At 36.8% G+C, this 286,770-nt stretch overlaps 24 protein-coding genes, 1 non-coding gene and 8 pseudogenes across 38 annotated transcripts in view; 24 read left to right on the top strand and 9 right to left on the bottom strand.

The window, feature by feature from the left end:
- Window positions 1-3,017: 3,017 nt before the first annotated feature.
- On the top strand, window positions 3,018-3,837 carry LOC132187665 (major strawberry allergen Fra a 1.05). The gene is made up of 2 exons (XM_059602059.2): window positions 3,018-3,252; window positions 3,347-3,837. The coding sequence occupies exons 1-2, from the start codon at window positions 3,069-3,071 to the stop codon at window positions 3,640-3,642; spliced, it is 480 nt and encodes a 159-aa protein (XP_059458042.1). The 5' UTR covers window positions 3,018-3,068; the 3' UTR covers window positions 3,643-3,837.
- A 3,751-nt stretch (window positions 3,838-7,588) lies between these two features.
- LOC132189504 (major strawberry allergen Fra a 1.05-like) lies at window positions 7,589-8,162 on the top strand. Its single transcript, XM_059604249.2, has 2 exons — window positions 7,589-7,772; window positions 7,867-8,162. Exons 1-2 carry the CDS (start codon window positions 7,589-7,591, stop codon window positions 8,160-8,162), a joined length of 480 nt encoding a protein of 159 aa, XP_059460232.1.
- A 4,894-nt stretch (window positions 8,163-13,056) lies between these two features.
- On the top strand, window positions 13,057-13,761 carry LOC132190413 (major strawberry allergen Fra a 1.04). The gene is made up of 2 exons (XM_059605403.2): window positions 13,057-13,311; window positions 13,406-13,761. Exons 1-2 carry the CDS (start codon window positions 13,128-13,130, stop codon window positions 13,699-13,701), a joined length of 480 nt encoding a protein of 159 aa, XP_059461386.1. The 5' UTR covers window positions 13,057-13,127; the 3' UTR covers window positions 13,702-13,761.
- Window positions 13,762-25,331: 11,570 nt separating this feature from the next.
- On the top strand, window positions 25,332-26,049 carry LOC132167538 (major allergen Pru av 1-like). The gene is made up of 2 exons (XM_059578543.2): window positions 25,332-25,566; window positions 25,698-26,049. Exons 1-2 carry the CDS (start codon window positions 25,377-25,379, stop codon window positions 25,994-25,996), a joined length of 489 nt encoding a protein of 162 aa, XP_059434526.2. The 5' UTR covers window positions 25,332-25,376; the 3' UTR covers window positions 25,997-26,049.
- A 2,101-nt stretch (window positions 26,050-28,150) lies between these two features.
- LOC132165951 (major strawberry allergen Fra a 1.05-like) lies at window positions 28,151-28,811 on the top strand. Its single transcript, XM_059576671.2, has 2 exons — window positions 28,151-28,388; window positions 28,483-28,811. Exons 1-2 carry the CDS (start codon window positions 28,205-28,207, stop codon window positions 28,776-28,778), a joined length of 480 nt encoding a protein of 159 aa, XP_059432654.1. The 5' UTR covers window positions 28,151-28,204; the 3' UTR covers window positions 28,779-28,811.
- A 1,607-nt stretch (window positions 28,812-30,418) lies between these two features.
- LOC148587707 (uncharacterized) lies at window positions 30,419-30,844 on the bottom strand. The gene has a single exon (XM_088512773.1). The coding sequence runs from the start codon at window positions 30,842-30,844 to the stop codon at window positions 30,419-30,421; it is 426 nt and encodes a 141-aa protein (XP_088368899.1).
- Window positions 30,845-58,230: 27,386 nt separating this feature from the next.
- On the top strand, window positions 58,231-58,962 carry LOC132167506 (major allergen Pru av 1-like). Its single transcript, XM_059578500.2, has 2 exons — window positions 58,231-58,468; window positions 58,604-58,962. Exons 1-2 carry the CDS (start codon window positions 58,279-58,281, stop codon window positions 58,900-58,902), a joined length of 489 nt encoding a protein of 162 aa, XP_059434483.2. The 5' UTR covers window positions 58,231-58,278; the 3' UTR covers window positions 58,903-58,962.
- A 26,533-nt stretch (window positions 58,963-85,495) lies between these two features.
- On the top strand, window positions 85,496-86,268 carry LOC132167006 (major allergen Pru av 1). 3 transcript variants are annotated; one of them, XM_088512963.1, is made up of 2 exons: window positions 85,496-85,740; window positions 85,833-86,268. In XM_088512963.1, exons 1-2 carry the CDS (start codon window positions 85,553-85,555, stop codon window positions 86,149-86,151), a joined length of 507 nt encoding a protein of 168 aa, XP_088369089.1. In that variant the 5' UTR covers window positions 85,496-85,552; the 3' UTR covers window positions 86,152-86,268. The 3 variants fall into 3 exon arrangements, with proteins under 3 accessions (XP_088369089.1, XP_088369090.1, XP_059433877.2); XM_088512964.1 differs by having other exon boundaries at window positions 85,496-85,751; window positions 85,850-86,268; XM_059577894.2 differs by having other exon boundaries at window positions 85,496-85,755; window positions 85,854-86,268.
- Window positions 86,269-89,846: 3,578 nt separating this feature from the next.
- Window positions 89,847-93,941, top strand: LOC132167897 (Mov34/MPN/PAD-1 family protein). The gene is made up of 6 exons (XM_059578936.2): window positions 89,847-90,104; window positions 90,357-90,534; window positions 91,885-91,966; window positions 92,261-92,437; window positions 92,534-92,701; window positions 93,385-93,941. Exons 1-6 carry the CDS (start codon window positions 89,963-89,965, stop codon window positions 93,574-93,576), a joined length of 939 nt encoding a protein of 312 aa, XP_059434919.1. The 5' UTR covers window positions 89,847-89,962; the 3' UTR covers window positions 93,577-93,941.
- Window positions 93,942-95,157: 1,216 nt separating this feature from the next.
- LOC132176151 (major allergen Pru ar 1) lies at window positions 95,158-96,087 on the top strand. Its single transcript, XM_059588281.2, has 2 exons — window positions 95,158-95,395; window positions 95,644-96,087. Exons 1-2 carry the CDS (start codon window positions 95,212-95,214, stop codon window positions 95,940-95,942), a joined length of 483 nt encoding a protein of 160 aa, XP_059444264.1. The 5' UTR covers window positions 95,158-95,211; the 3' UTR covers window positions 95,943-96,087.
- Window positions 96,088-97,609: 1,522 nt separating this feature from the next.
- LOC132183745 (major allergen Pru ar 1-like) lies at window positions 97,610-99,222 on the top strand. Its single transcript, XM_059600581.2, has 2 exons — window positions 97,610-97,893; window positions 99,024-99,222. Exons 1-2 carry the CDS (start codon window positions 97,610-97,612, stop codon window positions 99,220-99,222), a joined length of 483 nt encoding a protein of 160 aa, XP_059456564.1.
- Window positions 99,223-111,106: 11,884 nt separating this feature from the next.
- Window positions 111,107-111,997, top strand: LOC132183564 (putative CCR4-associated factor 1 homolog 9 pseudogene; annotated as a pseudogene).
- Window positions 111,998-113,501: 1,504 nt separating this feature from the next.
- LOC132183640 (pathogenesis-related protein STH-21 pseudogene) lies at window positions 113,502-114,177 on the top strand (annotated as a pseudogene).
- A 4,230-nt stretch (window positions 114,178-118,407) lies between these two features.
- LOC148587706 (uncharacterized) lies at window positions 118,408-119,221 on the top strand. The gene is made up of 2 exons (XM_088512771.1): window positions 118,408-118,803; window positions 118,904-119,221. The coding sequence occupies exons 1-2, from the start codon at window positions 118,408-118,410 to the stop codon at window positions 119,219-119,221; spliced, it is 714 nt and encodes a 237-aa protein (XP_088368897.1).
- Window positions 119,222-119,724: 503 nt separating this feature from the next.
- On the top strand, window positions 119,725-120,207 carry LOC132167843 (major allergen Pru ar 1 pseudogene; annotated as a pseudogene).
- Window positions 120,208-121,499: 1,292 nt separating this feature from the next.
- LOC132183719 (pathogenesis-related protein STH-2 pseudogene) lies at window positions 121,500-122,104 on the top strand (annotated as a pseudogene).
- An 8,142-nt stretch (window positions 122,105-130,246) lies between these two features.
- Window positions 130,247-152,536, top strand: LOC132174438 (putative leucine-rich repeat receptor-like serine/threonine-protein kinase At3g14840). The gene is made up of 24 exons (XM_088513950.1): window positions 130,247-130,441; window positions 130,611-130,782; window positions 134,513-134,584; window positions 134,665-134,736; window positions 134,832-134,903; window positions 134,989-135,060; window positions 135,184-135,255; window positions 135,428-135,499; window positions 135,614-135,685; window positions 135,782-135,853; window positions 135,948-136,019; window positions 136,510-136,581; window positions 136,825-136,890; window positions 136,996-137,061; window positions 137,159-137,194; window positions 137,321-137,364; window positions 139,861-140,243; window positions 140,345-140,540; window positions 149,912-150,058; window positions 150,670-150,788; window positions 150,899-151,109; window positions 151,211-151,448; window positions 151,809-151,959; window positions 152,047-152,536. Exons 1-24 carry the CDS (start codon window positions 130,363-130,365, stop codon window positions 152,359-152,361), a joined length of 2,943 nt encoding a protein of 980 aa, XP_088370076.1. The 5' UTR covers window positions 130,247-130,362; the 3' UTR covers window positions 152,362-152,536.
- Window positions 152,537-173,474: 20,938 nt separating this feature from the next.
- LOC132168325 (small nucleolar RNA Z247) lies at window positions 173,475-173,613 on the top strand. The gene has a single exon (XR_009438841.2). It is a non-coding gene; the product is annotated as a small nucleolar RNA Z247 (small nucleolar RNA).
- A 4,697-nt stretch (window positions 173,614-178,310) lies between these two features.
- Window positions 178,311-178,793, top strand: LOC132174693 (major strawberry allergen Fra a 1-2 pseudogene; annotated as a pseudogene).
- A 5,936-nt stretch (window positions 178,794-184,729) lies between these two features.
- LOC132168215 (major allergen Pru ar 1 pseudogene) lies at window positions 184,730-185,212 on the top strand (annotated as a pseudogene).
- Window positions 185,213-187,106: 1,894 nt separating this feature from the next.
- Window positions 187,107-188,208, top strand: LOC132184150 (major allergen Pru ar 1 pseudogene; annotated as a pseudogene).
- Window positions 188,209-190,091: 1,883 nt separating this feature from the next.
- LOC132167465 (pathogenesis-related protein STH-21) lies at window positions 190,092-191,238 on the top strand. The gene is made up of 2 exons (XM_059578454.2): window positions 190,092-190,391; window positions 190,675-191,238. Exons 1-2 carry the CDS (start codon window positions 190,208-190,210, stop codon window positions 190,971-190,973), a joined length of 483 nt encoding a protein of 160 aa, XP_059434437.2. The 5' UTR covers window positions 190,092-190,207; the 3' UTR covers window positions 190,974-191,238.
- A 3,247-nt stretch (window positions 191,239-194,485) lies between these two features.
- Window positions 194,486-196,503, top strand: LOC132184848 (uncharacterized). The gene is made up of 3 exons (XM_059598628.2): window positions 194,486-195,187; window positions 195,294-195,378; window positions 195,468-196,503. Exons 1-3 carry the CDS (start codon window positions 195,074-195,076, stop codon window positions 196,211-196,213), a joined length of 945 nt encoding a protein of 314 aa, XP_059454611.2. The 5' UTR covers window positions 194,486-195,073; the 3' UTR covers window positions 196,214-196,503.
- On the bottom strand, window positions 196,249-205,947 carry LOC132184798 (uncharacterized). Of its 8 annotated transcripts, none has more exons than XM_059598618.2 (12): window positions 205,701-205,947; window positions 204,681-205,034; window positions 203,264-203,418; window positions 202,504-202,592; window positions 201,813-202,362; window positions 200,961-201,125; window positions 199,847-200,010; window positions 199,578-199,657; window positions 199,188-199,299; window positions 198,701-198,775; window positions 198,433-198,616; window positions 196,249-196,266 (listed from the first exon to the last, which is right to left on the bottom strand). In XM_059598618.2, exons 2-11 carry the CDS (start codon window positions 205,028-205,030, stop codon window positions 198,452-198,454), a joined length of 1,905 nt encoding a protein of 634 aa, XP_059454601.2. In that variant the 5' UTR covers window positions 205,031-205,034; window positions 205,701-205,947; the 3' UTR covers window positions 196,249-196,266; window positions 198,433-198,451. The 8 variants fall into 8 exon arrangements, with proteins under 8 accessions (XP_059454601.2, XP_059454592.2, XP_059454579.2 ...); XM_059598609.2 differs by lacking the exon at window positions 196,249-196,266 and adding an exon at window positions 197,686-198,141; XM_059598596.2 differs by lacking the exon at window positions 196,249-196,266 and adding an exon at window positions 197,686-198,138.
- A 5,116-nt stretch (window positions 205,948-211,063) lies between these two features.
- On the bottom strand, window positions 211,064-216,286 carry LOC132166147 (putative polygalacturonase). The gene is made up of 6 exons (XM_059576924.2): window positions 215,834-216,286; window positions 214,763-215,080; window positions 214,483-214,603; window positions 214,038-214,212; window positions 213,861-213,931; window positions 211,064-212,175 (listed from the first exon to the last, which is right to left on the bottom strand). The coding sequence occupies exons 1-6, from the start codon at window positions 215,843-215,845 to the stop codon at window positions 211,502-211,504; spliced, it is 1,371 nt and encodes a 456-aa protein (XP_059432907.1). The 5' UTR covers window positions 215,846-216,286; the 3' UTR covers window positions 211,064-211,501.
- A 3,382-nt stretch (window positions 216,287-219,668) lies between these two features.
- On the bottom strand, window positions 219,669-229,320 carry TPR2 (TOPLESS-related 2). Its single transcript, XM_059587194.2, has 25 exons — window positions 228,929-229,320; window positions 228,659-228,838; window positions 228,395-228,508; window positions 228,079-228,237; window positions 227,701-227,878; window positions 227,469-227,598; window positions 226,855-226,970; window positions 226,593-226,728; window positions 226,353-226,462; window positions 224,493-224,562; window positions 224,342-224,415; window positions 224,160-224,255; window positions 223,978-224,070; window positions 223,409-223,536; window positions 223,042-223,276; window positions 222,802-222,960; window positions 222,612-222,707; window positions 222,104-222,256; window positions 221,885-221,995; window positions 221,514-221,690; window positions 221,235-221,363; window positions 221,046-221,141; window positions 220,559-220,741; window positions 220,299-220,474; window positions 219,669-220,051 (listed from the first exon to the last, which is right to left on the bottom strand). The coding sequence occupies exons 1-25, from the start codon at window positions 229,006-229,008 to the stop codon at window positions 219,877-219,879; spliced, it is 3,354 nt and encodes a 1,117-aa protein (XP_059443177.2). The 5' UTR covers window positions 229,009-229,320; the 3' UTR covers window positions 219,669-219,876.
- Window positions 229,321-236,870: 7,550 nt separating this feature from the next.
- PUM24 (pumilio 24) lies at window positions 236,871-243,808 on the top strand. The gene is made up of 17 exons (XM_059578084.2): window positions 236,871-237,264; window positions 237,520-237,573; window positions 238,062-238,123; window positions 238,247-238,328; window positions 238,424-238,547; window positions 238,662-238,745; window positions 239,371-239,485; window positions 239,889-240,039; window positions 240,159-240,272; window positions 240,419-240,490; window positions 241,466-241,516; window positions 241,602-241,652; window positions 242,008-242,115; window positions 242,210-242,413; window positions 242,665-242,739; window positions 243,018-243,262; window positions 243,349-243,808. The coding sequence occupies exons 1-17, from the start codon at window positions 237,004-237,006 to the stop codon at window positions 243,482-243,484; spliced, it is 1,989 nt and encodes a 662-aa protein (XP_059434067.2). The 5' UTR covers window positions 236,871-237,003; the 3' UTR covers window positions 243,485-243,808.
- An 844-nt stretch (window positions 243,809-244,652) lies between these two features.
- On the bottom strand, window positions 244,653-246,496 carry LOC132184230 (Chaperone DnaJ-domain superfamily protein). The gene is made up of 4 exons (XM_059597820.2): window positions 246,218-246,496; window positions 246,054-246,105; window positions 245,895-245,962; window positions 244,653-245,201 (listed from the first exon to the last, which is right to left on the bottom strand). Exons 1-4 carry the CDS (start codon window positions 246,365-246,367, stop codon window positions 244,653-244,655), a joined length of 819 nt encoding a protein of 272 aa, XP_059453803.2. The 5' UTR covers window positions 246,368-246,496.
- A 6,745-nt stretch (window positions 246,497-253,241) lies between these two features.
- Window positions 253,242-259,445, top strand: LOC132162111 (lipase class 3 family protein). The gene is made up of 7 exons (XM_059572370.2): window positions 253,242-253,839; window positions 254,531-254,728; window positions 255,940-256,212; window positions 256,830-256,932; window positions 257,883-258,001; window positions 258,129-258,305; window positions 258,643-259,445. Exons 1-7 carry the CDS (start codon window positions 253,555-253,557, stop codon window positions 259,384-259,386), a joined length of 1,899 nt encoding a protein of 632 aa, XP_059428353.2. The 5' UTR covers window positions 253,242-253,554; the 3' UTR covers window positions 259,387-259,445.
- A 3,085-nt stretch (window positions 259,446-262,530) lies between these two features.
- On the bottom strand, window positions 262,531-265,441 carry LOC132164716 (uncharacterized). The gene is made up of 8 exons (XM_059575271.2): window positions 265,162-265,441; window positions 264,940-265,070; window positions 264,601-264,678; window positions 264,420-264,464; window positions 264,267-264,311; window positions 264,067-264,118; window positions 263,455-263,551; window positions 262,531-262,986 (listed from the first exon to the last, which is right to left on the bottom strand). The coding sequence occupies exons 1-8, from the start codon at window positions 265,412-265,414 to the stop codon at window positions 262,821-262,823; spliced, it is 867 nt and encodes a 288-aa protein (XP_059431254.2). The 5' UTR covers window positions 265,415-265,441; the 3' UTR covers window positions 262,531-262,820.
- Window positions 265,442-271,981: 6,540 nt separating this feature from the next.
- On the bottom strand, window positions 271,982-272,984 carry LOC148587705 (uncharacterized; annotated as a pseudogene).
- A 5,660-nt stretch (window positions 272,985-278,644) lies between these two features.
- Window positions 278,645-281,773, bottom strand: LOC132167194 (Protein phosphatase 2C family protein). Of its 2 annotated transcripts, XM_059578102.2 has the most exons (6): window positions 281,693-281,773; window positions 280,527-280,793; window positions 280,336-280,416; window positions 280,108-280,176; window positions 279,281-279,398; window positions 278,645-279,179 (listed from the first exon to the last, which is right to left on the bottom strand). In XM_059578102.2, the coding sequence occupies exons 2-6, from the start codon at window positions 280,746-280,748 to the stop codon at window positions 278,776-278,778; spliced, it is 894 nt and encodes a 297-aa protein (XP_059434085.2). In that variant the 5' UTR covers window positions 280,749-280,793; window positions 281,693-281,773; the 3' UTR covers window positions 278,645-278,775. The 2 variants fall into 2 exon arrangements, with proteins under 2 accessions (XP_059434085.2, XP_059434083.2); XM_059578100.2 differs by having other exon boundaries at window positions 280,108-280,416.
- Window positions 281,774-283,899: 2,126 nt separating this feature from the next.
- The window catches only part of PLDP1 (phospholipase D P1), a 14,699-nt gene continuing 11,828 nt past the window's right edge, over window positions 283,900-286,770 (bottom strand). For all 4 annotated transcript variants that reach the window (XM_059578257.2, XM_059578259.2, XM_059578260.2 and 1 more), the window contains 3 exons: window positions 286,668-286,733; window positions 284,491-284,552; window positions 283,900-284,396 (listed from right to left, as the gene is read on the bottom strand). In XM_059578257.2, the coding sequence (XP_059434240.1) occupies window positions 284,147-284,396; window positions 284,491-284,552; window positions 286,668-286,733 (378 nt within the window). In that variant the 3' untranslated portion in view covers window positions 283,900-284,146. The remainder of the gene's footprint in view (window positions 284,397-284,490; window positions 284,553-286,667; window positions 286,734-286,770) is intronic.

Here is a 286,770-nt window from a genome sequence, read left to right as displayed (position 1 = left end):
AAGTTCCACGAATATATGAATTTGTTTCCTGGTTTTGCGATCGATCGCACTTGGAGTGTGATCGATCGCAAAATATAAAAAACCTACCTGAAAACCTACTGGTACTGCGATCGATCGCACTGGAGTGCGATCGATCTCAAAATGTAGAAAACCTACTGACGTTGCGATCGATCGCACTTGAAGTGCGATCGATCACAACGTCAGTAGGTTTTCTACATTTTGAGATCGAAAACTTACTGATGTTGCGATCGATCGCACTTGGAGTGCGATCGATCGCAGATTTTTTTTTTTTTTTGATTTTTTAGGACCATTAGGGTCGACAAAGTCGACCCTAATGGTTAACTATCAGCGTCCACTTTAATTTGGACGCTGATAGTCAATTTTTTTTAAAAACATTTTGGACCATTAGCGTCCACAAAAAGTGGACGCTAATGGTTGACAAAAGTCGACCCTAATGGTTAACTATCAGCGTCCACTTTGGTTTGGACGCTGATAGTTATTATTATTATTTTTTTTAAAGGACCATTAGGGTCGATAAAGTGGACCCTAATGGTTAACTAAAAGTGGACGCTAATGCTTGACTATTAGGGTCGACTTTTGCTTCCGTTTACATCATCTTTAGGGTCAAAACATTGCGACTTTTAGGGGCGATAAAGTGGACGCTAAAAGTGATCATTAGGGTCGACTTTTAAGTGGACCCTGATAATTAGACATTTGATCATTAGGGTCGGACTATTAGCGTCGACACCTTTAGGGTCGAAAAGTCGACGCTGTTGGCAACAGCGTCCACTTTAGGACCTTTAGGGGCGACTTTGAGTCGCCCCTAAAGACCTAATTTCTTGTAGTGTATATAGCCCTCGTGATTCCCTTTAGTTCTCTTCGCATGTATACAAGCTATTTTGTTTGATATTCAGGAAAGGATTAAGGTTAGTTAAGCAAGATCTAGAAACAATAGGGTTTTTGTCGTTTATATTGAAAAATTTCCCAAAGATGCTTTCTTTGACTAAATTACAAATCCCTTTTCCTAGAAAATTATGATTCCAGTTTCATAGTGATCAGAACATCGAAAAGAAAATTTAAAACTACATAATATTCTTTAATCTACAAGGAAGACTTTCAGGACAAGTAACCTTGAGCCTCAGTCTACCACTAAAGATGGTGGTCTATTGGTACCACTAAAGATGGTGGTCTATTGGCACATGGAAGTAGCTTACTTCCATGTGGTTTGGTGAGTGGTAGATGTTGGGATCGAATCATGTAATGGGATGCACTTGGAATTATTTTCACTTCACTGGCTATATAGGTGTTCACTAGTGTCGACATCGGTGAGACTGAGTTAAACTATGACTAAACCGACTTGAAGAAGCATCTTTAGTTTTTCTGTCTACACTTTTTCTGTCACTGGTTCATAGCGGACAGTGTTGTTGCGGTAGCTCGTGATCCATATATATAGATCCTATTTTTAAGGGTAGTTCAATCCATTAAAGATTATGGCTCATGAAGCGAAAGTTCAGTTCAAATTTTTATTTCTTTTTTCTCCTCTTGTATGGCCATGTAAAGAAAAAAAAAAAAAAAAAAAAAAAAAACACCAATATATAGATCCTGCTTTTGAATGGATAGAAAACTTTATATATATAACCAGACATATCCATTTGATCTGAAAAGTCTATTTGTTCACAATGAAATATTGAAATTTAGCATTAGATCTAGTGATTAGCCCCAAAAAGAGAAGCCAGAATATGGTTGCCCATTGGGCCAGCAGCCGCCTTTATTGAATGAAAGTCAATTGTCAAGTTTAAGAAAATTAGAAAATGGTGCACGTGACTGGTTAAGCTTTCTAACAAAAATAGGTATGCGATTGTTTTAAAGAGTAAATCTTTTATTCACACACTATAGTCGACATGACATGAGTTAAATAATCGCTTACAAAAGTAAAACTTTTTAAGTCCATTTAGCTCATACAATGTCAATGGTATAAAATGAGTGAGTATATCAGTACTCTTGTATTAAATGCCAAATGGAACGATTTTGCATGTTAAGCATATACATAAAGAAAAATGTTACACGCACGTTCAAATGCTTATTCTCAAGTGAACACTTTTTGACGTGGTAGTAAAAATTACCTTAAAATTTAAAATTTAATGACAATCCATCTAAAATCCATTGTTTCACTTTAATTAATTATAAACACTAAGGGCTTATTTAGGATTGCGTTTGAAGGGCCTAAATGTGTTTTTGATATTCAAAAAGTCCGTTTGAAGAAAAAAGTATTCATTTAGTAAAAAAATTAAAAGCGTTTTTGAGGATCTAAAAAGATTAAAAATGACCAAAACGTATTTTTCGCAAAAACTTGAAAATGAAGCTTTTGTCCAAAAGCTCTTTTTGACTTAAAAGCTTTATTTCTCAAACATGCTATAAGCCCAAAAAGTGCTCATATAGTGTTCTAATATTCAAGTAATTAATTCAATAAGTGGTTAGCCCTCCTGATCCATAGTTTTGTTTTTCTTGTTCACATTTTGATGAACTTTTGGGTTTAGTAGTAAAAGAAATAGTCGAGGTTAGCACATAAATTGGAATCAGGTGGATTACTTTTATAAACAATTTCTGCCCGTGCTTTCTCCTTGACTAAATTACAAATCCTTCTCTTACAAAATTATTATTTATTTTTCATAGTGGGGCATAGAAAAATAATTATTTGAAACTAGTTAAAATTCTTTCAACTACAACGGACACAATCACACAAGCTAACCTTGAGGTTAGCACATAAAATTGGAATCAATTGGGTTACTTTCATAGACAATTTCTGACGGTGCTTTCTTTGACTAAATTACAAATCCTTCTCTTTCAAAATTATTATTTATTTTCATAGTGGGGACATAGAAAAAGAAATATGTGAAACTAATTGAAATTCGTTGAACTACAAGGGACACATTCACACAAGCTAAACCTTGTGGCTTGTGCCTTGGATTATAAATACCACCCTCTAGTCGTATATCCCCCGGCCTCAAAAACTCTCCACTTAATTATTATCATTCTTTCTCACATCACTTCCAAAGTCTTAGCTCATCATGGGTGTGTTCACTTATGAAACCGAGACCACTTCAGTTATCCCTCCGGCTAGGCTGTTCAAGAGCTTTGTCCTAGATTCCGACAACCTCATCCCAAAGGTTGCTCCAAAGGCCATCAAGAGCATTGAAATCATCGAAGGAAATGGAGGTCCCGGTACCATTAAGAAGATCTGTTTCGATGAAGGTTAATTTCTACCACAATAATCTCCAAGGAGTTGTACGTTTTGTGTTTCATAGCATGCATCATATAGATACATTATTTTGTCAATATTTTGCAGGCAGCCCATTCAACTACATAAAGCAAAAGGTTGAAGAGATTGACCAAGCAAACTTTTCATATCGCTACAGTGTGATTGAAGGCGATGCTTTGTCCGACAAACTGGAGAAAATCAATTACGAGATCAAGATAGTGGCATCCCCTGATGGAGGATCTATCTTGAAGAGCATCAGCAAGTACCACACCATAGGAGACCATGAACTCAAGGACGAGCAGATTAAGGCTGGAAAAGAGAAGGCCTCAGGACTTTTCAAAGCTGTTGAGGGCTACCTCTTGGCACACCCTAATGAGTATTAATTAAGGCTAATTGTGTGGTGGTTATATTAATTTGCTTATTTCCGCCATCACGTGTTAAGGTTGTGGCTATCAATTTGTTTTGTGCGTAGTCAAATTGTTTTGGCTTGCTAATAAAGGAGTTTGCGGCTCATGAGATTGTAAGGTGGTTTTGTAAGTTTTTCTACTTGAAAGAGAAACGTGAATGTATGTTGTAATAACTCCAAACACATGTATAATGAAATCAATGTGTTTGTTGATGCAATTTTTTAGACAATTTGCCCGGCAATGGGTCACCTGCAAAATAGAAAAAAATAATATTGGTAATGGCGACAAAAAAAAAAGTATTAATCATTTAATTAATATTTTAACGTAATTGAGGCCTGTCTAAGCATTAAAACCCTGGCATATATATGAATCCTAGAAGGATCATAGAAGAACTTACTCGTGTAAAAAATTATAACACATATTGCTTGGCATTTATGTGGAGGGATGTTTAACTTGGATCGATCTTGAATGAGAGTCAAGTGGGTTTTTGGTACGATTACTTAACATATTGTGTTAAAGAATTTTAAAAATTAGTATACATCTCTTTGTGGCTAATTTGGTAATGTTTCAAAGAAGAGAGTGCCACATAATAATAATAATAATAATAATAAATAAATAAATAAATATAATAAATAATAAATAAATAAATAAAAAAGAGAAAGTCAAGTTAGCATATATATATATATAAGGCCCAAATCACGGGCCAAACTATTGCTTTAAAGCAAGCAATGTTTAAATTATTTCATAAAATTAAAATTTCGAAATTTAAAAAAATAACCGTTTTCCTATTATCATGTTTTAATAGTTTCCAATTTCAAATAGATAATTGTTTCTCCTATTATTGTGTTTTATTAGTCACAACTGCAATTTCAATTTCTCCTATTATCATGTTTTATCAGTTTACAAATACTATTTCAACGGTCACATTTTAAAATAGTCTCAAACTGATATTTCAACTATTATAAACTGGTACTCGGATTATATAAAATTAATATATACTTTTTTCCAGCAGTTTATATAGAGATATTTATATTTTTTTCTTTTCTTTTCGTTTGTTCTTCTCTTCTCTTCGAACTGATATATGTTACAAAATTTCTTGTTTTGAGTAGTGTTCAGAATTTTGCAATTTGCAGGCTACATTTCAGCAGAATTGTATACTGAGGACCCTTTTGCAAAACTTCTAATACAAGTTAGAGGCACTATTATAATCTAAGAGATACGAGTAACTATCACCTTACTATCCAAACTTCAACAAATTCTCATTTCATTTATGTTCTACTTTTATTAGTTCCTTCATTCCCACACCTTTGATTTTGTCCAAAAATTTTATTATAACAGTAGTTATACAACTTATAAAATATGATAATAAGAGAAATTGAAGAGCCTTCTATGCGGCTGCCAAATTGCGTCAAACATATATTACTAAATAAATAAATAAATAAAAATTTTGTTTTTTTTTTTTTGTTAGTTAAATTTCTATGAATTAATATTTAGTTTTTAATGCCTCAAAACTTGTTTTTTTATTCAAAACTAAAACTTAAAGTGTAAGGTTAATTCTTTATGGATGGTATCACTCAAAAGGGATTTGATTATCATAAATTTAGTACTAATGCCTCAAATTTCATATTAATACCTCAAATTTAGTGCTAATAGTTCAAATTTAGATTCCCCTTTAATATCTTTATTCTTCAATTTTTTTTTTAAATAAAAATAAATAAATAATAATAATAAAAAAAAAAAAAGTAAAATGTTTGACGCTTGGCTGCCTCATGGCAGTCGGAAATCTCTATTCGAAATTGAATCAACAGTTGTAACTAATAAAACATGATAATAGGAGAAACAATTATCTATTTAAATTAGAAACGGTTAAAACAAAATAATAGGAAAACGGTTATTTATTTAAATTTCTAAATTTTATTTTTCCTGAAATAATTTCACCAATAATAAAATTGTTGGAAAAAATTAAAGGTGTGGGAAAGAAGAAATTAATTAATAAAAGTATAACATGAATAGAATAGGAATTTGTTGAAGTATGGACAATAAGGTGACTCTTACTCTATCTCTTAGATAAATATTGCTTCTCGGAGTCCCACTTGTACAAGAAGTTTTGGAAAAAAGAATCGACCAATTTTATCCTCATTAGGGGTGGGTGGGAGTCGGGGCAGGGTGGATATCGGCCATTACCCCTACCCGACCCGTACCCTGCGGGTTTGAAAAATCTTACCCGCTACGTGGACACAGTGAACCCTATCTACTTTCGTTCGGGTTGAACGGAGTGAATACTGTGGGTTGGGTTCGTTGGGTCGAGTATTATGGGCAAGACTTATTTTTCTTGGTTTTTTTTTTTTTTTCTTTCATTTTTTTTCATCTGAGAGAGTGAGCAAGAGAGAGAGCCGTCGAGAGAGAGAAAGAACCCGCGAAGAAGAGAGAGCCTACGACAGAGAGAGAGTGCGAGATGGAGATAGAGAGAGATAGAGAGAGTGAGAGAGAGAGAGAGAGAGAGAGAGAGAGAGAAAGACGGCGACAGAGAATGAGAGCGAGACGGAGACAGAGCAGAGAGAGAGAGCGAGATAGCAGAGAGAGTGAGAGGCGAGAGTGAGAGAAAGAAAAAAAAAAAACGGAGAGGGATTGAGGGGGGCGGCAGCTAGAAAAAGAGAAGAAGATGAAAAACTAGAGGGTTTTTTTATTTATTTATTTTATTTTTCTTTTATTTGCTAAAGCAGGGCAGGGTGAGTACCCGCGCCCCAAAATATTTTATACCTGAAACCCGCCCCGTCATGCACGGGTTGGAAGAAGTCCAACCCGTATCCGCAAAAAAACACCCAAATCTGGGCGGGCGGGGGGCAGGGCGGGTTTGCTGAAAATATGAGCGAGGCAGCCGCCTTTATTGAATGAAAGTCAATTGTCAAGTTTAGGAAAATTAGAAAATGGTGCACATGACTAGTTAAGCTTTCTAACAAAAATAGATATGTGATTTTTTAAAGAATAAATCTTTTATTCACACTATAATTGGCATGACATGAGTTAAATAATTGCTTACAAAAGTGAAACGTTTTACATTCATTCAGCTCATTCCATGCATGTCACTAGTATAAAATGAGTGTAAAGTATATCAGTACTCTTGTATTAAATGTCAAATACATCAGTACTCTTGCATGTTAAGTGCTTACTCTCAAGTGAATACTTTTTGACATGGCAGTAAAAATCACTTTTAAATCTAAAATTCATTGAAAATCCAGTGTTTCACTTTAATTATTAATCAATAAGCCCAGAAAGTCCTCATATAGTGTTCTAATATTCAAGTAATTAAATCAATAAGTGGTTAGCTGATCCATAATTTTCTTTTTCTTTTTCACATTTTGAAGAACATTCGGGTTTAGTAGTAAAAGAAATAGTCGAGGTTAACACATAAATTGGAATCAAGTGGGTTACTTTTATAAACAATTTATGCCCGTGCATTCTCCTTGACTAAATTACAAATCCTTCTCTTACAAAATTATTATTTATTTTTCATAGTGGGGACATAGAAAAAGAATTATTTGAAACTAGTTAAAATTCTTTCAACTACAAGGGGCACAATCACACAAGCTAACCTTGAGGTTAGCACATAAAATTGGAATCAATTGGGTTACTTACTTTCATAAACAATTTCTGACAGTGCTTTCTTTGACTAAATTACAAACCGTTCTGATCTCTCAAAATTATTATTTATTGTCATAGTGGGGACATAGAAAAACAAATATGTGAAACTAATTAAAATTCTTTGAACTACAAGGGACACTTTCACACAAGCTAAACCTTGTGGCTTGCGCCTTGGATTATAAATACCACCCTCTAGTCCTCATATATCTCCCAACCTCAAAAACTCTCCACTTAATTATTAACATTCTTTCTCACATCACTTCCAAAGTCTTAACTCATCATGGGTGTGTTCACTTATGAAACCGAGAACACTTCAGTTATCCCTCCGGCTAGGCTGTTTAAGAGCTTTGTCCTAGATTCCGACAACCTCATCCCAAAGGTTGCTCCAAAGGCCATCAAGAGCATTGAAATCATCGAAGGAAATGGAGGTCCCGGAACCATTAAGAAGATCTGCTTCGATGAAGGTTAATTTCTACAACAATAATCTCCAAGGAGTTGTACGTTTTGTGTTTCATAGCATGCATCATATATATACATTATGTTGTCAATATTTTGCAGGCAGCCAATTCAACTACATAAAGCAAAAGGTTGATGAGATTGACCAAGCAAACTTTTCATATCGCTACAGTGTGATTGAAGGCGATGCCTTGTCCGACAAACTGGAGAAAATCAATTACGAGATCAAGATAGTGGCATCCCCTGATGGAGGATCTATCTTAAAGAGCATCAGCAAGTACCACACCACAGGAGACCATGAGCTCAAGGAAGAGCAAATTAAGGCTGGAAAAGAGATGGCCTCAGGACTTTTCAAAGCTGTTGAGGGCTACCTCTTGGCACACCCTAATGAGTATTAATTAAGGCTAATTGTGTGGTGGTTATATTAATTTGCTTATTTCCGCCATCACGTGTTAAGGTGGTGGCTATCAATTTGTTTTGTGCGTAGTCAAATTGTTTTGGCTTGCTAATAAAGGAGTTTGCGGCTCAGAGCATCTTCAGCAGTGTAGTTAAAAGGGAGATATTAGCTACATTTAGCTATTTTTGCCCTTTTTTTTGCTCCAACAGAATAGCTTCATATTAACTATTATACCGTAATTGCTACAGTTAATAGCTTCAGATTGCTATTCACTGTAGCATACTAAATTGTTGAATATAATATTATTTTCACATTATTTTCTCTCTCCCTCAACGTTTATCTCTCCTCTTTTCTCTCCTCTCCCTCCCTCAACGTTTCTCTCTCCTCTGTTCATGAATTTATGATTCAAATCAAATCTTTTGAATCACTAAAAACTCCCCCAAAAAAATTGAATAGCAAAGCGAAAGTGAGAGAGAGAGAGAGCTAATTGCAGAGCTGGCCATAGGGGGTTTGGGTTGGCTTTGGGTTAAAAGGAAATAGCTAGTCATGGGAGGTTTGGGTTTGGGTTGAGAGGGAAGCGGCAGAGCGAGAGTGAGAGAGAGAGAGATAGAGAGCTAATTGCAGAGCTGACCATGGGGGGTTTGGGTTGAGAGGGAATAGCTGGTCATGAGAGGTTTGAGTTTGGGTTGAGAGGGAAGAGTGAGAGAGAGGGAGAGAGAGAGAGAAAAGTGAAAATAAAAATAAAGAAAGATTAAAAAATAATATTTAAAAAAATAGAGAATTAAATAAAGAATCCGTTGGAGTTGATATTAAAAACTGAGTAGCTAAAATAGAAAATTGTATTTTTTGACTAGGTAAAATACCTCTTACTGTTGGAGATGCTCTCATGAGATTGTAAGGTGGTTTTGTAAGTTTTTCTACTTGAAAGAGAAACGTGAATGCTTGTCGTAATAACTTCAACACATGCATAATGAAATCATTTTGTTTGTTGATGCAATTTTTTGGACAATTTGCCCGACAATGGGTCACTTGCAAAATAAATAAATAAATAAAAACACTAAAAAAATGTTAATCATTTAATTAATATTCTAACATAATTGATACCTATCTAATTAAGCATTAAAATCCCTTGCATATATATGAATCTTAAGACCAAAAAATAAATAAATTAAGATCATAGAAGACATTTCTTTTTTTTTTCTTTTCTAAGCGAATGAGGAAAAGGCTACAAGGGGGAGATCATAAAAGAACTTACTCATGTATAAATTTGTGTTAAAAATAAATAATAATAATAATAATAATAATAATAATAAATAATTAAAAAGAAAAAAGAAAGCATCATAGAAGAACTTACTTGTGTAAAAAATTATAACACATATTGCTTGGCATTTATGTGAAGTGATGTTTAACTTGGATCGATCTCGAATGTTAGTACAAGCACTACAAAAAATGGATTTTTTTCTTGACTGTGTATTTTTTACGTGTTTGGTGGCTTGACACGTCAATAATTATTGACGTGGCAAATGCAATACGTCAATAAAGTTTTTCTTGATGTGGCAGTAATTACCACGTTAGTAATTAATGACGTGGCAAAAAACGTGTTACTGTAGACACGTCAAAAAATCCCCTTTTTTTTTTTTTTTTTTTTTTTTTTTTTTGTAGTGAAGTGGGTGTTCGGTATGATTACTTAACATATTGTGTGAAAGAATTTTAAAAATTAGTATACATCTCTTTGTGGTTAAATTGGTAATGTTTCAAAGAAGAGTGTGCCACATAATAAAATAAATAAATAAATTTAAAGAAAAAGAGAGAGAGAGAGAGAGAGAGAAAGAAAGAAAGTCAAGCAGTTAGCATATATAAGGCCCAACTCACAGCCCAAACCCCCAAACTATTGCTTTAAAGCAAGCAATGTTTAAATTATTTCATAAAATTAAAATTTCGAAATTTAAATAAATAACCGTTTCCTATTATCATGTTTTAATAGTTTCAAATTTCAAATAGATAATTGTTTCTCCTATTATTGTGTTTTATTAGTTACAACTGCAATTTCAATTTCTCCTATTATCATGTTTTATCAGTTTACAAATACTATTTCAACGGTCACACTTTAAAATAGTCTCAAACTGATATTTCAACTATTATAAACTGGTTCTCGGATTATATAAAATTAATTTATAATTTTTTCCAGCAGTTTATATAGATATTTATATTTTTTTTCTTTTCTTTTCCTTTGTTCTTCTCTTCGATCTTTTCGTACTCATTTATGTTACAAAATTTCTTGTTTTGAGTAGTGTTCAGAATTTTGCAATTTGCACGTTACATTTCCGCAGAATTGTATCCAGGGGACCCTTTTGCAAAACTTCTTATACAAGTTGGAGGTACTATTATAATCTAAGATATACGAGTAACTATCACCTTACTATCCAAACTTCAACAAATTCTCGTTTCATTTCTTTTCTACTTCTATTAATTCCTTCATTCCCACACCTTTGATTTTGTCCAAAAAGTTTATTATAACAGCAGTTATACAACTTATAAAATATGATAATAGGAGAAATTGAAGAGTCCTACTATGCAGCTGGCAAAATTTGGCATCCTACCGTCGGACATATATTAAAAAATAAATAAATAATAAAAATTTTGTTATTTTTTTTTGTTAGTTAAATTTCTATGAGTTAATATTTAGTTTTTAATGTCTCAAAACTTGTTTTTTGATTCAAAACTAAAACTTAGGGGTGGAAGGTTAATCCTTTAGGGATGGTATCATCCAAAAGGGATTTGATAATCCTAAATTTGGTGCTAGTGCCTCAAATGTGCTAATACCTCAGATTTAGTTGTAATACCTCAAATTTGGATGACGCTTGGCTGCCTCATAGAAGTGGGAAATCTCTATTCGAAATTGAAACAACAGTTGTAACTAATAAAACATGATAATAGGAGAAACAATTATCTATTTAAAATTAGAAACTGTTAAAACATAATAATAGGAAAACGGTTATTTATTTAAATTTCTAAATTTTATTTTCATGAAATAATTTCTCCAATAATAAAATTGTTGGAAAAAATCAAAGGTGTGGGAATGAAGAAATTAATTAATAAAAGTAGAACATGAATAGAATAGGAATTTGTTGAAGTATGGACAATAAGGTGACTGTTACTCTATCTCTTAGATAAATATTGCTTCCCGGAGTCTCACTTGTACAAGAAGTTTTGGAAAAAAGAATCAACCAATTTTATCCTCAGGGGTGGGCGCGGGTCGAGGCAGGGTGGATTTTGGCCATTTCCCCTACTCGACCCGTACCCTGCGGGTTTGAAAAATCTTACCCGTTACGCGGACACAATGAACCCTATCTGCCCGGGTTCGGGTTGAACGGGGCGGATACTGCAGGTTGGGGTGGTAGGGTCGAGTATTATGGGCAAGGCTTATTTTTCTTGGTTTTTTTTTTTTTTTTTTCATTTTTTTTTCATATGAGAGAGTGAGAGAGACAGAGAGAGAGAAAGACAGCGACTGAGAATGAGAGCGAGAAGGAGATAGAAAGAGCAAGACAGAGACAGAGAGAGTGCGAGACGGAGACAGAGAGAGCGAATTTGAGAGCCAAAGCATAAAGAGAGCGAGACAGCAGAGAGAGTGAGAGGCGAGAGTGAGAGTGAGAGAAGAAAAAATAAATAAATAAATAAAGGAGAGGGGTTGAGGGGGGCGGCGGCTAGAAAAAAGAGAAGAAGATAAAAAACTAGAGCTTTTTTTTATTATTATTTGCTAATGCGGGGCTGGGCGAGTACCTGCGTCCCAAAATATTTTATACCTGAAACCCGCCCCACCCTGCATGGGTTGGAAGAAATCCAACCCATACCTGCAAAAAAAACACAAATCCGGGCAGGCGGGCAGGGCGGGTTTGCAGAAAATATGAGCGAAGTAGCCGCCTTTATTGAATGAAAGTCAATTGTCAAGTTTAGGAAAATTAGAAAATGGTGCACATGACTAGTTAAGCTTTCTAATGAAAATAGGTATGCGATTTTTTAAAGAATAAATCTTTTATTCACACTATAATTGGCATGACATGAGTTTAATAATTGCTTACAAAAGTATAACTTTTTACATTCCACGCATGGCATGTCACTGGTATAAAATTAGTGTAAAGTATATCAGTACTCATGTATTAAATGTCAAATGCATAAGTACTCTTGCATGTTAAGTGCTTACTCTTAAGTGAACACTTCTTGACGTGACAGTAAAAATCACCTTTAAATCTAAAATTCAATGAAAATCCATTGTTCCACATTAATTATTAAGCAATAAGCCCAGAAAGTGCTCATATAGTGTTCTAATATTCAAGTAATTAAATCAATAAGTGGTTAGCCCACCTGATCTATAATTTTGTTTATCTTTTTCACATTTTGAAGAACTTTTGGGTTTAGTAGTAAAAGAAGTAGTCGAGGATAACACATAAGTTGGAATCAAATGGGTTACTTTTATAAACAATTTCTGCCCGTGCTTTCTCCTTGACTAAATTACAAACCCTTCTCTTACAAAATTATTATTTATTTTTCATAGTGGGGACATAGAAAAAGAATTATTTGAAACTAGCTAGTTAAAATTCTTTCAACTACAACGGACACAATCACACAAGCTAACCTTGAGGTTAGCACATAAAATTGTAATCAATTGGGTTACTTACTTTCATAAACAATTTCTGACGGTGCTTTCTTTGACTAAATTACAAATCCTTCTGATCTTTCAAAATTATTATTTATTGTCATAGTGGGGACATAGAAAAACAAATATGTGAAACTAATTAAAATTCTTTGAACTACAAGATAGGGACACATTCACACAAGCTAAACCTTGTGGCTTGTGCCTTGGATTATAAATACCACCCTCTAGTCCTCATATATCTCCCAACCTCAAAAACTCTCCACTTAATTATTATCATTCTCTCTCACATCACTTCCAAAGTCTTAGCTCATCATGGGTGTGTTCACTTATGAAACCGAGACCACTTCAGTTATCCCTCCCGCTAGGCTGTTCAAGAGCTTTGTCCTAGATTCCGACAACCTCATCCCAGAGGTTGCTCCAAAGGCCATCAAGAGCATTGAAATCATCGAAGGAAATGGAGGTCCCGGAACCATTAAGAAGATCTGCTTCGATGAAGGTTAATTTCTACCACAATAATCTCCAAGGAGTTGTACGTTTTGTGTTTCATAGCATGCATCATTTATATACATTATTTTGTCAATATTTTACAGGCAGCCCAATCAGCTACATAAAGCAAAAGGTTGATGAGATTGACCAAGCAAACTTTTCATATCGCTACAGTGTGATTGATGGCGATGCTTTGTCCGACAAACTGGAGAAAATCAATTGCGAGATCAAGATAGTGGCATCCCCTGATGGAGGATCTATCATGAAGAGCATCAGCAAGGACCACACCATAGGAGACCATGAGCTCGAGGAAGAGCAGATTAAGGCTGGAAAAGAGATGGCCTCAGGACTTTTCAAAGCTGTTGAGGACTACCTCTTGGCACACCCTAATGAGTATTAATTAAGGCTAATTGTGTGGTGGTTATATTAATTTGCTTATTTCCGCCATCACGTGTTAAGGTTGTGGCTAGCTATCAATTTGTTTTGTGCGTAGTCAAATTGTTTTGGCTTGCTAATAAAGGAGATTGCGGCTCGATCATGAGATTGTATGGTGGTTTTGTAATTTTTTCTACTTGAAAGAGAAACGTGAATGCTTGTTATAATAATTCCAACACAAGTACAATGAAATCATTTTGTTTGTTTATGCAATTTTTGGACAATTTGCCCGGCATTGGGTCACGTGCAAAATAGAAGAAAAAAAAAAAAAAAACATTGATAATGGTAACAAAAAAAAAAATATTAATCATTTAATTAATATTTTAACATAATTGATACCTATCTAATTAAGCATTAAAATCCCTTGTGTATATATGAATCTTAAGACCAAAAAAAAAAAAAAGATCACAGAAGAATTTTTTTTTTTTCTTTTTCTAGGCAAATGAGGAAAATGCTACACGGGGGAGATCATAGAAGAACTTACACGTGTATAAATGTGTTAAAAAAATAAAAAAATAATTGAAAAAAAAAAGCATCATAGAAGAACTTACTCATGTAAAAAATTATAACACATATTGCTTGGCGTTTATGTGAAGGGATGTTTAACTTGGATCGATCTCGAATGTGAGTGCAAGCACTACAAAAAATGGATTTTTTTTCTTGATTGGGTATTTTTTATGTGTTAGGTAGTCTAACACGTTAATAATTATTGACGTGGCAAATTCAATAAGTTTTTCTTAACGTATCAGTAATTACCACGTCAGTAATTAGTGACGTGGCAAAAAGTGTGTTACTATAGACACGTCAAAAAATCTTCTGTTTTTTTTTTTTTTTTTTGTAGTGAAGTGGGTTTTTGGTACGATTTCTTAACATATTGTGTTAAAGAATTTTAAAAATTAGCATACATCTCTTTGTGGTTAATTTGGTAATGTTTGGAAGAAGAGAGTGCCACATAATAAAATTAATTAATTAATTAAAAAAAGGGAGAGAAAGAAAGTCAAGCAGTTAGCATATATAAGGCCCTACTCACAAGCCAAACTATTGCTTTAAAGCAAGCAATGTTTAAATTATTTCATGAAATTAAAATTTCGAAATTTAAATAAATAACCGTTTTCCTATTATCATGTTTTAATAGTTTCAAATTTTCAAATAGATAATTGTTTCTCCTATTATTGTGTTTTATTAGTTACAACTGCAATTTCAATTTCTCCTTTTATCAGTTTACAAATACTATTTCAACGGTCACATTTTAAAATATTCTCAAACTGATATTTCAACTACTTTTTTCTTTTAAGAAAAAACTCTAAAAAATCTCATTCCAAAAGAAATCAAAGTGAGGGGATTTATAGTTCCCTCTCAATAATATCACAGATACAGTTGGGGGTATTACCGACCTAAGTCCTATCTATGAAAGTGTCGACTGCCAATTTAGCCAACATATGAGCTGCCATGTTTGCCTTTTGATCCACATGTTGACAACTCCAGCCATGAAAAGACTGCAACACCCTCCGGATATCTTCAATTATATGTCCATATTTGCACCAATTCCTTCCAAGAGAATTAATCCCTTTTACAATTACCTATGCATCTCCCTCAATAACAATACATAACAAACCCAATTCCTTACCAAAAGACACTACAGAAAAAGATGCCAGAGCTTCACCTATAGTTGGATCAACACAACCCTTCCGTGAGACTGCTCTAGTAGCTACAAACCTACCATCTGAATCACGAATCACAACGCCCATACCAAAGTTGTCCATTGCCCGATTGAAACCCACATCCCAATTAATCTTGAATGAACCCACAACAAGTTTTGTCCATAATGAAGATGGTCTCATTCGTTCCTGCGTCACTGCTAGAGTAGCTGACATATTTGCTTGACTGAACTCAACCATTGCCTGGTTTGTTAACCGAACCAACTCATTTGGATCAGTAAAACTTTCCCCGTGGATCACCCCATTGCTCCTCATCCAAATATTCTTTGACTGTCTAGTAAACACAGTGAGCATTTCCACACCTCCCTTCTCATATATTTCTTCTACAAGTTGCAAGAAGTCCAAACCTGAAGAATTAAATTTTTGAAAAAAACACTTCTCTAGCACTCCACACATCAAAGGCCGAAGGACAAGGCCACAAAATGTGAGTGGCCATTTCTGATACAAGACCACATATAGGACATCGGGAATCCAACAAAATATTTTCCTCTTCAAAAGATTATCACATGTCGGAAGAATATTATGACGAACTCTCCATAGAAAATTCTTATCAGAATTGGGCATCTTAAGCTGCCATAGAACCCTCCAAATCTCACTTTCCTCCACTTGTCTAGAACACCCCGGTTTACTCCTTTGTTCTAACTCCATAGCTAAATGATATGCACTACGAACTGTAAACATCCCAGAATCAGTACCCCTCCATACCCTCACATCTGGATTTCCCACACCACTTATAGGAATAGAAGCAATAGCCCACACCTCCTCTGTATTGAAATTATCTCTCAGGCGTTGTCCCACCAATTTGTGTCAGTATCAACTAGTTCCCGAACCCTTGCTGTGGCAAACATCAATCTTGGTTGAGTTTGAATCATAAAAGTAGTTGGGGTTGAGATCCATTTTTCTCCCCAGATTCCAGCCTTCACCCCATCTCCTATTCACCATAAAAGCCCACTTTCAAGAAGATCAACTGCACCCTGAATGCTTCTCCATGCATATAATGGCTTTGAACCCAGCCGAGCCTCCAAAATTGAGCCTGTTGGATAATACTTAGCCCTTAGGATTTGAGCAGGTAAACTATCCGAGTCATGAAATAATCTCCAGCATTGCTTAGCTAAAAGGGCCTTATTAAAACACATAAGATCCCTAAAACCCATTCCCCCCCGAGACTTAGAAACTCCCTTTCTATTCCAGCTCATCCAGTGAATTCTAGAATCATTCTTTTGATAGCCCCACAAAAACTTCTGCATTGGAGCATTTATTTCTAAGTTTAAACCTTTAGGGAGCTTGAAAATACTCATGCTATATGTAGGTATAGCTTGAACAACAGCTTTCAATAATACCTCATTCCCAGCTTGAGAAAGGAAATTCAACTTCCAATCTTGCATTCTCTTCCATACCCGATCCTTTATACTTTTAAAAGCCTGAGACCTCGATTTACCAACCAAAGCTGGCAACCCAAGATACTTGTCATACCTTCTTGTTTTTGGGATCCCCATCAAAACCAATATAGTTTGTTTGATTTTAGGCGAAGTATTATGACTGAAAAAGATAGATGTCTTATCCTTATTCAATTGTTGCCCTGATGGATTCTCATAGGTCTACAATAAATCTGACATCTTCCGCCAATGGTGAGGATTAGCCTTACAAAACAACAGGCTGTCATCTGCAAAGAAAAGATGACTGATAAGGGGGCCTTTCTTCGAAAGTATGAACACTAGTAAGTGTACCCCTGGACTCTGCTCTTCTCAATATGGAACTTAAGGCTTCCGCACATAAAAGGAATAAATAAGGAGAGATAGGGTCACCTTGCCGTATTCCTCTCGATGGGACAATTCTACCCATGGGAGTACCATTCACAATAACTAAATAAGTAGCTGAGCTGACACACATTAAAATAAGGTGAATCCATTTGGCATCAAAACCCATCTTTCTCATCACTGCTTCAAGAAATCCCCACTCCACCCTATCATAAGCGTTCGACATATCAAGCTTAACTGCCATATACCCATCTTTTCCCCACATCCGTGCTTGCATAGTGTGCAATGTCTCATAAGCTGCCAGGATATTATCTGAAATCAATTTGCCTTGAATAAAAGCACTTTGATTCTTCGAGATAATATGAGGTAGAATTGCTTTAAGTCTATTAGCTAACACCTTAGACAATAATTTATACAATACATTACACAAGCTAATAGGCCTAAAATCTGTTACACAAACAGGATTTTCAACTTTGGGATAAGAGCTATATAGGTAGAATTAATATCAGGAATCAAATGACCCGTATTTAAAGATTCAATCACAGCTTTACTAACCTCTGGACCCACAGTACCCCAATGTGTATGGAAAAAGCTTACAGAAAAACCATCTGGCCCAGGTGCTTTAAGTGGAGACATTTGATTAAGCATTGTAGAAACCTCTTCAACCGTGTATGGCTGCACAAGGGATGCATTCATTGCTGGTGTAACACAGCTCTTCAAGCTCCTTAAACAATTTTCCAGATCTAGCATTGACTCGGTGGAAAACAAATGACTATAGTACCGAATGAAGGCTTGGCTGATAGAATTCTGCTCATCACACACCCGACCCTCAACATCTAAAATCTTATACAACCGGCTGGATTTTCTCTTTTGATTTGCGCTTTCATGAAAAAACTTGGTATTACGATCTCCTTCTTTCAACCAATGCTCTTTTGCTCTTTGTCTCCACTTTAGCTCCTCTTGTTCTAACAAAGAATTTAATTCAAGCTTCAAAGTATGAATACTGTGAGTTTCCAATGGACCTTCACGCCCTTGGTGTTCAACCAATAAAGCTTCTTTTTGTTTAATTGTGGCTCCCACCTGACTGCCATGAACATGCTGCCAAGCCAAAAATCCCTTCTCACTTTCATTCATCATATCCCGTAGACCCATAGAAAGACCCACCCTTCTGTCTTTTACTTTCCATATCTGCTTTACTATCTTGTGACAATCAGGTTCCAATCCCCAACTCGCCTCATACCGAAAACCACGCCTCCTTCTGATGCCTCCTTCTTTTCTTTGCACCCTCAACAGAATTAGGTTATGATCAGAATTAATAGTTGCCTCCACAATAGCTTCAGCTCCAGGAAATAATTCACACCATTCCTGGTTAGCAACAACTCTGTCCAATCTTTCTTGTGTAAAATCAATTCCCTCCCGACCATTAGTCAAAGTATATTTTGGACCCCTATAATCGATATCATGCAAAACACAAGTTTCCAAAGCATTTTGAAAATCATTCATCAAACCCCTAGCACGTCCACGCCCTCCACACTTCTTGGAATTACTCAAGATCTCATTAAAGTCCTCTGCACAGACCCAAGGAGTTGGTTCGAAGGTTCTCAGATATTTCAATAAACTCCATGCCTCCTTTCTTTTATGAGGTTCTGGATGCCAATAAAAACCCATGAATTTCTACGAGATTATTGATGAAGGAGATATAACTATAGCATTTATATGGCGTCTACTATAATTCTAAATTTCTACAGTAACTTCATTGTTCCATAGAAGAGCAAGGCCTCCACTTCTACCCAAACTCTCCACCACAAACAAGTTTTTGAAACCTGTTTTAATTCGTACCTCTTCCATTCCTTTCTTATGTAATTTCGTTTCCATTAGAAAAATCAAACTAGGCTTCTTAGCATTCACCAAACGGCGAAGGTCTCAGATTGTCTGGGAGTTCTCAAGCCCCCGACAATTCCAGCTTAAAAGATTCATCTCAGTTGGCGAGGCTGAAAATCAGCCATCGCCACCCCCGAACCAGATTTTCTTTTTTTCAAACTTATCCCCAAATTTTCTGCAGCTTGACCCACATCATTTGCCAAGCTATCACCCAGAAAATCACCTTGCTTCTTCTTCCCATCTTGGCCAACCAGCCGTTCTACAGATGGTGATATCTGATCAGCCCGCGCACGCCTCTTCCAATTCGTCGCCCCCTTATCCTTAGATTTCTTCGCTGCTCAAAATTGAAGAACCCCGACTTCATGATTCCCACTCAATTTTGGAGACTTAACCTGCGTGGCCTTAGCTACATGCCCATAATTTTGTAAAAACGTGGGCCCCTCAACATGGGTTGGATTTTCCTTGGGCTTAGACAAACCACCTTTAGAGACCAAGGTTGAAGAAGACACGTAATCATCTGAAATATCTTCATAATTATCCCCATGCATACTGTCCACCAAACACGTAGCCCCCTCCACTTCATGTGTTGCCTGTACACCACTAGCATCCCCTTTCAGTTGATCCTTAACCGTATCTCCCATAACTGCCCCACTTTCCACAACTGACGAAAACTGAATCTTCTCCTTCCCCCGGTGTGCCATCTCATCGGACTCACCTTGCATTCCGTCATTGACCACCACCGGAGATCTATTTTTTGCTGGCCACTATTCGACCAATGAGGATTGGACATTCTCATTGGTGGACTCGATGGAGACCCATAATCCCCTTTTTGCGTTTCAAACCATTACCGCCCTGAATCCTTCTGCCAAGCAGATGGTTTAACTTTAAGCCATAGACCAAATTGTGGTATCGCCTCCTTAATGCTACTACACCCTACCACTCCATGGCGAAACTTTCCACAGAGAAAACAAAAATGAGGAAGCCTTTCAAATTGAAAAGGTACCCACACCGTGATTCCTAAGAGAATGATACGCCTACCGCGAGGTGTAGGCTTGGTCAGATCCATCTTCACCCTTACACGCAAGTATTTTCCCCAGCCAATTCCTTTGTCATCAATTTCAACTTCTTCTACCATCCCCATTGTAGAACCAATTTGAGAACCCATTGCTGACCTATACATGCTAATAGAAGGTTAAACATCCACACCCAAAACGCCGCCTTTTCAAATGGGATCTCCAGAGGAGTTGTTATTCCATCAAATTCTTCCAAAGAAAACAAACTACCTTCAAACACCCAAGGTCGGCCTTCCAGCACCTGAGTCTTATCCCATGAATGCTCAAAATCGACTAGAAACAAATTTTCCCCTATAACCTTGAACGACGTTGACCCCGAAGGTCTCCATAATTGCACTAATTTAGATCTTATAGTATCCTTGCCAATAATCCTGTCAGCAATTAGTTTCCCCACCAAACAAGAATTTCCTCTTGTTGCAATCTTTTCAACTGCTTGTTGTTGGACTATTACCTCCACACTCTCACCTTCCGAAAGGTTGAAATCTTGCCACATAGAAGACAAATCATCAGCCATCCTACTCTCTTCCAGTTCAAACGTACTACAGATAACACCCAAACCTTCCTCCACAATCTACAAAGACTTGGAAAACTTTTCACTTCTCCTCTAGAAAGTCTAGAGAGAAAACTAGTTTGAATATTGTGAATTGTAGAGGATATTTCAACTATTATAAACTAGTTCTCGGATTATATAAAATTAATATATAATTTTTTCCAACAGTTTATATAGATATTTTTATTTTTTTCTTTCTTTTCCTTTGTTCTTCTCTTCTTTTCATACCGATATATGTTTCAAAATTTCTTGTTTTGAGTAGTGTTCAAAATTTTGCAATTTGCACGCTACATTTCGGCAGAATTGTATCTTAGGACCCTTTTGCAAAACTTCTTATACAAGTTGGGGGTCCTATTATAATCTAAGAGATACGAGTAACTATCACCTTACCATCCAAACTTCAACAAATTTTTATTTCATTTCTATTTTCCTCCAAACTAGGTTGGAGGAATTTCCTTTAACCTACTCTATAAAAGTGACATGTGTACTTTTATTAACTCCTTCCTGTTCTACATTGTCCTTTCTGTTCTACTTTTATTAATTCCTTCCCAGACCTTTGATTTTGTCCAAAAATTGTATTATAACAGCAATTACAACTGATCAAATATGATAATAGGAGAAATTGAAACAACTGTTGTAACTAATAAAACATGATAATAGGAGAAACAATTATCTATTTAAAGTTAGAAACTGTTAAAACATAATAATAGGAAAACGGTTATTTATTTAAATTTCTAAATTTTATTTTCATGAAATAATTTCACCAATAATAAAATTGTTGGAAAAAATCAAAGCTGTGGGAATGAAGATATTAATAAAAATAGAACATGAATAGAATAGTAATTTGTTGAAGTATGGACAATAAGGTGATTATTACTCTATCTCTTAGATAAATATTGCTTCCCAGAGTCCCACCTATATAAGAAGTTTTGGAAAAAATAATCAACCAGTTTTATCCTCATTAGGGGTGGGCGCGGCGCGGGGCAGGGCAAATTTCGGCCTTTCCCCTACCCAACCCGAACCCTGCGGGTTTGAAAAATCCTACCTGCTACGCGGACACAGTGAACCCTATCTACCCAAGTTCGAGTTTTGTGGGGAGGGTTGAACAGGGCGAATGCTGCAGGTTGGGCGGGTTGGGTCGGGTTTTATGGGCAAGGCTTATTTTTCTTGGTTTTTTTTTTTTATTCTTTCATTTTTTTTTTTTCATTTGAGAGAGTGAGTAAGAGAGAGAACTGGCGACAGGGAGAGAGAACCCACGACAAAGAGAGAGCCAGCGACAGAGAGAGAGAGAGAGATGGCGACAAAGGGTGAGAGTGAGATGGAGACGGAGAGAGCAAGACAGAGACAAAGAGAGTGCGAGACGGAGACAAAGAGAGAGCAAGTCTGGGAGACAGAGCAGAGAGACAGAGAGCGAGACAACAGAGAGAGTGAGAGGTGAGAGTAAGATAGAGAGAAGAAAAAAAAAAAAAAAAAAAAAAAAAAAAGGAATGAGGGGGGAGGCGGCTAAAGAAAGAGAAGATGAAAAACTAGGGTTTTTTTTTTTTTTCTTTTATTTGCTGATGCGGGGCAAGGTAGGTACCCACGCCCCAAAATATTTTATACCTGAAACCCGCCCTGCCCCACATGTCTTGGAAGAAATCCAACCCCTATCGCAAAAAAAACCCAAATCCAGGCGGGGCGGGGCAAGGCGGATCATGGCGGGTTTTTGCCCACCCTTAATCCTCATGATACAATATTGCCCAAATGTAATGTGCAGATTGCAAAATTCGGAACACTACTTAGAACAAGAAATTTTGTAACAGTTGTACAAAAAGAAGAGGAAGAAATTAAGGAAAAGAACAAAAAAATATCTATATATAAACTACTAGAACAAATTATATATTAATTTTATATAATTGCAAAACCAGTTTATAATAGTTGAAATAACAGTTAGAGACTTGTTTTAAAATGTGACAGTTTTTTTTTTTTTTTTTTTTTTTTTTTACATGTCCACCCAATTTCAGTTTGCATCATTATACCCTTCAATTACAAAGTGATATCCTCCATAGTTGTAGAGCATATGATTTAGTTTCTTATAAATAACTTAGCATTATGAAAATTGCTTTTCAATGCTCAATGCTTGAACAACTTGTATCTCTACTCAATTTGCCCACGTCAAATGCAATGTTTGAATGTGTGCAGTGCATTACATACATTAGACTTCCAATAGCACTAGAATATTCTAGTTGTGATACACATCGATTTTTATTTATTCCAAGCTTTAAACTTGAGTTATAAAGAACATGAGAATTTTTGTCATGAAAATGACTAAATTTATTCAAAACTTTATCAATAAAATGAGTTTGAGATATGACATGCATCTCCTATTCTATGGAATTTAATACCAAGTATAGTGTTTGATACATGACCTATATCTTTCATATCAAAATGTGATGACAAAAATTCTTTTGTATCTTGAATACAAGAACTACTCTTACTAAAAATTAGCATGTCATCTACATATAAACTTATAATGATAACATCACTATCAAATATTTTAAAATAAATGTATTTATCAGCTTCATTCAAACGAAAACCATTAGACATAATTGAAGAAATTAATAGTGAAATAGAAAAATAAATAAATAGCAGAATCAATATATTGATCATATTGGCAAGGTCTCATTCAAGTTCTCTGGTGTATTAAAACCCATATATTGATTAAATGCAGGTGGAAATGTCATTTCACATAAAATGTCTAGATGCATTGAACTAATATTGTCTAGATGCATTGAACCTCTATTTGAAAACAAGCCATTATCAATGGCTAGAATGTTCTGCAAAGACTTTAGTATAGTTTGAGGACTTGGATCCCCTCCATTTCATTTAATTAAAATAAGAGGACATTTCTGTCGAAAACAAATATTTTGAACAAATTTTAAACAAAAATGTCCTCTTGTTTTAACTAAATGGATCCCCTCCATAGTTTGATGGGTAGAATGATGTCCGACGAGACGAATCATGGTCATTAATATAGAGTCCTTCCAATTTTCAAATTTGTTATAGTATTTAAAATTATTAATAAATCATTTCAAATTTTCAAGTTCAATGGTAATTTTAAAAGTTACGTCACATTTAAGAGGATTTTAATTCTCCTTATATCATTACTCTTAATTATAAGACACCGAGAAAACTAAAAGTTTTGAAACTCGAGTTTTGTTGAGGCAAGGTAGAATGATGTCCGACAAGTAGTCAGGGATAATTGGGTCTTATAATTTTATATAAGTTTTATTAGTTAATTGGGTTATTTATATTTAGATTTATGTTTTATTTAATTTTTAAAGAGTAAAGTTATTATTTTGTAATTCAGTAATTAATGGGCTTGGCCCAAACTTTGTCAATTTACGTTTAGGGTTTTTTGGTTGACTATATTCGATTTAAATATACTTTTGTACTCTAATAGTGATGAGTTAATGAATAAATAAATTTTGTTCTTTTGAAATATGACTCCCCTTCCTTTTTTTTTTTTTTTTTTTTGGTGAGACTCTACCTGAGCTTTTTCCTTCTTTTGCAGGTGGCCCGTCCCCTAGTCCGTTCAAAATTCTGCCTCGACAAACTTAGAATATTCTAGAAACAAATTTCTTGTGTTTTAATCTTCTCATATTTAAGTGAATAAATAGTGAGTGATTGCTTTTAGTTGTAAAGATTAGCTTTTGCTCGGAGATCAACCCAATATTTGAAAAAAAAAAAAAAAAAATGATATCTTGTTAATTCCTAAATCTGGGTCAACTTATGCAGGTTGGCAGATCAAAAGGCACATTTATGTTATTTAGTTTGGTAGTATTTCTGGGGTTTTTTCTTCTCCGTTTTGGCATGCATCCATCACAACCAGCTAGAGACCAAAGAGTTTAAAATATTAAAATTAAAAAATAAAACCCCGTCACTTTATCCTGCTAATTAAAATAATATTGGGGCAATTTGGGTTGCTATAACACGTTATTTTCTAGTGGAAATATCAATATGATCAAATTGTAATTATTCGTTCATCTCTTAACTAAAAACTAAATAAGCATTAATTGTACGTATTAACAAAAAATTGAAACTCTTAGGTATATATCTAAGGTTCACTTACTTTTGTTTGTTTTTTGCTCATGATTCTCAATATTGTCATCAATTATGTTATCTTAACACATGTAAATAGGAGACTAGATATTTCCAAAAGGTAGTTCAATCGGCTATGGATCACGCCTAATGAAGTGGAAGTTATTAATTTGAATCCACCCTCCCGTTTCCTTTGTGTGAACATGCCAATATATATATATATATATATATATATATATATATATATAAAAGACTAGATAATTATGATTAGATCGCCTATTATTTATTTATGGCCATGTTCGAATGTGCATTGTTCTTCAACTAATTAAGTACCCTATTATTTATTTATGACATATAAAAACTTATCCATCACGTCGGACTATCGGAGAGACCCAGTAATACAATCACAAATGGCATCTCAATGACAATCTCAGGAAAAAAAAAACAGAAAACCTGGAGGACACATGACTATAAATAGCACCCTGGTAGGCAAGTATGTTCTCACATCTCCACAACACAAAACCTCTTTCCTCTTCTTCTTCTTCCTTTTGATCATCTTCCTAGTACGCCTAGATATCATCATGGGTGTTTTCACATATGAGAATGAGGTCACCTCCCCCCTCCCTCCATCGAAGTTGTTCAAGGCCTTCGTCCTTGATGCCGACAACCTTGTCCCCAAGATTTACAAGCACGGCATAAATGACCTGAACGTGGAAATCCTTGAAGGCCATGGAGGGCCTGGAACCATCAAAAAGTTTACGTTTCATGAAGGCTAGTATATATATACTATAAACTAATTATTCTAATTCTTAAAGCCAAAGTTTCTTTAATTAGCATTATATATATAGAAGTGCTTATATATATATATATATTAACGAGCTAGTGTTGTGTATTTTTTGCAGGCGGCCACTTGAAATTCTTGAAGCACAAGGTTGATGTGCTAGACAAGGAACACTTCACATACAATTACAGCGTGGTTGAAGGTGGTCCTTTGTCGGAGACACTCGAGAAAGTCTCATACGAGACCAAGTTGGTGGCTTCCCCAGACGGAGGAACCATCTTCAAGAGCACCGGCAAGTATTATACAAAAGATCACGCTGAGATCAATGAAGAGCAAATCAAGGCTGAAGATGTAAAGGCCACAGGGGTGTTCAAGGCAGTTGAAGGTTACCTCTTGGCAAATCCTGAAGCCTACAACTAAAGCTGCTTGATTGTTGCATGTGTATCTGATTTGTCTGGTCAAAACTGTCTTAAGGCCTTCTAATAAGTGTTTGCTGTTTTTTTAATTATATATTCTCAGTTTGCTTCTGGTGTTCCTCGTCGATTGAAATAATGTATCTCTTTGTATTAATACGTTACAAGGTGTTTTTTTTTTTTTTCTCCTTTTCTATTCTCTCTCTCTCTCTCTCTCTCTCTCTCGCTATATATATATATATATATATATATCAAGTACGTGAAGCACAGAATTGATGAGGTTGACCAGGCAAACTTGACATACGTACGGCTACACAGTGATTAAGGGTGATGCTATGAGTGACAAAGTTGAGAAAATCTGTAATGAGATAAAGCTTTTTGCGTTGGACTTATTAGGGCATCTATTGGAGAGACATCATGCAAATAACGGAAAGCTTGTCCTCTAACTATGGAGGACTTTGTTCTAGTGCATTTGCTCATTTTACTTAAAGCCCATTTGAGATTATGTTGGGAAATAGGACTTTAATCTATCAAAAAAAAAAAATTACAAACCCATATATAAAATTGCAAATATCTCAAAGAAACACCAAAATATTGAAGCTTTGGCTATATCTAGCTTTTGAGGACGATAAGTGCACATGTTTGCCTTTGGTGAAATTTTAAAGAACCATCACATTGCTGAAAAAGGACTTTGCTTTTCAGACATCGTTGATAAAGATGACATCTTTGACACAATGACCCAAAACAAATAATCCCTCCTTTTTATAAAAGATTACACACAAAAATAAATAAAAACAAGAGACACATGTCGCTACCCAAGTTGTTGTGGTAGCTCATGATCCATATATATATAGATCCTATTTTTAAGGGTAGTTCAATCCGTTAAAGATCATGGCCGATGAAGCGAAAGTCAAGTTCAAATTTTTATTACATTTTTCACCTCTTGTATGGCCATGTAAAAAAAAAAAACACCAATATATAGATCCCGCTTTTGAATGGATAGAAAACTTTATATATATAACCGGACATATCCATTTGATCTGAAAAGTCTATTTGTTCACAATAAAATATTGAAATTTAGCATTAGATCTAGTGATTAGTACCAATGAGAGAAGCCAGGGTATGGTTGCCCATTGGGCCCGCAGCCGCCTTTATTCAATGAAAGTCAATTGTCAAGTTGAGGAAAATTAGAAAATGGTGCACATGACTAGTTAAGGCTTTCTAACAAAAATAGGTATGCGATTTTTTAAAGAATAAATCTTTTATTCACACTATAATTGACATTACATGAGTAAAATAATTGCTTACAAAAGTAAAGCATTTTACATTCATTCAGCTCATTCCATGCATGGCACTGGTATAAAATCAGTGTAAAGTATATCAGTACTCTTGTATTAAATGTCAAATGCATAAGTACTCTTCCATGTTAAGTGCTTACTCTCAAGTGAATACTTATGAGAGTGAATACTTATTGACGTGACAGTGAAAATCAGCTTTAAATCTAAAATTCAATAAAAATCCATTGTTTCACTTTAACTATTAAGCAGTAAGCCCAGAAAGTACTCATATAGCGTTTCTAATATTCAAGTAATTAATTCAATAAGTGGTTAGCCCTCCTAATCCATAATTTTATTTTTCTTTTTCACATTTTGAAGAACTTTTGGGTTTAGTAGTAAAAGAAATAGTCGAGGTTAACACATAAATTGGAATCAAGTGGGTTACTTTATAAACAATTTCTTCTCGTTCTTTCTCCTTGACTAAATTACAAACCCTTCTCTTACAAAATTAATATTTATTTTTCATAGTGGGGACATAGAAAAAGAATTATTTGAAACTAGTTAAAATTCGTTCAACTACAAGGGACACAATCACACAAGCTAACCTTGGGGTTAGCACATAAAATTGGAATCAATTGGGTTACTTACTTTCATAAACAATTTCTGACGGTGCTTTCTTTGACTAAATTACAAATCCTTCTGATCTTTCAAAATTATTATTTATTGTCATAGTGGGGACATAGAAAAACAAATATGTGAAACGAATTAAAATTCTTTGAACTACAAGATAGGGACACATTCACACAAGCTAAACCTTGTGGCTTGTGCCTTGGATTATAAATACCACCCTCTAGTCCTCATATATCTCCCAACCTCAAAAACTCTCCACTTAATTATTATCATTCTTTCTCACATCACTTCCAAAGTCTTAGCTCATCATGGGTGTGTTCACTTATGAAACCGAGACCACTTCAGTTATCCCTCCGGCTAGGCTGTTCAAGAGCTTTGTCCTAGATTCCGACAACCTCATCCCAAAGGTTGCTCCAAAGGCCATCAAGAGCATTGAAATCATCGAAGGAAATGGAGGTCCCGGAACCATTAAGAAGATCTGCTTTGATGAAGGTTAATTTCTACCACAATAATCTCCAAGGAGTTGTACGTTTTGTGTTTCATAGCATGCATCATATATATACATTATCTTGTCAATATTTTGCAGGCAGCCCATTCAACTACATAAAGCAAAAGGTTGATGAGATTGACCAAGCAAACTTTTCGTATCGCTACAGTGTGATTGAAGGCGATGCTTTGTCCGACAAACTGGAGAAAATCAATTACGAGATCAAGATAGTGGCATCCCCTCATGGAGGATCTATCTTGAAGAGCATCAGCAAGTACCACACCATAGGAGACCATGAGCTCAAGGAAGAGCAGATTAAGGCTGGAAAAGAGAAGGCCTCAGGACTTTTCAAAGCTGTTGAGGGCTACCTCTTGGCACACCCTGATGAGTATTAATTAAGGCTATTTGTGTGGTTATATTAATTTGCATATTTCCTCCATCACGTGTTAAGGTTGTCGCTATCAATTTGTTTTGGCTTGCTAATAAAGGAGTTTGCGGCTCATGTGATTGTAAGGTGGTTTTGTAATGTTCTACTTGAAAGAGAAACGTGAATGCATGTTGTTATAATTCCAACAAATGTATAATGAAACCATTGTGTTTCGTGATGCAATTTTTTGGACAATTTGCCTGGCAATAGGTCATCTGCAAAAAAAAGTATTAATCATTTAATTAATATTCTAACACAATTGAGACCTATCTAAGCATTAAAACCCCTTGCATATATCAAAAAAAAAAAAAAAGTCATAGAAGAACTTACTCGTGTAAAAAATTATAACACATATTGCTTGGCATTTATGTGAAGGGATGTTTAACTTGTATTGATCTCGAATGTGAGTCATGTGGGTTTTTGGTACGATTACCTAACATATTGTGTAAAAGAATTTTTTGGAAAAAAAAAATTAAAAATTAATATACATCTCTTTGTGGTTTGAAATGTTTTAATTAATGGAAGGTTTTAAAAGCCTACAAAGAAGAGAGTGCCACATAAAAAAAGAGAAAGTCAAGTTCAACTCACACCATTTAAATAAATAACCATTTTTCCTATTATCATGTTTTAATAGTTTCAAATTTCAAATAGATAAATGTTTCTCCTATTATCATGTTTTATTAGTTACAACGAGAAATGCTTGACTTCATTAAAAAGTTCATCTTTTGGTCATTTTAAACCTAGGTAGCATGGCCCATTTTCTAGAAATCTATTAATTTATTGTTTAAAATCTATTAATTTTAAAATTGACTATGCTGCCTAGGATTAAAATGGCCAAAAGATAGACTTTTTTAATGAAGCTAAGCATTTCTCTTCTCTTTTTTGTGGAGGGAAAAAGACAAAATAAAAAGTAAATGATGTGGCATCTTGCCACATGGACTTTTATGGGCAAAATATTGAGTTTTTATTAGATTCTAGCATATCTCTTTCATCTATTATAAACTAGTTGATTATTTCTAATGAAGATCGTCAACTTATTTCAAAAAAAAAAAAACTATTATGAACTGGTTCTGCACTTATATAAAATTAGTATATAATTTTTTCCAGCAGTTTGTATAGATTTTTTTTTCTTTTTTTTTCTTTTCCTTTGTTCTTCTCTTCTTTCCCTACTGCTGTTACAAAATTTCTTGTTTTGAATAATGTTCAGAATTTTGCAATTTGCACACTACATTTAGGCAATATTGTATCATGAAGAGGACCCTTTTGCAAAACTTCTTATACAAGTTGGAGGTACTATTAATCTGAGATAGAGTAACTATCACCTTACTATCCAGACTTCAACAAATTCTCATTTCATTTATGTTCTAAATTTATTAATTCCTTCATTCATGCACCTTTGATTTTGTCCAACAATTTTATTATAACAGCAAGTATTTGATAAAATATGATAATAGGAGAAGTTGAAACTATAAGAACAAATAAATTTACGGTTAATAATCCCAACTTCAACGTTTGGGTATGCTTTTTATTTATAGGAAACATTACAACGATAAGATAGATACAATTTGAATATTTTTTTTTGGAAGAAATCTTCCTTACCTTCATTAATCAACTAGATAAAGCAAATTGCTTCATCATAATAATATCATAGATACAAGCTGAAGTCTCATCTCTCCAAATTCTATCTGTGACACACTTGGTGGCCATCCTAGCTAGACCATGAGCAGCCAAATGGGCTACTCTATTGACAAAACCACATTGCCATTGTGGAAACATAAATAATCTAAGTCGAATATCTGCCACAATGTGCCCAAAACGGCTTCGGTTATCGTTCGAGGAATTGATTGCTTCTACAACCTGTTTGGCATCGCCTTCTAAACAAATGTCTTGCCCCCCAATCTCTGCACAAAACACCATTGCTTGGTATGCAGCTAAGGCCTCTCCAGATGTTGGGTCAAGGACCCCATTTCGGGTAACTTCCCTAGCCGCTACCACCTTCCCCTCATGGTCCCTGACTACAACACCCAACCCCATCCGATTGAGAGTTTTGTCAAGCGCAAAATCCCAGTTAACTTTCCACCAACCCACTTGAGGAGCTGACCATCTGATCAAAGGTCTTATGCAAATCGGTTGTCTTCCGTCACTGCTTGCCTCATGCACCAACTTGTATTCTTCAATAGCTTTGAACACGTTCGCAACAATGGAATTCGGGTGAAGAAACTCTTCTCCATGCACAAGTTCATTTCTTCTAAGTTGTTAAAATAAACTATAGAATACTAGAGAATATAGGGATAAACTGAATATTGTATTTCTGTGTGATTTGAACTGTATACAATGGGGCCTATTTATAGTTGAATAAGGCCAGACAGAATAGGAATTACAATCAAGGAATTAATGTACAATATTACAAAATAATATCAAAGTATATACAGGGAAAATATATCAAATCAGCAATTATGGTGATTATCAACAATTATGGTGATTATCAGAATATAATCAGAATATATTCTGATTATATTCTAACATCCCTCCTCAAACTCAAGGTGGTAATGTAGATGCCAACTTGAGTTTGGAAACAAGATCACGGAACCGTCCAGGTGCATGTGCTTTGGTGAACACATCGGCCAACTGATCAGCGGAAGCAATAGGACAGAGACGGAGAGTCCCCTGCAAAAGATGATGGCGCACAAAATGACAGTCGATCTCAATGTGTTTAGTACGTTCATGAAATACATCATTATGCGCAATTTGAATCTCACTTCGATTGTCACAAAAGATAGGAGAACTGGAGGTCTGAGGAACACCCATATCATGTAGGAGCCAACGAAGCCAGAGGAGCTCAAAAGTGGTGTCGGCAAGAACACGATACTCAGCCTCGGTGCTAGAGCGTGCAACAACTGATTGTTTCTTGCTACGCCAAGAGATAAGAGAATCACCAAGTAAGAAACAATAACCCGTGGTGGAACGACGATCAGTGGGATCACCTGCCCAATCAGCATCTGAATATACATGTAAGTCTAATGATGAGTGAGAAGAGAAATGCAAACCATGAAACAGGGTGCCCTTCACGTAGCGAAGGATGCGAAGAACAACCGCATAATGAACCGAGCGTGGCACTGTCATAAACTGACTAACAAGGTGGACTGCATAGGCAAGATCCGGTCGTGTCACAGTAAGATAGATGAGACTGCCAACTAACTGTCGATAGAGAGTGGCATCAGAGAGTAGCTCACCATCAGTGGCACGAAGTTTGACATTTGTCTCTAGAGGGCTATCAACCATTTTGCAATCAGTAAGGCCAGCTCGTGAGAGAAGATCTGAAGCATACTTGGCTTGAGAGAGATAGTAACCATTTGGATCAGAAGACACTTCCAATCCAAGAAAGTAGCTGAGAAAACCCAAATCCTTCATCTCAAATTGTTGGCTCAAAAACTGTTGAAGGTTACGAATACCAACAGTATCATCTCCAGTAATAATCATATCATCAACATATAGTAAGAGGAGAATGAGACCAGCATCAGATCGCCGGATAAAAAGAGCAGAGTCATAAGGACTAGAAACGAACCCAATCTACGCAATAGTGAACTGAATTTGGCAAACCAAGCCCGTGGAGCCTGTTTCAGACCGTACAATGCCCGGCGAAGTCTGCAAACCTTGAGTGGCGGATGATCGTACCCAGGAGGAGGCTGCATATAAACTTCTTCACTAAGATCACCATTGAGAAATGCATTTTTCACATCCATTTGAAAAAGATCCCAACGACGCACAGAAGCCACAGCAAGGAGTGATCGAACAGAAGTAAGGCGAGCCACGGGTGCAAAAGTCTCCTCATAATCAATACCATACTCCTGATTGAACCCCTTTGCCACAAGACGTCCCTTGTATCGCTCAATAGACCCATCAGATTTTGTCTTAATCTTGTATACTCACTTGCACCCTACCACAGTTTTGTCTGGAGGTAAATCAACTAAGTCCCAAGTATGGGTTTTGGAAAGGGCATTAAGTTCTTCAAAAATAGCATTCTGCCAAAGAGGGTTAGCATGAGCCTCACGGAAGGAGTGAGGTTCATGGAGAGTAGCAAGAGCAGAATAACAGTGATAATCATGAAGATGGGAAGGAAGAGATGTTACCCGAGTAGAACGACGAGGGATAGAGGGAGCGGGCTCAAAAGTAGATGGATCAACAGGTAGGGCAGAGTCATTGGAGTCGACCGTCGGAATGTCGTCTGGAGAGCTTGTCATCCCTACATCAAGATTAGTAATGTCGGGGAGCAAATCAAGTGAGACATTAGTGAAGATAGGAGAAGAACTAGAGGGACGAGTAGGAAAAGACTCCATATCACTAAATAGCCTATGTTCCCAAAAAGTGACATGCCGCGAGATGCGGAGCCGTTTGGAAATAGGATCATAACAACGATATCCTTTGTGTTCAATGCCATACCCAAGAAAACAACATAAACGAGAACGAGGTTCCAATTTTGTTCGTTCATGGGATGGAAGTAGCACGAAACAAACACAACCAAAGAGGCGGAGAGATTGGTAATTAGGAGGAGAACCATACAGAAGTTCATAGGGGGACTTATTTAAGGTAGTGGGAGACGGGACCCTATTAATGGTATAAACAGCGGTAAGAGCGGCTTCTCCCCAAAAGTGTTCAGGGATAGAAGCAGATAGGAGCAAGGCCCTAACAGTGTCTAAAATGTGCCTGTGTTTACGTTCAGCACGACCATTTTGCTGAGAAGTATTTGGGCATGAGCGATGAGGAAGAGTGCCATTTTGTTTGAGAGTATTAAGAAAGGTAGATTCACGATATTCCATAGCATTATCAGAACGAAAAAAATTTTATATTGCGAGAAAATTGGGTTTGAATCATCCGTTGAAATTCAGAGTAAATTTTCGGAAGTTCATACCGATTTTGTAAAAGATAAAGCCATGTGTATCGAGAAAAATCATCCACAAAAATGACAAAATAGCGGGATCCACCCATGGTGGGAATAGGCGCAGGGCCCCAAACATCAGAATGCACCAAATCAAAAGGAGCAGAAGAAACAGATGTACTATTATTAAAAGGTAAAGCACTTTGTTTTCCAAGTTGACATGCAACACAATCAAAAGACTCAGACTCAACAGATCCTAATTGACCACTTGTAACTAAAGAGCGAATACGAGAAATAGATGCATGTCCTAAACGAGAGTGCCATAAACTGAGGGTGGTAGAAGGAGACCGAGATGGAGTGGCAGCTGACACAGCAGGAGGAAGATGGAGTGATGAAAGCTCAAACAGACGTCCAATCTTACGGGCGGTCCCAATTAGCTGTCCCGTCTGTGGATCCTGCACATCACAACCTCGGTTAGAAAAGTGCAATTCTAAGCCAAGTTCACAAAGTTGACGAACAGATAAAAGATTTAACGAGAGATTAGGCACTAAGTATGTATCAGACACAGATAGCTGATGAGTTGAAACAGACCCGATGTGACTAACAGCAAGATGGGAACCATTAGCAGTGTAAATGGTGGTAGGCCTAGGTAATACAGATTTTGCAGAAAATATGGAAGAATTCGGTGTCATGTGATTACAACAAGCAGAATCAATATACCAAGAGGAATTACCTGGTGTGGTGGACATGGCGGTATTAAGATTGGACTTAGATAAAACCTGATGAATGAGAGCTTCGATTTCTGCAGGAGAAAGAGTACTGGATTGGGGTGCAATATCGGTGTAAGACATATCTGATGTATCAGTATGAGTGACCGCAGTAGCCTTATGACTAGGAGCTCGATGATTCCCACGAGAAAGTCTTTTCCTGCATTCACTATATCTGTGGCCAAACTTCTGACAATAGTGGCACTGGATGTTCCGATTGGATGAGGAAGACCCGACAGGAATAGGAGCACGCGCATTGCGGGATGCAGTGGCCATGACCATCTCAGAGGTGTGTAAATTCATAGTAGAGAATCGAGTCTCTTCTGAAACAAGTTCACTAAGAGCACTCTCCAAAGATGGCAGTGGTGAGCGGTGAAGAAGAGAAGCTCGAGTATGCTCAAACTCATCTCGAATTCCTGCAAGGAACTCGGCTAGGCGCATGCTATCGCGAAAAGCGATGTACTCAGAGGCATCAATCTTATCCCTCCACTTTGGCTCATATAGTGCTAATTGATTCCAAAGACAAGTCATTTGTGAATAAAAATCAGTAATACTCTGACCTGGTTCCTGGCGCATGTGATGGAGCTTGGTCACAATCTGAAACCGCTGAGCAAGATCAGTAGTGCTGTAGCGCTGAGCTAACATATCCCAGACATCTTTGGCATTGTCAAGATTGCCAAATGTCATGCTGATAGAGACCACACAAGTGTTGGAGAACCAAGAAATAATCCTGTAATGGACACTTTTCCATGTGCGGAGGCGGGTTGAGAAAGCCGTAGCAGGTTCCTCTTTTCCAGCAAGAGGCTTAGGTTCTTCACCAGAAACATACTCCCAAAGACAATGTCCTTTGAGCCACCTACTCATATTTTGAGACCAAGCCGGGTAATTGGAGCCATTGAGAATAATAGGGATAGGTTGGGTAATATCTTTGGTGTTTGGGAGAGTGGTAGGAGGTATGGCCATTTTTTTTTTTTTTTTTTTTTGGGATATAATCCGGTGTGGTTGGGTGTAGGGTAGGTTCTGTGAGCCTGGTGCGAGAATTAATCTGGTGTGGTCGAGTGTATGATAGGGGATATAAGCTTGTTTTTAAGGGTTAGGATCTGGTGTGGCTGAGTGTATAGTAAGGAGTATAGGCTTGGTTCAAGAGGGCTGAGATCTAGTGTGGCTAGGTGTACTGTAGGTGTGTGAGCTCAAAAAGTAGGAATAATCTAGTGTGGCAGATTGTATTAAAAAAAAAAATGAGCTCAACAAGACAACTTACAAGTTGGTGGGGCGTGGTGGCGGAAACAGTGCGCGGTGGTTGTTCAAAATTCCACCGAATGTTGTGGCGGCGCGTGGAATATCCTGGTGGCGCGTTCTTTCGGCAGGTCAGTAGATCGGCAGCCTCCGATCTGGATTCTGGCGGAATTTTATGAAAACGGCTGACTGGGCGGCGCGTGGTGGCCGGAGGTGGCGCGTGAGGCGCGTGAATAGTGACACAGAGACTTCAGGTGGCGCGTGAGAGCGCGTTGAAATTCATAATGTTGATCTGATAACTCCACAGGACAGATCGGACCTTTTTTGAGCCTGTTGGTATAATAATTATACCAAAACAAGATCGAAAAAGCTTTGAACGCACTGACTTCCTACTTCTCTAGACAAGGCCAAAACTTGGCTCTGATACCATGTTAAAATAAACTATAGAATACTAGAGAATATAGGGATAAACTGAATATTGTATTTCTGTGTGATTTGAACTGTATACAATGGGGCCTATTTATAGTTGAATAAGGCCAGACAGAATAGGAATTACAATCAAGGAATTAATCTACAATATTACAAAATAATATCAAAGTATATACAGGAAAAATATATCAAATCAGCAATTATAGTGATTATCAACAATTATGGTGATTATCAGAATATAATCAGAATATATTCTGATTATATTCTAACATAAGTCATATCTTACGTGCTATTCTTACAAAAAGAGCAAACTTATCCATATCACAGATACTTGCAAGAGACTCAGCCACATGAAGAAAATTTTTACCATCATTATAACATTTCTAGAATTTCCTGATAGTTACCCCCCAAACATCTGTCGCCGATGGACAACCACACAATGGAGTACCGTCTCCACCTTCATCATACATATGGGACAGAATGGATCAGTTACAACTTGATGTCGCAATAAATTATCCTTTGTGGGTAGAATGTTGTGACACGCCTGCCACATAAAATTCTTTTCCACATTAGGTAGCGGTAATCCCCACATAACTTTCCAAACAGTACTACCATCAACCCCAGCCGAGCTCTCAAGTGTATCCCTTTGTTTCACTTCCATTACAAGATGGTAAGCACTTCGCACTAAAAAAATACCATTTTTTATACCCTGCCGTATTTGCACGTCTTGTTCCTAGGAACGACTTACTGGAATGGAATTAATTGACATTCTCTCATTTGGTGTAAACAAACTTTGCAGCAGACTTTGGTCCCACCACCCAAAAGATGAATCTATGAGTTGTTGGACCTTTGCTTGGGGATCCAAAAGACGTGGCAGTGAGTGAATCGAAAAATTTGTTGGAGTGTTAAGCCATTTGTCGCCCCATATACGAACACTGTGGCCATTACCTACCCTCCAAATCATTCCCTCCACCAGCAAATCCCGGGCTCCTTGAATGCTTCTCCAAGCAAAGGAAGGTTTTGACCCCAACCGTGCCTCCAAAAAAGATCCCCCACCAAAGTATTTTGCCTTAATTATTTGCGTTGTTAAGGAGTTTGGTGTTTGAAGTAGCCTCCACCCTTGTTTGGCTGACAAGGCTTTATTGAAGCACGAAAAATCCCGGAAACCCATTCCACCCTTCCCCTTCGACTTTCCCATTTGATTCCAACTCATCCAATGAATTCGAGATTCATTGTTTTGATGACCCCACCAAAACTTCTACATTAGGGAATTAATTTCAAAACATAATCCCTTAGGTAGTTGGAGGGCACTCATACAATATGTTGATATTGCTTGGATAATAGCTTTTAAAAGAATCTCCTTCCCTGCTTTGAGGAACTTCAATTTCCAATCCTTCAACCTCTTCCAAATTCTGTCTTCGATACCCTTGAAGGCTTGTGTTCGAGATTCCCCACGTATCATACCTTTGTGACGCTGGTATCCCTGCCACCTCCAAAATTCGTAGTTTAGTCGCAAGCAAGGTATTCCAACTAAAGAAAATAGAAGTCTTTCCTTTGTTCAATTTTTCCTTGAAGCAGCCTCATAGGCACCCAAAATCCTAGACATCCGATTCTAATGAGTGACAGACGCTTTACAAAAGAGCAAGCTATCGTCAGCAAAGAACAAGTGATTAATCCTAGGCCCCCTCCTGGATGTTGGAACCCCAGAAAGCACCCCATCAATGGTAACCTTAAGCAAAAGAAAACTAAGAGCTTCTGCACAAATAAGAAACAGATAGGGGGATATAGGATCTCCTTGGCTGATCCCCCATGTCGGAGTAATACTGCCCATTGGGTTCCCATTTATTAAAACTACATAACTAAATGAAGTCACACACATCATGATCAACTAGATCCACTGGTTATCAAACCTCAAACGTCGCATTACCACTTCCAAAAATCCTCACTCCACTAAATCGTACGCTTTGCTCATATCAAGTTTTACCGCCATAAATCCTTTATTACCCCACATTCGAGAGTGCATGGTGTGCAATGTTTCATACGCAGCCAATATATTATCCATAATTAGGCGCCCCGGGATAAAGGCACTTTGATTAATAGAAATTATTTTGGAAAGAATCAGCTTCAACCTATTAGCTAGAACCTTTGAAATAATCTTGTAAAAAACGTTACACAGGCTAATCGGGCGAAATTCAGTTACACAACTGGGACTATGAATTTTAGGAATAAGAGCAATATATGTAGAATTTATCTCTTTATTCATAAAACCAATATTCAAAGAGGAGAAACAGCTTGACTAACCTGGCCACCAATCTCAGCCCAGTTCTTTTGGTAAAAAGATCCCGAATACCCATCTGGACCAGGCGCCTTAAGCGGGGCCATCTGATGCAAAGCAGTACCGACTTCCTCCATAGTGAAGACTTGGAGCAGCTTGCGATTCATCTCCACTGTCACTTGGTTTCAACAGCTTGAAGGCATTCAGCTGGGTCCCCCCTTGCTTGGGTAGAAAAAAGGTTCCTGAAATAATTGACAAAAGCCAAACCAATATTTTCATCTCCTTCCCACACTCGTTCATCCACTTCTGCAATCAAATGGATTTGATTTGATTTTCATTTCTGATTCGTACAAGCGTGAAAGTATTTTGTATTTCGATCTCCCTCTTGCAACCAATCTTCCCTTGCTCTCTGTTTCCTATGAATAACTTCCTTCTCCAAAAGAACATGAATATCCTGTTTGATCTTTTTCACCACTGTGTTGTCAGGGGCCTCATTTTTCTCTTGAAATTCTTGCAGCTGTAGGGTCATATCACGGATCAAAACATTAGCTTGACTCCCTGATTTCTTTCTCCATTCCCATAGCCGATATTTGCACTTCTTCAATTTTTCTCTCACATTTTGCCATACACCCACCCTTGGCCTTGTAGACCGCAAAATTTGTTGGATAACTTCTCAGCACCCTTGCTCCTTATCCCAATCAGCATCATAACGTAAGACCTTCTTATGGGTACTACCCCCAGTAATGCCATAAGGCGTGACATAAATGGGTGAATGATCGGAACTACTTACCACTCCTACAAGAACATCAACCACCGGAAACGCCTCATTCCATTTCTTGTTTGCCAACATTTTGTCAAGATTTTCCTTAATAAAAGCCCCAGCTTCCCGCTCATTGTTCCAGGTGAAGGCAGGCCCTCGAGAAGCCACTTCGTACAACTCACATTGCTTCAAAGTATGCTTAAAAGCCTCCATCAAATACATTGGCCGACCTGCTCCTCCAAATTTCTCCGATAAATCCAATATTTCATTAAAATCCCCAGCACAAAGCCAAGGCATCGATTCAAAATTTTTTAGATGATGCAATAAGCTCCACGCTTCACTGTGTTTATAGGCCTCGGGGTTGCTGTAAAACCCCGTAAACCCCTTTGTTTTCTGTCGCTTCCGAGCTCTTCCATGAACCCTTTCGGCAAAGGTAAGAGGGCCAACCCCCGTTTCTGTACATGCAGAATGCACCACGGAACTGATGTTGAAAGCAAACTTCTTCTGGGATACCCCATTCAGCGTTATCCCCTCACTGACAGCTTCCTCCACATGGCTAGTTGAGTTAACCCCCACGTCAGCCACCCTTATCTCATCACTTATAGTTTTCTCCACGTGGATAGGCATGTAAGTCCCCACATCTGACGAGATATACATAGGCTCTTTATATGGACAAATATCCTCCACGGCAACTCTACTGGACTCACCACCACATTTGTGCACATTATTTCATACCCCTTCCTCCTTAGAATATTTTGTATTAACACCTACCACTTTAAACTGCTGACCATCTGTGCCTCGAATTCCTCCTAGATGTTCGCTACCAACCATTATCCCCACACTCCTGACTTCTCGGCCAGTAACAGCACCGCAATCGTTGCTTGGAAAAACTACTCTATTTTCCTAATTTGCCCCTTCAGGAGAGGAAGTGTTCCCGGAATTCCGACCACTGCATGCCTAAACACCTGCTTGAAACTGCCTGAATAAGCCGCTGAGTGAATGGATTTTGGGGTCCATCCAGCATTACTCATTTCAAACCTACCCCATCTATTATCTGCTCGACGTCCTAGTGATCCCACTCTCATCCACGGACCAAATTTGGTGGAAGTTTCACCCATACGCCTCCCTCGTCTTCCCAAACATTCAGCACTCCCATGACAAATAATGCTACAATCATAGTAGAATCTCGGCAAGCGTTCATATTGGAAAGAAATCCACTCCAGTTTCCCTGAATTCTCAACTTCCTTCCACGAGAAAGTGGCTTTGAAAGGTCAATCTTTACACGGACTCTTAAAAACGCTCCCCAGCCTACACCTTCTTCATCTGTATCCACCTCTTCAACCGTACTCATTGTAGATCCAATTTGGAATCCGACCTCCTGTCCCATACAAGCTAAGGGAAAATTGCATATACGAACCCAAAAGGTTGTATGTTCAAAAGCTATTGTGGTCGGTGGAGTGAGACCATCAAACTCCTTTACAGAGAATAAGTTACCCTCAAACACCCATGGCCGCCCCTCTAGCACCCTGATTTTATCACAAAGATTCTCAAAATTCACCAAAAAAAGATTATCTCCCAGAATCTTGAAAGAGATAGATCCCGTCGACTTCTAGCCTCGCACCAGTCTACTTTTGATTATCTCCTTACTAATAAGCCTGTCGACAATCAATTTGCCCACCAAGCAAGATTGACCTCATGTAACAAGCCCTTCAATCTTCTGAATCGGAATATCCACTTCAATGTCTTCCTCCTTCGAAAGCGAAAATTTTTCCCACAACCTCGTTAGATCTTCTGCCATTACACGCTTTCCCTTAATTATCCCTACAAATCCTAAGTACTGAAACTATACCTTCACAGTCTAGATGAGACTTGAAGCAAAAATACTTCTACTCGAGAATTCACGGCTTAGAGAGAACAGGGGTTTTTAGGCTGTGTCCGATACAATTTGAATTTGAACCAACTTAAATGAAAGGTAAATAACATCACAACAAATACAATTGTTGTTGAGAGAATCACAGTGATATCAAACTAGTTGAGAATATCATGGTGGGCTTAAAACTGTTTGAGAATCCTTATCCAAAATCTTATTCGTCTCCTTATCTTGTGTTTCAATAGAAACATCAGTTGTAACTAATAAAACATGATAATAGGAGAAACAATTATCTATTTAAAATTCGAAACTATATATTAAAACATAACAATAGGAAAACAGTTATTTATTTAAATTTCTAAATTTTATTTTCATGAAATAATTTCACCAATAATAAAATTGTTGGAAAAAATCAAAGGTGTGGGAATGAAGAAATTAATAAAAGTAGAACATAAATAGAATAGGAATTTGTTGAAGTATGGACAATTAGGGGTGTAAACGAGCCGAGCTTGAGCGAGCTTTCCTTGTTCAAGCTTGGCTCGTTTAAATTTTACTCGAGCTCGAGCTCGAGTCGAGCTTAAGGGCGAGCCAAAAAAAGTACGGTGAAGATCCATTGTTACACAAATTCAAAGTACGGTGAGGTATATGCACAAAAATACAGCTTAGTAAAGTACCTTTAGCACAAAAACATTGGCAGCACCTTCTAGACCACGACTGATACCAACTTGTGGACCACCACGGTTACTAGCGTTTGTTGCCCTCTTATATCGACCAATAAACACAAACAAATGTCAACTACGTACATATTATTGAATAGACAAACATAAACAATGTTACAATTATAACTTATTCAATTAACCTTTTGTGGTCCCCTCTTTCTTTGTGTAAGTTTAGTCATTGTACTATTTCTCAAACCAACGGTTTGTGCTTATCAAGTAAGTGAAACTAAAAACTAAAAATTAAAAGCAATAAAAACACAATTATGACAAGTATAAAATTAAAAATTTATTAAAAACAAATACATAAAGTAAAGGCCTTAAACTCCTATATAAAAAACTTACACTTGATGCAAGTGTGGTAGGTCCTTTATAATTGGATGCCCCACTCCTATTGCTTGGACATGCCCTTTTCTTATGTCCCATAACCTTACATTTTGAGCATCTCATCCTTACTCCAAATTTTCTCATTCTATATGGATTTTTTTGGGTCTCTACTCTCATCTGGACCCCTCTTTCTTTGCTTCTTAGGTCTACCCGGTTGCACTCTTGAGCTAGGGGGTTCCAAATGGTCATTTTGTGTCTTGATCCATTGTTCCTCACTAGGCATTGGGTAGATAATAAGGGCATATGCCTTCTTGTACCTCTCTATTGTATAACATTCATCCACATAATCCTCAGGATCCCCGCAATCATATAGTATAGCACAAAATGCATGAGGACATGGGATACCGGTAATTTCCTATTGCCTACAACCACATAACGTTCTTCTCAAGTTCACCACAAATTGTTTCCCAGTTGGACAAGTAACCTCAAACATGTTTTCCCCATCATAAATTGCAACACAATTTGATGCAGCTATCCTAATTTCTTCCAGTTTCGTGACTATCTTAGGACATAACTTTCCGGTCAATTTCTCAATGCCCTCTTTTTTAGCTTGGTACCTTCTCATTAGTTTTTTTCCTTATTGTCTCAAGCATTGTCAGTATGGGTTTGTCACGGGCTTTAAGAATATAGGAATTGAAACACTCACAAATGTTGTTAACAAGGAGGTCACACTTAGAATACTCACTAAACCATGCTCTTGACCAGCAACTAGGATCCACCTTGTTCAAGTACTCGTAGGCATCTTTGTTCATTCGCCCCAACTCCTCCATATAGGCAGTAAACTCTCCTTCAGTGTAAGCAGATGCTGGACCCCATAGCATATCCTTCAATGCTATTCCTTTATGCCCTTCATTTTTAAAGTTGGCATAGAGATGCCTAACACAAAACCGGTGGTCTGCCGTTGGAAGCACTTCATTCAATGCAGGTATAAGGCCCTGCAAAAATAAAACATATGAGCCAATATAGTTAGAATGAGGAAAAACATTTTTTTTAAAAATAAAAATAAAAAAGAATAAGAAATAATAAGGTAATAATTCTTACATTTTGTCGATCATAAATAAATATAGACCTAGCATGTCGATCATGTGTCCCAAGATCTGAGACAAGGGTTTCCAATAACCAAATCCAACTGTCTTTCGTCTCAACTCCAACAACAGCAAATGCAATAGGGTACATGTTGTTGTTGCCATCCCTACTCACAGCAACCAAGAGTTGACCCTTAAATGGATCTTTAAGAAAGCATCCATCCACCCATATTATAGGCCTACAACCCTATATAAATCCTTCCATCATTGCAACTAGAGAAAGGTATAATCTTTGAAACTTAGGAGGCAAATTAGGGTTTGGTTTCTCAACCTTCATCATGATACAAGTACCCTTATTGGTCTTTCTTAAGGTCTCACAGTAGTCCCACAACCTACCATATTGATCCTCCAATTTACCATAAATTTGTTTTCCCAGCTTTTCTCCTAGCCCAATACATTATGCTCGGAGTCACATCAACCCTCCATTTTTCCTTCACCTCATGTTGTATCACTTCCAAAGGCATGTTTGGTTGAACCTTAAATTTCTCAATCAGTTGATTTGCTATCCAAGTGGAGTTAACTATTGAACTCTTGTATTTCCTACCACAAACATGTTTGGGTTGCATAGACCTAATTTGGAAGGACACTTCATCCTCCATCTGTTGGGCAAACACTCGGTACCGACACTTATCATCTCTACAAACAGCTATACACTTCACTCTTTCATTTTTTTTTGAAACAGATGTCCTTCCCCCTTTTAACATTATATTCTTTTACAGCCTCCCTAAACTGTTGTGTTCTGCAAAATATATACCTAAATTACTGGGTAAATAATTGTACGTTTTACCTGTAAGTGCACAAGGTCAACATAGTAGTATATGGTGAAAGTACAGGATCATTCCCACGAGGATTGCTGAATTTATGTTTAAAAATAGATTCCTTAAGCAAAACAAAGATTGATTGTTGAAGTGATGATAATAAAGGGTAGGGCTTTGATATCCACCACCAATTATATTTAGCTAATATAACAATATGCCAATGATTTGATCAAGTTATGCATATCTAATGTTTGTCAACCTTAGGGCATGGCGTATACTCTTAAGGCTATAAATTTCCTTAAGCAACAAGTTAGGCATGGCGTATACTCTAACTCTTTCTTTCCTACGGGATTTAGCATGATTTATACTAAGTTTTTCCTTAGGAAGGCATATGTTCTATGGAAATCGACAAATACATGAGGTATAGGGCATGGCATATACTCCCGGTTCCCCATGTTGATTAACCCAAGAATCCGGTGTGGATTACTTTTGTCACTTATGTTAAACCCAGGACTCGGCCATCCAAATTGATTTAATTAACTAGTCCGTACCAAATGCATATGTTGATCAGGCATACACATATGAGGAATTCATGCAAGCAGGTATTAATCAAGTTAAACAGTACAACAAGATCATCACAAAGGCGCCAATATTGAAATATTAACAAAACATAACTAGGGCTTCAATCAAGCCCTACTAATTAAATTAGCTACACATAGCGTTGATTTTAAACATCTTCATAAAATAAAATAAAAGAAAGGGAAAGAATAAACCCGAGACTTGAACTTGAAGAACTCGTATTCTTCTCCTTCCCAAGTATATCTATTCTAAAGGCTTAAGGGTCTATTTATAGGCTTTAGAAGCCATAGACAAAGTAGTAAACCTAGGGATTTCGTAGGGTTTTCAGGCCTATTATAATTTGGAGTTGGAAAACCCTAATATGAAAAGAATGTCAATCTAGCCGCCACTTGATAAGTCTCCTGCGCACGGGTGCGCTCGATCGTAGCCCGTGTGCGCTCGATCGCAAGTCTGCGATTGATCCTTCTTCTAGCATGTGCTCGATCGCTCCTGGCCTGCTTGATGTTGTGTTCTCTTGGGTATTGCACTCAATCGTAGGTGCCCTGCGATTGATTGCAGTACCAGGGAGCTCCATTTGTCTCCATCTTCTCTTTTGAGCTCAAATCACCTAGTTTTGCTTCATTTTCTTCCAAAAGCTTGTAAAAGTTTAAAAAACACAAAAAGGAATTAAAATGGCCTAATTAATTAAAACCAAAGGATGAAAACATGCAAGTTAAGGGCTGAAAATATGAATATTTTAGCATTTATCACAAGTTAATGGCATTAGTGCCATTAATCAAGTTAATGGCACTACTTTCTAATTTTTAAACGAACCTCAAGCGTATCTACTCACAATAGTGGTACTGAAGCCACTGAAGGCGGTAACATTTTCCCTCTTGTCTTCTTTACTTCACATATGTCTCAATTATCCTTTATGTTTTGTTTTCATTAGTGACCTTTGATTTGCTTTTCTTTTGTTTGGTTTTCTAAAAAAAAAAAAATTTTGACATTCTGATACTACGATCAATCGCAACAAGTATGCGATCGAGCGCAGTAACCGAAAGGTGGCTCGACACTCTCTGTTAGTGCGATCGAACGCACCTTATGTGCGATCGAGCGCACATGACCCATACACGCGCATTTCTGGCTGCATGCGATCGAGCGTACTCGGACAGCAGGGCCTGCGACCTATTTTAAGTCACTTTTTTCCATGGCCCACAACTACTCTCCCGGCGCAGTACAGGTTCTCCCAAACTCCCCACCTCCGGCACTCGTCCTCCTCTCATCTTTCACCTAGTTTTCACCAAATCCACTACACCACCACCATATAAGACCCTTCTCCGGCCACCATACCACCATCTTTCCACTAAAACCACTTCATACATCCCATTATCACCTCCAAACTTCAGTATCTCTGAACACTCATCCAACCTCCAAATTTATTCAATTTTCTTGCAATTGTGGGTGCTCATCCACCCACATTGCCTCTATGTTGGGATTTTTGTGTGTTTACAAGGAGTTTTGAGCATCTTTGGCCGTAGTTGTCTTTGTGGTCATCAGAAGTGCACACCACCTGTTCGACAAAAGTCCCCAGTCAAGCTCACAATGCCTAGAGTCCGTGCTTCATCATCACGGGGGTCCGAGGCCCAAGCCATCTCTCCTCCACCCACTTTTGAGGAGCGGGAGCTGCTGTTTGAAACTACCTTCGCCATCAAAGAAGACTTTCAAAACAATGAAGCGACTCAATGGGCGGTCGCTGAGTTTAGGCTAAGGGGTCTCAAGAAGCTCTTTAAACCGGTCACCTCTACTGCCTACCAGAAGCTGGTCGTTGAATTTTACGTCAAGCTTTCCCATGACTGTGACAACTTGGCTACTCTCTCCTCAAAAGTACAAGGGCAAATTGTTCATGTGACAAGGGCCGACATAGCCGCAGCCTTGCAGTGCAATGATGAGCATCCTTCAGAAACTGCAAATATTGCAGAGCAACCACCCCGATACTATGAGGCTGAAATAATTGAAGATATGTGCCAAGGGCACTATGCAGATGCCCACCACAATGCCGGCAGCCGGTCCAAGCTACCTCGAAGGTTATGGTTTGTGGATTCCATTTTGCACCGAAATGCCTTCCCTTTGGGACACAAAACTCAAAGGCATGATCAATTCATCCAAACTCTCTACGCCTTCCACAAGGATGCATGGTACTCCATTCCCGACATCATTTGGAACCAAATCCATAAATTTTGGAATGGAATGCACATTGGGGGAGCAGAGTCCACACATTCATGGGGATTGTCTTTCCCCTACTTGATCACATACATTCTGCAGAAGAAGGGCATTAAGGGCACCACAGCTGATGAGCCCGTCACCTCCACTCCGATATACGGCATTCGCCAATGGAACAAGAGCTGCTCCCTTATGCCCCAGGCAGCTCCAGAAGCTGGGGAAGAGGCGGATGAGGTCGAGCCAATGGCCGAAGATGAACCGGTAGCTGAGCCGGTAGCAAAAGATGAGGAGGAGACCTCAATTGACATTCGAGCCATCCAATACCGATCCCTTTGTGAACAAATGGCAGGCCTTCGGCGAGAGCTAGCTGATCAAAGAAGGGAGGCTCGGGAAGATAAGGTCCTCATGGATCAATGCTTAGCTGCCCTAGAAGAATTGATGCGGTCCATCCTAAACCGGTTACCACCACTGCCTGGCGCATCTACTTCTGGACAACACTAGAGGGGACCACAGTCTGGCTGAAGACGTAAAACTTAGCGCTCATGGGAGGCACCCCATAGCATATCCTTTTATTTTATTGTTTGTTTTATTTTATTTTGTTGTGTTTTCGTTTGTGTTTTGTTTATTCTAATGTTTTTGGTGTTTTTAGTGTTATGTCATGTTTTTTTTCCATTCTGTTACTGCGATTGATCGCACCACACATGCGATCGAGCACAGGTTTCCATTTGTGGGACTACCGCACTCTGTTAGTGCGATCGAACGCACAACATGTGCAATCGAGCGCACTTGGCAGCATCCCATAGTTATTTTTTATTTTGTTTTGTTCAATTTTTATTTCGTTTCAGTTTTGTTCCTTTTTACTTGTTTGTGTGTTTTCTATTTTGCAGGGACAAGTGTGCTTCACTTCAAGTTTGGGGGTGTGCTATGAGCCATGCTTTCCAAGACTATGTCGACCATCTCCCGGGTACATTCTTTCCTTTACTTAGACACATTGGGAACAATGTGTCATTTAAGTTTGAGGGTATGGGCACACATGATTGTTCACACACTTTGTCCCAATTTCAAGTTATTTGTTTGTGTGTTTATTCGTTCAAAAAATAAAATAAAAATTATGCATGTTCATGTTTGTGCTAAAATTTTAAGTTGATTTAAGAGAATTGTTTTAAGTTGATTTAAGAGAATTGTGGCTTGAATTCATCAGTGAGCTTAAAATTTTGAACACCTGATCTGATGAGTGAATCTGTTAGTTTGGTTACTTGTTTATGACAATTGAAAAATCACATGTTTGAACTAAGCACTCAAACACATTAGCACATAATTTGTGAGGAATGACATGAAGTTTGATATGTGTGTTTGTGCATCTTGGATGAAATTGGATGACTTATTAGATGACACTTTGGCATTTTTTGAAATAAATAAATAAATGATAATTGACAGCTTTTCACTGAGTAACTGGACCTCTTGCCTCAAAGCATTGAGTATTCACGTCAAAAGGTGAAAATTTTGAATTTGATCAATGTCATTGTTAGTTGGTTTTGTAGCCTTTTTGACTCAAGTTAGTAGGTCCTTAGGGGTGTCTATACACCTAATGCCCTAAAACCATCTGGTTTGGGAGTCATTGACTTAACACTCGCTACATGGGTCAATTAGAAAGCTTAAGTGAACCAACATTGCACAACCTCACCAAAAAAAAAAAAAAAAAAAGAAAGAAAGAAATATGCCATTATGTCATTCTAATAGGAATTTCAGTGAATTCTGAGATAAGGAGACATTACATATTGGAAAGATTTGGAAGCCTCATAATTTTGTACTAATTCACCGTACACAAATTTCAAACTTGTGATGATTTAGCATGTCCTTTGTAAGTAATTGTACTTTGAGATTCCAATTCATTGTGAAGATGTAATTCATCTTTTTAAGCTTGCTTATGGGTGAAAATCATAATCTTGAAGTGATACTTTAATTTTTGGGATAACATGAACTTTTGCATGATGTTTGTGGGTAACATTTCTGGAAAACCTTCACGAGACTTCACTCATCCACTAGGGAACTCCTAGTGGTCTAAAAGGCTTGTTGCATACGCTAAATGCAATCGTACATCCCACGACAGATGGATTTATCTTTTGTTTTCTGTTTTTAGCTTTGAATTACTAAGGGACTAGCAATATGTAAGTTTGGGGGTGTTATAAGTGCTAAAATATTCATATTTTCAGCCCTTAACTTGCATGTTTTAATCCTTTGGTTTTAGTTAATTAGGCCATTTTAATTCCTTTTTGTGTTTTTTTATACTTTTACAGGCTTTTGGAAGAAAATGAAGTAAAACTAGGTGATTTGGGCTCAAAAGAGAAGATGGAGACAATTGGAGCTCCCCGGTACTGCGATTGAGCGCAATACCTGAGAGGACACCAAAGACGGAGGGAGGGGGGGACCGGGGTGGGCCATGGTCCCCCCCCAAAAATAAGGAAAAAAAAAATTAAAGTAAAAAAAATAATAAAAACCCCAAAAATAAGGAAAAAAATTATAAGTTAAAAAAATAATAAAAAAAAGTAAAATTAAAGTTTTAATTTTAGTCATTTGGCCCCTTCAAAAAAAAAAAAAAAATTGGCCCTATTTTTAAATTTTTTGGCCATATCTAATAAAATTTTTTGGCCCTATTTTTAATTTTGTTGGCCCATACCCACTAAGTTTTTTTATTTTTGGCCCTTACTTTCAAATGTTCACTTTTTTTAGCCCTTACAGTAGTCTTTAGTTCATAAAAAACAACCAAAATAATTTTTTTTAATAAAAAAATTTTAAAGAACCGAAAAAAAAATTTAGTTGGCCCCCTTCCATAAAATTTCCTGGCTCCATCCCTGGAGGACACAGCATCAAGCAGGCCAGGAGCGATCGAGCGCATGCTAGAAGAAGGATCAATCGCAGACTTGCGATCGAGCGCACACGGGCTGCGATCGAGCATTCCCGTGTGCAGGAGACTTATCAAGTGGCGGCTAGATTGACATTCTTTCCATATTAGGGTTTTTCAACTCCAAATTATAATAGGTCTCAAAACCCTACGAAATCCCAAGCTTTACTACTTTGTCTATGGCTTCTAAAGACTATAAATAGACCCTTAAGCCTTTAGAATAGATATACTTGGGAAGGAGAAGAATAGGAGTTCTTCAAGTTCAAGTCTCAGGTTTATTCTTTCCCTTTCTTTTCTTTTATTTTATGAAGATGTTTAACATCAATTCTATGTGTAGCTAATTTAATTAGTAGGGCTTGATTGAAGCCCTAGTTATGTTTTGTTAATATTTCAATATTGGCGCCTTTGTGATGATCTTGTTGTGCTATTTAACTTGATTAATACCTGCTTGCATGAATTCCTCATATGTGTGTGCCTGATCAACTTATGCATTTGGTACGGACTAGTTAGTTAAATCAATTTGGATGGCCGAGTCCTGGGTTTAACATAAGTGACAAAAGTAATCCACACCGGATTCTTGGGTTAATCAACATGGGGAACCGGGAGTATATGCCATGCCCTAGACCTCATGTGTTTGTCGATTTCCATAGAACATATGCCTTCCTAAGGAAAAACTTAGTATAAATCATGCTAAATCCCGTAAGAAAGAAAAGAGTTAGAGTATACGCCATGCCTAACTTGTTGCTTAGGAAAATCTATAGCCTTAGGAGTATACGCCATGCCCTAAGGTTGACAAACATTAGATATGCATAACTTGATCAAAGCATTGGCATATTGTTATATTAGCTAAATATAATTAGTGGTGGATATCAAAGTCCTACCCTTTATTATCATCACTTCAACAATCAATCTTTGTTTTGCTTAAGGAATCTATTTTTAAACATAAATTCAGCAATCCTCATGGAAATGATCATGTACTTGCACCATATACTACAATGTTGACCTTGTGCACTTGCAAGTAAAACGTACAATTATTTACACAGTAATGTAGGTAGATATTTTGCACAACAAGTTTTTTGTGTTAAGTGCTAAAATATTCATATTTTCAGCCCTTAACTTGCATATTTTAATCCTTTGGTTTTAATTAATTAGGCCATTTTAATTTCTTTTTGTGTTTTTCATACTTTTACAGGCTTTTGGAAGAAAATGAAGTAAAACTAGGTGATTTGAGCTCAAAAGAGAAGATTGAGACAATTGGAGCTCCCTGGTACTGCGATCAATCACAGGGCACCTGCAATCAAGCATAATACTCGAAAGGACACAGCATCAAACAGGCCAGGAGCGATCGAGCACATGACAGAAGAAGGAACGATCGTAGACTTGCGATCGAGTGCACACGGGCTGCGATCGAGCGCACCCATGCGCAGGAGACTTATCAAGTGGCGGCTAGATTGACATTCTTTCCATATTAGGGTTTTCCAACTCTAAATTGTAATAGGTCTCAAAACCCTAAGAAATCCCTAGGTTTACTGCTTTGTCTAGGACTTCTACAGCCTATAAATAGGCCCTTAAGCCTTTAGAATAGATATACTTGGGAAGGAGAAGAATAGGAGCTCTTCAAGTTTGAGTCTCGGGTTTATTCTTTCCCTTTATTTTATTTTATTTTATGAAGATGTTTAACATCAACTTGATGTGTAGCTAATTTAATTAGTAGGGCTTGATTGAAGCCCTAGTTATGTTTTGTTAATATTTCAATATTGGCGCCTTTGTGATGATCTTGTTGTGCTATTTAACTTGATTAATGCCTAATTGCATGAATTCCTCATATGTGTGTGCCTGGTCAACATATGCATGTGGTACGGACTAGTTAGTTAAATCAATTTGGATGGCCGAGTCCTGGGTTTAACATAAGTGACAAAAGTAATCCACACCGGATTCTTGGGTTAATCAACATGGGGAACCGGGAGTATATGCCATGCCCTAGACCTCATGTGTTTGTCGATTTTCATAGAACATATGCCTTCCTAAGGAAAAACTTAGTATAAATCATGCTAAATCCCGTAAGAAAGAAAAGAGTTAGAGTATACGCCATGCCTAACTTGTTGCTTAGGGAAATCTATAGCCTTAGGAGTATACGCCATGCCCTAAGGTTGACAAACATTAGATATGCATAACTTGATCAAAGCATTGGCATATTGTTATATTAGCTAAATATAATTAGTGGTGGATATCAAAGTCCTACCCTTTATTATCATCACTTCAACAATCAATCTTTGTTTTCCTTAAGGAATCTATTTTTAAACATAAATTCAGCAATACTCATGGAAATGATCCTGTACTTGCACCATATACTACAATGTTGACCTTGTGCACTTGCAAGTAAAACGTACAATTATTTACACAGTAATGTAGGTAGATATTTTGCACAACAAGTTTTTTGTGTTAAGTGCTAAAATATTCATATTTTCAGCCCTTAACTTGCATATTTTAATCCTTTGGTTTTAATTAATTAGGCCATTTTAATTTCTTTTTGTGTTTTTCATACTTTTACAGGCTTTTGGAAGAAAATGAAGTAAAACTAGGTGATTTGAGCTCAAAAGAGAAGATTGAGACAATTGGAGCTCCCTGGTACTGCGATCAATCACAGGGCACCTGCAATCAAGCATAATACTCGAAAGGACACAGCATCAAACAGGCCAGGAGCGATCGAGCGCATGACAGAAGAAGGAACGATCGTAGACTTGCGATTGAGTGCACACGGGCTGCGATCGAGCGCACCCATGCGCAGGAGACTTATCAAGTGGCGGCTAGATTGACATTCTTTCCATATTAGGGTTTTTCAACTCGAAATTGTAATAGGTCTCAAAACCCTAAGAAATCCCTAGGTTTACTCCTTTGTCTAGGACTTCTAAAGCCTATAAATAGACCCTTAAGCCTTTAGAATAGATATACTTGGGAAGGAGAAGAATAGGAGCTCTTCAAGTTTGAGTCTCGGGTTTATTCTTTCCCTTTATTTTATTTTATTTTATGAAGATGTTTAACATCAACTTGATGTGTAGCTAATTTAATTAGTAGGGCTTGATTGAAGCCCTAGTTATGTTTTGTTAATATTTCAATATTGGCGTCTTTGTGATGATCTTGTTGTGCTATTTAACTTGATTAATGCCTAATTGCATGAATTCCTCATATGTGTGTGCCTGGTCAACATATGCATGTGGTACGGACTAGTTAGTTAAATCAATTTGGATGGCCGAGTCCTGGGTTTAACATAAGTGACAAAAGTAATCCACACCGGATTCTTGGGTTAATCAACATGGGGAACCGGGAGTATATGCCATGCCCTAGACCTCATGTGTTTGTCGATTTTCATAGAACATATGCCTTCCTAAGGAAAAACTTAGTATAAATCATGCTAAATCCCGTAAGAAAGAAAAGAGTTAGAGTATACGCCATGCCTAACTTGTTGCTTAGGAAAATCTATAGCCTTAGGAGTATACGCCATGCCCTAAGGTTGACAAACATTAGATATGCATAACTTGATCAAAGCATTGGCATATTGTTATATTAGCTAAATATAATTAGTGGTGGATATCAAAGCCCTACCCTTTATTATCATCACTTCAACAATCAATCTTTGTTTTGCTTAAGGAATCTATTTTTAAACATAAATTCAGCAATCCTCATGGAAATGATCCTGTACTTGCACCATATACTACAATGTTGACCTTGTGCACTTGCAAGTAAAACGTACAATTATTTACACAGTAATGTAGGTAGATATTTTGCACAACACGTTTTTTGTGTTAAGTGCTAAAATATTCATATTTTCAGCCCTTAACTTGCATATTTTAATCCTTTGGTTTTAATTAATTAGGCCATTTTAATTTCTTTTTGTGTTTTTCATACTTTTACAGGCTTTTGGAAGAAAATGAAGTAAAACTAGGTGATTTGAGCTCAAAAGAGAAGATTGAGACAATTGGAGCTCCCTGGTACTGCGATCAATCACAGGGCACCTGCAATCAAGCATAATACTCGAAAGGACACAGCATCAAACAGGCCAGGAGCGATCGAGCGCATGACAGAAGAAGGAACGATCGTAGACTTGCGATCGAGTGCACACGGGCTGCGATCGAGCGCACCCATGCGCAGGAGACTTATCAAGTGGCGGCTAGATTGACATTCTTTCCATATTAGGGTTTTCCAACTCTAAATTGTAATAGGTCTCAAAACCCTAAGAAATCCCTAGGTTTACTGCTTTGTCTAGGACTTCTAAAGCCTATAAATAAACCCTTAAGCCTTTAGAATAGATATACTTGGGAAGGAGAAGAATAGGAGCTCTTCAAGTTCGAGTCTCGGGTTTATTCTTTCCCTTTATTTTATTTTATTTTATGAAGATGTTTAACATCAACTTTATGTGTAGCTAATTTAATTAGTAGGGCTTGATTGAAGCCCTAGTTATGTTTTGTTAATATTTCAATATTGGCGCCTTTGTGATGATCTTGTTGTGCTATTTAACTTGATTAATGCCTAATTGCATGAATTCCTCATATGTGTGTGCCTGGTCAACATATGCATGTGGTACGGACTAGTTAGTCAAATCAATTTGGATGGCCGAGTCCTGGGTTTAACATAAGTGACAAAAGTAATCCACAACGGATTCTTAGGTTAATCAACATGGGGAACCGGGAGTATATGCCATGCCCTAGGCCTCATGTGTTTGTCGATTTTCATAGAACATATGCCTTCCTAAGGAACAACTTAGTATAAATCATGCTAAATTCCTTATGAATGAAAAGAGTTAGAGTATACGCCTTGCCTAACTTGTTGCTTAAGGAAATCTATAGCCTTAGGAGTATACGCCATGCCCTAAGGTTAACAAATAATAGATATGCATAACTTGATCAAAGCATTGGCATATTGTTATATTAGCTAAATATAATTGGTGGTAGATATCAAAGCCCTACCCTTTATTATCATCACTTCAACAATCAATCTTTGTTTTGCTTAAGGAATCTATTTTTAAACATAAATTCAGCAATCCTCATGGGAATGATCATGTACTTGCACCATATACTACAATGTTGAACTTGTGCACTTGTAGGTAAAACGTACAATTATTTACCCATTAATTTAGGTAGATATTTTGCACAATAAGTTTTTGATGTATGTTTGGAAATATCATTTTAAGCTTCAAAGTTGGATCCTTCATCACTAGGTATAGGTGACACTAATATGTCACTTCTACCCATATCTGAGTTAATGTCATCCTCCTCCTCACCATCTTCAAAACAAAACATTTTTCCGACACTTTGTACCTTATGACTTCCATCAATATGTTCCTCATCCTCATCCTCATCGTCATCGTCATCCTCAACCTCAACCTCAACCTCATCCTCACCATCCCCACTAGCACCAGCACCATTACCCTCTTTAAAGTGTATCCTATCCCTATTAATAGTCCCTTTGGATGGACCAACCCCATCGTCACCATCATCTACATCAACATCAAATAGATCACCATTCTCACTAAGTTTATCTGCCCACCAGGGGTCATTGAAATCGACCCTACATTCACCATCATCATCGTCACAATAATCGTCATCACCCTCACCACCTCCCCTCTCTACAAAAGATTGTACATATAAATGCACAATGTAATGACCAGTATGACAAGCAGCCATGTACATAACATCATGGCCAGATGCTATCAGGTACAACCTATCATCTAAACCCTTTTCAGGGTGTTTAAAATACATCAAGTCTCCTGACCTATATCCATACTCTTTTAACATATCTTCCAACTCAAAATAAGACAATTTGTTCGGGTCATAATTCTCGTGGTGGACTGCAACCTCACCCCCCACATAAACACACCCAAAGCGTCGATCGAACTTACCACCGTACCACACCTCAAACACCAAATTGGAAGTACCCATCCTACAAGTGGATAAGTAAAATGCAGTATTTAATCGGATACAAAATATTTAGAAAGACATTTTATATGTTTCAGTTAATCCCCATTATCTCTTATCCCTAAACAAATGAACAATTATATGCTTAGCTTTAGTATATAAACCATATATAATTAACTTTAAATTTAATTATAACTTAACTAAAACCCTAACTCAATAATTAATCCAAACGTGTTACACATTAACCATTCCCAAAACATTTAATCAAAAGTAACACACACATCTAAACTATTTTCCCTAATATTTAATCAAAAGTACCACACACCTGTACAGTTTGTAGGAAAAAGTTGCAACATTAAAATTGAAACAAAGTCACATGAGACGACTAAAATGAAATTGCAACTTACATACACCCAACGTTACCCAAACAATTAAATATCATGTGGAAGCAAAATGGCCCTACCTAGGGTTTTATCTTTTACCAAACAACGACCCAACAGAAAATTTTAATGCACATAAAGGAACAATCCACAAAAAATGAGCCAAATACCATGTGCTCTCACAATCAACTAAACAAATCCACAAACAAACAAACATTTACCGAAATCCCAATTTCACAAAATATAATCAGTTTACCCAAACAAGACAGGAAAAGGAACATTGCCTTTTGGGGGAAAAAAAAAAAAAACACATGCACCCAACATTACCCAAATAATTAAATATCATGTGTAAGCAAAATGGCCCTACCTAGAGTTTTGTCTTTTATCAAACTACGACCCAACAGCAAATTTTAATGCACATAAAGGAACAATCCACGAAAAATGAGCCAAACACCATGTGCTCTCACAATCCACTAAACAAATCCACAAACAAACAAACATTTGCCCAAATCCCAATTTCAGAAAAACAATCGGCTTACCCAAACAAGAAAGGATAAGGAACATTGCTTTCGGGGAAAAAAAAAAACTTGAAGATGTTGATTACCTCGTTTGGGTATTCCGAAGATGACCAAAACAGAATCAGCCCCGTAGAAGATTCTGGACCACTTCGTTTGATGACGGCACTACAGCCATGTAAAGTGATTTGTGTGGGGTTGGGGGGAAAGCGACAGGGTCGGGTTTTGTTCTTATGTTTTTTGTCTTTTTTTTTTAACACGTGCAGGATATGGGTGGGGTTGGGGGGAAAGTGACGGGGTAGGGCTTTTTTTCTTATGTTTTTTTTTTTTTTTTTTTTTATGTTTATCTTTAACACGTGGAGGATATATGTGGGTTTTTCATACTGCGTAGAGTTGGGGACATTACAGGAATAATTTTCAGCAGGGTTGCACGTACAGCGCATGTGTTGTAGATTCCGTCCAACATAACAGACAATTTTAACAGAATGGCAAAATTGCAAAAAAATTAAAGTTTGGGGGGATAAATTGAAAAAATTAAAACATTGGAGGTAAAATCAATAGAGGTGTACAACTTCAGGGAGGGTAAAGTGTATTTTCCCCAATAAATTTTGTTCTTTTGAAATATGACACCTTCTTTTTTTTTTTTTTGTTCTTTTTTTCTTTTTTTGTGGTGAGACTCCACCTGAGCTTTCCGTTCAAAATTCTGCCTCGACAAACTTAGAATATTCTAGAAACAAATTTCTTGTGTTTTAATCTTCTCACATTTAAGTGAATAAATAGTGAGTGATTGCTTTCTTTTTTTTTTCTTTTTTTTTTTTCTTTTTTTTTCTAATTAAAAAGGATGGGAAGGGGCGACCAGTGTAGTTTCTCTCCTTAGGCGTGACCATCGGGGTTCCTATCCGTTGTGGAATGTCCGGTTTGAACCATAGCTACTGCTTGGGAAGACGAGCTCGTGAGTGATTGCTTTTAGTCGTAACGATTAGCTTTTGCTCGGAGACCCAATATTTGAAGAAAAAAAAAAAAAATTGATATCTTATTAATTCCTAAATCTGGGTCAACTTATGAAAGTTGGCAGATCAAAAGGCACATTTATATATGTTATTTAGTTTAGTAGTATTTCTGGGGTATTTTCTTGTCCGTTTTGGCATCCATCACAACCAACTAGCTAGCTATAGATATAGAGATCGACCAAAGAGATTAAATATTAAAATTGAAAAATTAAACACCGTCACTTTATCTTGCTAATTAAAATAATATTGGAGCAATTTGGGTTGCTATAACATGTTACTGTGTAGTGGAACCATCAATATGATCAAATTTTAATTATTCGTTCATCTGTTAACTAAATGAGCATAAATTGTACGTATTTACAAAACATTGAAACTCTTAGATAGGTATATCTAAGTTTCACTTCCTTTTGTTTGTTTTTTGTGCTCATGATTCTCAATATTGTCATCAATTATGTTCTCTTAACACATGTAAATATGACTAGATAATTATAATTAGATCGCCTAATATTTATTTATGTCCATGTTCGAATGTGCATTATTCTTCGACTAATTAAGTACCCTATTATTTATTTATGACATCTAAAAACTTATCCCTCACGTCGGACTGTCGGAGAGACCCAGTAATACAATCACAAATGGCATCTCAATGAAAATCTCAGGAAAAAAAAAAAAAAACAGAAAACCTCAATGACACATGACTATAAATAGCACCCTAGTAGGCAAGTACGTTCTCACATCTCCACAACACAAAACCTCCTTCCTCTTCTTCTTCTTCTTCTTCTTCCTAGTCTTCATAGCTAGATATCATCATGGGTGTTTTCACATATGAGAATGAGGTCACCTCCCCCCTCCCTCCATCGAAGTTGTTCAAGGCCTTCGTCCTTGATGCCGACAACCTTGTCCCCAAGATTTACAAGCACGGCATAAATGACCTGAACGTGGAAATCCTTGAAGGCCATGGAGGGCCTGGAACCATCAAAAAGTTTACGTTTCATGAAGGCTAGTATATATATACTATAAACTAATTATTCTAATTCCTAAAGCCAAAGTTTCTTTAATTAGCATTATATATATAGAAGTGATTATATATATATATTAACGACTAACGAGCTAGTGTTGTGTATTTTTTTGCAGGCGGCCACTTGAAATTTTTGAAGCACAAGGTTGATGTGCTAGACAAGGAACACTTCACATACAATTACAGCGTGGTTGAAGGTGGTCCTTTGTCGGAGACACTCGAGAAAGTCTCATACGAGACCAAGTTGGTGGCTTCCCCAGATGGAGGAACCATCTTCAAGAGCACCGGCAAGTATTATACAAAAGATCACGCTGAGATAAATGAAAAGAAAATCGAGGCTGAAGATGAAAAGGCCACGGGGGTGTTCAAGGCAGTTGAAGGCTACCTCTTGGCAAATCCTGAAGCCTACAACTAAAGCTGCTTGATTGTTGCATGTATATCTGATTTGTCTGGTCAAAACTGTCTTAAGGCCTTCTAATAAGTGTTTGCTGTTTTTTTAATTATATATTCTCAGTTTGCTTCTGGTGTTCCTCGTCGATTGAAATAATGTATCTCTTTGTATTAATAAAAATCGTTTGGTAATCAATTGATGGGTATGGTGCTTTCCTATATTTTGCATAAATTATTAAATGTCTTCATAAATTTTTGTGAAAAGTACATCCATTAGTACTACACTTCATTCCTAACCTTTTGGTCGTGTGTGGAGTGATAGTTCAAATGTGACTATGACTTTTTCCTAAATTGTTTGTGTTCTAATTAATCAAATTGAAAATATAAACAATATATTAAATTTTAACAAAAAAAAAAAAAAAAAAAAACCCTATAATGACCAGAAATTATGGGAGAACCTATATTTGTGAATGTGATGATTCTTAGTAAATGCTCTACTTGTAGTGATTAATATTAATAGAATAAAAGAAAATTCCTATGTTTTCACTCCTTTGCATCACTACTAATTAAAAAACCGGGTGTTGCGAGAAATTACAACCTAACATCTTCTTAATTAAGAACAAACGACGTTAAATTCTACGGGGGCACATTTAACAAGTAGAGCATTTATCACAAAGTAATGAAGAGTTCGTACTTGTTATAACTTAATCTTTGTGTTTTTTCTTTCATAGTTTCTTTTTAGATTATTATAAGATTTTAACTGAGACGAGTATCGATCCTGAGCCTTTTTTTTTTTTTGTGAGTTTTCTTATCTGTCTGCAAATATCCTATCCCCAATTCCACCGAACAACCTTTCTCCTCTGTATCATCGGCTCCTTTCATCCTCAGTAATCGGGACTTTTGCAGGCTTTTTATTGATTCAAGCGCTACCTGATGTTTCAAGTTCCAATGGTATTAATATTGTTGCAATATATATACACACACAAGTGCGATATATAGCATTGTGACTAAAAATATATAGTCCCATAGTAGCAGAATAAAATTGTGTTGCTTCATTTATATGCCTAGCTAATTTGTACTATACTTGGTTCAACGCATAGGATGAAGCCAAAGAACTTAGTTTGTTTAGTATTTTGGTGCGTCTACTTATAACTCAACCTGTTACGTTAAGTTGAACCCTCTAGTTATGTTTTAGATGAAGCATATTTTATGCAGTTTGTTACATTGGACACTGATGTTTGTGTAGTCATATAGGATCGATGCATATTTTGTGGAGTTTGAGTAGCTACACATATATGGCTGAAAAACTACTAGATGCCTTGTGACTCTCTATATTGTTTGTAAGAGGGAATGTTGATATTTTCTGCTTTCTTGTTGATGTGTTCTTCTGTTTGTGTTAATTATCTGGAAGGTAGTGTATTTTATTGCTTTTAATCTTATGATTTGTAGCGTACGTGGGGAATTGGGTCGGCCGCTAAGGCCCAGCTCCCTACTGCTGTACGTGATTGGAACCGAAGAAAATCATAATGCTATGAAAATTAAATGCGGAAATAATAAAAAGAGACACAATATAAGTCCGGTCAATGACCTATGTCCACAGGATAAAGCTCAAATGGCTACATTATTATACTCTTATTCATTGATATCTTGTACAATACATGATACTCTTATTTATAGGAGAATTTGGATAAATAAGTTTGGTAATTAAATCAAAATAATTACCATCAAAGCTAATTACAATCAAATCAATCAATTTTGATTATAATCAAATTTTTTTTTTTTTTTTTTTTTTTTGAAGAATAATGGACTTTTTATTGAAACTCATAAAGAGCAAATCAAGAAAGGGGAAGTGGGGTCTCCTCCTTCCTAATAATACCATCAATACACGATGGAATACAATGCCACCAATGCTTATCAGTGACATGGGTACAAGCTTCTTTTGCTAGATTATGGGCCGCACAGTTTGCTTCCCTAGAGACATGAACAAAGCTTGATAAATTGAACTCTCCCAACAACCGCTTCACATTCTCCACAAAATGCCCATAGCTACGGAATAGGATCCTCTCCATTTCAAAATCCCTCAATTTCCTCCATTTAGTGCATTTTGAAGGGTAGTGTTGTCCAAAAATTTTAATTAGCTACTCTCGCATATTCCCCTGGAGTTTATTGCATTCACAATCATTAAAGCATCTCCCTCAAATATAACATTCGGATAGCCCATCTCCGTTGCAAAAATCACAGCATGTAGTGCAGCTAGAGCTTCTGCAGTAGTAGGCTCCACTTCGATAGTCTTCTTGATCCCACAAGCCATTAAGAATCTGCCTTTTGCATCCCTGGCTCGGACACCCAGCCCCACACAGCATCTGCGTTGGTCTAATGCAGCACCCCAGTTCACTTTAATCGAGCTGACTGGGGGAGGCTGCAACTGAATCACTTGTGGGTGGTGTATAGAAATTTCCGGCCCCTCTGATTGAGCCGTAGCTCTCTGAAAGTGTTCTAAATCAGTAGCAGCTTTCTCAAATAATTGCCGAGGTCGGATAGCCCATCTCCGTTGCAAAAATCACAGCATGTAGTGCAGCTAGAGCTTCTGCAGTAGTAGGCTCCACTTCGATAGTCTTCTTGATCCCACAAGCCATTAAGAATCTTCCTTTTGCATCCCTGGCTCGGACACCCAGCCCCACACAGCATCTGCGTTGGTCTAATGCAGCATCCCAGTTCACTTTAATCGAGCTGACTGGGGGAGGCTGCCACCGAATCACTTGTGGGTGGTGTATAGAAATTTCCGGCCCCTCTGATTGAGCCGTAGCTCTCTGAAAGTGTTCTAAATCAGTAGCAGCTTTCTCAAATAATTGCCGAGGTCGGATAGCCCATCTCCGTTGCAAAAATCACAGCATGTAGTGCAGCTAGAGCTTCTGCAGTAGTAGGCTCCACTTCGATAGTCTTCTTGATCCCACAAGCCATTAAGAATCTTCCTTTTGCATCCCTGGCTCGGACACCCAGCCCCACACAGCATCTGCGTTGGTCTAATGCAGCATCCCAGTTCACTTTAATCGAGCTGACTGGGGGAGGCTGCCACCGAATCACTTGTGGGTGGTGTATAGAAATTTCCGGCCCCTCTGATTGAGCCGTAGCTCTCTGAAAGTGTTCTAAATCAGTAGCAGCTTTCTCAAATAATTGCCGAGGAGAAAGAAAGGTACCCTCATGAACTACTTTATTGCGTCTCATCCAGATGCATCTGGCTACCACCGCAAAAAGCTCCAACTCTTGTTGCTCATATCTATCAATCAGGTCTTCAAACAAATGTATGAAATGGCCATTACCACAAATACTCTTATGTACTTTAATGGGCCCACAACTCCACACGTCCAACGCTGAGGGGCAGGACCAAAGAATATGCTCCGTGCTCTCTTCCTCTAAATGGCAGATTGGACATGAAGGAGAATCAAACACTTTCTTCTTGCACAGATTGGATTTAGTTGGCAACATATTGTGGCATGCTCTCCATATAAACATCTTCACAGAGTTGGGGACGTTCAATTTCCAGCATACTTGCCATATATCTCCCTCCCGTACCTGATTTGATGATTCCCCACGTGCCGCAGCTTGCCAATCAACAGCCAAATGGTAGGCACTGCGGACTGAGAACTGTCCATTGTCTGTACACCTCCAAATTAGTTTATCTTTGGGAAATAAGGGGCTGAGGGGGATGTTCTTTATCACTGTTGCTTCCTCCTCAAAGAAATTTTCTGAAATTAAGTTATTTTTCCATCACCCCGTATCCACATTAATCAGATCATGTACCATGGTGTTTGCCGCCAGCGTTCTCGGTACTGATTGAACAGCGAAGGTGGTTGGTCTTGGGAGCCAACAATCTCCCCATATCCGGATATCTTTCCCATCTTCGACCCTCCATATAGCCCCTTTTTCTATAATAGCCTTTGCCGAGATGATGCTTCTCCACGCCAAAGACGGCCGTTTCCCTACTTTAGTGTCTAGAACCCTCATCGTAGGGTAATATTTTGCTTTAAGAATCCGGGCTACTAAAGAATCCGGATTTTGTATGAGTCTCCAGATTTGTTTTGCTAAAAGCGCCTTATTAAATAAGACCAAATCTCTGAAACCGAGACCCCCCTTTGCCTTTGACTTACTCATCTGTTCCCAACTCATCCAATGAATTTTGGATAAGTTCTCCTTGCGCCCCCACCAGAATCTCTGCATAAGCCTATTAATTTCCTTACATAAAGAAACCGGCAATAAAAACACCGACATACAATATGTAGGAATGGCTTGAATAACAGCCTTCAATAATATTTCCTTCCCCGCTTGAGAAAGAAAATTGACTTTCCAATTTTGCAATCGTTTCCACACTCTATCTTTGATGCTGCTGAACGCTTTTGATCTCGATCGTCCAACCAGAGTTGGCAACCCCAGGTATTTCTCATATTTATCAATGGCTTGTAATCCCGACAACCGTGTAATCTCTTTTCTTTTATCGCCATTGGTATTGCAACTGAAAAATATGGATGTCTTATCCTTATTCAACTTCTGTCCTGAGGCCGCTTCATATTTGTCTAAAATCTTGGTGAGTCGTCTTCACTCCACCGAGTTAGCCTTGCAAAAGAGAAGGCTGTCATCCGCAAAGAAAAGATGGCTGAGTCGTGGGCCATTCTTTGAAGTTGGCACCCCGGTGATAACTCCACTTTCCTCCGCTCGACTGAGCATAGCACTAAGCGCCTCTGCACATATAAGGAAAAGATATGGAGATAGCGGATCACCTTGTCTCAATCCTCTTTTTGGAATTATATGACCCACCGGCTGGCCATTGACAATTATTGCATAGGTAACGGTTCGGATACACTCCATAATCAATTGTACCCATCTTGCAGGGAACCCCATCTTGTGCATCACTGACTCCAAAAACAGCCACTCTACCCTGTCATAAGCCTTACTCATATCCAGCTTAATACCCATGTAGCCTACTTTACTCCACATACGAGTGTACATGGAATGTAAAGTCTCGTAAGCTGCTAATATATTGTCTGTGATTAAGCGCCCTGGAAGAAAAGCACTTTGAAAGGGTGATATCACATGAGGAAGGACCTCCTTTAATCTATTAGCTAGAACTTTTGAAATAATCTTATAAAAGACATTACATAAGCTAATGGGCCTATAATCCGAAACACTTTGGGGATTATTATTTTTTGGAATCAGTGCAATGTGAGCTTTATTGATAATAGGTTCCATGACAGAAAAATTGAGAAAATGTAGGACCGCTTCACATACCTCCGGGCCTATCGTACTCCAATGCTTTTGGTAGAATCCAGCTGTATATCCGTCGGGCCCTGGTGCTTTTAATGGCGCCATCTGTTTAAGCGCCATTACAATCTCTTCCATAGTAAAAGGTACCAGTAGCTTGCTGCCCATTTCACATGTCACCTTCCACTCCACTGCACTTGTACATTCAGCAATACCTGTCGGTCTAGCCGAAGTAAAGATGCCCTGATAGTGGGCTACAAAGGCCTTTTCAATCCCCTCCATCCTAACCCACACTTGGCCATTCCCATCAACAATCCAAGAGATGGTATTACTAGTTCTCCGCTGCGTAGCACACGTATGAAAGAACTTCGTATTACGATCTCCATGGACAAGCCAATTCTCCTTAGCTCTTTGCCGCCATTTTAAGTCTTCTTTTTCTAGCAGCCCATTCACCTCTTCCATTAGATCTTTTCCAGCCACCAGATTAATGTTCCCTTCTGCCCCTTGCAATTCTTCAAGCTCTCTAGTTTTTGACCGAATAAGATCTTCCGTATCATGAACTGTTTTTTTGACCCATTTCAGGATAGTTCGCTTGCAGGATTGGAGCTTCCCATGTACCTTCTGCATCGGGTTCGTCCCCCTCTGTTGCGTGCTCCAGCTTCTCCCCACATCTTGCTGGAAATCTGGGAATGTCTCCCAATTGGCCTCAAAGCGGAATGGGTGGCCTATTCTTCTCCTACCGTTGCCCCCTTCAAAAGAGAGTAGGAGAGGATTGTGGTCTGAATTTCTCCGAGCCAACACCTTCACATCAGAACCAGAAAAAATTGAGAGCCATTCAGCGTTAGCAACGGCCCGATCCAGCCTTTCTTGCGTAAATTCATTATCCGTTCTACCATTATTCCATGTAAAATTAGACCCTTGAAAACCCATATCGCAGAGCCTACATTCCTCCAAGACAGCCTGAAAATCCTCCATTTGTCTTCTCGTTTTTGATACAGCTCCCTTTTGTTCGGACAAACATACTGTCTCGTTAAAATCCCCAACACACAACCAAGGGGTAGGAACAAAAGACGAGAGGTACCGAAGTAAACTCCAAGCTTCTCTTCTCTTGGCCACCTCTGGATGGCCATAAAAACCTGTGAATTTCCACTCCATTCCGCTTGCATGCGTGCGAACTATAGCACTAATATGTCTCCTACTATAGTTTTGTATTTCCACCCGAAAATTATTTTGCCACAATAGAATCAAACCTCCGCTTTTCCCAATGCTGTCCACCACAAACATGTTATGCATCCCAAGTTTGATCCTTAAAAAATCCAAATTCTTGTCGTGAACCTTGGTTTCCATAAGGAAAACCATCGTGGGCCGCTTTTCCTTCACCATCTGATGAAGGTCTCGAACTGTCTGAGGGTTCCCAAGCCCTCGACAGTTCCAACTTAGAAGACTCATGGATGATGGCGGGGCTGCAAAGCAGCCGCATCCGTACCTTCACAACCAAAGCTATCTTCCCCCCCATTTCGTCTATTCCGTTTTTCTGTGGCTCGATCTTCGCCCCCTGCCCTCTCCAAATTCTTCCTTTTCCCCTGGCCGTTATCTCCCTGGTCAGCTTGCCCAGACGAAGCATACCCCAGAGCCGACGATGCATGTTGTCTCCTCATGATTATCTTCGGTCGATGGCTCTTCGAAGACCCCGTGGTGCTGTCTTGGGCAATTGAGCTCCCAAAAACAAACCTTGGGGACACTTCAGTATGACTGCCAGATGGATAAGTTGCATAACTCCCACCGATGTCCCCACTCTGAAGCCCATCAATTTTTTCCCTATTATCAACCGTGGCCCAAACCATCTTCCCCTTAATAGAATCCCATTGGCCCACATAAATATTTTTTCCCCCACTTAAGAGATTCTCAGTTGAGGATTGGTTCCGTGACATAACTCCCGTATCTTTAACAAGATTGCTCTCTACCCCAAAAGGACCCAAATCGCAATCCCCCTCCATTGCGCCCGAATCCTCTCCCCCATTACTGTCCTCATCTCGTAACTAAAATTTTCCATGATCTCCGCACCTTGAATTGGGATGGTCAGCATGGCTTCGAGTACCCAAACTACCCCTCACCGGCGTCTTCGCTGACTCGGATGAACCGCCACCACTTTGGTCATGCTCCGCCTTCTTCTCTCTGTTTTTTCGGTCACTGCGAAGGAACCCAGAATCGCCGGAAAAAGGTTCAGGTTGAACGGGGCTATGTCTCCCCCCTGCCGCCCATCCTCCACCCCTCCCAGGTCTTCTTGTTGGGGACGGAACCCGAAGCCACGGGCCAAACTCCACTTTCTTTTCCACCCCATGAATTCTCCTTCCGGCTGGTCCTCCACACCCTTTCTTCCCATGTTTTATAACTCCGCAAGTATAGCAATACCATGGGATCTTCTCATATTGGAAGGCAATCCAAATAGACTTTCCCCTCAGATTTATTGTCCTTCCTCGTGAAAGGGGTTTAGAGAGGTCCAGCCGAATCCGAACGGTTAGAAACTCCCCCCACCCTACTCCCTCCTCCGTGACGTCAATATCTTCAACTTCTCCCACCGAAGACCCAATCTTCATTCCCACCTCTCTACCCATGCAAGATAAAGGTAGCCCAAACATGCGGACCCAAAACGATGCTTTGTCAAACTCCAGCTTGAATGGTGAAGTAACCCCATCATAATCGACGATTGCGAAGAGATGATCATCAAATTTCCACGACCTTCCTTCCAGAATACGAATTTTATCGCATTCATTCGCAAACTCGATTAGGAACAGATTTGCACCCAAAGATTTAAAGGAAACCCGATCAGACGGATGCCAGGCCCGTATCAATGGTGTCTTGAGAATGTCCTTCCCCACTATACGATCAGCTAGTAATTTTCCAACAATACAGGCATTGCCCCAAGCCGCCACTGGAGCAATATCGGCCTCTCCAATAGCAAGGTCAGCCCCCTCTTCTTCCATCAACGTAAGGTTCTCCCATAGTCGAGATAATTCCTCTGCATTGTTTCCCATCGCTCCAATGGGATCCTCGCAGTCTCTCCTACACTACAACCGCTCCACCCAAAGAACAGGGGAGACAAACCTTCACCTCTGGGCGCCGGCCGGAAACCCTAGAGGGAAGAAAAAAGAGAGCCAGGGTTATAATATTGGCATGATTATAATCAAATTTGATTGTAGGAGATTACAATCAATTACATTGAAATAAAATCCCCTAATATACTCTACTAGGAAGCCATTATTGAGTTATGCTTTTAGTACTCTAAAGCCGATCGGGGTTCAAACTCCAATCTAATCTCTCAAACCCCGATTACCCAACAATTAATACACTAGAGTAATATTCGGGATCCGATCTCGCCTCCGCAAAACCCGAGCCAGATCCTGTTGCCAGCTCACAGTATTTGGAACTCAAAGCAATCTCCATGCCGTACCCTAAATCTCACTATTTGGGGATTCAGGAGATCACATCATTCCGATTCACACTCGAACCTATACCTTGTCACATGATTTAAGAGTATGGGGACCGGTTCTCCAACTGATACTACTGCTCAGGCATGCTAGCACCATACCCCCAATCTTCGGATATGGGAGATACGGGGATCAGCTCTTAATGCCGCATTCAATGCCTTCTATCTAAACCACGCTCGGTAAAGGTAAAAGAACCTTTGGCCAAACTCTCTCATTCTCTACACTTACACTCTTGTTATTCTCTCATTAATTATCCACTTCAGACCGTGATAATTAACTTAGGCCTGTTTGGGAGTGTGATGTTAATAAGTGCGATTTAAAAAATTTTGTTTTTAAAAATTGTGTTTTTAAAATCGCTACATTTTAAAATTGCACATGTGTTTGGTAAAACATGCTAAAAAGTAATTTTTTTTTATCAATTGAGTGTTTTGATAATATTAGCATATAATTACGATTTCATGACCAAATTACCAATAAGGACATTTCTTTATAACCGTAAAATATCTAACATTGTCTATAAGCCTCCATTTTTAACACCTATGCAAACAAAAGTATGACTTATAATTTGACATTAACTTTGAGTTTTCTACTTAGGCAATTATATATTGTTATATTACTTGTTTCTATATGCCTTTTTGTTTTTGTATTTTTTTTTTCTTGAAACATATTCCAAACAAATATATAACAAAAAATAAAAGAACAATCCATCAAATTAAACTAATAATGAGAAAAACAATTTTTAAAAAAAATCACAAATTATCACTGTTTATTACCCATTAAAATATATATATATATAATCACAAACTGTTAGAGTGCAATACCCATTAAAAAATAAAAATAAAAATTCATCACAAATTGTTATTGTACAGTACCTTTAAAAAAAAAAAAAAAGCCATAAAAAAATCGTCAATGTGCACATCACTATGCAGTGCACAATGACTTGAGAAAAATCATCATCTTGGTCACTGTACAGTATTTTTTTTTTAAAGAAAAAGCCTCACACGGTTACTGTACACGCACTATCACATTATTGTGCGTGTACATTGATCTATCACTGAATACTATGATGGATTGCAGATCACTATGCATGCACAGTAATCTAAATAAAATTTTGAAAAAAAAAAAATCACAACTTTACTCTGTAGAAATGGTCGAAGAACATAAACGCATATATAAAAAGGCACAGTAATCATTCAAACCACATAAAATAACACCGAACACTAAATAGTAAAAGGTTTTATAAAAGCAAATGAGTTATATGGAGAGAAATAAAATATTAAGGTGAGATTATTACCTGGTAGAGGGATAGAGAGATGGACAACAGTGACACACACTGCTACAGGGCGGAGAAAGGATGAACGAGACAGAGAGGATGAAGAAAAAAAGAGAAAAGAAGGGTTTTAATATATTTTAGGTGAGTATTCTTGGTATTTTTTTCATTCCCACTCAAAAAAATGTAACTATTGCGCCAAATATCTTTTTAATAGAAATTGTGATTTTGTTTTAAATTCGCACTTTTTCAAATAAGCACCCTCTAATCAGCTTATGGACATCGCAATCCCAAACACCTTAAAATTGCGATTTGGTTTAAAATCGCAGATTATTTTTTAGAAAACGTACTCCCAAACGCACCCTTAGGCATCAGATCTATCCCTCGTCGGCCCGCTCTAACAAACTATCTTTTTGCTGCACCGATCGAAAAACTCTTACTACGTACATGTAATATTGGTTATATAAGTGTAACTTCAGGTGCATATACTGAGTTTGCTGCTTTATACTATGTGTAAGTTTTAAGTGTTGGCTGAATGTTCAGTGAGCAAAATGGGCAAAATGGATTCAAAATGGAGCCAAATCACTACGGGCATCCGGATGGGATTCATAGCCATCCGGACAGGATTTCAAAGCTTCTTAGTTATTTTATCCCGAGAGCCTTGTCTGCAAGCCCATTTGCATGGCGTCTAGACGAGAGAGAAATCCAAGAATCCTAAGAGCATCGTCTGCAACCTCATCTGCACCACATCCAAACGCGTCACACCAAAAGAATGGAGAAAGCGATGTTGCCCTAGAGCCCCGTTCGGACGGACATACACCCCGTCTGGACGGCCACTTACGAGAACTAAATTTCCCGTCTTTTAAGAGCCCGGTCTGGACGAGTCCACTTACCATCTGGATGGCCCATAGCTTCTAGGTCTATTTTACAATGTAATTGAGTTCTACCTAGACTATGGGTCTTTAGGCTTTATATATAGATCTATACAAATCTGAATAGGTACGAATTCTGTATCTAGAGTTCACCATCGTGTGCTAAGATTGTCTTTATATAGAGCGTTTGTTCTTTCTCTTAAAGTAATCATCGTTTGATCTTACTTGTTGATTGTTGAAGTGAAGTCAATTGGAGTTCCGGTAAATGGTGATCACATAGAAGGATTATGCCAGTTGTCTTTGGAAAGGGCTACTATGGTAGAAGGCAAGTGGGTCGCTTGTCTTATGCAAGATCGTGTCAATTGCAAAGGTTTTGTAAGTGCGAACGTCTTGTAATCCTTTATTCTTTTACTGAGTTAGTTAATTTCCTGGGTTTGACTACCCCGGAGAGGTTTTACTTTTAGAGAGTTTTCTAATTAGTTTCCTCTTCGTAACCAAAATCTCTATGTTCTGTTTTGTTCATTGCATATCTGTTTTTAGTTGATTATTATTTGTTAGGTCAGATCTATTTCCGTATAATATTATGTGAACCACCTATACATTAAGAATAGGTGTTAATTGGGATATATTAGGTTATTTCAATTGGTATCAGAGCAGGTTCACTCAGTTGGGATTAATTTCCTGAGTGTGATCCTAGACTCCGTATAATGTCTCACACAGTTGCACCTAACTCACTTCCCATCTTTGACGGATCCAATTATATGTTTTGAAAAATCCGTATGAGAGCATATCTCAAATCCGTAACGTTTGGCATATTGTTGAATCTAGATGTGCTAATCCTAATAAGGCAATTGTCGAATTGTCTAAGGATGAAAAGAGTGCTTCTTCTACGAATGACAAAGCGTTAAATGCCATTTTCACATCTATCTTCATCGAAGAATTCTCAAGAATTTCTCGTTGGTTAATAGCTAAAGAAGTATGGGAAACATTGGAAATTACTCATGAAGGATCGAAAATTGTGAAAGTTTCAAAAATTCAAATGTTCGTTTCTCAATTTGAAGAGATTAGGATGGAAGAGGAAGAGACATTTGATGAGTTTTACTTTAAGCTTAGCACTATTAGAAACTCTACTATTAATCTTGGAAAAAAAAAATGACTGATGCTAAGATAATAAAGAAAATCTTAAGATCACTACCTGCGAGGTTTATACCTCAATTTACTGCTATACAATAGAGCAAAGATCTAGAAACAATCAAAGTAGAGGAACTTGTCAGTTCTCTTTAGACATTTGAGCTCATGTTACCTAAGCCTAAAAACTCGAAAAATCTTGCTCTTAAGATCAAAGCTACTAAAGGTAAATCTGTAGTTCACTCTGGTGAGGACTCTGAAGATGAGGAAGAAATAGCTATGATCGCAAGGAAGTTTAGGAAATGTTTCAAAAATAATGGAAATTTTAGAAGTAGGGAGTCTAAAAATTCTGTGAATCCTAGTAATGAGGGTAGAGATAATTATGAAGGTAGAAATGATGAAAATCATAAAGATAAATTATCTTGTAGTTGTAAGTGTCATGAATGTGGCGGTGTTGGTCATATTTGTGTTGATTGTGGTAATTTCATAAATTCAAAAGGCAAGGCCTTTAATGTGACTCAAAGTGATGAGTCAAACAATAAGGAAAAAACTGAAAATGTAGTTAATTATGTAGCTTTTGGGGTTCCTTATGATAGTGAACATGAGGCTAGTGAGTCCAACTTTCTAAATAGTAAACATGGTATTTGTGATAATGAATCAGAAGAGGATGGTAATCTGCAAAATGCTTATAATAATTTATTTGTGGAATGCATTAAACTGAAGAAGTTGAATAAGCAACACTTGCAGAAACTCAAAGAAGTTAATCTTGAAAATGATCAACTTTCTGTTACCTTAACTGATTCACATGCTGTTCATAATACTTTGATGTCTGAAAATCACATTTTAATTGCCAAAGTGAAATCTTTAGAGAATGATCTTAATGAATCAAGAAATCATCTGAAAACGTTCTCTAGTAAAAAGCTAAATCACATGTTGTATAATCAGAAACATTCGTTTGATAGAACTGGATTGGGCTTCGATAAATTTGTTGTTTCTTCTACTAATGTTGCTTCTCCTTCAAAGTTGATTTTTGGGAAACCAGTTTGTAAAGAGAAGAGCTTGGCTAAGAAGAAGATAATGTATCCTCCAGTTTCAAGAGGTGAGAAAGATAATGGAATTCTAACTGATTCCTATGTGTCTCTTTCTACACCGAGACGTGCTCATATGCCAAGGAACCAACCTTTTCAAAGGGTCATTCCTACATGTCATCACTATAGTAAGATTGTGCATATTCACCCTAAGTGTTTTTAATTGAATAATCATGAGTCAAAAAGAAACTATTTCCGTTCTAGAGATAGTCATGAGAAATTATTCAACATGCTAATGGGTGTTATCACCCAATTACATGACTTGGACAATAGTCACACTTCTGTTCCTAAAATGAAGAAAATTTGGGTTAAGAAGGTTGATATCATTCACCCGTTGAGGGGGAGTGGTAATGGACTCACCTAGTTTAGGTGGACACTTTGCATGCCTAGGACATACTTTGCTTATATATTTTGTGTCCTAGTGTCATATTTTGTTGGATGTTTTTTTTTTTTCCTCTCTTTTGTCTTATGTACCTAGATAGTCCATAAATTTCTCATGTTGCTTTCATGGATTCAATTCCTTACGTCTTGAAATGTTTAGAGTATGCATGAGATGAAAATTTGTTTCAATAGACTTGCTTTTGTGGTTATCTAATGCCTGAACTTATGTAGTACGTTTTTACCTATTCTTAATTTTTGTGCACATTTAAGCTTAATTTGAGGTAATTTTTTAAAATGTGAGGTATGTTAGGTAACTACATGAGGTGTTTTTTACTAGTCATATTTTTTCAAATTGACCATATGCTAGATGAACCTAGGTGATGTACAAATTTAATTGTACTCGCAAGTGCACGAGTCGTGTGCAATATAGCGTGTGTGCAAGTGCGAGGTCGATCCACAGGGATTTGTGTTGTGTAAACCAATTTCTATTTAAACCAACTCTATTTTAACCTAGTTCCGAATTTTGTGATTTTTGTCGTGCAAAATAAAACATAAACTAAAGAAAATAATGAAATAAAATGGTAAAGAACACTAAGGTTTTAGAATTCACTTCGCCAAATCTTAACTCTATATTCTCGTATTTGTTCCTACAATCGAAAAACTATATTCGATGTTTTACAAATATCAAGTTTAAATCATTCAATGAATCCACCCATTTTTACAAATCACAACAAATATCCGATTCGAAATTAAATCATCCTATGTATCCGTTTGGTTAACGAATCACAACGGATATCCGATTTCAATCGAATGATTTGATGTATCCGAAGGATGAAACACATCAAATATCCAACTCCAACACATAATAGTTCATCACATTCAATTAAAAGATATAAATCAAGCAATTGAATGAAAATCTACAACATCCTTAGTCGAAGTCAAAATTGTATAAACAAGATACGAGAATACATGAGTTTGTCAATGACGAAGCTTCATCTTCAACCTTAGTTGAAAGATTTAGCCTCTCATGATAACAAAAATAATCACCAATTGAATTGTCATCATCGAAAGAATAAAACTTACAATGGAAAACAAAGCAAAAGCTTCCCCACGGCAATACGTCGTAATTCAGCTTAAAACGGCCTCCTTCAATTGTGAGGCTTAGAGGTCTATTTATATGGCTTAGGAGAGCCCTAGAAGCCCTAGTAATCCTAGGAATTTCGGAGATTTAAGTCCAAGCCCAATTAGGATAAAGAAAACCTAAGCCCAAATCGGAATAGGATTCGCCCAGAATTGCGGTCCTATCTTGCGGCATGATTTTGGCCTTGCGGCGCTCCGAATTGGGAAAATGATATTTCACAATGAATTGTAGTAGTTTGAGTTAGCTTTCCAATGCCGCTTGAATCACCTCAATCGGATATCTGAGATGAAAGTTATAGTCAAAATACCGAGACGTATTCAGAATCCAATTTTGCATCCAATCCGATTTGACTTCAAATTGAGAAATTCCGAATTAATCCTTTCCTTTATTTGATTAAACTTTAACCATGATTGGTTAAGCTTAACCATATCCTCTAGGTCTTCCCAATTTGCCCCTTTAAGCTTTGAATTTTTCCAGAAATGCTTTCTTTTCTTCCAAAAGCCTATAAAACAAAGAAAATACAAAAAGGCAGTAAAATGTCCTAATTAACCAAAACCAAAGGATTAAAACATGCAAGTTAAGGGCTGAAAATATAAATATTTTAGCACTTATCACACCCCCAAACTTACATATTGCTAGTCCCTTAGCAATACAAAACTAAAAACAAGAATAGAAAAACAGAAAACAAAAGATAAATCCATCTTTCGTGGGATATACGATTGCATTTAGCGCATGCAACAAGCCTTTTAAACCCCTAGGTATCCCTAGAGGACGAGTGAAGTCTCGTGAGGGTTTAACAGGAATGATACCCACAAACATTTATGCACTATGTTATTTCATAAACAAGGACTTCCACACAAACACATGGTTTTTAACATCATGAGTAGGTTTATCATAATGAACACCACAATCACATCATCAAGATAAGCACAAATCATTCAACTCAAAGGTGGAAATTTGAGACAACACATGTTCCAATAAGTGCAATGTGAGACTAACATAAAATCCGGAGGCTTCAATTTATTCTCAAACTTGGGTGTACTTTAGATGTGATAGGAATTTGCTCAGATGAAACAACCAAGGCTTAATTTTTTTTTTTTTTTTTTTTTTTTTTTTTTTTTTTTAGTATAGGCTGTGCAATGCTTAGCTTCCTTAAGCTTTCTAATTGACCCATGTAACGAGTGTTGGGCCAGAGACTCCCAAACCAAATGGTTTTAGGGCACTAGATGTAGAAACATCCCTAAGGGCTTAATTACTCAAGTCAACTAGGCTACGAAGCCAAACTAGCCATACAACCAACCAAGTTAGGTTTCTCATCTTTTTACGCGAACACTCAATGCTTTGTGAGGCATGAGGTCCGGTTACTCAATGAGAAGCTCAAACTGATTTGATTTTTTTTTTTTTTTTTTTTTTTTCAAGCCATGGTTTCATCACACTTCATCCTACCTATCTCAAAATATACCCTAATCAAGTCAAATCTTATACCTCACCGATTCTGTGCTAGTGTGCTCGTGGTGATAAACTCGAACATGTGAAATCTCTCTAATCCAACAATGAGTCAAAAGACTCAGATTCCTACTGACATGCTGTGTTCAAAATGCTAAACAGACCAATGACATGCAAACCACAGAATAGGTGTTATCCTTGCTTAATCAATAACATAGCAGATTTTTTTTATTTTTTTATTTTTTATTATATATATAACAAAACAACACGAATAATTAAGGAAAAAGACAGAGAAATGTCTACCACACCCCCAAACTAAAATGACACATTGTCCCCAATGGGTCCAGAGATACAATACCAGGTGCGCGGCGCAAGTCGGGTGTAACATAGGAGAATGCTCCCCCAAACTTGAATGGCAGACACTTGCCCTGAAAAACACAACAGAAACAAACAAACAAGATAAAATGGTAAGGGAAAGAATGAGGGTTGCCTCCCACAAGCGCTAAGTTTTAAGTCTTCAGCCAGACTCTCCACAAAAGACGACAATCACTCAGAATAACTCGGATCCTCCAACAATGTCGTCTCAATCTCCTTACTCCTCAACTCTAAGAATGGTTTTAATCTCTGTCCATTTACCTTGAAGGTGTTACCATTCTGAGGATCCTCAATCTCGATGGCCCCATGAGGAAAAACTGTCCGAATGATAAATGGGCCTGTCCACCGAGATTTCAACTTGCCTGGAAAAAGATGCAGCCGTGAATTGTAAAGAAGGACTTTTTCACCAGGCTCAAAAGATCGTCTCAAAATGCTCTGGTCATGAGCCTTCTTCATCTGTGCCTTGTACAACCGTGCAGATTCATAAGCATCATTCCTCAGCTCCTCTAATTCATTGAGTTGGAGCTTCCTTTGTGAGCCAGCCTTCAAAAGATTGAAGTTCAGCTGCTTGATAGCCCAATATGCTCTATGCTCCAACTCCACGGGAAGATGACATGCCTTCCTGTACACAAGCCGATAGGGTGACATCCCAATCGGGGTCTTGAAAGCTATCCTATATGCCCACAGTGCGTCACTCAATCGCATAGACCAATCTTTTCGATTGGGGTTTACCGTCTTTTCCAAAATATGCTTGATCTCGCGATTGGAAACTTCAACCTGTCCACTCGTCTGTGGGTGATACGGGGTGGCAACCTTATGTGTGATGAAATACTTCTTCATCAACTGCTCAAAAATCCGATTGCAAAAATGCTTACCTCCATCACTTATAATTGCTCGAGGCGTACCAAAACGAGCAAAGATAGTGTCTCTCAAAAACTGGACCACAACTCTGTGGTCATTGGTCTTGCATGCAACCGCCTCCACCCATTTGGACACATAGTCCACAGCAACCAAGATGTACAGATAGCCAAAGGAGTTCGGGAAAGGTCCCATGAAATCGATGCCCCATACGTCAAAAATCTCAACAATCAGAATGGGACTGAGGGGCATCATATTCCTTCTAGAGATACTCCCTAGCTTCTGACAACGCTCACAAGATATACAATAAGCGTGGGCGTCTCTGAAAAGAGTAGGCCAATAGAATCCACACTGCAAAATCTTGGCAGCGGTCTTCTTAGCACTGAAATGGCCTCCACAAGCATGATCATGACAAAAGGAGATGACATTGGATTGGTCATGCTCAGGTATACACCTCCTAATGATCTGATCGGGACAATACTTGAACAGGTAAGGATCGTCCCAGAAAAAATGTTTCACCACGGACAAAAATTTGGACCTATCTTGTCGCCCCCACTGCTGAGGCAGTTGACCGGTGACAAGATAGTTCACTATGTCAACAAACCATGGTGCGGGCTCATGAGCAATGTGCATCAATTGCTCATCAGGGAAAGTCTCCGAAATGGGGCTGGCGTCCTCAGTGTAATCCACAGTCAATCTAGACAAATGATCCGCCACCACATTTTCGGAACCCTTCTTGTTCTGAATTTCTATGTCAAACTCCTGAAGTAGCAAAATCCATCGGATCAGACGAGATTTAGCATCTTTTTTGGAAAAAAGATACTTCAATGCTGCGTGATCCGAAAAGATGATGACTTTAGATCCTAGCAAATAGGATCTGAACTTGTCTAGCGCAAAAACGACTGCCAACAACTCCTTCTCCGTGGTGGAGTAGTTGAGTTGTGCATCGTTCAGAGTCCTGCTCGCATAGTAAATGACATGGGGGAGTCTATCAATACGCTGCCCCAAAACAGCTCCAACGGCATAATCCGATGCGTCACACATAATCTCAAAAGGTACACCCCAATTGGGTGGCTGAATAATGGGTGTGGACGTCAGAATGCTCTTAAGGTCCCCAAATGCTTTCTGGCAATCCTCATCAAATACAAATGGGGCATCCTTCACCAACAACTTGCACAAAGGCCTGGCAATCTTGCTAAAGTCTTGGATAAACCGCCTGTAGAATCCTGCATGGCCTAGAAAAGAGCGAACCTCCTTCACTGTACGTGGGGGTGGAAGGTTGGAAATCAAATCCACCTTCGCTTTATCAACCTCAATCCCCCTCTGAGATATGACGTGCCCCAATACAATACCTTGCTTGACCATAAAATGGCACTTCTCCCAATTGAGCACCAGGTGCTTCTCCTTGCACTGTACTAATACCAAAGTCAGGCGGTGCAAACACTCATCAAAGGATGAACCAAAGACAGAGAAATCGTCCATGAAAATCTCTAAGAAACGCTCTACCATGTCAGAAAAAATACTAATCATGCACCGCTGAAAAGTAGCGGGTGCGTTGCATAACCCAAAGGGCATGCGACGGTAGGCGAAAGTCCCAAAAGGACAGGTAAATGTCGTCTTCTCCTGATCTTCGGGGTCCACAGGGACCTGGTTATATCCTGAATAACCATCCAAGAAGCAATAGTATGCATGCCCTGCCAAACGTTCCACCATCTGATCAATGAATGGGAGTGGAAAATGATCCTTCCTTGTGGCGGCATTTAGCTTGCGGTAGTCTATGCAAACTCTCCATCCGGACTGAATACGAGTTGGGACCAACTCATCATCCTTGTTCTTTACTACCGTCAATCCAGCCCGCTTTGGCACAACATGAATTGGGCTTACCCACTTGCTATCCGAGATTGGATAAATGATCCCTGCATCCAACAACTTAATCACTTCAGCCCTCACAACCTCTTGCATAGTTGGGTTTAACCTTCTCTGTGGCTCCCTCGATGGCTTGGCATTCTCCTCTAAATGTATCTTGTGCATCACCACCGAGGGACTGATCCCCTTGATATCCTCAATGGTCCAACCGATAGCTTCCTTGTGCTGTCTTAACACCTCTAGCAATTTTTCCTCTTGAGCATCAACCAAATCCGAAGCTATAATCACAGGCAAAGAATCTGCTGGACCTAGGAACTTATACTTAAGGTTATCCGGTAGAGGCTTAAGTTCCTTCTTTGGGGGATCAAGTGTTGTTGTCTCCTCCGTCTCACTGCTCACCAGAGGAGCAGTCTCCAAAATTGCATCTGCTTGCTCAAGCAACTTGTCCAAATCTAAATCCTCTCCGAACTGAGCAAAGCATGCCTCCAAGGGGTCTTCTATGCTTGATTCATTCACTGTCTCTTCCATAATCTCCTCTATCAAGCATACATTTCTCACTTCATCATACTCCAATGGTTGTTTGCTGATATCAAAGATATTCAGCTCCACTGTCATATTTCCGAAGGAAATCTTCATCACCCCTGTCCTACAATTAATCAGGGCGTTAGCCGTAGCTAAGAATGGTCGCCCTAGAATCACCGGTATTTGAATGCCAACATTCTTGACCGGCTCTGTGTCTAGCACAATGAAGTCCACGGGGAAGTAAAACTTATCCACCTTGATCAAAACATCCTCAATGATTCCCCGTGGTATCTTAACTGACCTATCAGCCAATTGAAGTGTCATGGACGTGGGCTTCAGTTCCCCTAACCCTAATTGTAGGTAAACTGAATAGGGTAGGAGATTCACGCTCGCCCCAAGATCTAAAAGAGCCTTCTCAATTCGACTGACTCCTATCGTGCAAGAGATGGTAGGACACCCAGGGTCCTTATACTTAATGGGCAACTTGCACTGAAGGATGGAGCTAACTTGCTCGGTCAGAAATGCTTTCTTTGGGACATTTGTTCTTCTCTTAACTGTGATCAAATCCTTCAAGAACTTCGCATAAGAAGGCACTTGTTGGATGGCGTCCAAAAATGGAATATTGATTTGGACTTGCTTGAACACTTCTAGAATGTCCTCAAACTTCCCTCCTTTCTTGGGGGCTTGCAACCTTTCAGGGTAAGGTGCTTTCGGCATAAATGACCTAGGAGGGTCCTCAATAATGGGTGTGGCTGTAGATGGCTCGGCATCTCTCTTCTCTTTGTTGCCACTCTTTTCCTTTTCTTGCCCTGCAGGGTCTTCTTCTTTCTCAGCCACCTGATTGTCCACTTGTCTTCCTGACCTCAGAGTGACAATTGCTTGCACATGTTCTTGTCCGTGTGCAGGATTTGAGGAATTCCCAACCATATATTGACCTTTTGGGTTGGGCACGGGCTGACTGGGCAATTTCCCTTTTTCTCTCTCACCCAAGTGATTGGCTATCTGTCCAATCTGACTCTCCATCTTCGCAATTGCTTGGGTGTTAACCATGGTGGCATTCTTTACTTCATCTATTGCTTGGGTATTTGCCATGGTAGAGTTTTTGAGCTCTTGTATGGTCTGGCTATTCGATTGTATGAATGCCTTCATCGTTTCCTCCAGCGATGATTGTGACGAAGATGCAGGATGTTGCACTGGTTGAGTTGAACGACCATGATTCTGTGAGGGAAATCCTTGATTCATTGGTTGGCTCTGCTTCCATGAGAAATTAGGGTGGTTCCGCCACCCTGGATTGTATGTCTCTGAGTATGGTCCGCTTGCTTGCTTCCTAAAGTCATTAAAGGCATTCACTTGTTCCATGGCGCACTCGGCAAAAGCCGGTGAAAATGGACAATTCTGTGCTAAGTGCATAGGATTAGCACAGATTGAACAGCCATCAACATTGAAAGTGTTGGCGGCATTTACGGATTGACCCACTGCAAGGGCTTCAACCTTCTTGGTCAGAGCATCTATCTTTATCCTCAAATCAGTGTCCTCCTTAACCTCATAGATGCCACCTTTCTTGGGAATACGGGCAGATTTATCCCGACAACTCGAAAAATCCCACTGCTGTGAGCTGTCGGACAACTTGTCTAATGCCTTATATGCTGCATCCCCTGTCAAACTTAAGAATGCTCCCCCATTCATTGACTCGATCATACTACGGTTGGATTGGGTCAATCCTTGGTAGAAAAATTGAACGAGTCTCCACTTCTCATATCCATGTGGGGGGGCATCTTATCAACAACTCCTTAAACCTTTCCCAACACTCTGAAAATTTCTCATCCTCCTCTTGAGTGAAGGAGCTTATTTCCTTTCTGCATTCATTGACCTTTGACATTGGGAAATACTTGTTATAGAACTTGCTTAACAAGCTTTCCCAAGATGTAATGGATCCGGGCGTGTTGGAGTCCAACCATGCCCTAGCTTTGTCTTGTAGAGAGAAAGGAAATAGTCTGAGATGAACAGACTCTTCGGAGAAATTTTGAAATTTGAAAGTGGCGCATATGTCCTTGAATTTCTTTACATGACTATAAGGATTTTCAAGTTCTAGACCATGGAACGATGGTAGGAGTTGGATGACATGAGGTTTCAAATCAAAATGAGTAGCATTGGTTGGTGGCAACACTATACACGAATGGGATGTAGTGAAGTCCACAGGTGCGAACAACTCCCTAAGTGACGTAGTGAAGTCCACATTCCAAGCTCTAGCTTGCTCGGGATTTCCAGCTCTAGCATCCTCATGCTCAACCCTAGGTTCCTCTATGTTATCTTGTTGGTCTCCCATTTCACCTCTATCCTCACTCTCAACAGGTGCTCTCCGAGTTCTCCTAAGAGTTCTATCAATGTCGGGATCTAAAGGTGTCAAATCTAAGTTTAGGGATCTCCGACCAAGCATACACCAATCTCGAGTGTTCAAATAAACTGATTAAACAACAATGAATAATCACAGAAAGAACACAAACAACCAAACAAAAAAAATAGAACTAACTATTCAACAACAATATACAAAAGAAATTTCAAAACAACAACAAAAAAAATTGTGCTCAGCTGCTTCTGGTGATGCACTCGATCGCAGATGTGCGTTCGCTGTGCGCTCGTGCGTACTTGCAGAATGGATCAGGCGCAGGCACGCAGGCTGCTCACCGAAAAGGCTCGAGTGCACTCGATCGCAGATGGAGTGCGATCGATCGTACTGACAGAAACTAAAATTCTCAGAAACTGCAGCAAGAAAAACAGAAACAACAAACCCCTTTTTCTTTTTCTTTTTTTCTGTTTTTTTTTTTAAGATCAGAATGGCAGAAACAACAACAAATACAAATACAATAAAATAAAATTGCAAAAATAAAACAACTAGTAGAAAAATAAAACCAATTCAAATAAAAATCAATTTCACAAACAAACAAATCCCCGGCAACGGCGCCAAAATTTGATGTACAAATTTAATTGTACTCGCAAGTGCACGAGTCGTGTGCAATATAGCGTGTGTGCAAGTGCGAGGTCGATCCACAGGGATTTGTGTTGTGTAAACCAATTTCTATTTAAACCAACTCTATTTTAACCTAGTTCCGAATTTTGTGATTTTTGTCGTGCAAAATAAAACATAAACTAAAGAAAATAATGAAATAAAATGGTAAAGAACACTAAGGTTTTAGAATTCACTTCGCCAAATCTTAACTCTATATTCTCGTATTTGTTCCTACAATCGAAAAACTATATTCGATGTTTTACAAATATCAAGTTTAAATCATTCAATGAATCCACCCATTTTTACAAATCACAACAAATATCCGATTCGAAATTAAATCATCCTATGTATCCGTTTGGTTAACGAATCACAACGGATATCCAATTTCAATCGAATGATTTGATGTATCCGAAGGATGAAACACATCAAATATCCAACTCCAACACATAATAGTTCATCACATTCAATTAAAAGATATAAATCAAGCAATTGAATGAAAATCTACAACATCCTTAGTCGAAGTCAAAATTGTATAAACAAGATACGAGAATACATGAGTTTGTCAATGACGAAGCTTCATCTTCAACCTTAGTTGAAAGATTTAGCCTCTCATGATAACAAAAATAATCACCAATTGAATTGTCATCATCGAAAGAATAAAACTTACAATGGAAAACAAAGCAAAAGCTTCCCCACGGCAATACGTCGTAATTCAGCTTAAAACGGCCTCCTTCAATTGTGAGGCTTAGAGGTCTATTTATATGGCTTAGGAGAGCCCTAGAAGCCCTAGTAATCCTAGGAATTTCGGAGATTTAAGTCCAAGCCCAATTAGGATAAAGAAAACCTAAGCCCAAATCGGAATAGGATTCGCCCAGAATTGCGGTCCTATCTTGCGGCATGATTTTGGCCTTGCGGCGCTCCGAATTGGGAAAATGATATTTCATAATGAATTGTAGTAGTTTGAGTTAGCTTTCCAATGCCGCTTGAATCACCTCAATCGGATATCTGAGATGAAAGTTATGGTCAAAATACCGAGACGTATTCAGAATCCAATTTTGCATCCAATCCGATTTGACTTCAAATTGAGAAATTCCGAATTAATCCTTTCCTTTATTTGATTAAACTTTAACCATGATTGGTTAAGCTTAACCATATCCTCTAGGTCTTCCCAATTTGCCCCTTTAAGCTTGGAATTTTTCCAGAAATGCTTTCTTTTCTTCCAAAAGCCTATAAAACAAAGAAACTACAAAAAGGCAGTAAAATGTCCTAATTAACCAAAACCAAAGGATTAAAACATGCAAGTTAAGGGCTGAAAATATAAATATTTTAGCACTTATCACTAGGGCTTAAAAATTCCGGCATTATTTCTTTTTGTATAAAGCACCAATTGTTTAAGGACACTCTCTCAAAGAGAAAAAGAATCAAAATAGTGAAACAAAATTAAAAGAACATGTTCCTTATTGAATTTATTTTCACTTTGTAAGTTTTAAGTGTTGGCTAAATGTTCGGTGAGCAAAATGGGCAAAATGAATTCAAAACGGAGCCAAATTACTATGGGTGTCCGAACTGGATTCATAGCTATCCGGATGAGATGTCAAAGCCGCTAAGTTATTTTATCCCGAGAGCATCGTATGCAAGCCCGTCTACACGGCATCCGAACAAGAGAGAAATCCAAGAATCCTGAGAGCCTCGTCTGCAACCTCGTTTGCACCACATCCAAACGCTCCGTGCCAAAAGAATGGAGAAAGCGATGTTGCCCAATAGCCCCGTCCAGACGGACATACACCTCGTCCAGACCGCCACGTACGAGAACTAAATTTCCCGTGTTTTAAGAGCCCAGTCCGAACGAGCCCACTTACCATCCGGACAGCCCGTAGCTTCTAGGTCTATTTTACAATGTAATTGAGTTCTACCCATGCCAGACTAAGGGTCTTTAGGCTTTATATATAGATCTATACAGATTTGAATAAGTACGAATGATGTATTTAGAGTTCGCCGTTGTGTGCTAAGAGAGTTTTGATATAGAGCGTTTGTTCTTTCTCTTAGAGTGATCGTTTGATTTTATTTGTTGATTGTTGAAGTGAAGTCAACCGGAGTTCCAGTAAAGGGAGATCACGTAGAAGGATTGTGCCAACTGTCTTTGGAAAGGGCTACTGCGGTAGAAGGCAAGTGGGTCACTTGTCTTATGCAAGATCGTGTCAATTGCAAAGGTTTCGCTAGTGTGAACGTCTTGTAGTCCTTTATTCTTTTACTGAGTTAATTGATTTCTTGGGTTATCTGCCCCGGAGAGGTTTTACTTTTAGAGTTCGTAACCAAAATTTATGTGTTCTGTTTTATTCATTGCATATCTGTTTTTGGTTGATTATTATTTGTTAGGTCAGATTTATTTCCATATAATATTGTGTGAACCACCTATAGATTAAGAATAGGTGTTAATTGGGATATATTAGGTTATTTCAATGGATATATAGTAGTTTTATAGTTGTTGATTCTTTGGTAATTACTACCAAAAGCTTCAAAGTCGATACTACGCTTTGTTTATTTTATTGACATGATTTGTTAATTTATTATATGGTAAAACTCACGTTCTTTATTAATTTGTTAAAGTTTTTCATTTGAATGTTACGCGATGTGCTGTTTTCCAGTTTTTTATACGATCATGAGGTTCAGATAAAGGATATCACGCCGTGCTTTGATGATTTTGATTACTCAATTTCTTTACATATATACATAAATAAAATGCCTAAATTGCATGAGGTGTGATTCGTGTGAATATTATGTACGTAGTTGCTGTATTTTATTTTTATTTTTTTATTTTTTAACCTTAATTAAAATATGCTTATCTTAATTTGTTCCAGGGACTTGGAGCTGTACAAGCTAGCTGGAACTTCTTCTTTTTTTTTTTTTTTTTTTTTTCAGTGTATTCTGATCTTAAGAAGTAGAGATAACTTCTTGGGTTATTTACTTACTAAATAAGCTTGGAAAGATTAGGGTGCACTCCGAATCAATTACCAATTAATTAATTTTGATAGCGTTACAATTACACTACCATATAATTTGAGATATTTTAGTTAGGTTCATATACTTCTAATCACATCCCTAAATCTTTTCAACTGTATGACTGAGTCCAAATTGGTTATTAAGAAAATGTCACTTAACATGCAAGATCGTTTTAGTATATTAATTGTTATAGATTATTAAATATCATGGTAGGATATATAATTAATGATTGGGTTTGGCTCTCCTTTCATTTTGAAGGCTTCAACTTTTTTCATATATAATATTTTTTTGGACATATCCACAAAAAATAATAGAGATTTAAACTAATGATCTCCGTTTAATGAAGCGTAATTTTCAGCCGATTAAACTCAAGACTTCTTCCATTTTTATCCCAATGTGCGTAAGGCATATATATAAAAATAAGAATCCTAATGGTCAATAAAATGCTGGCTATATATATATATATATGTCATTAACACTCTTTTAATTTCTAAAGCATCATTCATTAATGTAACTAAAATGAGTATAACAACATAATTAAAGTTAACAATCCTTTAAATACTAGTCTTAATCAAAAAAAGGAAATAAAAAATTAGATTGAGAATCAATTATCGAATGTGCTTTCTTTGACTAATTGCACTATTATTTATTTTATGACGTACACAAACTAAAACCCACCCATCACGTCGGATTGTCGGCGAGACCCCCTAATAAAATAAAGCAACAAGCATATATACTTTTCACAAGTTAACCTCATGAATAACAGAATAAGACAAGCTCCAAAAAAAAAATAAATAAATAAATAAATTTAATTTAATTTAAAAAAAAAATAATAATAATAATTCCTCAATGAGAGTTATGAGACTCTATAAATAGCACCTTTGTATGTTTTACGTTCTCACATCTCCGCAACACAAAACCTCCTTCCTCTTCTTCTTCTTCCTTTGATCATCTTCCTAGTCTTCCTAGATATCATCATGGGTGTTTACACATATGAGAATGAGGTCACCTCCCCCCTCCCTCCATCGAGGTTGTTCAAGGCCTTCGTCCTTGATGCCGACAACCTTATCCCCAAGATTTTCAAGCATGGACCGCACGGTTTTAAGGATGTGAACGTGGAAGTCGTTGAAGGCCATGGAGGGCCAGGAACCATCAAAAAGTATTCGTTTCATGAAGGCTAGTATACCATACACTAATTATTCTAATTAATGATATATATAATATGGTTTAATTTGCACATATATTAACGAGTGTTAGTTGTGTATTTTTTGCAGGCAGCGGGCACTTGAAATTTTTGAAGCACAAGATTGATGTGCTAGACAAGGAAAACTTCACATACCATTACAGCGTGGTTGAAGGTGGTCCGTTGTCGGAGACACTCGAGAAAGTCTCATACGAGACCAAGTTGGTGGCTTCCCCTGACGGAGGAGCCATCTTCAAGAGCACCGGCAAGTATTATACAAAAGATCACGCTGAGATCAATGAAGAGCAAATCAAGGCTGAAGATGAAAAGGCCACGGGGGTGTTCAAGGCTGTTGAAGGCTACCTCTTGGCAAATCCTGAAGCCTACAACTAAAGCAAGTTGCTAAATTTAATGTTGCATGTGTACGTAATTGTATCTCATCGATCTGTCTGGTCAAAACTACCTTAAGGCCATCTAATAAGTGTTTGCTGTTTTTTCTTTTTTACATATATTTTCTGATCAGTTTGCTTGCTTTTGATGTTTCCCGTCGATTGAAATATTGTATCTGTTGTAATAATAAAAATGGTTTGGTGATCAATTGATGGGTGCATTAATATTGTATTTTGCATATATAAATTATTAAATGTCTTCTTCTTCTTCTTCTCATTATTTGTTTTTTTGGACAAGTACATCCATTGCTATAGTACTTAATTTCGTAGCTCTTCAAATATATATGTAACCAGTTCTGGTCTCAAAAATTGGCATATATAGCATTATTTTGCCCATGTTCCAAAAAGCACATGCAGGCAAAATATTGCATGTATATTTCCTAGTCAAAGAACAAATTTCCGTCACTAAGCTTAATTTCCTAAAACATTTGAAGAATAAGCATGAGAAGCAACCAATAACTTTCTAAGACCGCTCTGTACGTTAGAGATTGTTTGGATTTGCGATTTTAAAAAAAAAAGTCATTTTCAAATGTGCAATTTTAAAATGCAATTTTTAAAAACGCAATTAACCGTTTGACAAAATCACGATTTGACCTTTAAAATTGCAGTTTAGCCTTTAAAATTTTGCGTTTTTAAATCACAATTTTTAAAAAATGCAATCTCAAACAATTCATTTTCTGTGATATGGTTTAAAATCATACTTTTTATTTATGAAATCGCAAAGTCAAACACTGTAGCTTAATGATATATTACACGTTATTCATTATGCAAAGTAGTGAATTTAAAGAATATTACAGAAATTTTCAACCAAAAAAAAATAAAAATAAAAAAAGGAACCCTATCATGGGGAGAAATGACGTCAGAACTATTTTTGTATTATAATTTCTTATATATATATAAATATATATATATATATCCCATTTACAACTATAGTACAATAATATTGTATTCCTAAAATATAGTACAATTTACGTTATGGATCATTACCGGCCGGAGTCAAGTCCTTAAGGAGTAGTAATTTAATTGGAGCTAGCAAGCCCTAACTACAAAACACGTATGTACGTGTATATATATCTATTATCACAAATTAAATAATAGTGGATAATTTCCGTATTGGATTTTTATTATAGTCGACGACGACTTTAAACAAACTTAATTGTTTTAAAATTGAAATTAGAAGCTGCTTGGAATTAAGTCTAACTTCTAGAAATTTGACCAGGTTTTCTTCCTCCTTAAGAAAAGGGAAGGAGTAGTATTTCACAAGAAGCAATCATAAATTAAAGCAAAACCAGCCAAATTTGTCACACAAAATGTCAAAACACAAGAGTTAATAGATTGGGTGATTTGAGCGCGCGGGTGCATCCGCCAGTACTATTGCTTTTATGTACATTTCTATATAAAATAGTTAATTAAAAGTCACTTTTTTTTTTATTTTTTATTTTATTTAGCTAATGGCTTTTTAAATGCATTAATTCACATTTCATTATCTATTCTTTCTCTTTACTATTTAAATATATATTTTTATTCTTTCTTTATTTCTTTTATAAGGATTGTATTTTTTTCAACGGTTATATTTTCCAAAATTCCAATGATATTAGAAATCAATGAAGAAGAAAAATCTCTTAATCATAATTAGAATAGCGTAATAGGCGTCCTTGTATGCTGTAATAATCTAACATATATATATATATAAAGAAGAATTGGAGCCTCTCATCAACTAATCCAGCTAGCATGGCTACATGATGTGAGAGCTCCCGTGGAGCTGACTCCATGATCTGGATTGATCCCTTCCTTCTCCATCAAATTCAAAAAATGTAGGGCTTCTTCTGCATGCCCTTTAATTAATAGCAAACCCATAGTGATTGAATTCCATGAAACCAAGGTTCATTTTTGCAGGCTCTGCATATCCTCAAATGTTACGAGTGCATTTGTAAGTGTTGAGTCTTACATTCAGAAAATATAAAAAAAAAAAAATAGTAGTTAATATATCTAAGTAGACTCAAGCACATTAATTAAGGCTTTTGGATTAGAGTGATGTTCAAGTATGTATATTAATTTACTCTTTGTTAAAACTCCGATCGCTTTTGTATATATATATATATACACACCAAAACGTATTCATTTGGTGTTGTTTTATGAACTCATAACATAGATTAAAAAACCTTATCTCTTAAAGCAAATCGAATACACACACATGGATCTAGTGTTTTTACTTTTTTTAAGGCTCTACTCACCTACTCCACAATAAAATCCTTCTGGAGTTGTTCATCCATCACTTCTTTGACCCTTTTGGAATACATTAAATTGTTATATGAACTCATCAAATAGATTAATTAAAAAACCTTATCTTTTAAAGAACATCCACAACACACACACACACTAAGATATATAAAGTGTTTTTCCTCGGCTTGTTGGGTACTTACTTGATTGGTTTGGAATTAGACCATGGGCTATCTTCGTTCTCTTCAAAACTAAAAAATTGATTAAATAATGGCATTCAATCAGACAAAGAGAATGAAAATATAAAAGACAGATGTCATGTACGTCACATATATATCTTTTGAGAGAGCGAAAGACGGAGAAGGAACTTAACCATTAGACGCCCTCCAGGCTTCAACAAACAAAGCTCCATGACGGAGAGAATGACCTGAACAAACAAAAACAAGTAGACAAACGAACGTAAAAAATTGATGAGGATTTTTCAAAACTATTAAACATATATCAAATTTTCTAAATATTTCTCAACTCTAATTAAATATTTGATTTCATTGACGATAACTTCTACTTTTGGATTCTTTACATTTAGAGATAGAGCATGATTAACATTGATTAGAGAGTTTGTTAAATGATATATTTGTAAGTTTTGTTAAAATTTTAGAAAAAAGATAAAGGTAGAGTTCCTTGTGAATGATTTAAGGTAGAGAATAAAGAGAAAGAATAGAAAGGCTAGGGTAGGTTAATTTCTCTGAAAAAATGTATCTATATCTCATCTATATTTATTTATTTATTTATTATATTTTGTGATATCATTGGGTCGGGTTGGAATTTTAGAATTTTGAATATAGTTACCGAATTTTGACCGAACACTGCTTGAAATTTCAGAATCACTACCCACATTGAGCCTACATATGTTAGGAGCTTATAGATCGACTTAGGTTAGATCCAAAATTGTGGGTCTAACTCAGAATCAGGCAGATTTAGCCCATGCCTAATTTTTACATATTATATAGCAATAGGGGCTTTACCTAGCATTTACTAAACATTTGTTGAGTCTCAAGCAACACAATGTCACAAACAAGTGATAACTAAGCAAAAAAAGAAGAAGGAAAAAACAAGTGATTAAGTAGTTTAAATCATAGTTATCGTTCTCAAATTAAGTAGTTTATATTTTTGTCATCCAATCAAGTATGGTATACAATAAATCAATGAAAAATTAACAATATTTTAAAACCCAAACTTCAATATATTGTATGTAAAAAATTATTACATAATAATATCTAGACTATTTAATTTGAGAATAATATTAGAGTTCAAGCGACCCTGTCCTGCTCAACCTGGGCTTGTGTCTAAAAGCCTGGGCTTAGGTCCAGATAAGAGTGAAGGCCCACTAAATAAATATCTTGTCCAGCAAGTCGTCCCTGCTTATTTCCCTCATAATTATTTTTTCTCGGAGCACACACTGGTTAAGTCCCTTCTCGGTGTCTCTGTGGTCTTTTCCCAAACACGAAGTAATCACAAATCGTGTGGAGCAAGATATGTCAGGCATGGAGAGGTTGCAGCGAATGTTTGCCGGTGCCGGCGGCGCGTTGGGTCACCCGCCGCCGGATTCGCCCACCCTCGATTCGTCCGAGCAGGTCTACATCTCTTCTCTCGCCCTCCTCAAGATGCTCAAGCACGGTACAACTCTCTCTCTTTCTCTCTAGGTTTATACTGTTTGGAATCTGGATTGGTTGAAGACTTTACTCGGGGTTCATTAGGGGTTTTTCTTTTTTTAAAAAAAAGTTCTGGCAATTATGTAACTTGGGATCTAAAACCCTAACCAGGGCTCTTGGATTTTTAAATTCTAGGATCTCGCTGAAATTAGCTTTTAGCTTTGTGTTTTATTTGGGGAATTGAAGCTCTAATTGATGTTGTTGCTGTGAATGGTAGGAAGGGCTGGGGTTCCCATGGAGGTGATGGGCTTGATGCTTGGGGAGTTTGTGGATGAGTACACTGTTCGCGTTGTTGATGTCTTTGCGATGCCACAAAGCGGTACCGGGGTTAGTGTCGAAGCCGTTGATCACGTCTTCCAGACTAACATGCTCGATATGCTTAAACAGACCGGACGGTAATTTCTTCTTTCAAATTCGATTTCAGGTCCTGTGTACTTATTATTGTACATGCGTAATGCGAAATCGATTGTTATCTGTTAGTATATGCATGAATGACATGTGCTTGCTTGGCGTTATGTTGCTTATGCGTAGCTTTCAATTAATTTGCTCGATGGACAACGGAAGTTGAACTGCTCTGTATGTTGATAGACTATGATTGTAAATGGAAATATGGTTGTTGCATATTTTGCTTATTTCTCTTAAACTTCGACTTGGGAGATTGTACTTGAACTTTGTTTGGTTGGTCAATTGTCAAGAAGAGAAGGCAATTGGTTGAGGCATTGTGTGTGCTTACTTGACTTATGAGTTAACTGAATAACAAGAATAACACTGGCTGCATTTTGTTACAAAAGAAAAATGATGCTGGTCAATGTAGCTTTTGCTTTGTATGCAAGAGTGCTTCTTAAATATCCTACAATTTCCAATGCAAAAAACAATATCACATCTATCATGAGTCATTTTATACATTATGTGGTCCTTAGCTACTGCTGTTGAGGTTGGGCACTGTTTTCAAGTCTAGAAAAGTTTTAAATTGAGGGCTTACTTATTTTTTATAAACGTAGCTTCATAATCCTTTGTGTTTAGCTTTTTGATGAGTTTGGTTGCTAATAATGCGTACTTATTTAATCTATTACTAGGAAGTTTATGATTTCTTGTCTGTTTGTAAGTCTGCTTCTGATTACTCCCTTCAAATCCAGAAAGCCTTCTCCTGTACCATCTCTTTCGATTCTTTGTAGGAGACTTTAGAAACTAGTTTTAAGAGGAATGCATTGGGTTAGAAGGTTAAATGAATTGGGACTTGGTCATTTGATTGTTATCGATAGTTAATTTGTGAATATCTATTTCAAAACTCAATAAAGAATATCCAAAAGGCTTGTGCTTTATGTAAAAACTCCAATTCACATAATTAGAGTTTGCTGTTTGTAGGCTTCCTCCACTCACTCTACCTTTGATTGAAACTATCCAAGACGAGGTTTTTATCACTTTAATAAGAGTAATTGAAGGAAAAGTCTGGGAGATTATGTTTTTTAAGTAGTTGAATGTGTATTGTCTGCCATCCCTCTATTTTGGAAGAAGTGCATCTTGTGTTGGCATTGATTTTTTAATTGCTTTTTGTTTGCATAATTTTGGGACCCAAATCAATGCTGAAGATTATGATCCCAAAATGAGGTTTTTGCTTTAGACTTTAGGTTCTGATATCAAAGCTTCCAAGTTTAACATGCATACATTGATGATATCCTTTTTTGGTTCACTTATCTGATTCTTTTTTCTGCCTTATATTGCTTTTCTTTTGTTTGGTATTGCAGACCAGAGATGGTTGTAGGATGGTACCATTCGCATCCTGGGTTTGGATGTTGGCTCTCTGGAGTAGACATAAATACGCAGCAGGTTGTGTAGATTATTCTTATGTATTCTTTTTATTTTCTTTTCTTTTTTCTGCTTGAGGGAGGGAGGGTGGGAGCAAGGGAGGGAGATTATTAGTGGTTGCTAGACTTCTTTGAAACAGAGAGAGAGAAAGGGAAGAGGACATTTAGATGAAAATGGTTGGCTGTGGTTAACTGATGTTCCCAGAAGATAGAGAGAATGAGTTGAGCATGTCTTTTTCTTCAAAATTATAATATTTTATTACTTTTTAATAATCCTTATCAAAATTATTGATATGCTTAAATCTGTTTTCTGCAGAGTTTTGAAGCTCTGAATCAACGAGCTGTGGCTGTGGTTGTGGATCCAATTCAGAGTGTGAAAGGGAAAGTTGTGATTGATGCATTTCGTCTGATTAACCCACAAACCATGATGCTTGGCCAAGAACCACGACAAACAACATCCAACCTTGGGCATCTTAACAAACCATCCATCCAAGTGAGTGCTGAACAAATAGTAGTTTAGCTTTTCTTTTGCAATTCCACCTTCTGACCTCATTTTATGTTCCCCCCCCCCCCCCTTTTTATTTTTCAGGCACTGATCCATGGGTTGAATCGGCATTATTACTCGATAGCAATTAATTACAGGAAGAACGAACTCGAGGAGAAGATGTTGCTTAACCTTCACAAAAAGAAATGGACTGATGGCTTGACCCTTAAGCGATTTGATACCCATTCTAAAACTAATGAGCAGACTGTTCAGGTAAGTGAAGGTTAAGGAACCTCAAATTTTGTGTTTACATGGGGCACTTATATGACAAAGGACAGATGCACTTACATTTTTTTTTTCCCAAGATGGATGGAGAGTTCCTGATATAGCATCCCCTTTCCAACTCTCTGCCATTAGAAAATATGGAAGCTAGACTAGAAAAGCACCTAAGTTATATTGCAACGAAGAAAATGATATTGTTATTGGTGCTCAATTTTATATGAAGTTACAGGCAGAAAAAATCCTTGTTACACTATCTACAACTGGTGGGCCACTATAGTGCTACCCGTATCAGAGATCTTAATTCTGTGTTATTTCTTGTTCTTGCTGGGAATTTTGGACTTGATCCTTATGAACCTTTGGCCCCCTGAGTTTTGTGTATTGTAACCTGTGTATCTCCGTATGAATATGGGAGTGCTTTATGCATATTGAGGCTGTGACTAAAAGAGAATGAAAGCTATTTTAGGCAAAGTAATTGATCTGCAGCCATTGTACTTCTTGGTCCACCGTTAGATCTGTCAATTAATCACCACAGCATTCTTGTGGTAGCATGACCAAAGGAATTGTTTTATGCAAGATTGAAAAGATGAGCTGATTTTGATTGATATGTTGGTACTAATAATTGTTATATACTGCCAAATTGCATGTGATCATGGTTTTTGCTTGGGCGTGTGCAGGAGATGCTGAACTTAGCTATTAAATACAACAAGGCAGTGCAGGAGGAAGATGAGTTGCCACCTGAGAAGCTTGCAATAGCAAATGTGGGGAGGCAGGATGCAAAGAAGCACCTTGAAGAGCATGTCTCCAACTTGATGTCATCAAATATAATTCAAACTCTGGGGACGATGCTCGATACAGTTGTGTTCTAGAGCCCAGTGTTTCAAATCCTGGCCTTCGTTAAATCTCTTGGAGGCAATTAGAAAAGTACTGCTTGAAACGTGTTATTTTTTTTCAAAAGTCGAACTTATTAGCAATCTGCCCGAACCTTTTGGCAATCGGCTCCATCATTTCCAGAAAGACCAGTACTGCTTTAGTGGAAGTGAAAGGTCAAGAATGTGATGCTGGCGGGTTTTAGAACCGTATGATTTATGGTTTTGTTGTTTCTCTATGCATTCATCTTATTACATTGGATTTCTTCATTCAATGCTTTGTAGTAATATGGCTGTTAATCCAAAAACTCTTACTAGAACGTGTGGTAGTAAAGGGTAAGTGTGCCCTCTATTTTGGATTTTTCTGCTTAGGGTCATATTCTATTTGAGCAGATTTGAGGTGGTTATAACGCCAATGCCACGAATACAATGCTGTTAAGGGAAAACGTGGAAAACATTAAGAATTTATGGATGAAAGAGATAAAAGATACAATATTGATCACGGAAATCTTTCATGTAAATTATGTTTTTCTCTATTCGAGCAAGATTTTTCTCAGAAGAGAGACACAAATTATTCATTTCTCGTCTAAAATGTTGTTCTTTCTGACCAAAAAAATTGTCCAAGTCTTACTAGAACGTGTCTGTTTAATTGACTTATGACTGTTACCACATTTATCCGGCTATTTAAGAATGGAGTTGGTCTCATTACTATAAGCTTCTTGATTCTCTCTCTTCTGTTACAGAAACTTGTAAGTTGCACCCACCCACCTAAAAATGTAATGAAATTCGATCGATATGCAAGCTAAACAAGGCTTTTTGGGTGGGCAATAGATCGTTTAGATCGAACCATTTTCTATGCTTGTCCCGAAATGTTGCCCATATAAGCAAACAATAAAATATATATATATATATATATATATATATATATATATAAAAGGTGGTAAAGTCCACTTAACTCCTTCAAACTACAATCCCAATGACAATCTACCCTGCAAACTATTAATTGCGACAATTTACCCCCAAAACTACCAAAACAATGACAATGTACCTCAAATTTTAACAAAATGACGAAATTACCATTACTAAAATAAAAACAAAATACTAAAATTTAATTTTTTTTTTTTTTCAAATTTTTAAGGGTATTTTTGTCTTATTGAAAATTCTATAGGGGTAATTTCTTCATTTTGTTTGCATTTGGGGGTATATTGTTATTGTTTTGGTAGTTTTTAGGGTAAATTGTCCAAATTGATAGTTTGGGGGGTAGATTATTATTGGGATGGTAGTTTGAGGGGGTTAAGTCAACTTTACGCTAAAAAAAATAAAAACCATGAAAGGGACAAGATCTAAAATCCTAATGTGCCACAGAAAATGCAGGTAGGTAATTATTTGAGGAGACAAAATGGAGGATGTTCTTGATAAGAAAGTGATGGTTTTTAGTGGGGGCACATGGCATTAGAACCTTCTACTTCTACCGACAGATCGAGCTACCAAAAATATTATCCAACTACCTTATTTAGATGTAGCAAAACTTGAACAAAGTAGCATCTTCTCGATCTATAAATATCACCTCTGTTGTGCACCATTCCAATCAGTCCTCCATTTTCTACCATTTCTAAATTCTGAATATATTCGATCATGGGTGTTCACACTCTAAGTGATGAGTTCACTAGCCCCATCCCAGCACCAAAGCTGTTCAAGGCCTTGATCCTTGATGCTGACAACCTCCTTCCCAAGCTCCTGCCTCAGGCCATTAAGAGTATCGAGACGGTTGAGGGCGATGGAGGGCCTGGAACCATCAAGAAGATCACTATCGCTGAAGGCTAGTTGCACGTTATATTCATTTTCACTACAATATTGCCATACAATTGAAATGACGTTATAGTGAAAATAACAATCTACCAAATAAAATTAATACTCTTTTCTTCTTCTTTTTTTTGCAACTACTAATCGAATGGCTAATTTGCGCTGTCATATTATCAAGTTGTATAACAGTCTAGTAAATGACATTATTCTATTCCAAAATGGATTTAGCAAAGTGTTTGTAATTGTGTCTCCCTCTCTATGCAGGTACCCACATCAAGCACTTGAAGCATAGGATTGATGCAGTAGAGGAAGAGAAATTGACATACAGTTACACACTGATTGAGGGTGATGATTTGCTGGACAAGTTTGAATCAATTTCTTATGAGATTAAGTTTGAGTCCTCTCCTGATGGGGGAGCCAAATGTACAAATCTTAGCAAGTACCATCCTAAACCAGGGGTCCAGATCAATGAAGAGGAAATCAAGGCAAGCAAGGAAAAGGGCATGGCTGTTTACAGAGCCGTGGAAGCCTTCCTCTTGGCCAATCCTGAGGCCTATGCTTGATGCTTCCTTGTTGAGACACTATTATATATATCTCGTGTTCCTCAAAGTTTATTGAGGTTCAATGTCTTTGCTTTGTGGCACCAGATATGCTGACGCCCACGTCGGTTAATTTATAAAATAAAATGGATAATATATTTTGGCTTTCTGAGCTAACAGTTATTTTTCATATAGTCCCATGAACTAGTAAGTGCGACAATTAGATATATCAAGCTACCATTTTGTTGTGATTAAGCCACTTCGTTAGAGTTGGCCATCAGCTTGGATGTAAAAGTCAAATTTAACTAAAGTCTTCCGAAACTACTCTCATTTTGCCCCTCCAAAAACTAAATTTACACTTTATAATCATTAATCAATAAAAAAGGACTTAAATAAATAAATAAACAAAGTTGAAATGCCCCCCCGGCCACCCCCTAGCTGCCATGAGGGTGACTTGCAGTCGTCGACCGCCATTTGGGTTTTACAATTTTTTTTTTTTTTTTTTTTAATTTCATTTTTTATTAATTACTTTGGTGTATTGAAGGAAAGCTAACAAAAAAGTGGTCATGTGCTTTTCCATCGAAACAAATGACTAGACTTTAACGATAGAGCTTAATTATAACAAAATTGTAGTTTAGTGTATATAAGTGTCACACTTGTCAGTTCGTATGGCTAAGTAAAAAATGAATGTTAGTTCAAGGGGTCAACATATATGTATCCCAAAATAAAAACTTTTATGCTATAAAACTTTGATTGAACATGCAAATATTAATAATTAAGTAATGTTATTTAGTAGACTGATATACTAATAACATGCAAATATGCTTAATGTTTCCTTATTAACAATCGAATCTGATAAAGAGTCACTCGTTAAGACAAAGCGTTAGATCTTGAGGGATGAAAGCCACCCTCATGTCGAAGAGGACGAACATGCTTATGAGGATCCTTTGCAAAATGTTAAGGATCCTTCGAATGGTTTGACGATATTGGATTTGCCACAATACGACCCTGCTATGTTAATTAAAGAGGTCAGGGTCAAGGGAGATGGTGAGAGAATATAATAGACAAGCTAATCCATTCCTTAACATAAGATTGACGGATATACTTTAGAACTTAACATGATGTCCAAATTGATTTCTTAAGATTTTCAAAACAAGATGGAGACAATTGACAATCCATCCGAATAATTAAACAAAACACAACATGACAAATCCTCTGCCAGTTTTCTCATTTTTATATTATTAAGATTGTTGTTCTTCCAGATGGTAATTATATGATTGTTTTTATGTTCTTCTAATAGGCGGAAACTCATAAAATGGATATATATATAATTGATCTTAGAGTGATAGTGGAGATGGAAACCTCTTCTGAAATCAAAAGACAGTTTAAACACGTCATTGAGATCCATACTTGTACTTTGCATTTGTGCATTAACATATCCAAAACTCTGATCATTAGGAAAGTTAACCTCGAGAATGACGCCCTCTTCAAATTGTTATTAATCAAATGCACAACAAGACAGCCCTGAGAACCAAATGGAAACAAGCTAATTAAGGAACAACAACCTATAAAAACCACTTAATTCCTTCTATTTTCACAGCCCAAGTTGAAGAAAAGAAATTCTAGATTCCAAGCCATCTCCTTCAAAATTAGTGCCTAGCTAGTTTCATTAATCCTCAAGAAAGGATATCATGGGTGTAATCACATACACAGACGAATACACCTCCACTATCCCACCAGCCAGATTGTTCAAAGCCTTGGTCATTGATGCTCACATCCTCATCCCAAAACTCCTCCCACAGACTGTTAAGAGCATTGAAATCATTCAAGGCGATGGAGGGGCTGAAAGCATCAGGCAAATCACTTTCGCCGAAGGTAGCCAATTTAGTACCGTCAAGAACCGAATTGATGAGCTGAATGAAAAGACTTATTCCTATAAGTACACCGTGATCGAAGGTGATGCCTTGGCTGACAAGCTTGAACTCAGGGCCGGCTCATGCCCTAGGTGAGTTAGCCCGAGGGCCTAGGCCCCCAATTTTATAAGGCCCAAAAAAAAATTTTTTGAGTTAAAAAAAATTTGAATATATATATATATTTTGGACCAAAAAAAAAATTGAAGGCCCAAATTTTTTTTAATAGGGACTAAATTTTTTTTTTTTTTTATTAAAATTTAAGGCCTCAATTTAATAAGACCTCAATTAATAAGCCCACTATAAATTTTAAAAATAATTCAAAAAATAAATTAAAAAAGGACAAAGCATTAAAGCCTTACATCATTACATGCCAATTCCCTAGAGCTCTACACGCCTAACGCTACAGTACACGCTTGACGCTACAGTACACACCTACATCATGCAGTCATCCTCTTAGCCTTTTTCTAGAAATTTTTTGTTTTTGATGAGATAATATATTTGTTAGAAATAAAATATTACCTTTTATTTTCTATTTATTATTTAGCCATCTAGGGAAAGCCAAGAGCCAAAAATATAAACTGCTGTCAGCCTAGTAAGCCTACCATGGGCATTTTAAATATCAGAGTCTCTATATTTGCCACTTTACCTCTCCTCTTTGCTTGCTTTTTTCTGAGTTTTTCTTGTCTGCCTATCTCATCATTTTCTCTTCCTCTCCGACTCCGAGTGACGGAGTCTCTTGTCCTATCTCCAAGAACTGCTTCATAATTCCTTTGCCAAATCGGGTTTTATTGTTTTATTTTTGTCATAATTTTTTTTTGATAAATCGTGTTTGTTTAATTTGTTAGTATTTTTAATTAAACAAGTCTATTAGAAAATATGCATCTGGATATGAAAAACTTAAAAAAAAAAAAAAAAAAAAAAAAAAGAAGATAAAAGTAGACAAATTGATTGAATCTCAAAGAGGAGCTCTAAATAAATTTGTTATTAGCAATAAACAAAATATTGAGGATAATTTTGGTGAAAAACTCATAAATGAACAAGAAACTCATCAAAAAGAATTAGAAGATAATGAAAATGTTATATATATATATTTGTTACTTAAAAAAAAAAAAAAATTACTTAAAAATAAAATAAAATTTAAGCCTAATTTTAAAGTTTTGCCTAAAGCCCCAAAATACGTTGAGCCGGCCCTGCTTGAACTGATTGTTCATGAGGTTCAATTTGAGGCAACAACAGAAGGTGGGAGTAAAAATAAGATGACAACCAAGTACCATACAAAGGATGACTTAGTAATCAAGGAAGAGGAAATCAAGGCTGGCAAGGGAAAGGTGCTTGGTATGTACAAAGTTGTGGAAGGCTACCTCCTCCAAAACCCCGATGCCTATGCTTAATTAGCAGCATTTCTTCTGAATTAATGCTCATCTCCAATCGGTCTCTTTTTTTCTACTGCTTAATGTTGTGGCTTTTGATTTTGTCTCTGTATAATTTGGTGTGGATAATAAGTGTCAATCACTAGTAAATAGTGATTGTGGGCTCGTTGTACTTATGTACTGCTTCTTCCGGTGAAGACACATAAATAAACATGACTGATGTCGTTTCAAGCTATATATATTAATAAAGCATTCCTACATAATGTGAATGATGAATTCCTTTTTCTTTCTGATTGTCTAAATCAGTGGGTGTCCTCTCATGGGGCCAATTTGTTAACGTCCATCCACACATGACACACCCCATGCTCTAATATGATGAACTGGAAACAAATCCTATAAATCAGCATTAATTTTGCATTCATTGGAGATAAGAGGTCAATATTCTATTTCAATTCTTCTAATCACAGAGTGGGCAAGGGCTGAGCTTATTCACCTCATATTCTCATGATATAAAGGCCTAGTTAGGGGTGTTAAGTGAGCAAGTCGGCTTGCTCACTAGCAAGCTCGGGATCGGCTCGTATAAGCTCAGCTCGTGCTCGACTCGATTATTAAATGAAACGCTTCGTGAATACAAATCCTGACTCGAATATTAAATGAAGCAAACTCGGTTCGACTCGGTTACGCTTGTGAGCAAGCTCATATAAGCTCGTGTGTGTATATATATATAAATTAAGTAACACATAATTAATATTTATAAATCTCATAATTATTAAAATCTTAAAATTGCATTTATATTTAAGCGTTAGAAAATAAAAAAAATCTATGTTGAAATATTTTCAATATATATATATATATATAAGAGCCATTCCGTTGATTCATATCTCCCCCTTTGGTATCAGAACCATTCCGTTGGTGATCCGTGTTTTTCATTTGCTCTGATCTTAATTTCTTTGATTCATATCTCCTTTCTCAGTTATAAACCAACCACCCCGTTAGGTAACCTCGGTTAACCTTTTAGTCCAGTCTTAAGCTTGGGTTTGGCATCTTAGGGCATGGTGAAGGGTTAGTTTTAGCCAAGGGTATGTGTTATGAGTTCTTTGAAAAGAGCCTATGATTAGAAGAAAGTTTTAGATTTTAGCTTTTGAAGATGTGGAGATCCAGTTCTTCCGTTAGCTCTAGGTCTTCTTTACCACCAGACGTTGTTAATTCTGAACAAATTTCTGTTGAAGATGATAATTCTTTTAGTTTTGATAAATGGAATATTCCTAAACTTTCTCCGGATGAAGTTTACACTACTTCTTGGATAAAATCCACCTTTAAAGTTGAATACTCTGTTAAAACTGTTGAACAAACATTTGCCATTTCTGGTAACAATGAAAAATTTCAATTGTTTAATAAAAAATTTGTCAATGATTCTCTTGCTAAAAAATATAAATTCTTGCATGTTGGTTCTGTTCAAGTTGCTGTTAAACCTTTAACTAGATTAGGTATCAATGCTTCTATTTTATTATGTCTTCGTGATGCTCAGTTTGTCAGTTTTCAGACTAGTATCCTTGGCATGATACAATCTTCTTTATTTAATGGTCCCGTTCATTTCGACACATTCCCTAACTTGACTCTTGCTTTAAATGACATTCACATTCTTAAAGCACCAACTTTAAATGTGTTAACTTCTGGTTATGATATGGAAGAAGGTAGTAGACCTCTTGCTATCATCTACCGTATCTACTATAAGTTATTAAAAACCAATCTAAATCCTCAGGCTATTATTAAGAATGCCGGTGGCTCGACTGTTTTAATCCAAAGCTCTACTCAGGATGCTAATATACGAACTCCGAGAATGATTCAATGGGATGAAATTAATCTTCCCAACGATTGGCTCTTGGAAAATGTATCTAAGCCTGCCAGAGTAGTAAATGACACCAGTAATCTTGATTATATCCAGCAGTATTTAGATGGAACTGTACAAATTAGTTTTTCTGATTTGAATCTTACTAACAGAATTGAAAGACCTCTTATGATCAATGAAAGAAGAAACTCTTTTGCTGGCTCAACCACTTCGGAAGGCCTCCGACGAAGAGACCAAGATATTGATAAATTTCTTGCTCACCCTGATTTAAAATTAAAAGGTGTCTCTAATGATTCTCAAGTTTCTTCTGCTTTTTACACTGCCAAGCGAACTCCCCCCACTACTCAAGCTGATGATGATGGAGGATCCCTATTCCCATCCGCTTCAGATTTTAATGCTCCTCTTCCTCCTCCTCATCAATTAAATGTCCTTCATGCTCCTCTTAAAGATTTCTTTTCCCAAATTGACTGGCCTGCTTTACAAAAAGATTTTTCTTGAAAAGAAAACCAAGCACTATGACATTCCTATAGATCTACTTTTTCTGAAAAAGAAAGATCCATTATCAAAATTCGTTGGACTGAAAAAATGATTTAAACACAAAAGCATATTCTGTTTTTTGATTTTCTTCAAAACCATTACCCTAACAATAATGTTTTAAATGTAGTTAAAAAATCTTTTGTTAAGGAAGATAAAACCACTGTTAAAGCTTCTCACCCACCTCTTGAAAATTTATTGATCAAAACTTATCGCACTGACACAATTGTTAAAGCCTCCCCTTTTAAAACTCCTGATTCTGCCACTATTCATAATGAAACCAGGAAAATCATTGAACAAAACAATTTTATAAATCAATCCCTTCATGTCATTGGCCAACAGTTAGACCGAATTGAAGACAAAATTGAATCCCCCACTTCCTCTAGTTGTAGAATAGAAAAACCTATCATTTCCCTTCCTAGAGAAAGGAAGAATCTTGGCTTAAAAACTACTAACCAAAAAAATGTCAACAGAATTGACAAAATGTTGAAAGATTTGAAAACTAGTCAAGCATCTGGCTCTGGACAAGCCTGTGTTGTCCAAAAAATCAATGAGACATCTGATTCAGATGATTCTAAATATTCTCAATACCCTTCTGATTTCAACATTAATATGATTGAAGAAAATTTTGATCCAGAACAAAAACTCCAAAGAATTTTTGATAAAGCCAAACCCATTAATCTCACAAAAAATTGGTACACAAAACCCACTCCTTCTGATTTACAATTTGAAGAAAGATTCTTTCAATCCCAGTTTTCTGTTTCTACTAATAAACTTTATGAATGGAACATTGATGGTTGGTCTGAACAAGAAATATTGAATAAAATGAATCACATGTCTACGGTTGCTAATGCTTATGTTACTAATCACAATTTAAGCCAATCAGAAATTGTTGACTTGCTTTCTACTGACTTTTCTGGAACTCTTCGAAGTTGGTGAGATAAACACCTCACTGAAGAATCCAGAGAAACAATTAGAAAAGCTGTCAAAAAAGATGAAGATGGCTTACCTATATTTGATGAGCAACGTGGCACTGGTGAACCTGATAGTGTTAACACATTGATTTACACAATCATTAAGCATTTTATTGGAACACCTTCTAACATCACTTCTCGTATTTCTGATTTCTTGAATAATCTTCGTTGTCCTACTATGTCTGATTATAGATGGTATCAAGATGTTTTTCTTTCCCGTGTTATGGTTAGATCTGATAGTCAAAAGTCTTATTGGAAAGAAAAATTTATTGATGGATTGCCTTCATTATTTGCTCACAAAGTTAAAGATGAACTCATTAACTCTAACACTGGATTAATTGAATATGAAAATTTAACTTATGGTGATTTATTTTATACTGTTAAAAAACTTGGCATAAAAATGTGCATTGATCAAAAAATGATAAGATAACAGTTGAAGAACAAAAAGAAAGCTAAATATGAAATGGGTAACTTCTGCGAACAATTTGGGTTACCTCCTATGGCTCCATCCCGGAGAAATAGAAAGAAACCTGATAAAGTTTTCAAGAAAAGACCTGCACCATATTACAATAATTACAAGAAAAGAAGATTTAATAAACCAATTAAAAAATTTCCAGCAACTAATAAACCCAAGAAGAGTAACTCAAAATTTGATAAATATTTTTCTAAAGGAAAATGTTTTAATTGTGGAAAATTAGGACATTTTGCTGATAAATGCCCTGAACCACCTAAAATTTTAAAGAAAGAAATTAATGCTTTAAAAATTGATGACAATGAAAAAGAAAATCTTTTTAGAATCTTACAATCAATAAGTTCTTTCGATTCTTCTGATTGTGAATTTTTAACTACTTCAAGTGATTCTGATTACCATTCTGCCAGTGAATTTTCTGATAATGATTTCAAAATTGGTTGCAATAATTCCTGCTGCAAAACTGTCAAAACTTGCAACGTTCTCTCAAAAACTAAGGAGCAAGAAAATTTGCTAATCACTTTAATTTCAAAAATTGAAAATCCTGAATTAAAAGAAGACTACCTTAAAAAACTCAAGAATACAATGATAAAAAATGCTAATAAACCTAACAATACAAAAATATCACTTGATGAAACTTTAGAACGATTTTTTAAACAAAAAACTAAAGAAATTACTATCTCAGATTTTCAACATGAGATTAGTAACATCAAGAAAGAAATTGCAGATTTAAAAATGACCTTTTTACTGTTAAAACTGATAATAATGATTTAAAACAACAATTGTTAATACTAAAAATCCAAAATTGTTTTCAATATCACAATTCTGATAAAGAAAATGATAAGCAATCTGAGCATTCTGATGAAGCGGAATCCAACTATAAAGTGATTTCCAATGAAATAAACAATGACATCAAGATTATCAGTCTTATTAACAAAATTGTTCCACCCAAGTGGTATTGTAAAGTTCATATTGTCATTGATCGTGATTATGCATTTAATACCATTGCTTTGATTGATTCTGGTGCTGATTTGAATTGCATTCAAGAAGGAATAGTACCCAGCAAATATTTTGAAAAATCCACTAAAAGACTAAACTCTGCCAATGGAAGCCGTTTGCAAATCAAATATGAATTAAATAGCATACATGTCTACCAAGGTGATATCTGTTTTGATACTCCTGTTGTTCTTGTTAAAAATATGACTGAAAAAGTTATTCTTGGTCTTCCTTTCATTTGCATGCTTTATCCTTTTTCTGTTGATGAGACTGGCGTTTCAATTGTTAAAATGGGTGTTGAGGTAAAATTTTATTTTGCTAACAAATTTGAGATTGATATTAGTCATTTTAACATTATCACTGCCAAAACTAAGCACTTAAACTTCTTAAAACAAGAGGTTAAATATAAAAAAATTGCTGAACAACTTTTAGATAAATTATTGCAATCCAAGATTGTCTCTTTCAATAACCGTATCATTGATCTTGTCTGTTCTGATCTTCCTACTGCTTTTTGGCATAGGAAAAAACACATTGCTTCTTTACCTTACATTAAAAAAATTTCTGAAAAGAAAATCCCCACTAAAGCTAGGCCCATCCAAATGAATGCTGAAACTTTAGATTTTTGCCAGAAAGAAATTGCCGACCTACTTGTTAAAGGGATTATTCGTAAGAGTAAATCTCCTTGGTCTTGTGCTGCCTTTTATGTTATGAAAAATGCTGAAATTCAAAGGGGAACCCCTAGGCTTGTTATCAATTACAAACCACTTAATGATGTACTAGAATGGATCAGGTATCCCATTCCAAATAGGAAAGATTTAGTTAGTCGTATCAGTGAGGCTATAGTCTTCTCTAAGTTCGATATGAAGTCAAGATTTTGGCAAATCCAAATTGATGATAAAGATAGATATAAGACTGCTTTTACTACCCCATTTGGACATTATGAGTGGAACGTTATGCCTTTTGGTTTAAAGAATGCCCCTAGTGAATTCCAAAATATCATGAATGATATTTTCAATCCCTTTAGTCACTTTACTATCGTTTACATTGACGATGTTCTGATTTATTCTAAATCTATTGATGAACACTAGAAACATTTGAACTCGTTTCTAGAAACAGTCAAACACAATGGACTTGTTGTTTCTGCCAAAAAGATTAAGCTCTTCCAAACTAAAATTAGATTCCTTGGTTTTGACATTTCTGAAGGTCGTATAAGACCCATTGATAGAGCCATTCAATTTGCCGATAAATTCCCTGATATTATCATTGATAAAAATCAGCTCCAAAGATTCTTAGGTTCTTTAAATTATATAGCAGACTTTTACAAAGATCTGAGAAAACATTGTAAACCTTTATTCGACCGTCTGTTAAGCAATCCTCCCCCTTGGACTGACACTCATACTTCTCTTGTTAGAGAAATTAAAGCCCATGTCAAGGCTTTACCTTGTCTAGGAATTCCTTCAAATAATGCTTTTCAAAATCGTTGAAACAGATGCTTCTGAAATTGGTTTCGGAGGTATTCTGAAATAAGTTGTTTCACTAGGGTCCCCAAAACAAATTGTTCGATTCCATTCTGGATCCTGGAATAAAGCTCAAATAAATTATAGTACTATTAAAAAAGAAATTCTTTCTGTTGTTTTATGCATCACTAAATTTTAACCTGATTTACTAAATCAAAAGTTTTTATTACACATTGATTGTAAATCTGCCAAGTACATTCTGCAAAAAGATGTTGAAAATATTGCATCAAAACAAATTTGTGCCCAATGGCAAGCTATTTTAAGTGTTTTTTATTTTGATATTGAATACATTAAAGGTTCCAATAATTCATTCCCAGACTTTCTCACTTGTGAATTTTTGCAGTGCCAGAATGGCAAGCAAAAAGGACAAAGAGAAGATTGAATCCAAGCCTTTGGCCTTGAGGCCAGAGACTCCCATTGTCCCTCCAGCTACCACCTCTTCCATTGCACTAGCCAATTGTTTCTCCGCTTTCAATTCCGGCTCTCCGGCCACTTACTCCAGTGCCCTTATTTCTGATTATGACCATTTTGTTGTTGCTTCACAAAAGACTGCTGCTCCTTTCATTAAATACAATAAATCCTCAGCTTATGTTCTTCCTCATTCTGAATATTTGTTTCACATTGAATTAAACAGATCCCACATTAAATTTCCTGCTCAAATTGCTACTTTCTTTTTTCCCCCAAAATTTCATTGGATCCCTGAGCATCCTCAGAAAACCCTTTCTTACTATACCAATATCTTACTCCAAACAAAGTCCGTCCATTTTAAACCCATTTTCAGTAAGACTGACCCCCAACAACTCATTTATCACAGCATTTATTTCGATAAGATCATTCTTGAAAAGGATTGGGGGGAACATCCCTCACATCTTAGGAAGTTAGATGATTTCCCAATTCCTTTTTGCTATTATGATTACATTAATGCTTGGTACAAATTTTTCCTTTTCCAAAATTCTAAATTTGATCACTCCTGGTTCTTAAGCTTTGATAAAGAATTTGGAGGCATTCTCCCCCTCTGGTTCTCCGATTGGTGGATGAAATTTGGCCTCATCTCTGACATTCTCCCATTAAAAATTGTTGAAGCTTTTAAATCATTCAAAAATCTTTATCATACTGATGAATATGGGAGCAAATTTCCCCATGCTCTCCATTTTGCCCAAAAATTCAAGGTTCCTTGGATCATCAAGTGGCAATATGTTATTCTTGATGACAAATTGGAACGCCATTGGTATATTAAGTGGTGGGATAATTACCCACGAACTGATCATTTGATTGAGAATTTCAAAGCATTAGCCCAGTTACCTAAAATCCAATCTCCTTTCCTTCTAAACCATTAACCATTGGCAAATTTGCCCAATTGATAACCCCCAGTGCTTTCCTTTCTCCTCCCAAAGAAGCCGTTACCCCTACTACTTCTTCTTCTAGTTCTTCTAAGAAAAAATTATTTTCGAAGAAAAAAGAGAAGAAGGAAATTTTAAAAGCATTACTCATTTCTTTCGATGATAGCTTCAGTTCCGATGAAGACAAAAAACCCGATGATAATGACAAGAAATCCGATGCATCTTCTGAAGCAACCTTCAATCCTATATGGCAATGGTTCGGGAATTCTGGTTTTCCCGGAGACAGTGATAACTATTATCCTGGAATTGAAGATTTATAGCTCATTTGTCCTCTGTGGCACCATTGACAGCTCATTTGCCCCCGTGGCACCACACATCATTAAAATCTACTGAAGACATTTACCAGATCATTCTAACATAGTTCCTGCCGACATTATAGTACCTCCTACAGTACCTGCCGACATTACAGTATTGCTACAGTGCCTACCGACACTACAGTATTTACTTTACTATTTCACTGTTAAAAGTCCTGATGTAATTTTATTTTACCTTTGGACTCTGTCTATAAAAGGACATGTCCCCTTCATTGTAAGGCAGAAGCTTTCAGCCTAAACATCTGAAATCCATCTGCAACTATCTTGCTGCTTTCAACTTATAATCCTTTCCGTTTTCAACTTGTAACTTAACCACTTCCAATTTACATTTCAATCTGTAAGTTCTCTTATTAATCATTAATCAAATCTTTTGATATCTTTTCATTATCTATTTGTTCCATTACTCTTTTATACGCTCCAATTTCACGCTTACTCTGAAAAATTTTGCATCATGTTTATTTTAACTGCATATACCTCCTACATGGATGGTTCTACCTCCTGCATGGAAGGTTTTACTGCTTGATTTTAACTACTTTATTTTATCATCATTCTCCCCCTTTGGTATCAAAGCATATATATATGGACTTGGCTTACCTGCGGTAAACCAAACTACCGCATATCTGCGGTAGTTTGGTTTGAAGGCTGGGATTTCAAGTTAGCCCAAAGGCTAGCGTGAATTTTTAAAAAAAGTGCCGTCAATAAATTATGTTTAACTTCCGTCAAGAAATTCTGTTAACCCCTAAGTGCCGTCAATAAATTCTTCTCAAACCTCTCTTCTTCTTCTCTTTTATCCAAAACGTCTTCTCAATTTATCTTCTGAAAATGATAATCGATGTGCAATTATAATGGGTGGTGGTGGTGGCAGCCTCATGATGCAAGTAATAAATTGTTTGTAGTGGCAATGCTATCACCAGGTTGGTGATTAGGGTGCAGTGGTTAACGGGGAAGCTATATCAGCAGCTTCATACGGACAGTGGAAAAATGGAGGTGATAAAATGGTAGTAGCAGCATGGTGGCCGAAAAAAATTGGCAATGCAGCATGCATAACTAATTTTACTTAATTAAAGAAAAACAGAGAAAGAAGACTGATTCTTCCCATATGCATCAACAACCATCGCCTCCATTTCTCCAATCCCTTCCACTGTCCCCCAAAAACCTCGGTTCTTTTTATATACACACTCACAAGCATAAGCATAGGCACAAGCACGCAGTTTGTCTGGTTGTTTGTCTCTTTTTCTCTCGAGCAATAACACAAACACAGAGAGAGTCTTCCTTGTTATTTGTTCATGGCCGAGGAACACCAAAAGCCAGCGACGGAGGAGGTGGTGGGTGTCTGACCCACCACAGAGAAAGAGTTGCCGATTCCGGAACCGAAGCCAGAGGCGGAGAAGCTGGGTCCGGTTGAGGAAGTGCCGAAGTGGTAGAGGAGCTGGAGAAGCCCAAGGCCGAGAAATTGAAGATTACCGAAAGGATATTCAGACCTAGGATCTCTTTCTTCCAAAAAAACATTGGCTTCGCCTGCTTCTTCTTCTGCTGCAGAACAACTAGAACTCCCAAGACTGAAGAGAAACCTGAAGAACCTCCCAAGGTGGAAGACCAAGTCTATCGGTTTTGGGTAAGTGGGAAAACAGAGGAGAAGACAGTTTGGGTCTTTCTTGACGGAAGTTAAACGGAATTTCTTGACGGCACTACCTTTGGGGTTAAAAAACCTTAATGTGAAATCCCAGCCTTCAAACCAAACTACCGCAGATATGCGGTAGTTTGGTTTACCGCAGGTAAGCCTAGTCCTATATATATATATTATTTTGTGTCATGGGAATGTTTTAAATGGAAGGTTTTAAAGAGCATTGAATGAAAGTTGTTCCACATTAGAAAGAGTGAAGATTTTGTTGGCATTTATAAGGTTCAACAAATTTAAGCTATTAAGTGAGCTATGCTAGGGCATACTCTAATGCATGTTATAGTAGCGCGAGTGGCGTTGGCTATAGGGCGCTAGTGGCGCCTTGATGGTGCACTTGGCACTTACAACAGTTTAATAGCAGTTTTATTTTGAAATTCAAAACAACAGTTTTATTTTCAAAATTCAAAAGAGCAGTTTTATTTTGAAATTCGAAATTATCTTAGAATAGATAATTATCTATGACAATTCAATTCTCTTTAATATCTTTTTAAAAAAAATAAAAAATAAAAATAAAAATTAGCATTATCCTTTCTTTTTGGTTACTAATTGGAATAGAAAATTTGAGAGTATTTTTGGGTTTTATTTTTGTTTGCGCAAAACGTAGTTAAAATACAGAGATTTTTGGGCTCCATTATATCCTAGAGAAAAATTTGCTGCATACCAATTCTAGTGGGGGCAAATATTTTCTTAAGGAGAGTGACGTTGTAACACCCCTTAGGAGCATTTTCGTTTTCTGTATTTTTCCCTATTTTTATAACAATCTAAACCCTTCGTGATCAAAGAGAGAGAATAATCATTAAAAAGACCCCGATTCAATTAGAGCAGGCCCAAACGAAAGGAAGAATAATCAAGCAGTAACTATTGAGGGAGATTACAAAAAGGCAGAAACTATTGAAGAATCAAAAAGACCCAAACATTATCACTACTTATTTGGTGAGTGAGAGAGAGAGAGTGAGAAATAAGAGTTCAGGTGGAAAATGCGCTATGACTGGTGAGGGAGATTGAGAGAGAGAAGTTGAAAAAAAATAAAAAAAATTGTAGTGGCTGTTGTCCTAATGTAGTCTGAATACAACATGTTAACTTGTTTTACATTGCAAAGAAAACACAAATCCCCAAGTTTACTTATCTATAAAAGGATGCATATCATCTCTCTTTGAAACCAAGTGCCTTGCTATATTGACTCGGGCTCCATACTCGACTAGGCAGGCTAAGCAAATGCTCATATGCAAGCTAGCTTCTTGAGCCGTTTAAGAGTTCGTAAAGTTTAATTTTTTTTTTTTTTTTTTTTTTTTTTTTTTTTTTAAAAAAGACATTAAATATAAGAGTTAGCTCACGAGCTAACTCGACTTATTATGAGCTCGAGCTCGATTTTTTTTGCTCGCCCTTGAGCTCGGCTTAAGTTCGAATAAAATTTAAACGAGCCAAGCCTGAACAAGGAAATTAGCTCGCTCAAGCTCTGCTCGTTTACAATCTAGGCCTAGTGTTGTTATGATAAGCTAAAATAATGCACAAACTATACCTGCTACATCCACTTTAATTTTAATGCAATATTATTGATACAAGTGAATAAAGTCAGTTAAAAAACAACAGTGCTAGAAAAAGTTCAATTTATGTTTTGTTTCCATCTTGATTTTGAGAAGGGGCGTTATAATAGGATATTTTCAATAAATCACAATAGCGAACACAAATTAATCCAACGGATTTTTGCTTCAGTGCTATAAACAAAGAATTAAAATTCCTAGTAAATAACGTGTAACATAGTAATTAAAGTTAAATTTTTATTTTTAAGTAAGAAAAATAATTAGAGACCCAAAAAAATGAAGCACGATATTTTTGTTTAATTAGAGAGAGAAAGTGCTGGAGATATGGAGAGGACAGTCCAGGATAGGAGTTGGGCCTGAGCTCAACTGAGACCTGCTCTGGGAAAATTCTAAAGCCCATATTTTTAGACGTCGGCCCATGTCAATATTTTTTAGTCGGTGGTTAACCGTTAAAGCACCAGAAAATTTAAATTCCTAGGTAGAATTCCAATTCGAATGGAAGTTGGGATTAGATGGTGAAGGCGGTGGGATATTGGTTATAAAAGAAAAGACCCTTGGAATGATGCCATATCAAACAAAAAAACTTTTTTGCTCCAAATCAGACGTTTTCTTTTTTGGTCGCAAATAGCAATGGCTCCTCCTCCTCCGCGTCCAATCGTCGTTCGTCAAGTTTGGCAAGACAACCTGGAGCAGGAATTTTCCGAAATCGTAAGAGCTCTCTCCCATCATCATTTAGCCGCCTTCGACTCTGAGTTCCCTGGCGAAGTCTTCCCTTCTACCATCCGCCACTACTCCGATATGTCTTCCGCTGAGAATTACCTGCATATGAAGCGCAACGTGGATGCCACTAAGATCATCCAGTTGGGTCTCACTCTCTCGGATGCTAAGGGGGATTCTTGCTATGTTTGGGAGTTTAATTTCAAAGGTTTCGACAAGGAAACCGATCTTCACAATTCGGAGTCCATCCAATTACTAGAGCAGCAGGGGACTGACTTGAATAAAAACCGAGAAAAGGGTATCGAATCTAAGGAGTTTGTGAGGCTAATCTTCAACTCTGGCCTCTTGTGGAATTCCAAAATCGTTTGGATCACCTTCCACGGCGCATATGATTTTGGCTACTTAATCAAAATCTTGATTGGGCGAGAACTGCCATATGATCTCATGGAGTTTATTCGTTTGGTGCTATACTTCTTTGGGTACAGGGTGTATGATATCAAACACATGATCAAGTCGTGCAAGGGGCTGTATGGAGGTTTGGAGAAGGTAGCCAACACTCTTGGGGTTAACCGTGTTGCGGGGAAAAGTCATCAGGCGGGTTCTGATAGTTTGCTCATCTTGCACACAATTATAAAACTAAAGGACGTTTACTTCGGCGGTCAGCTTTGGATGAATTTTCGGTTGACTTTATACAGTCTAGAAATCCAAACTGAACGTTGGGAGTTTGGATGCACCAAAAATTTACGGCTTCCAATTTCTAACCGGATGCAATCAGCGATGGCATGTTACAATATTCAGTTTTAGGTTTCCTTTCTTAGACAATGTATAGGATTCTTCACAACTATTGTAAATCTGATTTTTTTTCGTTGAAATGGAAACAAGTTTTAGTATTGAGTGGGTATCACAGATATTGCTTACATATTTATTATTCAAACATATCTATGCTTTGGCAGTAATTTGAGCTCTATAGCGCCTGTGAAAGATTGCTGTTAAGAGCTACAGCCAAAACCCAGCGTCTTATTTTGCTCTGTATCTCTTAAACTGCTCTGTATGCTGGTAGACTATGATTGTAAATTGAAATATGGTTGTTGCATACTTTGCTTATTCTCTTCAACTACGATTTACCCGAACTTTGTTTGGTAGGTCAATTGTAAAGGAGAGAAGGCAGTTGGTTGAGGCATTGTTGGTGCTTACTTGACTTATGAGTCAACTGAATAACAAGAATAACACTGGCTGCATATTTATTTTATCTATTACTGGGAAGTTTATGATTTCTTGTCTGTTTGTAAGTCTGCTTCTGATTACTCCCTTCAAACCCAGAAAGTCTTCTCCTGTACCTTCTCTTTTGATTCTTCGTAGGAGACTTTAGAAACTAGTTTTAAGAGGAATGCATTTGGTTAGAAGGTTAAATGAATTTGGACTTGTTCATTGAATTGCGATTGATAGTTAATTTGGGAATAACTATTTTAAAACTCAATTAAGAATATCCAAACGACTTGTGCTTTATGGAAAAACTCCAACTCGGATAATTAGAATTTGCTGTTTGTAGGCTTCCTCCACTCCCTCCCCCTTTCAAACTATCCAAGAAGAGGTTTTTATCACTTTAATAAGAGTAATTGAAGGAAAAGTCTGGGAGATTAAGTTTGTTAAGTTGCTGAATGTGTATTGTCTGCCATCCCCCTAATTTTGAAGAAGTGCATCTTGTGTTGGCGTGGATTTTAATTGCTTGTGTTTGCATAATTATGGGGACCCAAATCAATGCTGACGATTATGATCCCAGAATGAGGTTTTTGCTTTAGATTTTAGGTTCTGATATCAAAGCTTCCAAGTTTAACAAGCATACATTGATGATATCCTTTCTTTGGTTCACTTATCTGATTATTTTTTCTGCCTTATTTTGCTTTTCTTTTGTTTGGTATTGCAGAGCAGAGATGGTTGTAGGATGGTTGAAGGGGGGCGGCTTTTGCATATTGAGGCTGTGACTAAAGGAGAATGAAAGCAATATTTTAGGCAAAATCCAGGGCCACTGTCCTATCTCTAAGAAGGACAGTGGCCCTGGAGATTTTCTTAGAAATTAAGAATTCTTCAATCCCCTGTTGAATTGGTCAATATCCAAAGACTTTGGACGGAGAGTACTAATGATACTAAAATTCATACCAAAGCCAACTTTAACTAAATTTCTGCATAACGACAAATTTAAGGTCTTTCTATTCCTCCCCCAAAGGGCCAAAACTATTCCCACATAGATCTAATTCATTTCATCTCCTCCTTTCCATAACATTCCTCTAGATTCATAGTGTTGGCAATTATGGCAGTCACCAAAATTACTCAGACCTTTGCAACTCAGGTGACTCCGGACAGGATGTTCAAGGCCTTGATCCTTGACTCTCACAACATCTGCCCCAAGCTCATGTTTTCATCAATAAAAAGCATAGAATTTGTTGAAGGCAGTGGAGAGGTTGTAAGCATCAAACGGATCAATTTCACTGAAGGTTAGCAACTCTAGCTAGCGTATTATGTATACTTAGTGCCTTAGTTCAGACAAAATATATAAAGCATAACCTCAAGGGGGTTGGCTTGTCTCGTAAGTCACTTAGTCCTGGTGTTTCATGAAGCATTAAGTTTAAGGTTCGACCCCCTTGAGTGCAAACAATTAGTTGGAGCTACGCCCGTGAGCAAAAGCTCGAACTTCACTAACCCGTGTGGAGAGAGACGCTTTGTATGGTGTATTTCCATTAATCGAACTAATGGGAAGGCAAAGGCGGCCCATTAATGGAGAAGCTTGAATATATTAGCTATGACCTGAAGTCTGAGGGATATGGTAGAGGAGGATGCGTTTGTAAGATGAGCAGTGAATACAAAGCAATGGAAGGAATAGAGATCAAAGAAGAGGATATTGAGTTTGGAAAGGACAGAGCCATAGGGATGTATGAAGTTGTGAGGCCTACCTCTTGGCTAACCCTCATGCCTACGTTAAAAGATAAAATCTGAACAAATTAAGCAGATCCCACTAGGTCAATTAACAATTCCTTGATTTCCTCCCCATGTTTCATGCTTACTCCATACTTTATTCTATGATTTATGGGATTTGTTTCCGTTCATTAGTCTATATATTATCTTCTCTTGTAACCATGGAAATCACTGAATAAAGATGTAGTTCTTTGTGTTCTCTTCTTCTTCCCTTTCTTCTTCTTCTTCTCTTCACAAAACTTCATCCCCTTTTCTATATTTTACATGGTATCATAGCACTAAATTAACCAACGACGTTCTAGTTCCTTGCCCGTTGTCTCTCTGAGTCATTTCATCGAGCACCTTAGCCACATCACATCTATTTGTTGAATCATAGGTTGCAAGCTCACTCCTTCCCAATAGTTACCGCACACCTACATCAATCCTTGGTCAAACCTCTCTCTCATCTTAGCCGCATCACATCTATTTGTTGAATCATAGGTTGCAAGCTCACTCCTTCTCCACAGTTACTACACACCTACAGCAATCATTGGTCAAACCTCTCTCGATCTCACCTTCATCTCCAACACAACTCCACAAAAAATAAAAAATAAAAAATATCGTTTTCAGGTTTTTGGTATTTTGCGGTGAAATCTAACTATCCATTAGTGGTTTTGCGGCGAGATTCGACCACTCCTTGGTATTTGCGGGGAGATCCGACCTTCCCTTAGAAATTTGCAGCGAGATCCGACTGCTCTTTGGTATTTTACGGCGAGATCTGACCACCCCCTTGGGGTTTTTGCGGCGAAATCCGACCGCCCCAGGTGGTTTATGGAGAGATTCAACCGACAAACTGCCAATTACTTTTTTGTGTATCAAACTAAAAAAAGTTCCTATCATCAGTTTGCGGGGGAATTTTAAAGGAAAAAATCTAAACAAATCAAGCAGATCTCAGTAAGTCAACAATCCCTTCATTTCCTCCCCATATTTCATGCTTACTCCATATTTTATTCTATGATTTATGGGATATGTTTCCCTTATATATTATCTTCTCTTGTAATCATGAAAATCGTTGAATAAAGATGTAGTCCTTTGTGCTTTCTTCTTCAACCCTTTCTTCTTTTCTCTTTACAAAACTTTCATCCTCTTTTCTATATTTTACAGGCTATACTTGGAAAAGTCGTGTAATCATTTCGAGGATTGTGTTTTGTGTAATAATTCTAACAGACTGCATTTCTTTGTTTCTTTCAAGAAATGCATTTTCTGTTCAATGAAATGCTGCAAAAGATAACCAAAAGCAGGTTAGCCTTGTCTCTGGATTCTACTTTTGTGGTTCTGTAAACTCGTGGCACATATCTTAGCCGACAATTACCCCCTTAAGCATACACCTTTTTTTCGGTTTTAATGTCCAATGTTCAAAAAGTGACAATAGACCCTGATAGTATCTAATTGTGCTAAAAAATCATCCATCAACTTTTTTCCATCTTTTTGAACAAAAACTCAGATAAGTTTGTTGAATTTGACTTTTTAAGAGGCGAACTTTTGAAAATGCTCCTAAAATTAAAAACAAAATATAAAAAAAATGGCGGTCGAGCCACCCCCTTTGGGCATATGGGGGGGTGGCCAAATTACCCCCAAACCCATTTGGGATAGTTTTGACTATCCCTATTTGGCTACACTCCCAATGGCCTTGGGGTTGGTTTCAACCATCTCCATTCAGGCCAAAGGGGTGGCTCGACCATCCCCGACTTTTTTAAAAGGTTTTTTTTTTTTTTTTGGCACTATAACCCTAAAAGGCATTTTTAGAGTTCATCTCTTAAAATGTCACGAGTGACACATGTGGGTTTTTGTCCAAAGAAACGGAAAAAGTTGATAGTCTTTTTTGCGGCAATAAGATACTTTGTGGGAGGGCCATTTATTAGTTTTTTTTAAACATTGAATGTTAAAACGAAAAAGGATGTACTTCTAAAAGTAAAGTGTATTTTCACTAAAATAATAATTAAAAAAAAAAAAAAGAACCCGAAATACTCATCACTATCCTACACATTATTTACCAAATTTCATCCCCTGATTTCTTCTTTGGATGACTAAAATTTTCATTCAAACACAAACAAAATACCCCAAACACATTGGCAACAAAATACCCCAAACAAAATACCCCAGACCAGAGATGGTTGTAGGATGGTTGAAGGGGGGGGCTTATGCATATTGAGGCTGTGACTAAAGGAGAATGAAGGCAATATTTTAGGAAAAGTAATTGATCTGCAACTATTGTGCTTCTTGGTCCACCATTAGATCTGTCAATTCATCAGCACAGCATTCTTATGGTAGCATGACAGTAGGAATTGTTTTATGCAAGATTTAAAAGATTAGCTGATATTTGGATGCCTAGGGAAACTGAACCTATCTCTAAAAAGTACAGTTTTACTGGGGTGAAACCTGATGGTTTGAATGTAGCTTAAGTTGTTACTGAGGTAGCTTAGTAGTCTTGGAGTGAAGTTAGGTCTTCAAGGAGAACTCCTACTACAAAGGCTATTGCAAAAGATAGTAACAACCATTGGACTAATTCCTTTCACTTATTAGCTCGAGCTGATGGAAAGTATGAATTGGGAGAAGTGAGAAGGTCAGGAGCTGCTATTACTGTAAGGAAATTACTCATATTTTCCATGACCCATGAGATGCGAAAAATAAGAAGAATGCGGAATAACAAAGATAAGCAATCACACACGACACGAAGATTTAAGTGGTTCGGCTTAACAAGCCTACACCCACTGGCGGAGACGACCCGGAGAAAATCCACTATCAAAATATGGAGTACAAAAATAGTAGAGAGAAAATCACTCAGATCCCAAAGCCCCAATACACCCAAATCTTACTATCACACAAGAGAGATTATTCCTAAAATAGAATACAAAAGACAGATATACAAACTCTTCTTTTGCTGGAACAGATGGCGGCTAGTCTTTATTTTCTTCTCTCACTCTACAGCACCTTTTCTTCTAATCACTTGTTTTTTGCTCCTCCAAAAAACCACCAAGAAGAAAAAACACCCTGCTGCCTTTGCACACACTTTGATCCCTCTCAAATTCTCTCCCACGTTGTGTCTACTGCACTTACGTTTTTCTCCCCTCTTTTGGTGCTTCACGTTTTTGGCACTCTGATGAAGCTATTCGGCTTGTCCCTCAATAAACAAGACACTCTTTTATAGTGTGACTAAGTCGGTCATAAGCCTCTCAATGCAAGTCCAAGAATGAAAAGGAATCCAATATTGAGTGGGAGTAGGAGAAGTCGACTGAAGCAAGAAACCTCTCCTAATTGGAGAAGGAATAATGTTGTTGGGCCCACCGTATTGATGGATGGCAAGTCACACCTAACAATTACTTCTCTTCAACAAGATATTGATAAGGCTTTAAATCTGGATAGCTCTGCTTTTCCTACATCTTTGGATAAGGGAAAGAGTAAAATGGGGGAAGAGGAGGAGGTGTTGATGAGAGGGTTTTCCCCTACTTTATGAATCTTCTCATTTGGAATGTGAGGGGTTTAAATCACCCCTCTAAACAAAGGGAGGTTAAAAACATGACTAAACTTCATAAGATTGGTTTAGTGTGCTTAATTGAGACTAGGGTAAAGGAAGCTAAAGCTGATTTGATCAAAAATGCAATTGTTCCAGATTGGGGCTTTGTTGTTAACTATGAGAAGCATGTCCTAGGCAGAATTTGGATTTGTTGGAATAAATCTGAGTTTGATGTTAATGTCCTTGATAAAAGTGATCAAAGTATTAATTGTGTCATTCATTATTCTAAGGATAACCTTTGTTGGTATCATTCTTTCGTATGTGGTGCTAACAAAGGTTTAGATAGAATGAATCTTAAGCATAATTTGGCAGCTATGAAGCTAAAAGTTGCTGATAATCCTTGGATGCTTTGTGGTGATTTTAATGTTGTTAAAACTGTTGCTGAGAAGTGGGCTTCAGATAAACTCAATTCTTATGAAGTTGAGTTTGGGGCTTGTTTGCAGAACCTTGAGGGTGTTTGATCTTAATTTTAGTGGCTGTTTTTTTACTTGGAATAACAAGAGTGAAGAGCCCTGTTTTGTGGCCAGAAAGCTTGACAGAGTAATGGTAAATGAATATTGGATGTGCTATCTTGGTCAAACTGTTGCGGAATTTCTTAGTGGGGGTATTTCAGATCATTCTCCTGCTATCATTCCAGTAGGAATCTTGAAGAGTTTTGGCCCAAAGCCTTTTTAAGTTTTATAACTATTGGATGGAGCATAAGGATTTTCTGCATTGGGTTAAGGAAGGTTGGAGTAAGCATGTTGATGGGGTCCGAATGTATAAACTGTGTATGAAACTTCGTTCTGTAAAAGCAGTCTTGAAAGGACAGAATTTGGTATGTTTTGGTGATCTAACACAGAGGGTTATTCAGGCCCGTGAGAATCTTGATTTAGCTCAAAAAGCAGTCATTGTTTCTTTTGGGAGTGCTGATTGTATGCTCAAAGAAAGAGAGTGCCTCCATGCTCATGTTTCTATTACAAAGGCAGAAGAGGCTTTCTTAAAGCAAAAGGCTAGAAATCAATGGCTGCAACTGAGTGATCAGAATAATAGCTATTTTCATCATCTTCTTTCAGAAATTCCATTACTCATTTGTGGGATGAAAATGGTAATAAGGTAGATGATGTGGAACAAATTAAGAGAGTGGCTGAAGATTTTTATGAAATACTCTTAGGAGCTACCCAGATGCATTTTGATGAGTCGGTCAGCTCGTTTCTGGTTCTCTTCTTGCTGAGAAGGTTGCTATGCTGGAAAAAGAAGTTACAGCTGAGGAAATCAAGAGTACTCTTTTTAACATGAAAGCAAATAAGGCTCCTGGGCCTGATGGGTTTTCTTCTGATTTTTTTAAGGCTTCTTGGTCAATTGTTGGTGAGGAGGTAGTTGCTGCTATTAAAGGGTTTTTTAATACTGGTAGTAGGAGGCAGTTCCTCAACAGGAAATGGGTGTTTATAGCAGCTGAATGCATGTATTCATCTGTACAAAGAAAAAGGAAAGTAATGTATAAGTATCTCTCTTTTTTCTCCTAAAATTAAGTTTATTGAGCTTCTGCCAATTAGTGCCAAAATAAGTCTTGGAAATTTGCTACGGATTTGCTTCTAGTTTCCTTAAGCTGTTCTTGCAAAGATTCTGTTTTGAGTTTTTGTCATCTTATCTCTCCCAAGTAGAGGCCAGCCAAGCCCGAGTTTGTTTTTAGTGGATTTATTAATTGACCTTAGAGTGATGGTGCAGATGGAAACCTCTTCCAAAATCAAAAGACAGTCTAAACACGCCATTGAGATCCATACTTTTGTATTAGCATAGCCAACTAACCTCAAGAATGACGCCCCTCTTCAAATTGTTATTAATCAAATGCACAACAGGACAGCCCTGAGAACCAAAGCGAAACAAGTTAATTAAGGAACAACAACCTATAAAAACCACTTAATTCCCTTCCATTTTCACAGCCCAAGTTGAAGAAATTCTAGATTCCAAGCCATCTCCTTCAAAATTAGTGCCTAGCTAGTTTCATTAATCCTCAAGAAAGGATATCATGGGCATAATCACTTACGTAGACGAGTACACCTCCCCTATTCCACCAGCCAGATTGTTCAAAGCCTTGGTCATTGATGCTCACATCCTCATCCCAAAACTCCTCCCACAGGCTGTTAAGAGCATTGAAATCATTCAAGGAGATGGAGGGGCTGGAAGCATTAGGCAGATCACTTTCGCCGAAGGTAGCCAATTCAGTACTGTCAAGAACCGAATTGATGAGCTGAATGAAAAGACTTATTCCTACAAGTACACTGTGATCGAAGGTGATGCCTTGGCTGACAAGCTTGAATTGATTGTTCATGAGGTTAAATTTGAGGCAACAGCAGAAGGTGGGAGTAAAAATAAGATGACAACTAAGTACCATACCAAGGGTGACGTAGTGATCAAGGAAGAGGAAATCAAGGCTGGCAAGGAAAAGGTGTTGGGTATGTACAAAGTTGTGGAAGGCTACCTCCTCCAAAACCCTGATGCCTATGCTTAATTAATGTTCATCTCCAATCAGTCTCTTTTGTCTACCGTTTAATGTTGTGGCTTTTGTCTTTGTCTTTGAATAATCGCCTTAATGTGGTGTGATAATAAGTCTCAATCACTAGTGAATAGTGATGGTGTGGACAACATCAACATGGCTGCTGTTGTTGTTTCATATATATATAAAGCATTTCTACAATATGAAAATGATGAATTCCCCGTCTACTTCTTCTATTCTAGTTTGTATCGTCTCATGGGTGCTACTTTGTTATGACCCATCTACGCGGCACATATATAAATGCCCGAATTCTTTGCTCTAAACCAGTTATAATTAACCTTTCTTTTCTTTTCTTCATCTCTTTTATTTCACAAAAATTGAACTTAAAGATCCTTGTAATTACTTCTTTAATCTATATATTTGGGGATGTGGGTGTTGCGCACCTAAAATATGCGAATTCTGTCTATCTACGCAAAACCTGCAGGATGGAAATACTCTGTTTCTCTCTTTCATCTGGGATCCAAGTTGAAGTACTCTTGAAGTGAGACTTTCCCCACTATTGGCTTTAAATTTTGTAGAAAGCATGACATAAGTAGATTTTTTTTACAAAAAATCTAATTCAATTTAAACTAAGGGTGGCAATTCGTGTTCACGTGTCGGAATCAAGTCGTCTCGTAGTATGTGTATAAGATTACATAGTTCAATCCTAATCCGACCCATTTAATTAAATGGGTCAGATCCATCAACACTGGCCCTTTAATTTTGTATTAGGTTCGTATCGGATTCGGGGGTCATGTCAAAAATTGTCTGCCATTATGTCACTTGTTGAGTTCAGGTCGTATTGAAATATGTGTGTAAGACTATATAAGTTAACTTTAACTTGACTCATTTAATTAAATAGGTCAGACTCTTCAACTCTAACCATTTAGTATCGTGTAAGGTCATGTCAAAAATTGCTGACTCTAATCTAAATCCACTAGAAGGCAAATAGTCTTTCCTACTAAAACGCAATTCAATCTCAAAGCGTGGACATTCTGTGTGACTACTAGTGGCCTTGGAGATTTTCTTAGAAATTAAAATTTCTTCAATCCCCTGTTGAATTGGTCAATATCCAAAGACTTTGAACGGAGAGTACTAATGATACTAAAATTCATACCAAAGCCAACTTTAACTAAATTTCTGCATAACGACAAATTTAAGGTCTTTCTATTCCTCTCCCAAAGGGCCAAAACTATTCCCACATAGATCTAATTCATTTCATCTCCTCCTTTCCATAACATTCCTCTAGATTCATAGTGTTGGCAATTATGGCAGTCACCAAAATTACTCAGACCTTTGCAACTCAGGTGACTCCGGACAGGATGTTCAAGGCCTTGATCCTTGACTCTCACAACATCTGCCCCAAGCTCATGTTTTCATCAATAAAAAGCATAGAATTTGTTGAAGGCAGTGGAGAGGTGGGAAGCATCAAACAGAACAATTTCACTGAAGGTTAGTAACTCTAGCTAGCGTATTATGTATACTTAGTGCCTTAGTTCAGACAAAATATATAAAGCATAACCACAAGGGGGTTGGCTTGTCTCGTAAGTCACTTAGACCTGGTGTTTCATGAAGCATTAAGTTTAAGGTTTGACCCCCTTGAGTGGAAACAATTAGTTGGAGCTACGCCCATGGGCAAAAGCTCGAACTTCACTAACTCGTGTGGACAGAGACGCTTTGTACGGTGTATTTCCATTAATCGAACTAATGGGAAGGCGAAGGCGACGCATTAATGGAGAAGCTTGAATATAATAGGTATGAGCTGAAGTTTGAGGGATATGGTAGAGGAGTATGTGTTTGTAAGATGAGCAGTGAATACAAAGCAAAGGAAGGAATAGAGATCAAAGAAGAGGATATTGAACCTCTTGGCTAACCCTCATGCCTATGTTAAAAGATAAAATCTAAACAAATTAATCTGATCCCACTAAGTCAACAATCCCTTGATTTCCTCCCCATGTTTCATGCTTACTCCATATTTTATTCTATGATTTATGGGATGTGTTTCCCTTCATTAGCCTATATATTATCTTCTCTTGTAACCATGGAAATCACTGAATAAAGATGTAGTTATTAGTGTTCTCTTCTTTTTCCCTTTCTTCTTCTTCTTCTCTTTACATAACGTCATCCCCTTTTCTATATTTTACATGGTATCATAGCACTAAATCGACCAACGTCGTTCTAGTTCCTTGCCCGTTGTCTCTCTGAGTCATTTCATCAAGCACCTTAGCCGTATCACATCTATTTGTTGAATCATAGGTTGCGAGCTCACTACTTCTCCGTAGTTACCGCACACCTACATCAATACTTGGTCAAACCTCTCTCTCACCTTAGCCGCATCACATCTATTTGTTGAATCATAGGTTGCAAGCTCACTCCTTCTCCATAGTTACCGCACACCTACATCAATCCTTGGTCAAACCTCTCTCGATCTCACCTTCATGTCCATCACAACTCCACAAAAAATAAAAAATATCATTTTTAGGCTTTTGGTATTTTACGGTGAAATCTAACTATCCATTGATCGTTTTGCAGCGAGATTCGACCACCCCTTGGTATTTGCGGGGAGATCCGACCGTCCCTTGGAAATTTGCAACAAGATCCAACTGCTCTTTCGGTATTTTACGGCGAGATCTGACTGCTCCCTTCGGGTTTTTGCGGCGAAATCCGACCGCCCCGGATGGTTTATGGAGAGATTCAACCAACAAACTGCCAATTACTTTTTTGTTTATCGAACTAAAGAAAATTCCTACCATCAGTTTGCGGGGGAATTTTAAAGGAAAAAATCTGAACAAATCAAGCAGATCCCACTAAGTCAACAATCCCTTCATTTCCTCCCCTATATACTCATTCGCCCTTTCACGCTCATTTACGCCCCCAGGCTCTCTAATACCCATATGCCAGTGTTTTGTGAGGATTTTGTGAGTTCTTGGAGGAGAGATTTCTTAGAGGTTTTGCTTCAATGAGGTAATCTTCTAAGCCTAGTATTCTCTTTAGTCGTTATGCTGTTTAAGTGTTTTCATAGTTAGCTTAGTTGATAGTTTGTAGCTTCTAGTTATGTTGTTGCCCTTAATCTTGGTTTAAGCATAGGTTAGCGTTTAATTCTTGTTGGGCTTGTTTCCTTTAATATGGAGATGTTGTTTTGAGATAGAAGACCCTAGGAATCCTTTTGATAGCTTTAGAACCAATTTGGGAGGATAGGAGGATGGTTGAACCAAATGAGGTTCTACTTGAAACTCTCTGAGCGGACGTACGACCATAAGACCGAACATACGAGCCTTCTGGGCAGACGTACAGTCAAGGACCCGGACGTACGGTCAGAGGTGTTCCAGGGAACGCCACTTTGGCTAGTCGTCCAATAGCCTCTGCTTTCATGTTGTAGGTTCGTTTTAGTTGGATTTAGAACTAATGATAGGTCTTTTCTCAGTATTCGAGGTTATGGAGCCTCAAAGGAATTTTATGGAGGAGCCTTACGACCCGGGTGAGTACAAACTTACATGGATGCTTGTTGTTACTTTTCTCTCATTGCACGTCTATTTTATATATATATCAAACATGCATATTTTGCAACTCTAATGAAATACATTTTGGAACTATTGTGAACTTTCTTTTGTGAAAACGTGTGTTGATGAATAAGATAACGATGAGGCTTGTAAAACTGTGCATGTAAAAGACTGATAAGATTAATTGCATCGTATGACATGGTACACCGGTACGTGCTGGATAATGGTCATGAGCTTACTATACATGTTAACTTTATTGTCAAATGTGTGTGTATGTGGGCTTTGGATCCAATGATTTTGTAACTAAGGCCCAGCCATTCCTTAATGGGTGGTCACTACAAGACGTACATCATTGTGGTGTGGGCCACCCGAGGTCGGACTCGGTCATGCCACTAATGTTATGTACGGTAGCGTACAATATCCGGGGCACTGGTGTTGTATTATAGGTCACTTGGGACAGCGCCAACCCTGTTGAAAAGTGGTAATATCTCGGGTAGACCATACGGTTGAACTATTACTGTTACTCATGATTATAAGCATATATTATATCTATATCATATCCATGATAAACTGTCATCTCATAATGTTGCATGTGCTTTATAAACAACTGAGTTCACCATTTAATGACAAGTACGTCATGTGCATTTATACTCACTAAGTCATCGGACTTACCTTTGTATTATTTCCCTTTTTTCTCCATATGTACAACTATACTGTTATAGATAGTTTAGCAGAAGAAGGATACTGCAAAGCATCCAGTTATCTTGGAGTATTCGATCCAGGAGATGCTTGAGGACTTATTGCAAGCTTAGGCGGGTACTCATGGTAACTAGTACTTTTGAGTTATGTTGTAGATTTAGGAGCCTTGATGTATACTTGCATATTAAGGTGTAGCATAAATCCCTTGTAAAGATGATGATATGTATAGCATTTCAACTACTTTAATGATCTTTGGTAGATGCTCTGGTTGTAATGATTAATGTTTATAGAATTTTAATACTTTCCGCTGCTTAGTATCCGCTCTTTTCGAGGAGTAGAGGTCCCTGAGTCTTGTTCGGAGTGGAATAAGGCTGGGAGACGAACCAAAAAATTAATTACTAGTTAATTAATTTTTGAGGAGTTACAGCTATCCACCCCAGTGACCACAAGGGCGTTCTCCAATTGCCCCTCAAGCTCAAGCTCAATAGCACCAGAAGGGTTAAACGTTGGAGTTGTGCCGGAAGTGCAACAGGGTTCACTTGGAACTCTATAGGATGGGTGCTGGAACATGTTACTGGTGCGGCCAGTTCGACCATTTCAGCAAGGACTGCACATGGACTATCGTGGGGCTCTTTAAAAAAAAGTTGTTAGTTTGTGGTTTTTTTTTAAAAAAAAAATATTTTTCCCTTAATCTCATGTGTATGTGGTATGGACTAGTTAGTTAAATCAATTTGGATGATCGAGTCCTGGGTTTAACATAAGTAACAAAAGATATCCACACTGGATTCTTGGGTTAATCAACATGGGGACCTGGGAGTATACACTCATGCCCTAGGCCTCATGTGTTTGTCGATTTCCACATAAATTATGCTTTCTTAAAGAACAACTTAGTATACACCCATGCTAAATCCTTTAAGAAAGAAAAAAGTTAGAGTATACACCCATGCCCTTAGGTTGACAAACATTAGATATACATGACATGATCAAATCATTGGCATATTGACATATTATCTAAATATAATTAGTGGTGGACATCAAAGCCCTACCTTTTTATTATTATCAACTCAATCCAACATTTGTTTTGTTTTACTTTTGAAATTAATTTTAAGCAAAATTCAGCAATCCTCGTGGGAATGGCCCCGTATTTTCACACTAAATTACTGTGTTGACCTCGTGCACTTGTGGGTAAAACATCCAATTATTTGCCTATTAATTTAGGTAGATATTTGTGACAACAGCTAGGCCTTAGTATGATAAGGTTTGACTTTTGATTTGATATACTTGTCAAAACCTCTTGTTGGTGAAACTTTCTCCTCATATTGTAAGTTGTTAATTTTTCTCATTGGATGGCTTACACACAAGCATGGGTTGAATTGAACATTTTTCATTGCTTGGGTTAAACAAAACGTGTTCTAGTATTCTCAAGTCTCATGTAAATTTTAAATATTTTTAGATATTTTTGGATATTCATTGCTTGAAAGTATGAGTTTTTTGATGTATGCATCATGTGTGTTTATTTGACTTTTGAGGGGGAGAAACCTTTTCGGTTCAAGTTTCTTGTTGAGATTAAGCCATATATTGAGGGGGAGTTTTTGTTCTTCATGGTCTTGCATTATACTTCATGCATCTTTCTATCTGTGATCATGATTTTTGTTTATGTTATTCTTGTTCCACATATTTTTTATGTATTTTGCGAGTGTTTCAGGAAACATGAGACCTTTTGTCAATTTGTGACAAAAAGGGGAGAGTTATTTTTGGGGAGATGATGGCTATTGGTTTTGTCATCGAATTTCTAAAGGGGGAGTTTGTTGGTTTTTTTGTTAGCAAATTTCGGTGATCAAAACGAACCTTTCAAGAGCCAAGTTTCATATCCATGCAAGGCCGTTCGGACGGGAAGCAAGGTCATCCGGACGCTCGATGAAAACAGTTTTTTCTGAAAGCCTCGTCTGCAAACTTGTCTGCAAGCCGTCTAGACAAGATATATAAACAAGAAAACCCGAGAGCTTCGTTTGCAATCTCATTTGCACCCCATCTGGACGCGCCACTCCAAAAGTTTCAAGTTTGGGATGATAACCCTTGCTCCGCCCAAGCATCATCAATACGGCCCTTGTCTCTTTCCGGACGGCCATGTAAAAAATACTTACATGGCCGTGTTTTACTTGTTCCATCCGGACAACTCTTGTCTCCGTCCGAATGCCACGTACATGTAACAGTTTTAATTGATTGTAAACTGTGCTAGGTGTAGGGTTTTAAGTGGCTATTATATATATATCTTTATAGAGAGAGGAATATGAATTTTCACCAGAGAGTTCGTGAAAGGCTGTGCTTAGAGAGAATATTTTTTGTTAGCCAAAGTATTCCTCTTAGAGGATTTTGGTAGTTTGATTGTGTGCTTCAATTGAGAAGTCTATAGAAAGGGTCCGGTAAAGGAGAATCACGTTGAAGAAGATTGTAAGCAAGGAGACGAGTTTGAGGCTTGTCGATCTTACAGAGCCAAGGACTTGCAAAGAGTTGTAAGTGTTTCCTGTGTCTATAATCTTTGAACATCTCTTGATAGTGATTTTCTGGGTTTGACTGCCTCGGAAAGGTTTTACTTTTAGATCGTTTTCTAAAAGGTTTCCTCTTTGTCACCAAAATCATTATGTCTTATTAATTAACTGTTTTGATTATTTTGGTGATTGATTATAGATTGCTATCTGTTTAATTCAGCATATTGTGATATACACATGCATAGCGTTTTTCACACTCGAAGACAGCCGGGTCACCTATCAAACCAGTCTAACCAAGAATCCATTTTAAACTCAATTTAGTCATTAACAACCCATAAATCAATAACAGAAATCTAACACAACCAAGAAAATATACAGAGAATAATACCCATGACCGAAACCTCAAGAAGAGAAAATCCAACATCAAGACCCATTCAATCAAGAATTAAAATCAATTACCCATTTGAAGCTAATAATTTATAACTACTGGAATGGAAATTAGAGTCCAAAGAACACTGGTTTTGGCGTTGCTCCGCCACTCACGGCGCTGACTCCCCCTTCACGGCTCTCTCTCTGTCTCACGTTGTCTCTCTGTCTCAGTCTCCCTCTCGGTCTCACCGTCTGCTTGTCTCCTTCTCAATCCCTCTCTCTCGCCTACTCCATCAATCTCAGCCCCAGTTCTCTCACTGCTCTTCCTCTCTCAATCTCTCCGTCAATCTCTCCGTCAATCTCTCTCTCTCTCTCTCTCTCTCTCTCGTCACTTCTCTCTCTGCCTCTAAGTCTCTCTGATGGGCAGATATAAGAAAAGAAAAGAAAGGTTAAGAAAGGAGGAGAAAGTGAGAGTGGGTGCCGTGTGAAGAAAAATGAGGAAGAAGAAGTATAAATAAATGAGAAAGGGGGGTGGCTGCTTTCGGCAGAGGGAGAAGTCAAGAAAGGAAAAGGAGAAGGTGAAGAAAATTGGGGAAAGAGGTGGGGGCTGTTGTCGGCAGGTGCTAAAGTGGAGCAAAAATGACAAAGAATGGTTTTATTATATAGACCAATATGAGTGCTAGCAATGTGTATAATCTTTTCCACAAACGGTATTCACTTTAACTAAAACGTATCTAATTTCATCCAACTTAATAAAATCTTATATAATAACCCTCACCTAAGTCACACTCACTGCTACAGACACAATAATACACATATTCGTTCACACAATAATTAATCAATTTCATTATCACAAATCTTTTATCATATTTTATTAAACCTCTAATTATATTTACTGTATTTAAGTTCACAGTTAATATTGTTACACTAATAATAAATTTATCATCAAATTAATATCTCACATAATAATGATTATAAAATCTAGGTCGCTGCATTTAATCATTTAATCAACACTTAACAAATGGAAAGCCCTTGAGACTATTGGCTTCTCCATTGAATTGGGTGCTACTAGATTCCTTGGTTAGGCTCATGTTAAGCTATGGTTTGATCGGTTTTGAGGAAGCGCATGTGGTTCCCGTTGTCTAAACCTCTCTGTGTGATGCCTAGCAACAAAGGGTGTACATGTAGACGGATATTGATAGCCCGTTTCCGCTCTCTACAATTATCCATTATCCGCATATGCGGATACAGATGTGATTAGCAAAAATTATTTCTACATATGCGGATGTGGATAGCAATTTTATGATGTGCGAATGCGGTTAATAACTGCATCCGCATACCCTCTCTATATAATATATATTTTATATATTTCAATATTTAATAAATTCACCAAAACGTTGTTGTTTTGGATTAGGTATATGTTATATGTGTTTACGTTGTTTAGTAAATTGGCAAAAGTAATGTGAAATCAATAAATTTTCAAAACATTATGGCTTAAAAAGTTTAAAACAAGTCCAAAACACTACAAACTAACCCAAATTATTTTCAAAAGTGCTTTAAATAGGTCATACAAAAAACTCAAAGAAGGATTAAGAGACTAAAATAGGTCTATTACCAAAAATACGAATAGCGAAGAATAGCCTCATTTAATACCGCACATATGCGGTTAATACAAACATGGCAGATGCCGATGCAGACATCTAAAAGTGATATCCACATTTTGCGGATATAGCTGCGGATATTGCAAATAACTGCGTCGGCATTCGCATGAACGACTCTACTAGCAGGTAGGGGCTGCCATGATTATGCCCAAGTAGAATTGATATTCTCAATGCCCTCTCTTGCCTTTCACCCCCTCCCCCCTCCCCTCGAAAATTCAATTTCTTGATATGCATCATTATTTGATGATGCTTTGCCATCTTCACTATCTCAGATACATTCCGTTGTGTGAGCTTTTGAACACTTCCCAAGTACAACCCATTTTGGTATCATCGACACAAAAGGATCATCCTTATACCATTTAGGGGGATGTATTCACACTTGAGACATCGTAATTTATAGGGTTAATTAGTTTTTTTCCCATAAACTACCACACATTTAGAAGTTGCCTCAATGAACGGATACCTATCACACTCAACCGCATAAACCTATTATTTTGTTACAAAAAACTTCCACTACTAAGGAATCTCTTTAAATCTCATTAAAGTATGAAAATACCTTAAAATAAATAAATTATAAAAATTAAAAACTGAATAAAAAAATTAAGAATTAAATAAAAACTAAAAAAAAAAATTAAACTTTATATATAAAAAAGAGGAAGAAAAAGAAGAAGAAGAATGGGCGGTGATCGATCCACCCACCGAGGGGTGGATCGACCACCCCTGTGTGATTCGGGGGTGGCTCTAGGACTTTTTTTCTTTTACTTTTTCCACTTTGTAACTTTTTGTTTTTTGAAGTTTTTTTATTTTAAGTGTATTTATGTAAATGTTTTTAAACTACGGGTATTTTTGCTATTTACCCCCACCCTTTTTTTTTATAACAATTTTGACTAACTGAGGGGGGTCTTGTTCTAAGATGATAGTTCAATACTTCAATCATCAATGTAACTAAGTATAACATCTGTCAGTTCCTCAGAGGCTCAGAACAACTTGTTCTTAAGATTGCGTGTCAATTCATGTGGGAAAATATAACAATCTATGTATTCCTGTTTTTCTATTTCCCACGTCCTACCATAACATTTAAAAAGGTAGATAACGTTTTCTCATAAATAGCATAGCCCTTATTCTATTTCATTGGAATTTTTCACAAAGGATACACGTACGGAACGACAATAATTTGGTACACCTACACAGTACACACATGACACACCGACACTTATCTATCTAGCTTTCAATAGATGCTGTCTTCTTCAACTTTAATTTCACCTGTATCATAAATAATATCCATGTACTAATGAGATCAAGTTTACAAGCTTTCCACAAAACAAATACACAATTGGTTATTTCCCTTGCTTCCTCACTTCTCTCTCCAAACTCGTTCGTTGTAGTACAATAATTAATGATTTCGTTGGCAAAATGAAGATTCCATTTCTCTCTCTCACCTTTTGCTTCGCAACCTTCGCTTTGGGAGCCGCTGTACTGCTGAAGGATGAAGGTATATATATATAATATGCTCATCACACAGATGGTTGATATTTTAACCTTTAATTTATTTTTGTTACTTGAATAAATCATAGTATTTTCATCAGGAAAACGTGCAAATTAATGGGATAGCCTTTTCTGTTTTTGTTTAATTGTGGCTGATTTCGTCGTAACTTTTGCAGTGGAAGCTTTACGTGAGATAGCGAAGACGTTAGGGAAGACGGACTGGAATTTCAACGGAGATCCATGCAGTGGTGGATCTGGATGGGTCGACCCAGTAGACGGATCAAAAGAGAATAATCTTACCTGTGACTGCTCCTTCTCCAGTGGAACTATGTGCCACGTTGTGAGCATGTACGTCATATCTATCTCAATCCTATAGGGCTATGTATATACACTCACATGCATCCACCGTACTTATATCCTTTTCGAGTATTCCTACGTGTAATTCTTTTGTTCCTTTGTGTTGTTTAAAATTTATGTGATTTTAAAATATCATTAAATTTTGATTTAATTGTAATTTTAAAAATAATACTACTTTTAAAATAATACAAAAGATATATATATATAGCATTAATTTTTATATAAATATAAATCTTTATTATTAGTACCGGGAAAAATAGTACTCAATCTTTCTTTTTGGGGAAAAGACAATTAACCCCAAAGTATTACCAGTTTGTCACTTTTGTCTAACTTTACCAATTACTAACGAGTTTAACTTTGGTCCAGATGAGCTTTAAAATCTAACATTTACCTAATCAAAAATTGACACATCAGCAACAAAAAAAAAAAAAAATGCACAAACTCAAGAAGAAACACAATACACTGGATTTTTTCTTTCTTCTTCTCTCTTCTTCACCGTATCTTCTTCTCTCTTTCTCTGGTTCACCGAAAATTTTATTTCCTCCTCTTTCTCTCCCACTTTCTCTTCTTCTCTTTCTCTCCCACCGTGGGTCACCTCTCTCTGGTGCCGGTTTCCGGCCTTAGGGTGATAAAATCTCTAAAGGGTTAATTTTTCACTTCTAGGTTTTAGTTTTGAATTCAAAACCATGCTTTGAGGCATTAGAAACGGGTTTTGAGGCATTAGAAACGAATTTTTATCATTAGAAACAGGTTTTGATGCGGATTTGGAGCAGATTTGAGGCTGGTTAGACCCGTGGGTCTGGCCAAAGACCCACGTCGTAGGTCTTAAGCGTCGTGGTGTTGTTCACAATTACCTACCTAAATTAATAGGCAAATAATTGTGTGTTTTATCCGCAAGTGCACAAGGTCAACATAGTAGTATAGTGTGCAAATACGGAGTCATTCTCATGAGGATTGCTGAATCTTGCTTAAAATCAATTCCAAAAGTAAACTAAAACAAAGATTGGGTTGAGTTGATAATGATGAAAAGGTAGGGCTTTGATATCCACCACTAATTATATTTAGCTAATAAATCAATATGCCAATGTTTTGATCATGTTATGAATATCTAATGTTTGTCAACCTAAGGGCATTGGTGTCTACTCCTTAAGCTATTGATTTCCCTAAGCAACGAATTAGGCATGGGTGTCTACTTTAATTCTTTTCTTTCTTAAAGGATTTAGCATGGGTGTCTACTAAGTTGTTCTTTAAGAAAGCATAAAAACTGTGAAAATCGACAAACACATGAGGCCTAGGGCATGGGTGTCTACTCTCGGTTTCCCATATTGATTAATCCAAGAATCATGGTGTGGATTCTTTTGTTATTTATGTTAAACCTAAGACTCGGTCATCCAAATTGATTTAACTAACTAGTCCATACCACATGCACATGTTGATCAGGCACACACATATGATGAATTTATGAAACTAGGTGTTAATCAAGTTAGACATCATAACATGATCATCACAAAAGCGCCAATATTGAATATTAACAAAACATAACTAGGGCTTCAATCTAGCCCTACTAAATAATTTAGTAACACATAAAATTGATGTTAAATATCTTCATAAAATAAAATAAAAGAAAGGAAAAGAATAAACCCGAGACTTGAACTTGAAGAACTCCTATTCTTCTCCTTACAAGCATACCTATTCTAAAGGCTTAATGGTCTATTTATAGGCTTTAGAAGTCCTTGACAAAGTAGTAAACCTAAGGATTTCGTAGGGTTTCAAAATCTATTACAATTGGGAGTTGGAAAACCCTAATATGGAAAGAAAGACATTCTGGCTGCCACTTGATGTGTCTCCTGCGCACGGGTGCGATTGATCGCAACCCGTGTGCGCTCGATCGCAGGTCTGCGATTGATCCTCTTCTGTCGTGCGCTCGATCGCTCATGGCCTGCTTCGTGCTGTGTCTTTTTGGTACTGCACTTGATCGCAGGTCTGCTGTGATCGATCACAATGTCAAGGGACTCTCATTTTGCCCTTCTTCTCTCTTGAAGTCTAAATCTTCCAGATTTACTTCATTTTCTTCCAATCGTCTACAAAAGTATGGGAAACACAAAAATGAATTAAAATGACCTAATTAACTAAAACCAAAGGATTAAAACATGCAAGTTAAGGGCTAAAAATATGAATATTTTAGCACTTAACACGTGACATGGGTCTTCCTGGGTTCGCCGGGTATTTCTCATTTTGATTTAGTATGGGTGAGCTCATTTTTATTTTTTGCATGTTTGTTAAATGGATGATGTGGCAAATGGTGATTGAGAGCTGTAAAAGGGATGGTTTGCAGACCAACCGAACCATAGGGGCTCTCATTACTAAATGATAATGCTTGACACTTTTTTTTTTTTTTTTTTTTTTTTTTTTTAGTCTTTTTAAATAGAATTTAGGTCACGTGTGACTCACGTGACATTTGTGAACATAAACTATCCAAAATGCCCTTTTCTTTTGTCTTTCGAGGTTAATTTGTTTTTTTTTTTTTTTTTCTTTTTGCTTTTAAGTGATCAAACGGTTGCCATTTATTAAAAGTGATTAGCAGGCCATGCCTCTAAACGTTAGAGGCTACGCTGCAATGCCAAACATAAAAGCTGCCAGCTTGAACTATATATATAAAATAAAAACGAAGTCAGTGTCTGCCAACTGTGTTTGAAAAGTAGGACCAAAATTCATTAACTTTAAGGCTCGTTCTGGTCTAGCTAGCAAGCTTTCTTGACCCAAACGTTAGATGTAAAATTGGGCTGAATAAGAAACCGTAAATTAGGCTGTTGTTACTATAAGGTTTGTTTAAGATTGTGTTTGAAAAATATAACTTATAAGTAAAAAATATTGCTTAGCAAAAGTTTTATTTTTAAGTTTTTGTCAAAATTTGGTAATTTTTAGGCTTTTTGACATTCAAAAGCGCTTTGAATTTTTTTTACCAAACAAATATTTTTTTTCGAACAAGTTTTTATAGTGTTAAATGCACTTTTATAGTTCTCAAACCCAATCACAAACCTGCAGGATGCCTTTGAGCTCGAGGGTCTAGATTACAACTTTTCGTTTTGACCCTACGGCTCCGTTTTGATGTAAAAACCTTTTTAAAAAACTTTTTCATATTCATGAACGGAAATGATTTTCAAAGTTAACGTAAAATGACTTGCGCCTCTCCAGTGGCTTAAATTATTGAGAAATAATTGGTTTTATTCTCCTACGAGAAATGTACAAATTTACTATTGAATATGTGAAATCCTTACGCGGGTTTTACAAATTTAATGGATTTTTTTCTTTTAATTAAAAAGTTGAACAAGAAATGTGTACGAGAATGATACTAAACACATTTTTAAATGATTTTACGCCCCTCATAGAAGCACTTATGTTGACTGCATTTTTTTTTTTTTTTTTATTGCACTTATGTTGATTGCATGGAATGGAATAATTACGTTCATTTCTCATCTTATGAGTCCTTTTAGATGTATTTCACATAGAAAGCACTCACAACTTGGTGAAAGAAACTGAGAAAATAAATTTTATTAGAAAAAGTTAAATTTGTATCAGATTTCTCCTATTTGAAGGGGCCGGAAAGGTACAATTTAATTAGAACAATGTTCTTTAATTACTTTGCTTTAGCCTTGGACCAATGATTTTATATAATGTCATATATGTATTAACCCCCATTCTCTATTAATTGGACGCACAGAATTCTCAAAGGACAAAATCTCGCAGGCACCCTCCCCCCAGATTTTGCCGGGTTGCCTTACCTCCAACAAATGTAACTACTCATAACAGAGATACCACATGCTGTACGTAGTTTATTTCCTCTAACTCATTTCTCTCTCATTCTCATATTAGTGACCTCGCTCGCAACTACCTTAACGGTTCAATCCCTCCGGGATGGGGTTCTTCCCCTCACTTGGTAGACATGTACTCTCTCTCTCTCTCTCTCTCTCTCTCTATATATATATATATATATATATATATATATATAATTTTAATTACGTAAAAGGGTCTTACTGCAGTTCACTTCTTGGAAACCGGTTAACGGGTTCTATCCCCAAAGAGCTAGCAAACATCACAACTCTCAGAAGCTTGTGAGTTCTTATCACCCATTTGTTTCTATTTGTGATACATTTTTTAGAGTTTTATTAGCAAGGAATTCGGTTTTATTATTCGTAGTACGGTGGAGTTCAATCAGCTTTCCGGAAATCTTCCTCCAGAGCTTGGCCATATGCCCTCCATAGAAAGATTGTAAGACGATTTTGATTATTCCCTCCTACAAGAATCTTATCTCTTTTATTTGTTGTGAGAATTACTTGAATTAGCTTTTGTTTGTTGTTGTTGATGATGATTTTGTTATTATTATTATTATAGTTTCCTCAGCTCGAATTATTTCACTGGGGAGCTGCCTAATTCATTTATAGGGCTGATCACATTGAAGGACTTGTAAGCTATTATTTCTCTCTTTCTGTATTACATTTTTCATATATATGCTTGCAATTAGTTACTAATTTTTGCATTCTGAGATTAAATATGACATTTCTTCCCCCCCCTCCCCCCCCCTTTTTTTTTATTTTTTTTTTTTTTTAATTCCTTTTGTCTATTCAACTTAATACAGTCGGATCGATGACAATCAATTTTCTGGAAAGATACCGAATTATATTCAAAACTGGACAGAACTTGATAGACTGTGAGATCTTTATTCTTTTATCTTTTTTATTTGTGTTTAAAGATTTTGTCGTTATTTAATTATGGTTGTTATGTATATATTATCCCTCATTAAATCGAAATTTGGTAACAACAGAGAAATCCAGGCAAGTGGCTTGAACGGGCCAATTCCTCCTGGCATTTCTCATTTGGAAAAGTTATCTGACTTGTGAGTATCAACCTTTTATGTCACAACTATCAATCATTTTCAGATGGAATTGCATTTGAATTACTTTATTCTTTGTTGAATTTGATATATATATAGGAAAATTAGTGACTTGAATGGATATGAAGAATCTTTTCCACCACTTAAAACTCTGACAAAGTTGAAAACACTGTAAGTCAAATGTTTCAATGACATGATTTCCCAAAGTACGTACCCATGCTTATGGCTACTTAAGTTTACATAGATATTTTTAATTTTGTTACAGCGTATTGAGGAGTTGCAATATTACTGGACCACTACCTGAATATGTCGGGGCTATGACAACGTTGCAAACCTTGTTAGTATAGTACCTACTTTTTCCTCCATTTTTCAGTTTGCTGGTATTTCAAAAATCCTTTATAGAAAATGCTTTTATGCTAATTTATGGATAATATATTCAGTATTCTTGCATGGCTCAGAATTCCTTTTCTTCTCCTTGTGTTGATGATGGTCCTAAACCGACTTAAGTACCATTCTTGATATGGAATTTGTGATTTTTTTTTTTTTTTTCTAGATAATACTAAGCAAAAATAGTTTGAACCTTTAACAACAACTACGGATAGGGAATTACTGCTTAATATTAAAAAAAAAAAAAAATTAAAAAAAATTAAAAAAAAAAACCGAATGATAGGGAGCTTGTGTTAACAAAAAAAAAAAAAAAAAATTGTCCCATATATAAAGGGCTGTCTTTTCTCATTTTGACAACGTCAATATGTTGTTTGTTTGTAAAATTTTTAGGGTGCTATATGTTTTCTGATTTATTTAATATATTGTAACTTTTCCTGCAGAGATCTCAGCTTTAACAAAGTAAGTGGAGAAATTCCAAGCAGCTTTTCCGGTCTACAAAAATCAGATTACATGTATGCAATTAAAATTATATGTATATTTTCATATACCAAATTGCAACAACGATTTTTGTATAGCTGAGAGACATTGTGTGATTGTTAGGCCTCATTAGTGGGGATTAAAAAGGAATATATATATATAGTTTAATGATACTGAATTGGTAATTCATTTAATTAGCTATTGGATGTGTTAAAGATTTGCATCCTTTATAACTTCATAATTAATGATACTGAATTAGTAATATTGATTTTATTTAGATATTTAACCGGCAACTTGCTAACTGGACAAGTGCCTCCGTGGATGCTGAATAAAGGGAACACCATGTAAGGTTCTCAGCCAAATTCTATTTATTCAATTTGTTTGACATGTTTTTTGGTCATGCTACATTATGGAAGATAATGAATCATGTTTGCTTCTTTTGTGTGCAGTGATCTTTCATATAACAATTTTACATTTGGAGAATTAGGGTCCTCAAGTTGTTCACAAACTAGTGTGTAAGACTTAATTTCTTCTAAGCATGTTTGTCGTCTGAATGCAAGTGCTCATGGGCATACTATACTCACTAGACTTTTCTCTTGTTATTTTCCACAGGAACTTGTTTGCAAGCTCTTTGATTGGCAATAACTCGTAAGCATCTCAAACATTTCTGATATTAACATTCTTGTGTACTGCGCGCCTTAATTGATATCAGTAAACACAAATCCAATTTTGATCTTAGTAATAACATGTTTTGGACCTTGATTGTTCCAACAGTGGCCTAGTTCCGTGTTTGAGAAGCTTCCGTTGTCCTGATCAAAGTAAGTTGAAATGCCATATATATTTCCTCAAAATTGTTATATATATTCTCATGATTAATTACCTTTGTTCATGTTAGAGTATATTTGAATGACCCTAAAGTTAGAGATTTGATTATGATTGATGAAAATTAGATTAGCCTAATTTAGGAATTTGATTATGATTTGATCACCATAAATTAGGGGATTTAATTAAGATTACAGAGTAATGCTAGGTACCATTTTTTTTATCCTCCTAAAATCTTCCTAAAGCTGATGTGGCTTTCAAAATTACCATTAGATCAAAATTCAAGTATGATTCATCTAAAATTTAATGGTAATTTTAAAAGCCACATCAGCTTTAAGAGGATTTTAAGAGGATAAAAATATGGTACCTAGCATTAGTCTTACATTTATGTGTAAGTTCTATAAACATAGCATTCTGTATTGTAAACAATTCATTGAATAAAAGTATAATGTACCCCTTAGAGCTTTATCTGTGGAAGTACGTCATAGACCGAACCACGTATCCGCTATTATTTTATTTTTCCAGTTGATTATGAATTTTTTTTTTTATGGTATCAGAGCCACCGGCTAACTTTATCTGTGGAAGTAGGCCATAGACCTAACCACGTAGCCGCTATTATTTTATTTTTCCAGTTGATTATGAATTTTTTCATTGTATTAGAGCCACCCGCTTACGCAAGTATTGATCCAAATGGTCATGTGAATTTTATTTTGGTTTGTTATATTGTCCTGTTCTTGATAGTCAATATTTTGCAAATCTCTTCGCCATAGATCTTGCATCATATTTGACGCAAAAAAAAAAAAAAAAAAAAAAAAATGGAGGTTTCGTCCATGTGTTTTCACAGCCTTGGTCGTGCCTTAAGCACGATCTCCGACGTCTCGTCTAGCACCTCTGCCAGATGGGTCTCTCTCCAAACCCCAGTTTGTGCCTTCATCTCACGCTATCCGCTGTTGTTTCCTTTACTGTGAGATGTGAAGATTCATTCTTATGAAAGAAGACATCTCTGCAGTTCTTCATGGTTGGTTTAGAAGAAGAGAATTGTTTTTGTTAAAAAAAAAAAAAAAAAAAAAACCAGATTTGCAGCGCACATGGCTGCTTCCCAGAGAATGCCGTTAGCCACCGACTTTCGTTCCCTTCCATGGCCCAGCCCTGGCATGCCTCTGCTGGCCTTCCACGGCCCAGCCCAACGTCGCTGCACCTCCTCTAGCCTTTCACAGAAGCTTCCCAGCCGTCTTCCATGGCTGTTTCCAGGTCCTTTACTACAGATCTACAGCTCTTAGCCGCCAATCTCTGCCGGCATCCCAACACCAACTCCGGCTTGCTCCTTACAATCACCGTCCAGACCGCGCCGTTCATCCGCGCCGATCTCTGCCGCTCCCAGGCTCCCAGCCGCAGATATTTCATCTCACGACAGTAAACACGAAGCTTTCTTTCGTGGTTCATTGGGAAGATGAAGTGAGTTTGGTTATAGGTTTGATTTAGTCTTGTAGATATTCCTATTCTAGTTTAGGAATATGTTATCCTGGTTTAAGTTTTTAGATGTGTTTGGTTACGGGATTAAGGTGATTCTTATCCCATTTTAATGTAATCTGCAAACAGGATATCGAATAATAATTAAAAAAAAAAAATCTCGGTTGAGAAAAAAAAAAAAAAAAAAAAAATTAAAGAGGCCAAGTTGCCCATCAAAAGAGGCAAAGTTGTCCATCCATTGGCCCCATAGTTGGCCTATTTTTGCTCGGCTATGTGGTATTGTTTAAAACCCAGGTCATTTCAGTCCAAAGTTAGCTCTCATTTTAGCCCAAAGTTGGCTATCTTTTTGTTAAGCCTTTGTGGTATTGTTTAAAACTCAGGCTCGGCCTTTATGGTATTGTTTAAAACCCAGCCACTTCAGCCCACAGTTGGCTCCCACTTCGGCCTATAGTTGGCTCATACTTTAGCCTATAGTTGGCTCTCATTTTAGCCCAAAGTTGGATCCCTTTTTTGGCCCATAAATGGTCCTCTTTTGTATTGTTTTGCTATCTTAAAAAATAAAAAAAATAAAAAAAATTTAAATTTAAAATTTAAATAAATAAATAAATAAAAAACTCAAGGTTTAAGGATCTTCCATCTTGAGTTTGAAGGAGGATGTTAGAGTATATTTGAATGACCCTAAAGTTAGGGATTTGGTTATGATTGATGAAGATTAGATTAGCCTAATTTAGGGATTTGATTATGATTTGATCACCCGAAATTTAGGGATTTGATTAAGATTACATTTATGTGTAAGTTCTATAAATAGAGCATTCTGTATTGTAAACAATTTATTGAATAAAAGCATAATGTAGCCCTTAAGGCTTTATCTGTGGAGCTAGGTCATAGACCTAACCACGTATCCGCTATTATTTTATTTTTCCAGTTGATTATGAATTTTTTCATTTCAATAGTACTGTACCGGCCTAATTAGTTTGCTTTTCCATGTCTTGTTACTAATTGTATTGTTGCTATTATTCCAGAATCATACAAGCTTCATATAAATTGTGGAGGAGAAGCAGTAACCATTAATGGAACTACTTCATATGACGCTGATACAGATCTAGGTGGACCTTCAAAATTCTACTGGCCAAGTTCCCAAAACTGGGCATTTAGCAGCACTGGTCACTTCATGGATGATTTTCACTCAATTGACAAACTTATATTCACAAATTCATCCAGACTCTCTATGACCAACCCTGAACTGTTCATGAATGCACGCCTTTCTCCACTCTCTCTTACTTATTATTCTTTTTGTTTGGGAAATGGAAATTACAAAGTAAACCTCCATTTTGCGGAGATAGTGTTTACTGATGATAAAACATATAGCAGCTTGGGAAGGCGTATATTTAATATTTACATTCAGGTATTTATTACAATATACTTCCACTTTCATCAGGCAATTTTCAGTTACACAAATAGTTGCTAGCATGAAACGATTGACATAAATGGATTATAATTTTGTAGGAAGAGCTGGTATGGAAGGATTTCAACATTGTAAAAGAAGCTGGTGGAGTTGGTAAGGAAATTATAAAAAAGTTTACTGTTGCCGTGACTAATAATACCTTGGAGATTCGTTTCTCCTGGGCTGGGAAGGGGACAACTGATATCCCGGTCAAAGGAGTCTATGGTCCTCTTATTTCAGCTATTTCTGTGGATCCTGGTAGGTTTTATATATTATGAGCTTGTGTAAACTTCCAATGGTTTGATAGTGAACCATTTTCAAGCTTGCTTATATCTTATCATTTAAATATTTCTATTTCTATAATGCTAATTATCTTTCATTAATTTTCTTATGGGGAAAATACATTTACCTTTCCCCCACAAGTATACACGCTTTTTTTATTTTTTATTTTTATTTTTATTTTTTTTTATTTTGCCTCCAATATTTAAAAATTGATGATGTCTACTTACTAAGTATCTAAAAGTGTCAATGTGACCTATCCATTAGTCAAATCCGTCTATTCTTATGAAAATAAATCGATGTGCGTCTCATGTGAATTTTTAGGTATAAATGTCCTCAAAATGCCATGCGTGTTTTTCTGGCCACTAGCAACCACGTGTAATGGATCTTGTGAATCTCAAAGAACATGGTGTTGAAGTTATGAACTTCTCCTTCAACACCGGCTTCGACACCTGGTCACTCACTTGAAGACCCTCATGGCTCACTGCTACACCTTACTTCATGTCTTTCTCTATTAGTTTTTGGGCTCAGCGTCACCTACGTCCCAAAATACCCATCAGGTCACTGGGCTCTTCCTCCAGGATCTTAACCTCGTCAGTACGACTCAGCTGCTGAGTCAACTCGCCCATCTTAGACACCTCAACCTCAACCCCAACCAAAACCTCCTCTTTTCTTCTTTGCCTCTCAACCTGTTATCGTGGCCACACCTCAAGCACTTCTAATGTTATCAAGGTTCTGTTACAACCCTAGATCTATTAGTTAGCCTATGCCTATTTCTCTTTTATTGACTATGAGTATTTTATTTCCTTGTAAGTGTCGTATCTTTTATTTCCTTAGTAAGAGTCCTAGTCCTAGTTGGAGTTGTAAGAGGTTTCTTGGTAAAAAACCTCACGTCTCCTAGCACAAGTCAGAATAGGTTTACTAGTTTCAACCTAAGTCTAAGTCGGTTGTAACTCTATATAAGCAGTTTTTTTCAATAAAGTTGGCAGAGAATATTTTAGCAAATCAGCACTCTATATTGTGAGGTCTGGGGGTCTCTCTAACGATCCCTATTTATCAGCAATCATAGGTAGGAAGCTCTGGACTCGTCTTGTTTTCCTACATACCTAAGGTGCAGTTACGAGGTCCCTTACTCAGGCTCATAACAACTTGGTATCAGAGACTACAATGTCTTTTGCATCATCTTCACTTGCTGAGGAACAGCTGGAACGTTTGGAGACTATTGTGGCAAACATGAGCTCTAAATTTGATCAATTGTTGGAGGATCGATGCACAAACACAGAGACTGGGTCTTATAATCGTAATGAAGGCCCACGGATAATTCGAACAAGTTCGGGTATCAAGGGATCGACAGTCCCTAAGGTGGCGAAGTTGGATTTTCCACGATATTGTGGTGGGGAGGATCCGACTAGTTGGATTTGTCGGGTCGAGCAATTCTTCGAATTTCATGGAACGAGCGAAGACGAAAGGCTACCCCTAGCAGCCTACCATCTGGACGGTGATGCCCAGCTGTGGTATCAGATTTTTCATGAGGGAGAACCAAAGGAGATAACGTGGGACACCTTGAAAAAGGGTCTCAACGCCAGTATAGACCAACCCTCTTTGAGGATTTTTTTTGGTGACCTATCTAAATTGAAACAGGTTGGGACTGTGCAAGACGATCAAGTTCAATTTGAGCGACTCCTAAGTCAAGTGGGTAGACTGTCACTTGAGCATCAATTGGGGTGTTTTATCAGTGGGCTTAAAGACAACATATGGACAGAGGTGCAAGCATCACGACCCGCGAGTCTCACCGCAGCTGTAGGACTGGCATGACTGTACGAGGCCAAGCAGCAAGATCAACGCTGGGGAACATCTTCGGACAACTGAAAGACCCACAACCTGCCGCCTATGCCATCACCGGCGCTAACCCGGGGGAGAAATCCTCAAATCAAAAAACTCAGGCCAGAAGAAATGAAAGAAAGCAGAGATAAGGGATTGTGTTTTAATTGTGATGAAAAATTCATACCGGGCCACCGTTGTGATAAGTTGTTTTGGCTTGAGTTGCACGAGGAGGCGGAAAGTACTGTGGAAAATTCTAGGGAATACTCTGAGGAAGAAGATGAGCCGCCAGCCATCTCTTTGCACGCCATCACTGGAGCTCACAAGCCTTGTACGATCCGGGTCAAAGGGAACATGAATCACTACAAATTTGTTCTTCTCGTTGATAGTGGAAGCACCCATAATTTCATCAGCTCGTCCACAGCCCAAAGAGCAGGAATGACGCCGTCCAAATGGGGAAGGCTGGAGGTACTCGTGGCTAATGGCGAAAGGCTGGTTAGTGGGGGATTCTACCGTGGCGTCACCATCTGGCTGGGGAACGTCTCTTTTGTAGTGGACTTCTACATACTAGATTTTGAAGGTGTTGAGGCCGTGTTAGAAGTTGTATGGCTGAGGACTTTGGGCCCCATCTTGTGGGATTTTTTAATATTGTGGATGAGCTTTGTGTGGCAAGGAGTGAGGGTAGTGTTGCAGGGGATGTCAGCACCGTTGGACAGAGTAGTGAAGGGGGGCAGCTTTCTTAAACTCTTACGTGGCTGCTGCAGGGGGGGCATACTTTAGATTAAGGTAGTTCAACTAGGAGAGAAGGGGGCCCAAATTGAAGAGGTAGAGCCTGCTATTCAGAATTTACTTGACCAATATTCCAGCTTATTCCAAGAGCCCAAGGGCCTACCATCGGCAAGAGATCATGACCACAAAATCCCAATTTTGACGAGCCAAGGTCCCCTTAGTGTACAGCCTTATCGGTACCCTTTTCATCAAAAAAATGAAATTGAGCGGCAAGTTGCCACTTTGATAAATTCTGGAGTAGTAAGGGCGAGCACAAGTCCCTACTCTTTGCTAGTCTTATTGGTGAAGAAGCATGACGGATCTTGGAGGTTATGCGTGGACTATCGAGCATTAAATCAAATTACGGTAAAAGATAAATTCCCTATCCTCGTGATTGATGAGCTTCTAGATGAGTTGCATGGGGCCAAGGTCTTATCAAAGTTAGATCTCCGTTTAGGCTATCATCAAATCAGAGTTCACCCTCTAGATAATGAAAAGACAGCTTTCCGAACCCACCACGGCCATTATGAATTTTTAGTTATGCCATTCGGATTATCAAATGCTCCATCTACATTCTAGGCCTTAATGAATGTCATCTTTCAGAAGGTAATTCGGAAATTTGTTTTGGTTTTCTTTGATGATATTTTAATTTATAGTAAAACTTGGGAAGAACACTTGCATCATATGGGTCAAGTTTTTGAAATTCTATCGACCCATCAGTTGTTTGTAAGATGAGATAAATTTCAGTTTGGCAAATCTGTAGTGTGTTATCTGGGGCATATAATTTCACCAGATGGGGTGGCTATGGATTCCCGAAAGATCGACTCAATCATGGAGTGGCCCAAACCCACTACTCTTAAGGCATTAAGAGGATTTTTTGGCCTCACGGGGTATTATCGCAAATTTGTCAAGGAGTATGGTGCAATTGCTAAGCCATTAACAGAGCTGCTTAAAAAAAATGCCTTTGGGTGGTTGGTATAAGCAGAGGACTCCTTTAATCAGCTGAAAAGGGCTATGATGCAAGCTCCCGTACTGGCTTTGTCTAATTTTTCTAAACCCTTCACAGTGGAGTGTGATGCTTAAGGATTAGGCATTGGGGCCGTGCTCCTGCAAGACAATTGCCCTATAGCTTTTTTTAGCAAAGCTATCAAGGGAAATCAATTTGGTTTATCTACCTATGAAAAAGAGATGTTGGCATTGGTCTCAGCAGTCCAAAGGTGGAGACCCTATTTGTTGGGTTCAAAATTTATTGTTCGTACAGATCAGAAAAGCTTAAAATTTTTACTGGATCAAAACCATATCAACTACAGCCCAGCAACAGTGGTTAGTAAAATTATTGGGATATGATTATGAGATTGGATATAAACGGGGAAAGGAAAATTCTGTGGCCTATGCTTTATCCCGGATAGAAGGTCCAAAGACATTGATGGCCATCTCTCATCCTGTACCTCAGTGGCTCGAGCCGATTCAAGAGGAGGTTCGTTCGGATCCCGAATTACAGGCGTTGGTGGTGAGAATCCAAGAGGGGGAGGCCGTGGGTCCATGGCAATTCAAGGAAGGCTTAATTTTCTTCAAGGAACGAATATATTTGTAAAAAAATTCTTCCTTCATTAATCCCATTATTACGAAAATACATGGGAGTACACATGAAGGTTTTTTTAAGACAATGAGAAGGCTAAGGGCAGTGTTTTATTGGTCCAATATGAAGGAGCGGGTCAAGGCCTTTATTAGACACTGCGAGGTGTGTCAACGACACAAGATGGAGACCACCATGCCTTCAGGTCTCTTACAGCCTTTATCTATTCCTACTAAGATTTGGGCTGAGGTCTCAATGGACTTCATCGACGGGTTACCTAAGTCACATGGGAAATCTACTATTCTAGTGGTTGTTGATAGGTTCACAAGGTATGGTCATTTCATTCCTATAAGCCATCCTTATACGGCTCCCTAGGTGGCCAGGGTTTATTTTGACAACATCTTCAAGCTACATGGTATGCTAGAATCCATAGTGTGTGACCGGGATCCAACATTCACAAGCCATTTTTGGACAGAGTTGTTCTCACTCCGTGGAACTAAATTCAATTTTAGTTCAGCTTATCAACCCCAAACTGATGGCCAAACTGAAGTTCTCAATCGTACGGTGGAGGTGTATTTATAATGTTTGACGAGTTCGAAGCCTAAATAATGGGTTACATGGCTTCCATGGGTTAAGTTTGTTATAACACTAGTACCCACTTAGCTCATAGCATCACTCCCTTTGAGTTAGTATATGGCCGACCTCCACCCACTCTATTGTCGTATGTAAAGGGGACTGCACAAGTAGAAGCCGTGGAGAAGACTCTAGTGGAACGTGATGTGCTCCCTAGCGAAGCAAGGGATAGGTTGCTGAAGTCTCAACATCGAATGTCCCAAGTCTATAACAAGCATCACCAAGAGAAGCAATTCGAAGTATGTGATTGGGTTTATTTGAAGCTACAACCTTATAGACAGTCCTCTGTAGAGTCTCGAAGCAATGCCAAGCTCTCAGCTAAATATTATGGCCGGTTCAAAATTTTTTTAAAAAAATTGGGCAAGTTGCTTACTTGCCTGATTTACCCAAGGAGTCCAAATTGAATCCTGTATTCCACATTTCAGTCCTTAAAAAACAAGTTGGCGTCGCAGATCCTGCTATGATTGAATTGCCTGATGTTCCTAATTCACAAGTTTAGCCTCAAGCCCTTTTGGAACGGAGGGTGCGTAAGGGGATACCCGAAATTTTGGTACACTGGGCAGGCTACTCTCCTGTAGATGCTTCATGGGAAAAGAAGGCTGATTTCATTTCTCATTTTCCAGATTTTGTCCTTGAGGACAAGGACGTTCATAAGGGGGATGGAATGTTACAACCCTAGATCTATTAGTTAGCCTCTGCCTATTTCTCTTTTATTGACTATGAGTATTTTATTTCCTTGTAAGTGTCGTATCTTTATTTCCTTAGTAAGAGTCCTAGTCCTAGTTGGAGTTGTAAGAGGTTTCTTGGTAAAGCGCCTCACATCTCCTAGCACAAGTCAGAATAGGTTTACTAGTTTCAACCTAAGTCTAAGTCGGTTGTAACTCTATATAAGCAGTTTTTTTCAATAAAGTTGGCAGAGAATATTTTAGCAAATGAGCATTCTGTGTTGTGAGGTCTAGGGGTCTCTCTAACAATCCCTATTTATCAACAATCATAGGTAGGAAATGCCGGACTCGTCTTGTTTTCCTACATACCCAAGGTCCAGTTACGAGGTCCCTCACTCAGGCTCATAACAGGTTCATGTCCAACAGTGTTTGAGACACACATAGAGTTGAACCCACAAATATGTTGTTGTTATTGTTGTTGTTGCAAATTCTAGAAGTTTTATAACAATAGGGTGTGTGAGATTGATAAATAGTGCTTGAGAGTGTTGAAAAGTACAAATTGATCTTTTGAGCATTAAGATTTCATGGTAAAATTCTGTTATGCGAGATTTCACTTGAGGTATATAGGATTTCACTTGAGATACAAATCCCATGCCTGGCCGCTGTTTTGGTTTTCTAGAACAGGGTCGAACAGAGAGCTATATGACATTTCACTTTCATGTCTGTAACTCCTCAATGAAATCAATTAACTGATAATTGAGTCCAAGGTTCGACTCCTAGCCTTCTCCCTTGTGGGACAAGACTTAGGGATCTCATTCTCTTCGAAGAGAGACTACAGCGCAAGACTTTTAGTAGGGGATTGAGATAGAAATAATTTAAAACCACAACCACAATTAGTAGAGTGAACTAAAATCATCATAACATAGATAAATCTCCAAATGTATCGGTTAGAGACCAGTCATCAGAATATAATACAGATCACTGACAACTGTTCCGAATAAATTAAGGCCTTAAAAATTATCCGGATCAAGTCCTTCATATTGACCAAACGCCTACATGGGTCCATCTTCAGCTAAGCTAGCTAAACAACGCAATTATACATAATGGAGGGGAAATAATACAAGGGTAAGTCCGACGATTTAATTAGTAAAAATGCACATGACGTACATGTCAATAAATGATGAACTCAGCTCTTAAATCACATGTACCATTATGGGGTGACAGTTTATCTAGAGTGCAATATAACTATAGTACATGCTATAATTATGAGAATCAAGTCATAGTTCAAAATGTATGGTCTACTTGAAATATTACCCCTTCTTAGCAGGGTTAGTGCTATCCCGAGAAACCTGTAATACAATGTCGGCACCCTGACGATTGTACGCTATTGTTCATAACACTAGCAGCCCGACTGAGTCCTACTTCAAATGACCCATGCTACTAATGATGTACGTCCTGTAATAAGCCACAAATCAAATATTGTTGCGTCAGTCACGAAATAACCATTAGATCCAAGGCTCATATAACACACACACACATTTGACCATAGAGTTAACATGTATAATCAGCCTATGACCATTATCCCGCACGTACCGGTATACTATGTCATACGATGCAATTAGTCTAATCTGTATTTTACATACATGCGCTTACAAATCTCACAATGTCCATTATCTTGCTTAAGCAGCGCACGTTTTTCACAAAATAGGGTTCATATAAGATCAAAATGTATTTCATGAGGTTTGTAAAGATACATGTTTGGTACACATAAAATAGTCGTGCAATGCGAGAAAAATAACAAGTATTCATGTGAGTTTATACTCGCCTGGGTCGCAAAGTTCCTCCACACAAATTCATCCAAATGTTCCACACCCTCAAAATCTTTGAAAAGACCTAACATCAATCCTAAATCTGAGCTAAAACGAGTCCTAGACCTAAAAATGTCCAAAACAGAGTTTCTACCTGGCCAGCGAACTTTTTACCAAACATAGCGAATGTTCAGGCTCAAAGCCGAACGTTTGGCTAGAAAGGTGTGAACGTTCTCATCTGGGTAAAAAATCCATTGCAAACCAAACAACCTTCTAATCACTTCTAAGGAAGTTCTAAGGCTACAACAAGGTTCTTAACATACTTAGAAGCCCAAGATAACATCTCCATGCAAAATAAGATACATCCAACAAGAATAAAACGCTAATCTATACTTAAACCAAGACTAAAACCTAAAACAAAAACATAAGCTTAAAACTAGCAACCAAGCTATGGAAAATACTTAACGAGCATAACACTAGGTAAAGAACAACTTAAATTAAGAAGGTTACCTCTATAAAACAAGGATCTCTAAGAAACCTTCCTCCTTCCTCTAATAACTCACAAATCACTCAAGCAGAGTTTCGCTAGGGCATATAAGGCATAATGAGGTTTAGAAGGGCGTGGGAGGGGGTATTTATAGGGTTGAAAAAGCTGAGGGCGTTGTTGTGACAATCCTGCAGGTTAGCGAACATTCGGTACATATGGGCAAACGTTCGGGTATTGTTTACACAATAGTTCTAGAGTTGCAAGTGTATGTTCGATCATTACCCAGTGGTTCAAAATTTGGTCAATGAACATTCGTTTGATCCCCATGCGAACGCTCGGTGTACTTTTGCTGAGTGAACGTTCGGTGGTCCCCCCTGCGAACGTTTGGCGACAAACCAAATTCTCAAAAATCTTCCTTCCAACAAACCCTAATGAATCGAGAGATCTTGCTAACCCACCAACTAAGCTGACCACAACCCAGTAATTACCCAAGGCACTACAATGTCACTCTAGCCATTCGTCATGCTAGTTTTGGTTTCTTTCCCAAGTACACTTGAATGGGTTGTGCCCATGTGTGGGTTTCTTTGTATGGAAATGACCTGAGGCTTAGTAGATTCAAGAGGAAAAAGAGTACTTAGTAGCCTTTGGGTAAAGAGAGAAGGACCTCCATGAAATGAGGCTGCTCAAGTTGACCACTTCGAGAGTGGTAGTAAAGGACGGGAACTTTTTGCTCAACGTCCCAAGAAGGCTTACCTTGGCGCTGGAAACCGGTGGGTCTCACTGCAGGCTGACGAAGTTACTGCTCAATGTGACCATCAGGAGGAGCTTGGGGTCCATGCAAGTTGTGATTTTGCCAGAGAACACGACTGGATATTTGATAAAGGTCGCCCTAGAGATCCACGCGAGGGAGAAGAGGAGGTCATTGCTTCTGGAGATTGAACCGCACCATTTCGAGCTCCACTACTCGGAAATCAGCTTGGCGAGTGAGTTTCCTTTCTTCTTTCTTCTTTCTTCTTTCTTTTTTTTTTTTTTTTAAGGAAAAATGGGGGCATTTTGGAGACATTTTCCCCTAAAAAGTCACATGCGATGCAATGCACGTGAGTCATTTTTCGTAAGAGAAAACAGAAATTGTTGACGGATGGGCAACATTACAAAAGTCAGAAACTTTAAGAGATACATTGTCAATTTGTAAACATTAGAGGCAAAATTAGAAAAAGCAGTGCAACTTCATAGGGTAAAATGTATTTTTTCATTTCCTTAAATGTATTTGATTTGAACCTTTTAATTTCTTTATGGTATCATAGACCAATGTATTTGTTTTTTTTGTCCACATTTTAAGATTTTGTATTTATTGTATATATTTTCAGTTTGATATGTATTATATACTTCAAGAAATTATATTCAAAAATCACATTGATGAATAAGAGAATGAAATCATTTTCTTGTTTATTTTCATTGAAGTATTCCTAACTGCAGTTTGGACATCTCAATTTCATGCATTACTGGGTTGGATGATAATTTCTCGTATCAATTATCTTGACAACAATGTTGACATGGTAACTCTTATGTTTTTTTTTTTTTTCTTTAAACAGACTTTACACCACCATCAGAAAATAGAACTGGTATATCTCTAGGTGCAAAGGTCGGGATTAGCGTTGCTGTTGCTTTTGTTATATTTTTGGTTTTAGGTATCCTCTCGTGGAAATGTTGTCTAGCACAGAAAAATAAGACGGAACAAGGTATTTGCAAGGCAATTAAATTTGTTATTACATAGATAAATAGTTATTTCTGATATGTTCTTTGGATTCTTTTTTCTGTTTGTTTTTTTCCCCATTGAGCACTTTGCATGTCTATGTATGTTCGAACACACAACACGTGCATATATATGCATACTATTTGGATGATGTAGCAGGATGAAATGAATTCCTTTTATATATATATATATATATATATATATAACAAACAATTTACCTTTTAAAAATGATATGGCGATGGAAATGATAGACTATCTCCAACCCCTAATTATTTCAAGTGGAAACAACTTAGTCATCATCGACTTAGCAATGGATGGGCCTATAAGCTAACATGCAAGTTTCTGGTCAGTCAAAAATCCTTGTGTGGCAAATAGGGGGGGACTCATTCTAAGAAAGTCGTTTGTCAAAAACTTCTTATGCAGAGAGTGATTGCATGTGGTTTCCCTAGAACTTGTTATTTTATTAGGAATTGTCTTCTCTAGGCGTGTGTGGGTTTGTTTACATTATGCTTTAAAATAGTTCAAACTACGAGGAATGTCAAAAATTTTACAATTTTCTTAGGCATGCTTCCATATCTGACTTGGCATCTTCCTCAGATTTAAAGGATTTGCACTTGCAAACTGGTAGATTCACCTTAAGGCAAATCAATGCTGCAACAAACAACTTTGATGCTTCAAATAAAATTGGGGAAGGTGGTTTTGGTTCTGTTTATAAGGTATTTGCAGAATAAATATTTTCTTTTTAGTGAACGTTTCTTATTGTAGTTCTTTCTTTTTGAAGGGTTCCTTATTAATAAATGACAAAAGTTTTGTTTTCCAAATGCAGGGCCTTCTGTTAGATGGCACCATAATTGCAGTCAAACAGCTTTCTTCCAAATCAAAGCAAGGAAATCGTGAGTTTGTGAATGAGATAGGCACGATTTCTGCATTGCAACACCCTCATCTTGTTAAGCTCTATGGATGCTGTATTGAAGGAAATCAATTATTGCTAGTATACGAGTACATGGAAAATAATAGTCTCGCTCGTGCTTTGTTTGGTAAAATTTTACCTTCATGCACTTAATTGTTTTTGTTGAGTATTTCTAGTCATTTGTGTGCATGGTCATTTACTATATTCAATTGATTTGATTGACTGTAGGGCCAGAAGACTATGAGTTGAAATTGGATTGGCCAACAAGACAAAGGATTTGTATTGGTATAGCAAGAGGTTTGGCCTATCTCCATGAAGAATCGAGATTGAAGATTGTTCATAGAGACATCAAGGCTACGAATGTCTTGCTTGATAAAAATCTCAACTCTAAGATATCTGACTTCGGTTTAGCCAAGCTTGATGAAGAGGATAATACCCACATAAGCACCCGAGTTGCTGGAACTTAGTGAGTTGTTGTGTTTTAATTTCATGCTTTGTTGTGTAATCAAATTAGTGTTTCGTATTATCTTTTTTCTTGCTTTCATGTGATATCAGTAGATTCAAAGAAATAGATCGAGAAGAAAAACAAAATTGAAAGTAGAAGAATTGTTAGTAAAGTTCAACTGTACCAACAAATTTTAGCTTGAGAAATTTCATTGTTTGAATTATTTTACAATCGAATTTGATTACTTCATGGTAATGATTTTAGTTTACCCATGCCATTAAGAACAAAAAAAAAGGCAATTAGAAATTATTGCCCTTAATATTAGCAATTTTACAAATTCATGATGCTGAAAATGTTATCCATTGTTTCGTGATTCGGCAACGGATATATGGCTCCTGAATATGCAATGTGGGGTCATTTAACCGATAAAGCAGATGTTTATAGTTTTGGAGTTGTTGCCTTAGAAATTGTCAGTGGGAGGAGTAACACTAGCAACCTGGCGAAGGCGGGATTTTTCCATCTTCTTGATTGGGTAATTTGAATCTCTTTCTCTCTTGCATTTATTTCTTTCACACTCTTGTTTTAATTTTATACCTTGCTCCTATCTCCATGTTTGCAGACACTGGCTTTAAAAGAGAAAGAGAGTTTATTGGAACTGGTCGATCCAAGGCTGGGCTCTAGCTACAAGAAAGAAGAGGTAATGGTGATGATAAATGTGGGTCTGCGATGCACTAATGATTCTGCAGCAGTTAGGCCTACCATGTCTTCAGTGGTGAGCATTCTTGAGGGCAAAGCTGTTGTTCCAGGATTGGTTTCAGATCCAAGTGTCTCACATAAGAAAATGAACGAGGAAATGTGGGAGCATTTTCAACAAAGTAAAGAACATCATATAAGTGAGAGCGAGATAGAGAGTGTTTCTTCTACATTGACATAGGCATCGTTATTTGCGTGTGATTTTGTCTTTTACAGTGTTTTAATTCAAATCTATTTTGGTGATGACAATTAGCATGGATCAAATTTGTTTTGAAATATTCGTTTTTACAGGGGTAGAAAAGAAAAAAGTCTAGCTATATAAACCTCTATATACATGGCCACCTCTAAATTTTGTTCGTTCGGTCATTCTCTCATATTTCCAACGAGCCAAAAAAGCTAACAATTAACCAAGGCTATCTCTTCCATTAGTCGTACAATCAAGCCCTTCAATTAAAAATGTTTAAGGCACTAATTATGATAAAAGATTAGTCAATATCTCTAATTAATGCCCCAATTATGATTACAAAATTATTATCAATTGAAAGATGGAAAGAATTCGTCGACCCAAGATATTGAGACTTGAGGAAAAATGAAGAAAGATGGAAAGTCAAGGAGAAGGAAAGGCTCCAATTATGGTAAATGAGTTATTCATTGCTCTTCCTCCAAATTGGACTAGCTAAAGAAAATTTCCTTCAACTAATTTTTAAAATTGTCATGTGTCACAAAAACTAGGGGTGAAAAGGCGGGCAGTTAAGCTAACCGCTAACGGCTAACCGTCTAACCGCTAAATGCTAAAGGCCTTTTTATATAATATATATTTATATATTTTTATAATAATAATAATAATAATAATAATAATAATAAAGGCCTAGCGTTGTTATGTTCACCTAAAATAAAACGCAAACTATACCTACATCCACTTTAATTTGTATTGATTTTCTTATTAAGTATTTACCATATATACATGTCTATAATCAAATCGCTCACTTCACCTACCTCTCATTTGGGGTTTAAACTCCTTTTTTTTTTTTTTTTTTTTTTCAAAAATAGTTCACTTCTCATATATATCAAAAGCAAGCTGAAGCAATTTGCTCCCTTTGAACAATATCACAGATACAATCGGATATCACATTTCTCCATACACAATCTATGACATTTTTTGTACTAATTTAGCTATGCTATGAGTAGCACCATTTATGTTCCGGCGTACATGGTTGGCTTTCCAATTTGATAGCGTACTCAAAATCAGTTTTGCATCTTCTACTAACTGACCATATCGGCTTTTATTCTGCGCCTCAGCCTGTAACGCCATTATAATTGTTTGTGCATCGCCTTCTAGAATTACGTTTCTCACCTCCATTTCTGAGCAAAATTGAGCTGCTTTTACTGTAACCATTGCCTCTGCCGTAGTCAGATCTAGCCAGCCCATTCGCGTGAAGCTCCGAGCTGTGTAGACCCTTCCATCGTGGTCTCTGAGAATTAGGCTCACTCCCATCCATCCATTTTTGCATCCACAGCTGCATCACAATTCATTTCAAACCACCCAGGGGAAGGTCTCTTCCACTTATTTATCTCCATCTCCTTGTCGTCGCCTTCCTCATTAAGAGGTGCATTACATCTTCTGAATTCCTCCACTGCAGCAGACGCCAACCTGCCCACTTCATTCGGAGGGCTGAACAAACCCTCATGAATCCACATATTCCTGTGAAACCAAATTTTTCTCTCAGTTTCCACAAAAATAGTGAATTCCTCTCCCCGACTCCTTTGAAGAATTGCTTCAGCCAGAGACAAAAAATCAGCATCTGGTGAGATGAATTTTTGAAAGAAGCGTAACCCTCCACTCCAAACGTCCATCGATGATGGGCAAGCCCATAGTAAATGAAATGTGGTCTCAACTTCAAGCCCATATATTGGGCACATCGGATCATTTGTAATTTTTCTCTTCACTAGATTATCTCTTGTCGGCAAAAGATTGTGACAAGCTCTCCACATGAAGTTCTTACCCGCATTTGCTATTTGTAAACCCTATATTTCCTTCCAAATGGGCCTGTCTTCCATCCGTCGTGAACTTTCTACCTTAGTAGCTGAGGAAAGCTCTTTGGTGAGGTGATAGGCACTTCTAACCGTAAAGGACCCTGACGCCGTTCCCCTCCAAATTTGCACATCACGTTGGGAAGTACTACCAATCGGGATAGATTGGATCAGCTGCACCTCCTCTAGCCTGAAGTTTTCTTGGAGCAAAGCCTGATTCCACCACCGAGTATCAGCGTCAATTAGAGCACTAACCACCTAGTCTCTATTAAGTGTAACGGGATGGGATTGAACATAATAGGCATTCAGCATTGGAATCCACTTTTCACCCCAGATTTTAACACTTGTTCCATTCCCAATTTGCCATATCAATCCTTTTTTGAGCAGCCCGCACGACTGTTGTATACTCCTACACGCATAAGATGGCCTGGTACCCTTTTGTGCCTCAAGGACCGAACTCCTTGGATAGTATTTTGCTTTTAGAATTCTGGAGACAAGGCTATCCTCATTTTTGAATAATCTCCAACATTGTTTGGCAAGTAAAGCTTGATTAAAACAATGTAGGTCCCGAAAGCCCATTCCCCCATTCTTCTTTGACATTCCCAATTTTTCTCAACTCATCCAATGAATCCGATGCTCATTTGTTTGATGACCCCACCTGAATTTTTGCATGAGGGAGTTGATCTCAATGCATAAAACTTTTGGCAGTACGAGAACACTTATGCTATATGTAGGTATTGCCTGAATGACTGCCTTTAGGAGTATCTCCTGACTTGCTTGAGATAAAAACTTCAACTTCCAGTCTTGAAGCTGTTTCCACACTCTATTTTTGATATCTTGGAACGCTCTTATCCGAGATCTTCCTACTAGAATAGGTAAACCCAAATAAGTGTCATATCTCTGTGTTGCTTGAATCCCTGAGACTTCTAGGATTTTTGTTTTTGCCTCCACAGGTGTATTTCAACTGAAAAAAATTGCCGTCTTTTCTCGATTTAGTCGTTGACCAGATGCTTTCTCATAGATAGTTAACAAAGAACTCAACCGCCTCCAATGACATAAATCTGCCCGACAGAATAACAAACTATCGTCTGCAAAAAATAGGTGATTTATCCAGGGCCCTCTTCTCGAAGTCAGAACCCCCATCAGTAGGCCCCTCTCATCCGCTTGAGTCAATTGCAAACTAAGAACTTCAGCACATAGCAGAAAAAGATACAGGGAGATGGGATCTCCTTGCCTGATGCCCCTAGTGGGGTAAAACCGCCCAACCGGACTTCCATTTACCAAGACTGCATAATTTGTTGTGCGAACGCACATCATAACCAGCTTTATCCATTGCTCCGCAAAACCCATACGTTGCATTACTGCCTCCAAAAAAACTCCACTCCACCCGGTCGACCCGGTCGTAAGCTTTGCTCATGTCAAGTTTAACAGCCATGTAGCCTTTCTTACCATACATACGAGTTTGCATGGTATGAAGTGTCTCGTAAGCTAATAGAACATTGTCTGTTATCAAACGGCCAGGTATGAAGGCACTTTGAGCTTGAGAGATAATGTGCAGTAAAACCGTCTTTAACCTATTAGCAAGCACCTTGGAAATTATTTTGTACAACACTTTACACAGGCTAATAGGGCGAAATTCTGACATGCATGTAGGATGTAAACTTTTGGGGATTAGTGCAATGTAAGTAAAATTCAGCTCCTCATTAATAACACCAGCGGTAAAAGTTTGAAAAACAACTTGGCAAACCTCATCCCCTATTATTTCCCAGTTTTCCTGAAAAAAACCTGCAGAAAGGCCATCAGGTCCTGGAGCTTTTAAGGGGGACATCTGGTAGACTGCAGCTTGCACTTCCTCCTTTGTGAACGTTTTTGTGAGAGCCAAATTCATTTCGGACGTTATTCTTCTCTCAATGCATTGCAGGCTCGCCCCCATCTCAATTGGAGAGTCAGGTGTGAACAAGGTACTATAATAATCAATGAAAGCAGCTCCCACGTCCTCGGTTGAGCTCCGCAACCTTCCTTGTCCATCAGATATTTTCTCTATACAGCTTATTTTCCTTTTCTGGTTTGCACAGGCATGAAAGTACTTTGTATTTCTATAGCCGTTTATTAACCAATTTTCCTTGGACCTCTGGCGCCATTTCATGTCTTCTTGTCCGAGAATATGCTGCACCTCTTGCTTTAACTGCATAGTTTTTTGCATTTCAGGGAGACCCAGTTCATCTTGTAGGGCCGCGATTTCTCGGTTTTTTTCCCCAATGACTTCTTCTGTGCTACCCTTTTGTTTTTTCTGCCACTGCATCAGTTTTCTTTTACAGCCCTCCAACTTTGCTTATATCTTGTGCCACATGTCCCCTTGCACATGCTTTTCACGCCAAACCTGTTTTACAATTTGCTTGCATTCTTTTTCCACACCCCACTTGGCTTCATAAAAAAATCTTCTTATTGGACGCTTTCTCTGTGGCTCCCCACTTATTGTAATAGTAATAGGAGTATGGTCAGAAGTGATTGCAACTTCATTTAACACTTCTACATCAGAGAATTGCTCACACCATTTAGAATTTGAAACTACCCGATCTAGCCTCTCTTGTGTAAATGCTTCACCTTCTTTGCCATTGTTCCACGTGTAGAGGGGCCCTCGGGCTCCTAGATCCAGCAATTCACATTGGGTTAGAGTCTCTCTAAAGGCCCTCATTTGTCCCGACGCTCTTCCAGCTCCACCAAATTTTTCCGATAAATCAGCAATTTCATTAAAATCTCCAGCACAAAACCATGTAGCTGGGTCTAAATCTGCTAAATGTTTTAGCAATCCCCAAGCCTCGTGTCTCTTGCTAGCTTAATAAACTCTAGGGGCTTAAACTCTTGAAAGCTGAATAAAAGTACAATAGACGTAGGTATTTACTCTTGAAAGCTGAATAAAACGCTTTTACCACAAACAATAATGTTAAATCCTTTTCTTTGTAAGTACCATACACTTACAAAGGAAAGGATTAAACAATAACGAAGATAAAACGCTTTTACCTCAAACAATAAGTACCATACACTCAATTGCTTCAATTCTCATGTGTCCTGCATCTTTCTTCGTTTCGTTAAATCACAGAAGTATAATCTAGTAAAAGGGGGTTGATTTAGTTATTTAATTAATATTATAATATTTTCCCTTATTTTGAGGTATAAACTTTCTGTTAATAGGTGGGGCTCAAGAACTGAAATATTAAAAGCTTCTTTGCGTTGAATAATAGAGTTTTTTAGCTTCTCCCGAAAAACAGTTTTGAATTTTTTTTAGAATAAAAAGGTTGAAAAAAAATGTTTTTTTTAAGTTGTTTTACCAAATAGACTCATTTTCACTTAACACAATTTTTTTATGTACTAAAAGTACTTTTTAAACTCCTTAAAGCAAAATCCCAAATGAATTTGGTTTAGGTGTTATAAAAAACATTATATCATATGTGCTGTAATTTTTTTAACGGTTCAGATTTAATTCCAATTTTTTTTTTTAATGAGAAAGAGGGAATGGATTTAAACATGGATCGCATAAAAAAGTACAGCACATATGCTATAATTTTTTTACAGCACTTAAAGACAAATTCATCCTAAACGGGCTCTAAATTGAAATAAAAGGTGAATGTAGAGAAATAATTTTGGGAGGAGATGGGTTAGCTGAGAAATGGGAGGCTTCAGAGAAGGTTGAGATGCCAATGTTTAGATCTTGTGAACCCCCCTCTCAAAGATACTCAGATTTTGTAGAAGAATCTTCACATGTAGTAGAAACAATGGAGTTTTTAGGCCCTAGGTGATTCTGAAATACATTTAATAGGTAAATATCACACAATATGCGGAATTAACAGATATTTATCAATAAGCAAACAATCACCAAAATAAGTAAAATCAAACACAAGAATTTTGGTAACGAAAAGGAGAGCTTTTAGAAAATGTTTTAAAAGTAAAACCTCTCCAGGGCAGCGAAACCCAGGAAATCACTTTCAGAAAGATGTTCAGAGATTACAAACACGGGAAACACTTGCAACCCTATGCAAGTCCTGTAAGATTGACAAGCCTCAAACTCGTCTCCTCGCTCACAATCTTCTTCAACATGATTCTCCTTTACCGAACCCTTCCGATAGACTTATCAATGAAGTACACAATCAAACTAACATAATCCTCTAAGAGGAACAAATTGGCTCACAACAGATGTTTTCTCTAAGCACAGCCTCTCACGAATCCTAAGTATGAATTTCGTACATGTCTCTTTCTATAAAGTTGTTTATATATATGAGTACATAAAAGCCCTTGAGACAAAACACAGTTTACAACGTTTAAACTTGGTCTTCGTACATGGCCGTCCGGATGGGGTATACGCGTCCGAACAGAGCTAGGGCAACATCGCAAACTTGGGTCTTCATACGCGGCGCGTCCAGACAGCATGCAGACGGGGACTTTCGAGAAATCATGTCTGGACGACCCTAGCTTCCTGTCCTAACAGCTAGCATGGAAATCATGAGAATTAGCAACCCATACTAATCCATGGAAATCATGTCTATGTTGAATCATAAATCACATCCTAAAGACTCAATAAGATGTCTCAAAATATAATACGTTTTTAACTAAAGTCTAATGTCAAAATACCACAATGTTTCAAAAATTATGACTCCCATATGTCAAAATGAATTACTTATCCACTTTACCAAACATATACATCATAAATCTATCTTACCCTTATAGTGAAGATTATTGAATCATGTAGATTTATAAACCCGATTTTTATAAGAATTCCTAGTCTTATTTGAAACCTCAAATCCTTTCATTAATCATTAAACACCAACCACAAAAATCTAAAATGCACATAGTCTAGATATCAGGGTCTGTGTACCTCAATACCCATGATGACTAACTAATCATCCGGTCACTTCTATGACCATTATTGATATAATTTTAATAATTTTAATCTTAACCAATCTTTCAAAGTCCTCAATACAATATCACTAAGAGTTTCTCATACTAGTACGGAATGTATATCCATTTGTAAGAATCATAAATCCTACTTATCACAAGATTTATTGTAGTGTTAACAAGATCCACACTCGTAAAAATTTAGTCCTCAAATTATAAAATATTCTAAATCCATTCCATAGAAACTCTTAACCTTGGTTAGGACCTCAAAATCTCCTATTAACCATTATCTGTCAACGACATCAATCTTAGGTATGTAACTCATGCAAGTACTTCAATTCTAGATCCTTTATACCTTAGTCCTTAAACATCAACTTAAATGCAATCATTTCTAGAGGCCGTTACTTGCTTTACTTCTTGTTGCGCCACTAATAACATATTAAGAATCATTGATATTAAGTAAGCTATCCACATAAAAATTTGACTATTGGGGTTGAAACCTAGCAACCTTCCCCTATTATTAATCTAGTCATTATGACAACTTGAGTCTTATTCTTCCCCTTAATCAATGTCAGCAAAGCATTAGACAAATTGGTACCATTATAAAGCATCCACTTTGGTGTCGCATCAATCAACTTGTCCTTGGGAGCATATTAATGTAAGTCCTAATTCCCCAAAATCTCTTCTTATCTTTACTCTTTTGATTAAAACCTAATGCTTTAGTTGTGATCATCACCTAATTAATCCATACTTATATCCTCAGGTAACTGATGTCTCCCAATCAACTGAGCCTCTTTGCTCTGATACCACCTGAAACGCCCCAAGTTCTAGAGGTAGAGCGACTAGAGCAATTGTAACATATTCTTAATAAAAATAAAAATATACTCCTATCATATGATCACCACAAAAACATAACATCACTAGAGTACTATAAACTCTCATTATGAAATTACAAACACATAATGTACTAGTATTCAAAAATCTCATAAGCAATAAAGTTACACAATCTATGCTTGTCCCAAGCGGTCTCGTCTATAGAATGGAGTTCCATACACTTCTATTGCTATTGCTCCTACTAGTCCCAATTGATGAAGACTTTATCTACCAAGAGGCCCATCGATACCCCTGTCCTCAGTACTATGATATATAGGGCAATCTGAAAAAGATGTATAGGGAGAAGGAGTGAGTTCGACAACTCAGTAAGTAGCCACAACACCAAGATGCTACATGCTATGTAGATTTCTATGTCAAAATCTCAGTCATGCACAATAACAATTTATGCAGAATAACATAATTAACAAAATAAGCATGATAGTTGCGAAATGAGTAAGCACTTCCTTTTACTTTCCTTTCAAATTAATTGTTTTACCCTTTGACCCGACACTATAAATTTATCGTGAGCAGCGCATGTTGGCTTGTCCCGAAGGACCTATATGCTCATCCTGTCATCACAAGGGAGAGCTACCAGGTTGGAAACTTCCCTAGGTGAAGGCCATCTGGCCGGTACCACACACCTTCTCGTAACCATACTTCGGTGTGCTTGCCATGCTACCCTATGTGGTACCGATCGTCACTATAATCATGTCTCGAGTTAAACATTTATAACCATGAATGCACATATAACATTTCAAATGATATATAAGCTCATTTGTAACTGTATGCAATGCCATGAACTTTGAGAGCTCTTTTCATTCATAATTGCAGCCATGCATAAATCATGAAATATGGTAACTGTAACACGTAAAATTCTTAAACAATGACATTTGATTGAATAAAACTTAGCATTAAAATATGAAAGGAAGTGCAATTGAAAATCATGTAAGTGAATTCTTTATAAAATTCCCAACATTTTTTCAAAGATTTATTATAAAATTTGTTGGTGTTTTTGGTGTTGTGTCCCCTTACCTGGCATTTGATGATGGGTTGAGTTGAGTCGTCTTTTTACCTAAATAAATTACAAGAATAAACTTAGGAGCATTCTGGAATTTTAAATCTAAAATTAAATAAAAGCACCCTTAAGGTTTAATCTTATAAGGCATAAATCTTTAGAAAAATTAAAATTAAATTGATTCCATAGTTCCAAGGTATATATATATATATATATATACCAACAACGGAGGGGGAGGAAGCGCAGTATGCAAAATATAATGCAGGGAGTAGGGGAAGGTGATAGTTTATGCAGAAGATAATTTAAATCAAAGCAGTAAAACCAGCCATAAGGCGGTGATGATAATAGTATAATAAAATTAAAGAACGGAAATTAAAAACAGTTGAGAAGCTGGAATCAAAACTAGAAAGTAATATTGATAAAATATCTTACAAAAGTAAGTGATAGGACTTACTGAAGTAAGTGGTAGAAGAGGAGGAGATACAAGAAGAAATCAAAATATGAAACTAGGGGAAGGGCTAGAGAGCTTCTGAAGTAATGGGTAATAACTTCTGCCTTACAATGGGGAGAAGGGAGCCTTATATAGGCGAATTACAAGCAGTAAAACAAAATACAATCATGGAGCAAATAGTGAAAAGTAGATTCCGCGGCACTGTGTAGTCCGTGGTCAAAAGTAAATAGTAAAAGCATGCGCACTGTAGAGTCGGCGTCAATCTGGAACAGTAAAAGTTGTCAATCTGGAATAGTAACTGTCAGCACTGTAGTGTCGGCAGACAAAATATGAATAGTAATAGTAATTCTGCATAATGTGTCAGCAGCAACAGTAAAAGTGAACAGTACTCTTTGCATAGTAATCTTCAAATAGTGGTGAATAGTAATATGGAAAAAATCTTTGAGAAAATTCCTTGGAGAGGGGAGAAACCAGCCATTATGAGCCAGTCTGAAGTCTGAATAATAACTAGCCGTTATGGGGGCCAATCTAAAATCTGAGAGCCAGTCTTGAGAGAAAAGGCTGTTATAAGCCAAAATAATCAATCTTCATCATCAGAGATGGAATCAAGAAAGGTTTTAATCCATTGTTTCTTTTAAGAAATAGTTGAAAAGGAGGAGAAAGGGATTGGAGGTGGAACTGGAGCCAAGGGTGGCAAAGTAGTTGAAATTTTTTGAACTAAATTTTCAACCTTTTTGACAATGGGGTCAATTCTGGGGGATTTTTCCCAGGTTTTAGCTTGAAACCAATGTCTTTCAATTTTTTCTTCATTCTTAGCATAACTCCATCTTAGAAACCAAGGAATTTTGAATTTCTTAGCAAAATGAAGCATAGGTGGGAAAATGGGATTGTAATCATTACAGCAACCGTCACAGGTGATATGGGCTGAAAACAGATGGTAAGCATAAATAAGCTAAGCAGGGAGAACATTTAAAGTAAGACCAAATTGACTCCACCACTGGTTAAACCAAGCAGGGAGAAAACCATTAAATTTCTTATCAAAACTGATAAACCAAAAATGTTTAAATACAAAATTTTGAAAAAGCATAAATTGGAACCAGGCATCAACATAATCATAATAAGAATAGGGAATGTGAGAATTGGAGGAAGGTCTTAGAGAGGAAGGATGAGAATTCCAATCATCGATAGAGATGAAATTGACAAAATATGCTATAGTACCAACAATCATTTGAGGATTCTTGGTTTTGCTAAAAATTGGTCTGAACCGAACAGAATTGGTTTGGATTAAAATATCAGAATAAAATGACAAGTCCTTCAAAGGATGTTCAGGAATCCAGTGAAAATTCGGAGGAAAGTAAGAATGAGCCAATTGCTCTGGAGTCTTAGAATGATCTTCAGAAGAAAATAAATACTGAGAAAAGGGGAGAGCAATAAAGGGAATGGTAATATTAGCAAGAGGGGGACTAGGTTCCTCAGGTGGAGCCATAGTTTCTGGTTTAGAGAAATGACTAAAAGCAGAAGTATTTGACTAAGAAATTTGAGAGTAGAATGGGGAAAAACTTGAGAATTGAGTAGCAATAGGAGTATTAGGAGGAGGGGGATGAGGGGGATGAGGAATAGTAGGCTCGGGTTTGAAAACGGGATTAATCTTTTCCTTGCCCTTTTTGCTAGCCATTGTGGCTATGCAAAAATTCACGAGTAAGGAAATCAGGAATTGAATTGTTAGAACCTTTAATATATTCAATATCAAAATCAAAAACACTTAAAATGGCTTGCCATCTGGCAAAAATTTGTTTTGATGAAATGTTTTCAACATCCTTTTTCAAAATATATTTAGCAGATTTACAATCAATGCGTAAAAGAAATTTTTGATTTAGTAAGTCAGATTGGAATTTGGTAATGCATAAAACAACAGAAATAATTTCTTTCTTAATAGTACTATAATTAATTTGCGCTTTATTCCAGGATTCAGAATGGAAGCGAATGATTTGTTCGGGAGAATCTGGGGGAGATCCTGGGGAAACAACCTATTTCAGAATACCTCCAAATCCAATTTCAGAGGCATCAGTATCAACAATTTTGAAAGAATTATCAGAAGGTATACCTAAGTAAGGGAGAGTTTTAACATGAAGCTTAATTTCTTTGACAAGAGAAGTATGAGTATCAGACCAGGGAGGAGGATTATTCTGCAACCTATCAAACAAAGGTTTGCAATGCTTTCGTAAATCTTTGTAGAAATCAGCAATATAATTCAGAGAACCAAGAAATCTTTGAAGTTGGGATTTATCAGTGATAACATCAGGAAATTTGTCAGCAAATTGAATAGCTCTGTCAATAGGGCGAATTTGACCTTTAGAGATGTCAAATCCAAGAAATCTAATCTTATCTTGGAAGAGTTTAATCTTCTTGGCTGAAACAACAAGCTCGTTATGTTTGATGGTTTCTAGAAACGAGTTAAGATGTTTCTAGTGTTCATCAATGGACTTTGAGAAAACAAGGACATCATCAATATAAACAATAATGAAATGGCTGAAAGGATTGAAAATGTCATTCATAATATTCTAAAATTCACTAGGAGCATTCTTTAAACCAAAAGGCATAATATTCCATTCATAGTGTCCAAAGGGGGTAGTAAAGGCAGTCTTGTACCTATCACTATCCTTAATATGGACCTGCCAAAATCCTGACTTCATATCGAACTTAGAGAAAACAACAGCATCACTAAGGCGATTGACCAAATCTTTCCTATTGGGAATAGGATATCTAATCCATTCTAAAATATCATTGACGGGCTTGTAGTTGATAACTAACCTGAGAGCACCTCTTTCTAACTCAGCATTCTTCATAACATAAAAAGTAGCACATGACCAAGGAGACTTACTCTTACGAATAATTCCCTTAGTAAGCAAATCAGTAATTTCTTTTTGGCAAAATTCTAAAGTTTCGGCATTCATTTGAATAGGCCTAGCTTTAGTAGGAATTTTGCTTTCAGAAAATTCTTTAACATAAGGTAAAGAAACAATATGCTTTTTCCTATGCCAAAAAGCATTAGAAAGTTCAGAGCAAACAGAATCAATAATCAGAGTATTGAAAGCAGAAATCTTTGATTGTAAAAGCTTATCAGAGAGTTGCTCGGCAATCTTTTTGTATCTTAATTCTTGTTTGAGAAAATTGAGTTGTTTATTTTTGGCAGAGATCAAATTCAATAAACTATCACCAATGTCAAATTTGGAAGCAAAATGAAATTTCACTTCAATTCCCATCCTAACAGTTGTAACACCAGTATCATCAACAGTGAAGGGATAGAGCATGGCAATAAAAGGAAGACCAAGAATCACTTTATCAGTCATATTCTTGACAAGAACAGCAGGAATATGGAAGCAGACATTATTCTGGCAAACATGAACATTATTCAATTCATACTTAATATGCAGTTTGTTTCCACTGGCTGAATTCAATTTCTCAGTGGATTTTTCAAAATATTTGCTGGGAAGAAGTCCTTCTTGAATGCAATTTAAATCAGCACCAGAATCAATCATTGCAATAACATCAAGAGAAAAATCTGGGGAAACAATAATATGCATTTTAGAATACCATTTGGGAGGAATAACTTTGTCAATTAAACGGACAATCTTAACATTATCAGAAACAGTTTGTAGCATTCCTTCCTTTTTTAAATCAGCAATATCTTTCTTAATGTTGTCGATCTCATGTTGCAAATTTGAGATGGTAATTGTTTTGGGTTTTTTAGTATTATCTTGTCTCTCGGGCTTAGTCAGAACAGAACAAGTACTAGTATTAACATAATCAAATTTATTAGGATTTTTGGAAAATTCAGAGGCACGATGATGACTAGTAGAGATAGGAAATTTGGATTGGGAAAATCTTTCTTCAATTTGTAAATCAGAAGGAGTAGGTGTTGTGCAAAAATATACCTAAATTAATAGGTAAATAATTGTACGTTTTACCTGCAAGTGCACAAGGTCAATAGAGTAGTATATGGTGCAAGTACAGAATCATTCCCACGAGGATTGCTGAATTTATATTTAAAAATAAATTCCTTAAGCAAAAGTAAACTAAGATTGATTATTGATGAGATGATAATAAAGGGTAGGGCTTTAATATCCACAACTAATTATGCTCAATTAATATAACAATATGTCAATGCTTTGATCAAGTTATGCATATTTAATGTTTGCCAACCTAAGGGTTAAACTCTAACGCCTTAAGCTATTGACTTCCCTAAGCAACGAATTAGCCACTTGGTCCATGCTCTAATTCTTTTCTTTCCTAAAGGATTTAGCATATCTATACTAAGTTGTTCTTTAGAAAAGCATATGTTCTATGAAAATCGACAAACACACAAGGCCTAGGACATGGATACATACTCCTAGTTCCCTACGTTGATTAACCCAATAATTGCGGTGTAGATTCTTTTGTTACTTAAGTTAAACCCAGGACTCGGTCATCTAAATTGATCTAACTAACAAGTCCATACCACATGCACATGTTGATCAGGCATACACATATGAGGAATTCATGCAAGCAGGTATTAATCAAGTTAAATAGCACAACATGATCATCACAAGGCGCCAATATTGAAATATTAATTTAACATAACTAGGGCTTCAATCTAGCCCTACTAAATAAGTTAGCTACACATAGAGTTGATATTAAACATCTTCATAAAAGAAAAGAAAAGAAAAGGAAGAATAAACCCGAGACTTGACTTGAGAGCTCCTATTCTTCTCCCTTCTCTCCAAGCCTACCTATTCTAAAGGCTTAGGAGTCTATTTATAGGCTTTAGAAGTCCTTGGAAAAGTAGTAAACCCTAGGGTTTTCGCAGGGTTTCAGTCCTATTACAATTTGGAGTTTGAAAAACCCTAATATGGAAATAGGGACATTGCACCCGCCACTTGGAATGCCTCTTGCGCATGGGTGCGCTCGATCGCAGCCCGTGTGCGCTCGATCGCACGTCTGCGATCAATGCCTCTTTTGCCTGCGCTCGATCGCTCCTGGCCTGGCTCGTGTAGCATCTCCTCTGGTATTACGCTCGATCGTAGGTACCTTACGATTGATCGCAGTACCAGGGAGCTCCAATTTTCCCATATTCGCTTTTTGAGCCTAAATCGCCCAGTTTTACTTCACTTTCTTTCAAAAGCCTGTAAAAACATCAAAAACACAAAAAAGAAGTAAAATGACCTAATTAACCAAGACCAAAGGATTAAAACAAGTAAGATAAGGGCTGAAAACATGAATATTTTGGCTCTTATCAGTAGGTTTTGGATAAAAAAATTTTGTAAGATTGAAAGATCTGGATCCGTCAAAGATCCTTTGGAGTTTTGGCTCCAGGTCAATCTTGCCAAAGTTTTCTTCAGGAATTTTAACATCAGAATCAGTAGAATCATGAGAAATTTCAGAATCAGAAGAGGAAACTTTTTTAATAGCAAAATTCTGTCTGTCCAGAAGTACTGGTACGAGTAGTTTTTAACTCAGTCAATTCAAAAAGTAATTGGTTTACTTTCTCAAGGTTCATTTGAGAAGTAGTTTTCAAACCAGAAGATTTCTTTAAATCAAGAAGAGAAATCAGAGGTTTTTCAATCTTAGAAGGAGTGGAAGAAATTTTTAAATCAGTAGAGGGAGAGGGAATTTTCTCTTCAATACGGTCTAATTGTTGTCTTATAATATGAAGAGATTGAGTAACAAAATTATTTTGCTCGATAATTTTCCTATCGTTATCAATAGGATCCTTACCATGGGTTTTGAAAGGGGAACATTTAACCATAACTTTATTACAATCAAGAAGAGTATTTTCAAGAGGAGGATGAGAAGATCTGATAACATATTTATCTTCTTTAACAAAATTCTTTTTGACAACATTCAAAACATTATCGACAGGGAAATGTTTTTGAAGATAATCAAAAAATAAAATATGTTTTTGGGACTCAATCATCATCTCAGTCCATTTGACTTTAATGAGATTTTGTTCCTTTTTCAGAATATTTGGCACGGTAAGCATGCCGTAAATCACAATTTTCTTTTGAGTTAAAATCTTGGTACAAAGCTGGCCAATCAATAACAGAAAAGAAATCTTTAATGGGAGCAGTAATAACATTACACTGATGAGAAGGATTAGTGGTAAGAGGAGCATTAAAATCAGAAGCAGAAGGAGAAATAGATCCAACTTCATCATCCGTTGCGGGATGATTTCTAGTAGAGTAATAAGCAGAGGAAACTTGGGAATCGGTAGAAATTCCTTTAAGTTTCAAATCAGGGTTAATCGTAGGATAAAGAGGAGGAGAATTAAGAGACTCATCCACATCCTTATCACGACGTTGCAGTCCTTCTGTGATTGTGGAACCAGCAAAAGAATTCCTTCGTTCGTTAACCAAAAGAGGTCTTTCAATTCTACTTGAAAGTCCTAAATCAGAAAAATTGATTTTAACAGATCCATCCATGTATTGTTGGATGTAGTCAAGATTAGAGGCATCATTCACTACTCAAGAAGGTTTTGTAACATTTTCCAAAAGCCATTCGTTGGGGAGGTCAATCTCATCCCATCGAATCATTTTCGGAGTTTTAATATTAGCATTCTGAGTAGAACTTTGAATTAACAAAGTAGATTCACCTGGATTCTTGATCACAGCTTGTGGATCTAGATTTGTTTTCATCAATTTATAATAAATACGGTAGATGATAGCAAGAGGTCTACTACCTTCTTCCATATTAACCAGAAGTAAGAATATTCAAAGTTAAAGCTTTAAGAATATGAATATCATTTAAAGCAAGAGAAATATTATTAGGGAAAACATCAAAATGAAAAGGACCATTAAACAGAGAAGACTGAATCATACCAAGAATGCTGGTACGGAAATCAACAAATCTAGCATCACGCAAACATAACAAAACAGAAGCATTGATACCAAGTCAAGTCAAAGGCTTGACTGCAACTTGAACAGAACCAATATGCAAAAATTTGTAACCTTTAGCAAGAGAATCATTAATAAATTTTTTATTAAACAAGGTAATAGTTTGATTATTACCTAAACTAGCAAATGTTTGTTCAACAGTTTTAACATAATATTTAGTTTTAAAAGAAGATTTTAACCAAGAAGTAGTGTAAACATCTTTAGCAGAAAGCTTGGGGATATTCCATTTATCAAATTTAAAATCATTATCACCTTCAACAGAAAATTGTTCAAAATTAACCACGTCAGGTGGTAAACTAGAATTAGATCTCCTCATTTTGATACACAAACTACACACAATATCACTCACTAGGCATCGGCTTACAAAATCTCATCCTAAGTACTTACTCACAAGGCAAACTTCCTAAGCATGTCCTTCCTAGACGCAAAACTATCCACACATACCCTTGGCCTAACCCATAGTTTCTTCTCCACGCCTTAACACGCCAACCTAGGCTTTTAACGGGACTTATAGGTACCTGGCAAACTGTAGTGACAGGGTGGTGGACTACCGCTTAACAACTAGGAGCTCTACATAGAGAAAGGTCAATAGGGAGTAAACACATAGAAAGGTCAACAGCAAGACAAGACACAGGGAGGTCAAGAGAGAGCATGGTGTACATCAAGGCAGCAAAGAGACCGCAACTCTTATGGCTCTGATACCAACAATGGAGGGGGAGATGATGATTGAGTCCCAAAAACATATTTTATTTTTTGATTATCTTCAAAAACATTTCCCTGTCGATAATGTTTTGAATGTTGTCAAAAAGAATTTTGTTAAAGAAGATAAATCTGTTATCAGATCTTCTCATCCTCCTCTTGAAAATACTCTTCTTGATTGTAATAAAGTTATGGTTAAATGTTCCCCTTTCAAAACCCATGGTAAAGATCCTATTGATAACGATAGCAAAATTATCGAGCAAAATAATTTTGTTACTCAATCTCTTCATATTATAAGAGTTGTGGTCTCTTTGCTGCCTTGATGTACACCTTGCTCTCTCTTGACCTCCCTGTGTCTCGTCTTGCTGTTGACCTTTCTATGTGTTTACTCCCTGTTCACCTTTCTCTATGTAGAGCTCCTAGTTGTTAAACGGTAATCCACCACCCCGCCAATACAGTTTGCCAGGTACCTATAAGTCCCGTTGAAAGCCTAGGTTGGCGTGTTAGGGTGCGGAGAAGAAACTGTGTGTTAGGCCAAGGGTATGTGTGGATAGTTTTGCTTCTAGGAAGGACATGGTTAGGAAGTTTGCCTTGTGAGTGAGTACCTAGGATGAGATTATGTAAGCTGATGCCCAGTGAGTGATTTTGTGTGTAGTCTGTATATCAAAATGTGGAGATCTAATTCTTCTGTTAGCTCTAATTCTAGTTTACCACCTGACGTGGTTAATTTTGAACAATTTTCTGTTGAAGGTGATAATGATTTTAAATTTGATAAATGGAATATCCCCAAGCTTTCTGCTAAAGATGTTTACACTACTTCTTGGTTAAAATCTTCTTTTAAAACTGAATATTCTGTTAAAACTGTTGAACAAACATTTGCTATTTCAGGTAATAATCAAACTATTACCTTGTTTAATAAAAAATTTATTAATGATTCTCTTGCTAAAGGTTACAAATTTTTGCATATTGGTTCTGTTCAAGTTGCAGTCAAGCCTTTGACTCGACTTGGTATCAATGCTTCTGTTTTGTTATGTTTGCGTGATGCTAGATTTGTTGATTTCCGTACCAGCATTCTTGGTATGATTCAGTCTTCTCTGTTTAATGGTCCTATTCATTTTGATGTTTTCTCTAATATTTATCTTGCTTTAAATGATATTCATATTCTTAAAGCTTTAACTTTGAATATTCTTACTTCTGGTTATAATATGGAAGAAGGTAGTAGACCTCTTGCTATCATCTACCGTATTTATTATAAATTGATGAAAACAAATCTAGATCCATAAGCTATGATCAAGAATCCAGGTGAATCTATTTTGTTAATTCAAAGTTCTACTCAAAATGCTAATATTAAAACTCCGAAAATGATTCGATGGGATGAGATTGACCTCCCCAACGAATGGCTTTTGGAAAATGTTACAAAACCTTCTCGAGTAGTGAATGATGCCTCTAATCTTGATTACATCCAACAATACATGGATGGATCTGTTAAAATCAATTTTTCTGATTTAGGACTTTCAAGCATAATTGAAAGACCTCTTTTGGTTAACGAACGAAGGAATTCTTTTGCTGGTTCCACAACCACAGAAGGACTCCGACGTCGTGAGTTTCTTAATTCTCCTCTATAAATATATATATATTGTTACACAAAAACCTTACGTGACTACACATATATATGTACATGTGTGGTGCTATTCAATTATCCTACAAGTCTTACATATATACAATCTTTACGTGATGCATAAAATCTAATCACAAAAATTATTGCACATAAATATACTGACCTACATATATAAAATTATGTCCAAGTCATTTTGCATAAATATATATATGCACAGCCCTTAAAAACTCCTATCTTGAAATAACAAAATTGTTTGATTGATTATAATACTGAACCCGGAAAATTTACTAAAGCCAACACCCAATAACTAACGCTCATTTAATTAGTATTTCACAGAATTCCTAAAACAAATACCCATATAGAAATCCTAAACAAAAACCCAAGAAATATAAAAATCAAACCTCAAAACTCCATAATTTCCACTAGAGTTCCCAAGATCCAACAACCAATTTGAAATATAAAACCCAATAATAATATAGAAAATTGACATAAGTATCTATATATTCAACCCATACGAAGCAAGAAATATAAACATTCTCAAGGTGGCAGAATAATTAACAGATAAAAAGAGTAGAATTTTCTTACTTAGAGAAACTGCTGCTGAGGTAAGGGAATTTTTTAGGTAAATTTATGAGTACGTGAGGAATAAAAATGAAGGCTTCTGGCTATTTATACAATAAGCTAAGAAGAGAAGAATGAGTACTCGTGTATTCTAGAATTATAAAGCATTTTGTTATATATATAACAAAATTCTTTATAATTCTATTTTAAATCTGTAAAATTTATAAGATGTCACAGTTATACCAAAACAAGATCAAAAGAGCCTTTGAATCGTGTGGAGAATGTACTGACCTCCTACTTCTCTAGATTAGGCCAAAACTTGGATTTGATACCATGTTAAAATAACTAGGGAATATAGAGATGAATTGAATACTATATTTCTGTGTGCATTGAACTGTATACAAAAGGGGTCTATTTATAGTTGAATAAGGTCAGATAAAATAGGAAATACAATCACAAAATTAATGGACAATATTACAGAATTATATATATATATATATATATATATATATATATATATATATATATATATATATATATATATATATATATATATATATAAATCAGCAATTATGGTGAATATCAAAATATATTCTGAATATATTCTAACAAAATAAATAAATAAACAAAGTTGAAATGGGTCCCCCCCTGCACCCCCAGCCACCCCCTAGCCGCCATGAGGGTGGCTTGCAGTCATCGGCCACCATTTGGGTTTTACAATTCTTTTTTTCTTTTTTTTCTTTTTTTTCTTTTTTTTTTTAATTTCCTTGGTTTTAAATATATGAGGGGTATTATAGGAAAGCTAACAGAAAAGTGGTCATGTGCTTTTCCATCAAAACAAACTATTGACTTTAACAATAGAGCTTAATTACAATAAAATTGTAGTTTAGTGTATCTAAGTGTTACACATGTCAGTTCATAGGGTTAAATAAAAAATGAATATTAGTTCAAGAGGTCAACATTATGTATCCCAAAATAAAAACTTTTATGCTATAAAAAATTGATTGTACATGCAAATATTAATAATTAAGTAATGCTATTTAGTAGACTGATATACTAATAACATGCAAATATGCGTAATGTTTCCTTATTAACAATCGAATCCGATAAAGAGTCGCTCGTTAAGACAAAGTGTCAGACCCTAAGGGATGAAGGCCACCCTCATGTCAAAAAGGTCGAACATGCTTCCGAGGATCCTCTACAAAATGTTAAGGATCTTTCGTACAGCTTGACGACATTGGATTTGCCGAATACGACCCTTCTATGTTAATTGAAGCAGTCAAGGTCAAGGAATATTAAGACATTAGAAGATATTGTGCCACAATCCTCTCCTACACTCAAGATCACATCTGTCAAGGAGGACTCAACAAGGAAATATCCAGCTCAAGTTATTGCGCCAGAAGCTTCTAAACATCATACAAGGAAACACACAGCTGGAGATTCATGCCAAGAGTCAAATACACCTTCATAAGGAAAACATTAAAAGACAAAACGCTCCAGCAATTAACATGATGCTCCTGTAATAAATTAGATTGTCAATCAATAGAAATTTCCTTGTAAAAGTCACTCTCGTGGCTTGTATATAATGTACCACATCCATTGGTTTTAAATCAACAAAGTGAGAAGATTATCTCCAAGAGAATTGTTTGTCATTATATGGTAACAAAGCCCTTCTAGGACTCACGTCATTTTTTTTTTCCGATCCTCAAAATGTCTTCCTCCACCAATTCCATCAACGTCACTCTCTCTGTCACCCTTTCCCCTGCCTCTTTGTTTAACAACCTTCCTCATCGTGTCACTGCTCAACTTACTCGTGAAAATTATATCACGTGGCAATGGCAAATGGTCACTTTCCTCAAAGCCCAAAATGTCTATGGTTTTGTCGAAGGCACCATCCCTCCACTCACACAAACAATTCCTAATCCAACCCCATCTACGGATTCCCTTGATACAATTGCCAACCCTGAATTTCTCACTTGGCTCCAGCAAGATCAAATGGTCCTAAGTACCATCTTATCCACCCTCACTGAGAGTATTATCTCTCAAGTCATTGGTTATTCCACCTCAAGTGAAGTCTGGCATGCTCTTGAACGCATGTACTCTTCCCATTCACGAGCTTGGATCATGCAAGTTCACTATCAACTTGCTACACTCAAGAAAGGAGGCTCCTCCATTTCTTTTTCAGAAATTCAAGACTCTTGCTGATACTCTATCTTCTGCTGGCCAGCCACTCAATGATTTTGAGATGGTTTCATTTTTACTTGTTGGTTTGGACAGTGAGTTTGATTCGTTTGTAACCTCTCTTACCACCCGTGTGGACCCCATGTCCATTGAAGACTTATATGCGCACCTGTTGACTCATGAAATGCGCCTAGAACACAACTCCAGTGCTGTTGAATCTGTGTTTCCCTCAGCAAACGTGGCTACAGCGCGTCCTTTGACCCATAAAAATAAGGGTGCATACGGTGGGCCATCCCCACCCTTTCGCTAGCATTCCACTCACAGATCCCATGGCTTCCGTGGGAGAGGCCGTGGCAGAGGGCCATCACACACATCAACTAGTCCGAATTCTTGACCAGTCTGCCAAGTTTGCAACAAACCTAGCCATACTGCCCTCAATTGTTACCATAGGTTTGATTATTCTTTTCAAAAGGATAACTCACCCAACATGCAGGCTTTTTCTACAGCATCTTCTCAGAACAACAATGATATCAACTGGTATCCAGACACCGGGGCTACCAACCATGTCACATCAGAGCATGAAAATCTCAACCTTTATTCTGATAGCTACACCGGCACAGATCAACTATATGTAGGCAATGGGCAAGGTCTGATTATAAGCAACACTGATTCTTCCAAATTAATCTATCCTAATGCTTCATTTTTATTGACCAATCTTCTTCATGTCCCACAGATTAAAAAGAACCTTTTGTCAGTTTCTCAGTTCACTCATGATAATAATGTATATTTTGAATTTCACCCCTCGTTCTTTTGTGTTAAGGATTCACTCACGGGCAACACTCAGATTCGCGGCCAAAATAAAGATGGACTCTAAACGTTCCCCTCATGTCCTCCTCCGCCTCAATTAGCCTTCTTGGTTGAATGTGCCTCCATGGACCACTGGCATTGTCGTCTAGGTCATCCCTCCCCCCGTATTGTTAGTCAAGTTGTTTGTGCTCATCACCTTGCAATTATCAAGAATAAAGTCTCTGGTCTATGTTCTGCATGTCAAATGGGCAAAAGCCTTGAACTACCATTTCATCTTTCTCCATCTATTTCAAATTATCCCTTGGATTTAATCTTTACCGATGTATGGGAACCTTCCCCTTATTATTCTAATGATGGCAATCGGTATTATGTGTGTTTTATTGATGATTACAGTAAATTTGTGTGGTTATTTCCTATTGCTGCAAAATCTGTTGTTACTTCTATATTCTTACAGTTCCAAACACATGTGGAAAAAAAAATTAAAACGTAAAATCAAAGCCATTCAATCAGACTGGGGTGGTGAATTTCAAGCTCTCAATCCCATTTTATCGCGCCAAGGGATCTCTCATAGGATCTTTTGTCCTCACACTCATCAACAACAAGGTTCTATGGAAAGAAAACACAAACACCTTGTCGAAACGGGTCTCTCCTTACTCGCAGCCGCTTCCATGCCACTCAAATTATGGGATGACGCCTTCCTCACTGCAGCCTTTTTAATTAATCGTCTCCCTTCCTCGGTTACCCACAATAAATCACCATTTGAATTACTATTCCGCAAGGCTCCTGACTATAATTTCTTAAAGGTTTTTGGGTGTGCATGTTGGCCTCATTTGGGCCCTTACAACCAACACAAACTTGCCTTCCGATCTCAACTTTGTGTTTTTCTCGGGTATAGTTTTCAACATAAGGGCTACAGGTGTCTCCATATTCCATCAGGCCGCACTTATGTGTCCCGTAATGTTATTTTTGATGAAAATTCTTTTCCTTTTCATACTAACTCTGTGATTGCAGCTTCTCCTAAGTCTCATTTTGTGCCATTACCTTCCAACCTCACGGTACTACCAACTCCCTGCTCATCAAATTCAGAACCTGCTGCATCACCTACTGCCCATGTGCCTCCCTGCTCACCAAATTCAGAACCTACTGCATCACCTACTGCCTATGTGCCTCCCTGCTCATCAAATTCAGAACCTGCTGCCTCACCTGCTGCCCATGTGCTGCCGGTTCCCCATGTACCTACTACTGCACCTAGTTCCACTACTATGCCAGGTGCTACTCATTCCATGCAAACAAGGTCCAAGAATCAAATCCATAAGCCACGTACATTCACAGATGGGGGCATTCCCTATCCCCCACCAAAGGCACTTCTCACCAAGATTGATGCTTTCTATGAGGAACCTACCTCATTCACAATTGCACACAAATCCCTACACTGGAGGGAAGCCATGACATCTGAATTTAATGCTCTCCTTCAAAATGGGACATGGACACTTGTTCCCCGAGAGCCCCACATGAATCTTGTTGGGTGTAAATGGATCTATAAAATCAAGCGAAAATCTAATGGCACCATCGATCGCTACAAAGCTCGACTAGTCGCCAAAGGCTTTCACCAACAACCTGGGATTGATTATGATGATACTTTCAGTCCAGTGGTTAAACCCACAACCATTCGGACTGTCCTTTCTATAGTTGTCTCATCCAATTGGTATATTAAACAATTGGATGTAACAAATGCTTTTCTCCATGGATTTTTGCAGGAAGATGTATGCATGGTTCAACCACATGGCTTTGTTCATCCCACTCTTCCCGATCACGTTTGTCACCTCAAAAAATCCCTCTATGGTCTTAAACAGGCTCCGCGAGCATGGTTCTCACGCCTTAGCTCTCGCCTACAGGAACTTGGTTTTGTGGGTTCACGGGCAGATACTTCGTTATTTCTTTTTGGTACCGGCGCTACCACTATTTTCATCCTCATCTGCGTGGATGATATAATCATTACTGGTCCAAATGCAAAACTCATAGCCCGTCTTATTGCTAAGCTCCAAGGTGATTTCCCAATCAAGGATCTGGCCACTCTTAATTACTTCTTAGGTGTGGAAGTAACCCCTGATGCACATGGACTTTTTCTCTCCCAACGAAGGTACATTTTGGACCTCCTCAAGAAATCTAATATGCTATATGCTAAGACAGTGACATCCCCTATGTCTTCTTCCGAGACCTTGTCCCGCTTTGATGGCGAAGCATTTGAAGATCCCTCGTTATATCAGAGTATTGTTGGTTCCTTACAATATCTCTCACTCACTCGCCCAGACATCTCTTTTGCCATCAATAAAGTTTGTCAATTTCTCCAACGGCCAACAATCCCACACTGGACTGCTGTAAAGCGAATATTGAGGTATTTGAAACATACTTTGTTCTATGGGCTTCTCATTTGCAAAAACTCAGTCTCACAATTACATGCTTACTCGGATGCCAATTGGGCTGGCTGCCCCGATGATCGCCGTTCTACTGGTGGCTATTGCATTTTTCTTGGGAGTAATCTTATATCTTGGAGCTCTCGTAAACAAGCCACTATCTCACGCTCAAGCACCGAAGCCGAATACCGCTCACTTGCCAATACAACGGCTAAAATTCAGTGGCTCCAATCCCTTCTCAAAGAACTTGGTATATTCCTATCTGCACCTCCCATCCTATGGTGTGATAATCTTGGTGCAACCTACCTAACAGCCAATCCCATGTTTCACGCCCGTACCAAACATATCGAAATAGATTTTCATTTCGTTCGTGATAAGGTTGCTGCAAAATCCTTGATGATCCGGTTTATTTCTACAAAAGATCAAAAAACTGATATCTTTACCAAACCTTTGGTCTCTACACGCTTTGATGTTCTCCGTAGCAATCTCAGCATCATTGAAATTCCGCTTCAATTGTGGGGGCATATTAAGACATTAGAAGATATTGTGCCTCAATCCTCTCCTACACTCAAGATCACATCTGTCAAGGAGGACTCAACAAGGAAATTTTACATTGAATTCAGGAAATAATAGTGAGAGTTTCTTTTTGTAAAAACTTAATTTTTTCAATATATTTCACACTCAATTTTCCGATCGTAGATTTTTTTTGTCTTTGTTTTCCTATGTCTTAAAATTAGTTTCATTTACTTTTACATAAGTGAAGGATGGTTTTAAAAAAAAATCTATTTGACAAAACCTTTCCTAATATTTGTGGATTTCATTGGAACTGAGAAAAATATAGAAAAAAGAGTTCTTTTTTATTATATTAGTATTTTTCATTTCTTTACATTTTTTTTTTTTTTTTGTCCTTAATTTCTATTCTAATTTATGTATTATTTTTCATTCAAATTTTATTAATTTTATTTAATACAAGTTACAAATTTTCTTTTGTAAATTTAATTGACTTTTGTTGTTCATTTTTGTTTTTGGGTGTTCCAATATTCTTGCCGCTATTTTTTATCTCTTTCTTTTTTAAAAGGAAAATTAAACTACCAACATTCTTTTGTTTACAAAATTAGTAAACATAATTGTAATCATATATCAACATGCTCAATTATTTTAGAACACTTCTTTATTTTTGTCCGTGGTATCATTGTTGGAATATAATGAACTTTCAGGAGTTGAACTTTCTCCTCACAAACAATTTTTTTGAGATGTGGTATCATTGTTGGAATATAATAATTAATCAATCATTTTCTATAATTGATTAATCTAGGTTTTTATTTTGAATTTTTTTTTTTTTTTCCTTTATATTTCATCTTAAACTACATATATGGGAACAAATATTTAACACGTATCAATTTATAAGAACTAAAATTTATGAATTTTTAAATTTATTGGATATGTGGGTTTATGCTATTAAGTAAAACTATGGTTTAAAATGATATTATGAACGTTTGTCATATTTGGTAGCTAATTTGCTAATTAAGAGAAGAAAATAAAATTTGTTGTTGACAATCTTTTAAAGACTTTTTGACTTAATTATAGAATTAAAAAAAAAAAAAATCCGGCGCGTAGCGCGGGCTCTAAGCTAGTTTCATTAATCCTCAAGAAAGGATATCATGGGCGTAATCACATACACAGACGAGTACACCTTCACTATCCCACCAGCTAGATTGTTCAAAGCCTTGGTCATTGATGCTCACATCCTCATCCCAAAACTCCTCCCATAGGCTGTTAAGAGCATTGATATCATTCAAGGCGATGGAGGGGCTGGAAGCATCAGGCAAATCACTTTTGCCGAAGGTAGTCAATTTAGTACTGTGAAGAATCGAATTGATGAGCTAAATGAAAAGACTTATTCCTACAAGTACACGGTGATTGAAGGTGATGCCTTGGCTGACAAGCTTGAATTGATTATTCATGAGGTCCAATTTGAGGCAACAACAGAAGGTGAGAGTAAAAATAAGATGACAACCAAGTACCATACAAAGGGTGACGTAGTGATCAAGGAAGAGGAAATCAAGGCTGGCAAGGAAAAGGTGCTTGGTATGTACAAAGTTGTGGAAGGCTAGCTCCTCCAAAACCCTAATGTTTATGCTTAATTAGCAGCATTTCTTCTGAATTAATGCTCATCTCCAATCGGTCTCTTTTTTTTTCTTTTTTTTTTCTACTGCTTAAATGTTGTGGCTTTTGCTTTTTTGTCTCTGTATAATTTGGTGTGGATAATAAGTGTCAATCACTAGTAAATAGTGATTGTGGATTCGTTGTACTCATGTACTGCTTCTTCCAGTGAAGACACATAAATAAACATGATTGATGTTGTTGTTTCAAGATATATATATATATATATATATATATAAAGCATTCCTACATAAAGTGAATGATGAATTCCTTTTTTATTTTTCATTGTTTAAATCAGTTTGTGTCCTCTCATGGGGCCAATTTGTTAATGTCCATCCACACAAGACACACTCCATGCTCTAATATGATGGACTGGAAACAAATCCTAAAAATCTGCATTAATTTTGCATTCATTGGAGTATATGCATATTGCATATGATATACCTTTCAAAATGGGGCTTTAATTTATGGCACCAGAGGAATAAAGCCCTACAGAGTGGGCAAGGCCTGAGTAGGGTCATAAGGAACAAAAATGATCTGAGCTTATTCACCTCATATTCTCATGATAGAAAGGCCAACCAACCTATCACTTTTTAAAGCTTCCCAGCCTCACTCCCCTTAGAGGGAGAACAAATATCTGGATTAATATATTAAAAGGCCAAGACCAATTCCGCAACAAATTTGCAAACCCAACTATCATGAATAGTAGATACAATAATAAATCACAGATTCACAATAGCAAACACTAATTAATCCAACGGATTTTTGCTTCAGTGCTATAAAAAAATAAATAAATAAATAAATAAAATTAAAATTTAAAAAAAAAATTAACATTCCTAGTAAATAACGTGTAACATAGTAAAATAACGTGTTACATTTTGATTTTTAAGTAAGAAAAAATAATTAGAGACCAAAAAAAAAATGAAGCACGGTATTTTTGTTTAATTAGAGAGAGAAAGTGCTGGAGATATGGAGAGGACAGTCCAGGATAGGGTTGGGCCTGAGCTCAACTGAGAGCTGGTCTGGGGAAATTCTAAAGCCCCATATTTTTAGACGTCGGCCCATGTCAATATTTTTTAGTCGGTGGTTAACCGTTAAAGCACAAGAAAATTTAAATTCCTAGGTAGAATTCCAATTCGAATGGAAGTTGGGATTAGATGGTGAAGGCGGTGGGATATTGGTTATAAAAGAAAAGACCCTTGGAATGATGCCCATATCAGAAAAAAAAAACTTTTTTGCTCCAAATCAGACGTTTTCTTTTTTGGTCGCAAATAGCAATGGCTCCTCCTCCTCCGCGTCCAATCTTCGTTCGTCAAGTTTGGCAAGACAACCTTCTCGAGGAATTTTCCGAAATCGCAAGAGCTCTCTCCCATCATCATTTAGCCGCCTTCGACTCTGAGTTTCCCGGCGAAGTCTTCCCTTCTACCAGCCGCCACTACTCCGATAGGTCTCCCGCTGAGAATTACCTGCACATGAATTGCAACGTGGATGCCACTAAGATCATCCTTCTTGCTATGTCTGGGAGTTTAATTTCAAAGGTTTCGACAAGGAAAGCGATCTTCACAATTCGGAGTCCATCCAATTACTGGAGCGGCAGGGGATCGACTTGAATAAGAACCGAGAAAAGGGTATCGAATCTAAGGAGTTTGTGAGGCTAATCTTCAACTCTGGCCTCTTGTGGAATTCCAAAATCACTTGGATCACCTTCCAAGGCGCATATGATTTTGGCTACTTAATCAAAATCTTGATTGGGCGAGAACTGCCGTCTGATCTCATGGAGTTTATTCGTTTGGTGTTATACTTGGTACAGGGTGTATGATATCAAACACATGATCAAGTCGTGTGAAGGGCTGTATGGGGGTTTGGAGAAGGTAGCCAACACTCTTGGGGTTAACCGTGTTGCGGGGAAAAGTCATCAGGCGGGTTCTGATAGTTTGCTCATCTTGCACACAATTATAAAACTAAAGGACCTTTACTTCTGCGGTCAGGTTTGGATGAATTGTCGGTTGACTTTATACAGTCTAGAAATCCCATCTTCACGTTGGGAGTTTGGATGCACCAAAAATTTACGGCTTCCAATTTCTAACCGGATGCAATCAGCAATGGCAAGTTACAATATTCAGTTTTAGGTTTCCTTTCTTAGACAATGTATAAGATTCTTCACAACTATTGTAAATCTGATTTTTCTTTTGTTGAAATGGAAACAAGTTTTAGTATTGAGTGGGTATCACAGATATTGCTTACATATTTATTATTCAAACATATCAATGCTTTGGCAGTAATTTGAGCTCTATACCGCCTGTGAAAGATTGCTATAAGAGCTACAGCCAAAACCCAGAGTCTTATTTTGCTCTGTATCTCTTAAACTGCTCTGTATGTTGGTAGACTATGATTGTAAATTGAAATATGGTTGTTGCATATTTTGCTTATTCTCTTAAACTACGATTTACCTGAACTTTGTTTGGTTGGTCAATTGTAAGTGAGAGAAGGCAGTTGGTTGAGGCATTGTTTGTGCTTACTTGACTTATGAGTTAAGTGAAAAACAAGAATAACACTGGCTGCATACTTATTTTATCTATTACTGGGAAGTTTATGATTTCTTGTCTGTTTGTAAGTCTGCTTCTGATTACTCCCTTCAAACCCAAAAAGTCTTCTCCCGTGCCTTCTCTTTTGATTCTTTGAAGGAGACTTTAGAAACTAGTTTTAAGAGGAATGCATTAGAATTTGGACTTGGTCATTGAATTGTGATTGATAGTTAATTTGGGAATAACTATTTTAAAACTCAATTAAGAATATCCAAACAACTTATGCTTTATGTAAAAACTCCAACTCGGATAATTAGAATTTGCTGTTTGTAGGCTTCCTCCACTCCCTTCACCTTTGAAACTATCCAAGAAGAGGTTTTTATCACTTTCATAAGAGTAATTGAAGGAAAAGTCTGGGAGATTAAGTTTGTTAAGTTGCTGAAAGTGTATTGTCTGCCATCCCTCTATTTTGGAAGAAGTGCATCTTGTGTTGGCATTGATTTTAATTGCTTGTGTTTGCCTAATTATGGGGACCCAAATCAATGCTGACGATTATGATCCCAGAATGAGGTTTTTGCTTTAGATTTTAGGTTCTGATATCAAAGCTTCCAAGTTAACAAGCATACATTGATGATATCCTTTCTTTGGTTCACTTATCTGATTATTTTTTCTGCCTTATTTTACTTTTCTTTTGTTTGGTATTGCAGACCAGAGATGGGTGTAGGATGGTTGAAGGGGGGGGCTTATGCATATTGAGGCTGTGACTAAAGGAGAATGAAAGCAATATTTTAGGCAAAGTAATTGATCTGCAACCATTGTGCTTCTTGGTCCACCTTAGATCTGTCAATTCATCAGCACAGCATTCTTGTGGTAGCATGACAATAGGAATTGTTTTATGCAAGATTGAAAGATGAGCTGATATTTGGATTCCTGGGGAAACTGAACCTATCTCTAAGAAGGACAGTTTTACTGGGGTGAAACCTGACGGTTTGAATGTAGCTAAAGTTATTACTGAGGTAGCTCAGAAGTCTTGGAGTGAAGTTAGGTCTTCAAGGAGAACTCCTACTACAAAGGCTATTGCAAAAGATAGTAACAACCATTGGACTAATTCCTTTCACTTATTAGCTCGAGCTGATAGTAAGTATGAATTGGGAGAAGTGAGAAGGTCAGGAGCTGCTATTACTTCTCTTCAACAAGATATTGATAAGGCTTTAAATCTGGATAGCTCTACTTTTCCGACATCTTTGGATAAGGGAAAGAGTAAAATGGGGGAAGTGGAGGAGGTGTTGATGAGAGGGTTTTACCCAACATTATGAATCTTCTCACTTGGAATGTGAGGGGTTTAAATCACCCTTCCAAACAAAAGGAGGTTAAAAACATGATTAAACTTCATAAGATTGGTTTAGTTTACTTAATTGAGACTAGAGTAAAGGAAGCGAAAGCTGATTTGATCAAAAACGCAATTGTTCCAGATTGGGCCTTTGTTGTTAACTATGAGAAGCATGTCCTAGGCAGAATTTGGATTTTGTTGGAATAAATCTGAGTTTGATGTTACTGTCCTTGATAAAAGTGATCAAAGTATTAATTGTGTCATTCATTATTCTAAGGATAACCTTCGTTGGTATCATTCTTTTGTATGTGGTGCTGACAAAGGTTTAGATAGAATGAATCTTTGGCATAATTTGGCAGCTATGAAGCTAAAAATTGCTGATAATCCTTGGATGCTTTGTGGTGATTATAATGTTGTTAAAACTGTGGCTGAGAAGTGGGGTTCAAATAAACTCAATTCTTATGAAGTTGAGTTTGGGGCTTGTTTCCAGAACCTTGAGGTGTTTGATCTTAATTTTAGTGACTGTTTTTTTACTTGGAATAACAAGAGTGAAGAGCCCCGTTTTGTGGCCAGAAAGCTTGATAGAGTAATGGTAAATGAACATTGGATGTGCTATCTTGGTCAAACTGTTGCGGAATTTCTTAGTGGGGGTATTTCAAATCATTCTCCTGCTATCATTTCAGTAGGAATCTTGCAGAGTTTTGGCCCAAAGCCTTTTTAAGTTTTATAACTATTGGATGGAGCATAAGGATTTTCTGCATTGGGTTATGGAAGGTTGGAGTAATCATGTTGATGGGGTCCCAATGTATAAACTGTGTATGAAACTTCGTTCTGTAAAAGCAGTCTTGAAAGGACAGAATTTGGCATGTTTTGGTGATCTAACACAGAGGGTTATTCAGGCTCGTGAAAATCTTGATTTAGCTCAAAAAGCAGCCATTGTTTCTTTTTGGAGTGCTGATTGTATGCTCAAAGAAAGAGAGTGCCTCCATGCTTATGTTACTATTACAAAGGCGGAAGAGGCTTTCTTAAAGCAAAAGCCTCGAAATCAATGGCTGCAACTGAGTGATCAGAATAATAGCTATTTTCATCGTCTTCTTAAAGTCAGAAATGCCAGAAATTCCATTTACTCACTTGTGGGATGAAAACGGTAATAAGGTAGATGATGTGGTACAAATTAAGTGAGTGGCTCAAGATTTTTATAAAATACTCCTAGGAGCTACCCAGATGCATTTTGATGAGTCGGTCAGCTCGTTTCTGGTTCTCTTCCTGCTGAGAAGGTTGCTATGCTGGAAAAGAAGTTACAGCTGAGGAAATCAAGAGTACTCTTTTTAACATGAAAGCAAATAAGGCTCCTGGGCCTGATGGGTTTTCTTCTGATTTTTTTAAGGCTTCTTGGTCAATTTTTGGTGAGGAGGTAGTTGCTGCTATTAAAGGGTTTTTTGATCTGGTAGTAGGAGGCAGTTCCTCAACAGGAAATGGGTGTTTATAGCAGCTGAATGCATATATTCATCTGTACAAAGAAAAAGGAAAGTAATGTATAAGTATCTCTCTTTTTTCTCCTAAAATTAAGTTTATTGAGCTTCTGCCAATTAGTGCCAAAATAAATCTTGGAAATTTGCTACGGATTTGCTTGTAGCTTCCATAAGCTGTTCTTGCAAAGATTCGGTTTTGAGTTTTTGTCATCTTATCCCTCCCAAGTAGAGGCCAGCCAAGCCCGAGTTTGTTTTTAGTGGATTTATTAATTGATCTTAGAGTGATGGTGCAGATGGAAACCTCTTCCAAAATCAAAAGACAGTCTAAACACGCCATTGAGATACATACTCTTGTATTAACATAGCCAACTAACCTCAAGAATGACGCCCTATTCAAATTGTTATTAATCAAATGCACAATAGGACAGCCCTGAGAACCAAATCGAAACAAGTTAATTAAGGAACAACAACCTATAAAAACCACTTTCCCTTCCATTTTCACAGCTCAAGTTGAAGAAATTCTAGATTCCAAGCCATTTCCTTCAAAATTAGTGCCTAGCTAGTTTCATTAATCCTCAAGAAAGGATATCATGGGCGTAATCACTTACACAGACGAGTACACCTCCCCTATTCCACCAGCCAGATTGTTCAAAGCCTTGGTCATTGATGCTCACATCCTCATCCCAAAACTCCTCCCACAGGCTGTTAAGAGCATTGAAATCATTCAAGGAGATGGAGGGGCTGGAAGCATTAGGCAGATCACTTTCGCCGAAGGTAGCCAATTTAGTACCGTCAAGAACCGAATTGATGAGCTAAATGAAAAGACTTATTCCTACAAGTACACTGTGATCGAAGGTGATGCCTTGGCTGACAAGGTTGAATTGATTGTTCATGAGGTTAAATTTGAGGCAACGGCAGAACGTGGGAGTAAAAATAAGATGACAACCAAGTACCATACCAAAGGTGACGTAGTGATCAAGGAAGAGGAAATCAAGGCTGGGAAGGAAAAGGTGTTGGGTATGTACAAAGTTGTAGAAGGCTACCTCCTCCAAAACCCTGATGCCTATGCTTAATTAATGCTGATCTCCAATCAGTCTCTTTGTCTACTGTTTAATGTTGTGGCTTTTGTCTTTGTCTTTGAATAATCGCCTTAATGTGGTGTGATAATAAGTCTCAATCACTAGTGAATAGTGATGGTGGACAACATCAACATGGCTGCTGTTATTGTTTCATATATGCTATATATGTATATATATAAAGCATTTCTTCATTATGAGAATGATGAATTCCCCGTCTACTTCTTCTATTCTAGTTTGTATCGTCTCATGGGTGCCACTTTGTTATGACCCATCGACGCGGCACATATATAAATGCCCGAATTCTTTGCTCTAAACCAGTTATAATTAATCTTTCTTTTCTTTTCTTCTTCTATTTTATTTCACAAAAATAGAACTTAAAGATCCTTGTAATTACTTCTTTAATCTATGTATTTGGCGATGTGGGTATTGCGCACCTAAAATATGCGAATTCCGTCTATCTGCGCAAAACCAGCAGGATGGAAATACTCTGTTTCTCTCTTTCACCTGGGATCCAAGTTGAAGTACTCTTGAAGTGAGACTTTCCCCACTATTGGCATTAACTTTTGTAGAGAGCAAAGACATAAGTAGATTTTTTTACATTAACTTTTGTAGAAAGCAAAGACATAAGTAGATTTTTTTACATTAACTTTTGTAGAAAGCAAAAGCATAAGTAGATTTTTTTACAAAAAAATCTACTTTAATTTAAACTAGGGTAGCAATTTGTGTTCACATGTCGGGATCGAGTCGTATCGAGCTATGTATACAAAAAAATCTACTTTAATTTAAACTAGGATGGCAATTTGTGTTCGCATGTCAAGATTAAGTCGTATCGAGGTATGTATATAAGACTATATAGTTCAATCCTAATCTAACTCATTTAATTAAGGGTTAAACACTCTTTTACCCCTAGGGTTTAAACACTTTATTTTTTTTCCCCTTAGGGTTTTATTTTATAATAGGAGATACATATGGTTTTCATAAAGACGGAGATGGTACCTCCATTAAAATTTCGTCTAAAACTTAATGAAACGCCACTTCAGCACCAATCAAAAATCGCCACATGTCATATAATTAATTTTAAAAAAAAATTGAAAAGATTAAAAAATTATATTTTTTCAAAATAAAAAATAAAAATTGGCCATTTAGGGGTGGCCGAAACCACCTCCAATGGGTTTGGGGTGGTTTCGACCACCCCTTTTGGCCATGGGGGTGGCCGAGCCACCCCCATCTAGCTAGTTTGGGGGTGGCTCGCCACCCCCACAGCCGGATGGGAGCCCAAAGGGGTGGCCGAAACCACCCACTTTGGGGGTAGCTCGCCACCCCCATGACCGGATGGGGGTGGCCAAGGAGCCCAAAGGGAGTGGCCAGCCACCCCCCAACTAGCCAAGGGGGTGTCTACGGCCACCCCCAAATTTTTTTTTTTTTTTTTAATATAATTTAAAAAAAAATAATTAATTAATTATATGACATGTGGTGATTTTTGATTCGTGCTGATGTGGCGTTCCGTTAAGTTTTGGACGAAATTTTAACGGAGGTACTATCTCCGTCTTTATAAAAACCACAGGTATTTAATGTGATAAAAATGAAACCCTAAGAAGGGAAAAAATAAAGTGTTTAAACCCTAGGGGGCAAAAGAGTATTTAATCATTTAATTAAATGGGTCAAACCCTAACATTCTAATTTTGTATTAGGTTCGTATTGGATTTGCTAGTCATGTCAAAAATTGTCTGCAATTATATCGCTTGTTGAGTTCAAGTAGTATTAAAGCATATGTGTAAGACTGTATAAGTTAACTCTAACCCGACCCATTTAATTAAATAGGTCAGACTCCTGAACTCTACCCATTTAGTATCGTGTTGGGTAAGGGTTCGTATCGAGTTCATGGGTCATGTCAAAAATTGCTGGCTATAATCTAGATCCACTAGCAGGCAAATAATCTTTCCTACTAAAACGCAATTCAATCTCAAAGCATGGACATTCTGTGTGACTACTAGTGGCCCTGGAGATTTTCTTAGAAATTAAGAATTCTGCAATCCCCTGTTGAATTGGTCAATATCCAAAGACTTTGAACGGAGAGTACTAATGATACTAAAATTCATACCAAAGCCAACTTTAACTAAATTTCTGCGTAACGACAAATTTAAGGTCTTTCTATTCCTCTCCCAAAACTATTCCCACATAGATCTAATTCATTTCATCTCCTCCTTTTCATAACATTTCTCTAGATTACTCAGGCCTTTGCAACTCAGGTGACTCCGGACAGGATGTTCAAGGCCTTGATCCTTGACTCTCACAACATCTGCCCCAAGCTCATTTTTTCATCAATAAAAAGCATAGAATTTGTTGAAGGCAATGGAGAGGTTGGAAGCATCAAACAGATCAATTTCACTCAAGGATAGGCTATAGCAACTCTAGCTAGCGTATTATGTATACTTAGTGCCTTAGTTCAGACAAAATATATGAAGCATAACCTCAAGGGGGTTGGCTTGTCTCTTAAGTCACTTAGTCCTGGTGTTTCATGAAGCATTAGGTTTAAGGTTCGACCCCCTTGAGTGCAAACAATTAGTTGGAACTACGCTCATGGGCAAAAGCTCCAGCTTCACTAACCCGTGTGGAGAGGGACGCTTTGCACAGTGTATTTCCATTAATCGAAATAATGGGAAGGCGAAGGCGACGCATTAATGGAGAAGCTTGAATATATTAGCTATGAGCTGAAGTTTGAGGGATATGGTAGAGGAGGAAGTGTTTGTAAGATGAGCAGTGAATACAAAGCAAAGAAAGGAATAGAGACCAAAGAAGAGGATATTAAGCTTGGAAAGGACAGAGCCATAGGGATGTATGAAGTTGTGGAGGCCTACCTCTTGGCTCACCCTCATGCCTATTTATACTTGAAAAAGTCGTGTAATCATTTCCAGGATTGTGTTTTGTGTAATAATTCTAAGAGACTGCATTTCTTTGTTTCTTTTAAGAAAAGCTTTTTTGTTCAATGAGATGCTGCAAAAGATAACCAAAAGCGGGTTAGCCGTGTCTCTGGATTCTACTTTTGTGGTTCTGTAAACTCATGGCACATATCTTAGCCGATAATTAACCCCCTTAAGCATACACCTTTTTTGGTTTTAATGTCCTTCAAAAGGTGACAATATTATACCCCTCATAGTATCTAACCGCGCTAAAATGATCATCCGTGAACTTTTTCCATCTTTTTGGACAAAAATCCTTGGTGTCGAATTTTACTTTTAAAGGGGCAAACTCTCAAAAATGCTCTTGAAATTAAAAACAAAATATAAAAAAAATGGCAGTCAAGCCACCTCCTTGGCCATATGGGGGTGGCCAAACCACTCCCGAACCCATTTGGAGTGGTTTCGACCATCCCTATTTGTCTACACTCCCAATGGTCATGGAGTTGGTTTCGGCTACTTCATCCTAGCCCAAGGTGGTGGCTAGACCATCCCCAAATTTTTTTTCTTTGTTTTTTTTATTTATTTTTGTATTTAACCTTTTTTAAAAAGGGTTTTTTTTTTTTTCACTTTAACCCCAATAGGCATTTTTTGGAGTTCATCTCTTAAAAAGTCACGAGTGACACATGTGGGTTTTTGTCCAAAGAAACGGAAAAAGTTGATAGACAGTCGTTTTTGCCGCAATAACATACTTTGTGGGAGGACCGTTTATTACTTTTTTAAACATTGAACTTCAAAACGAAAAAGAATGTACTTCTAAAAGTAAAGTGTATTTTCTCAAAAATAAAAATAAAAAATAAATAAATAAATAAATAAAAACCCGAAATACTCATCACTATCCTAAACATTATTTTCCAAATTTCATCCCCTGATTTCATATTATATCATTGGAGTTCATTCATTCCATAAGTCCTTGGTATGGGTGAAATTTGGAAAATGACAATTGGGAAATGAGACATAAATATATAAAGGGAAAAGAAAACAAAAGAAATGTACAAATTAACTGAGACTAAGTACCATATGCACCTGGGGTGGCCCGCGTAGGGCCACGCCCCCCTAACACAAAGAAAAAAAAAAAATTATAGGGTAAAAAAAAATTTTAGTCTATTGGCCCATACTCATTAAATTTTTTTTGCCCTTAGCCCTTACCCATACCAAACTCTTCCTCCGTCCCTGCTTTTAGTGAAACCATAATATAGCATGTTGAGACACCACTTAACTCAAAATTTTAATCTTAAGAGTTTGAGCACAACGAAGCTTATATTCATCACTCACGCTTATGACATCTTTTCAATGTGGAATTCAAATCTTTCTACGCTCACATGTGTATACTCAACAAGCATGCTCTATATACATCAAGTTTGTAAAATATTATCATTGTTAGATAAAATATTTGTATTTCTATCTGTTTTAGGCAATTGGACAGTGGTTTTCATTTGAAACCCTAAGGTTGACAATCAGGGACGGAGGCAAAGTTTGGTATAGATATGGACCAAGGGCCAAACAATTTAGTGGATAGGGGTCAATAGGCTAAAAATAATAATTTTACCTTGTAAATTTTTTTTTTAACTTAACATTTTTTTTTTCCTTGAGTTAGGGGGGCCATGGCCTACACCAGCAGCCCCAGCTCCATCAACGACTAAATGACTCATCACTCCTCAGATATGATCAATTTCTCAATCTCCCTAACAATGGCAATTAATAAGCCCATGATTCTTGGTCATGATTACTTGGCAAAATCAATTTGGTTTGAGCATCCAGGAATTATTTGATGCATGCGCCGCCCATGTGTAATAGCGTATGCATTAAAAAAAGGTGTTCTTTGAGTTGAATTTTGAACATTTAAACAAAAGTAGTCCAAGAGCCACAAAAGTTGAAGCCCTTTGAACTTTGAAGTTTCCCAGTTCTTTGGCTGCGCGCACATCTAACTTCTCATTTTTCTTAATGAGGTTGTCACAAAGCCTACGCCATCTGCTCAATCTATATATATAGCCAAAGTGATTTCCAAGTTCTCACTACAATCTACTAAGCCATGGGGGTCACCAACTTTACACAAGAGTTCACATCCCCAATTGCCTCATCAAGAATGTTCAAGGCATTGATCTTAGACTCTTCCAACCTCATCCCAAAGCTCTTACCACAATTCATCAAAAACGTTGAATTAATCCAAGGAGATGGAGGCGCCGGAAGCATTGAACAAATCAACTTCACTGAAGGTTAGCAATCTAACATAAGCTAGCTAAGCAAACTTGTTTTAATCATGCGATGGTTTTTTTTTTTTTTTTGGGATAACGGGGTGTCCGGGAAGATCCCCGGAACACCGTGCAAAGCACCCCTCCCACACGGATTGGGTAAAACTTGGGCTTTCGCCCGCAGATGCTTCATGAGGCACCCGGGCCAATTAACTTACGGCTCGAACCAACTCCTTATGGTTAACCATGCCATTGTTTTTCATACAATAACTTTAATTGATCATGTTTTGTTTGGTTCATCATTTAGGTAGCCACTTCAAATATGTGAAGCACAGAATTGATGAGCTTGATAAGGGCAATTTGGTGTGCAAGTACACTATGATTGAAGGGGACCCCTTGGGTGACAAGTTTGAATCTATTGGTTATGAGGTCAAGTTTGAAGCCGCCAGTGATGGGGGATGCATCTGCAAGATGACAAGCAAATACAATACCAAAGGCGATTTTGAAATCAAAGAAGAAGATGTTAAGGAGGGCAAGGAGAGTACTATTGGGGTCTACAAAGTTGTGGAAGCCTACCTCTCAGAGAACCCTCAACTCTACGCTTAGTTTCCTAAGCTTTTTACATTCTATACCTGATACTAGTTCTTCGTTTGATCTTTAATTTTATTATGTTTTTTGGATGAGTGAAATTTTTTATAGCAACACAAAGATTAAAAAATCCCTCTAGCAGCAGATCCCCCTAGAACACAAGTTGCTAATTAAGCAACTTACAGACAAATCTCAATCTTCTGAGATTAAGGTCATGTTAATCTTCTATGTATGGTTTCAATTTTATCGGATGTCCCGAAGTGTTAGGAAATATATCTTATTTCTCAGAACTGACTCAAAAATTAAGAAGAACGCAAAAACAAACAATCACAAAAACATAGAGATTTACGTAGTTTACCACTAAAAGCTACGTCCACAGAATTACAGCAAAGTTTCACTATTTTCAAGAGAGATAATACTAGAGGTGTCAACCATACATCCCCTCACTCCATGGACTAAGCCTCTAAAAAAATCTCATTTAAATCGTAGGGCTTCCAACGTCAAACCGGATCAAATATAAAACCAAACTCCACATAGCCTAACATGAAGGAGGTACATCCGTTATTGAGTAATATGAACAAAACTTATGGTTTCCTAGCTATAAACAGCCAAAGAAATTCCTTTTTCATATGATCAATCTATGCAATATCTACAAGGGGATGCATGTTAATTTTCTTTCATATGGTTTCCTAGCTATAGACTTTAATTACTATATGCCCCGTTCATTTTGATGACATAAAAAAGGTGTATATATATATATTAAGAGTTCTGTAGTTAACAGTAGGTTGAAACTCCTTCTGATGTCATTGATACTTTACAAAGTGGCACCTGGCAAGCACAAGAGAATGATGTAGAAACTCTTTCTCCGAATCAAAAATAAAATTCTTCCATTGTTCTTAAGTTGGAGATTAAAAATTGATCAAAATATCACAATTTTGTCTCACTTGCAATAGAACATTGGCATCACATTTTTCATATATTCTTGCCAAGGGAACCCATATGAGAGTAATAAATATGTATATCCGAGCAGGCCCATTTTGGTTACTCATAAACTCATACATAACCAGAAGGTACCACTCAACAGTATTCATCATCCCCAAATTCCCTTCCTTTTTGCATGTAACATCATCGGATGGTAACCTGTCTTCCAATGACTCGAACTCTATTGTAAATAAGTCAAATATTCCCGTAACGTACCATCAAGGGATAAGAGTTTAAGCATGTGTTAAGATAAGAGTTCGACTCTCAAAATGGGAGTCTTCAATCCTATTAATATTAGCCGTCTTAGCTCCTATTGATATTCTGATGGAGCTGGGTCAAGCTATAGCTCAGTTGAACTTGCGATTCTCATTTACAGCTTCCAATAAATAACTGCTACTATGATCACGCCCAGATAAAATAGACACAATTAATCTCGGTGCTTGCTTTCATTTTCAGTGTTTTTTTCTTGGAGATGCCTTTGCGACCATTACAAAACAATGGTGGCAATTCAACTCATGCATAGCCAGCCTGTATATTCCCCCATAATCGAAGTCCAGCAAAACTAATGAAAGCAGGTCAGTTTTCTTTACTCTTTTGAGAATGGACCATCCTCTCAATAAAGCACACTAGCTCGTCCCACACCCACCATAGATTTGCCGCCTCAATCATACAGCTCTATCCTTCCATTTTGGTCAATTGAGAAAAATGAAGACCACTAGACCAGAATCCCAACTCTACGTCGTCGGTCCAGTCTATGAACTTCTTTTGTCTCTTTGAGATATAAAGAGGGTTAGGCTGATCACCAATGAGAAGGCTTGATAACGTAATTGTCCTGGAAAGGGCAATATTCCTTCCCAACACCACAAGAAATTATCGCTGAAATTGGTGACATTTATACAACATTAATTAGGCCAAAAAAAGCCAAAAGCACACAGGCAAAAAAGTTAAGAATATTTCTCAACTTTGATTAAACTAGTTGAAAAATCCAATTGCTCAAGCCAGTTTGGTGTGAATCTAAAGTGCGAGCAGTATCAAACAGTAACCAGCTTTAGTCAGCCGAGCTCAAAAGCTCCACACCCCCACATCCCCACTGAAAATCTTCTATAGTTTAAATATATTCTTGTAGACTATAGCTAATAGCCTTCAGTCATTGAGGTTCTAGAAAATTCCACCCACTAATGACTACTAATCTGTGTGAAGAATTAATGGACAAGAATTTTCAGAAATTCTCTACCTAAATTGTACGGAATTCGGACAGGGAAATGAGAGGTGTGGGGGCTAAGTACTCTAGACAGCTTGGAGTGCAAAGCTTGCCTGATTAGGGCACCCGGCCTCCGGCCCCCTCTCTCATTCCCTTTTCGAATTCTATTGAATTCGAACAATAGTTTTTTATAGAAACCAAGTTTATATGAAGTATAGCCGATGATTTAGTTGAATTGGGAACTACATTAATTTGCTGCTTAAAGGGAATCTACATAGGACTCATCTATCAGAGTAGGTAGTCGGACAGCCCAAAATTTATTTGGACAGGTGAGTTTCATATGAACTCTCTCACAATGTACTACCCATATTAGCAAATTTGGAGGGGACATATATAGTCTATATGAGAACTATTTGTTCAAGTAGGTAGCCGGACAGGTCAAAATTTATTTGGACATGTGAGTTTCATATAGACTCTCTCACAATGTATTGCCCAAATTGCTAGTAAATTTGGAGGGGACATTACATACGGCAAAAGTCACCAAGGTGGCGTTTGGTAAATGGGTTGGCCTAGACACTGTAGTTGATGTAGATTGATGTGAAAAAAAATAAGAATGTTTGGTATAAAAAAAATGAAAAAGTGGTATGAAAAAGTGAAAAAATTTTGTTTTGTAGTGATTTTTTTATTTGAATAATAATAAAAAGTGAATGATTTGATATAAAAATGAAAAAGTTAGAATGTTTTGATGTTGATTTTTTAGGAAATGGTGATGAATAGTGTCTAGGCCAACTCCAACCCTTTTACCAAACAAAGCCACATTTATTGCATGAAAAATCACCTGCTCTAAACCTTTTTACAATGTTCAAAATGTAGAAAGACCCGTGAGCATCAAGATAATTATATGAAGGAATCTCCAACTCAGGAGGCAATGACCAGATGGGTTGACTTGTTTGAGCAGGAACTTCTATGTTGTTCTATCAAGCAACAACATTAGGCATGATTAATAGTACACGCACCAGGTTGGTATCAAATATAAAGTGAGCAATCGATCTAAAACACCCATTTAAAAGTACTAATTAAGAAGCTGAAAAGGTCCTCACAGATTATAGATGCAACCAAAAATCCCACCACTGCTCAAGTCATTTCGAAGCCAAAACAACCAATCCATGCTACAACTAGAGATTCAAGCTGTTCAATTAAGCATAAGAATAGAATCATAAGGTTAAACTCATCCAATTAAGCAATCTTTCTTCTCTTTTGTGAAAGATTCATGACACGTGATCAATTCGAACCCAATTCCATAAATTGAAGAAAAACACCGATTAGCGTTAATTCGCGGCTTACATTTAAAACTAACACAAAAGAATTTCCCAGAGAAGGGAATCTGGTTTTCTATCTTTTTCGACCTTTTTGACAAAACATGAAAGAAGTTGTGTAGCTTCCAACCCCTATAAAATATCAGTAGAAAGATAGACGACATTTCTGTCATTTCATTCACAAAGGTTTTCTTGTGACAAAAGAATTCCTTGATAGTGGATATCCTTCAACCTACAAAGCTGCTTTTGATTGTATTGACCCATCAACAATGTATGCAAATGATCTATCATCTGCTCTCACTTTATAATTCTTTTGCATGGTCGGTTTTGGATATCCTACCCTTCCTGACGTCCTGCAATTATAGACAGCCATTCGTCGTAAAGTAAATTCCCTTCGGCTCATCCCAAGGTCCATATAAAGACACCGACTCCTTTCTTGAAGCCACTCCTCTATGGCTCATTGAGATTTGACAATGACTTTTGTAGGCTAATCAAGCCCAACATGCATGCCCTTTCCCTCTTTCGTTCTTTTTCTTTCTTTCTTTCTTTCTTTCTCACAGATTCCTTGCATGTCCCACGCCTTTTTCTTTTCAAAGTATTCCTCCCCCGTGTACAAATAAATGCCACCTATTGATTCTTCATTCTCACTGATCTCCACCATCTCCATCCCATACAAAGCACACCCCTCTTGGCTTCTCTATCCTCCCCTGTGCCTCATGGTTCCGGAGTTAGAGGTATGCTTTCAAACCAACACCAACTATATGTATATATAGAGATTTATGTAAAATGCAATTTTCTTTTTCATGCATCACAAGGCATTTTCTTTTCTGTCAAATGCAGAAACCTCGAGTCACTGAGATACAAGTCCGGATGGACTGCAATGGGTGTGTACAGAAGATCAAGAGAGCACTGCATGGCATTAATGGTAAGCAATTGATAACAAGAAAGTGATTGAATTATTTCTTCTGTAGTCTTCACATCCTAATTTTCGAGTTATATTATTGTGTTCCACAGGTATATATGATCTCTACATTGACGTCCCTCAACAAAAATTGACAATAATAGGGTGGGCAGATCCAGAAAAAATTCTCAAAGCCATTAAGAAAACAAGGAAAATTGCCACCATATGTTCACACACAGAACCCACAGAGTCCCCTGCACAGCCACCAGAACAAGCACCTGAAGGGGGTGGTGCACCAGCCCCTGATGCAGCAAACCCTCCTCCAGCAGAAGCTCCACCAACCGAAGCAGCCCCGCCAGCAGAGCCACCGAAAGACCCACCACCACCACCACCACCACCTGAGAATCCACCACAAGATACTACACCACCACCCATGGCTCCAGACGGTAACACAAGCCAGCCAGCACACAACCCCTCTGGACAAAAAGATGTAGGAGAGGTTCATGTAATACACCTCCATCCACCTGACTATGGCTATAGATATAGTTATGGTCACGGCCATGGTGGGCAATGGCCCAAGTACCATAATGGCCAAGGGTTGCCACCAGAGCCTCCTCAACCCATCTCTGTGACACACAGCTACAACACATATAAGCCGTCACCTTATGTCACTGAGTACGAGCATGTCCGGTCACCGCCTTATGTCACCGAGTACGAGCATGTCCGGTCACCACCACGACACACATATTACAGTAGGATGGACCGGTATAGTGAGGACCATCACAATGGCAACAATGGCAATGGAAATATCACATCAATGTTTAGTGATGAAAATCCAAATGCCTGTAGGATAATGTAGAAGGCGTTGAGGCCTGTATGAAAGGGGCTCTTTCTTTTGCCTTCCAGAGAGACCTGGAAAGAAAGATAATCGGAACTGTTTGTAAAATATTAGAATATGGTGGAGAAGCAATATTTTCTAATAAGCATGAGATTGTTGAGGAAAGAATGAGATTCTAAGCTTGTGAGTGCAGGAAGTATTATTCCTGGATTCCACCTACTGAGAGGCCTAGCACACACTGCTGGTATTCATTTCTCAAAGAAGAGAATCCGATAAAGCTATTGTGTTCTAGAAGTATACGTCTCAGCCTTCCATTTTTGAAAAATAACTCATTTTTTAGTTTATACTATATCCCTCAAAACTTGTGCAATGAAAAGATAGTAATCAAGAAAGAGTAATATTATTTCTAATGACTCGCCAAAAAGAAAGCCCCAAGATGAGTCACAAGCAATCTATATATATATATATATATATATATATGATGTTTGCTTTATTTTATTCACATATAATCATCTCTGCTTATGTCCAATCTCCTCTACTTAAACATATTAGTAACTGTAAGCAATATGGCATTTAAATCACACGAAAGAGTTCATCTTAAAACCTACAAGGTATGTAAAAAAAAATATCACAGGGGCCTAAAATTCCAAATTTCCATCTATTTCGAATAGACACTGCCAAAATTCAGCCCTAATATGGGACAAATTCGTACATTTCCTGTTATACGAAAATTACCAAGTACCATCAGAAATCTACTTGAACATTCCCATAACTCCCACACCAAGACAAACATTAGACCAAAGGGCTATAGCTCATTTATCACCTTATTTGGTTTTTATTTCATGCACATTATACATTCAGTGGTGTGAATCATCTAGATCATCATGCTATAAGCATGCAACCAATTTACCAGAGCAAAGCCATACAGGTTGCTAGCTTCCTTTCAATCATTATAAATTGAAACGCAAATGAACATCCACAGGCTCGCTAAATTGTAAGAATATCCAGAATCATGAATTAGTATGGAAACCCCCGCATATGAATATTCAATGAACGTTATTGTCCATGTCAAAATGAAAAACAGTTTATAGACTTGTGTGTCCAACAAGTTTGTAATGCAAATACCAATTAGAAAAAAGTAGCATTGCTCCAACTCAAATAAAAGAAACTCCATTCCTACATTGGATCAATACTGGTACAGATTCTAGAATCAGACAAGGTCAGTGTTTCAATTAAAAGTTAATTGATAGCACTAGTGGAGACAACATTGCAGTTAAATAATATAGCACAGAAAAATTAGTTGAAACAAATCGCCCAGGCTAGAGTTAATGCATTGTCCTCTTGTAGTAGAATATTGTGCAGTGTCAGAATCCAACACAAGTCTAATGCAGATTGTTAACCCATTAAGAGGTGCTCATACTGCATTTCAAATCTAATTGGCTTCAGAGGATGCACTTGATACATTTTTAAAAAAAAAATGACAGCAGTAGAATAAAGGTAAAAGCAGACAAGCACATGTTCTCCTACAAAATTGCTGCGCCTTTTAAAACTTATAACAAATATATGTTTACAAAACTGTGCCTCAGTAAAAATTACAGGCAGATCCTATCAACTTGCTCCAACCTAGGAAAATAAGCTCATAAGCTCAGTCTGTCTTACTGTCTCACTTCACCATCAATAATCAACAGAAGACATTCATCTCCAAAGTAACAAAGAATAAAAAGAAAAACATTGGATTGACCCGTCTGAACAAACCCCAAATTCCTTCCCATGAGCAAGGAGGAAACTAGATGGAAACAAATTCAAGGCGATAAGACAGGGCAAGACAGCCTGAGTGTAGAAAGGTCAAAGCCACAGTTAATTATTGCACCATCAGCAAACAACCTGGTGAAAATTGACGTACATCCTGCACCATGTTAAGCCTCTCAGTCTTGATTCTTTTGAAGCTGCTAGAAAGCACAAGCCATGCAACAGAATGAAATAGATTCTCATCCATAGGTTTCAGTCTTACTAACACGAGAACATAAGATATTTACTCTGAACATATTCATAGAAACCTTAAGGTCAAAATACAAATACCTGACCAGGCCTTAACCAAACAGCTGTCAACCAAACTTCAAAGTATAAATGGAGATTCACATAATTATCTCATGCAACCATGTTAACCTACTAACTATATAAACGTCTAGAACAAGTCATACATAAAACATAAAGCAAACTGTTCTTACAAAATTGTTTACCGCTTTTGGTAAAATGCACCTAGTTATTGTCATCACTGCTTAATTCAGATTCCTCATCTTCTTCTCCATAAAGAATTTCATCGACATCCTCATCCTCATCCCCATCCTCATCCTCATCCTCACTTTCAATGGTTTTATTATCATGCACCAAAATTTGACTTTTGTTCTGCGAAGCCTTGTCAATCTGTAAGAAGAACATGAACAGTGAAGAATACTAACGACTTCATAAAAGATGAGGAGCTTAGCAAGAGGATGTGAAGTTAAAAACCTGTGCCATCACAAGTTGCAAACGACCCGATAATTGTAATAAAGGCTGGATGGCAGCACCTCTGGATTTGGTAATCTGGAAGAAGAAAAACACGATTTAAGCATAATAAATGGCAAACAGTGGATAATTGGATAAACAGAGCATGGTCACCTATAAACTAATGAACTCGCATTCATGTATTCATTCCCATTCAGTGAGGGTCAAAGAAATATCCCATTTGCCATTTACATCAAATATAATTTTTTGGGGGGGGAAGGAAACCTTTTGACACCTTATAATCCTCCTCTTCTGTAAATGTTTCAATCAAATTCAACTTTTGCACCAAGACTGTAGATGAAGTTCTACCTATCTAATTATATAACAAAGTGTCTAAAATTTAAGCACAAGCAAAAGGTTGCTATTACAGGTAACATGACAGATCCAAGTTTTCATATTTATAAAGTTAAATAATAATCTAGCACAATTAAAAAAAATTACAACATTTCACCTTGGATAAGGAGTTAAGCATCTGGGTTGTTGGTTCCTGAGAGATAACATGATGACCGTGATTCAAAAATATATGATATATCCATGGAAGAACATACTTTCCACAGCATGTCCTGTTGAAGACAACCAAAAATTTCCAGTCACTTTTAGTATACACCTTCGATAGAGTTAGCTATTGCAAGTTCTTTATCATAAATACATGATTTTTTTATGAATAAATAAATAATGTCGAAGCACTTTATCATAAATATATGATAGCAAAATAAACTTCACTTCAGCAATTGTCAGCATAAAACCAAATTAAAATTCATACACCATATATGTACAGAAAAATAAAAAATAAAAATAAAAAACTGGTATTTAATGCTAAATTAAAAGATAAAGAACAAACCTTGATTGCCACTTGGCCACCAAGACTCGCAGTAACTTGTATGCATCACTAGGTACCATAGAGAGAACAGATGCCCTTATCTGATAGAGAAAATATATGAAGAGTCAATAACACAGAGTTATGCTTTTTTGTTTAGCGGGTAAGGGGAAGAAAGAAGAGAGACAGAGTAGTGGGCGTGGAGTGTTGGGTTTTTTATTTTGGGGGTGGGGGGACAAAACAAAAAAAAAAACAAAACAAAAAACAAAACAAAACAAAACAAACAAACAAACCTTCTTTTGTGGCATATCAGCTTCAAGGTCAATACCCTCGAGTGTTGCAGAATTAGCTGTCAACCCTAACGTTAGATCATCTCCACTACTCAGTATCCCTAATGACCTCAGCCGATCCTCCAGGCAAGATGTTTCAGTGTCAACTTCTAGCTCTACCATGTCATCTGCACAGACCAGCAGACATATAGGACTAAGCAGGAGCACCATTAAAAACCATCTGCTGTGCTTACTCTCCTAACAGGAAAAGTTGATAAAGCACAAGCATGTAATGACCACAGGCCAGCAAATTTCTATAAATTAATAATAATTTTGGTGTTTCCTTCTCCAAAAAGCATAGCCAGATTTGGGCCTAGGGCCACTAGCAGAAGTTAATGTTTTAATTATAGCAACTCTACTCTCAACAAATAGAGTGGATTACACTTCAACATAGATGACAATGTCACGTGAAGAAAGTATAATAATATACTCTACATCATAATCTGTGAAGTATTTATAAGATTCTATGTATCCAACTCAAACGAAGACCCCAATAGGCACAAAAAAAGAAGGGAGGGAGGCATTGAAATCCAACGACTCTAGTCATTGAAGAAGATCAATGTTCATAACATTGCAAGGGCAAACCCTCATGCAAACATACATAAATTGACGGTACTTCCTTAAGCTACACAACAGGGCAAACCATATACGACATCAGACCCATACCAACAGTCATAAATAGTAAAACCCAAACCCATTTCCATGCCCATGTTTTTGTCAGAATAAATTATTTCTGTTGAAAAATTAACCTCATTTTCAACATACAGCTTATTCTTTTCTGGTGGATATTCCTCCCCATTTTTCTGCATAAATCCTTTCCTCCACTTTATCTATAAGGCCTTTTTGTTATGAAGAGGGATTTTCAAGTAGGCCCAGTTCCTATATTCAACCTCTTAAGTGGAAAAGAAACTGTTCAAATTATTAGAAGAACAAGCAACCCGCACAGAGCTGTAAAAATAATGTTTCTACCCCAATGTAAAAACTGAAATATTACAATTCAAATTGTAAACCATATAAGAGCGCTTGTATAGGGCAAATACAAAATGTTGCAAGATTCCTGAAAGAATATTAGGCATACCTTTCTCCCCAACAGATTCAGCTTGACTCCTGCTATCTCCCAAATCAGCCATTTCATCAGCATCAACACTCATTTCCTTATACATTTTCTGTTTCTCAATAGAATCAAAAACCTTTGGAATTGGAAGTAAGGCATCCTCCGCATTTGCACGATCTAATGCAGTAACTGTTTAATCATCGAAGAGGTTTTAAGGATCAACACAAGATCAAGGACACAAATAATAAAGAAATTAATATTGAAGCAGACAAATAAAGGGATTATGAGCATCAAACCCAAGCAGACATACTATTATACTCTAGGCTCATTCTCCAACACCAAAAAACAAAGAAAAACAAAATAAAATAAATTCAAGCATACCTTAGCAATTAAAATCAAAACAAGCTATTGATAGTAGATTTCTGCTCAACTTAATGGCTCCACTAAAAGAATTTCCATTTGAAACAATACTTCAGAAAAATTTAGCACGTCATTATGGAAAAATAAACTATAAGGGGGATCATCTAAAAGTGTTTGATGAATATTGTCCAACTGAATACATCAAAGCAAGGAAAAAGCCATGCTCCAGGGACTTACTTTATCCATTATATATCTACACTAAAAAATTGTTCTATACTTTCTTTCAAGAAGCATGAATCCACCATAAAGTATGCATAATCAATATAAAAAAGAGGCTTCAAAACATTCACCAATGAAATATGGCTTTTCATATCATTTGAAAAGCTTCTAGTGCATGATATTCTATCTGTCTCGCTTATTGTGTAGGAATGAAGGGTTTGAATGCATTGCAATCCCATAATACATTCAAAGACAAATTGATCAGTGAGCAAAAGATTTTTCATGGTGAAATCATACCTCCATTTTGTAAATCTAGTCCTTTCTTAGATTTGACACGAGATTGACTCATTGGTAGAAGAACCCCATCATTGGAGATGCTTAACTTTACAACTGTGCCAGAATGCACTAAAATTTTCTGAAATGATGGCTTTACTAGCAATCCATAAGCAACAAAGACCTGCCCAGACATAGGTTCACTAATGCCTTGTAATTTGGCAGCAAATATTGTAGGTAATGCGACCTTGTGACTTATAGAGGGAATGTCCTCAGAAGATAAAGAGACTTTGGTGGGCTTGGCATTGCGTAACTCCTCAATGTTCTGTCCAAACCAAAGATAACAGACGCCAATTTCCGAAATAGCCAAAACACATAGACCTGAATCGTCAACTTCCCCACTATCAATGCACCTGCTATCAAGAAAGACAGCAGGGTGCTCCATTGAAAGAACACAGCTTGATGACTGCTTTTTGCCGCCACTTATCCTCCATACTGCTACATATCTTTCACCCACAGCAGAGGAGAGGATGTACTTCCCATCTTCAGTAAAAATCATACAGCGAACAGCTCCCTATTAATAGTTAAGAAAATTATATGACCAAGAACAGAAAGTCAAAGAAGATAACTAGACATATTAAAAATCCATTCATGTATAGAGAAAAGAGAGAAAAGGTGTTGATACAAAACGAACGTAGAACTGCATAACACTTACAGGATGCCCAGAAAACTTCTGTATCTTTTTGTGATCAGAACAGTTAAAAATCTTCAACTGTGCAGCGGCAGTAGCTAACATCTTCCCATCTGACATGGAGAAATACATATCCAGGGTGGAAATATCAGCCAAATAATAATTACAACAATCATTTATTTCAACTCTGACTCGTGGAAGATCTTCTTGCTAACCACTTGCTAAGCTACTTCATTTATGTTTAGTATTATAGAATTATTTTTTCTTTCTTTTTTTCAATTTGGCAAGATGCACTTGACATTATACATGCGATCTCATCTAAAAGTAGTCGAACCACAAGCAATGTGCTCTAGCATAAACGGTGCCTCCTCTTATAAAAACGGGTGAAGGGAGTACTTGCAAATTCAAGACCCACAACGTGCATGTACAACTTACCAAATTGAAAAGAAAAAAGTATATAAACCATAATCATTTTCTAAATAATGGGAATAAGTGCCCCATGATAGAATAAGACCTGCCCAAATTTTGATGATAAAATCATCCCTAACTATCAATATTGAATGTCAATTTCACTTCAGTCATCTGGAAATTGAGGTCCAATTTCCAATCTAAGTATCTACTTAACACTGCACCACGTCCTGACTGGAAAACCATATTATTCCAAATTGAATCCTTTTGTAAGGTAAGGAACTTATCTAGAAATCCAACACTACTATTAGCACCATGTGTTCATTCACTACTGCTATAAGGCAAGAGTACCACAATAGATGTAGATGAGATTTACCTGACGAAACAGACATGCAGGATATTGCCTTTGTAGAAGCTCTGAACTTCTGCAACAGGTTTCCTGACAAAGAATCAATTTCGCATATCATACCATCAGCCCCTGCAGTGTAAATGCATGAACCATGTGTAGAAGACGAAATGGCACTAACACCCCTGCACATGAGAGAGAGGAAGAGAAGTGGTAGGTCATCCAGCTATAGATTTCAATATTACAACTGTTAAACTAAAATCATTCATTATCAGTCAGTGCAGTAATTAATTACATATTAAAACTTTAAATTGCATGCCATAATTGATTTTTTTTTATAAAAAAAAAAAAAAAAAATAGTTCCTAGCACATATTAAGATGTTTTCTGGTGCTCCCTGTGAGAATCCTAATCTTTGACAATAAGACTTTCATAATTCATTATCAACACCATGTTTCTTGCAAACAGTTATGATTGAATTCTTATCTCTTGAGAGGCATCAAACCCCATTAAAAGCACCACAAATATCAAGAGCACAGGATGTCTGCCTTGTTTTTCCAGTTATTTCCATACAGTGCTGGTGTCAACAACTGAGCCTGCTGAAATCAGCAATAGTTGCAGCTTATGACAGTCTAGGAGTCTGTCTAGGCCTTGATCAACCTGGCTGATCAACTATGTTCCAAAGGCCCAAACTAGGCAAAGAGACTAACAAAGGATGATAAATATGAAGCATTCAAAAAATGGAACAGAGTTTGCTGTGATAACAGGTCACAAAAGTCGAGAGAAGTAAAGTAATTAAGTTAAGAGAGTAGAGAAGAGTAAAAAATGAGAGCTACATCTCTATGTTATACATAGGAAACTTTAAAGACCAGAGAACCAAAAGTTTCAATACTTGGACAGCAACTAAAAAAATTATCTCCAACTAAAATTTAGATAGTAACACCTCTTTTCACAATGGTCTCAATAGAACTAATCATTCAGTGTGATACAATTTAATGATAAGCAAACGTCAACAAAAGTTAAGGAAATAAATGAAGGTACTCATCAAGCTGAAGCTTTAAATATTTATCCAGATTACAAACAACAATTTCCTAATGTTTATGCTCTCTAGACATGTATCTATGCCAATCATACAATCCACTGTGAACGCAATTCAAACTAATATATTGAGCAGCATGGAACCAATCAGGTAAGACACCTGTTTTGCAAGGTAGAGGCTTTCCAAAATGAAATCATGAAGTTAAAATAGTCAAGTTATTGCACCAGTTCTAACTTGTGTGGCCTAATGCAAACAAGCCTTACTAGGGAGAACTAAAAGTAATTCAATTTCATGTCCCCACTTAATTCAACTATTCACGAATCAAAAAAAAAAAAAATTGGGAACCTTTATCGATCCATGATTATGTCTTATGAAGACCATAAGAATGCAACTTTATACGAGAAACTCACCCAGGATGGCAGTCGTTAACCTTCCATTTCAATTGACCAGCAGAGACATCAAGTGCTAAAACATCACCACTACCTGTTCCTAAGACTAATAATGAGGACCCAAGCTTCCTTTTCCTCTTTCTTTCCAAAGATAACCACTTCATGCATTTATAATCAACTGAGAGATGTCCTCTTTCGGGTCTCGTAAGTATATTCGTCTCATCGGTTGTTGTGATGTCTGCAAATTCAGTCTGGATCTGACCCCTCAATGTGTCCCAGATTTTAATTCGGCCATCTCCAGAGCTTATAGCAAAGAAGTCCAAAGAAGGACTAAATGATGTCAACAAATCTCTGATATTTGATGAGCCCATGCTCCTGAAATGTACAGTTAAATTACTTAGTTTACCTTACAATAAGAACTATTAAGGTAGCTTTAAAGCACATAATTCCCAGGCCCTTTCTCCCGTTGTGGTTGCTTAATTGAAAAAAGGACCAAAATAAAAAAGTAAACAGGTTTTGGCCAAATAAATGGAAAGGAAATATAGAAAACTTAGCAACCTTAATCGAACACTAAATTTTTCATTTTCAGTTTAACAAAAACAAAATAAGATTCCACATACGATTCTTTTTTCTTTTCTTGGGGGAGCTGGGATTGAATTTGCACACATGAGAGACAATACTTTCCAAGATCATTGTTAACTGATAACTAACGGCAACTATTCTGGAGAGGCAATGATATGCTTAGTAAATAGGAGCTTTCTGTAAATTTTAAACACTCTTAAAACCCATTTATTCTACATGCACTTCATATTGACAAGCTTCCAAACTAAAATAAAACAAAGGGGTGGTTACAAAAATGAATTTTGGAACATGGGTGTTTTCTATAATCGACGCCACATGAGGAAAATCGAAATGGGCGCCTCTAAAAAACAACTGCTATTGAAACAAACAAAAATTCATAATAACATAAACTAAAACAAAATAAAAATTGAACTTTATTGATAGTTACGTGATATTGTGATATTGTAAAGCTCAGCTTACCTGAAAAGGTGAAGTCCACCTATTAGAATAAAAGAGAGACCTGCCTGTAGCGGTGACAGAAGAGAGGAAGAGAGAGTGGCGCTCTGTTTAGGGCGTGTTAATTTTTGGGTTTGGAAGCCGCAAGTGTTAAACTTTGTTCGCTCTTTTCCCGCTACGAGCCCCTATGAGTCATACGGGCTCGTACCGTTGGGAGTTAGGCGTGGGTTTTTGTTGTTGTGGGCTTGAACTGACGAGCCTTTCCTTGAAGACCTTCATATTAGACAGTAGGGTAAAAAAAATGCAAAATTCGTATTAAAAAAAAAAAAAAATTGAATAGGTTTCTGCAAAAGTTGACAGAATCTGAACCACGTCAGCGTTAACAAAATGAAAGAGGATCCGGGCCAAATCCAAATTACGAGCACTAACGGTATGGGTCGGATATGAAAATATCACTTGGAAGGAGCATCGAAAGAAAATGATAGACCCGCTTATTCATTTGATGCATTCTCTTTTTTCTATTTACATGGTGATTTATGAGCTTTTTGTTTAGTTTGCCCAGCCCATTGTTATAATTTATAGTTTCTTTGTTATGTACTTAAAAAAAAAAAAAAAAAAAAAAAAATGGTCATTGGGACCATTCCATAACACATGGCCACGACATCTCAAGCGGCCTGCTCCAAAGAAGATCAAACTTGAAGAGCTATGGGGTCTGCCGGAATAGAGGTTGATGCTGCCCCAACAAACGAACTAAAGCTCCAAGCATACCGTTAATATCAGAGTTAACCCCAAGACAAGGCAAACTCTCAAACACTTGGAGAGCGACAACTTCTAGAAGTCTTTTAGGCCGAACTGGGGGAATAACTTCTGATGAAAGCCTCTCAGGAAAAATTTGCATCTCCTCCACATCTCACAGGGGAACTCTTAATTCCGATATGGCCGTGTTGCCATCCTCAAAAGATTCCAAAACTTCCGTATGAACGGACTCCGTACAAATGACGGTTATCTTCTGCAACCATTGGATCGCCCTCAGGAGCAGCACATTGAGTTGGCCGGGGCTGCATCTCCTCCATTGCAGTCCTAGCAAATTGATCGTCCTCAGAAGCTGCACACAAGGGTGAGGGGGGCTGCATATCTTCCATTGCAGTCTCAGCCGATTGATCATCTTCAAGAGCAGCTCTCAAAGCCAGGAAGGGTTGCACCTCCTTTACAACCATCTCAGCAGGCTCATGATCACCAAAGCTGCCATGTTCCACTAAGACTCTTCGTCCTCAGAAGACGAGATGTTTATGAATGTTGGAGGACGAACCCTTTACCCACGCTAGGCAAACCAGTTTGGCTGGCCGTTGAAGAAGACGATGACGAAAAAACCAAACACACCACGAGTTGACCAGGTTGCTGTATAGCCAGAGGCATCATCCAAACCGCCTCTCCAATACCAGCATCCGCTGGAGGCAAACCAAGATGAAAAGAGGCAGATGGACCTCTTGTAGCAGAAGGCAAAGCCTCTGGTCCGCCACCAGATGAACTCTTCGGTCCCTCAAAAGAAGGCGAAACCCCTGGTCCACCAGCAGCAAAAGACTAACCCTTAAATGAACCTCCTAGTTCGCCAGCAAAAGAACTCTTTGATCTATCAACAGATGGCGGACCCCCTGGTCCACCAACAGGGGCGTTAACAGAACTATTTGCCAAGGTGCTGTCACTGGCAGTATTGGGTGAGAGGACATGAATAGCATCTAGAGGACCCCAGAACCTCTACCTAGACATCTCCGTTTGGGGAGCCTTGCAAATGAATGTTCCCCAGGGAAAATATGATCTGCAGCTACACCCTGCTGATCACCCAATGCCACGGACCCAACAGAAGTAGGACTGCTAGACGACTCAACCACTTCCTCACCAATTCCGGCTACAAGGTCCACCTCCTTGCTAGCAGGCCTCCCTCTTTAGCAACATTCGCATCCTCTTCGGGAATCACAATCATGAAACGAGTTTTTGGCCAGTAGAAGCTCGGGCGGCGACTCAGAAGCGTACCATTAGCTAGACAGCCAAGGCGAGTACCAGCAAAGAAAAGGTGAGGAAACCTCTCGGCCCTATGCTTCTGGGCCTCACTCAAGTTTGATAGGTCTCTATTTCCAAGAGACGCTTCCATATGCTCCGCTCAGATCAACCAATCACCATGGGTCCAAAAATTCTGGACCGTAACTTCGTCCTTGGCCCAACAATGGCCCTCTGTAAACGGATCAGTATAGAGTTAGGAAGCACAGGTAAATCCAAAGCCCCATTGGGAATCCTACCCCACTGAGATCTTAGAGGAAAGTCGTGAGGTTCATTCTAAAAAATTCAAATCCCCAAGAGATGAAGAAAAATTTGTCCTTCCAGCTCTTGATTTTGGAAATCCTATACGGAAGCTCGAATACAACCCCTACTTTACGGGCGTGAAACTTCCAAATATCGTTTGCCTCGTCATTAATAAAGAGAGCATAGTACAAGTAAAGAAACTCCCTCACCATGATTTGTAGACGTCCCTGATCCTTGTGTAACTCTGGCCAAAGCATGGTCATCCCTATTAGAACTCGCCAGCCGTTTGGGGAAACTTGAAAATGAGCCAAGTTTAGTATGTGCAAAATCTTCCTAATCACCCGGGGAGCCGGTAATCTGAAACCGGCCTCCAAAATTTGGAGCCATAAACAGATCTCATCCCTATTGTCTGGACCGATAGCACCTTCGTTGGCGGCAGGAACTCGAATTCGGACACCTTCATGGAACTTATATACCTCCTTGCAAACCTCCAAGTCTAAAGATCTGAGTCAAGAACGGATGGCAACTCTGCTGAATTCCATCACAAAACAAGGAGCAGAAAGGAAGAAGAAAGACAAATATGAAGCGAAGGGAGAGCAAGATACTTGATGGCATTAAAGAAAGAAGAGAAACAACCCTAGTTTTTAAGGCGTCCTCGCAATCAATATTGCAACCCACTTTGCCAAGTGTCCACTAGAAGTTTAAGCGTCTCACGGCAAACTTAAAAGCATCTCAAAAGGAACGCCGCTGGATGGAACGTTCTTATCCGCACGCACACTAAAACTTGCCACGTGTCTCCAAAGGGTTCAAGCGACCCTCAAAATAATTTAAACAAGTGTCTTGGAAAAGACGATGGCAGGGAAGACGTACTATTGTCTCATAATCGCCCAAATACAAGCAAACCTTGGGTTGACACGCGTCAACCGCAGGCAACAAAAAATGTGCGCCGTATTTTGTCATTATGGCCACGGTCATGCCCCCCAAAAAGTGTGCCATGCCTCAAAACGTGGCGTTCGTGGATGATTGGAAAAAGGGCGCCAAAGTAAATTAAAGAAATAAGATAGGCGAAAAATTTCGAAAGCCCAATTTTGCCATAGTGAGCCCAAGAAAAGATAGAAATCCATTTATTCCCATTAGGCCACTATAGTGACTTAAGGGAATGGCGGGGTACTGTTGATACAAAATATATCCCAAAGCCCAAACCAAAAGGCCCACTCCAAATAAGAGGCTTATGACTTACTAGGACATCAAGGCATTAAAGCCCAAAGCTCAGGAAATCCAAGCACGATCACTCGATCGTATATGACCCGCACCCCAGCGTACAGTTATGCACCATATCAAGATGGTTGCATGCAGAATCACGTACCTCTATACTCAAGGGAGCACGATCACTCTCCAAACAGCCCAATGAGGGAGTTACATTCCAAATCAGAGAGTAACTAATTAAATCTCTCACAAAAGGAGTTTAAATACATAATATCCTATCTGCTTAACTTTCCCATATGATCTCAAAGGATAATATCGGTTTCAGCCACTCCCACAAATCAAGGGAGTCAAGTGGGAGTCCCACTAGAGTTCACCTACTCACAGAGGAGTCATCTTATGATACAGATACGTACTCATTCTCTTACTCTTATTATTCTCAGTTATTATTGCTCATTATTTCCTTATTTTATTACTCTTGTCATAATTAAACTCTCACTCAGGCATCGGAGGTAGCACAACCGCTACACCCCTTATCTCGCGGTCTGTCACTATTGATCATTTTTCGTTATTAGCAGGCTTTGAAACAAGTTACTACCAGGGTTGATAACTGTCTCAACATTAACTATTTTATATAAGCTCTTAGGCATCTTGATATCAGAGTTAGTCACTACATCAAGTATGGGGTTGGGTGTCGCTCATCAAATATGTGATTGAATGGGTTGTGACTTTATGGTCGAGTTACAAAGGGGCAATGTAACGTTCAAGAAATAAAAATAAGGATATTTTATTGATAAATGAAATAAAATAAAGAAACAGGTCATGAAATTCATTAAGGACTGAGTACGGCTTGACCATTAAGTCTCAACTTAATTGAAGTAAAGAATTTTACTTGAAACTTAGAAAAATTTTTAATTAAGTCTCTGTAGCCGATGTCTACGACAACTCACTCTATTGACACTGAGTTGATAGTCGTCAATTTTCTTTTGGTGACTCCACTCACCTATCAGTATTCAATGGCTTAATACTATATTCATACATAATATTAAAGCATTTTAATTTAACATATAGGTCACTCCTCCAAAACTCGATCACAAAACCACAACCCATTCAATCTCATACTCGACAAGCTGCATTCGATTCTATACTCAACATTGTACTTGACTTTGATACCAAATGTAGGACACTTGTAATATAAATGACATAAACTTTAGATAGAATCCACCCTTGAAATTTGAATTGGAATACCGATGGCATAAATACACATTGTTCATATTGCACTTAAGCCACGTGAAACACTTAATATTGTAACAAAATATACTCTTGTTTTCTCATACTAGGATTTTTCTTTTCAGTTATTATTAGAAATGGGTCTTGGGCCTAACTCAACCCAAAAACTAGCTCAAGAGTTAAGGTTTCCTCTTACCCTTATAAATGGTCAATCTCCTTTAATACTCAGGCAATGTGGGACTTCCAACAATTATTGTTAGTAAAAATGATTAAAACGAAGAAAGTCCTTGGTTTTTTTTTTGGAGGGGGGATACTAGTTTCACTTGTCTGACAATCATTAGAGAGCTAGACAGTATTTAGACAATGTTTTCAATGAACTTTCCCTTTTCTTTTTTTTTTTCTTTTTTGAAATCTTGATTGTCTCAGAATTTTGGCTTCTTTTATCTACCTTCTCGCTGTCGCACCTTTTTTTTTCTTTCTTTCGTCTCTGCTCTAGTACATTTGCCCAGAATTATTAGTCAAGACCAAGAAACCAGACGTTGATTTCTATTTTCCAGCTTGAATTTAAATAGTCACAATTGGAAAGAAAATAATATCAGATATGATGAGGAAAGAAGAAGAAGAGACATGGGCAAGGAGAATCAAGGGGAAAGAAGTAAAAAGTAATAAACTCATCCATTCTATCTTTTACTTTGATGACCAAAAACCCTTCATTTCAATCACATGGCTGCTTTTGAAATTTCCTTTCATATCTACCATCTTATTTGACATGATCACTCCACATCAAGTAAACATTTTACAATGAAATTACACTGCAATACTAACACCATCAAAGTACCTCTGCACCATCACTACCAAAAATTTCCTTACACATGAATGAAGAAATGAAGCTGTACAAATAAGCTGCACATCGAAGCACGCAGGAATGCAAATATAGGGGATGAAGAAACAAATAGTGTAAACATGTGTCTTATTGGAAAAGAATGTGGCCTAAAATTTGAAATGGTAAATGGTAGAAGAATTCAGTTTTTTCCTCATTGTAAGGTGGTGAGGCTGAAGACGGAAGAGTAAGGTTGTAGAATGAAGGAATGGTATCATAAGGCCGCGGCTTTTCCATTTAAATGCATGAGGGAAAAGCAAGCCAAGGAAGAATTTGAATATGAGCTCTCAAGGTCAGGGCAAGGTTCAGGGAACACAGACTCCGCAAAGCCAGAAACATTGGAACATACCCAAGAAGTGGGAGATCCAGAAGTAATTGATAAGGAGACATTGAAGAGACAGATAGAAGTAAAAGGAGATTCTTGTATCCCTGTAAAGCTTCCAGCAATTGTGATGTTTGTGCCAATCACATCCTGCAAGGTGATATGATCCAAAAGAGGGAGAGCATTAGGATCATACTTGTCATCTGGATGGGAGCCGCACTGACCAGTGGCGGCAAATGCAACGTAGACGCTTTCCATTACAACATCTGATATGATGATTCTTTTAATGTAACCACCTCTGCCCTTCCTAGTTCTGAACTCAATGCCGCTCAATGAGTTGTATATGTGGGCCTGCTCAACAAGCACATTAGAAATGCCACCAGACATCTCACTGCCAAAAGCAAGAGAAGAGCCTGAATATGATTTCAGGTGGACCCTTCTGATGTGTACGTTTGTGGTGGGTCTGCCATAAGCAATACCATACTCATCCCAACCACTCTTGAGTGCAATGGCATCATAGCCCATGTCAATGACGCAGTCCTCTATGCACACATTATCAGAAGAATCTGAAAGCGCAACACAATACAAACATGTTTAAGCAAATAGCTTCTTGTGCAATCATATCAAAATATAAATAATAAACCTGAAATGAGAGAAAGAGAGAGAGATTTGTGAATCGACTAAAGGAGGAAGTTGATTTTAATTGCAAAGTATGTCTAATTTGAGATTATGTCGATAGAACAAGTCTATTTCTCATCATATACAAGGGGATTCCTTGGTTCATGCCGAAGAAGCAATGCCACTCGATCATTATCAAATTGACTACAATCACTATGAGCAGGGGCAGAACTACCTTAGTAGTTTGGGGGGGAGGGAGGGGGGTCTTTGGCAACCCCAAAAAATTTTAAAATCTTTATAAAAATATTAATTTTTATATCATGGCTCCTTCAATGATGACTTTTTCAACCATAGATGGCTAGATGATATAGCTTTCTACAATTGTACATGTCTATAGCAAACTAAAACTTGTGTATTCGAAAAAGAAGTTCATTTTATGGATGATTTTATAGACATGTAACTTTTGTATATAGTTATGACTTATGATCTAGTATCTGTTTTTATTTTACATAAACGGGTACACGCACACGCATAGAAAGACTATATGTATTTATGTATTTATTTATTTACATAGGTTTGGAACCCCATGCAAAAAATCAACTATGCTCAAACAAAGTCCCCTCATTTTCCATGGAAAGAACTTCCGCTACCTACACAATGCTTGTTCAAATTTTAGAAGTGTTTTAAAATCCCAAACAGAGCTCATAAAATTCAATTCAAATGTCGAGGAAACATTTATAATGTGTTTCTTTTTTAATTTTTTTTATTTTAATGCAGTCTTCTCCTGATTGTTGTTTACCAAAGGGCTACAAGCCAACCTTGTAGCTTTGTGAGACCCCCTGGACTACACCTCCAACAAGATCCAATTTCTCTCACAAATCATAACAGAAAAACCATATAATTACATGTCTATGATTCTTTTTATATCATGCTTGACAAAAGATCGAGAGTAAACAATCTTTACTACAACTTTGCATGTTTAACACAAGACCCAAGCAACCCAGTAAGGAATTAGAATGAGATAACATCAAGTATCTATTTTGACCACGAGAAATGCCACATTTTCCCAAATTTTTCTCCAAAATTTGCTCCCCAAATGATGTGTCACAATCCTATGTAATCTATTATTTTGGGATTGTGACACATAATTTGGGGAGCAAATTTTGGAGAAATTTTTTGGGAAGTGTAGCATTACTCTTTGACCACATAAACCCCAAGGGGTTTGCTCAAGAGGTGAGGGCCTTGATTTTGGTGGCATTTCATCAGGTCTAAGGTTTGAATCCCTTTAGGTGTAAACAATTATTTGGGGCCAGCTCATCCGTGTGGAGGGGAGGCTTTATCTAGGTCCAAAGTTACCCGACAAGGGTGGATAAATGTAGTGGCCCTATCTTAGAGGGATTCCTCGTTATAAAAAAATAATAATAATAAAAATAAAAAAATAAAATAAAATAAAAAATCTATTTTGACCCCATAAAAATTTTTCCAGGCCCTTTTGCTTGATTAGAATTTAAATAAGAAAACTCTTAAGTAATTGTTTTCTATAATTAACAAAATAGAGATGGCCAAATGGGCAAGACATAGATTTATGAAGAAAAGTACTTGCTGCGAGAGTCGGCAAAATTTATATACTGACCTGGGACTATACCAACGGTGTAAGGAGATTTAGTAGGAGCAGAGACCGAGACATTCTGAACTTGCACATTACTGCATGGAATCCAATATTATAAATCCAATTACCTCCAATTGTTAGCAAATTGATTCAAATTTTAGAAAACAGTCGTATACCAGCCACCAGGGCTTTAAAACAAACCTGCAATAGACTGGATGGATGCAATATGCAGGGGCATTCAAGAAAGTAAGATTTGAAACTACTACATTTTCAGACGATACAAATTCCACAAGATGGGGCCGGCTGTAGTTCAAAGAATGATAACTGTACCAATCCCACCAAACTGAGCCCTGGCCATCGATAGTTCCATTATCACCTAGTGCAGTAAACAAGGATGCTCATATGAGGCACAGCCTACTCATAATATATTTGTGAAAAATGAAAAGTTATTTAGTAAACTGTTATACAACTGCTATATAACTAAATGACGTGACAATGAAAATCAGTTTTTGGATCAACGAGAGCTTATAAAAACGAAAAACTATTGGCTGATTTTCACTATAACGTCATGTTAGTCATATGGCATTTGTATAGCAATCTATTGAATAGAATTTCAATAGCAAAAGAAACTTAAAGTTACATATACCCGTAATCACCACGTCCTGTAACATATATCCATTTATCAAGCTTCGATACCTTCCTCCAGGAAGGTCAATTCCTCTACCATATGAGGGTAAGGGATCAGCAACTTCCCAATGAGATGGGTCCTTAACAAATGAAAGCGTGTGAGAAAATCCAAGGCTAACAAAAATCACTCACGTTGTAAGAAGTATTTCTTGCACCATATCTTCACACCAATGCAAAAGCCAAAAATAAGAGGAAACAAATAAGAAAGTGGAGAAAACGCAAGGAGCATAAATAAGTACCTGAGATCCAAGAATGACGGCACCTTTTTCCAAGAAGAGTGTAAGGTGGCTGGTAAGATTGAAGCTTCCTGTAAGCCACCTTCCCGGAGGAACATAAAGCTGGGCACCACCCTTGTCAGCGAAGGATTTGAGATAGAAAATGGCATTCCGGAAGGCTATGGTATTCAATGTTTTACCATCTCCCACAGCACCAAACTCCAAGATGGATACACTGTGTGGTCTTGGATCCAATGTCAACTTATGATCACACTGTCCATCACTCTCTTCTCCATTAATTTTGACAGCATTGCTCAATGCCAGCAGCAAGAGCAGTGCCACCTGCAAGGCGGGGAAAAAAAATAAAAACGCAAGAAACTGACTTTCTATAATTAAAAATTTATTAATTGCTAATAAGAAATTAAAGAGAAACACGAATATAAGGGTAACAAACAAAAATGAAAAGTTTGGTCAAAGGATAAACCCCATTAATGAATTTCATAAAACATATAAATCCGTTATAAAAAAAGAGTATCAATGAAATTCCAAAGAGAATTAAACAATTTTCACCAAACCCATAAAGGACACACACACACACAAAACACACACGCTGCTAGAATATGCTGCCCCTTGTAGTGTCATAAAAACAAACGAGTGTAATGCGCGTTTCCAAACTGAAAAACACAAGAAATAAACAACTTTGAAAAACTTCATACTTCGAGAAATTCAAGCAATCATGATTGGACTAAAAACCAACTGAATATAGATGTCTAAAAGATTATGACAAACTGATTATAACATGTATCAAACACCAAGGATCATTTGTTTATATAGAAATACTAGAACAAAACAAAAGGCATTAGTACGCATCGAAAGATTGATAGATTGATTTAAATTGAATTTCCCACTTATAACCATTGATCACAGAAAAAATCTGTAACACCCACCAACAAAAAAGGAAGAGTTGACCAAATACATCGGAAACAAAAATCAAACTCAAACAATCAAGTTCTGTAAGCTCCAGATTCGGCAAAAGAAAACAAACAAAACAAAAGGGAAAATACAACAAACTAAGAAAAAAAGAAACGTACTTACTATCATCTTCATGGGACAAAAGCCTCAGAAGCAGTGACCAAAGAGACAAGAACAGGTGCTGAAGCCCAAAAAACACCAAAAGCAAACAAATCGCAGCAGAGAAACAGCAAAAAGAAGCAGAGGAAGATGAAGAGGAAGAGGAACCACCCACAAAACAGGGGAGCTCTCTGTGTAAGCGTAGATGCTTATTCTAAGCATTAATTATGTAAATGACACCAAAAACTAATGCTTATATATGGCAGGGAAAACAACCGCACCGTAAAAATGAAAAGAATTCCATGCACACAGGCAAAAATCAAGCTCAGCAAAGTGCAAAAAGAATACAATAATACTTATTGGCACTAATTGGTAATTATCATCTATTTTCTATATGATTAATAACGTCTCTCGCCGACAAAATTGTTTGAAACGGCCCTCCATTAAAGAGAGAGAGAGCCACAGAGCTCTACAGAGAGAGAGAGAGAGAGAGAGTTGGAATAGTGCGTGTTTGTTTGCTTACATTTGTTAAGAATCGATTAGTGCAAGGACAAAATGAGAAAACCATTTGATAAAGTGACCTCAAGTTGCATGACACCGTGCTGGCGGCACTCTGCTAGAGCCGTTTGTCCTCCTGTTTAGGTGCTTACCCATTTTGACACGTAGTCAAATTTTGTGGGTGGTATGGGAAAGTTCGTGAACTGCGGGTGACGGAGAATAAAGGGAATAAAAGTAAGTGACGGAGTGCATGGGGCATTGAGACCGCATGTGGGTTGACAGAGAAGAATGGGGAAAGTGGGTTCCACCTCAATCATGCCCAACCTGCCAGCCTGGCGTCAATCACTTGACAGAACATAACCCCAACACAACGCACACACACGCATTGATGTTCTCTGGGCTTGGTCGTAAATTATTGAGTTTTCTTTGCTGAGCTGGACCAATGGCAATCCAAGGTTCGGTTCATCGAATCAAAGAGGTGAAACACCCGTGAAATACACCCCAACTTGCAGTAGAAAAACTGCTCGTCTTCTGCATCAGTAGACTGCATTTATACGAGAAAATGACAGTAAAAATTACATTATTTAATAAATTGTTATTCGATTAAAATGACGTGACATTAAAAATTAATCTTTATTGTCGGGATTTATGATACGAGAAGGAAAATGCGTAATATATAGGGTTAATTATCATTGTACATTATTTTCATTAATGAAGTATGTGACAGAAGAATGGTCATGATCATTTGCTTCTTCTTTCTACTGCCCCACTAGACACCTTAATATGAAGCAGAAGCACCTTTTAAAAGTTTTCAGTCTTACGAAATTTTTATGAATTATTAGCTTCTATAGCTTTTTCATATATATATATATATATATATATATGAGTCTGAGTTTTATATAACCAAACCCCAAAAGGCTGAGAAAACTTTAATTGTTGATGTCGCATGGAGAAAAGTGGTAGTACATGTCAATGTCGGGCAGTGTGAAGTACTGTGAATGGGGTCAGCAGCTGCAGCTAAGCAACCCCCAAAAAAACCCACCTTAATAATTCGAAGGTTCCTGAGGATTTGAATGCAGAAACAATGGCAAAAGCTAAAGCCTACGTGTTACGGACGGAAACAATGAAAATATATGTGTTTGATGTTTCCTTATAGTTTATGCCAAGGATTATGCAGGCTTAGATCAAGTATACGGACATGTGTTTTAGTTAATTAAGTGCTTAATCTTTTGGACGGACTAGTTCATATGGAAGAAGCTCTGTATTTGCCGAACGTTGTACTTAAATTCTTCGTCGTTAAGATTAATGCTAGAAAGAATTCAAAAAACAGTTGTATATAAATCATGCATGCATATGTTCTTCTCAACTTTTAAAACCATTAGTGTGAGGCATACAAAAAAAAAAAAAGAGAAATGCTGCACATAGTCTTACGAGCATATTTTCAAAATTGTAGTAAAAAATTTTATTAAATTTTGAATAAATCACTATTAAATCTAGTTCGGATTTAATGATAATTTTCACTGTCACGTTAAAGAGTTCACTTGAGACTCTGAGAGTGAAAGCGTGTAGCATTTCTCTATGTTAAAAATAAATAAATAAAAAATGTAACTTCACTGAAGACCCCTGAACTTTCACTCGATTTGACAAACTCTTTATAAACTTCAAAATCTCTCAATTTACTCTCATGAACTTTCAATTGCTCTCAATTTGAACCCCTCCGTCAAATTTAGTCATTAGAAATACTAAAAAAGACTAAAATATTCCTAATTTTCATTTTTTTTTAAATGAAAAAACATTTTGGAATTAAGGGTAATGTTGGAATTTTATAAAAAAGCCAGGGGTATAAATGTTATTTAAGGTTTAAAATATGACGAAATTGTCCAAATTGATTGCAATTGAAAGTTTAGGAATTAAATTGAGAGATTTTGAAGTTTGAGAAGTTTGTTAAATTTGGTGAAAGTTCAGGGATTTAAAGAAAAAAAAAAAAGAAGACCAATATTCTCAAGAAAAGACTAACATAAACACATCATTCCTGCAGAATGAAAATTGAGTGGCAGAAAGCTCTGCTATCAGGTGTGCGTACCACCTACCTGGACAATATTGAATGAACAAACATGTGCAGGCTAAGGGTGAAGCACATGACCAAGCAAATGCCCTATAATTGCACATTTCTGTGTTATCGTTTTCCTTAGCCAAGACCCCACGAACCAAACGTCTTCTGCAGAAGTAGAAGGCCTACATGACCAACATGTGGCTAGCTATCTTTTGTTTCCTTCGACAATCATAATACAAGGAACTGGAAAAAGCAGTTTCCGGTGAAGATTTGACATTGAAAGGGAAAGCGTGTTCACCTTCAGCCAAATAATTAGATTTGGCACCATTATATTAATTATCACAAACTACTATTCCATTTCCAATCTACTTTAATAAAACACGGCTTAGGTTAAAAGCTACCGAATTTTGCCAATCCCAGCGCATTAATTCACCCGTTTGAACTTGTAATACTTTCGTCTTATATTAAAAAATTGAGAAATTCAGTCCTATGTTGCTTATTTATTTATTAGGTAAAACTAAACTTTCTCAATGATTATAAAAAAATTTCAAATTAACTAGTTATTTTAACGTGATAGCTCAAATATAAGTAGCGCTTTCTTTGTATCCAATTTCCATTCGATCACCCATAATTGGATTTTCCTTCAATCGATCGAATTACTTTCAAGCTTTCATTCTCATTTCTCTGTATATGATGTTACAGATGTGCGGCTAGTGCATGCCTGCGCCCTCTTTACATAACAAGTCAGTCCCAAATAGATCCAAAAAGGACTAGAAAGATACAGTTTACGATATCTGCAGTGAAGTTCTGGTGTACTGGGAGTTCATGAAATCCTCGTAGCTTTTTTTTTTTTTTTTTTTTAATTCTTGATGAGCAAGTTTGTTACATGCTTGTGATTGTTCAGCTAACCCTCGAGCCACAAGAGGGAAAAAATAAAAGTATATATATATATATATATATATATATATATATATATATATTGGTCTCTTCTTCCTCCAGCCATGCAATCGCCGTAAAAGAGTTTTGTCTCAAAGGAGAGACAAAAAGATTCCATGATATGTATGCTTTTAACACGATATCATTACAGCTAATATAGGATTCGAAAGACGAAGTGATGACAGAATAAAGCAATTCCGACAAAGAAACAAAAGAACAAATAAAAATTCAATTATATATTATGGCTGATAGGTTCACAAGGAAAAAACCCTCCTAGGCATCATTTAAGAACCGGTGAGGCTTGAATCTGTAAGTTTATACCTGAAGAAAAATAAAAACAACAGTCGAATACAAACGGAAAACGCAGTGAAGGGGGCAGAAAAATAACTTACATTTCAAGAAATAATTAAAGATCTCTTCTTCCAGAATATACATGAACTTATCTTGCTTTAACCCATTTTCCTATGCTCACATTTGGTGAGGCTTACATGAATAGCCACCCTACTAGTTATATATTATACATTAATAAAAATATAAATTACGATTTTATAATGCACATGTTTTTTCAAACTTGGAGCTGCTAGGAAGCAGGATTGTTAGCGGTCTGTATTCCATTATCAACGGCCACTGTGGCTACCCACTTCCCCTCGGAGTCTGACGGCTCTATAACTTTAACAGATCCATCTGTTAGTCCAACAGCCAACTGATTTGGCTCCTGAGGGTGTGCAGTAATAACCACCGGGTATAAAGTTTGGCTGTCAGAGTGAAACATAGATAAAATTAAACATCAATATATAATTCATGATGAATGGGCGTTAGTTCAGCAAAACTGACTAATGGGAGGATGCTAGTCATTGTCCCTAAAAGGTGACATCTTTTTTTCTTTTAAATAAGCATTTAGCATAAGTAGAAACATACAAAAGAACAGATACATAATGCTTATTGTCGCACCAGATAAATAACAGTCCATTGGTGGTTTGGTACAGTAGCAGAAAGCCATACCTGTTTGACAAGGCCTGGTATAGGTATGCGGATGGAGAAATATGACATCTTAATCTCAGATTATCAGCATCAAAAACTCCAATATTACTATCAGTGAAACTAGCATAAACTAGTTGGCTGTTGCAGGAGTACGTTGCACAAGATATGGGTGCAGACAATACGTCTTGTGGTACCCACTGCAGTTAAAGAACATGTTAGGAGACTGTTGCCCACTTAATTACCTATGAACATAAATTACTTATCTAAGTTACATCTCTTACCTGCCGAATGCGTTCCATCTTGGAAGCATCATACACTGCTAGCTGCGTCTCATGGCATACCAAGAAGCGGATTTGATCAGAGTGGAACTGCACTCTAGTGTCACCAACAGGCGCCTTTCCAGCAGGCAGTTGAATTGTAACTGATTTCCTCTTCTCCCAAGATTCAGTGCTCCAAAAGCAAAGCTGCGAAAAAACATTCGTTGATACAATACCAACAATTAAATGGGTTGTAGCATATCATAAGGGCAAAAGAACCACCTGTCAACAGTAAAAAAAAAAAAAAAAAAACAACAGTCTCTAAGCACAAACAGATATTTATTGATCTATACAACTTGAACCTTTCATTTCAAGACACATCAGACCACCACCCCACTTACAAGTAACAAAAATCATAAATAAGCAAAATAAAAATGATAAAGACAGAAGAAAAAAACATAAGATAAGTAATAGGTAGGGATGACATAGAAGAATCAAGGATGCAACATACCTGAGCATCAGCACCTGATGAAACCAGGACGTTAAGATTGGTGGAAAAAGCTAAACCAGTGATACACTTATGGTGACCTTTCAGTTTTGTTTTGACCTAATAGCAGAGCAGTTAATTCTTACTGACAATCAACAAAGCAATTAAAATCCATATATGAGACGTAAGAAGATGCTTGCTTAAATTAATTACCTCATCCACCCTAACATTGTAAATGTGAATGGTTGAGTCTTCCATTCCAATTGCTATGATGTTATTATCTTGAGGATGAAAGGCAAGAAAAGTTGAGGCTGGTGGAGGTGGCATAAAAGTAGTCATCACCTGCAAATCAAAGTAATTTCACCCCAAAATACATACTTAGTTGATGGTACACCAAAAATTCACAACACATACAGCTCATACAGAAGCTGATGATGATTATATAAACCACAAAAGTACGCACATATTTGCGTCTTAGTGCTACTAATTTACCTTAAAAGTCATCATATTGAACAATGAAACTTTTCCACCACAGGCAGACATTACATAGGAATCATTCTTTGAGAGTGCTACACAGGGAACTGCTTCTTCCAAATTCTCTGGGACATCATTAGTCATAACAAGACCACTACTTGGTAGCCAATGTTGTGGAACAACACTGGCAGTGGCCTACAAACCCAATAAGGAGTCAGAAATCCTTCATGGTAATTTGCTGCAAGTATTCTACATAAACTATGAATATAGAAATAAATAATGCGTACAGGTAATGTATGCATTATGCAGCTTAACAGGACATTAAATGCAATCATGCATCATGTACATATGCATGTACGTTTGTATATTTATAGGTATAAATCCATCACCTTTCCACTGGGGTTTTGTTCACTGCGGCTCCACTTCCAAAGCTTCTGAACTCCATTTGAACCAAGTGCAAGAATGCCAGTACCAGAATTTGTGTAAAGAAGCCGAGCAACCTTTAAGCAAATGAAGCCATTTACAATTATAAACTTGATGGCCAGGAGAAGAATTATATCTACTTATTAAATTAAAATCAATACAAAAATCAGAAATAAATAAATAACCTTGTTAGCTGGATCTGTGCTATCTGGCATGGTTACCGCTCGACACTGAACACGCTCAACAATTTCAACCAGATCCGAAGGTTTGGTTTTATCAGATACATCATCTAAACTTCTTTGCCTTTCTACGCCTCTACTAATAGGATCCACTCCATTCTACAACAATTATCAGAATTAAATGCAAATAAAACAAAATTATTCAGTACCCTAGAAGACAACTTAATTAAACTGCAACATTCAACTATGGCTACCAAATCTCTTCGCTAAAAGGCAATAGCTGTAGATTTGGTCTTTGGACCGAATGGCATCCATCTCCTACTCATGAACAATCAGTGAACAGTGAGTTCACAGGTTCATGGGTTCAATCCCATAAAGGTGGATGAGTTATATTTTCCGTTAAAAAAAAACTGTACATTAAATATTTCAAGTTCATTCGAGCCAATCAATAGTCATCAAGTCATAGCTCAGAAGAAAACCCTAAGCTTTAACTAATGTAATTAATATGGCATACAATGATAGGAGTAGGCCTGGCAGGAGAGCTTCTGTCTACGCGTTCCACTTTAGTAATAACCGGGTTGATATTTCCAACCATCGCAGAGCTAGATACCTGATCCATGAACATGCAATAAAGCAAGTTCTAAGCAAAAATACATCATGCAAAAGGAGGAGCGGGGGGATTTGGCATGTGGGTGGAAGATAACCTTCATCTCAGTCGGCGCTCGGGATGCTTCATAAGATCGGGTTTCAATTGTTCTCAAGGTTCTGAGACCATCAGCATTTGCAAGAATCTTGAAACCATTGTCTGCCGTAGTAACAACTAGCATAGTTCCATCCTTGTTGAATCTCAAGCGAGGAAGATTCTGCAGTTATCCCAATGATGACATTAAAAAACAGACTTAAAAATAATGTATGTTCTAATGAAAACAATATTCAATACTCACTGGAAGCCCACCATCAGCATCTGTACTACCAAGAACATTAATATTGTCCATATCCCAAAACTTTATCTGGTTCTCCTCACCAGCAGCCAAAAAGTGGTTTCGTGTTGTGTCAAATTGCACAACACCAGCAGATTTCTTTCTAAACCCAGAATATGTCCTCTTAATTGCTCCTTCACTTTCATTCCATTCAACTAGGAAAGAGTCCCCCTCTTTACTCGTCCCACAAGAGAATAATCTGAAATTTGAGGCAGGACAGATTTTTCAATTCATATATCTATTTTTGCGGGAAGCAGATCCTATACCTTTTCTGATAAACACAAATAAAAAATGATAACTTATTACCACTAAAATATTGCTATTCACTTACCTGCTTCCATCAGCACTGTAGAGCATTCTGGTGCACCACTGTCCAGGAGCATCATAGTCAACCCTGGAGCCCACATTGTCATACAACCACGCCTTAATTTTCCCATCAACAGCTGTTGAAAATATAAACTGCAAAGATATGGATAGAAACCATGAATTGAGAGGTAAACATCTTTAATGCAACAGCAAATACAAGCAACAATATCATTTTGTTAAGTCAAAATATGTTTATCTCAGTCTTGTTTTGTTCCAATAATAATATTGACAGAATGCAAGGCATGGAACAAAATAAAAAGTACAACACTCTTATTCCACTATCTTCCATGCAGTACCCTGCAAGGAATACACATCAATTAGGTGTAACAATGTTGGTCATTGTTTCTTCCGCTATTCTGAAATCTATTAGCAATATCAGCATACACACAGTCTTTTCTTGAATAATCACCAATATTGCAGTAAAAATCGTATTACCGGAAAGAATAAAGAATTAAGCTCATCCATTAAAAAATGCTCTTATAATTTGCATGTTAATAATTTCTATCGAAACTTTGATCAGATGATTTGTCTAACCTGAATATTTTCTTTGTGGTGAGGACAAATAGAATAAACAGGTGCTTCATGACCTTCAAAGTTGAAAATCTTTCTTCCAGCCAAATCCCAAACCTGATAAATTTCTTATAAATTCGGTGAAAAGGAAAAACCCATCAAGTGAACAAAAATAAATGCACTACCTGCTTCTTTCTTGTCCTTACCTTTATTAACTTATCATCTCCACAAGTTACCACACACAATTGCTTGTTCGGGTATGAGAATGCTAAGTCGTTCACACCGCCAACGTGAGCATCAATCTGCAAGAAAGCAGAGAGCTAACATCATTCTGCCACTGCAAATCATGTCTTGTTGGATAAATATCAAAAAATGAATTGACACATGCCTCCAAATGCTGGCGGAGATCATTGGGCCCATGGTAAGCATACAAATGTATCAAATGTTTTGTAAATGCAACCCCTGCAACAACAAAAGAAGCACTATAGAGAAGCACAAATAAACACTGATTAATGCTAGATTTATTTCAGAGGACATACCAATCAAATTTCCATCAGGACTCCATGATACACGGCTGACAGATATTGATGGATCTTTGACAATAGCACCCTGTAAGGGACTCTTAATTAGTAACATTCAGCCTTTAATTGCTTCCAATTCTTCCACCATCAGGTAGAAATCATGATCAGAAACCACAAATGGAACAATTTGATCTAAAAATTCTCATAAAGTTTGGAAAAACAAACACTGATATTATTGAAGAGTAATAGTAGTAACAGTACTGAGGTTTGCACGGGAGGAAGGCAAGCCCATAAGAATAAGAAGAATCAATTTCCTCAAAACCTAAGTGAACAAAGAGCATGAAAGGGGAGGATGCAGGTAATTCAACCTGAAAGGCCTAAACAAAGCTTAGTTGATTTCATTAGCAAAAGTGCTTCCCACCAATAATAATGCAAACACTATGATATATCCAAAGTGATTGTGTCAGTTCCAAATAACTCAGCAAAGCTCTCGTTGGACAAATATGAAAAGGTTGGCAATTTAAGGGGGGGAAAAACTCACATATAAGATTGAAAAATGAAAACTAAGGGAAGAATGCTTTCTCTTTGTTGATCAAGCATTAGATGTAGCAATGGCTGCAAAAGTTAGTCTCCCTTAAGAAGTACTAAAGTAGAAAGGCCAAAAGTTCAAGCCTTACTGAGCACCTACTTTGAGGAAAAAAAAGAAGAAGGATTTATGTGGACAACCAAATAGTTTATACATAGATCTCTTGATTTTTATTTTTATTTTTATTTTTATTTTTTTGAGTCATATATCTCTTGAACTAAATCGAAGTAGTCACAGCAGATGTAATAGAAAGGCTTGTAGTAGCAGCAATGGTAATACTGGATAATGTAATCCATCTATAATTTAGAGAATTGAAGAATTTAAGAAGGGAAATTAGAGAGCTAGTTTAAGCTATCAAATTTGCAAGAACCTCACTCAATCTCTAAGGGGAAGGGAAAGAAAAAATCACAAATGTTGGCTGAAACTTTATTTAGTAATTCTCTGAGTGTGTGAGGGTATAGTATCTGTAGGCGGACTTGGGCACATTGCAGAATTTTAAATTGTCAAAGAAAATCCTTGTTTGGGTGTGTCATGGGAAGGAATTCCAATTTTTTTAAAGAGGAAATTCTAGCTCAGATTTGAGGGCTCAAAATCCTGTTTACGAATTCTGCCTGTATTGGTGTTGGTTCCAATATTCTTTTGATGAAAAGTAAGTTAAATGATCTAATGCATGATTGACCCTCTTCCTCTCTTGCTGCTAGTTTATGCCTCAATCCCTTCTCCAGCACTTGATTCCAATCCATCTTTATTCCTTAGAGACACAAGGGGCTGATTTTAGATCTAAATAAACATGCCAATCCGCATTACTCAACAAATGGTGGCTGCAATTGTTGAATCTCTCATTTGTCAAAAATCAAGTTAGCAACAATGTGGTATTCCAACAAAATAAGCCTGTCATCTCTCTATCCCCTTGTTCCTTGAGAGTGATGCAATGCTTTGCATCATTGGGTCTAAGAGTACTTGCTACAGCAGCAGCAGTGGTAACATTTATGGAAGCAGGATATGTAATAGCAACATCTTTTTTTTTTTTTTGATAAGACTTTTTTTATGTAATAGCAACATCTTAGTAAGTGCTTATGTAAAGATTCATGTAACCAACCAAAAGATCAGAGTAGCGATGGTAACAGTATCAGCCTTTTACACTACTATATATATATATATATATATATATATATATATATATATATATATAGTCTGGCAATCATCAACATCCATACTTTAAAAAAAAATGTTTAAAAATGTAATTCAAGAAATTGAGTTTAAGCTTTTTAACTTGATGATGAGATATAGACCTGAAATAGCACAGAACAAGCAGCCATATCGCATATCTTGAATGGCTTCGATACCCGCTTCTCTCGCAGCCCAACTTCCCATAGTGCAATTTCACCATTGCTACAGCCAACTACTCAAAACATATACATCAAGTCACACAGGGGACTGAAGCTACATCAAAACTTTAAACATAAAGGTGGAACTTTAAATCGATATTAACTTAAGGTGCGACTTTTCTGGATTGTTAACATTTATCTTACCAGCAAGTAATGTCTGATGAGAAGGATGAAAATCCATGCTTATCACAGTTGACCCCTGATGAATGGTACAAGCTACGGTTCTTGGTAGCTCATCAGGTGAAGCAGAAGCTTGTTGGGGAGGAGCAGGATATGTGACCTGAATACACAAAATAAGAGACATCATAATTAGAAGCAATGAAAATATTCAGAAGCACAAGCACAAAACCCAGAACAAAGCATCCAGAACCGCATGCAAACAAATCCAAGCTCTGTATAGCAATACCTCATCACCAGATGGTGCAGACCGCAGACGTTTCATTAGTTGCTCGTGCTCGGTGCTTTGATAATCCATCATTGCAAGAGCATTTGAAGATGTTCTTGGATGCTTCAAAACAGAGACTGTTATGAGGAAAAAGTAAACTGGGTGAGCTAATACCGATGGGAAAATGCAAAGAATTAGAACTAGGTTCTGTTGTCTGGTCATCCTTTTCAGTGCTCACATGCTCGCGCACACACACACACACACAAAAAAAAAAAAAAAAAAAACAGATGCTCAGTCATTTCAACAGTTGCTGAGGCGTGTTTGTATGCAATGCTGGACAAAAAAGAACAATGATCAGGCACCCAGTAAAAAATAATGATCTTGTTAATTGAAAAAAAAAAAAAAAAAAAAAAAAATGATCAGGCACCCAGTCGCAAACCAACTCAACAGGGAAAGGAGTTGTGGGGAGGTGAATAAGTAGAAACTACTTTGGTATTTGACATTGTGTTTCAAAATTAGAAACTTGGCAACAAACATTATTAAAAAATAGATGTAACTCAGTACACTCAGTGTCTTAATTTTTGGCATATTTGCAAGTGCTACAATGGTAGCTCCAATGACAATGAAAACATAACCTTGATTGGGTGGAAGAGGTAATGATGAAGCAGCAACAACAGGTGATTGAACAGATGAGGAAGGATTTGCATTCGCCATCCATCCAGCTAAAGGATTAGCATTGGCAGACACTGCAGTTGGTGGAAAAGGCTACACATATATGACAAAACAAAAGGCATCCCAGGTAAGAACCAGAAAAAGATGGTCATCAAAATTGATAATTTAGAGTCGTTGGGACAGTTATGATCATACTCCACCATGTGCTCCAAGAGGAGCATAAGTTGAAGGCTTTGCAACAGCTGCAATTGGAAGAGTGACTGGAGTAGGTGCACGCGCCCCATTTGCAGGAGAACATGTGTGGTCTGTGAATAAGGTTTTGATATCAGGATTTGGCCTTGGGTTCTTGCAAAGCTGGTGTTGCCAGTTTAAGCTGCATAAACCATAAATGAATACTTCAGGACCCAAACATACATTGATCAGACTCAACGCCACAAAACACTATACTAATGTAAATACCAAAAAGAACCAATCTCATTGGTTGGAAACATTTATTGTATCCATCTCGCAATAATGCAATTTATAGATAATTATTGGTATTTATTAATGGAACATCAAAAACATTAAACTCACCTTTGATTGATAAGAGTTCGCAAGCGGGATGCCTTCAAAGGGGGAAAAGAAAGCTTCTCTCGATACAGAGGATTTGCTTCGATAAGTTTCTTAAGCTCTACCAGCATTATGCTTCGAGCCGATTTAGTATCACCATACTTCGACAACTGCTCATTTTCCCTGCGTTAACCAAAGGCCAACTTCAATACGTCTCAAATTGCATAATTTTGTATCAAAACCATCAAATCCATCCCTTTTGCATAACCCAACTTCTTTTTTGGGTATCTAACACAACCCAACTTCAATACAACATAGACGGACTAAATTAAAAAATCACCTGAAGTTCTCAAGGGTCAAAAGCTGAGTAATTTCTTTGTACAGTTCTTCATTGAATGTAGCAAAAACTTTCAAATCCTTCACTAGTATCTCTACAGCCTTCGCTCTGTCATGCCTGAGCACATATTTTTATAATTTAATTTGCAAAGCAAAACCCCACATGAACCAAAAAATAGAGCATAAACACATATAAATACCGAGAGAGAGAGAGAGAGAGAGAGAGAGAGAGAGAGAGAGAGAGAGAGAGAGAGAAAGATTGAAGTACCTGTCAAGAGCTTCGAGATACTTCTGCTTTCTGATCTCGAAGAAGATCTTCATGGAGTACCGGTTATCGTCGACTTTGGTGAACCCAGAGAGGTACTTCTCGACCTCATCCCACTCTCCGGCCAAAGCCTGCTCTTCGAAGTACTTCATGTTGAAGAAGAACCCCGACTCTTGCTCCAGCCTATGCCCCCAAAACGACACCGTATTCAGAACCCAAAAACACACCCAGAAAAGGAAAAATAACAACAATAATAACAGAGAAGAATCTTACTTGTGCACTGTCTCCTTGAACTTCTCTTCCTCGAGAAATTGGAGAATCAGAAACACCAATTCTCTGCTCAAAGACGACATTTTCGCCCCCACAGAACGTGCCCCGGACTTCAACGTCAAAGAAATTGGAGATTTTTGCAAAGATAGGGTTTAGCAGAGAAGAGAGAGCTGTTGGTGAGGAAAATTCAGAGCTTTCAAGTCCGTGCGACGGCGTTTTTTGGAGTCTGGTGGGTTTTATGGTGGGAATATGGCTGTAGTGCTGAGAGTGGTGGCCTCTAGGGTTTGTGGTTCCATGCTCTGTCGTTCAACAAGACCAGTTGTGGATGAAAAAGCTGCCAAGGGAAAAATAGAAAAAGATAAAGCAGAGAAGGAGAGACGACTTGTTCTCTCTTTCTTCGATGCGTTTTGCAGGGTTTCAGTTTCACACCGACCTATCAGTGAGATGCCAACTTCCTTATCAACGAGGTGATAGGTCATTGTACTTATCAGTTCGCGACATATCATGAAAGCTGTGTTGGGTTGTAATTCCCTGCGTCTCGGTCACATTCAAAGCCTTCTGTTTACACGCAGAGAAATTTGGATCAAGATCCTCCACTTTTAATTCATAATCATTATTTTTTTCATCTGAATATTTTTCATTTTTTAAACATTTTTTATTTACAATGATTATTTAATTGATAAATATGATGTTAGATTCTAAAAAAAAATTGTCAAAACTATAAATATAGAGATTTGATAATGCTTTTTGCTTTTTATTTGAAAAAATATATATTATAATTTGATATAAAAGTAAAATAACAAAGATTTATTTTAAACTAGGTTGAATGAAAGCCATGCCATATGTCATTTAGCATGTAAGAAGTACATTTTTTTATTTAATAAAATTTATACAAATAATGTCCATGCTATTAAAAAAATATAAATTTTTTACATGTTCAAGAAGCACATTATATTTTTATAAATTGTGTTAGAGAAAATTCTTCTAAATTAGCGTAAAAGAAAACTCTATTAAAAATAAAAATAGGGTTTTACATATTTTCTAATATTTTGTGTTGGAAGTTTTTTTTTAATACTTTTTCTTTTTGAAAAAAAAAAACAAAAAACAAAAAACAAAAAAAGCAACAAAAGTCAAAGAACATCATCAATAGTTTCTCCGAATATTTTTATGCTGCACACGTGGAAAGGGTTTAGAGGATGGTGAGTGATGCAAGTAACAATGTAGGTTGAGTAGATAAGCAGAGCCCGCGAAATGCATATAGATATTGCGGAATCGAGGTGGAGACTCAAGTAGATTGAATATACTTGTTTAACGTCCACCACATCGTGTGACGTTTGTCGGGTGGCAATGTGGTAATGTGTCTGATTCTCCTTCGACTCTTCCCTCTAGCACGTGATCTTTTTTATATAACCAAGGCTTCGTAACCAAACGATATGTCGTTCCATATTTTATATATAAAGAGAAACTTCACTTGAAATCCATCTTAAGCTATTCAAATAAAAGTTAAATTTGAAGAGAACAATTCACTTTTTTAAATTTAAAGAGTCACTTTTAAAATAAATCAAATATCAAACTCTATATATCTTCCTCTAGTTTAGTTAAATATTATTATTATTATTTTTTGGTAGATGAGAGAGAAAAGGAAAATGGATATATAAGATTAAAAAACTAAATAACTTTCACTTTTTATCACTTAGTATTTACCATTTGGAGAGCTTTGTTGATCAAAGTTAAGTTTGAAATAGAGTAGAAAGCTTGTTAAATGACTCAGTTCTTTCAAATTTTAAAAGAAAAGCCAAATTTAAAGAGCTCAATAGAAATGTTCTTAAGACTTTTGGACTATCACGTATTTTGAAAAGACTTATCAAATTTCAAAAACTCTCTATTTCACTTCACAAATTTTCAATTTGATGCAATGTACCCTCCATCAGATTTTAAACGGTAAAAGTAATAAAACAACCTTTTGTACTCCTGGTTTGTTTATAAAATTCTAAATTTACGCTTAATTTCAAATTTTAAAAAAAAAAAAAACGAAAATCAAAAAGTAATTTGATTTTTTTAGTCATTTTCGTGAAGGGTTAACGGCTGAATTTGACGGATGTGAGTTAATTGAATCAAATTGAAAATTCATGAAGTTAAATTGAGAGTTTTTGAAATTAAAATAAAAATAATAATCTTTTCAAAACATATAGTAGTTCAAGAGAATTTTCTCAAATAATAACGTACTATCTCCGTGAAGAAAAATAATTTAAAAAAAAAAAAAAAAAGGGCATGTGAAATTGTAAACGAAACGACAATTCTTTCCAGCTTGCCGAAAAGGCAGAGTTATCCACCCCTATGACAGTGCTATCACCGCTGTCATCTCTAGCTTGTATGCTAAGGCCTTAATTCGGTTTTGGTTTTTGGGGCGTTGTTAAAGAGTCGAGACAAGTGTTTGATGGAATTGATGGAGTCATGTAGAAAATATGTTCAATTTTTGTCCCCTGATAAGGATGTTTATGATAAGACACCTTAATCAGTTTGCCTTTATTATTCCGGATTTGAAAGGGATATGATCACTTATTTGATTATTAAGATTTCACGTTGTTACAAATGATGTTTGATGATTTAAATTTGACGTGTTAACGTGTCAATCATCTAACTTCATTTACACCGTTAAATGCAACGACATTAAATTTTAAACAATTTTTGTCATTTCGTGTCTTTTACACTTTTTTCATTTATGAATTGTTATTGCTGAACTAGTAATTCTATAAGTCCCTCTTATATTTCTCATAAGTCCCTTCAACAATGATATGGCTCTTAAAATCATCATTTGATCAAAATTCAATAATAATCAATCACAAGTTTAATGAAAACTTTAATAGCCACATCATTTTTGAGAGACTCAAGAAGGATATAAGAGAGACTTGTAGCATGTATGTGCTAATAACTAGTATTATGTCTCCTCCCCCTCTGAAATGATAACTTAATGGAATAAGTAATGCTATTTTTTCATCTCTCGTCAATTTTTCGTTCATCTCTATTCGTATTTTTTTTAAAAAAATTCATCATTAAATTTGTAGGATATGAGGGTACTACAAATTCAATAACAGATTTGAAAAAGTGATAGAAGAATTTGTGCTTCTTATAATCCCAATGAATTAGCTAATAATACTTCTCCCCATAAATTGTAATTGCATATATGCAGTACCACATCAATTTTTTATGTGTTCTTTATGAGAATTTTCACACATTATTAGATGTGATAAGCTAACTTTTATTTTATTTTTATTTTGTTGAGAATCAAGTTTACGTATTATTGCAATGCTTTTGTATTATTTTAATTACATAAATCTCGAAATTTATAACAATAAACAAATGGCTTAAAAGGTCAAATGAGTGCAAATCCATAACAATAAAAGAAAAAATATATTCCACGTGGCCTGAAACTTTTCCTCAGTCGATCCTATAGTTGACCTTTTTGGCTATTAAGAAGCTTCAACTTAGTGTCCAAGTAATATGACAGCAGAAGAAAATACAAAAGCTATGTTTGCCAACGGCCGGAGCCGCCCTGTTCCAGCTACAGTGCCAGCAGCAAAAATTGACTTTTTAATTAATTTTTTTTTTTTAAATAAAAATATTAAAAAAAAAAAAAAGGAGGAGAAAGATGGAGCCACCCCCTTGGCCAAAAATGGGGTGGTCGACTGGCCGATCTGGGGGTGGCTCGACCACCCCCTTGGCCAAAAATGGGGTGGTCCGGCCACCCCATTTTGGCCAAGGGGTGGCTGGAACCACCCCATCTTTCTCCTCTTTTTTTTTTAAAAAAAAATATTTTGCTTTAAAAAAAAAAAAAATTTTAATATGAAAAAGTCAATTTTTGCTGCAACCTGTCAGTTGGCACTGTAGCTGGAACAGTGCCGTTCCAGCTACAGTGCCGGCCCCGGCTGTTGGCAAACATAGCTAAAAAGAATGCTGACTTAAAACACATAAAAATATTAGTTTGTTGATAAAATATGCAATTAGAATCACTACAAAAAAGATTAATCTTTTCGGACGTTTAATTCCTAATAGTTACTAAATATCACGGGGTGGGTGTCCAAAAAAATTATCCTTGACCGATTAACGTGTGCCAAGAAGATAGACTTTTTGACACATAGCTCATGGTGCAACTCAATTCTTGGTTTTTCAAATTTTGTTGGCTGATGAGTCATTCAATTACAAATTCGTCTTTTCAAGACGGTGAATTTGGCGAATCAAATGTCATGATCTAATTACAAACCATTCTAATTAGTTGATAATTTTGTTAGTACACTTGATGGTGTAGTAAGAAATGGTTTTGGATTGACTTGGTGGTGATATGAAGTAATATTTTCAAAGTTATCACATGGTCACTAATGGGCCACGGGTTAAATATTATGTGGTTGTTTTTAGTGTCTTTGTTTATTGTCTTTGCTAGAGCTTTGATGTGGTCATTGATTTTGATGTAAGAATCTAAGTTTAAATTAAAATAATGGACCATTAATGATATAGTGTTTATGATAAAAAAAGATAAAATAAAAAATAGGGTAAATTATTTTTTTAATACTTAAGTTTTCAAGTTTTTATTTTTGTTTACCTATGTTTCAATTCGTATCACAAATGGTATCTGACTTATGTGTAAATAATAATTTAGTACCCTTGTCACTATTTCGTCAGTCAAACTATTAGACTGCCATGTGAATAATTTCGGTCACCCCTACGGCCTGTCTAGGGGTGGCCGAACCACTCCCAAGGCCTTTTGGGGATGGTTTCGGCCACCCCCAAATGTCACTCCCCATAAGCTATCGACCACCCCCAGACTAGCCATAGGAGGTAATCAAAACTACCCATATTGTAGTCCGTTAGTTTGACCGATGTAATGGTGACGAATGTACTAAATTGATATTTACCCATAAGTCATGTACTGTCTGTGATACAAATTGAAATCTTAGTGAAAAAAAATAAAAATGTAAAAACTTAAGTACTAAACAAATAATTAACCCTAAAAAAATATTTGGCTGAAGGATGTTTTGCTTATGACGATGTTATTTCTTTAAAATTACATAAAAACGGGTACTAATAAACAATTATTGGTGTAAAAGAATTAATACAACCTATGATGATTATAACCTTGAAATTATTGGGAACCCCATAATTGGACGATGATGAGTTTGATCCAATGCCAGTTGTCTTTTTCTCAATTGGTAAAGATGGGATTCAGTCTCTTATTGAATTCAATAACATTTTTGTTTTGGGACTGAAAGAAAAGCAACAAGAAGATGCTGTCGTGGTTAAGAAAACAAAATTGTCATAATTGTTAGATACCATAAGGGAGGGGTTTTGGCGACCATTTTGAAACCACACATTATGGACCCGATAGTTGTTGAGACTATGATAGCTCTGGTTGTTTTCTAGTAGAGATTTGTGATTTAGAAAGTTGTGTCAGAAGGTGATGGAACTGAAGGAATGTGAATGGAGTAGAAACAGTCAATTGGTGAGAGATGCAAGACTTGATCTGTATTTGTATCAAAATGGTGAACAACTTTAAATTAAGGATTGTCCCAATTGTATTAGACACTGTATTTACGGAACAATTTGATCTTTCTCATCCATGTTAATGAATGACGAGGTTCGATTATTATTATTACTAGCACATAACCCGCGTCATGCACGGAATTCTTCATTATAATTTAATTTCAAAACCTAAATGTATCTCATCTTATTTTTTCATTATAAGTTAAAATAGGTGTGTGTAAAAATCTATCACATATTTTAATGAAAATATATACTAAATGTTATACACCAGTACATTACTAAATATGTACTTTTTCTTTTTTGAAGTTTTGAAAGAGTTTATATTCTTTTTTCTTTTTTTCTTTTTTTTTGGGCACAAAAATCAAATATACACACTATAATCTTCCATTAGCCCACTAAAAATCCAAACAATTTATTATTTTAATTAAGAAGTTGCAATTTTCATCAAATAACAAACCGAAAAAAATAAACAACCTACAAATACAGTTAATACTCAATTATAATTGTTTGGAGAGGGTTGTGTTATTCTTATTAAGGGTTCATTTGAGATTTCAATTTTTAATAAACACAATTTTAAATTTTTTTTTTTTTTTTAAATTGCGTTTTTTGAAAGGTTAAGAATAAGAATTAATTCGGGATTGAATTTTTAGATTATTATTGTTGAAGAGTGGAGAGAGGGAGAGAGGGAAAAAAAAAAAAAGAAAGTTAATTCTTGAAGTTGTTTTTCTCAAATAAAAAACATACACATGGAAGATTAAGAAGAAGAATTACTTCAAGTTGATTTTGAAGGATTTTTTTTTTTTTTTTTTTTTTGACATGTCCATATAAGAGGGGAGAGTGAGATTTGAACTAGTGACCTCCACTTCATTAAGTGTGGTCCCAGCCGATTGAGCTACCTCTTGGGGACATGATTTTTTAGGTTGTTATATTTGAAGAGTTGAGAGAGAGACGTGGGAAGAGAGAGAGAGAGAGAAAAAAAAAGAAAAAAAAAGTTAAATCAGTGAGAGAGAAAAAAAAAATCTGAAATAATTAGGAGATCTTTATTTTGTAGGCTTTATTATTTTGTAGATAGTCTATTATTAATCAAATTGTTTTTCAATGGCTTATTATTTATAAAAATAAAAAATAAAACAATTCTTATCTTATAAATTATCTATTATTACATGCACAAAGTATATGTAGAAAAAAAAAATCGTCTTCTCTAGTCTTTTTCTAAATTTGAATTAAAAATATTAAAGTGACTAAAAGTATTAATACATAATAATTTGATTTGTATTATTTGTTTCCTTATTTAATTCGGACATTAATAATACTTAATATTGTGCATTAAATGTTTGAATTAAAGAAATCACATATAAGAAAAATTATTGAAATATAATTAAATTCATTTAATTAAGCTAATTTAATGACCGGTTCACTATTGAAAAACTAGTTCACTCTTAAAAAATCGGTTCAAAAATTATGTTTTAAAAAACCGGTTTATCCTTTAAAAAAAATGGTTAACGCTACATGTCGCAATATTAAGGCACTTCTTAAAGTGATTCGACTTTTATATATATATAAATTTGATGTGCTGTCGCAAGCAACCAAAAATAAAACCTATACTTCTAAAAATACATGTAGTAGTGCGAGTAAGTGTTGTTCCCACGGAGAGAATTTAGCCTAGTTTTATGCTACGTGAACAAGGATAGGGGTTTGAGTATAACAAAAACAATTTTAAGAAGAACAACTAAAGAACAATTCAAATTAAAGTATCGAAATCAATCAAAAGAATAAACATTGGTCTAAGTCAACATCCACCATCAGAATTTTACAACTGATCATCGATGCAAGTATATATCAATTCATACTTTAAATATTTACAATTGGAACTATTTCCTATCTCTCCTTAGTTGTAGTTAATTAGAAAACAAGCAATCTAATTAACCTTAACTACTAAACAATTCAAGACAAGTGCTAAAAGTTTAATCTAGTAGCAGCCTTAACAATAATAATATATATATATATGACTTGGCTGTGCTAAAGTTGACTTGTTTGGGAACCTACTTGTAAAAGACTATATCCAATTTGAGAAAAGCTATGGTTTCTCTTGGTGTTTTTCGGATCTTAGGTAGATATTGTTTTCTTTTTTTGACATGTCCACACAAGAGAGGAGATTCGAACTAGTGACCCTCACTTCATGAAGTGTAGTTCTTAACCGATTGAGCTACCTCTTGGGGACATAAGGATATTGTTTTTTTTGACATGTCCGCACAAGAAAGGGAGGGAATTGATATTGTTTTCTAGGTGAACTTGAAGGTAGAAATAAAGTATTTAATTATTTTAGGTAATTTTAATACCGACCTTTTGTTTTGGCAATGAATTTTAATACCTACCCAAACCTAAAGAATTGCACAAACGTACCCATCGAAATTGTGAAATTGTAGATCAAACACCGCAAGCCCGCTTTAACCAAAAACCCTCAAAAACCCCGTCCCCTCGACCTGAGACCACAAAACAACACAGAGCAAGACCTAAGAGCCGCGCGAAGAGCTTCCACTCCAATGGCGGCGAAGAACCAGAACCACCAGCAGCAGAGCGACAAGACCAGAAAGCGAAAGCAAGTTCCAGGCGCGAAGACCGAAGCACCAGACCGCTGCGCCACCTCCAAGAAGCCCAAGGTCCTCGCCGCCCCGAAACCGTCGTATCATCCGGCCAAGGGCTCCACCAAACCGTTCAAATCACCGAAAATGAAGTTCGATAAATCGGAAACCGATAAGGAAAAGAAGCCGATGTCGAAGCGAGAGCGTCGCATCAACGCCAAGGTCGATTTCTGTCACCATTTTCACTTACACTCTCTTCGTGTGCGTATAACTTGAGGAAAAGAGAGCTTTTTGAGGGTTGTTAATTGAATTTATGTGGTGATTTATGACACGAATAAGTGTTTTAGTATCCCAATTAGCAAATTTGATATAAGTGGATGAATGGAATTTGAATGTGTTGGACTGCATTAGAGGTTGCGTGTTTTATATTTTAGTTTATTTGTGGTGTTGTTTTGAATGTGTTATTATTTATTGCAGGAACTCGCAGAGGCTAGGAAGAAGAAGAGGAAGCGATATTACACTCTTGAGCATGTGAGTAGTGTTTACTTCGATATGTTTCTTTTATGTTGGTTGAACAAACCAATGCTCAATAGTCGCCTGCCATAGTGTTGTGCCTAAACACTTGGTACCCGTAACGGTCATTCCTTTAAGAATAGAAATGTGTATTACTGGAAATACAAGGGGTTGGAGTGGAAAGACCATTTTGATTCTTCAATTTGGTGACAAGACATGATGTTGTCACTTGAATTGAATCAATATTCCTAAATACCAAGATTTATATATATAGATAAAAAAAAAAAAAAAAAAACTTCAAAACATTCTATAGGTTGCTGGCCACCCTAGCAGAACATTGAGGGCGGACAAGACCACCTCCAATGAGCATAGGGGATTTGGTACCTTTACCAACGAAAAGTATTGTAGGATAGGTTTCATTTTGCAGTTTGGGATTTTACTAACTGAGCTCATTGCGACTTTAGCTAATTCATTTTCTTAATTTTTATTTGTTTATTTTCTAATAGGAGCTAGCATCTCTGTGGGAAAAGATGAGGTGTCGCAATATTGCGAAAGAAGACAGATCCAAGTATGCATTTTGATACATTTTACAAGTATTAGGAGCTAGCATCTATGTGGCATGTTAGTCTTTTATCTATTTTTTCGTCCTGTATTTTTCTCACCTTTTGTTTTCTGTTTCAATTATCTTAAGGTTTGTGACTGAAGCTCTACAAAAGATGAAGGGAAAAATTCCTGAAATTGTAGGATCCCATATTTCTTCTCGTGTTCTGCAGGTACCTTTTTGGATTTCACTTTGCGGTGGGCGATGAATTTCACATTCCTTTTTTGTTTTGAGTGTCCTGTAGTTATTCTGTTTCTTTCACCATAGACTTGTGTCAAGTACTGTTCACAAGCTGAAAGGGATGCGGTATTTGAAGAGCTCCAGCCACATTTTCTTACTCTTGCGTGCAACACCTATGCAGTTCATTTGGTGAAGAAAATGTTAGACAATGGTATGGATTAGCTTGGAAAAATCAATTTAGAAACTGGAGTTTTTTTTTTTCTGGAGTCGTTCATTTGTGTTTTATCTGCAAATAAGAGGTTAAGTTACTCTGTTCTTTTTGCAGCCTCCAAAAAACAGCTGGCAGGGTTTATTTCCTCCCTCCATGGGCATGTGGCTTCTCTTCTTCGTCACATGGTTGGATCAGTTGGTATGTTTTAATATTTTTTGAATCATATTTTCTCTGTTCTTGGATTTCCTTCCAAGTACTTGGATTATCAAGAGTGATATGTCCCAGGTTATAACTTGAAATATTGACATTTTTATGTAATTTTTTGTAATTACCCAAGTTATGCTCGAGTTAGATTGTATACGTTTTAGTGTTAAAGTGATGCAATCCCTTAATCTAGGATATCATTTATTTTTCTGCCACATAGAATGATTAACTTTTTTGCATGAGTAACACTGGAGTTTTCTGCTCTAAGTATAGGCTGATGCTATTGGTTTTGATTCTTGCTACATGGTTAGTGTAAGTATGGAGTTTGAAAGCCATGAAGGGGAAGAAGTAGAAGTGAATTCATAATGTGTATCATTTTCTTTTGGGAATGACACCATTTATTAAAATTCTACCATGCAGCCGATTTAATTTCAAAAGATAATGTTAGCAAATGTATTTCCCTTAGGTAGTCATCTACATTTGTCTCCAACCACAGAGATTCTTCAATATTCTAAATAATTTTGTTTTTAAAAATATTAATATCGAGATGCTTCAATATTCTAAATAATTTTGTTTAAAAAAAACATTAATATCCCTTTTTTTTTTTTTTTCCCCGCAGTTCTTCAGCATGCATACGACTCAGCAAATGCAACCCAAAAGCAGGAACTTCTGTTGGAATTATATTCTACAGAGCTTCAGTTGTTTAAGGATCTGGTCTCAATGAAAGAGAGCAGGTAAAGTTTAAGCCATTTTTCCCCTCAAACTTCACTGTGGAGAGGATGTTAGTTTACATTCTCTGATTACTTCTTATCATTTCAACATTGTATTTTATTAATCAGATAGCAAACTTCTCTGTGGAGAGGATGTTAGTTTACATTCTCTGATTAGTTCTTATCATTTCAACATTGTATTTTATTAATCAGATAGCAAAATGATTTATTCAGATAGGTCAAAAGGCTGGTATCTTCACTCATGAAAGCTGGCGACCTATTCTGAGAGTTGCTCATCTTCTTACCATACTGGATCACTTGCCTGTGATTTTCTTTTGTCTAGTTTTAGATGCCTATAACTTCCAAAATGGTACTGGTTGCCATGCTGCTGTAATTAACTTTTTCTTTATTTTTTAATATATTTCAGGTTAGTGGATGTAATCCCAAAGCTGGGTCTACAGAAAGGTTCAGTCTTACGACACATGACTAAAGTGATTCAACCAATTCTAGAGAAGGGAATAGTTGACCATTCTATCATACACAGGGTGCTAATAGAGTACTTCAGCATAGCTGATCAGGTGTTTTTGAAATTTCAAGATGCACTGTAAATTTTGAGAGCTTGAGACAGTTTTCTTGCCTGCCTTTGTTGCTGCTGCTGGTAGTTTTCTTCTGTCTTCTAATTCAAGTTTGTTGAAAGTCCTCTGCCACAGATGTAATCCAACAGTTGACGGGTCCGCTCCTTGTTCGAATGATCCATACCAAGGATGGATCCAGGATTGCGATGCTCTGTGTCAAGCATGGGAGTGCTAAGGTTTGCCACAATTGATTTTAGACTTTTATCTTAATAGAGATTAAAAAGTGGAAAGAAACTTGTCATTTCTTCGTTTTATGATACTCTTGTGGTTTTTGATTGTTGTTGGCTCCTGATTTTTTCTTCAATTTTGTGTTCTATTTTAGGAAAGAAAGAAAATTATCAAAGGAATGAAAGACCACATAGCCAAGATTGCTCATGATCAGTATGGGAGTATGGTAGGGAGTTCAAATTTAAGGGTTCTGTCAGTTCAAGTCTTATTCTTCTGGAAAACTTTACATCTCTAGCTTCCGTACTTAGTCTTCTGACTTTTACCTCCTAAATGTCATTTAAAATACATCAGTTAGTTTATATATATTTCCTATCTTTACTTATCAAAAAAAAAAAAAAAAAATACATCAGTTAGTTGTATATTGATTTTTGTAGTTTGTGATGCCTTACTAAACTCATTACCAAAAATTATGTTGGAAATGTAAATGTTGTCATGGCCTGAAATATTTGAGATGTATCTTAAAAGTTCAAATACTTGTAAGACACATTTGGAATAACTTGACTTCCTTTTACTGTACCTTTTAAGCACCCCTTTCTTGACATGGAAATTGTTGCTAGAGGGGCTTGTTATTTATGATAGTAAAGTTTATTTTGATACAAAAAATTGAACTAGTTGCATCACATGAGATCACGCGACACATTTTTTCCAGCTTACTACTTGGAAAATGGTATACCAAAAAGGCAAGAGGAATCCCCTATCTTCTATCATTATGAGATTATAAATATTGAAATTAGCATTGGAAGAGTTTGATGGAAGACAATAATCATTTTGTTTATATACTTCTTTATAGCTCCGAGTGCAGAATTACCAGGAAAACACTAATAGGCTAAATGCTTAACCTAATATAGTTTATTTCCTCTCTACTTTTATTAGTCTCTACTTCTTTATCCAGTTGACAAAAGTAGGACTATTTACCTGGCACATCTTCCCCGTGCAAAGAGTACCAAAAATATTTTTATACTTTTTAATATAACTGGAAAGAAATCATCTAAGTATTGTGATTATCCCTTTCCAATTAGTATCCTCATGAAGTTCATTATTATTTTACATTTTGGTGATAATTTCTTTACATTATATTATTGAAATTGAATATATGTTAGACTTTCATAATAAGCTTCACTTTCTACTATCACCTTTTCAGGTACTTGTCTGCATTTTTTCAGTTGTTGATGATACAAAGCAAATAACAAAGGTAGGTCTCATTTCAATCGTTGTTCTGCATGTTTACTGCAATATCACTTTCTGATGGACACTGAGTCAAACTCTCCTGATAACAGGCCATAATTCGTGAGCTTCAAAAGATTTTAAAGGAGCTTGTTTTGGATAAGGTCTCTATTCTTCTCGCCTTTTTAACATATTTTAGTCGATGATATCAAAATTTATCTAAAATGTATGATTAATAATTTGGATGGTCTAATGTGCATTTATTTTGATGTGCCTGGCAGACCTTTCATGTGTCAATATTATAATGATTCTTTGAAGTGTGCATAAGACTTATTTATCTTGGATCATGTAGTTTGTTTATCTATTACTTTTGTTTTGGCAGTACTTGTAGAATGTCACCTAGAGAAAAATTACCCCAAACTTCTGTCTGTTGACCATTTATATGGTTGTCTGGTTTTTGCCTTACTCTTTATAAATCTATATTACTAAGTGCTTCTATTTATCATTTGTAAATTCTAGATCGGAAGGCGTCTGTTACTGCAGCTACTTCATCCAAATTGTTCACGCTATTTGAGTCCTGATGACCTGAGTTCTCTCAATTTATCTATACCTTCTCTTAGTGCCAAGGTGATTTTTAAAGCTCTTTATCTTCTTGTAGAACCTGGTGTGAATTGTGATGTAACTATATTGGATCTAACTCTATTTCATTGCCCACTGGCAGGGTGAGTCAGAAGCAAGTTCTGAAGTAAAATCTTCGAAGGTTGATGAATGTAGTGGTGAAGAGGCCAAGGATGACACAAAAGTGACTGTAGCTGAGGGCAATACAAATACTTCATCTAGTGACAATATTCAGCTAGTTGAGGGAGGAAAAAAGGATCCTTTCTTAAGGAGGCAAGAGTTGTTGGTCAATAGTGGTCTTGCTGAGGTTTGCTTTACTTTCCTGATTTTTTAATCATATTTTATTTTCCTTTTACTTTTTTTGGTTCTATGCATCGTTATTGCTTTTGTTATCCATTTTTCAATTGATTGTGAAATGTGGCATGCAATGCTTCATATTTATCAATGGTCATTATTGATGAGATTTTGAACCTCTTAAGATTTAGATCTTAAGTTAGCTTATCTACTTGTTGAAAAACTAACTTTAGATGAGTAACTTGGGTGCGGGAATGCTTGCAGGGTCTAATTGATATATGTATCGAGAGTGCAGGAGAACTTCTTCGATCAAATTTTGGCAAAGAAGTCATATATGAGGTAGTAAATACATCAACTATCGATTTACTATGTTAACGGAATTCTGACTGTTGTTTAGATGGTCACGATCTTCTTGGTTTATATTATGTGTTTGATAACTAGTAATGTCGTATTGGACATTGTTTCCTCACCAGATCCATATAATTAGGCATGATAAAATTTCTATGTTGGGAATATGACTTTCTTAGAAAAATCATGTGGTTCTTGAAATAGGCTGCCTTTCTAACTTCTTAACCCATCATATCATTGCCTTGACTAATTGTTGGTCATGCATGCAGGTTGCAACTGGAGGTTTTGATGGCATTCTCCGCCCAACTTTGGATGACAAGTTGAATTCCCTTCATAAAGCAATAGCAACTCTTGCAGCCAATTCATCAGAAGAATCAGAAGAGGAGCATGTCCTAAACAATTTTCATTCCAGTCGGACCATTAGAAAACTTGTCTTGGACTGCCCCACATTTGCTCGTACTTTTTGGAAGAAAGCTCTGAAAGGGAAGAGTAAGTTGTGGGCCCAAGGTCACAGGTAAGGGCTACACTGTATTTCAAATCTAATTCATTTAACCTAGCATAAAAGGAGATGTGATTTCTGATGTTATCTTTTGGTTGCAGTTCAAAGGTAATTTGTGCATTCTTGGAATCCTCTGATTCTAAGGTACGTGAACTGGCAAAAGAGGAGCTGCAGCCCTTGATAGATGGTGGGATTATCAAACTTCCTGAGACCAAGCAGTCAGCAAATGAAAGTTAAAGTCACTGATGGTGGATGAATGAGGTTGTTACTCAGTGGAATAGAAATGACATCTGGCGTGTTGCTGGTTGATTCACATTCTTATGCAATTCAAGTCATCTAGGGATTTAATGTAACATAAAGAGTGTATCTACAGAAATTTTTTGGACTGCTAGCCTTCTTAAGGCGGTGAAATTTTGTATCCAGGGTGTCTTGTCATATTTATCTGATGGTTTTGATGATGAAAAGAGTCGCTGATAACAATATAAAAAGCAGCAAAAATCCCTGTACAATACCTTAGAAGGAGAGCTACTGATGGTTAATGTTTTTACCAAGTTTTCTATCTGTCATGCTTTTCTTTTTCTTTTTTGATAATTTGACTGCCCCCAACCTCTTATCCTTTGCTAGAGAGGTGTGCCCGGGAACGACTTCAGAGGGCTATTACTTATAAAATGAAATAAGAGACGGACACGTGTACGGTTGTAAAATGTGCGGGGTATTGGTGTTTGAACAGTACCAGGGTGATCCTTGAAACTTTTTTGGGCTCCAAGTTTTATTTGCAGCCGGGGGATGGTTGCTTCACCCACGGGTCGATTTTTTACTCCATGGATGCCAGTTCGACTCTAAGGAAGTGCTTGAGAGGTATAGTAAAGAGGAGGTGGCTATGGTTGTCAACAGTGGCGATGGTGCTAGTGGCGGCGGTAATTATGGTTGTCATGATTGGGCGTGGAGGAGGAGGAAAAAGGGTGTGGGTGATTCAATGTGGCTGGTGGGGCTCTCCCTTGCTCGAGCAGAGAGCCATCTCTCACATGGGGACTCAATTCCCTTATACTCTTCCTCATTGAGCAGGAAATTGCAATAAATCCCCACCCGTTGTGCTCCTCTACTCCAACATACAGGAAGAAGGGGTGGCGTGCAAATCCTCTTCTTGTACTATATTGTCAATTCCTAAACTCTTTTCCGAGAAAAATCTCAAGGCATTGAACTTATGCAGAAAAGTCTTATGAAAATTCTTTACCTTAAAGACCATTTTGATTATTCGACACCCGATTTGCCTAATGGATCCGCAACCAAGTTTCTTGCAACTATCTGGTTCAACTCAGTTTCTTATGCTTAAAAGATCCTCTCATGAGAATTCAAGACATTTTATTTAGTCAATAAAATAAATCACACTTGTCTAGCCTAAAGATTAGGAACGTACACAAGCAGATTTGCTTCTAAGCATTGCTGTTTCTGACCTTACTTCAAAAATTGGGGTGTCATATCTCCTACTTCCTTGTTCATAATTCATCATTCTACCAGATTGCAAGTACCAAAAGTTGTCAGGTTTCTTGCAAATTCTGGTTCTAAGATGTGGGTAGCCTTGGAATGTGTAGTCCGATGGATTAAAGACTAGGGATTCTTTCCTTGTCCTGTTATTGTTGTTGTTTCTTGGGAATAAATATTCTGATGGATTGAAGAGTGGGGATTCCTCCCTTGATGTTGCTTTTGCCCTCAAACAATTCTCTATCACCTTGACCTCCTCTTTAAATCTTTCTCTGATGCCTTTTAAACCTTGCAGAACTTTGTGAGACCTTGACCGGCTTGTAAGATTACACTCGCTGCTTTTTGAAGCATTGGATTTTCTAGGAGCACTGCAGGTCGTATATGGAATTTTATTGCACTCAAAGCAAAAGTTTTTCCTTCTCTCCAAATCAAAGGCTCTTCTTTTTGCACCATTGGAGAGACAGGTATATGCCTGCACATGGGTTTTTTTTACGTTTGAAGTGAGGATTCTGAAAGGAAAATAATAAAAAATAATGAAGAAGAAAGAAAGAAACTTATGCTGCCCTTGGTGTACGTGGGGACAGTTATTCTATGAAATTCATTGCAATTGAGTGCACTTAACTCATCATACCTAACATGCAGATCCTATTTATATATGCCTCTGTCACGTGGGCCAATGGCATATATATCTTAACCTTTCCCTGGCTGCAATATTTCACCCACGTTGCACAAGTTTACTGCATTGCTTTAAATTAGACTAATAATGATTCTCATAAGGGAGTCATCTATAAAGTTTTGTGTTAATAATTCACCAGGCCATGTGTTAAAACCCGGGTTTTATCAAGGTTTGGGAGGCTTTACGGATATGAGAGAAGTCTGATACTATGTTAAATCACTACTTATTTTAAAAATTTAACTTATCAAAAATAATTAGCTTAATCATTTAATTTATATTCTAATTTTGAGCAGTGAACCAAACCTAATTTGGGTCAGTGCCAGGTATACCAACTTCTTGTCATTCATACCTAAAAGTCATAAAACTAAAAAATGATCGTTTCTGGGTCTAATAGTAACTCTGAAGTATCCTAAGAACAAAATTATTTGGTTTTAACGAGTTCAGCAACCTATTTCAATCTGTAAAGAGATGGAAAAGAACGAATCAAACCTCTGAGACAAGCTTGAAAGCAATTTCAGCCTTGGGATGCATGTTCTTATCTGGATGAAGTTGCAAAGCTGCAAAAACAAAAGCATTCCTCACAAAACGTAGTGAAAATGAAAATGCAGATTGAAAAAAAAAAAAACCATTCTCTCAATGAAAACATACCAAGCTTATGGTATTGCTTGCGAATAACATCTATGCCTGCACTTTCTTCCACCTATAAAATTCATGAACAAAAAAAAGAGGGGAAAAATCTAGATATATCAAATTCAATAACAATCTAAGAAGACTGCTTAAAAGAAAATGACAAAGAGAACCCAAAAACATACTCCAAGAACACGATACCAATCAATGAAATGTGACTTAACAGCGCTGCTGCAACCACGTGTATGAGCGCAGGCCACCAAGCATGTTGAAATGGAGCAAATTTCTGTGACTAAATGGGCTTTAAAATCGGAGTCTTGTCCCCCTCTACCCATTTGACAAGAGAATAGAGTAGATAGAAACTTTGGAAGAAGATGAGAAAATTTGAAGTGGGTTGCAAGGATTAATGGCTTCTGTTTTAAGAAAGAGAAGGGCAGTGATTGCAAGGTGGAGCGGTTAAGAAAAAAGAGCAAGGTTTCCGGAGATAGATTTTTGAAAGTGGATCAGTTGGTGGGAACAAAGAAGTAGAGCTTGGAGATGTTAACGTTAATTCTCCCACCTGGCATGGGATTATGCCAAAAGGTCTGAGGGCATTTGGTCCTTCCGTTTGGTTTAACCACAATGCTTTTTCTAATTAAAAAGGCATGACAGGGCGGCTAGCATCTGTCTGGGCATTGTTTAGGTGGAGCCTACACGATAAAAATCGTAAGCCTTCTCTCATATAATTCAAATGCCTCCAGACCACACCCGGTGGTTAATATTTGTTCTGTTTGTTGACTTTTGTTTCTTCTTCTCAAAACAAAAGCAATCAAACAACACAAACATGAAACAATCCTATAAACACAAAAACAATTTTCATCTTTATTTCATGTCAAAACACTTTTTCAAACTTAAAAAGCAAGATTAAGCACTCCAAAACAAATTAACAAATAAAGCGTATCAATCATTGTCATGGATACAATTTAACAATCCATGTATTGTTACCACAACAATGATGAATCATATGGAATCAAAAAGAGAGATCAAGTGAGAATCGAGACACAGATTTAAGTGCCTACGGAGATTGCGGCTATATTATTCAATGATTTAGGGTTACAATATAACATATTTATATAAAAAAACCCTAATTGTAAGTATTTTGGAAAACTCCAAAATATCCTCACAACTTATTTGTCAATAGGCCCACATAAACTTAATTACACCCCAAAATATAGCCGCACTCTCCTATTTTACTATTCAATGATTTAGGGTTACAATATACCATATTTATAAAAAAACCCTAATTATAAGTATTTTGAAAAACCCCAAAATACCCCCACAATTTATTTGCCCCCAGACTCATATAAACTTAATTACACCCAATGGGCACGTAGTTTCAGTATTATTCTCTATACTTAAGAGAATATGAACCACTTATTCCAACACCATGAAACCTTTAAACAATGGTGTTTAATTTGCTAGCGGTGAATGATTGAAGTGAAGATTGTTTAATCAAGAGGCTATAATAGAAACTGACAGATTATAATCAATCCAAAAACCCATTAAAGAGAGGGCCATAATGCTCGCTTGGTGCCGATGACGGATTTGATTAGGATCTCTAGTAATTTGGAAAACGGATAGAGTTTATTGTGAACTCACCCATCCGAGTAGATAACCAAACAATCCAAAATTTATTTAGGTAAATAAATACTCTATGAACGCTCTCATAATATGCTGTCTAAGTTGCTGGAGATCGTGATCGGAACCAACCAGCCAAGGGTTAAGGTTTTGGGTAGTTGTCACAGATTTCAACAATTACCATATTGAATATGAGGCGAAATTACACGTGAACTTGGAGCGCCCCGGTGGGTGTGACCCACGCATATAATGCCCAAGTTGAAACCCAAGCCTGAAAAGGTACTTGGAGTAGGTGAAAAATGATACAATTGGTCCCTACCATGGCTCCTTGAGTGGAAACCTCGAACTGACTATTTAATTCATTCCTTTCCTTGAAGAATTTCAATTTGCCCCTATTTCCTGATCTCCGGTTCAAAATAGATGGAAAAATATTTAGTTTAGGTTAAAATTTTTTATTAAAAATCTTAAAGTCACAAATGTCCCACTAACAAATATATATATATATATATATATATATATATATATATATAATAAGGAGTAGTTGGCCACCCCATCTAGGCCATAGGGGGTGGCCGGACCACCCCATTTTAGCTGCAATGGCCGGCCAGGGATGGCCGGACCACCCCATGGCCCTTGGGGGCGGTCCGGCCACCCACTAGGGCCGAACTAAAAAAAAAAAAAAAATTCGTTTGGCACATGGGGGTGGCCGGACCACCCCCGTTGGGCCTAGGGGTAGCCACCCCAGACCAGACCCTTGGGGGTGGTGGCTAGTCTGGGGTGGCCGAAGCCACCCCCAGCCCCAAACTAGGGTGGTTTGGCCACCCCCGATGAGGTGACCAACCACCTCTTATTATTTTATAATTTATTTATTTTTAATATGAAATAATATTTTATTATTATTTTTTGTTAGTAGGACAAGTGTCTTATTTGTGCTTCTATAATTTTTAAGAAAAAATCTTATTCATAAATTGAATATTCTCGAGATGACCCTGTTCCCAATTCCAAACTGCTTGAGACAAATTTTGGACAAATTGCTTGGAACAAATTTTGGGTTGTTAAGTTGGGGAATTGAGCATGCATTGAGAGGCTGTCTTTGGGTATTGTAGCTGACTGCTAACTTGGAGTCTAGAAGACTGTTTGTGTCAAAAATGGGGTGAGCTTTGTTTTCGAGATTGGTGGAGGAATGGGGGATCAAATGTAGGTTTATGTTTTGTTTGTATAGGGACAACTTTCCAATGGGAGTAGGAAATGCAGGTTTTTAAAATGTTCAATTACATGAAATTGTCAATTGAAGTTGTTGGAATTCGAAATCCCATGCAGTTTTTTGCGGGTAAAAGCTGGACTTTGAAGGACTAGCCTTTATGGGTTGGTGTGTGCTACATCTACATAAACGAATCCATTATTTCTTTCTTTCTTTCTTTCCAGGCGGCAACTTCAAGGCATTCATGTTGCTCAATTCAAGTTTCATTATTTCTTCAGTACCAAAATAATACAAAGAAATTTATCAGCACCAGCGGCGGAGTCTCCTCCACCTATGATGTTTTATTTGGTAGTCTCGGCCTCCATAGCCCGTGATTTGCATAAGAATACTACACTTAAGGGTTTGTTTGTAATTGCGGTTTCAATAAGTACGATTTTAAAAATTGTTATTTTTTAAAATGGCGTTTGGTAGAACATGCTAATTTTTTTTATCAAATATTTGTTATGTAAAATCGTGATTTTTGTTTAAATTCGCATATTTTCAAATAAGTACTCCCTAGTCTGCTTATAGAAATCGCAATTTTTTATTCTTCCTATTTTAGATTAAGTTTTTTTTTTTTTTTTAAATCGCAACGCCAAATGCCTTACGTTTTGCTACATCTTTTAAAAACGAAAATTATTCTTACGAAATCGTAATCTCAAACGTACCCTTACTTTTAAAATCACTATTGGATCAAAATCTAATAAAGATTCATTTCTTATTCAATAGTGGTTTTAAAAGCATGTAAAAAAAATTATGTAAATAAGTGAGAGTAAGTGTAATATTGTTCTTATTTGTCCTTGTTGTCACCACTTATACATATAACATATTAGATGTTTAAAAGTTTCACGAGCGGCTCCACACTAGTTGGAAGCCTCATATTTTCTCATGTTTTTTTGGAGAGAAATGTTGAAAATCTCATAATTATTCTACTTCGCTGTTGTGGTAAGGACTAATAATTTTTTATTTTTTTGATTATTTTTTGATTTATTTACTTTTAACTATAACCGATTCAAAAGCTATTAATCCATGTCATGTAAGCAAAGTGATAATTGTGAAATAATGGTAAGGTTTGCAGGATATAATTAATAAGTCACATCATCTAAAAAAAAGAAAAGTTTTTTTCTCCAAACTAGAGTTAATGACGTTATCCCAAACGTTAACATCATTTTTTTTTTTTTTTTTACCTCCAAAGCAGTCGCAATTTTTTTTTTCTTCCAGCCACTTTGATAACCCGAACAAACACGTGTAAATTATAAATAATAATTAAAGGAAAAAAAAAAAACTAAATTCATGAAAATAATATTTGTAAGCAGGAAATTTATTAATCAAAGAGAATTAGTTATTTAAAATGGAAAACAAACAAAAGAAACATTCCAATAAACAGATATTTGGAAAATACCTACAACTACAAATATCAACATTTGGGTGCACTGTTTGATCGATTCACAAAATGATCGAATGATGTCACGTGAGATTGTGAGAAACCTTAATTTGTAGCCTCATTTCCTTCGTCTATCCAGCATAGAAGAATGAGAGAGGGATAGGAAATGTGCCATTTTTTTATGGTATTTTGAGGCTAAGGAATGAGAATCAACCCCACCAATTAAGGGTAAGATCCAAAACCCTAACCCTTTATTTCATGTTATTAAAATTTACTTTTCGTTAATAAGGTATTTAACATGTTAAAAGTGTAAGAGCCTGTTTGGGATTGTGTTTGAATGGCCTAAAAGTGATTTTAACACTTAAAAAGTCATTTTGAAAAAAAAAATACTCGTTTGGTAAAAAAAATTAAAAACAATGTTAATGGTCCAAAAAACCTAAAAATTGTCAAAAAATACTTTTGACAAAAGCTTAAAAATGAAGCTTTTGTTCCCAAGAGGTAGTTCAATCGGCTGTAGATCACGCATAATGAAGCGGATGTCACTAGTTCGAATCCCCTCTCCCTCTTCCTTTGTGTAGACATGTCAAAAAAAAAAAAAAAATACAATAATGAAGCTTTTGTCCAAGAACTCTTTTTGACTTAAAAGTTCTATTTCTCAAACGTAATCCCAAACAGAAATTTAGCATTAAAATGCATCTTTTTATCAAGATGACTTTTTGAGCCACACAAAATTTTAGGGCAAAATAACTTATTTTCTAGACTGAGACATGGTAATATCATAAACACTCAAGCATTTTGTAGATCATTGTTATTAGGAGGGAAAATGGGTAGGAAACTTAACAACTTATAGGAGTTTGAGGTAAAGTTAAGATTTTAAAGACCCAAACAGATTCAAGACTTAACAAAGTAAGTGACTTTAGGACCCTATAGCACATAAGAGACAAGAAGGTTGTAAAATTTTGGAGCTTGGTGGATAAAATCCCAAATATGGTTACAATGCAAACATTTATAGAGTGATACCATGCACCATTCGAATGATGTGAGTGGATTGGTATGACGGTGTTTGTGCAGTGATCGAATGATGGAGGTCAGAAAGTAAAATTTAGGGTCGTTTCAAGTGATAACTAGGGTTTTGAGACTTAGGAAATAGTTTGTGACTTAGCTCGCACTCCAACAACCAAGTCATAACTTCATAAACTTTATCTATATGTCATGGTCTTTCGCACAATTCATATCTACTTGTATCATATCTTATGCTTAGATCTACGATTGTGGTCTGGAGAATCGAATACTCTTATACTATACTGTAACGCACTCAAAATTAATTAATTAAAATAATTAATTTGGAGTATTACTCTTATATTATGACTTGTTTTTCTTAAATTATGATAGACTATATCTATGATGCATCTTCATTATATTTTCGTCAAACAACAATGGGCTACATATGTATATTACTGCTTGTGATTTATAAACATTTATAAGTTCATCATATGATAACATGTTTACCGCATGTGTGTTATTACTTACTGAGTCATGAACATACGCTTTTATGTATACCATATATAAAATACATGTTTTGTTTTGGGATGACAAATTCCAAGGAGAATGAACCTTTATTTCCCCAGGCTCTGGAGGACTTGACCGTAGGAACTAATCTTTGGAAAGTTGGATATTTGTTTCCCCAGATTTTATGTTGTTGCATTTGGGTGAATATGGACAGCTCATATAGTTCCAAAGGTTTATTATTGCTTGAAGGATTGTCCAGATACTGTTATTTTTTATTTTTCCTATTCAAAGCGGGAGAGGGGGAAAATAAGAATGTCCATATACCGTTAATTATAATCCTATTACAACCTCAAACATTGTAAAAATTTAAAATTTGAAAAGACATTAAAAACTGAGTTGTAATTTAAGAAGTAATGTCTAGATTCTCCGTTACCTTAAGATGTGTAAATAAGAATAAGCTATGTTTATATAAAAAATGAGGAGTAATGATATAAAGAGGACTAAAGTCTTCTTAGAATCATCCCAAATGTGATGTGAAATTTAAAATCGCTAATACATTAAAATTTAATAATAATCATCTTAAATTGAATAATAATTTTAAATGACACATCACATTTAGGATAACTGTAAGAGAATTACTCACATTTTATTTGATACAAATAAAATAATTAAATCAAATATAGTACTAATTTCTAATATGGAAAATCTATCAAACATCATAAGGAAATCCCATATCCTAACAAAAATTAGGTCAGATTCTTGCATCGGTCGATATGAATAATAAAATTAGGAAGAATGGAGGTGAGAATAAATAATAATTATTAGAATTATTGTGCTCGACGGTTCAGTTTTTAGCCGAACAAAGCTTGATCAGAACCAACCAAGAAGATCCAAAAAGTATCCTCCATGATGGGACGGGTTTCCTAATCTGGTGGTTTTTCTCTAGATTTCTTCAATAACTATCACACGTTGGATTTCCAGTGAGTGTCAGATGAGACCAAATCAAATGGCAACTGTTGGAGTAATCACGAGGATTGATGATGCGATGCGATGCGACACGACACGAGTGATCCAAAGAGATTTCCTTCACTCCTCAGTTGACCGACCGTGGGGGCCACTCAATTATTGTGAACCTCTGTCCATTGGATCCAGCCAGCGACGAAACGCACCGTCTTTGAAGAAGCTTTGTCCTTATCTCCACCACCCATCACACGTCGGATAACGAAGTACACAAAAACACCGCAGTACTGTGTCGTTTTAGCTTTGTCTGTCACATCCATACACGCTAAGACTAGTGGTCGATCCCTTACGTGCGCAAGTTCCCACTTCGCTTCTTACCCTATAATTCCGGCACTTTCTTATTATTCTCGCCAACGTGACGTGTGTGGCGTCTTAATTGACAAAATACCCCCTTTCATTCTACGATTGCCCCCGATGTTTAACCTTCAATCTTGCATCAATTTTTGAAAAGGAAAGGATATGTTTCGTAATTTCACCTCCTCGCTTCTTACATTTAGTTTACACTTGGTTGTCTCATCCATTCCTGTCTGCAGCTTCTCACGCCCAAATCTCTCGCTTTCTTCCTCTTTCAAACCCTGACTCGTACTTAATTCGTTCATTCAAATTCTTACATTTTTTTTCTTAAAAATTTTGATTTTTCAATATTTTCTCTTCGAGCTACGAAAATCTAGTTCGAAATTGTTTAAATTTATGAGCTAAAGTAAAAAGTTTGATGCTTTCGGCTTGAGCTTGCGATCTCCACCGTTGATTCTATGGCGGCGGCGACAATGGCGACTGCTGCCGGAGCTGCGGTGCTGCTATACTACTTGCTGAGCCGGAGACTGTCGGCGGGGAGGGTGGAGGGAGAAGATGAACGGTCGAAATTGAGCAGATCGTCTAGGTGGAGAATTTCTCGGAGGCCGGCTCAGGCTCCGGGGACGCTGTTCGAGTCGATCAGCACGCTCTCTGAGACGTTGCGTTTCACGTATTCGGAGACTTTGGGGAAATGGCCGATCGGGGACTTGGCGTTCGGGATTAATTATTTCATGAGGAGGCAGGTCCGTGGTCTTTTGAGCTTTTGATGTAATAGAAGTGTAGTTTTATAGTGCTTGCTTGATTGAAACTGTGATGATAAATTGCTAAAAATTTTGTAATCTTTTCGTATGAATCATTTGGATTTTCCATTTTGTTTTTTTAATGTCGTTTGCTTGTTAAGACTGAGATGAATGAATTTCACTTTTTTTGTTGTTGTTGTTGTCGTTTTTTGGGTGTTTGTTTGTGTGAGCTCATTCTTGAAGTGGCTTACTGGTGAATTTGTGTTGTGAGCTATTGGTAATTTGCGATATTTGCTTGTTTAAGATTGATCTAATTGCTAAAAATTTGAATATTTTTCCTAATAGATGTACGAATTTTCCTTTTTTTTTTTTTTTCAAAAAAAGAAAAAAGAAAAAATTGTGCCTGGGTGTGTTCGCATTCTTGAAGCATTTACTTAGTGGTGATTTGTTTTTGAGAGCTATTGGTAATAAGTGATGTTTGCTTGTTTTAAGACTGATTTGATTGCTAAAAGTTTGAATCTTTTCCTATGAGATATATCAATTGTACTTTTTCTTCTTCTTCTTCTTCTTCTTTTGTGTGTGTGTGTATGTGTTGTGAACTCATTTTTGAAGTAGTGGGTTAGTGGTGAATTTGTGTTGTGGGCTGTTGGTGTAATGTATGAGTGGGATGTTACCGAGTGTGATGTGCTTGCAGGGTAACTTACAAGTTGCAGGTGTATATGCTGGTAACGATTGTATACAACTTAAAGGCCCTGAAATTGTTGTGGAGTTGAACAGATTTCTGAGGTTGTTGATACTTTGTATGCTTTTCTCGAAGAAGAAGTTTCCGGTGTTTTTAGAGTCTGCCGGCTACTCTGAGGAAGATGTCCTCCTTCACAAGCCCAAGGCAGAGGTATGTTATTGTTCAGAGTATCTTTTATTTTATTTTAGGGAAATCAGGTCAAGACCCCCTTGTTCTTTTGGTCATTTTGGCTTTATGATCCGAAGTTTTCAATTTGATAAATTCAAGACCTGAGTTTGGACTCATTCTAAATTCGAGACCTCCATCAGCCTTCCCGTCAAATGGATAACACAAACATATGTGAAAATATAATTATGTTGCTCTGACCAAATTAAAAAAGAAGAGAAAAAGAGAACCATGGGGTGGCAGTGATCCACAAGCCACCCTTTGTTTGTGGGGTGGCTTGCAGACGGGTGGCCGCAGCCACCCTCACTGAGGGTGTGGCCCACCCACAGCTTCCTCCATGCCCAGCCAACTGTGGCTGGATGTGGAGGAGGCCGTGGGTTTCTTTAATTTTTTTTTTAAATTTTTTTTGACTGATGTTTTTATTTGAATAACATAACATATTTTCACATTCATTTTTGTTATCTATTTGACAAAAAAGCTAACAAAGGTCTCGAATTTAGAGTGAGCTCAACTCGGATCTCAAATTTATCAAATTATAAATTGGGAGCCAACATTACATTGAGCATGTTGCATGTGCTTGCATATTGGCTTGTGTTGCATGAAGGGATCTGCTTTAGTCTCTTGGGTTTTATTCCAATTATTGCCTGGCATTTTTGCTGCCCCATAGCAAATTATGCATCTGGGACTAGTTATCTCCCGTTTGAAGATTCTTTTTTCTACTGTTCAAAAGGCTGTTCCGGTGAGAAATTAATACCCCATAGGACTGAGTGGGTGCCATTCGATGAAACCAGGTTACTCATCGACTCATTGTATGAGGCTTACTCATAGAGTGGGTAGAAGAAAATTATCAGGCTATAAAAAGCAACCCTTAGTCTAAATAACAGAAAGTAGTCTAAAACTTCATACCTTTTCCCATTTGCATTTTTCTCGTGCAAAGTTAAAATTTACATGTTTATATGGCATATGACAAATCACTTATCTTAACATATGACTAATAAGACTTCTGATGTGGGCTAAACTTGGCAAAAATTTCAACTTGTAGGTTATGGCTTTCCCCTTGATAATTCATCAATTTTTCTTCTTACTAACCATAATATATGTGATCAAGCAAGCTTTGCTAATTTGCTTAATGTATTTCGTAGTTATACTTAAATCATACTTGAGTATTGCTCTAATTACCTGAACAATGCTTGTAGCTTTTGAAGCCCGCTTTCTCAATTATACGAGATAGAGGCTCAAAATGTTTCCTTCTATTGATTCGTGGTACTCATAGCATTAAAGATACCCTAACAGCGGCAACTGGTGCAGTGGTCCCTTTCCACCACTCGGTTTTACATGATGGTGGGATAAGCAATTTAGTTTTAGGATATGCCCATTGTGGAATGGTTGCTGCTGCTCGTTGGATAGCAAAGCTTTGCACTCCTTCTCTGCTCAAAGCTCTTGATGAATATCCTGACTACAAAGTTGAGGTATGTGCCATTTCTTCTTATTTGATATGTTATATCACTATCCAATTGTTCTAATTTTCCTGATAACTTTTCTTTAGTTTTTCTGTCGAATAAATTAAAATGGCATGGTTGTTTTAAAGTTAATCTTCATTGGATAATAAAACGAATAAAAAAACACAACTTAAAATATTCCTTGTGCCATGTTTCTGCTCATATTTTCATGTAATCTTCATTCAATATAAATCTATGAGTTCATCCAGGAATTTGTGATACCAAGCTTCTTCTAGTAGTTCTTACGATCTTTACTTTATCTTGTGATTCATCAGGAGAACAATATGGCCAGTTCTTAATATAGACTTTCATTTGACTTATTTGATCTCAACATTGGTTCTTGATGAAAATTTAATACGTCTGTAAGCGGATTTTTCGTATTGAAATATAGTATCTGTAGGTATGTCACATCCACTAGGTTTTGCTTTGTAAGTTATAAACCTCTAATCCTTTGTTGCTGTATAGCGTACTATGTCATCATGATGTCAATTTTGAACTTTTAAGTTATTGTACTGGATCAATTCATGCAATATATGTTTCTTCTATATAAATTTTGTATTTAATTGTTTTAATTTATTCATATTCAGATTGTTGGGCATTCGCTTGGTGGTGGTACTGCTGCACTTTTGACATATATTCTTCGAGAACAGAAAGAACTCTCCTCAAGCACATGTGTAACGTTTGCCCCAGGCATGTACTAATCGATGTGATGCTTACATTTTCTTTCTGTTGCTACTAACTATGATCAATGTTCACACCTGGCCATTTTCTCATTTTGTGGCATCGCACTTGTTGATTATCTTCATTGAAGTCAGAGTGACATGGACTTCAAAACTGAAAATGACTCTAAAAGAAAGTTAGTGGCTTTTGTATCAAATGTAAGTTCCTTCAATCAAAATTATTATAAAAAAAAAGTAAGTTGCATCAATCAATTAGGTTACAGATGGAAGTGGAAGTTTCAAGATTATACTTTAGGGAAGCGGGAAAAATTCTCTTACCTATCATGATTTATTTTCTAACTAGCAAATCAACTCTTATTGAAGGATAAGGAAGATGCACTTATACATTAGGAATAGGAAATCTGGCATTACTATGGAACCTTGATATCTATTTTGGATAAGGAGCCAGGTAAAGTTTATTCACATGGCATAATAGTTATGACATAATCTTCTTTTCTTTATTAAGATAATTTCTTAAATTCGCAACATGAATAGCCTCATTTGCCCCAAATTCTGCAATATTGCTGTAGAGGACATTAATGATGCCAATGAGTTGTAGTTTAAATGGCACCTCCTCACTCTATAATAACGTGGTGGAGGGCGAGGTCATAGGTTTAAGACCCATTGGACATGTGGATTACTTGCCAATTGAAAAAACAAAAGTAAACGGTAGAGGACATTAATAATGGAAATCCAGTTGAGGTTGTCAGAAATCAGAATCATCAGATCTGCAGCTTCATACCTTCAAAAAGGAGGACAAGATAGTGATCCCTTTCCCAATGCTTAAATTGCTTTCTTTTTGTACTACAATTTTAGGGAGGGTGCTCTATGAGGTCTAGGTAGGCACCTGATACAGAAATCTTATGGTTTTGTACGGGGTGCATTTTATTAAGTGCATGTATTATAATTGTCATTTTGCAGCTGCCTGTATGACATGGGAATTAGCAGAATCAGGCAAGCATTTTATTACTACCGTCATTAATGGTTCTGACCTGGTGCCAACATTCTCAGTAGCTTCTCTAGATGACCTTCGCTCTGAGGTACTGTTACACTTCTTCTGACTGGAACTGGAGTTCTAGAAAATTAAATTTTGAAATTCATAGTTGAATCTCAAATCTCTTATCCATTAGAAACTTCAAAATCCTTAAAAAAAAATGTTATTTTCAGGTCACAGCATCATCTTGGTTAAATGATTTGCGAGATCAGGTTGAGCATACAAGGGTCCTAAATGTTTTATATCGCTCTGCAACTGCTCTGGGATCTCGTCTACCCTCTATTGCTAGTACCAAAGCCAGGGTCGCTGGTGCAGGTGCACTTCTGAAACCAGTATCCAGCAGCACTCAGGTAAAGTTTAGCTCACTCTTGTGGGTTTACTTCTTCTGGTTTATGCTTCTGTATTTTTTCAAGACCTAGATTCAAGCTAGGGATCAACAGTGAATTGTGCACAAGTTGGCTTTCTTAAATATTGTAGGTAATGCAATATTTTCCTGTCAGTTTGCATGACATAAAGAATTTATTGACACTAGTTTGAGTACGTAAGTACTCATTGACTCATTTGCCTAGCAACTAAATTTTGATAAGATATGATGTAACCACACTTTTTGTTTTCTTTTTGGTCTCAATTCTAGCTCCTATGTATGTATTTGTATCATGACAGGCAATTCTGCTTGATAAATTATAGGTTGTGATGAAGCGTGCACAGAATGTTGCTCAAGCTGTTGTCAAAACACGCTCATCTCTGTCATCGTGGTCTTGTATGGGTGCACGTCGCCGTCACGTGGGTCCACTAATGGAATCTAAAGTAGAGGATTCGCCTGAAGCAGCTCTCTCTGAAAGAAACTCCGAGTCTGCTGCAACAGATGGAATAACAATAGAGCCTTTGCTGAATAAAGTGGAACGTAATTCTTCTAGTGGTGGATCAGTTCATGATGATACAGATGAAGAAGAGCATCTCCTTCCAGACGATGGAGTCATTAGTGGATCCACTGTGGAAGACATCACTGAAGGTGAGTTATTGTTTGAACTGGAGAGAGAGCTCCAGAGGCAGGATAATGAAGCAGATATTAGAGCCCAGGAGGAAGCAGCTGCAGCTATAGAAATCACCGAAGAGGAAAGTATACTGGCTGATGCAGTGGAAAGCATTAATCCAATCTCATCATCGGATGTATCAGAGAGCCACCGCTTCTATCCCCCTGGCAGAATCATGCACATCGTTTCTGTACCTTCATCTGATACTCCTAACATAGATAGTGGCACGCAAACTGAGGAACATGTTGGTATCTTTGAGACACCTAGAGAACTGTATAGTAAGCTCCGACTCTCAAAAACAATGGTAAATGACCATTATATGCCTATGTATAAGAAGATGATTGAAATGTTAATCAGGGAACTGGAAAATGAAGAAGCTTGTGGTTCTGTAATGTGAAATGAATAAACTATTAGTTAGAAGAATATATATATCTCATACACCCAATCTTATCTATATACTACTGTATATATATTACTGTCGTAATCTCAAAGGACTAGCTCAATTGACTGGAGATCATGTTTCATGAAGCGGAGGTCACTAGTTCGAATCTCCTTTATCTCATCTTTTGTGAACATATCAAAAAAATATATATATACTACTGTCGTATGCTCTTAAGAAAATCACATAAAGTTCTTGTGGGACCGAGGAACTAGTAGAATTTATTTCTTTTGGATGAATTTCTTGCTTGACATGAATGGAAAGAAAATTATATGAAAGAAAATAAATGAAAAAACTTATACTACATGAATTTTTAGTGTTTGGCTCGTACAGAAAACCAACGACTACAACTTTAGCAACCTCCAATCGCTACTCTGGCAACTTCCGATAACAATGGAGAATGAACTGCAATGCATGTTGAAGGAAAAACTCAAACTTGAAAAATAGTTTACAATTTTTAAAAAGAGAAACTATTTTATTGGGATTAAAAAAGGTTTTATAGCTTAACTGAAAATATTTTTAGTTTGACCACGATTTTTAATAATATAAAATACTGAAAAATAGGAAAAACGTTTACATCGAAAACAAACATACCCTTTATTTTTGTAGAATTTATGAAAAGGCATCAACAGCCTTAGGAATGCAATGTACAATGTTCAAATACAGTTTTGGTATGAAAAAAGTTGTCCACAAAAAAAAGAAAAAAAAAGAAAAAAGAAAAAAAGAAAAATATCCTTTAGCCTTCTGACTATCACCATACTTCTTTTGGACACAAATTTTTTATAAACTGATTTGTATGAAATTTCTTACAAACCATCATTTAAAAGTAAAGCGTGTTTATTAGCATGTGAGAAGCACATATTTTTTAAGGAAAAAAATACAAAATTAGTCTATGTGGTTTATTTGATTTACAATTAGCTTTGTGTGGTATCAAAATGAACTCAAAGGTTCTTGAAATATGCAAAATAATAATAATAAATAACTTCTTGCTATCAAATTTTGTTCACCGACTTAACAGATTCTATTAGTGTGATATTGACTTAAATAGGACAAGTGTCACCATTTTATTAGCTTCTGACATGTTAGAGGATAAAGGACACAAGTATCGCTTCTAGTTTGTAAAAAACTTATGTTAATGTTTATTTATGCATTCAAACTTTAAAAAGTGATATTGGGACCCCTCATACCATGTGTCAAATTAGACACTTTAGCATTTTTCTCTCTAAAATGCTCTCAAAGTTATTAAACAATAAATATTTTAAAAAAATTATTAGAAAAATAAACAAAAAAGAAAGAAAATTTGAAAATACTAAAATAAGAAATTCATATCATTATTTTTAATTCAAATGGTTATTTTTATTTTTAATAACTTGGTAGTAGGGAGGGTCTCAATGTAGAAAATTTGAAGGAGTAAAGTTCCAAAGACTAAAATATATGAGAATAACTTCTATAAGCATCTAGCACAATAAAAATTAGACACATCAGAATATTACATAAAATTACACAAAATCAAATAAGAACAAAAACAGACGATTATATTTATATCTATTCTCCCCAAGTAATTCATAGACAAACCCCACCCTTTTTCCCCTTCAGTTGTAAAACCAGCCCCACCCCAAGGGCCAGTGCTCTGCCGGGGCCTGTATTAATTGGATGTTTTCCATAGCGATCTCAACCGTTTCTTGAACACAAAAAGAACTTTCAAACAACTCATGCCGAGGCCTCCATTAACGTCTTGATTACAATCTGTAAGTTGTAAACATTTGTTCGATCTGTCTGTAACGAGTTAGCTTCCAAGGAACAAGATAAAATGAACTAAAATTGAAAGTATCCTCCAAAGAATGAATACCCAGAACTTATTGGTGGTGGAGCAAAAGTGGAGGAGAGGGCTGTGGGGTTTGGCGACGCTCGAAGGTGGTGGAGTAGTGGGTCGGTAGGGTGGGCAGGGGCCAGGGAAGTGGGTTTTCTCTTGAATGAGAGAAATTGGGTTTTGTTACCTGTGGGTGGCTGAGCAGCAGAAGAGGAATCCATTAGTGGGGTTTGGCAATTGTCAGCAGCGCTTGGTGGAGCCGTGGCTCTAGGGGGTGGCGGTGGGCGTGGGTTTTACGATCGAAGGGGAAAATGATGGGTTTTGCCGATGGATTACTTGGGGATAATGGGTACAATCGTGTATTTTCATTCTTATTTGATTTTGTGTAATATTATTGGAGTGACTTAGTTTGTGCCAAATGCCAATGTCCTTTACTAAGTTATTCTCAAGATGTATATATATATATATATATATATATATAATTCTAGAAAAGAAATTAATGGTTCTATCACAGAAACCCAAGATCAATTATAGCCGACATGGGCCACATCAACGACGAATGCTTAAAAGCCTGTTTCAGCGATTAGGTTTGTGGGCCCAGCCATAGAGGCTAGGCTTCCAAAAATTGACGGGCAAGACCACCTAAGTAGGGTGGAACTCGCTCGTCTTAAGTCCCAGTGTGTTCGTAATGTTAGGTGTTGGCACGACCCGCCGTCACTAAACGATCATAGACGAGTCGCCTTTCACCCCTGACAGGACGAGTCAATTAACTCATCCTTTCAATTGCGTATTTATAGGTCTACTCTGACCCTTCCGCTTCGTAACTTTCCGATGTGGGACTTGGTTCGATCTTAAAATGCTTTCCACGTGGAAATAGCTCCCTCACAGTCACTGTAACGTTGTCTGGGTTGGGCTCCTGCAGCCTGGGACTCGGCTAGAACCCCAATCTGAGAGACGCTTTGGCAACAATCAAAGCCATAAAAACCCATGGGTGTGAATGAGATGGGATAATTGGAAAGCACAAAATACAGGCTTCATATTCTTTACCTGTTAAACCCTGGAAACCATGAGAAACGAGTATTACTACTTCATTAGTGATTGGGTAAAAAACAAAAAGAGGATGTTTTTATTTATCAAATCTGTAAGCAAGTACACCAGAATGAAATACCCAAAGGCTATTATTATGAGTGGGAGACGAATTTCCTCCAGTCCTTGAAAGTAAAAAGAAGGTTCATAGATGGGAAGACGCTACCAAATCGCAGAAGGAAAACAAATGCTATCAAATGTGCAAATTGAATAATCTAAATGCCTCCATTTTGAGAAATATAAATCTGAAAGGCGTACAATTGATAAATTTTGCTACCAACGCATGGAATACAGTATTCGCCCTATTTGCTTCTAAGAATACAAATTTCCTGCTTTGAGTACAAGATTTTACATTTGTCCTGCTGGTCGGAATAAATTAGAGCTCTTCTCCTCAAAACTACGCGCACAGATAAATGAGGTTGAAGATGGTGTTGAACAAGCGCATGAAACCTTCTTCACACAACTTCTAATTTTTCTATTTATTTCGGAGAAAATATCAACCACCATAACGCGTCTTGAGCGATTCTGGAGGCTCCTCTTCCATAATGCCTGAACCCGTTGTTGCAAGGTACTCACGGATGGTTGTTTTACGGTCTGCAAGGAAAGTGTGATCCAGGAAGTTGTTGTAGGCTACATCACTGAGGTTCTTTGCTGCCAAAACACTACAGAAGATTTCATTACTTCAGTTTATGTACACCGAGGTTGGCCTCTTAAGGTACTGTTAGTTTCAAGGGGGCAAAAAAGCTTTTAGCATATATATTCATAGCAAATGGGATAAAAAATTGCGCAGAGCGGCTTAAAGCATATAAAGGGAAGTGACTGGTAATCATCTCCAAACCATTGATATAGACAGAGATATTAGCCAAAAGTTTGTGCCAATCTTTCTGGGTATCTTGTTGAGTATATTCAAGGGCATCCAATCAAACCATGGTGAACAGCCAAAGAAAATAGAGATGAAAAACAGAAAAAAGGTTACCCCATACAAATGTGCAAATTGAATAATCTAAAGATCAGTGTGGCTATGCCTTATAGATTAGAGGTCAAAATTTTGTTTCTGATTGACTACTAGTCCATCATACTCCGTACTAGTAATATTTAACCATAGCAAACATGCGTTAAATAGCACTAACCAGTGTCTAAGATAAACACGGCAAGGTAAAATATCATCTCGCCAAATCTTATCGATGTTATAACGTCCATAATGCTGAAAATAGATCTCCTTGCTTCCTGTAAGAAAATAACTAGCACTAATAGTGTCAAAGGTACTTTCTTTGCGTTACTGAGAACTAAAGTGACAAAAAAGAGATGAAATGATGTAAAGATTGAACGTCCTGAGCCCTCACACGGGTACTTGAATATTGCTTTAGCAAGTACAGTACAGAACCTCAAATTTATGATGAAACCATTTTCAATCTTATATGATAACTAACAATAGCAGTCAAAACAATCTATTCAAACATTTGAAGCAGAAATGATAAATAGCCTCCCGGGGTCTGAAAATAACAACAGCAATGATACCCCATCATCACTACTGACAATATCAACCATATCACTTGGAAGCTGCCTATGCTGAAATAGAGCTTAGATTTTTTGTTTTTCCTCTCTTTTTCTAAAAGAGGAACAACCCTAGTAGATAGGTAGTATACCAGATCCATCTCCAAGATAAAGTCCAAAGATGTCTCAAACTTACATATGCCTCATATTCTCAAACTAACAATTAGAGGAGCCCCAAAAAAGATTACCTTTGCATCGAACTTGAAAAAATTCCTCATCACTATATCGAGCACAAAGCACCTGTATCGATGCCCCAAAGAGCAAGTTATCATAGACTTCATAGTTATCATCCCAGTAACTTACATGTAAACTTATTTATTTGAGTGAGAGAGAGAGAGAGAGAGAGAGAGAGAATCGCAGACTACATAGTCAATCAATTTCCGCATACCGCTCGATTGTCAAATGGCTTCCCATCAAGTGATTCAGGCACAACCTATAAGAGAGAGAAATAAAAACAATCTATAATTCTAAAGGAGAGCAGATCTCAAAAAGTAATTTGATCTCACAAACACAATGGTAAGTAGCAATCTCATTAACTCACAGCTAGGAACCGAAATTCAAGCTCCCTCTTGACAAAAGCCGGAATCTGAACATAACAAAAGTAAAATTTTGAGTTAGACTTTGATAACAATTTTGACTCCTTTCACTTTCATTTTCACGATTCACTAATCAAATCAAACATAGCAAAGGAACTGAAATCATACACCTTACACCATATTTACCTCTGATTTTTGAATCTCGAAGACTGTGACCACCAGAGTTTCACCTTCACAGGGCTCTACACTCAAGCTAGAAATCTCCTGAAAAATTAGCAACCAACAATCACTAAGATCATTATATTTTCATTCAAATTTCATTAATTATTCAAAATTTCAAGAAAAAAAGGGAAAAAAATTATTTGTTTTTTCGTTTTCTCCAAGAAACTAAAAAGCGCGAAAATTTTGTTTTAACTTCAAAATTTGTCATTTTCCCAAGTTTTCCCGGGAACCAAACAGATTGTACAAGTACAACAAAAATATCGATGACAATGAGAGGCTTAAGACTGATTATATAGAAGGAACCTTGGTTTCTGGCTTGGCTATACCACGCTCGAAGAAAATCGGAGCCGCGTGAGCGAACACGCGCCGAAAGCCGTTCAATCTCGCAACTCTAAAGTCGATCAGGTCTGGAAATGTACTCCTCGCGCTCCTTTCTGGTCCTCAGAGAAAGATTGACCGGACCATCGGATTTCAAAAAACACAAAAACAATGACGATGATGAATGGGGACTTTGATCGTACGTACCGGAGAGGAGGGAACCGAAGCCACAGATGGAGATGAGACCGTCGGGGGAGACAATGGTTTCGAAATCGGACTCGTCGCAGAGTTCAGTCGTCGGTACGACGAGGTGGTGGTCGGAGGACATGTTGATCGGAAATAGTAGCGGAAGATTTCGCCGGCGAACGGCTAGGAGAGAGAGGGTTGAGCGGTGGAGCCACGCGCGGGGCGCCAATGGGGGAGGAATGGGAGGGAATGACAAAAAAAGAGAAGCGGACATGAGATTTGATGAGCGGAGCTATACGTGAAGATTGACTGAGCGGAGATTTGCAGAGATTTTGAGTGGTGTAATTGGCATTTCGAATAATTCTTATGGGTGTTTTAGTCAACTTCGAAGAACGGAGAAACGACGTCGTACTATTGTTGAAACTCCACTTCTATAGATCAAGGATTTGTAGCATTCCTCCTTCCTTAGTAATGTGGAACATATATATCAAACAAGTAGAAGTGATTATTGTGATTTTGTTAATTTTTTTTTTCTTCTTAGTAGAAAAAATTTCGATTTTATTTAATCTATCATATCATCTCAATCCAATAGTTTAGATACGGTTTTGCTATTCTTTTGATGAAACATAAGTGAAATTGGTGTATTTCACAACATGTGCTATGAGACCCTCTTCACAAGGAATTGAAGTTGATATAATCATTGAATGCTGCAGTAATATCTCGGTTCCATATTGAGAAGATGAGAAGTCATTCATATAAAACATATGATTTATAAAGATAATTATGAGTGTTAAGTCTCACATTATTTACTTACTGGGTAAAACTAAACATTATAATGAATTATAGAGAAAATCTAAATTGATTAGTCCTTTGAGAATAATAGAGCAGGTGTGGCTAGCCCTTTAAAAGGAAAAGTTTGTAATATCCCGGTCTCATATTGTGGGAAAATGAGAAGTAACCCACATAGAGTGAGTGATTTATAAAGATATTTAAGTCTCACATTGCCTAATTGTTAGGTGAAACTGAGCTGACTAGTCATTTTGGGGAAATAGCGTAAATGTGGCTCGGTCCCATATTGAAAATATGAGAAGTAACCCACATAGAATTTGTGATTTATAAAAATAGTTATGAGTACTAAGTCTCACATTGCCTAGTTACTAAGTGAAACTTGACTTTATAATTTGAATTCTACGGAAGTTCCAAATTGACTATTATTTTAGGGTAATAGCGCAAATGTAGCTAACGCTTTTCTATAGGTCGTTACGACCACTTTTCTAATCAGTGAAGATACTTTTCAAAAAAAAATTAGATGCTAGATTTTTTTGTATTACTTGAAGATTGATTACAAGAATTATAATATATAGTATTTTTTTATTAAAAATACTTAGTGTTCTACATAGATTCAATATTCTGCCAATTGCGGCCTAGGAGATTGGTCATTTCCTTCTAATTATACGCTAAACAACATGTGTAATGTCACAGGCAATTTAAGGCTAAGTTTGTTGACTTAGAGTCTGTTTGGAATTGTGTTTGAAGAGCTTAAATATGCTTTTAACGCTCAAAAAGTCCGTTTGAAGAAAAAAATACTCGTTTGGTAAAAAAATTAAAAGCACTTTTAAGGGTCCAAAAAACTTAAAAATAGCAAAAACACACTTTTGGTAAAAACTTAAAAATGAAGCTTTTGCTCAAAAACTTTTTTTTTGGACTTAAAAGCTCTATTTATCTAACGCAATCCCAAACAAACTCTTAACTTTTCATAAGCGCAAAGAGTCATAAGATTTACCAAAGCCGTTAACTAAATACAATAATAAATGCACGCAGATGGAAATAATGTCAAATTAAAAAAAAAAAAAAATTATTTAAAAAAGAAATGTGTGGTCTAAAACAACTCCAAATACCATAACAATTATTAATTATTCATAATAATAAAAAGGTTCTTGTGCCCTTACACCTCTTAACTGCTCATGCTTATAACCTGATAACAAAATAAAAATAGATGAGCGAAAAAGCGCAGTAAGAAAAATTTCTAACCATTAAAACGATTGAGTTAAATTTATTTTCTTTAAAAATTAGTTTTTAAAAAAATAATGTTAAAACATATTCCCATCTTTCAAGCACATAAAATATCTACTTATAATTAACTTTCTCATAATATGATTGGCTTGCATATGCTCAGTGGCGGAGCCAGCTATTTTATATTGGGGGTGCCGCTAAATTTTTTTTTGGGTCCGAAAAATTTTCTTCACCCTAAAAATTTGATAATTCACACAATATATGCATCACAGAAAATATCCATAAAAGGAAACAAATGCTTATATCTTTCACAATCAAAGCTTAAACCATAATGACAATAAACAAGAGCAATTCAAGTCATGAATCAAGGTAAGTGGCTTAAGAATGTCACTTAGGCATTTTGTCAAACATGTGGTGTGCACAAATATTTAGCCATGTGCAAAGAACTCACGGATAATGGAAAATCATACCTAAATACATCACAAACAATGTGTATAACACAACCACAACCATAATCAAGCATAACAATTAACAAGAAATGAGACAAGATTAAATCATGGGAATCATACCTAACATGTGCAATTTCAACAGAACATTGAAAAGAAATTCACGCAAAAATAAGGCCAATTAAATATACTACAAGTCTACAATGTGAAAATAAAACAAAATAAAAGATTCAAAGAAAACAAGCTACACCTACAACCAACTGTTGCCTATTGGAGCTTCCACCTAAAAGAATTATATATACATCCACCTCTGTTGGGTTGCAGAGAAACTTGAAGAAAGTGAAGAAAATAAAAATGTTAAGCACTAAGTTTATCCATTTTGCTTTCATGGTTACCTGTAGGTTGTAGCTAGAAATTTGATTGAGATTTGCAGCCGGCTTGTTTGGCTGTCGATTTGTTCGATATTGAGGCCTAACGGAGCACCGAAGTAGTGAGAAACTAAGAAAGGGAGCGGTTTTTTTCTCGGTGGGACTGGTTCATTTGCCGTCAACAGATTGGGTTGAATGGGGATGGGGGTGCGCCGTGCGGGAGAAGGGATGGGGTGCCGGGGGGTGGGAGATTGGGTAATGCTGTAATGGGTAGGGTAGGTAAAATTGTAAAAAGATTTTTTTTTTACCTTAAAAAAAAAAAAATTTAAAAATCCCACGGCACCCCCAAGGTACCATGTGGCTTCGCCACTGCATACGCTATTACACCTCGTATATTAGGGTTGCGTGATCCTTGTAGCATTTGTGACCTCAAACGTGTCGATTAATTAAGGTTCACTCAACATGGTAAATATAATGATGGATTCCCACTTTAACGCAAGCATCGTTTAATTGCTGCACTTTTTTTTTTTTTTTTTTTTTTTGTTCTAAGCAAATGAGGAAAGGGTTATAAGAGAGGGTCAAACCCACTCCTAATCAGAATGGAAGATAGAATGGATGACCAGTCGGGAATGCTTCCAAAACAAGATTGGAAGCGGCCCATCGAGCTAAACAGTGTGCACAAAAGTTGGTACGTCTAGAGACTTTACAAGCCTTCCAGCTATACCAAGATAGCAAGTGAACCTGAATATCAGAAATAATGGAAGCAAAGTTTCGGTCTAAGAAAAGTTCAGGTTGTTGAATAGCAAGAATAATATTGATGGCATCTCCTTCCAAGGTTAAATAATAAATTCCAAGAGAAGAAGCGACTTGAGAGGCTAACAGTGCTGCTTGAGCTTCCCCAATGATTGCATCAGTAGTAGAAAGACGTTTGGTGGTAGCATGGATAATTTTACAATTAGAATCACTAAGAACCATAGCTGCAACTAAGAAGTCATTCTTAACTGCGACATCAAAATTAGCCTTAAAATTGCCCGGGAGAGGAGGAACCCAAGCAGAGGTAGTTGCTAAATCTGACCAAGCCTTTTTGTGAACCTGAACTGAATTGGCTATGATCTGAAGAGATTGGATAGGGTTGAGCTGTAAGTTGTCATGAACAAGCTTGTTCCTTACAAACCAGATATGATCCATAGTGATGGCGGCTTGAAGCTGGAAAAGCCTAGTGTCCACCTTAGGAATTGGCAGAAAAGAGGAGGGCTCTAGGATTACCTTGATCCAGTCTGCAAAAGAAGAAAAGCGGAATACCTCAGAGTTGAAAGGCCAAGGAGAATTTCTCCAACGAATCTTGGCAAAACCGCATTCACGAAAGAAATGGGAAGAAGATTCCTGAGCTGTCTTGCAAATAGGACAAAACCAGTCTGCTAGGTCATTGCTGTTAATGAAATTACCAAAGCATTGTCAGGTAGAATATTCCAAGCAAGCTTCCAAAGAAGATGCTTGAGCCGATGCTGCATTTCCAGACTCCAAAGGTCTTTCCAAAGTTCAGGAGTCAAAGGAGAAGGCCGATGAGAAGGAGAATTATAAGATAACTCATGAGCTAAACTAACTGAGAAGAGACCATTTTCGGCAGGAATCCAAGTCCATCGATCAGTTGCTGGAAGAAGAGAAATATGGATGTTCTTTATCTTGTTAACTGAGTTCGTATCAAAAAGATCCTCAACATGATTCACATCATTAATTGATATCGTGCTCATTATTTTTTGAACTATTTTGGGGCCAAAATTTTCTCATTCATACACATGCCTTTATCTCATAAAATTTCACTCATTCTTTTACTCCTCTTGAAATATGTTGAGTGACATATGCACAAGCGGTTACGGTTAACAGTTATTGGTTATAACCGCTAAGCGCAACCGCCTTGAGCAGTTATCAATTTTTAATAAGCGCAACCGCAACTGCCTAGGCGGGCGGTTATTTTATAACCGGCGGCTAGCGGTTATTCAAACCAATAATCGACGGTTTTATAACCACTTTTTTTATATTGACTTTTTAAGTGTTTGGGCTATCACTGAGCCTATTTTTTGAGCTTATTTTAAACATTTTGGGTCAAAGTGTTCCCAAAAAGATGAAAAGAACATGCTATTTTTTGGGGCAGACAATATTTTTGAATAAGGCTTAGCCAAAAACATCACATACCACATTATATTTCACATGCATACAGTCATACACGACCAAAACGTCGATGTTTTGGATGTTATATTATAATTACTATTAATATGAAATATATAATATGTATATTTATATTATTATATATAAGGGTAGGCGGTTAGTGGTTATTAACCATTTTTCCCTACCCCCAAAACCACTAACCGCAACTGCCCTAGGCGGTTAGTAGTTTTTAACCGCCTACCAAAGCGGTTAGTGGTTGACTCGTTTGAACACCCCTACTTTCCGTTTAAAATACTTTAAGAAAACATTTCATGTAGCATAAATCATTACATGTAACATAAGAGTAAATTAATATACACAGGTACTTAAAGCAATAAGGGAAAACTACATTATGCCCCCATAAACTACTAACTGTACTACTTTGCCTCCATGAACTACCATTTTGTGCCCAAAACCCTCTTCCGTCAGTCAAAGTCGTTAACTCAGATGGTCAACCCGTCACTTTGCGTCTCTTTGCCCTCATAAACTACAACCCATTGCCACTTTGACCGTCTGAATTAACGGCTTTGATTGACGGAAGTGGGGTTTGGGCGCAAAATTGTAGTTCATGGGGGCGAAGTAATACAATTGGCAATTCATGGAGGAAAAGTACCAAGGCATTGTAGTTCATGGGTGCAAAATGTAGTTTTCCCAAGCAATAATGAGCACTTAATTAAAAACATGTAATGAAATAACTTTTAGAAGGGCTAATAGATTTAACCCTCGTTTGATTTGTGGAATGACTATTCCATTAGGAAAATGAATAACTATTATTAGGAATTGAAGAAGATGGAATAGAATAAGTATTCATATTTTTTGGTTTGGTTGTAACGTTATAATAGAACACTAAATATGTATCATTTGTTTGGTACAATGCAATACACTAGTAAATGGAATCATTGTAATCAAATTTTTGAAACATTAATAACTATAACTTTTTTTGTTTTTTGCCTAAATAGTTATGGTACAAAATGATGTATACAAATGAAATAAATAAAAAACCAAAAATTCAAAAAGCACATGAACAGAATTATCATATCACCATCAGATTTATTTATTTTTTTTATTTTTTTTTTTGGGAAAATACATTTTACCCTGTTAAACTATCCACCCATTTGCACTTTTAATCCAAATGTTTTAAAAGTGACATTTCCCCCCCCCCCAAACTTCCAAATTGTTGCAATTCGACCATTCTGACTTTTTTTTTTTCCCCAAAATGTCTTCATCCCAAGTTTTAAAAAATAAAAATTAATTTTTTTTAAAAAAAATAAAAAAAATAAAGGGGTGGCCGGCCACCCCAGTTGGGCCTGGAGCCACCCCAAACCGGCCACCCCTTAATTTTTAATTTTTTTTTTAATTTTAATTTAATTAATTAATTATATATATTTTTTTAAACTTGGGATGAGAGCATTTTGGGAAAAAAAAGAAAAAGAAAAAAAAGTCATAATGGTCGAATTGCAACAATTTGAAAGTTTTTTTGGGGGGATTAAGTGTCACTTTTTAAACATTGGAGGTCAAAGTGCAAATGTGCGGATAGTTCAATGGGATAAAATGTATTTTCCCCTTTAGTTTTTACAAAAAAACACATCAACTAACATGACATCATTTTGTAGGAACATGTCATAATAATGAAGGAAAAGCACATCACCAAATTGTCTTATAATGCTCAATAAAGTTTTTTTTTTTTTTTTTTTAAATCACAAAATCACTTAAAGCTAACCAAACATCAACCATCCAAAAATGGTATAACATTAGCGCTTAATTACAAATTTTAACCAAATTAAAAAATAACCAATTTTCAACAACTGTTCATGCATCAATAATAATTCCACGCACCAATTCCTCCTTATCATCATCTGGAACGCTGAAGAATAGATCCATTACTTCAGGCTGACAAACAATCATTCTTGCTGCTTTGAGACGATCCTTCTTGTTAAGACCAATTATTTTTGATAACTCCCCATTAAGTTTTAATATAGTCTCAGGTGCTACCGTCCTAGTAATGGCCTTGCTAAGTTTATCTACTGTAGTAATCAAATTTGTTACAAGCATGTTACTAACTTCTCTCATTGTGTGGGTGATGTCATCTTGGCTACTATTTTTTCTTTTCCGACTAGAAAGCCATTCTCCTCCATTGCCATTGGTGGGCAATTGTGTGCATGATGCATCTTCATTAATCTCTTCCATCCAATCTTTCTTGTTCTGGCCCAAATTGTTTTCATCCCCTTTTTCATGTTGTATCTCTTCACACATGTCCATAGATGCTTGCACATGTTTGCCAATAGCATGGTCTTTTGCATAGACAATGCAAAGATCCTCGTATAAAGGAAAATATTTATTTCTAAAAGCACCTGCCCCTTTATGACTCTACAAGACCATCAAATAAGATAATATAAAATTAACATACTATGCACATAGTAAGATTATAAAGATATAATGCACAAGAAGTTAAAATTTTACCTGCACATAGGCTTGCCACACAACATCTTCAGCAACCACACATTTTCTCACATTGTTCCAACCAAATTTGCTTGCATCAGGACCACACAACATTGCATGGATTACTTGAAAATCCCTTTTCAAAGGTTTTTAGTCTTGATTCTATATGTGGTTTTGCTTTGATCCCAGCATTTGGTAATGTCCTTGAGAGCTTCACCTCTAATATTTTAAGATAACCTGGCTGAAGCCTAGTCTTTTGTTTACCATTTTCTGCATTGTAGTGCTCTAACAAAGCCTGAACAAGTTTGATATCTTCTTCAGGAGTCCATTTCCTTCTACTACGATCTTGAGAATCCAATATTGATGAAATCATATCTAAAAAATTTGAAGAACAATGATACATAAAGTAATAAAATTATAATAATTGGAATATCAAGGAAAAAATGCACATTAATATGGCTAAAATCAGCAATAAAGACCAATTGCCAACCACAAAAAGAAAGGTTTTAATATATTAAAAGATGGCCCATAAAATAATACATCGTAACATGATCAATTGCCAACCATACATGAAAGGTTAAATTGAATGTTGAATATAGTAATATATTGTAAAATGATCAATTATCTTACCTAGTTCCCCTCTACGAATTAAATATTTCATTTGTCATTGTTGTTCTCCATGCACTCTACTCATATGAAGCCTCAATTTGCTTTATTAGATCATTATTAATTAAAGTATGTGTATGGTCCTATTGGTCTAATCCTTCAACTAATGGGTCCACAAGCATCACTTAGTACGTTGTTATGTAGAAGACAACATGCCATAATAATCTGATTATGTATCTTAATTGATAAAATGATGGACTGCTTAAAATAGCCTAACATAATTTAAGCAACCCAAAACATCTCTCTATAACATTTCTAGTTGACAAATGTTTCATGTTAAAGAATTCTTTTGCAATAGTTGTTGATGTCCAACTCTCCAATTGTTTAGGTGATATAGTTGTCCTCTATATAGTGCAAGAAAACCCTTGCAATTTGTGTAGCTAACAACAAGAAGATAGTAGTAACCTATGTTTTTTTTATTTAAAAAAAAAGGGTTTTAGTACAAAGAATGGTTAATAAAATAAGTAAATCGGCAATATGTTTTCCTTACCGTGAGGAACTCTCAATCTGTTTCTTCTATATATATTTATTGCATCTCAAAGCGTTCTACCATCTTCAGTAGAACCTTTCCAACCCACTAAAACGTAGATAATTGAATGTCTTGTGAGCACATGCCTAGCACATTTGTAGTGATCTTTCCCTTTTGGTTGCAAAATCTAGGTTTATCATCTAAATGTACTCTCACCCTAATATGTGTTTCATTTATTGCACCTAATCAATTCTCTATATATAAAAACAAAATATAAGTATGTAATATTATAAGCATATGACATAAACTTAGCATAAAGTGCATTATAATATACTTTAAACCATTTCCATCTCTTATTTATAGAGTTTTTTAGAATTGGCTTTGGTTTCTTAAGAAACTCTGCGTGTCCATCAACACAAAACTCACCTAAAAAAAACACCACAAAACAACCATGATCTGCCACCATTTGAAACCCAACAACAAACAAACTCCAAACGAATCAATACTTAAAGAAGTCAAAAATATCAAAGGTCCATTCGCTCGTAAGCTTTCACATGGCAGTGCACCGTGAAACCAACAATCACTACAGATCAAAAAAAAAAAAAAAAAACCCCAGAAAATGGTTTTGATTTCCATTGCACTAAGAGTGAGGAATTAGAGAAAAATCAAACCTTTTGGTATGAATTGTGAGAACCCATGGTAGGAGGATAAATTCTAGAAGATAGAGAGATAGAAACCGAGACTCAATATTAGAGAATGCTCAACACAACACATCTCATTCTCCCTTCCCTTTTCCCACTAATTTCTTCTCCTTTTGGCCACTAAAGTTAGTCCCAACACTCTCTCTCTCTCTCTCTCTCTCTCTCTCTCTCTCTGTGCCTACACTGATCTGCTTCTTCTCATAAACTTTCTTCTTTTCACACAACACATACTAACTAAAACCCAAAATAAGCACAACCATAGCAGACCAATCAACCCAGTTTAGCAAAATGACGTGGTGGATTGACTTGAAAGATATAAATCATTCAATTAAATGCAGATAAACTTTTATATTTAAAATACCAAAATTAATAAATTTATTTTAAATAAATCTAACAATCCCCCACTATTTCATATAATTTTGAAATTAGTAAAATAAAAAACCTTTTGTGTATTTTTGGTGAAAATAAGTCGTTTTAATGAAGGCATGTTTTGAAATTGAACCTTTCACCTAGTGTAAATATATCATAACTTTTATCCCCACGCCCACTCAAATTAAAGCCACACACCAGCTGATCGTTCTGCCCACCGTCAAAATCCCAAGAAATAAGTGTTGGGCCTAGAAGAGACATTTGGGGATGCCACAATCGATGTTAAGATCAATTGCAAGAAGCACATGATCGATTGTTGAGTAGATGCACAAGATCAATTCAATGTCACAAGGTTATCTGTAGAACGTAATTTGTCTCCTTTCTAAGTGCTAAAAAGGGTTTTGACAAAATTACTCCCATAATACAATGAAACCCAAATGTTACTATAGACTAACACTTTAAAGAGTAAGAAGAAAAAACACCCTATTGGAGATAATTACACAAAAATAAAAATTGTAAGAGACAAGAAAGAAGCTATTGTTGTGTTTCTATTAATGGTATCATCATAAGCTATATTTTTTGTAACAATAGCTTATGGAGATACAACTATAGCTTCTCTCTTGTCTCTCTCCTACAATTATCTCCATGAGGGTGTTTTCTTGTTACTTTAGAAAGTGCTAATCTAGAATAACATTTGGGCTTCATTGTATCCTGAGAGCAATTTTGTCAAAACCCTTTAACTCTTGCAAAGGGAAAAAAATATGTTCTACAGATATTGCCGTTGTGATCGAGCCTTGAAGTCCAAATGTTATTATTTCATTTTTGCCTTTATTATTTTTCCTACTTTATTTCATAATTTTACAACAATTTAGAACATATTTTGTGTTATGGAGGCGTTGTCATCAACTAAAATGATGAACCAAGACTTTGTTCGTCTTTTTCATTACTGAAACTCGCATACATTCTTAAGGATGATTCAGAGAATATTCCAGAGCCCACTCTAGAAAAGTGTTGACTCTTATGAATGTACTTTATGTTCCTAACATGAAAAAGAATCTAATTTCCAATGATCTTTTGAATAAGAGAGGTTTCAAGTTTGTGTGGAATCAGATAAATTTATTTTATCCAAGAATGGGATGTTAGTGGGAAATGGCTATTCTTGTAATGGCATGATCCAATAGAAATGGCTTAAGAATTTGTTGGTGAACATACCACTTTGGACAAATTCATTTCCCGCTATGTCGATTTATTGTGATAGTGAAACAAACTTGTGAGTAGAAACAAGTAAGATGTATAACAATTAATCAAAGCATATTAGCCTAAGACAATTATGTGTGAGAATTACTCAATAATGGAGTAATCACAGTTGGATATGTGAAATCAATTCAAAACTTGGCAGATCTGTTAACGAAAACCCTTGCAATTAATGGATATGATTTATAAAACATCTAAGAGAATGGGGTTAAGGTCTATAAAGTGAACTCACCTATGATGGGAACCTAACCTTGATTTTGGAATATCGGCGAGGTTCAATAGGTATTAACAAGTCAATAGAGTGATTATGATTAAAAACACTAGAATATCGGCGGAGGAGATAGTGGAGGAATGACAGGAGAAGCCCATTGAACAACACATGGATCGGCGCATAGGGAACACGCATAGGCACATGAACATCTGAAGGCGAAATGAAAGGTGGTGGCAGGGAGGTAAGAGGACGATAGACTGGCGCGTGGGGACCTGGATCAACCGGAGGAAAGTAGATCGAGCTTTAAAGAAAACCCATCTTTGAACCTTTGTAGATATGGGATGTTGAGGGGCGGACAACAAACGATAAAATCGTGTGTGTTTGTTCACTTTTTCGTTTATGAAACTATTACGAAGGAAAATTAAAAAGATATTTGAATGTTTATTTCAATGTAATGGTACTCATCTTTAAAGAACATAAAATCCGACAGAAACTTATAAACGGTGATGCTACATGCATACGTCTAACATTTTATTATTCCATGTGAAATAAATTTTCTCAACATAGAGCATATGAAATAAAATGGTCAAGAAATGAGTTTCTGCGTGATCACATGTACGTGTCTAATCCCAAACATGTTATATATTGAAAGTGTAAAGAAAATCGAAAAGAGAGAATCATATATATACCTAGCACACTGAAATTTGGGTTGGAGAAAAAGGAACAACCCCTTGGTGTCTTTGCAACCGAACAATGATGAAGGAGAAGATGAGTGGTCGAAATTATTGAGAAAGAAAAAGAGAAGATGATTTTTTTTTGTGTGTGTTTAGATTTAGGGTTCTTGGAGAGAAAGTGAGAGAAGACGAGAATTGAGAGAAAATGGGAGATGTAGAGAATAAGGGGGTCGGCCGATTGGTTAGGAGTGTAGGGTTTTTGGTTTTTTTTTTTTCCCTCAAATTTAGGGCTAAATTGCAATGAGGTTAATTGAGAGAGAGAGAAAAAAAAATTAATTAATTAATTATTGGGGTAACTTCACTTTAAATCCCTAAATTATCACGCGATTTGAGAAGCTCACAAAATTTAAAACCTCTCAATTTAGACCCCTAAACTTTCAATTGCAGTCAATTTGAACCCCTCTATCATATTTAATTGTTAACTTCCTTGATTTTTTTTTTTTTAACTTTATTTATTTTTTAATTTGGAATTAAGGGAAAATTTGAAATTTTATAAAAAAAGTTAAGGGTATAAACATTATTGTCATACTTTTAACGTTTAAAATCTGACGGAAGTGTTTAAATTGATTGCAATTGAAAGTTCAGTGGTCCAAATTGAGAGGTTTTAAAGTTTGGGAGGGTTTCTTAAATCACATGATAATTCAGGGATCTAAAATAAAGTTAGACCTTAATTATTTGATGAAACATAACCCAATAGGCGCAAGTAGTAGTAAGTTATAGAATTTTTGTTTTAATTGTCTCAAACAATGATAGGTTAGGTGGCAAATCCAAGGGTGAAGATGATTAATCACAAAATCATGGCCTTTGATTAAAAGGTGTAAGAATGGAAGACGGAAATTTGAAATCAATTAATTGTGTGTGCTATATCATGGCTAACCACCTAGGAGATTTTGTGACGGATTTTAATAATATTATGTCTTAATTTTAATTCCCAATCCATTCCATTTACTACATACATTTTTAAGTCCTTTATTAATTCAAATGTTGAATTGTAGAATATATAGAGAGAGAGAGACACACACACACACACGGGCGGCAAGAGCAATTAGGGTGAGGAATGTGCATTCAAAATTTTCATTTCTGAAATCAAGTAAATATAAAATAAATTTTTCTTCTTGTGCTATTAGTTTTACTAATCAATCCATTTAATGAAATATGTCATTCAAAATAAAGTCTTAAATTTAAATTATTCATTTTACTTGTAACTAATTTATATCAAAGAAATGTTACTGGTAGCATGTTTTAAGTAGTTGACATATAAAGCCACTTAAAAACACGGCATGTCAGCCAATGTAAAATAAGTGTAAAGAGTAATATTTCTCTTTATATTAAGACTATGCTCTAACATGATATATCTCAAAACGGATATACACTTACTCTAAGCCCATTTATTTGAACCAAGTCTACCATTAACCCTAACACAAAAATTGAGGTTGTTACAACATGCTTCACAATAAGGGGACCAATGGTCCAAGTTTATATGGGTATTGAATCTTTTACCAAAAGATGGGTATTAAACTATTGTCGAGCTCATTCATTGTATGTAAATGATCAAAATAATTAATCAAGAGGAATACTATCAACGCAAATGAATAAGCTTCACATCAATTTGGTATTCATAATATTTCTCATAGCACACAAACAAGTGGTTTACATGTATATATATATTATACAACAACCTTAATTACAACTTGAAGGCAATGGCAATAAGCAATTGGCCAGCTTTTCATAGTGATGGGGGTGGATTGGTTGAGAGAGGTTCAAGTGTGAAAGAAGAGGCAAATAGCTGAGATGTCATCCATGGCAAAGCCTCGTTTCTTCTGTTTCCATGCTCCAACAGCAAACTCCACCAGCCTTTTAGCTGATTTTTCCCTATCTGCTGTGGAAGAAACAATCTGCAGAGCTTCTTGGTTGGAAACAACGTCCCATACACCATCTGTTGCCAAAATCACAAATTTATCTCTCTTACTTATCTCCCTTTGCGTCACATCCGGCACAGAAATAAGACCGAAGTCCTTTAGGCAGAAGTCCCCCAAGGCTCTCGACAAAGCTAGCCCAGCTGGTGTCTCCCCATTGGGCCTCTGCCTCCACATCCTGTACACCCCAGGCTCATCCTCTAAACTAAACACTCGTCCTTTCGACTCTGCTATTCTCTCTGCCTCCTCTGCCACCAAAATACATGCATGGGATGGACTACTGTAAATACACACAAATATATATATATATAGAGAGAGAGAGAGAGAGAGAGAGAGAGAGAGAGCTAACGAGGTAAATTGGGCTTAAAGTCGATGGTAAGCTGAAGTGGTACCAAATGGTCATCATCAGAAGTCGTCGCCAGCACAGCCCGAGAATCGCCAACATTTGCTATGACAAGTTGTTCACCCTGAATACAATTAAAAAGTAAATAATACAAGCTAATATCCTAAATGGATCCTCTCCGTGGAGAAGAGCCATTTAAGCAAAAAAGTGTAAAAAATTAGGACAAAATTGTCTTCATTTTTTAAAATTGGGATAATTTTGTCCTACCCTTTTGCCTAATCGGCTCCAAGGATCCGTTTATGCTAGTATGAACCCTTTTCTTTTTTGAGGATAAAATCTCGTTAAAACACAAAATACAGGAGAATTGTCCTCATCTTTTAAAATTGGGACAATTTTGTTCCACCATTTTTGCTTAATTGGCTTCTCTCAATTTTATTTGAAATAAAGAGGATCTGATTCCGCAAATATGAACCCTTTTTTTGGGATAAAATCTCGTTAAAACACAAAATGCAGGAGGAGGTAAGGAATCCCACAAACAACCCAATACAGTCAACATAATGCAATTAGAGAAATGAAAATGAGCCAATAGATTGACCAAATTCAGTAACTTCTTGGCCCATTGGCAAAAAAAAAGGAAAAGACATAAGGCGGTTCCGCCCCTACTGACAACGAAACGAGTGATTTAGAAAACATGAAAAAACTAAAGGACGGAATTGTTGAATTTAAAAACCCAAAGAGTAAATTGAAATAGAGAATTATAACTAAATTTCCCAATTAATCAAGAATCTTGACAACCAACAGAAATCATCATGTAGCAGGAAATTTCCAATCACCTGTTTAACAATTGTGAGAGCTGTAGTACCACTACGAAAAGAATCAATTCCGGGATGATGCTTAAGCTCCTGGTCAACAGCAGCATAAGTTTTCAAGTAGGATTGCTTCCATATATCAAGCCTACGAAGATTTCTATCCACTTCCATTTGAAAATCCAGGTCAAGTGAGGTTGAAGATATAGTTTCTTGCCAATTGCACAGTAAAGAAGCAGGCAATGATTTCCTCACCCTTTTTGCTACAAGGTGTCCCCATGGCCCATGCCCATCGAAAATGCCACAAAACATCATGTCTTGTTGGCATCCAAACTCCTAACAACAACCAAACCATGCATGCTGACAAATTAATCAGAAATTAAGGAACAAATTAAAGAAATTAGCTCAAATTTTCAAACGTCTGCTATATATATAACATTACATACCTCCCAAACAATTAAGCAATCCTGATTAATCCCCTTCTGGCCTCTTTTAGAGCACACTGACACATAGTTGTCAGATTTTTTGGACTTGACAGTGGCTGAAGAACTTAAAATCAACTGATCATTCTTCCTGGCTTCCTTTGCCAATGTTTTTGCAGTTTCCTTTCCAACATCAATTGATTCAGTTTTTGTCCACGCATCAAGAAGGGATGGGAAAAGCACCATCGCCTCCACAGTAGTACTCCAATTATACCCACAAGCACACTGAGACTGGCTGCTTTACAATAGATTTGTTAATTTTTTTTGATAATTACAACTCCATTTGATTGCAAAGAAAATGAAAAAAAGAATGGATATTAAAACTTTTCTTATCTTTGTTTGCATATATATATATATATATATATATATATATATATATTGGCCTCTAGACCTCATAAATAACTTTGGAATTTGTTAGTTTTATATATCATACGTATGATATATATATATATATATATATATATATATATATATATATATATCTCAGAAGTAGAAAACACAAGATTATAAAGTCAGCTTCCTTTTCATTTTATCTCTTAGCAACCAAATATATATACATAATACATGTATATATGTGTGTGAGTGTTTATATATAGAGGGAGTATTCAAGCTTAATGTGTTTATTATGGGAGCTAATGTATTGTATAGATGTGACTATCCCATCTCCGGATTATAATTTAAAAATTAGAACGAAAAAAAAATTCTAAAGTGCAAGTTCAATATATTTCGTATGTTCTTCAAAGCAACCAAATAAAACATATAGAATTATCTAAAACCCATTTCAATAGAAACTTTTTATTATTTCCAAAATTTTCTCAGCAACCAAACAAGAGTCGAAGGCTTTGAAACTACCATTCTTTGCTTGCCAAGAAAACAAAACAAACGTAGGCAACTATCGCATTGATTTTGTATCCAATAAACAACAAACACGTACAACTCAACAAAATACTCTAGATTCACTCAAAAGAGAAAACAGAGAGAGATAGAAAAAAAAAAAAACAAAACAAAACAAAAAACAAAACAAAAAAATCAATATTTCTTAGAAAACCCAACTATAGAAGAATAAGAGACAAGTATTCAAAACCTTGTTTCTTCACCGGTTTTGTACGAGAAAATTAACGATCAGTTACCTGCCTGAAATCTGAAACTCCTGCCGGAAAACTCCACCGAGAAGCTTATAAAGATGGATTACACAGCATTCTTGTTTTCTTCAACTTGCAAGGCTTACTTTTACGTACGTAAAAGGATACCTTTATGGCTAGTTGGCTACTGTAAGTTGGCGTGAAATTACTGTGATGCCTTTGGTTTGACCATCCATGTAATAACGAGTGAAGGGTACTTTGGACATTTTCACAGAAAATTTTGCTCGGGTGCTTTTAATTAGTTTAGTCCAAGAAACCAAACAGATAGACATGCATTTGGAGCATTATCATGGGGGAGGGGTTATCATGAGGTAATCAAACTGTTGTTTAAGAATGTCGGTGTTATTATACATAGAAAATAACTATAGCACTTGCAATTAAATATGATATTTTCATGGATGAAATAGATTGCGATTAAATATGTATATCTTCTTGAATAGTTAATTAACAATAGGATTAATTGCATTTTTCCTCCTCAACTACCCCTAATTTATATGTTGCCTCGCAACTACTACGTATCACACTCAACCGTAGATCAGTTTTTTTTTTTTTTTTTTTAAAAAAAGGGACCAAATGTTCCAGCGAATGAGGTTGAGTACCCACGAAGGATCTAAATTCGAGGCTACTCATGATCAGGCACTTGTTTTGGTGGACCATGGATATCAAAGCTCAGCAAAAGAAAGATGACTTTGACTATTATTATATATGGACCTGATCGATGAGGTTAAAATATAGGAGGGAAAAGGATATGCGTGCTAGATTCTGGTTGCTGAATCAAAAGAATGTAAAGACAATAGCAAGATTTTGGGGATTAGGAAATGAAAAATACAGAAAAGAATATTGTGGGCTAGGGTTGCAAGTTGCAAGTAGTGTATTCCAAGTCGTCGTTACTGATGCTGATATCATCCACAGCATTCATTACTCTGTTCAGAGTGTGATAAAAAAAGGGGTGTGATAACGGTGGGCAGGGACTAAATAAAGCGAACATAATCATACAACTTACAAATTCCATAGTGGTGCTTCTTCTCCTACCAGAATTTGGAAGTCAAAATCCAGCATGGTAAAGCTATGGCAAATAGAAACAACTCAAACTCGTCTAATCCTAAAGCCTTCATGCTTAAAAGGATTTGGCTTACATGCTATTATTAAAATAACAACATATATGTTGTAGTTTAATCAACGGTCAAGATTAAATTTTTCAAAATCTCTTTTCATTTTCTCTTTCCTATTAAGTGCTTCTAAAAGTAAGTCAACTTTAAAATTCAATCTTGACCGTTGATTCAACTACAGCATACATGCTGTTATTAAAATAACAGCATGTAAACCGGATCCTACTTTGAAAAACTTCGAAATCAGCACACGCTTTTTACATGGTGACTTTTTTTTTTTTTTAAAGAAAGCAAGAATTTTTTTTTTTTGGTTACACAGAAACCATGTACGTATACCTTTTTGTGCCGTTAGTATAGTTTGCTCAGCTATCCTAACAACTTCATTGAAAAGCTTATCTGAAGTTTTGATTAAGCGATATAGTATGATTGTACCTTAAATAATGACTTTGAGAAGTAAATTATAAGCTAATTAGAAGCATAAAACTTGTGGGCAACAGTAATCATGGCCAAATCAGCTTTTAAAAATTTGCACTTACTTCAATACAAAACTTTCAACTATGCATATAGAAAGTTATTAACCATTAATAACCATCATTAACCTCTAACCGCCTATGGCGGTGCAGTTAGCAGTGGCTTTTCCTAACTAACCACCCAAAGCAGTACGATTTGCGGTAGTCAGACAGAGGTGATTAATAAAAGCTAACACTCTACCCTTATATGTATAATCGTATAGCAAAACAATGTTTTGGTGTTTAATACCATAACAATCTCGTTTTGATATAGGTTTCATACCAAAACACTAAAACATGCCCAAAACCGCCTAAAACATGCCCTAAAAAAAAGGGACAAAACACTAAAATAGGCCTGTAATCTAATAGGCAATTACCACAGTGCGATTTGAGATAAATAACCGCTAACCAACTGTTACTCCAAACTGCTACCATCACTGCTTGTACGGCCATAGTTCAAACACATTACTAATTTTATTTTTGCGATATGACTGTTGGCAATTTATATGGTTGACCATAAAGGAAATATAATAAAAAGATGTAGGAATACAAAGAAACAGAACTTCAAGATACGAGAAAGGAGATATCTATAAAAGAAAAGAAACATTGCTATATATAAATTCTATACAACAATAATTAATCATAAATACATTCTGTAAGAGGCTACCATGCAAGGTGAAGTAGCCCTACTCTCTCTCTCTCTCTCTCTCTCTCTCTCTGAGGTTTTGTTGTATAAAGTTAAAAATAAATAAGTAAATACTAACAGACATACAATCCCCCTCGAAGAAATCAGTGTGGCCTTCGCTATGCTCTGCAAGTTATACCTAATGAAAAACTTGAGCCGATGCATAATACTCGCTCTCATTGAACACAGGTCTCAAATCTTCTTTTAACATGAAATCAAGAGGGAAAGAAACAAGATGCCCCCTCACCGCCTCTAATCTATCCATGGGATCTATTTTCTTGATATCTCCATTTTGATAGGATTCTAACTTCTCAGGTGCTATTCCTAAATCGATGGTAGAATGGCCAACTTTCTCCTTCCAGAAGGCCACGCTTTGTCTGAGTGCAACTCTGCATATCATCATATTTGGGGGAAATGGAAGTAGTAGTTAGCACAGTGAGCAAAACAAAGAGACGAGAGGGAAGATTAAGAACTGCATTATACCTTGTATGTATCAGATCATTAGGTATGCAAGAAAATACATCTTGGTAAATGGCCGTATTTGTCTGTCAAAATACCATACCAATAAATAGTTATTACTTTACTTATCAAAAAAAATAAAAAATAAATAGTTATTACTTCAAGAACATAAGTATTGGACAAATGCAAAAAACTAAAGCTAGCAAATATAATTGGCATATTAAAATATAAATTAAATGATTAAATTCATCTCTTCTTATCAAATTATGCTTTTGAGATAAATTGTGATTTAACATGGTATCAAAGTCAAAGGTCCTAAGATCAAATCTTAAATCCGTCATTCTCCACCCATTTAAATTAAATATTCCACGTGTTAGCTCTCACTTATTATGGAGGAATGTAGAATATAAATTAAATAATTAAATTCATCTATTTTTATCAACTTAAGCTTTTAACACGGCATATTATAATCTCCAAGAAAGAGTGTTCCGTTTTCTTACCCTTTCTTAACCCTGCTATTTTAGCATTCAAATAAGAGAATAACTTCTAATATGGATCTAGCATAAACCAGGTAATTTGTGCCCTCTAATAGGAAATAGAAACCTAAGCATGAAACACCACAAGTGACTAAGACAAAAACACTAGAGATGTTAAGGTTTTCTCTTCAAGCTATCAACAAAATCCCCAATTCCCCCATTCAAGGAAATCGAACCCCACTGCCTCCTCTGTCAAATGCTGCCCCAGTTCCTCCGCCGTTGCTCCAACACCCGTAAATCCAAAAATTTCTTGGACTTTCTTTGTTTCTCGCTTTTCTAATATCATTGATCTCTTTGTGTCTCTGAACGCTTTCTGTTCCCCTTCTTATTAGTTCAGAAGTGTACATTAACCCAAAATGAGGAATCTATCAAATAAAAAGTTGGATTTTTTACAAATTTTCGTGGTTTTTGAGCTGATTAGACGCATATCTTTTGTTTTCCTTTTACCGAGTTTTCTTCCCCTCTCATTTTGTTTCATGTGGGTTTTACTGCTGCCTTACAATTTTTCGTAAGTTTTTGTTCTGTGTATGTTGGAGATTACAAGACTTTGTGAAACCAATTCCTCGACGAGCGTTTTATCGAAGTTTATCAGTTTATCATTTCTTGTAGGTATCAGTTAGCGTTTTGATGATAAAATCAATTCCTGTAGATTTTATCAAACTAATAGTATATCAATTCCTAGACGAGCATTTTGATGATAAGATTTTCTCACTGTCTTCCCCAACGAGCTTTGAATCAGAAACTGAATATGTGTTGTGCTCAATGGATTTGTGATGTTGCATCTATTGGATGGGCTTCAGCTGTGCCGTTGCATTCAGTGGAAGAACGTAGGTGGTGGCTTTGATTCTCTTAAAAGGGGAATGGGGCTTCAGATGGCTACATGGATGGGTTTCTCTTAAGAGAATAGAAGAGATCATCTAGGGTTTTTCCTAATGGGTTTTGGTATTACAAGTTGATTTGGCTGGTTGCTGTTGGAGAGCACATACACCAGGTCCCTATAGAAGTTATCCTCTTTATATAAACATCTCACCACAAATGTATTCTAAACTTGATAGAACATATTCTACCTCAGCCAGACTTATACTCTTCAACCTGTAGCCTCAATTCACAGAAAAAGCCCATTTAAGACCCTTAACCAATTGGTATATTCCTTTTAATGCGTATATATAATGCTATTAGAGGAAAATAATATGCCTTATGACTATCTTCTTATAAAAAAAGAAAAGAAAAAATCGTGCACACAATCATTGTTTCCCACATGCTGGCGATATATAAGTATGTGTTTCATGTCTAGGCTATAAATTTGTGAAAATCTTTTTTTTTTTTTTTTTTTTAATTTTTTTATAACCCAGATAAAAGCACTCCCTTCACACAGGTCGAGTAAAGCTCAGGCTTTCGCCTGCGTGCGTGGCCCCATGGAATTGCTTGAACTTAAGGAGGGTCGAACCTTAGACCTGATCAGGGCCAAATGACTTACCACTTAAGTCAACCCCTTGGGGTTAAAAATACATTTGTCTTATATGGTTCTTCAAGGAGCCTAGAATTTTCAAATTCTTATTACTTCTACAAATGCTCAATAATATAATGTGATGGTCACTAGGATTAGTCTTAGATTTCCATACGAAGTTTTTCTTTTTCATACTTTTTCTAGAAACTTTTTCTCACCTTTGCAGTTGCCATCCAAATATCCTTGTAAGTTGAATCAACAACAGGGTCAATTATTTGATCGATCTGAGGAAAGAGATATGAAGAATTAATATCAGATAAA

The sequence above is a fragment of the Corylus avellana genome, chromosome 2, assembly GCF_965113065.1.
Source record: "Corylus avellana chromosome 2, dhCorAvel1.hap1.2, whole genome shotgun sequence".
Classification (NCBI taxonomy): Eukaryota; Viridiplantae; Streptophyta; class Magnoliopsida; order Fagales; family Betulaceae; genus Corylus; species Corylus avellana.
This window is presented reverse-complemented; position numbering and strand designations above follow the sequence as displayed.

Bases quoted from the DNA above. Each gene is read 5' to 3' on its own strand.
- LOC132187665 (XM_059602059.2), top strand. From the start codon at position 3,069: ATGGGTGTGTTCACTTATGAAACCGAGACCACTTCAGTTATCCCTCCG. The intron at 3,253-3,346 runs GTTAATTTCTAC...AATATTTTGCAG, and splicing joins GAAGATCTGTTTCGATGAAG to GCAGCCCATTCAACTACATA.
- LOC132189504 (XM_059604249.2), top strand. From the start codon at position 7,589: ATGGGTGTGTTCACTTATGAAACCGAGAACACTTCAGTTATCCCTCCG. The intron at 7,773-7,866 runs GTTAATTTCTAC...AATATTTTGCAG, and splicing joins GAAGATCTGCTTCGATGAAG to GCAGCCAATTCAACTACATA.
- LOC132190413 (XM_059605403.2), top strand. From the start codon at position 13,128: ATGGGTGTGTTCACTTATGAAACCGAGACCACTTCAGTTATCCCTCCC. The intron at 13,312-13,405 runs GTTAATTTCTAC...AATATTTTACAG, and splicing joins GAAGATCTGCTTCGATGAAG to GCAGCCCAATCAGCTACATA.
- LOC132167538 (XM_059578543.2), top strand. From the start codon at position 25,377: ATGGGTGTTTTCACATATGAGAATGAGGTCACCTCCCCCCTCCCTCCA. The intron at 25,567-25,697 runs GCTAGTATATAT...TATTTTTTGCAG, and splicing joins AAAGTTTACGTTTCATGAAG to GCGGCCACTTGAAATTCTTG.
- LOC132165951 (XM_059576671.2), top strand. From the start codon at position 28,205: ATGGGTGTGTTCACTTATGAAACCGAGACCACTTCAGTTATCCCTCCG. The intron at 28,389-28,482 runs GTTAATTTCTAC...AATATTTTGCAG, and splicing joins GAAGATCTGCTTTGATGAAG to GCAGCCCATTCAACTACATA.
- LOC148587707 (XM_088512773.1), bottom strand. From the start codon at position 30,844: ATGGGGTTGGGTGTTGTAGTCAGGGACCATGAGGGGAAGGTGGTAGCG.
- LOC132167506 (XM_059578500.2), top strand. From the start codon at position 58,279: ATGGGTGTTTTCACATATGAGAATGAGGTCACCTCCCCCCTCCCTCCA. The intron at 58,469-58,603 runs GCTAGTATATAT...ATTTTTTTGCAG, and splicing joins AAAGTTTACGTTTCATGAAG to GCGGCCACTTGAAATTTTTG.
- LOC132167006 (XM_088512963.1), top strand. From the start codon at position 85,553: ATGGGTGTTTACACATATGAGAATGAGGTCACCTCCCCCCTCCCTCCA. The intron at 85,741-85,832 runs GTTTCATGAAGG...AACGAGTGTTAG, and splicing joins GGAACCATCAAAAAGTATTC to TTGTGTATTTTTTGCAGGCA.
- LOC132167897 (XM_059578936.2), top strand. From the start codon at position 89,963: ATGTCAGGCATGGAGAGGTTGCAGCGAATGTTTGCCGGTGCCGGCGGC. The intron at 90,105-90,356 runs GTACAACTCTCT...TGTGAATGGTAG, and splicing joins CCTCAAGATGCTCAAGCACG to GAAGGGCTGGGGTTCCCATG. The intron at 92,702-93,384 runs GTAAGTGAAGGT...GGGCGTGTGCAG, and splicing joins CTAATGAGCAGACTGTTCAG to GAGATGCTGAACTTAGCTAT.
- LOC132176151 (XM_059588281.2), top strand. From the start codon at position 95,212: ATGGGTGTTCACACTCTAAGTGATGAGTTCACTAGCCCCATCCCAGCA. The intron at 95,396-95,643 runs GCTAGTTGCACG...CTCTCTATGCAG, and splicing joins GAAGATCACTATCGCTGAAG to GTACCCACATCAAGCACTTG.
- LOC132183745 (XM_059600581.2), top strand. From the start codon at position 97,610: ATGGGTGTAATCACATACACAGACGAATACACCTCCACTATCCCACCA. The intron at 97,894-99,023 runs GCTTGAACTCAG...TGAGCCGGCCCT, and splicing joins GGTGATGCCTTGGCTGACAA to GCTTGAACTGATTGTTCATG.
- LOC148587706 (XM_088512771.1), top strand. From the start codon at position 118,408: ATGGAGCATAAGGATTTTCTGCATTGGGTTAAGGAAGGTTGGAGTAAG. The intron at 118,804-118,903 runs GTAATAAGGTAG...TGAGTCGGTCAG, and splicing joins TCATTTGTGGGATGAAAATG to CTCGTTTCTGGTTCTCTTCT.
- LOC132174438 (XM_088513950.1), top strand. From the start codon at position 130,363: ATGAAGATTCCATTTCTCTCTCTCACCTTTTGCTTCGCAACCTTCGCT. The intron at 135,686-135,781 runs GTGAGTATCAAC...ATATATATATAG, and splicing joins TTGGAAAAGTTATCTGACTT to GAAAATTAGTGACTTGAATG. The intron at 150,059-150,669 runs GTATTTGCAAGG...CATCTTCCTCAG, and splicing joins GAAAAATAAGACGGAACAAG to ATTTAAAGGATTTGCACTTG.
- LOC132167465 (XM_059578454.2), top strand. From the start codon at position 190,208: ATGGGGGTCACCAACTTTACACAAGAGTTCACATCCCCAATTGCCTCA. The intron at 190,392-190,674 runs GTTAGCAATCTA...TTCATCATTTAG, and splicing joins ACAAATCAACTTCACTGAAG to GTAGCCACTTCAAATATGTG.
- LOC132184848 (XM_059598628.2), top strand. From the start codon at position 195,074: ATGCCACCTATTGATTCTTCATTCTCACTGATCTCCACCATCTCCATC. The intron at 195,188-195,293 runs GTATGCTTTCAA...TGTCAAATGCAG, and splicing joins TCATGGTTCCGGAGTTAGAG to AAACCTCGAGTCACTGAGAT. The intron at 195,379-195,467 runs GTAAGCAATTGA...TGTGTTCCACAG, and splicing joins AGCACTGCATGGCATTAATG to GTATATATGATCTCTACATT.
- LOC132184798 (XM_059598618.2), bottom strand. From the start codon at position 205,030: ATGGGCTCATCAAATATCAGAGATTTGTTGACATCATTTAGTCCTTCT. The intron at 202,593-203,263 runs GTAAATCTCATC...TCTCCATGTCAG, and splicing joins CTGCATGTCTGTTTCGTCAG to ATGGGAAGATGTTAGCTACT. The intron at 199,658-199,846 runs GTTTGTTTGTTT...TTTCTCTATCAG, and splicing joins CTGATATGCCACAAAAGAAG to ATAAGGGCATCTGTTCTCTC.
- LOC132166147 (XM_059576924.2), bottom strand. The intron at 214,604-214,762 runs GTACTTATTTAT...TCATTTGTTAAG, and splicing joins CCGTCATTCTTGGATCTCAG to GACCCATCTCATTGGGAAGT. The intron at 212,176-213,860 runs GTCAGTATATAA...TTGCGCTTTCAG, and splicing joins CACCGTTGGTATAGTCCCAG to ATTCTTCTGATAATGTGTGC.
- TPR2 (XM_059587194.2), bottom strand. From the start codon at position 229,008: ATGTCGTCTTTGAGCAGAGAATTGGTGTTTCTGATTCTCCAATTTCTC. The intron at 228,839-228,928 runs GTAAGATTCTTC...TTGGGGGCATAG, and splicing joins TTCAAGGAGACAGTGCACAA to GCTGGAGCAAGAGTCGGGGT. The intron at 226,729-226,854 runs GTATTGCTATAC...TTGTGTATTCAG, and splicing joins CTGCACCATCTGGTGATGAG to GTCACATATCCTGCTCCTCC.
- PUM24 (XM_059578084.2), top strand. From the start codon at position 237,004: ATGGCGGCGAAGAACCAGAACCACCAGCAGCAGAGCGACAAGACCAGA. The intron at 238,329-238,423 runs GTACCTTTTTGG...CTTTCACCATAG, and splicing joins TTTCTTCTCGTGTTCTGCAG to ACTTGTGTCAAGTACTGTTC. The intron at 240,273-240,418 runs GTTTGCCACAAT...GTTCTATTTTAG, and splicing joins TCAAGCATGGGAGTGCTAAG to GAAAGAAAGAAAATTATCAA.
- LOC132184230 (XM_059597820.2), bottom strand. From the start codon at position 246,367: ATGGGTAGAGGGGGACAAGACTCCGATTTTAAAGCCCATTTAGTCACA. The intron at 245,963-246,053 runs GTATGTTTTCAT...TTGTTTTTGCAG, and splicing joins CAAGCAATACCATAAGCTTG to CTTTGCAACTTCATCCAGAT. The intron at 245,202-245,894 runs GTTTGATTCGTT...ACCCATGTGCAG, and splicing joins CTTTCAAGCTTGTCTCAGAG to GCATATACCTGTCTCTCCAA.
- LOC132162111 (XM_059572370.2), top strand. From the start codon at position 253,555: ATGGCGGCGGCGACAATGGCGACTGCTGCCGGAGCTGCGGTGCTGCTA. The intron at 256,213-256,829 runs GTATGTGCCATT...ATTCATATTCAG, and splicing joins ATCCTGACTACAAAGTTGAG to ATTGTTGGGCATTCGCTTGG. The intron at 258,306-258,642 runs GTAAAGTTTAGC...GATAAATTATAG, and splicing joins CAGTATCCAGCAGCACTCAG to GTTGTGATGAAGCGTGCACA.
- LOC132164716 (XM_059575271.2), bottom strand. From the start codon at position 265,414: ATGTCCGCTTCTCTTTTTTTGTCATTCCCTCCCATTCCTCCCCCATTG. The intron at 265,071-265,161 runs GTACGTACGATC...TCTGAGGACCAG, and splicing joins CTTCGGTTCCCTCCTCTCCG to AAAGGAGCGCGAGGAGTACA. The intron at 262,987-263,454 runs GTTAGTGCTATT...AATCTTCTGTAG, and splicing joins CGTGTTTATCTTAGACACTG to TGTTTTGGCAGCAAAGAACC.
- LOC132167194 (XM_059578100.2), bottom strand. From the start codon at position 280,748: ATGGTGCTTTTCCCATCCCTTCTTGATGCGTGGACAAAAACTGAATCA. The intron at 279,399-280,107 runs GTGATTGGAAAT...AATTGTATTCAG, and splicing joins CTCTCACAATTGTTAAACAG to GGTGAACAACTTGTCATAGC. The intron at 279,180-279,280 runs GTTAGCTCTCTC...TTTTGGTGGCAG, and splicing joins CTTTAAGCCCAATTTACCTC to AGGAGGCAGAGAGAATAGCA.